The 278,778-nt window shown below is 47.4% G+C and overlaps 24 protein-coding genes and 4 long non-coding RNA genes across 41 annotated transcripts; 11 read left to right on the top strand and 17 right to left on the bottom strand.

Moving 5' to 3' along the window:
* Window positions 1-3,238: 3,238 nt before the first annotated feature.
* On the bottom strand, window positions 3,239-4,842 carry LOC108152318. The gene is made up of 3 exons (XR_001774819.2): window positions 4,428-4,842; window positions 3,890-4,121; window positions 3,239-3,762 (listed from the first exon to the last, which is right to left on the bottom strand). It is a non-coding gene; the product is annotated as an uncharacterized LOC108152318 (long non-coding RNA).
* A 9,999-nt stretch (window positions 4,843-14,841) lies between these two features.
* Window positions 14,842-40,355, top strand: LOC108159474. Its single transcript, XM_017292802.2, has 6 exons — window positions 14,842-15,333; window positions 26,431-27,590; window positions 27,661-27,782; window positions 39,271-39,388; window positions 39,456-39,587; window positions 39,656-40,355. The coding sequence occupies exons 2-6, from the start codon at window positions 26,493-26,495 to the stop codon at window positions 40,127-40,129; spliced, it is 1,944 nt and encodes a 647-aa protein (XP_017148291.1). The 5' UTR covers window positions 14,842-15,333; window positions 26,431-26,492; the 3' UTR covers window positions 40,130-40,355.
* Window positions 24,498-39,202, bottom strand: LOC117186168. The gene is made up of 3 exons (XR_004471294.1): window positions 38,937-39,202; window positions 24,740-24,857; window positions 24,498-24,665 (listed from the first exon to the last, which is right to left on the bottom strand). It is a non-coding gene; the product is annotated as an uncharacterized LOC117186168 (long non-coding RNA).
* LOC108159467 (ribosomal protein S6 kinase 2 beta) lies at window positions 28,125-35,008 on the top strand. The gene is made up of 2 exons (XM_017292789.2): window positions 28,125-31,017; window positions 31,091-35,008. Exons 1-2 carry the CDS (start codon window positions 28,734-28,736, stop codon window positions 31,669-31,671), a joined length of 2,865 nt encoding a protein of 954 aa, XP_017148278.1. The 5' UTR covers window positions 28,125-28,733; the 3' UTR covers window positions 31,672-35,008.
* On the bottom strand, window positions 36,034-38,748 carry LOC108159486 (protein phosphatase 1H). Of its 3 annotated transcripts, none has more exons than XM_033386401.1 (4): window positions 38,626-38,748; window positions 38,043-38,554; window positions 36,484-37,961; window positions 36,034-36,410 (listed from the first exon to the last, which is right to left on the bottom strand). In XM_033386401.1, the coding sequence occupies exons 2-4, from the start codon at window positions 38,351-38,353 to the stop codon at window positions 36,286-36,288; spliced, it is 1,914 nt and encodes a 637-aa protein (XP_033242292.1). In that variant the 5' UTR covers window positions 38,354-38,554; window positions 38,626-38,748; the 3' UTR covers window positions 36,034-36,285. The 3 variants fall into 3 exon arrangements, with proteins under 3 accessions (XP_033242292.1, XP_017148311.1, XP_033242283.1); XM_017292822.2 differs by having other exon boundaries at window positions 38,630-38,748; XM_033386392.1 differs by having other exon boundaries at window positions 38,043-38,748.
* On the bottom strand, window positions 40,352-42,826 carry LOC108151043 (clusterin-associated protein 1). The gene is made up of 3 exons (XM_017279419.2): window positions 42,375-42,826; window positions 40,871-42,295; window positions 40,352-40,812 (listed from the first exon to the last, which is right to left on the bottom strand). Exons 1-3 carry the CDS (start codon window positions 42,394-42,396, stop codon window positions 40,703-40,705), a joined length of 1,557 nt encoding a protein of 518 aa, XP_017134908.1. The 5' UTR covers window positions 42,397-42,826; the 3' UTR covers window positions 40,352-40,702.
* Window positions 42,827-62,483: 19,657 nt separating this feature from the next.
* On the top strand, window positions 62,484-112,065 carry LOC108162824 (adenylate cyclase type 9). Of its 3 annotated transcripts, XM_017297754.2 has the most exons (6): window positions 62,484-63,298; window positions 78,123-78,562; window positions 100,557-100,834; window positions 104,113-105,267; window positions 106,171-106,271; window positions 106,359-112,065. In XM_017297754.2, exons 2-6 carry the CDS (start codon window positions 78,554-78,556, stop codon window positions 109,991-109,993), a joined length of 5,178 nt encoding a protein of 1,725 aa, XP_017153243.1. In that variant the 5' UTR covers window positions 62,484-63,298; window positions 78,123-78,553; the 3' UTR covers window positions 109,994-112,065. The 3 variants fall into 3 exon arrangements, with proteins under 3 accessions (XP_017153243.1, XP_017153260.1, XP_017153251.1); XM_017297771.2 differs by lacking the exon at window positions 100,557-100,834 and having other exon boundaries at window positions 62,485-63,298; XM_017297762.2 differs by lacking the exons at window positions 62,484-63,298; window positions 78,123-78,562 and adding an exon at window positions 99,207-99,587.
* Window positions 112,066-116,764: 4,699 nt separating this feature from the next.
* Window positions 116,765-149,817, bottom strand: LOC108155661 (thyroid receptor-interacting protein 11). Its single transcript, XM_017286626.2, has 8 exons — window positions 149,471-149,817; window positions 149,266-149,379; window positions 121,613-124,128; window positions 120,733-120,896; window positions 120,471-120,674; window positions 117,633-117,905; window positions 117,034-117,559; window positions 116,765-116,968 (listed from the first exon to the last, which is right to left on the bottom strand). The coding sequence occupies exons 1-7, from the start codon at window positions 149,672-149,674 to the stop codon at window positions 117,180-117,182; spliced, it is 3,855 nt and encodes a 1,284-aa protein (XP_017142115.1). The 5' UTR covers window positions 149,675-149,817; the 3' UTR covers window positions 116,765-116,968; window positions 117,034-117,179.
* LOC108155693 (F-box-like/WD repeat-containing protein TBL1XR1) lies at window positions 144,265-149,253 on the bottom strand. The gene has a single exon (XM_033386113.1). It carries the CDS (start codon window positions 146,288-146,290, stop codon window positions 144,608-144,610), a length of 1,683 nt encoding a protein of 560 aa, XP_033242004.1. The 5' UTR covers window positions 146,291-149,253; the 3' UTR covers window positions 144,265-144,607.
* Window positions 149,818-149,986: 169 nt separating the features above from the next.
* Window positions 149,987-155,916, bottom strand: LOC108155680 (arginine/serine-rich coiled-coil protein 2). 2 transcript variants are annotated; one of them, XM_017286650.2, is made up of 4 exons: window positions 155,753-155,916; window positions 154,935-155,384; window positions 151,550-151,720; window positions 149,987-151,480 (listed from the first exon to the last, which is right to left on the bottom strand). In XM_017286650.2, the coding sequence occupies exons 1-4, from the start codon at window positions 155,813-155,815 to the stop codon at window positions 150,158-150,160; spliced, it is 2,007 nt and encodes a 668-aa protein (XP_017142139.1). In that variant the 5' UTR covers window positions 155,816-155,916; the 3' UTR covers window positions 149,987-150,157. The 2 variants fall into 2 exon arrangements, with proteins under 2 accessions (XP_017142139.1, XP_017142147.1); XM_017286658.2 differs by lacking the exon at window positions 154,935-155,384 and having other exon boundaries at window positions 155,753-155,915.
* A 72-nt stretch (window positions 155,917-155,988) lies between these two features.
* Window positions 155,989-158,955, bottom strand: LOC108155670. Its single transcript, XM_017286637.2, has 2 exons — window positions 156,338-158,955; window positions 155,989-156,276 (listed from the first exon to the last, which is right to left on the bottom strand). The coding sequence occupies exons 1-2, from the start codon at window positions 158,348-158,350 to the stop codon at window positions 156,148-156,150; spliced, it is 2,142 nt and encodes a 713-aa protein (XP_017142126.1). The 5' UTR covers window positions 158,351-158,955; the 3' UTR covers window positions 155,989-156,147.
* Window positions 158,956-160,773: 1,818 nt separating this feature from the next.
* LOC108164564 lies at window positions 160,774-163,681 on the top strand. Its single transcript, XM_017300380.2, has 4 exons — window positions 160,774-161,171; window positions 161,241-161,387; window positions 161,445-161,780; window positions 161,849-163,681. The coding sequence occupies exons 1-4, from the start codon at window positions 161,085-161,087 to the stop codon at window positions 163,535-163,537; spliced, it is 2,259 nt and encodes a 752-aa protein (XP_017155869.2). The 5' UTR covers window positions 160,774-161,084; the 3' UTR covers window positions 163,538-163,681.
* Window positions 163,598-164,310, bottom strand: LOC108164565 (UDP-N-acetylglucosamine transferase subunit ALG14 homolog). The gene has a single exon (XM_033394624.1). The coding sequence runs from the start codon at window positions 164,256-164,258 to the stop codon at window positions 163,692-163,694; it is 567 nt and encodes a 188-aa protein (XP_033250515.1). The 5' UTR covers window positions 164,259-164,310; the 3' UTR covers window positions 163,598-163,691.
* On the bottom strand, window positions 163,616-169,465 carry LOC117189480 (UDP-N-acetylglucosamine transferase subunit ALG14 homolog). Of its 2 annotated transcripts, XR_004473418.1 has the most exons (2): window positions 168,784-169,465; window positions 163,616-163,631 (listed from the first exon to the last, which is right to left on the bottom strand). XR_004473418.1 is itself a non-coding variant. In XM_033394616.1 (1 exon), the coding sequence occupies exon 1, from the start codon at window positions 169,408-169,410 to the stop codon at window positions 168,844-168,846; it is 567 nt and encodes a 188-aa protein (XP_033250507.1). In that variant the 5' UTR covers window positions 169,411-169,465; the 3' UTR covers window positions 168,612-168,843. The 2 variants fall into 2 exon arrangements, 1 of the variants encoding a protein (XP_033250507.1); XM_033394616.1 differs by lacking the exon at window positions 163,616-163,631 and having other exon boundaries at window positions 168,612-169,465.
* Window positions 164,726-173,680, top strand: LOC117189442. Of its 2 annotated transcripts, XR_004473411.1 has the most exons (7): window positions 164,727-164,906; window positions 164,970-165,425; window positions 165,485-166,093; window positions 166,155-166,651; window positions 166,711-168,254; window positions 168,331-168,431; window positions 173,581-173,680. XR_004473411.1 is itself a non-coding variant. In XM_033394561.1 (6 exons), the coding sequence occupies exons 1-6, from the start codon at window positions 164,808-164,810 to the stop codon at window positions 168,372-168,374; spliced, it is 3,249 nt and encodes a 1,082-aa protein (XP_033250452.1). In that variant the 5' UTR covers window positions 164,726-164,807; the 3' UTR covers window positions 168,375-168,541. The 2 variants fall into 2 exon arrangements, 1 of the variants encoding a protein (XP_033250452.1); XM_033394561.1 differs by lacking the exon at window positions 173,581-173,680 and having other exon boundaries at window positions 164,726-164,906; window positions 168,331-168,541.
* LOC108158648 lies at window positions 169,843-173,680 on the top strand. Its single transcript, XM_017291137.2, has 6 exons — window positions 169,843-170,045; window positions 170,109-170,564; window positions 170,624-171,232; window positions 171,294-171,790; window positions 171,850-173,393; window positions 173,470-173,680. The coding sequence occupies exons 1-6, from the start codon at window positions 169,947-169,949 to the stop codon at window positions 173,511-173,513; spliced, it is 3,249 nt and encodes a 1,082-aa protein (XP_017146626.2). The 5' UTR covers window positions 169,843-169,946; the 3' UTR covers window positions 173,514-173,680.
* A 102-nt stretch (window positions 173,681-173,782) lies between these two features.
* LOC108158667 lies at window positions 173,783-175,200 on the top strand. Its single transcript, XM_017291178.2, has 2 exons — window positions 173,783-174,624; window positions 174,687-175,200. The coding sequence occupies exons 1-2, from the start codon at window positions 174,511-174,513 to the stop codon at window positions 175,071-175,073; spliced, it is 501 nt and encodes a 166-aa protein (XP_017146667.1). The 5' UTR covers window positions 173,783-174,510; the 3' UTR covers window positions 175,074-175,200.
* Window positions 175,061-176,117, bottom strand: LOC108158663 (glycolipid transfer protein). Its single transcript, XM_017291164.2, has 4 exons — window positions 175,975-176,117; window positions 175,819-175,874; window positions 175,491-175,748; window positions 175,061-175,422 (listed from the first exon to the last, which is right to left on the bottom strand). The coding sequence occupies exons 1-4, from the start codon at window positions 176,093-176,095 to the stop codon at window positions 175,258-175,260; spliced, it is 600 nt and encodes a 199-aa protein (XP_017146653.1). The 5' UTR covers window positions 176,096-176,117; the 3' UTR covers window positions 175,061-175,257.
* LOC108158654 lies at window positions 175,819-184,255 on the bottom strand. 2 transcript variants are annotated; one of them, XM_033394589.1, is made up of 2 exons: window positions 182,490-184,255; window positions 175,819-175,874 (listed from the first exon to the last, which is right to left on the bottom strand). In XM_033394589.1, exon 1 carries the CDS (start codon window positions 184,095-184,097, stop codon window positions 182,490-182,492), a length of 1,608 nt encoding a protein of 535 aa, XP_033250480.1. In that variant the 5' UTR covers window positions 184,098-184,255; the 3' UTR covers window positions 175,819-175,874. The 2 variants fall into 2 exon arrangements, with proteins under 2 accessions (XP_033250480.1, XP_017146641.1); XM_017291152.2 differs by lacking the exon at window positions 175,819-175,874 and adding an exon at window positions 180,282-180,365.
* Window positions 184,256-184,451: 196 nt separating this feature from the next.
* LOC108164848 (putative inositol monophosphatase 3) lies at window positions 184,452-186,270 on the bottom strand. The gene is made up of 2 exons (XM_017300776.1): window positions 185,305-186,270; window positions 184,452-185,243 (listed from the first exon to the last, which is right to left on the bottom strand). Exons 1-2 carry the CDS (start codon window positions 185,849-185,851, stop codon window positions 184,705-184,707), a joined length of 1,086 nt encoding a protein of 361 aa, XP_017156265.1. The 5' UTR covers window positions 185,852-186,270; the 3' UTR covers window positions 184,452-184,704.
* A 102-nt stretch (window positions 186,271-186,372) lies between these two features.
* On the top strand, window positions 186,373-187,454 carry LOC108164849. 2 transcript variants are annotated; one of them, XR_001775918.2, is made up of 2 exons: window positions 186,373-186,588; window positions 186,673-187,454. It is a non-coding gene; the product is annotated as an uncharacterized LOC108164849 (long non-coding RNA). The 2 variants fall into 2 exon arrangements; XR_004473419.1 differs by having other exon boundaries at window positions 186,664-187,454.
* A 4,015-nt stretch (window positions 187,455-191,469) lies between these two features.
* On the top strand, window positions 191,470-222,438 carry LOC108161895 (histone deacetylase 4). Of its 4 annotated transcripts, XM_017296293.2 has the most exons (14): window positions 191,470-192,204; window positions 196,580-196,648; window positions 206,278-206,390; window positions 213,638-213,745; window positions 214,497-214,796; window positions 214,871-214,944; window positions 215,140-215,270; window positions 215,841-215,987; window positions 216,840-217,783; window positions 217,858-219,162; window positions 219,313-219,432; window positions 219,494-219,928; window positions 220,016-220,149; window positions 220,663-222,438. In XM_017296293.2, the coding sequence occupies exons 2-14, from the start codon at window positions 196,615-196,617 to the stop codon at window positions 220,715-220,717; spliced, it is 3,900 nt and encodes a 1,299-aa protein (XP_017151782.1). In that variant the 5' UTR covers window positions 191,470-192,204; window positions 196,580-196,614; the 3' UTR covers window positions 220,718-222,438. The 4 variants fall into 4 exon arrangements, with proteins under 4 accessions (XP_017151782.1, XP_017151790.1, XP_017151798.1 ...); XM_017296301.2 differs by lacking the exon at window positions 196,580-196,648; XM_017296309.2 differs by lacking the exon at window positions 215,841-215,987.
* LOC117188424 lies at window positions 206,823-209,360 on the bottom strand. The gene is made up of 3 exons (XR_004472574.1): window positions 208,809-209,360; window positions 208,505-208,715; window positions 206,823-208,444 (listed from the first exon to the last, which is right to left on the bottom strand). It is a non-coding gene; the product is annotated as an uncharacterized LOC117188424 (long non-coding RNA).
* Window positions 222,439-224,222: 1,784 nt separating the features above from the next.
* Window positions 224,223-226,744, top strand: LOC108154592 (probable peroxisomal acyl-coenzyme A oxidase 1). The gene is made up of 2 exons (XM_017284899.2): window positions 224,223-225,401; window positions 225,462-226,744. The coding sequence occupies exons 1-2, from the start codon at window positions 224,440-224,442 to the stop codon at window positions 226,522-226,524; spliced, it is 2,025 nt and encodes a 674-aa protein (XP_017140388.1). The 5' UTR covers window positions 224,223-224,439; the 3' UTR covers window positions 226,525-226,744.
* Window positions 226,645-227,754, bottom strand: LOC108154601 (leucine-rich repeat-containing protein 57). The gene has a single exon (XM_017284921.2). The coding sequence runs from the start codon at window positions 227,490-227,492 to the stop codon at window positions 226,776-226,778; it is 717 nt and encodes a 238-aa protein (XP_017140410.1). The 5' UTR covers window positions 227,493-227,754; the 3' UTR covers window positions 226,645-226,775.
* A 79-nt stretch (window positions 227,755-227,833) lies between these two features.
* Window positions 227,834-229,803, top strand: LOC108154595 (proteasome activator complex subunit 3). Its single transcript, XM_017284913.2, has 4 exons — window positions 227,834-227,913; window positions 228,245-228,283; window positions 228,347-228,849; window positions 228,907-229,803. The coding sequence occupies exons 3-4, from the start codon at window positions 228,474-228,476 to the stop codon at window positions 229,272-229,274; spliced, it is 744 nt and encodes a 247-aa protein (XP_017140402.1). The 5' UTR covers window positions 227,834-227,913; window positions 228,245-228,283; window positions 228,347-228,473; the 3' UTR covers window positions 229,275-229,803.
* A 351-nt stretch (window positions 229,804-230,154) lies between these two features.
* Window positions 230,155-278,269, bottom strand: LOC108154567 (integrin alpha-PS1). Of its 2 annotated transcripts, XM_017284869.2 has the most exons (9): window positions 277,374-278,269; window positions 242,691-242,818; window positions 241,373-241,402; window positions 237,531-237,643; window positions 235,728-235,861; window positions 232,979-234,372; window positions 232,741-232,880; window positions 231,674-232,666; window positions 230,155-231,592 (listed from the first exon to the last, which is right to left on the bottom strand). In XM_017284869.2, exons 1-9 carry the CDS (start codon window positions 277,904-277,906, stop codon window positions 231,350-231,352), a joined length of 3,708 nt encoding a protein of 1,235 aa, XP_017140358.1. In that variant the 5' UTR covers window positions 277,907-278,269; the 3' UTR covers window positions 230,155-231,349. The 2 variants fall into 2 exon arrangements, with proteins under 2 accessions (XP_017140358.1, XP_017140366.1); XM_017284877.2 differs by lacking the exon at window positions 241,373-241,402 and having other exon boundaries at window positions 277,374-278,268.
* On the bottom strand, window positions 253,926-254,761 carry LOC108154609. The gene has a single exon (XM_033392286.1). It carries the CDS (start codon window positions 254,548-254,550, stop codon window positions 254,032-254,034), a length of 519 nt encoding a protein of 172 aa, XP_033248177.1. The 5' UTR covers window positions 254,551-254,761; the 3' UTR covers window positions 253,926-254,031.
* Window positions 278,270-278,778: the final 509 nt, after the last annotated feature.

Here is a 278,778-nt window from a genome sequence, read left to right as displayed (position 1 = left end):
TCGTATCCTCAATATTGTGGATGCAACAGATTTTCGTTCTTTGTGGGGGCGGAAGGGGGTGGGGCGAAATTCTGAGATATACGTTTTATAGTGAGATCTAACAGAAGTGCGGATACCAAATTTGGTTACTCTAGCCTTAATAGTCTCTGAGATTTGTGGATGCTCCAGATTTTCGTCCTTTGCGGGGGCGGAAGGGGGTGTGGCGAAATTTGGACACAAAACGGTCAAGGTCCGATATCACAGGAGTGTGGATACCAAATTTGGTTGCTCTGGCTCTTATAGGTTCTGAGATCCTTGAACTCATATTTTGCAATTGGCAAAGCCGACCATGAAACCTGTGTGTTAGAGAGAGACAGAGCGAGAAAGAATGAAATTGTTTTCTTGATTCTGGCTATAATAATTATACGATCTGGTTTAGATTTTGCACTCTAGAAGATATAGTCATCCTCTACGATTCTGCGGTTTTGGTTTTATTGTATCTTTAAAAATGTGGATGGACGGACGGACAGACGGACGGACGGACAGACGGACGGACGGACAGACGGACAGGGCTCAATCGACTCGGCTATTGATGCTGATCAAGAATATATATTTTTTATAGGGTCGGAAACGATTCCTTCTGGACGTTACACACATCCACTTTTACCCCTCATTTTGAGTATCGGGTATAAAAACACTGCTAGGTTGAATTCAAATGGTTTTCTTTGCAACGTGTACATTTAAAGTCAGGCTTTTCAAAACTCTTCTGGCTGAGGGGCCAATTAAAGGTTTTCCCCGCCTTATTTCAACCTCCCTGGTCATGGAAATTGATTATTCCGGAACCAAAACAAGGCCCTCGCCTTCGCATCGTCTATGAACCAAGACTGTTGGGATTGCAGGGCTATCGAAAGCAAACTGGGAATTTTCATGAGACAAACTCATCGTGAATTCGCTGCTGTCTTTTCTGGATTCCGGCTGCTACAGGTGAAGTTTCGCTCGATGGAATCTCATTTTAAAAACCTTAATGTTTTAGCTGGGTCTCTAAAGAGAAAGAAGGTTATTTATTATTAATTTGCCCAATAGTAATAGCGATAATTATCTTGCAGTCCCTATTCTACCCACATCTGGCTCTGCACCAGCCGCTTCCTCAGCCAAAAGGGTACCCGCGTCTGACAGTTACATATGTCATAGTACGTAAGGACAACGACGATCCCGTTGCTGAGACTTCTTTGCCCACAATTGAATCCGCCGACGCTGGTATTAGCATGGATGCAGAGACTCCTTCTACCTCGGCGTCCATCGCTCTATCCACTGAAAGTTCTCTGTCAGCAGATTCTACCCATCGGGAAGTTGGCGCCTCGCTGACTTTACATGCTGAGGCATGCGGCCAATAACACTGTTACCCCTCCATCTATTCTTACTGCTGTTGCCCCTCTAAAATCCACTTCGTCTGTCGTCTATTGGCACCGGCTACGGTGCTGGGTCATGGTAAGAGACTATATGTTTTCTTAACTCAATATTGTCGTTCCTGATAAGCATTTCAATAGTATGCTCGACCCCTCTTTCTGGCCGGTAGAGGTTCTTTACCAATCCTCACACTAGCCCTGAACATAGAGTTGGAATTCTTCCCACTGTAGCAAAAAACGGAATTCTCCGCTTCCTGTAAATATCAATAGTCTATCAGAACGTTTGTGGTTTGTGCATCAAGCTCAACAAGTTGCATACAGATAGTGCAACTTTCGAGGCCGATATAGCGCCTTTTTCGAAACCTGGCTTAACTGCTCACTTTCTGATTCCATCTCGTGGTGGTGGTGTCCTGATTGCTGTCCGTTCGGACACAACTTCCCAACACTTTTTGTCGACTGTGCTCGTTAAATCTATCTTATATATCTTTATATCTTGCTCTTACATCCCACCGTCCTCTGAATTTTAAACTTACATGCTTCACGCTGCCCAGCTTCAGCTTGTTTCATACGAACTTGTTGATTCCGATTGTCTTATTGCCCCAAGGGATTTTAGCCTGCCAAATATTTGTTGGTCTCCTTCTGAAAACTCTAACCTGATGTCGTCGATTCTCTGTCTATATAACATGTCACCTTATTGTCCCATTTGAGAAACTTAAAAGGGCCTATCTTGTTCACTCCGCGTTTAAAAAAGCTACGGAATATAAAATCTCGTTTATGCGAGAAGTTAAAAAGCCCCGGCTCGCAATCTGATTATTCGAACTATTCTTTTTCAAAGTAGTTTAAATTGATTTTAGTAAAGATTTTGACTCAGCAAATCATTATCTTCCTATCCATAATAAATCTCTTCGTGGGTTTCCGACTAAACATCTTTTCTGGAGGGTGTCTTCTTTAAATCGTCTCTATCTGAACCGGGTTTTGTCTCGTCTGGGCACCTCAACCTAGCCATCTTCGGCGCTTGTTATTTAACCTGTTTATCAATGATCTTCCCCAAGTCTTAGCTTATTTCCGATTCCTAATGTATTCGGATGATGTCAAGCTATTTTTTTCCCAAATTGATCCCGCGTCCCCGTTATTGCGTCAATGTGATCTCGCCGCTCTCAATAATTGGTGTTTAATAAACCTTCGTCTTAACATCTCCAACTGTCCTGACTTTCCATCGCTGCAAGCCTTACTTTTCGACTACTGAATCACTCAATAACATTTTCTTGCAACGCTTATATAAAGTTAATGATTCTGGCATTGTCTTTGTACCATTAAGCTTTCATTCCCATATATCCACTATTTCAAAGAAAGCCAAAGGAGTCCTTGGTTTTATCGAAATATGGTCTAATGGATCTTATACCACAAAACTACTTTATGTTTCTCTGGTCCGGCCTATCTTAGAAGATGGGTTATGTGTCTGATGAGGAGTGAGGAGTCACTACCAACAATTTCAAGATATGCTCGAGTCAAAACAATTCAAAAACCATTCTTCATCTTTGCTCTCCGCGGAATTTATACAAAATGAGGTTTAATCTGATCGAATATCACTTTTTATATAATCGAGTTAATAACTTTAGTTTCCAAAGTGTACAAAAATGGTCGATCCACGGCACTTGACGCCCATTTAAAAAATTAAGTCGAAAGTTAATAAAGTTTTTCATACATATTTTCTATTATAGAAAAGTTATTTTACTTCAGTGAAATCATCTTCGTTTCCAGTGGACAAGTTTCAATAAATTAAATTAAACTTGAATTCAAAGGTAATTAAATTTCCAATCAACCATCCAAAGAATATTTTTAAGTCCGATCAACGCCGTTAACGCTATTGATGAATATGTTATTTATTTTTAAAAATTTAGAATAAAAACTAGATTATGCTATTGATTGCAAAAAAAAAGCACATTTTCACTAACCCGATTTATTAATCTTAATATAAGTCTGATCTTTTATTTAAATAACAAAATCTTTCGGAAATATATAGAAGTTTTAAGCATTTCAGTAAAAATGCAGAAGTTCGATTTTTACTCATTTTCATTAATAAAGAAAACTTTAATTAAAAATATTTGGCCTATGATTGATTTGGGTTTCTTTTCCATGTTAAGACTTAGTGAGACTCTAGTGAGAAACCAACTAAAGTCACCCATCATCGCTTCGTCCCAAACTCCTCGATAGCGACGCTCCATGGTCTCATCACCAAGACAACGAGATTGACATTAATAACATTTTATATTTTATATTTATGGAAAGATCTACTATGTGCATACAAATGTATGTATGCTCTTTAAATTCTCAAGGATGCATGCCAAGAATGTGCTTGTTATGCTTCTATCGGAAACTGAAAGAGAATTTCGAACGTTCAGCAATGTTGAAATTACACCAACAACCAGTTCTAAGAGAGTTCTAAAAGAACTGTGCGTAGACGTAGACCTAAAGAGCCAGTTGCTGGTATGTTCCATCCTTACCTAAATGGAAGTGAGGACTTCATGCATAGGGAGCACATTATTTGTGGGAAATCATGGGAATGGGAAGGCATGGGTCCATCAATACCCAAGTCTGTGTCCTCTTCAATCGTCTTTTGGCTCAAAAAGCGAACAGTAGTACAATTGCTACGGGCTGCAGTCGCTCATGTCGTGCAATGCTCTGAAGAGACTGATTGGACTACGGCCCGACAGGTGCTGCCGTCTTGAAGCTCCTCTGTGAAAAAGTGTGAATTAATGAATTAAATATTTAAAAAATGTTTTTATTTAATGTTTTTTTCAGAGGTGAGCTTTCGTTTTTCCAAGCTTATTGGAGCTTATCGTAGAGCGTTTTTGGACAACATTGCCGTATGCTCCTTCTGGTCGGGCAATTCAAGTTAATTTGAAGGGTGGTAGGGGAGAGACCTCTCCTGCATGCAGTTGCTTGCCAATATATAGATCAGGCCGATGCTCGACAACATTAAATTCGTATAGTGGCGGGTCCCTCGGGCCCTGTGGCCATAAAATAGACGGATTGATTTACCTTTTTTTTTGTGACAGCTACAGTCAAAACTGTCTGTTGAACAACAACCTGGTTACAGTTCGCGTTGGGTCATCGCTGATCTAGACTTGCGATTACTCAACTCAAAGCCACAATCAGCCAAGCATCAGCCAGTGGACAGCCAGATGCCGGATGATGATAGCACTGCTGATAATGATGATGCCATGCTAATGACGCCGACGGGCGAGTGAAAGTGCCGGCCAAGACACCCGATTAGCTGTCAACGACCGACGAGACGGCCAGAATGCGTCTCTGGCCGGCAACCGTTTTCACTTGTCAGCCTCGATCCAAATTCGATTGCCATTGCAAATTCTAAATTGCGTATGCCAGACGCGTTCCACGACGCACAGCACCCACTGACGGCCATGGGGTTCCACGAACTGTGGGTGGGTTTAGGAGGGAATGTGAGTGGAGGCGGAGTGGAAAAGACAAACGAGACTGCGACAGCGACAGCGACTGCGACTGCAGCGCTTGTTTCTCGCTCATTCTCTCTCTCTGTCCCCTCTGTCCGCCTGAGTAATGGCCCGCGACGCTGAGCATGCTAGATGATTGAGAGATCTCGGAGCTAGATTCTGAAGTCGACACGCTCGTGCGCGGCGGCTCTCTTGAAGCTCTGTCTACATGGAGAAGGAGCCATTTTCGTAAGCGATAGAGCTTCAAACTAATCTTATAACAAAGATAAATACACTTCTGATGAAAGCTTAGGGCTGATAAGAGTGACTCAAACGGATTGTGCTACCTCTGGGATGAGGGGCTTTTGGTCGCGGTCCACAAATTCCCGAGTGGGATGCTCTTATCATTTCGCAAAGCGTGGTGAGGGAAGCTACCCCGATTCAATGATATCCGTATTTGTATTATCATCAACTATTGCCTTCTTTTTCACTACAACAAGGGCCCAAAACATACCTCATCCATGCATAACTCTATCATGTTCTTCACTTCAAGCTCTGTAGTTGGTTTTCTTCTCAAACTTGAACCTTTTTGGCCTTCTTTAACCCTTTTGGCCAAATAACGAGCTTGAAATGAAGAACCTGCAAGATAGAGTCACGCACGGCAAAACCCAAAAGCAACTGTTGCAAAATCAGCTTTTTATACCCGATACTCAAAATGAGTATTGGGGTATATTAGATTTGTGGTAAAAGTGGATGTGTGTAACGTCCAGAAGGAATCGTTTCCGACCCCATAAAGTATATATATTCTTGATCAGCATCAATAGCCGAGTCGATTGAGCCCTGTCTGTCTGTCCGTCTGTCCGTCCCCTTCAGCGCCTAGTGCTCAAAGACTATAAGAGCGAGAGCAACGATGTTTTGGATCCAGACTTCTGTGATATGTCACTGCTACAAAAATATTTCAAAACTTCGCCCCGCCCACTTCCGCCCCCACAAAGGACGAAAATCTGTGGCATCCACAATTTTAAAGATATGAGAAAACCAAAAACGTAGAATTGTAGAGAATGACCATATCTTTAAGAGAGCGGAATCTGAATTGGATCGTATTATTATTATAGCCAGCATCAAGAAAACACTTTCATTTTTTCTCGCCCTGTCTCTCTCTAACACACACGTAGCATAGGCGGCTTTGCTTAGAGTAAAACATTAGCGCCTCGATCTCAGAGACTACAAAAGCTAGAGCAACCAAATTTGGTATCCACACTCCTAATATATCGGACCGAGACGAGTTTGTTTCAAAATTTCGCCACACCTTCTTCCGCCCCCGCAAAGGACGAAAATCTGGGGATATTCAAAACTCTCAGAGACTATTAAGGCTAGAGTAACCAAATTTGGTATCCGCACTCCTGTTATATCTCACTTTAAAACGTATATCTCAAAATTTCGGACCACCCCCTTCCGCCCCCACAAAAGACGAAAATCTGTTGCATCCACAATATTGCAGATTCAAGAAAACTAAAAACCCAGAATCATAGATAATGACCATATCTATCAGATTGCTGAATCTGGATCAGATCAGATCATTTTTATAGCCATAAGGAACAAATCAATTTGCAGTGGCTACGCAGCGCCTGACGTCACGCTCAGACTGATTTTCTGTCTCTCTCGCACGCACTCTTTGTCGTGTCGTTTAATATTAGCGGCGTCTGCCGGAGGAGAGCCATACTGACCTAGTATCGGGTATAACCGTAGAGTTGCGGTGTCCGCAGCAACTCACAACGTTCCCCCTCGTTTATAGCTAGTTTTTTCCATTTTTAAAGTTCGATTTCTATACAAATTTAAGAACTGATACTAGCCGGAAATCAGAACAATTAAAATACAATTTTTTCTATGTTTTGGTATCTGCAACCAAAAGAGGGATATTTTATCATGATTTACCAAAAAAAACATTCGAATGAGTTCGGAAATAACCCCCTCACTCCCGCTCGTTCAACTCGTGGCTCGTCGCTTAAATTTAGTGCGTATGAGTTTTACGTGAGTGCATTCACTCACTCAAACTGAAACTCTATCGGCGCACAGTGGCTCGTTAAAGTCCAACTCACGGCCAAATACGGCCCTTTTTTTGTAGGTCAAGGTACAAATTTTAAACTGGAAAAAAGGACAAACTTAAAATAACAGATACAGTACAATAAATTTTTCTTTTTCTTACGAATTCATAATATGAATGAAAATGAATTTCATATACATATTGTTATTGTTCTTTTAAACAAGGACAAAATATTGCTCTCAAAGCCTAAGTACTTTTGGAAAACACTGTGCAATGGACCCTGTGCAGCGTAGCATTCGAATTCACTCAATTCACTTTGAGCATTTTTCATTCGAGTGCCGGTTTTTTGCCATTGACGGAGACCTCTAGTACTTATGCAAATGTGTGTATGTGAAGGGGGTACCCGTGTGAGAATTTCAGATATGCTGAATAGTAGAAAGAAAAACCAAAAAACGCAATCAAATAAAATTTCCACTCAGTTGAGTTTTTGCTTAATTTTGCATGCGGGCCACAGCTTAAGAAGTAGGAGAAGTGGAGAGAGAGGGACTGTTCGAACTGTAACAAGAGCAAACGTGTGGCCCTCACTCACACTCCCCTGCACTGAACACACTTGTGGTTAAAGCCATATATACTCGAAAATGCACAATCATTCAAATACAAACGAGGGGGAACGTTGTGAGTTGCTGCGGACACCGCAACTCTACAGTTATACCCGATACTAAGTCAGTATGGCTCTCCTCCGGCAGACGCTGCTAATATTAAACGACACGACAAAGAGTGCGTGCGAGAGAGACAGAAAAGCAGTCTGAGCGTGACGTCGGGCGCTACGTAGCCACTGCAAATTGATTTGTTCCTTTTGGCTATAAAAATGATCCGATCTGATCCAGATTCAGCAATCTGATAGATATGGTCATTATCTATGATTCTGCGTTTTTAGTTTTCTCGAATCTGCAATATTGTGGATGCAACAGATTTTCGTCCTTTGTGTGGGCGGAAGGGGGTGCGGCGAAATTTTGAGATATGCGTTTTATAGTTACATCTCAAAGGAGTGTGTGTACCAAATTTGGTTACTCTAGCCTTAATAGTCTCTGAGATTTGTGGATGCCTCAGATTTTCGTCCTTTGCGGGGGCGGAAGGGGGTGTGGCGAAATTTTGACACAAAATGGTCAAGGTCCGATATCACAGGAGTGTGGATACCAAATTTGGTTGCTCTAGCTCTTATAGGTTCTGAGATCCTTGAACTCATATTTTGCAATTGGCAAATCCGACCATGAAACCTGTGTGTTAGAGGGAGACAGAGCGAGAAAGAATGAAATTGTTTTCTTGATTCTGGCTATAATAATTGTACGATCTGGTTCAGATTTTGCACTCTAGAAGATATAGTCATCTTCTACGATTCTGCGTTTTTAGTTTTCTCGTACCGTCGTAATTGTGGATGCCACACATTTTCGCCCTTTTTGGGGGCGGAAGTGGGCGGGGCAAAATTTTGAAATATTCTTGTAGCAGTGACATATCACAGAAGTCTGGATCCAAAACATCGTTGCTCTCGCTCTTATAGTCTTTGAGCACTAGGCGCTGAAGGGGACGGACAGACGGACGGACGGACGGACGGACGGACAGACGGACAGATGGACAGACGGACAGACAGACATGGCTCAATCGACTCGGCTATTGATGCTGATCAAGAATATATATACTTTATGGGGTCGGAAACGATTCCTTCTGGACGTTACACACATCCACTTTTACCACAAATCTAATATACCCCAATACTCATTTTGAGTATCGGGTATAAAAATGCAAAAAATTATAAATTGAATATTGGGTATTTACCAAAATACCACCCACACATAGATGGAATTTTTCGTTAGCTAGTAGTTGGATATAACGTAAACTACATATACGTTTTGCAAAAAGTATGCAGATATGCGAGGCATGCGATTTAAAAAGAACAGCCTCAAATGTAAATTTCTAAAAAACAACTGTTTGCCCACTGAGACCTATTATTTTGAGCTCAGGTGTTTGCATGGGCAGCCAGCCATTAGCTGTGCGCTGTTTGGCATTTAGTTGGGTGCGGGCGCAGCAGGTGGGAGCGGTGGCACCGCCGCGACGTCGGCTGCCGATGCGGGTGCGGGTGCGGCTGGCCATAACCGCAAAAGTTTCGCCTCCGGGGAAAGTTCTAAAGAGGCGAGAGTGTGACCCTTATTTCGCTTTTTGCTTTTGCCAATTTATTCAAATGCCTTGGCTAATCGAATGCGCAGCCAACGAACATAGAAATACTCGTATTTTTAGAAAATGGAAATTCAAAAAGCTGCTGCCGCCGTCGGAACTAGCCAGGAAATTGGTGTGAAATTTCTGGAATGGTTTAAGGTTCTGCTATTACCCCCTTTGCCATAGAAGACACTGTTGCTATTCATTGTAACATACTTTGTTGTACATTTATCATGTGTCATAATATAGCTATTGATTTTTTGTATCCGGTACTCGAAGAGTATAGTGGTATATGAGATCTGTGGTCGAAGTGGATGTGTAACACCCAGAATAGATCGCTTCCGACCCCGTAAAGGATATATGTATATTCTTGATCAGCGTCAATAGTGGAGTCGAAATAGCCATGTTTTTAGAGACTTTAAGAGTTATACTTGTATATGACCAAAATATGGTACAAATATGGTAGTATTAAAGGAAGGTCGCAGAACGCAACAACACCAGTAGCCAGGCGACTTATCCTTGTAATTCCCAATGTTCTGCAGCAAAATCAGGTAAGAATGTGTTGTTAAGGCACGTTTCCAAATTAGGCGTCTGAACTACATACTCGTACATCTCAATCCGAGCAACTAATAACATCCATATTTGTTGATGGCATAATGTATGTTACAAGTTCAAGCACAGAGTAATATTCTGATATAAAACGGGCGGGAACGTTGCGAGCGTGTAAGGGCCACGGCTCTACACTTATACTCGATACTCAGTCAGTATGTGTGTTGCTATCTCGCTCCCCTGCGCCAAAGGGTAAGTGTGTGTGTGAGAGAGAGAGAAAATGAGTAAGCGCGTGGAAGAGGGTTGCGTAGACACTGCCATTTCATTCGTTCCTTTTGGGTGTAATAATGATCCGATCTAAACCAGATTCTAAACCGTGTCCATTTCCTCTCAAATATGATGGTTTTACCACCCAAAAAGTGGAGATTGAAGGAGCTTGCAAAATTTAATGTAAAGTACTCGTATAAACAGAAAAGTTTTATATACATACATCGAAATCATTTAATACAAATAAATAAACTATTATAAAAACATTGAAGTATTAATGATTAATAATATCCGATAGGGGCTTTAACACACTTTTTCAACATATAAACTCCCTCTTTATAGACATATGCTTGATCTAAAGTTTGATAAAAGCTGGTTGTACCAGACCCCTCACAGTCTTCTTTCAGAATGGCACAAACATGTTGTCGAGTGTGTTTATTTTCAGCTGCCATTTCATTTTCATTTTCGCCTTTTGTTGTTGGGATTACCACTTCGTTTTTTGGCAGTGAATATTCATGGAGTCAGCTGCCGAAATATTTGCATAATAGAAAATGCTTAAACATCTCCTATGTGATTTTTTGTTGACTGCTAGCAGAATAAACATAAGCAGAAGCGGCGAAGAAAGAGTCACTTTTTGGCAGAGAGACCGATACGATACGATACGATCCGATCCGATGCGATCCGCGGTGGTTGGACAACTTCACTTTCTTTTTCACTTCGGCGGCTCGAGTCAGAAATGTTTTTTCTTCTTTCTTTCTTCTGCGGCTGTCGTCTGGTCTGGTCTGGGCCCCCGATGCGTCGATGGGTGCTGTGCTGGATGATGATGGCCGCTGTCGTTGATGTCTTCGAAGACCAGAGGGAGCTGGCAACAGCTACACAGCTACACAGCTACAACTATTGATGTATGTGTGAATAGAGGTTTATATGGAGGTAATTTTCGAGAGGGAGAGATGGAACGCCCACTCTCCATCCTGTTCGGATGGATGCTCATTAATCTTATGGCAAATGCGCCAGGGCAGAAGATTATTGTTTAGCTAATTACGGAGATTGGAGATTTGACATCGGAGCGGCAGTAGAGATCAAAACGGACATTGCAAATTACTCATACGCCCCGCATGACCAGGGAAACACAGCTAAAGAGAGTGAGAGAGAACGAAAGAAAAGCTGCGCTGCGCAAAGATTCAAAGAGGAAAAAAGTCGTTAACTGGCGACGTTTTCGAAATTGTTTAACTCTCTTTTCCCTCTCCAGCTGCGTGGCCAAGAAATTTATGAAAGAATTCCGTATTCCGTCCAATGGAGAGTGAAAGCAGCCGGCAAAATGCTCAAGTTTCTTTGGCTCTTTTGATGGGGCAGTGGCAGTGGCAGTGCCATGGGCAGGGGCCCCCCGTCAAACAGCTCCGAAAGATCATTGACTCTATCTGTGCGGGTTGTCTCTCCCCCTCTCCCTCTCTCTCTCTCTCTCTCTCTCTGTGGTAGCTTGCGTGTGTGCGACACTTGTGTGCTCGAACACAATTTTTGGGCTCGACCTGATCGACGGCACTTGAATCCGCAGATCGAACTCGTTTCTCGGCCCCGCGTCTGTCCGCGTCTGTCCGAGGCACTCGGGGGAGAATCGGTTAGGGTGGGCTACCATTAAATGTGGGTAAAGCTCCACAAACTGAGAGATAAACGGTGCAAAATGTTGGTTGTCTGTAACTAGAACGACCTTACGTACTCTATGTAGGACAGGGATTGTTGGCTATGGTTGGCTATTGCAACAGATCTGGTCACTCTTGTGCCGTTTACGAGTAGCATTTCCTATGGCTCCTTGCTTTTCCTAAGCTCTAGTAATCTGGAATACCAACTGTGGATGGACTTGTATTCTTTATTCAATATCATCTTGCAGCTTTCCGCAGTAGCTTCCGCATACATTTACAGTCTTACTTCCAATCTAATCTAAAACAATCCTAATGTCCATCTCAAGTCCCATTTACCATGTACATTTTGTGTATCATCCCACCTAAAAACCCAAGGATTCCTCAGTTTCCTTCCCCCTTGCCTTTCTAAAGCTCAATCGTAGATATTTTCTAACTTATTGCCTATGTATGTATGCTGTCCTCATATCCATGCATCCATACGTATCTCATATCCATCCTGCTTATCATGCTTTTTCCTTTCGCAATGTGCTCAGCGATTTATGAGCGCGCCGCCAAACGAAAATGAAAACGAACGCGAAACGAAAGACTTAAGGCGCAAAGTTGTCGCAGTTGCAGCAGCAGCAGCCACAACAGCAGGTTGCATCTTACATAAAGCAAGTACCAAAAAAAAAGGAAAAAGACAGCCAGACAAGTGGAAAACCAGTCATGAAGTGCCCGACCAGCCAGGAGTATTTTCAGCAATATTTGAAATATTTTTTTTTTTTGTTTTGGCTTTTTTTTGTTTTGTTTTTCTTTTAGTCTTTGCTTTTTTTCTGATCTTGCGTAAATTATTTTCTGAGTTGCACTTTCGCGGAGATTTTGTTTGTTTGTTGTTGGGGCACAGAGAGAGAAAGAGAGAGCGATACTTGTGTGCTCTTCTGCTGTCCCTGCTACCCCATCTCCATCGACTCTGTCTTAATAAGTTTTGATGTTGAATAGCATAAGACCACAGCTGAAACACAAAAGATGGTAACATATTTTTAACCAAGTTCTTTCAAGGCGAAAATGGAAGCTTACGAAGAGAACATTTCACGTAACGCTATCAATGAGAGCATATTAGAAAATAGAAGAAAGTCAAATACGGCCGGAGCTCCAGGCGCTTCAAGAGCTCCACAGGGCCTCGCACCATTTAATGTACATACATACATCTGTACTCTGCATCAACCGCCAAGTACACGCTTGAATCCTGATAACATTTGGTAACAGTTCTACTGTCGCTTGAGACAAAGCTCTTCCCATCATCATCCCCATGAATCGATTGATTTCTTATGAATTGCCCAAATGGTAATGTATAAGGCACGTTAAGTATTTGTTCGATGTCCAAAACCAACGGCCTCGAAGGCCTTAAAGACCTCAACAATCCGACCCTGAAGGAGATAGGAGACCAGTTGATCATATTGAAATTTATACAACAGTTCAAGTCCTTGGGTTTCTTTAAGACCCTGCCAGTGCCCTGTCGATACTGAATGCTTGGAAGCTAAGGAATGCGAAGATCGTCTGGAGCGTAAGGGCTATGGGACTCCAGATCCACGGAACAGGCTCCCTCAAACCATCGGCTCTCAGTATTGTGTAGTTAGCACCGACAGATGTAAACGATTGTACTACTTACATGCATGCATATACACATGTATGTACATGTTTGGGCGCAACTTTTGAGGCTAAATCACATTGTGTGTGAGCAAGCAGTCCAAGCAGTTGTCAGGCTTCTGCATACATAAGATGGATCCTTTGATTGCTCCGGGCACAAATGTGGCCGGGAGTTTTGTTGCCCATGACTGATACCGTTGTTGCTGTTGCTTTCCAAAAGCCACCAGCTGAACGCTCTATTTAAGACCTTTTACAGTGCTCGAAAACTTTTAATTGCACACCCAATTGTTTTTGGTGGCGGGCACTGCTTCTGCGCTCGTTTTATTTTATATGGCCTATAGTTTGGTATTATCTCTTTGTGGCCTTTTCGTTGCGGAGCTTTTTGTGGCTTTTTTCTGTGGGCTGGTGCTGCCGTTAAGCATTTGCAATGCAGCCGTTAAACGTCTTATCCATTTACATGTACGTACATCTTTCGCATTTAGATATGTATGTAAGTACATATTTATAATCCCAGAAATACTCGTGTACCTGTACATACCGCCGCTTACATAAGCATGTAGTTAGACCAAAAAAGAGACAAGAAAAATAAAAAACAATCCGAAAAGCGACAATCGAAAGGCTTGGAAAATAAAAGATTCTCTAGTCACGTCTGGCACTTACTTTAGCCCCAAAGAAACACGCAAGAAAACAACAAAAAACGCATTTTTCCAATCCGAAACGAACGAACAGCCCAAGGCGAAGGCATTGAGTTCTGTTTTATGTGATTTCAATTAACATAAGTGAACATTTCAACAGCCGCAGAACTCCGTACGAGTACGAGTGCGAGTACGAGTGCGAGTACGAGTACATCCACAATAGCATCTGACAGCTGGGATGGGGAGAACAAGTTTCAACTTCATTTTCAGTTGTGTGCACAGAACCAACAGCGACAATCAAACATCATTCAGCCATAACGATCTACAATTGGATCTACAACAACTCTGTTTAAATCGTGTTTCAGATCAGCGTAAATTGTAGATCTCTAAGGCTACGACCCGCTGTGCATTCAGGGTAAATGTGGGGCATATGGATTTGCAAGGTCCTTGAGATAGGATATGGATATGGAATAACTTTGAGACTTTTGTTCCTCAATCTCTCTCACTCTTGATCTCACTCCTCACTCTCACTCTGACTCTCTCTCTCTCTTACTCTTACTCTTACTGTCTCTCTTTTTCTTTCCCCTTGTCTGTCTTCACTCTCTAACTGTCAATTATTCGCGCTTATCATCAAATGTCTCCATGACGTCAGCAGTGCTGTCGACTGCAGCTGAAGAGCAAATTGAAACTGAAGGCGTTGGATGCCAGACTGAAGATGCTGACTGCAGCAATGGCAGCGGCAGCGGCAGAGGCAGCACAAAAAGTTCAATTCGAAAGCTGCAGTACAGTGCAGCGCGGCGGCTGGTGCAAGCTCATTACCGTTTGTTGTCGCCACTTCTTTAAACACAGATTTACGCGAACAGGTTGTTAAACAGCCATCAGCCAGCAGCAGCTGCAGCAGCAAAAGTCACAGCAACAACACTGTGGCATACCAAAGCCCAACGCTGGCCTGGCATAAGGTAAAGCTCCGTTTTGGCAGCGGCAGAGCTGTCGGCCTCGGCGCACCGAACGGTAGTCCAAGTCCAAGTCGAAGTCGAAGCCGCGCTTGCTCAGTCAGCAACGAAAGCGCCAAGCGGCCGCAACGCAAGCAGAGAGCTCTCCTACAAACGGCTAACGGTACTGTGAGTGGATGTGGATCGTTTCGCTCGTTTCGTCTTCGTCTCTCGTTTTTCGGCTACCCACCGAAATACAATTTTTGTTGTTTGCTGTATCGCTCTTCGGCTTTCATTGATCGTCGCGTCGCAGCATCCAATCCACCAATATCGTGCACCTGTGTGAGGTGTGTGTTTCTGTGGCACGTGTGTGAGTTTGCGACTCTTTTTTTGTGTGTGTGAGTTAGAGTGAAATGGAATTTGTTGAATGTTAATTGCACGCAGCAGGCTGCCGGCAAACACCAGCAACAGCAATAGCAACAGCAACAGCAACAGCATCAACAGCAGCAACAACAGAAGCAGCAACCGCAGGAGAAAATCGTTGATAAATAGACAATAACATAAAACAAAGGCCAGAGACGCCGCTTCAATTAGCGTAAGTTTTAAAACGATGCTACAAAAAATAAGAGGAAAGAGAGGCAGTGGTGGAGTAGGAGTGCGAAAGGAGAGGAAAACTATAGTCATAAATTGAAAAAAAAAATAATGACACTGTTAAGCACGTGCAGCGCAGAGTCTTTCCCATCTCCAATCCCCAATCCCCAATCCTCCGGTGCTTAGCCGGTGGATGAGTTTGTTGCTCCCTTTCTGTGCTAGTCCTGCATCCTTATCATCCCTGGGCAAATGTATCTAGATCATTTACTGCCTGCAATCCTCCCGAAGTGTTCAAATGGCCGATTTACCAATCTTTAAAGTCACAATTTAATTTTATTTTTCTGTGGCTCTTTTACGCTGCCTCTCAAAATAATTGAACGTTTTTGCCTTGCATTCTCTTGAAAACTGTTCGTTAGAAAAAACCCTCAAAACCAATTTAAGTGTCAGGAGAATAGAAAAACATGTTGTGATCAGGTAATACTTGTATTCTTGATTTGGGACCTTCATCCAGCTGCAAACCAACAGTATTTCAAAACTTACAAAATCCCATTCCTCGCCAATCCCATGATCATTGATCAATCAACTGATAATCTCCTGTATATGTTATCATCGTTTCAGGTATTCTGTATTGAAAAATAACACATATGTACATATATCTGTTATCAAACGATAAAGAAAAGCCGAGAGCTGGCACTGTCTCATTTGCTCCTGCCCTCCCTTATCGCCATCCATCCGCAGAAAACCCCAAAGCGTCGCGAGGCCCCGACCCCAAAATTCCAGTCGAATTTGCGCCAAGCAAAGTTTGCTTTGTAAAAATCTTGCCAATTGTTTCTATTTCTATTTGTATTTGAACCGCCAAGAAATACTCGTACAATTACCCACAAAACATGGATACAAAGATACCTGTATACATGGTAGATACATTTCCGTGGAGCTGGACTTGCAGGCAAATGGACAAAAATGGAAAGTATTTGCAAGTACAAGTTTTGTACTTTTAGTTTTTTAGTTTTGTGGACTTTTTAACGACTTTGCCCTCAGACCTGAAGCACTCAATGAGCTATTTGGTCAGCACTGTCGCGCAGTGTTGCCAGAAACGATGCCCTGCCCCAAGAGCTGGGTTTTCGAAGGGAAATCAAGGGAGTTCCAAAATAGTATGCATCGATATGTTGTACCATCCGCAGTTAGCACCTACATACATACATGTATGTACACGCTTTTGCTTGAACATAACTTGGGCGTTTACTCGCCAATAGGTATTGACCCCAGCTGAATATATTGTTTCTGAACTCGTTATCCCTGCTATACCTGAACCACATTCTGTATCCTCTCCTTTGCAATATTCGAGACCTAACATACTCGTAAGCCCTAATCGGCTGTTGGGAAATACTTGATTTGCGCTTTGGAGGTTTTCTTCATTTGCAGGCACTGCGGTTTCCTCAGCCCCATTTGACGCCCATTTTCGATTGGAATTTGCACACACATTTTGCATAATTGAGTTGCATACATTTTTGGATGTTTGATTCCCTCGATGGGTTGCATAAGTCCAAGTCAGCTCCACACGACGGGGGGCACACGCACACGCGTACTACAATACTACGAGTACTCGTATTTATGCGATAATTGCAGGAAGTGCAGCCGCAGCCGCAGCCACAGCTACAGCCACAGCCACAGCCGCACCAAATGTGTTGCATGCAGCGAAAGTTTTTCCTTGAAGCGCGCATATTATAAACAATAATAATCAATGCGAAACGAAAACAAGAAAATTGCAAGCAGGCCAAAAAAGATACACAAATACATGTGTACACACACACACACACACACACACACACACACACACACACACACACACAAAATGAGAGACAGAGTGAGAAACTGCTGCCCACTGGCTAATTGAAAGTGAAAGGGGGAACAAAACGCAGACGTAGACGCTTTCCCCCGCAGCACCGCAGCACCGCAGCACTCCGCAACAAGCCCAATCCCAATCCCAATCCCAATCCCAATCCCAGCCAACGCCAGTTCCATCTAATGATATGCCGAACTCCGGCTCCAAACTTCATTTCCTCGGAATTGGGCAAGTGCTTGGGCCAGCATCAATTTCGAATACCCTGACCAAAAGAGGGCTGACCACCAAAGAGCCCAGAGAGTATACAAATGTATGTACATGTGTAATGCTCCTTCCATGCCCATCCTTTCGTTCATCCGTCCATGGGCTGATGTGCAGAACTGAATGAATGATATGTTTCCGAATGATCTGGGCTCGCCTTAAGCTCGGAATCGGTCGGATCGAATCAATAGGGTATCCCACGGTTCGGCTTCCAGTTTTCCGATTTTGTTTGGATTGGTTTCGTTTTGATTGCGCCTGAGATTTGTGGCCTGCCGTTTCATAAGCCAAAACTTATAAGCATAAACTGGCCGGTTAGCTGTTGGCCGGCCAACTACGAGCAGTTAGTTGTTGCCACCACCACCGGACCGGCGTGCGTTGCACTCGTTTTCGAAGTGCGTAAGCTACTCTTTCGCTTCCCCCAGGTCCCCACACCGAACCAAGCCACACCAAGCCATACCACATCACACCGTACCACTCCAATCAACTCCGATCCAATCCATTCCCCTCCACACTCCATCGATCGCCACAGAGCCTGCTCTCTTTGCGTTCGTTTGTCTTAGGCAGCGTGCAATTATTTTGGTATGAAGTCATTTCAAATGTTAATTTCAACGACAACGACAACAGCGACGGCGACGGCGACGGCGACGACCTTGCCGCCTTAATTGTACGTACAGAGATCGAGGAACGCGGATTGCCGAACGGCCAGGGGAGACCTGGCAATGCGAATGCGAGTGCGAGTGCGAATGCGTGCAATGTTTGTTGTTCGACCAGATTGGGCAGACGGGGAGGGGCGGGCACGGGGCTCTGAATGTTAAGCGAGTGGTTACTCCTATGCGATGTACGTACGTACATACATATACATACATATGTACAATAATTATATGGAGCGGGTCGTATGATTTGACAGGAAACTTAATCTGCAAATCAGATCTTCAGCTGACTAAAAAAGTGCACAAACATGGAAAACTTGATCAAATCTATGGGGAGATCACTCCTTAGTTTTAATCGAATATCACTCCACGATAGATGATCTGTTCTTAGAAGAGACCTTCTGAAGCTACTGTAAACGATCCGATTTCCATGATAGTCGGGTATCGTGGATCTCCAAAGATCTATCAAAGCTTTAAAGTTTTTAAAGGATCATTGATCAGCAGTGGTCGTGGAGCTCGACTCCCTGTTTAGCCGATATTGCGCCATGATCATGATCTGCCTTGACTTAATGGGCGATGGGAGGCACATGCCCTTGGATCACTTGGGGAGGCCCGCCATGGACGCTGGACCACATGGATCCGGTTTGGACTGTCAATCGAAATAACCAAATGATTGGCCCATGGAATTTTCAATTAATTATCGCTGAAAGCTTAGCCCGTCCACGAGGCTACGCCGAAATTAGAAGAAAAGCTGTGGAAGATCTGATGATCTGTGGAATATTTTTCGCTGGCGTTTTAATCAACAAAAATAATAATAGTAGCCGTCGCCACACGAGCGTCGAGGTCCACAGCACAGCACAGATTGTCATTGCCAGAGCCATTGCCTGCCGGCCCAAGAAATCCCAAAAATAAACACAAAATGCCATGGGCGACGGGGGCGGGGCCAAAAATTAACAGCCAGATACTAAATTCCACAGCGAAGCAAAGCAAACAAAAATCGAGGGGAAAAAGCGAACCAAAGCCGAATCTATTGCAGGCGGCTGATCACATTTTTGGAGGCTGCTCTTAACCCATTGTTGGCCAACACCAAAGCATGAGAAGAAAAGAAAACGATCCCCGCACAAGGCAGACAATGCAAAACTGTCACTGGGCCGGAGGGAGACGTGTCTGCGGTCGTGGGAGATACATACTTACATATGTATGTATGCACCTTTGTACATTCGAGTCTAAACCACGAAACAGACTTTGACATTTCAACCTTTGACTGCATTCCAAATGCATTCCAAAGGCAAATGCATGTGTGTTGGCCCCCGTCTGGCTTTGACTTCAGCCTGCAACCATCATCATCAGAGCTGACCCCCGCCGCCAGTCGCCAGCCGCCAGCCGCCAGCCCCCAGGCCCATGACCGTACAATAACCATTCTCATTCCAATTCATTTGTCTGTTCAAATGCCTGCATAAAATTAGCTTCAACCCAGGTCGGGGCGGCCCGACAAGACCTCCCCGCCACCGACTTTAAAGAGCCCGAGAGAGAGCAGGTGGACGTGAACGTGAACCCGACCAAGTGATACCTAATAGATCAAAAAGTGTTACGCAAAACGAGAGAAGGATAGGGAATCTGTAAGTCGAATAATGGCTACAATACACCATAGTATATACATGTATATACCACAGACTTTTAGGGCCTAGGCACCGAACTAGCCCAAACAGTTCCTCTGTGGAACTTTTTGATTCCCAAGCCCCATATCCCCATAGACCCATAGACCCCTGGACAGATATAGACAGACAGACAGACAGTTCTACGCCGAACAGTTCTTTTCGTTAGTTGCTGGATGCCGGTGTTCTTGCTCCTATTGGCAAATGGAGCGCAATTTACTGAAACAGTTGTCAAGTGAATTGTCAAGTCACACCCCTGGCATTCCTGGCGGGTGGAGGGGGATACCCCCTCTCTGGGGGTATTTCCCTTTGGTTGGTTCTGAAGAGTGTGTGTTGATGGCGCTGCCTGCTGCTTGCCGGCCCATGATGATGATGGTGATGGTGATGAGGATGATGCAACATTAGCCGCTATACAATAGCAACTCAAGTGTTGCAAGTTGTTGCAGTGTCACATTTCACAGTTATTTGTTGCTGTTGCACGTGCTCTTTTGATATTTTAATTTGCTTCGTCTGTCACGGCAAGCGGGGCTTTAATTACCTGAGCTTCAGACGACGACGTCAACATGCATCACATCTAATCATATAATATCAGGAACAGCAGAAACAACAGAAACAACAGAAACAACACCGACTATTGCGTGGGCAGCAGGAAACACTGTCAGTCAAGCAACATCATCGTCATTATCTACTGGCACATGATCATCCTAAGAAACTGCATCTTCAGCCACTGCCCCTGATCTCATGTCTTTGTCCGGGCTCCTCGTCCTCGTCTCCTCGGAGTCAGGCAGGCAGGCAGTCAGGCAGTCAATCAGTCAATTAGTCAATTAGTCAGTTAGGCGGTTAGTCACACAGTCAGTCAATGTTGTGGGAGTTTTCACATGCCACAAACATTTGTTTTTCTCCGTTTGCCCCGAAATACAAGAGCCAAGCCACGAGAGACCACCTGTTGCTGTTGCTGTTTCTGTTGCTGGTGGCAGCTGCATTGCTGCTGGCGCATTATGCAACTCGATTGGGTCTTTCAAGAGTTCTATAAAAGGGGAGTAGGTAGGTGGTAGGTGGGTAATGGCAGATAATTACTTACACTCAATTTCATTTATATTCGCTGTGTGTCCCATTTGGAAGATGAATCTTAAGACCAATAATTGAGTGGGGAAAAGAGGAGTGCGCAAAACAGAACGAAAGAAATGCCATGCCCGAAGGGCATTCGAGTTACTCGAATCATTGTGTGATGCGATAGGATTCGATAGGATGCTCACTCGTTCCTTTTGTGCTCATTCGCTTAAATTTTGTGCGTCCGAGTCTTGCGTGAGGAATACCTTTGTAGGTATTTATTCTTGGACGTTGACCTGCAATGATTGCATCTTTCATGAGGCGATGCAATTACTGCACCGTCAAGTGGCCCGTGTGAGGTCGCTGCCGACCTCCATATTCCTTGTTGTGGAACTGTTTGCCCCGAGATATCCATCCATGATCTCTACTACACATCTCCATTGATCTATTGATCCTACACGTAGTATCTCTTTGCCTTAGGTGCAGATTACCTATTGAGCTCCTTAGAGACTTGATTAACCATCGCAGTATGATCGTCCTTGCTCAACGCACAATTGGATCTTTATGGTATAGATCCGCATAGATAGGGCAAGTCCTTGCTCTCCCACTGCTCCGGGAACTATTCTTCTGCAACCGATAAACACACTGGGCGTCAGTTTTAGAATAATAATTCTCGGCCAAAATGCTAGCCAAAATGTAGACGGCAAGAGTACATGGCGCTACGATATTTAGACGCGGTACAATACATTTTTCTTAGTGGAACTTTGCTGCCAGTGCATATTTGTCGACTTTATATTTAATTTTTAGCATAATTTTTTTATCTTAGAAAAGTTTAAATAAATTAAATTTATGTTTAGAAAGACTCAAAGAAGTATTTCATAAGTAAATCATAGTTGAAAAGTACCCGAAAACAGATAGTTTGAAAAATACGTTTTTCTAAAACAAGAATCATACGATAGCTATTTTAATTTTAATTGAATTAATTTTATTCGTATTTTATTTGTATTAAATTATTCTTCTTGAATAGTTTTGGGTGGCCCTACATATATTTCGAAGTTCTGCGAATTTGGAGCTTACTATCTTCTTAACATTTTTCCGCATTAATAAACGAAATATTGAGCGCTAATTTTCCCAGCTATTAATTAAATAATCAATCAATTAATTTGGGTGTAGTAAAAGTTATTAACTATACAGCTAATTGTGCCAATTTTCCGTGATATTTTTGTAGATACTTTTATCAGAATCAACTTTCTTGTTGACTTCTGCTTACTGACTTTTAATGTTTTAAAAGTCGCTAATTTAAGGACACACTTGCGAAAAATTCAATGGAGAATGTTCGAGAATGCAAACGCAAAATGCATGTCTTGTGCGTGATGAGGCACAATTGATGCTGGACTCGAGTCTCGCCGATATGATTCCAATGCTGGATGGAACCAATTCTCCCGCGTCTGTTCTGGTCGAAACCTTTCTCTCTCGATTTCGCAGCGCTAGCTCTGGCCCAGCACTGGCACTGGCCACTGGGAGCCAAGAAAATGGGCCACCATACTGTTGCTGTTGTGCAATTTGAATCCGTTTTCGAGCCCCAAGAAATTACACTTAATTGCCAAAGAGCCAATGCGCGCGGCTGTCGTCGCAGCTGGCTCACAAAACTATCTGCCTGCCTCAATGCATAATTTAAGCCAACACACATTCCACTCCACTCCACTCCACTCCAATCCATTCCCTATTTGGCTGAGAGGCTGTCATAACTTTGATCAAAATAAATAATTTACAAATTTCCCGATAAGTGATGGGGGGCCCACATTGCAAGGGGGCGTGCCCAAACCTAAACCCAAGCGCGAATGCAGTCGGCAAATAATTAGCAAATCAAATTGCTGGGATTGCCCAATGCCCAATGCCACACGTCCACGTCCACATCCATCCATGGCGCATGCCACCGGCAACCGACACCAAGTGTAAAACATTTCGAAAAAGTGTAGTTTTAGTTTGGGTCTGGTCTTCGGTTCCGCTGGAAAAGACAGAGCCAGACCCCAACCCAATCGATGATAGTATGAGGAAATCCTATATCTATGTCTATGGTGAGGCGTAAATTAAAAAATTAAAAAATAGTTGGGCAAAAGCTGTTGGCGGGTTCGTCGATCAATTGGGGACCGAAAACACGAATCAAGGGAGCCAAGTGAAAGTGTTGGAGCACAGTTTTAGCTGCACTGGTTGGGCAGCCAGAGAGAGAGAGAGAGAAAGGTGGCCAGTCCCTGCCAAACCTGTACAAACTTCCCCCCGATTCTCGCACCTGTGCTTCCCTCTCAATGGACGTCATCTCCGCTCACTCGCGGTTGCTGTTGTCGTTGCTTTTCGATGGATGCATTTTCATATTTGGCTTTTCCCTTGAGAAAGATCCGAAACAAGAGGCGGAAGGCGAGCAGCCACACTTTGGAATACCTTATGTAGAAGGTTCACGGCAGGCTTCCTCCCTTGTCACAGGAGATGGGAACAACATAAATAGGAAGAGAGGAACCACCGCTACATCTGTCTCTCTCTTCCCACAATAGCACCCGCTGATAACACAACAACAGAGCTCGCTCTCCGTCGCCAGAGGGCGCACACTGCACGAGAAAGAGTGGTTGAGAGAGAGAGAGAGAGAGAGAGAGAGAGAGAGAGAGACAGAGAGAGAGAGTAAGCATGTGGAAGGGGTAGCGTAGCCACTGCAAATTGATTTGTTCATTCTGCTTATACAACAATGATCCGATCTGATCGCAGTTCGGCAATCTGGTAGATACGAGCATTGGTTTTCTCATATCTTTTAAATGGTGGATGCCCCAGATTTGAAAACTTATAGTCTCTGAGATCTAGGCCCTCATCGGACGAACGGACAGACAGACATGGCTATATCGATGGTGATCAAGAAATAACGCTCAACTGCTTCCACATTTGTGGGCCTAAAGAGGTCACAACAAGGGTTCCTCCAAAGGAAAGACGCTATGGCGGCGCTTTGGCGGCTTCTGGCAGACAGAGGGACTGGAAACTGGAAACTGGAGACTGGAGGCTGGAGGCTGATCCCTAAATCGGCGCCAGTCACAGTCGTCGCCCCGGCCAACCGTTTTTCCTATGCTAATTGAAGAGCGAGTGCTCAAGTGCTCGAGTGTCTGTGGTTGTGGCTGTGGCTGTGGCTGTGGCCACCTGTGTGCCTGCCTCTGTGTGTATGGCCAATTATGCCTAATTGCCGTCAAGGCGACAACCGACAACAGCAGCACTCAAAATGAAAATGAAAATGTAACTGAAAATGAAAATGAAAAGTGCCACAAATGAGCAGCCGGACATGGGACAGTGGAAAGCTTTGTGCGGTGCGGTGCTACGGGACGTATCAGCAGCTAGAAAGAAACAGAAAACTACTAAATACCAACTTTCCAGAGCTGGCCCTCAGTCGGCAATGGCCCAAAAAAAGACACCAGCAAAAGCTTTGTGGCTTTCTGGCTTTCTGGCTTTCTGGCTTTGCGGCTTTCTGGCATGATTTCCATTCGGTTTTGGTCTATGCAAAAAACACTCGATTGTCTGTGACCCAGTTCGGTTTTGCAGGCTTCAGAGTCATCAAATACCATACAAATACCAACCGGAGGCATTTGCAGTGCATTCCCAATGGAAGATGCATACATATGTATGTATGTATATACAGATTGCATGTACATATGTTCTATCATATTTTATGGCATTTTATTATATTTTATTGCGAATACTTTCCTTGCTTGGCGCACATTTTGCGTCTGTTTCAGTTGAAGGTCTTTCTAGTGGTTTTAAATGTTTCATACTCCTCGTTGAATTAAACTACACAAAAATATACAGTCAAATGCCTAATGTTTAGCTAAAACGGCTCTCAGATTTCCTAGAATATTAAATATTAAAAGGTCTATAATAAATTTGTCTCAAAAATAAATATTCAATGAAAATTATACGTACACGTTGACATAATCTATGGAAATACCTACAAAACCCTCCGAAAATCTTCCGACAATCGGTGATGGATGATTCTCGGTGTATCCATTCCGGTATCCAAGCAGACGTCCCTGCGAAGGCCCTATTAAGGAAACGCGAAGGAAAGAGCGAAGGGAAAATCATAAGGATCATATCATAGAAGCAAAAATAAACCTTTCAAATGTTTCAAATTTACAGAATCAGGTATAGGTATAGGTATAGGCATAGGCATAGGTATAGGTATAGGTATAGGTATAGGTATAGATATAGGTATAGGTATAGGTATAGGTATAGGTATAGGTATAGGTATAGGTATAGGTATAGGTATAGGTATAGGTATAGGTATAGGTATAGGTATAGGCATAGGTATAGGTATAGGTATAGGCATAGTCATGAAAGGTCATACACTCTTTTATGCATCATGCATTCTACTTATCAATAGTTTGCGGCGCTGAAGGGTTTTGGGGATCTATTGCAGGTTCTAGCGATGATCATAAGATCTACACAGCCCAGGCCTACAACCTCGTTTTCGTCCCGTTGCATTCAAAAGTTCCTTCATTTTGCGGCACAGTGTAATTAATTTATTAATTGTTTTCGAACTTCATTGCCCAATTGTGCCCAAGTACTCTAAACCTACAATATAGAAAAATGTGAATATTTACTAGATATGTATTTACATATGTATTGTCGGTACAATATACAATATACTACTGCCACTTGCCACTATCGATTTGCCATTTCAAATGCCACGCCTCCATGACGCCATGACTTGCCTCCAATCGGTATCGGTATCGTGTCCGAGGCAACAGCGAAAGCAGCGAACGCCAGCCACACGACCCAGCACACGACCCCACCTCAAGTGGCTAGAAGAGCGGCTGTGCTGGGAGCCTGTTTGGTTTTGTTTTGGCTTTCGATTTCGGGTATCTGTTTCGGGTATCTTTTTCTTAATTGGCAGCCAAGTGCGAACCGGTCCGGTCCGATCCGGTCCCGTCCGCTCTGCTCAGAACAATGACAGCCAGCTAGAGGCGGGCAAATGTCAAGGCAGTGGAGCACTCACAGTGCGGGAAGACAACCCCAAATACCGGGGGAAAGGAGGGTACTGCCAGAACCACTTTTGGCAGATTTGTGCCGCAATCATGCGACAATTTTGTGGCTCACTGTAGATCAATAAAGGGAGCAATCAGTGGGGCAAGCAATCCATCAGATCCGATTCGATCCGATTCGCTCCGATCAGTGAGCGAACGCCTTTCCAAAGTGTTCGAGCCAAAAACAAAAGACTTTGGCAACGAACCTGCTGTGGCCAGCATTGCCGCTGGGCAAGCTAGTCTTGGGCCATGAATGGACAAAAGCGGAAATAAAAAATATATCGTATGTACATACAACACCTACCATATGTCGCATAATAAATACCTTACTGGGTTTTGAAGAGCAACAAAGTCCCAACGGGGGAACGGTATCAACTATTGCAAAAACGAATGTATTATCGGTTATACCTCTGGGAGGCGGGTCATGGACCACGCCTACGCCAGTCACCCAGTAGTAGCCAATACTGCACCTAAGTACACACTGTGTACTCTTATACTCTTATATTATACAATCCAATCCTGCACTTATATGAGAAATCAACTTAAATCAACGCATCATTTTGTTCTCCCCCCCTCCTCCCATCCCCGCAGTTTGTCAATGAACCAGTGACATCCTCGTCATCATCATTAGAGAGCACATTACTGCACCAGATATGACAGAGACAAGCAGCCACCAGATGAACGGAGGAGCAGGAGCAGGAGCAGGAGCAGGAACAGCAGTGCTGGGAGGTGATTTCAATGGCCGTCACTCGACCTCGCCGGCCCGCACCATAGACTCGCACGACTCGACCACTGGCAGCATGGACACCATCGTGGACCGCAGCCTGAACCGGGAGGAGCTGCTGCAGGTGGCCACCTGCACCATCGAACAGAGCACCAACACCACCAATATGGGCCCAGGCGGCAGCCTGACCAACTCACAGATTGGGATCCTGCAGCGAGACCAGCGTCAACAGGAACAGCAGCAGCAGCAGCAGCAGCAGCACGAGGAGGAGGAGATGCAGCTGCAGGAGCAGGCACGCCAGGATGCCCAGAGTCACATCTATTCGAGTCCCGTCTACGACCAGAAGCCACCGCCACTGAAACTGACGGCGGCCTCCCTGCTCGCCGCTGCTATGGACCTGGACGAGGCCAAGGCCAAGGGCAAGACCAGCAGCCAGACCCTGGACGAGACCAACAAACCAAAGCTCATCTCGCACCAGGAGTTTAAGCAACAGCTGGAGGAGGCAATGGCCACGCGCCATCCGGGTCAGGCGGGGACTCTGAACGCGAAGAGCGCTGCCAACAACACCATCGACTCGCGTATCAGCAAGAAGCAGCGCTGCCCCCCGGAGTTCATCAAGTACAAGGGGGGTTCCGCCGGTAGCGATGGGGGCAGCGCAGATGGAGCCAGCTCCACTCTCTCGGCGAAGGCGCGCCGCAAGCGACGGGCCAGCAACGAGTGCTGCTCGGCGTTCCCGCTCCAGATCGTGCTCGGAACGCTGCAGCTTGTCTTGGCCATCTCTCTGGTGGCGCTCGGCTCGCTGCTGATCGTGCGCGAGTCGGCCTTGTCGATGGCTGGCTGCGGCGTCTGGACGGGCCTGATCGCGGCCGTCACCGGATCCCTGGGCGTGGTCAGCATGCGCAAGACGCAAACGGCCTTCCTGGCCCTTAGCCTGGTCTGCATTGCCAGTAGCACGCTGGCGCTGGCCATTTCAGGCGTGGGCCTGTCGCGTGACCTCAACCGCATGGCCGAGCAGAAGGGGGAGCAGGTGAGTGCGACAGTCCCAATTCGTTGCATGTTGCACAAAAGTGAATGTAACTCCATTATTTACCCCACAGTTTGACCTGATGAGTGCCAACAGTGAAGTTTCCGCTGCCTGTGGCTTGATATTCACCTTGTTTTTGCACTTTGTGGTCAGCATTGTGTCAGTCTATCGCTGTGCGCTGCAGATTTGCACCAAGTAAGTAGAGTTTTATTCTGCACTAAGATTTGAACTTGAGCTTGCGCGGCAAGAAATCGATAGCTTCACTTATCGGCGGCTGCCAGCGCGCGTGCAGCTCTAGAGGGCGCTAGTGAGCGATTGCCATAGGGATGGGCAGCTGTGACTGAAATGGTAAAAGTGAGGTGAAAGTGCAAGTAAAAATATTGCATGCTTGCAACTATTGTTTTGCTTGAAAATAGTTTATATCTGGGTATATCTAGATACATGCAACAAGGAAGCCATGAATTAATTTCATACGAAGAGTGGCCCCCAACTCGTGACTGGCAACGAAAAAATAATCGTGCCAAGTAACAGGTATGCGACTATCGTTCATCGCTCATCGCTAAAGCATAGTTGTATAGGAAAAATATTAGATAAATCGCTTAATGTGTAAATAATAGTGATAAGAACCCGCACTGAAACGAAAAACACCACAACAGCAGCCACATGAAAGAGCAAACAACAAGCGCCAAGAAAAAGCAACAAAACTAAGAACATTTCCAGTTAAATTGCGTGGAGAAAAGCAAAAAAAAAAAAAGCACCAGCAGAGCAGTCAGCAGAGACGCGAGCAGTGGGCAGAGCTCGCGCCTACGCTTCCTCCACCTCCACCTCTCTCTCTCTCCCCTCCCACCCCTTTTCTCCATCTATCTCTCTTTCCCTCTCGGTGTGTTTGTGTGAGTGTCCGCCTAATGCTGCTCCCACTTGAAAAGTCGTCGCTGTCGTCGCCGCAAACGCAACGGAAGTAATAAAATACAAAAAAAAACTTTAGGCAAAAAAAAAACACTTGAACGATACAAGAAAGAAAATACATACATATATAGTATTTCTGTCGGCCAAAAGGAAAAAGCGAAAGTCGGAGAAAAAGGCCTCAAGACGCCAGCGAACGTGTCTGCAGAATTGAAAGCCAGTAGGGCAGCGTCAGCGACAGTCATGCCACTGGCTGACTCCAACAAGGATATTCGACAGCAGCAGCAGCAGTTGCAGCAGCAGCCCAATAACAATGTAGCAGTAGCAGCACCCCCACTGGACAATGCACAGGCGTCACAGGCTGGCAGCCCCAGCGGCAATGGCAGCGGTGGCGTCGCAGGGATGGGGCTGCAGCTGCGACAGCGCATGCAGATTACCTCCTCCGGGTGCAGCAGTCTGGCGGTTACTCCCATGGAGCACACGCCCACCGACGAGGAGAGCGGGCCCGTGACGACAGTGACGTCATCGCAGCGACGCCAACAGCTGCAACAGGTGCAGCAGTCGGCGCTCCAAGCGGCCCTCGAGCAGCACCACATCTCACCCACAACCCCAACGCCAGGAGCAAAAGGAGGCGGAGGAGGAGCTGCAGCAAACGAAGCTAGAGGAGGACTAGGAGAACAGGAGGCCCCTGCCACGAGAGAGACAGAGAAGGAGACAGGGAAAGCAGCAGAGGACTCTTCGCATGCGGATCGAACGCTATGCCCCCCGCCGGAGCAAATGGAACTAAGCGACTCGGAGCACTCGTATGGGGGGGCATCGGGTAGCGGCGGGGAGTGCGAGAACGAGTTCGAGCTGCGCGAGGTGGTTAAGGAGGGGCACGACAAGGCGGATCCCTCGCAGTTCGAGCTGCTGCGCGTGCTGGGCGAGGGTAGCTTCGGTAAGGTGTTCCTCGTGCGCAAGATAATTGGCAAGGATGCGGGCACCCTGTACGCGATGAAGGTGCTGAAGAAGGCCACGCTGAAGGTCAAGGATCGCGTGCGCAGCACCAACGAGCGCAAGATCCTAGCCGATGTGGGGCACGCCTTCATCGTGCGTCTGCACTACGCCTTCCAGACGCCCGGAAAGCTCTACCTGATCCTGGACTTTCTGCGCGGCGGCGACCTCTTCACGCGGCTATCCAAGGAGGTTATGTTCACCGAGGAGGACGTCAAGTTCTATTTGGCCGAGCTGGCCCTGGCCATGAACCACCTGCACACGCTGGGCATCATCTACCGCGACCTCAAGCCCGAGAACATCCTGCTGGACGAGCACGGCCACATTGCCCTCACCGACTTCGGGCTCTCCAAGCAGCCCCTGGACGGCTCGAAGACGTACAGCTTCTGCGGCACGGTGGAGTACATGGCCCCGGAGATTGTCAACCGCAAGGGGCACGACTTTGCCGCCGACTGGTGGTCCTTTGGCGTCCTCATGTACGAGATGCTGACGGGAAATCTGCCCTTCCACGGCCAAACGCGACAGGAGACCATGAACCAGATCCTGCGCTCGAAACTCGGCATGCCCGAGAACCTGTCCCCGGAGGCGCAGTCCCTGCTGCGCGCGCTCTTCAAGCGCAATCCCCAGAACCGGCTGGGCGCCGGCTCCCAGGGCATCCTGGACATCAAGGCACATTGCTTCTTTGCGACAATCGATTGGGTGCGGCTGGAGAGGAAGCAGGTGCGCCCGCCGTTCATTCCCGCCGTCAGCCGGGATGACGCCTTCTACTTCGATGTGGAGTACACGTCAAAGTCTCCCCGCGACTCCCCCGGCGGCCCCATATCGGCCTCGGCCCACGAGATCTTCCGGGGATTCAGCTTCGTGGCGCCCGTGCTGCTGGAGGCTCACGGAACTCCTACCTCCCAGAACTGTTCAAGCAGCGCCAGTCCCCTGCACACCGTCACGGCCACCGCCGCGGCGATGGGCTCGGTGGGAACGCTGACGAGTGCCAACTCCTCCTCCTCCCTGACCACCACCATGACCACGGGAGCAGCGCCGCGCAGTCTGCCGGGCGTGCTGCCGGGCAACTTCCATGCGGAGTACAACCTGCTGCAAGAGCTGGGGCGCGGCACCTTCTCCGTGTGCCGCCTGTGCGAGCACCGCGCCTCGAAGAAGCACTACGCGGTGAAGGTCATCGAGAAGGCGGCGGTGGCCGCCGCCTCTGCCGCCTCCACCTCTGCCGACTGCTGGGAGGAGGTGGAGATCATGCTGCGGTACGGCAACCACCCGAACATCGTCACGCTCTACTCGGTGTACGAGGACGCGAGCTCCGCGTATCTGGTAATGGAGCTGCTTAAGGGCGGGGAGCTGCTCGACCGCATCCTGGCCGTGGGCCAGATGTGCGAGAGCGAGGCCAGCGCCGTGCTGCGGACCATCGCCTCGGCGGTGGCCTATCTCCACGAGCACGGGGTCGTCCATCGTGACCTCAAGCCCTCGAACATGATCTACGCCAGCATGCGCCAGACCCCGGAGACGCTCAAGCTGTGCGATCTAGGTGAGTGAGCCATCTTCAGGGATGGTCGCCGGACTAAGCATGGACCAAACTGTTGATCTGTTCTTCCTCTTAGGCTTCGCCAAGCAGCTGCGGGCGGACAACGGTCTGCTGATGACGCCGTGCTACACGGCCAACTTTGTGGCCCCTGAGGTGCTGAAGCGGCAGGGCTACGACCTGGCGTGCGACATCTGGTCGCTGGGAGTGCTGCTCTACATCATGCTCTCAGGACGAACGCCCTTCGCCAGCACGCCCAACGACTCGCCCGAGGTGATCCTCAAAAGGATCGGCTCCGGCCACATCGACTTCAGCAGCAGCCGCTGGGCGCTGATCAGTGCTCCGGTAAAGGAGCTTCTCCGCCAGATGCTCCACATAGTGCCCGAAAACCGGCCGACTGTGGCGCAGATCCTTGAGCACAGCTGGGTGCGGGATCAGTTTGCCGGCAGTGTTGAGCTGACGGAGTACACCTCGGCGCTGCCACAACTGTCGCTGGGGGCGCAGCAACAGCAGCAGAACCACATCTCGATGGCCCTGCGCGGTGCGGTGGACGCCACATTCCGGGCGATTGCCATTCCGCAGGCGGCCAACGTGGGACCCGTGGAGCTGTCGATGCTGGCCAAAAGGCGGGCCAAGGACCGGGCCAATCTTCATTCCTAATCCTGGGCCGCATTATGGTGCCCACGACGCCAGGCCAAGAGGCAGCTAATTCGATTAGTCTCCACCATCTATAGTATTTTGATCCATTTCTGTGCATTTCCCCGTCGCCTGGACAAGTGGCGTCGTCGCCACCTCAACAGGAATGGGAACATAAATGGGAACGAGAATGGAAATGGGAATGGGAATGGGAATGGGCATGGGCATGGGTATGGCCATGCCCGAGGACATGCTATAAATCCCCGTCAGCGTTGTCGCAGTGCCAAGCTGCGGCTGGTCTAGATTGGGGTCTGGACAGGCGGGCGGATCAGACAGAAACTCGAAAGTATTTGACTAAAAGTGTTAATTATTTATTTAATATATAAAAACTAAAACAAAGAAAGGAAAGGAACGGAACGGAACGGATCACGAACGGAAAAGTCGGAAGAAGGTGTCAACTGCTGTGCCAACGGCTTCTTAAAGTACATCCATATACCACTATATATATATATATATATATATATATATGTATATATATAAAGCTATTTATATTACGAATCCCTGTAAATCGAATGTACGCCTGCGTGTGAGTGTGTGCTGTGCGTGGTGTGGTGGGGATCGGATCTATAGACCTAGCCCCTGCCTGACTGTAGCACTGCGCCTCCCTTCTTCCTTCCCCAAACACATTTCCACACACCCACATCCACCCACCAGCCCGCACACACACACACACACACAGAAGCCTAAGAAATGAAGAAATATTTTTAACTAAATTAATCGTAGCTAAATTTTCCAACATCACCGTGTTATTGTTGTTTAAATAATTAATTAAAACGAAACAAAAAATTAATCACGAGAAACATTTGTGAAATGCAAAAGAAAAGGCTGGACACCCCCAAACCTTTTTCTACATATTATTCTTAATAATAATAATTAAAAAATTGTGCAACAAAGTCTAGCAAAACAACAACAACAAAAGCAAAAACATTACATATGTATGCGGTACAAATCGTTTTAAAGCCAAACAAGCCTTCACAAAAAGAGCAGCAAAAGCAAATGTGTTGCCGTTGCCTCAAAATAATTCTACTTGGAATGTCAATTTCGCACAAAGACCTACAAAAAACTACAACATATACGGTACAACATGCTATACAAGCGAGATTATACATACCATGGTATATGTACATACAATATATATACCTACCTGTCTACTATATAAAGCCGAACCACATACAGAGTGCGTGCGTTTCAGTGGGTCAGCTCAGAACTATATTCAGATTCAGATTCAGTGGCTAAAATGTTTATTAATTATTAACGTATGTAGATCAGTTAGCTAGGGGGAGAGCAGGAGACTCCCCTCAGTTAAGACGGTCTGACAGTCTTAGCTGACTCTGTGAGAACGCAACGAGGCGAGGGAGCAGCCAGGGTGGTCCCGGCTGGCTGAATCTATTCAATAAGTACTTGAGTTCGTGTGGAGCCAATATTTATGGGTCCTACTTCTACTTGACACTTGACACTGCTGACTTTGATCAGAATCGATATACATAGCTAATCGATATGTTTCAGCTGGAGGACAGAATCTTTTTTGTTTGCTGAATGTACATACATACATACATAATGCTAGGCTGAATCTAGGCTAGAATCCATTGCGTAAGTGAATGATAACTATGATTGTGATTGGCATGCATTATTCAAGATCAGAATACGCCATACGCTAGCTGAATTAAACTTGATCAAGACGGGGTCTTGACCCATTGGTAGCGTAGCTGATTCCATTATTCATTACATATGTATAAATTAAATGTACTCATACGAGTACAGCTGTCTGTTTGTCGTTCGATTGCATTACCTATATACATACATATATAGCCATATAAGCTACGAACTTGCACTCCTCAGATTGAACTCTAATCAAATCCTTTCCGAATGCGTTGCATTTCTAAAACGCACTGCAGTCTCTGTAGTCAATAGTTATTGTCGTCTTCCTGCGATTTTGGTGTCCTGCAACGCCTGCAACGCACTGTACACAAGCGAACGATGCTGAGGAATGATCTTCCTAGATCTGGTTGAGATTAGAGGAAGAACCAAGTCCCAGCAGAGGGAACTTTATCTTTTATCTGGCCCCAAACCCAAAACCCAACTGCAAATAAAATACAATTTAGGGAATGGTTCTATGTATGTGCTTTTCACACATACATAAGTAAATAGATACATAAATACATGCATATGATACATGCATACCATCTGTTTCCACTCAAGTATCGTATCGTATCCAGCAGAATGGATACACAAGAAATATACACGCATATACAGTATCTATTGTTGTAGTTTATAGTATAGTACATATAGTACTTGTTTTCCAAGACAACAAAAAATTGTGTATAAAGACCTAATGCGGTCGAATTCTAATCCGATTCCAGGACTTGGGCTTACTTTAGCTATATGTGTGCATGTTTTAATGAAATTTTATGCGCTGTGCCACCACTGAACTTACTGCTAACAAATAACAATAATTGCATATACACCACCATAGAAAATATTAGTTAAACTTGACAAATTTTTAGAGCAAAGGCCATCCATGGGTAGCATCAGTGTCCCTCCATAAGAATGGAATAGGTAGGATGGTAGGACGGACATTAGCTAGCTGAAGTAGGGGGGATACAGGAACTAGGACGAGACGGAGGAACATCCAGATACATATAGTACACACATAGCTATAGGGATTACTGGGTAGGTAGACTGGATAGGCGGAAGATAAAAGTCCGACTAGAGATAAAGCTATAATGCTGACGGATGCTGAAACAGGAAGATATGATGGGATACTGAAAATAAAGATTTCGATGATGATGATGATAATGATGATAATGAGAATCATAAATTACTAACGGTTTGTTATAAAATGCTGTGCACACACAAATTAGACAGGGACAGTAAACAATGAAAGAGACAGAGACAGAGACAGAGATAGAGACAGAGACAGAGACAGAGAGCTCCAGAATGAAAGAAAACTAAATGGGACATATGTACAGACGTAGGTACATATGTGTTGTCCCAGTGGACTCTCGTTGCTCTCAGAGAAGCCACACACATGATTACACATCCTAGACTCCACGAACAACTCCACTGAACCCTTGAACCCTCTGGCCTTTATCTCGACCTGGACATCGACGGAACTTCTACTACTAAAGCCATGCACCCAAAATACATACATACATACATATGCAAGCACAAGTACATACTATACATGTATATGTTTATATATATGGATGCTACATACATACATATATTTTCTTAGTAGATTTTTACAGCTTCCAGAACTACATACATGTACTGTACCAAAACCCAAAGAAATTATTGACAACTATAAAGTGAGCAAAATCGTTTTATTGTAATCGAAATCGAAATCGAACGATTCTAAATTATTGTAAAGTTGATTCATAAACACAAAAACAAGAAGAAAAAAAATTCACAAAAAAAATATTTGAAAAGCGAAAACCAATAAAAATTCAAAGTTCTGAATTGTTTTGATCTGGCACTAAAGGATCAGTTCCCTGTTTTTGATATTATAAGGAATGAAAGAGCACAACTTGCTCAACGCTCATTGATGGATGATGTGATGTCATGCGATAGTGCCGATGATCATCAATTCGATATAAGCTATAAGCAGTGCAACGCATCATACATATATCGTAAGCCATCCATCAGTGAGCGCTGAGCAAGCTGTGCTGGTGCTGGTGCAAGCGCCCATTAATTCGAGTATCTACTATGATTGGGAATTTAATAGCCATGTCATATACATATGTATGTATTAGCTGTACATATGTATGTGTGTTGAACATCTTATCGCTGGTGTTTTCTTATCAATTAAGATAAGGGGTTGACTGATGCATACATGCTACATGGGATCCAGTGGATTGTTTGTCTTGGCAATATCATATCATGTGCTCCATTTCATCTCAGCTAATCTTTGGTTTCTTGAACATTTATTTATTTACCCATAAAATAAAGCAAAGTGAAATGCAAGCCCCAGCATCTTGCCAAGGTTTCCGGGCACGGAACATTCGCATCTACTATTTTCTCAGGAATTATCTTTCCCTTTTGTCCCCAAAACCCCCTCGCACATTGATTTGCTCTGTTTCAAAATAGCTTTCTCTTTTTTTGAATTTATCGTGTTTTTTTTTATGTATATATATTTATATTATTGTTATTACGCAGCTTATAATACTAACTAATTTCTGGTTTGTTTTTTGCTTTTCTTTTCAATTGGATTCATTGACTTTTGATTTAATTGAATTGAATTAATTTCCACCGTTCTAGGTGTTTTTTAACAGACACAAATACATTTAGTTACAGAAAATTATTGTACAATGCAACGAAGTTACCCGCTCTCCTGTCCGATCTTGTACATAAGCAAATTATGTATAAACTTGAATGTTCTAAATATGCCTTTTTATGGAGTGTAAAAAAATATACTAGTAGTAGACGTATCTCCAAACTGCCGCTGCCAGCTGCCACAGCCACTGCCACTGCATCTGTCGCTGTTTCCATATCGTCTCCATTTGAATATTGCTGTGTGTGTGTGTGTGTATATATATGTATGACGCAAAATATATATATATATATCCTGGTGCATTCGCTTTAATGCTTGCCCTTGTTGCCTTTGCGACTGCGTTGCTGCTGCTGTGAAGGCTCTGCCTGCTGCTGTTGCGCTACTGTGGCGCTGTCCCTCTGCGAGGCGGGTGCCGTGACAGAAGCTTCTTCATCTGCAGAGAGAAAGTCACAGGCACTATTGTGAGAAAGGGTTCAAAGGGACTGAGATCTGGGTTAATAGCTCACCCGCCGTAGCTGTGGCCGTGCCCGTGGAGGGTGCGCTCTCCCGGGACTCTGATTGTTCAGGCGATGTACTTATCTCGACCACCAGAACTTCCTCAGCCTCTGCATGCGGTAGCTGCAACGGCTCTGACTGTATCTGGGCCTTGGCCTCGAGGACCACCACTTCGCCGTCCTCCTCCTCCTCCACGACATGGGCTTCCTCAGCAATGACCCCATTAAGCAAATTGCCTTCCTGGGCCTCTTGGGCCATGTTGGCCTGGGCTCTGCGACGGCGCTTCTCTAGGTCGCGCGTGTAGTTCTGCGTCCATTCAATGTGCTCCTTGTAATACTGATAGACGGGGATGACAATCACCGAGATATCGTCGACGGTGGCTGCCGCCTTGCTGTCTGCGAGCCGCCAGTGGCCGGAGTCGTTTATCTTGCCACGGGCACGGGCCACCAGCTCCTGGGCGACCATGGTGTAGCGATGCTTCTCGGTCGGGTATTTGGAGAGCGTTTGGAAGACGGTGCGGGAGACGGCCTCGTTCTCGGACACGTCCCAGAGGCCGTCGGTGGCCATCACGAGCACACCGTAGTCGCCGTCTTGATTGTGCTCGTCCGGGATGCTGACCACCTGGGTGAGATCGCGCTGACGCACCTCTGGATGGGGGGTGAGGAATGGCTTGATCTGGATGCCCGTGTTGATGGCCAGCAGCTCGTGGTCTCCAAAGCCGCGGGAGACGCCCAGCGTACCCAGGAGCCGGCTCCTCTTTCCCTCCCCGTTGACCACGGGCATGCGGAGATCGTCGCGAGTTAGCGTCTTGTAGGTCCAGCCTTTCATGGTGCCCTGGCGGCAGAGAATGCGCTGGCCCATGTCCTTGATGTGCGGCCGCTTTGCGTACTCCATGGCCACATAATGATTGGCCATCAGGTGCGGCTTCAGCCTAGCCACATTGAGCAGCCGCTCGCGCTCCGTCTCCGGCGTGTGGTCCGCCGAGAAGGGCACTGGATAGCAGCTCGCCTCCAGCGGATCCGGCTCGATCACAGAACTGTCCTTCGGCTCGGTCGGCTGATTGGCCCGGCGCTGGCAGAGCACGGCCCGACTGTCACCAGCATTGGCCACGTACATCTTTCCGTCGATAAAGAGCGAAACGCAGGCGGTGCATCCACCCGCATCGCGGTACCGATTGCTGTCCTGGGCTATCAGTGAATCCATGCTGAAGAAGGCGCTCTCCAAGGCGCCGATGATCAGCTCGTCCTTGGACACACGCCGCTGAAAGTAAATGGGGTGCGGGAATGTCGGATTGAGCCGCCCGTTCTCGCCGGTATCCGTGTCCCGGGGCAGCAGCAACTCGATGCAGTCCACCAACGTCTCGTGCAGAATGTGGTGGAATTGATGGGAGGCAGCCAGGGCGGCCCCATACCCGGCATGGCCATCGAAGATGCCAAAGTACGTGTATGGTAGATCGGGATGCTTGTGTTCCGGATCGGACAGCACTTGCCTGCAAATGGGATCAATGGAAGCAATGGGATTTAGGTCAATGACTCACACACTTTCGAGTCTTTCGATGCTCGTGACTCACCGGCAGAAGGCGCCCTGGTCCTCGTTCCACTCGGACTTACCCGAGTTGACGCACTCGGCGTAGCCAGTGCCCCACGGCAGCAGATTGATGTCCCTCGGCACGATAATGGGCCGCACATTGTGGTCCGCCGAGGCGCGCAGTTCGTCCGCGGTAAGCAGCTGCAGGAACGGGGGCCGGGCGTACGGGAACTTGTCCGGCATCTGCTGGCCCCCGAACCGCCGATGGTGGTGGTCGCTGCGGTCGTTGCTCGGCAGCGGGGGAAGATCGGGCGCCAGTGCCGTCATGAAGCGCTCTTTGAAGTTGCTGAACATGATGGTGGATGGCCCAGACGGTGGATGGACAGAAGGGGACGTGGGCGGGTGGAAGCGGCTTCCCTTTGTGTGTTCTGCTGATTACAGGCTCTCCTTTCCTACTCCTCCTCCTTGTCTGCCCCTGGCCTATGTTTCAGTTGCGTTCTCGCTCACTCCCACTGACGTGGCGAGCTTGCGTTGTTTTTGCTGGTTTTCACACAGCTGGGAATTAGATAAGTGTGTCAGCGCGTTGGGGGGCTGAAGTGGACGCGGGTCCCGCTACACGACACAACCTACATGCAGTGGAACGGCTCTTATAATCGGTGACAAGTCCGAGTTATTTTGCTATTTTCCTTTTTGCCCAGTAAAAATAAATCGATTAGCACGACAGTGTGACCGTTGTCTGGCAGTGCGGTAAATGACCAAGATTTTGAGATGTAAGCACGGTGTTGCATTTAGATAAATACAATATTTTAACTACCCAAATTAACAAATGTTTATGTCAACAGCGTTAATAAACAAATAAATGTATGATAATGCATGTGCAAACAGTTTTAATTGTACATATGTAGATGTTAAAACTGTTATCGCTATCGTTACTTACCAGGGCAGGCAACAATGAACCAGTTGAACCTATGTCTCCCAAATGACTATAAAATGCACCAGTTAGTACATCAATAAGCATTCCTTGGTGTTATATTTGATCAATCTAATTTTGAATGCTCCTTATCTGTAGGATTAAGATATAAAAACCCACATATGCATATTGCTTAGAGAACCACTAACTGGAACCAGCGATACTAGTGATGCTGTCCATTCCTGTGGAAATAAAATGGCGACAACGTAAAATTTTGACAGCGACAATGTCAAATTTCGACGTCAACGTCAAAGTCAATTCAGACTTAAGAAATTTAAATTTTATTTATGTTGAATTGCAGATCGGAGCACAGTGAGCTACGTGACGTCATCATTAAGTCGAAGGCCTCGGGCATAGCCCTGGATCAACAGAAGGTGGATCAGTACATCAAGGCCATGTCCCTAAATGGCAGTGAAAAGGTGAGAGTAGCAGCAGTCTCCCTTGACCGTTTTGAATTCTTATTCATGTACATACATCTCCCTGCAGGCTAACACCGAGAAGCTGGCGGCCATGTGGATGTATGCCACGCAGATGGGCAGCCTGCCGCCACCTTCGGTGCGCAAGCTGACGCCTCCCTCCCGTCCTATAATGCTGATTCCCTCCGCCGCAGGAAGTGGAGTAAGTTGCTGCTTCGATAACTCAAAATCTGCCTTTGGTTAACTGTTCCCCTTGCTTGTTCGTTTCAGCTGGCCCCGCCGCCACCGACACGCCTGCCCCCACCCCCACCTGGCGCCGGAGCAGGGCTGCTCCTTCCAGTGCCTCCACTGCCGCCGCATTATAGAGGTATGACGCTGCCCTACATGCGACCTGGACCTGGTTCCGTGATCTACGCTCACCCGGCCAGCCTCAGCGGCACTTACCGCACCCACAAGAGCACCAAGTCAGCCGAGCTGAATGGTCAGCGCAGACGCCGCCGGGCAGGCAAATCGGATGCCAGTCGCCGTCAGCGCCGCAAGTCCGAGGCAGATGTCCTTGACGGAGCCCCCAACTTTCAGTACACGGGCCTGGATCGGGCCATAGCTGATAGTTTCCTGGCCCGCCAGGAGCAGTCACAGGCCGGCAGTCACATCGATTACTCCTCGTCAGCATCCTCGGATCTGTACGGGGGTCAGCGTGCCTCCTCCAAGACGAAGATTGTCTGTCGCGATGTGATGATGTGAGGGGAACCATACCCCGATCCTCCCCTCCCCCATCTTTGTACATATATATGTAGTTTTTTGGTGGTCAGGCCTAGGAGCCTTCCGCACCCATAAAAGTTTTCGTTTGGATTTCCTTAACCCTCTCTCGTTACGAGTACATATTCGTATTAGCCTTAAGCACTTATTCTTATATACATATGTAGGTATGTATGTGTATAAAGCGATAAATAAAGTTATACATAAACCAGTGAAAACGCTAACGTTATAGACGGAGCATTCTACTACGTAAATACACATGTATGTAGGATGCTCGGTAATCATATTTATTAACTCTGCACTCCCCACGAATCCAGAAAACAACATTCTGAGGGAGGAATGTAATACTACAGAGTCTACAGAATTTTGTGGATCCATAGACAATGCTTAAGTACGCAATATTACCGAATAATACAGACTGACAGACGGATGGACATGACTCGCTTCTGAGCAAGAATATAGGTATACAATTTCGAGCATAGAATGCAACTAGTTTTGCCTGTATACAGATACCCCGGCATACAATTATTAGAAAAATAGCCCGGACTACAGCTGGATCTAAAAATCCTCGTCGCTGTGGTGCTCCGCCTTGTTGGCCGTCTTCGGACGCAGCGGCAGTTCGCCCGTCAGCTTCGAAATGCTGATGTCATCAATCGAGTTCAGATCAACTGGGAAGGAGAGAGAAGCCATTAATGAGGTGTTCACACCGCGACTGCAGCCACTTACAGTCATCGTCGCCAGTTCCCATGGCCATGCTGATGCCCCCCGCACCGGCGCCAATGCCACTCATGCCCATAATCTCGCCCACGTCCAACTCGCTGTCGGAACTGCCGAAGCTACTGTCATCGTCCCGCGAGTTGAGGATGCTGCTCCCGGGCGGCACATTGCGTCCGTTGTGAGCGGCCCTGGCTGCTCGTCCACCTCCACCGCGACCTCCACCTGCGCTGGCGCTGGCGCCGGCTCCTGTGCCCTTGCGACTGCGTCCCGTGGTGGGTCTCAGGCGGGAGGTGGCCGTTCCGGGACGCTTTCCCTGGCCGGAGTTCAAGACGTCCTGCCGCATCAGCTGGTCCTCGTCGCGTATATCTGGTATCTCGGCGTCCAGGCCAAACAAACTTCTGCCATTCACCACCATCTCCACAGCGGAGCCGACACCAACTCCGCCTCCTACTCCACCTCCAACACCTACGCCCATATCTTCGTCGTCATCTCCGTCGAGATCGTCGTCCTCATCATCGTCGTCGTCTTCGATGAGGCCCTCGGGTATGAAGGGCATCGAGCTCTCAGCGGGTTTCTGCAGTATGGGCGAGGCGATGGGCGTGGTCCGCTTGGTGCGTGCCTCGAGCTGGGAGCGCAGGGCGTCGCGGACGTGCAACCGGAGGAAATAGCGCTGGAACAGCATCTGCAGCTCCTTCTCGCACTCCTCGAACTCGGCCATGTGCGCGGGTCGGATCTTCTGCAGCGCCTCCAGCCGCTGCTTGGTCCGCTCCAGCTCGGCCCGCTTTCGCTGCAGCTTCGAGCTTAGAGCGTTCAGCTCGACGCGGGCCGCCTCCAGCTGGGCCCGGCTCGACTGCAACTTGAGCTGGCTGGCCTGGGTGGCGTTCTTGAGTGTTCGCTCCACACTGAGCAGCTCCATGGGCCGCTGGGCCTGGGTCTGGCGGGACTCCTTGTGCAGCAGCTCCTTGGACAGCAGGTCGTAGAGGGCGGCTCCCCGCTGGGTGAGGTCTGAGGAGAGCTCGCGAGCCCGGCGCAGCTCCTCCATCTTGTCCCCGATGTCCACCTGGTTGAGGCTGCGGTACTGGTCGCGCTCCTCCTCCTCGCGCTCCGCCTCCGTTTGGCTGGGCGCAATGAGCAGGCGCGTGATCTTCTGTAGCTCGCTGGCAGTGACTGCGGCTGCGGCGTACAGCTTGCGGGGATTCAGCCGGATGGCCGACTTGGTCACAAAGAACTCCGTGGCCGAGCGAACTAGCAGCACGCGCTGCTCCTCCGTTTCCACCCCGCCGGAGAGCACGGTTCCGGGCTCCATAAGCCCCGCCAGCCACTGGATCAGCTCGGACACGATGTGGAAGCTGGCCAGGCTTCCGTGCTGGTTGGCCAGCGACTGGAGCGGAAAGACCCGTGGAAAGCCCAGCAGCTTCAGCTGCTCTCCGAGATCTACATAATTGCAAAAGCGAAGGGGAATTGGTACGGTAACGGTATTGGTATTGGCTGCAAAGGGCGTTCTTAAACTCACCGCGCACATCCTTGAAGGACATTCCTGGGCTATATGCTGGCAACGGTTGACCACGACTTGACCTGTGTACGCGGTGCTGCTGCCTTCGATTCAATTTGCATTTTCCTCACTGTCATTTGTTGTGGTTTTCCCTAGGCTGCCTCTTCTTCTTGCCGCCAACGACGCCTTTGTTTAGGCCAGGCCATCCATCCAATGCAACAAGGTTGCCAGGCAACATCCTGGCTCTCACTCTGCCTCTGACTCTGACCCAACCTTGCCTCGCTTCGGTTCGCTTCGGTTGGTTTCCCTGTCGGCTGCTCTGGTCAGCACACGACAGATGGGGGGTTTCACCAGGGCAACGGCTAAGGGGTGGATTTCCATTTCCACAGGGTGGTTGGTTGGCGGTTGGGCGAGGTTGCTTGGGGGGGAAGCAGCAGGCGCCGAGGCAGCTCCTTGATCTTGGCAGAGCTTCCAAGTTCCAGTTTCCAAGTTCAAGGTCGATTAGTGAAGCTACTTGCTATGTATAAAGGAGCAAATACAACAGTTCGAAGTACATCGAAGATATTCAGAGCGAGGGAACAGACAATGAAAAACTGAGCTTTAATTGAGGTAAGATTTTCATAATTCTTTTGGTAGCTACATATATGGTATTAGTTTACTTAATCTCACTGTTTAAATAATATTTAGCCCAGTTATCTAAGTAAACAACAGAATGTTGAGTATATGTCTGACATTATCATGCAGGCTCCGGGTTTCACTTTCGTTGTTGGGTGCTTCTGGTTTCGCAAATTCTTGTCATTGATTGTTTCATTTTCTCATTCACTGTTAAGCGCAGAATTAAGTATGATTTTGTGTACTACGCGGCACAATTTCATGTGTTATGTGCAACAGAGATAACCGAATCGAGCTGCGTCTGCTGTTAGCACGAAAACGCAAAGTGTTGTTGCATTGACCAATTTCAATTATTTCAAAGTAAAATTTGATATTGCCCAAATTACCCTGGTAATGGTGTCAGTTTTACGTGAACCATCAGTAAGCCATATATTTTTTCCCTTTGCAATCAAGATTCATTTGAAAACCGGAGCCTGCCTTTGCGCTCAGACACGAAACAGAAATTTGCTGTTCGCTCGATCATGATTATTCTATGTTGTTCCGAGCTTCCAGCTTGATAAAAGGCCTTTACATAGGAGGCTATCTTTGAATTTCTCATCCTCTGATATTCTGGATTCTATGACTGCTGTCATCTGAATAAATCAATAGGTTAGTGCTAAGATAAGACAGTTTAGGGATAAGGAGCTGAGAATTACCCAATTAGCATTTGAAAGAGCAGAAAAACAAACTTCGTTCCGAATTCAATCGCCTGTTTTGTCACAGGCTCTTTTCCTCTCTCTTTTTGAGCACATGACTGGCTTTAATTGACGAAAATCAATTAATCCGCATCCGAGATATGGGTGAATATTTACGCGAATCCTCCATGTTGACACTGGAGTGGGTGCAGCGAGCGATGCCACCGCACCTTTCCACCTTTCCACCTACACGTACGAGTTACAGTTGCACTCACATTAAAGGTTATTGCTAGTACTAGTGGCCCATTTGCACAGGAGGAGTAAGCTCCTATTGATGCTGCCACATGGCAGTAATTAATTATATTGCATGTCAAAGGGCAAAACAGTTCGGCGCCAGTGAAAGTGCCCTCCAAAGACGACTTGACAGTAATTTCAGTTCAGTTACTTAAAGCAACCAAATGTTGTCCATCTGGTGACACTTGACGAGTAGTAAAAGAATAGATTGAACTTCAACCGACGCGTCGGCAAAATCTAGCAGCTCCTAAATCTAGAAACGATCGATTTTAAGGGGTATCTAAACTCTGCTCTGCGGCAACGTCATCAGCATAACTGGAGCAATTACTAATGTCATTGGCAATGTTGTTCCGCAAGTAGTAATTGCAGACAACAAATTGCGGGCATACTCGTATGTGTCCTCCTCCTGGCTATCATCGTCATAGTCATAGTCATAGTCATAGTCATATAGTCGTCGTCATATATACCCCATCGGTTGAAAACACGGCAGCACGGCAAAGTTCAATGGTCGCCAACGTGTGCGCGTCGCCTCACAGACAATGGAGACCCTTACTACCACAGGACAGACCCTGTTGCCTTCCATCTCCCAGTACTCTCCCAGTACCCTCCCAGTACACCAGGCGCTCACAACAAGAGGCGAGGCCACAACGATGATGGTGCAATTAAAGCGTAACCCTTAATCAAAACACCCGACGCTTTTGCCAAGATTGGTGATTGTGGGATGATTGAGTATCCAGATGGCCAATCGCTTGAACGTTGGCGGATATTGGAACTAGCGAACTAGTTCTGATGAGCCATGAAACAACTGCCGTTGGTCGAGGTTCTGAAACCGCTCTTTCACATATTTATCGGCTGATGTCCTCCCATAATAATATCCATTACTTTCAGCTAAGGAATTGATTTGAATGAATAAATATTAGATTCTACTGGAAACGAATTAAATTGCATTTCAGGTTTAGGCTTGGTGACTCCCTTGCCTCTAGTGATACATTTTTTTATTTAAAGTTGCATGTTTTGAAGGAAGCTAAAAATACATTTGTATACACAGTTTCTGCAACGTTATATATATACATATATATCGTTCATACAATTAATATGTTTATGGCTATACCCTTTAAATAAAAAGATCATCTTTTTTTCTACTTACATCAATACTCCTATAAATATACATATGTTTGACATTTTAAAAACTTTTAGTTTGTGTTTTTCAGAATCAATTTAGGCCTAAAGATTCAAGATTGTTTGTGACCATTCAAGCTGTACTGTACAAATTCCTTCAAAAATAGTTTCAAAACCATGGTAATATAATATTCTGCTACATGTCTGTACATTAGGGTTGCGGTTATTGGCATGGGCGAAAAAAATGTGTCGGAATCAAAGGTCTCAGGGTCTAAAAAGGTTCCTTTTGGTATTTAACAGTAAAATATAACGTTTTCGCAAATTACGATGGCAAATATACTATATATTGCTCTGATCGGATCGATTTTGCTTTTGTCATTTAGAATATTAATGAATATTCTGAATTACACCCCCAAAATTGTAGCTCGATTTGTTAATATTTAATCCAACAATAAATAGTTGACCTTACACTTGTCAGAATAATGTGCAATTACACATGCAGAGTATTGAATTATCGAATTGCAACCCTCGTCCACCCAAAATGCATTCGGAAGGGGAATGAAATGGGGAATAGTTGAGAAGCCTGTTTTTACATAGCTGCGTCCAATTGTGGAGGCTTCCTCCTAGAGAAGCTATTAGACCAAGGCTCTTATACCTCCCGAGCAGACACATCACATCACATCGTATATTTGCGGGCAGCATTTGAGTCATGAGCCGAAGCTACATCGGGTACAAACGTTCCACTCTTTGCCACATTTCAAGATTCCTGGAAGATGACAAATAATGATGATTTAAATGACAGAACAAATGAAATTAACTTGAAATGACTTCTGTCATGTTGAATTGAGAAAACTCATGCGCGTACTGATTACATTAAATTTTTAGAGTTAACTCAAATGGGTTCGGAATCGGCGATTTATAGCTTAAGAATATGTATCTTTTGAGAGTATCGGGCTTTGTATCAATTCCAGCGGCGAATTCCGAATCGAAGTCAAGGATATTCTAGGGTAATCCAGGATTCCATTACAAAATTTTAGCGATTATAGTTTTTAAGCTGCTTTGTTCAGTAAATTTAGTTTATTTAATAAATGTCAATCGTCAATGTTCATCGGTTCACAGGTTACCACCGAAAAACCGCCACACACTCAAAACCGAAAACACACTCGCACACACACACACACCACACAACACACTCGAAAGTATATGTATGTATATACATATGTATGAAAACGTTTTATGGCACCGAACCGTAAGAGACGTCAACAGCAGAGTTACTTGAACTCTCCGTTCGAGAGTCTCCGACTCCGGCTCCGTCTCAGCTGCAGCTCTCTCCCTACTCACGCTTTCCCTGGTCGGCCCTCTCGGGGCGTAAAGGAGAAATTTTGGCAACTCACACTCCATCTTCCACTCCCATTCCCACAGGCACTCCCTGCTACCAGCTTTAGGATCAAACGTAAATTTCACTTTGTGCGGAGGAAAAGTTGAAAAAAAGAAAGAAAGAATGAACGAAAGCAAAGAGAAGCAACAAACAGCGAGAAGGAAGAAAGTAACGAATTGGGAGAGGAAGCTGAAGATGTGGAGAGAAATGGGGGACAAGGGAGATAATTTATAAATCAAGACGTCAGAAATTGTTTACGGAGCTAGCGACGGCGGCTGTCAGTCGGTGTAGCCGTCAGCGTTGGCGTTGGCGTTGGTGTTGGCGGCATCGTCGTCCTTATATGACCCCCATCATCATCATCCTCATTAGTGTCATCATGATCATCCGCAACGCGTTGAACTCTTCTTCGAGTCAGCTTGGCATGGGTTCGCAAAGAAAGGGGAACGGGAGAATGGTCGCCAGCGCACGTGTCCTTGGCCTTATCAACTTAATTGGGTATGAAATTGACGAATCGACCTGGCCAGGACATCGTAAAGAACGGAATGCAGATGGGCTCCCGTTGAGGTAGCTGCCGCTGCACTTCGGGCACACATTCTAATGTGACATAGAGTACAGTACAGTACAGTACAGTACAGTACAGAACAGTACAGTACAGTACAGTACAGTACAGTACAGTACAGCACACACAAGTCCCCAGTAGCCGCAATGGGGTTGTGTCTCCCAGCGGGGAGAGAGGCTCCGTGTCACTTGCATTTCCAACTCAGTTGGATCTCGGCTGGAATAGATTTCTGTGCGACTGTTTTATTGTTGGGCTATTTTTGATTCATTCGAATTAAGAGATATAAAAGGAAAACCGTGTACAGCCCTGCACCTGCAGAAGACCCTGTATCTGTACCTGTCTAATGGGATGGGGATGGTGTTGGGGCTAGGGATGGGGATGGGTATAAAACTGACATATAGATACTTGCGAGCATTGAGCGCACTCGCCCACACATTTCTGTCAGATTCGGCCTGTGTAGGGAGGGCATGAAGCTGTGAAAGATGATGAGCAGTCAAAGGAGGAAGAGCTGTAGCTGTAGCAGCAGCTGGAGCTGGAGCTGGAGCTGGAGCTGGAGCCCCCCAAGTATCAAGGACAGGCGTTCAGTTGTCGATTGTTATGGGTAATTGCATCCCAGTGGGCAGTGGCAAATGACAATGACAATGATGACGAAGGGCATGTCGCTTCTGTTCTGGCTTACGCATTCCGTTCAATGGGTCCACTGTCTGCCAGTTCCCTGGTAACCTACCTGCTGCCGTTACACAAAAGGGGGAACCGGATAATTTGCGGTTTTTGAAGAAGCAGATGGAGGCGGAGACAGGGACGGAGACGGATGATGCTAACGATTTGCGGAGTCGATTCCCCTCTCCTAATTCCTGCTGTGGGCCTCTAGTCTGTGGGAATAATTCTCCAATTAAACACTTTTGTGGCTTACCCCTACCCCGGCGGAGGTGAAACATCCTTGGGCGAATGTTTGTGGAATTGTTGAAAGTGATTTCTAGGTTTGTGGCCCACCAGCTGCTCCCCTCTCCTCGTCCTGACCTAATGGAGCGTTGTTGGGCGAAGCTCTTGAATCCGAATTCCCGTATCACTTACATTTGGTCTGCTGTCCTATCATCGGGTCATTGTCCCTGCCTAATCCACTTGAGGCGCCTGCCCGGACGATGCTTAGGAAATTGAATTGTCAGCTCCTCTGAGAGCTCATTCCCGCAGTCTGTACCTTCTTGCTCTGCTATTCCCCCAGTTCTGATTTTCTTTGTTTTTCCAGCATCAGATTCCAGCTTTTCCCTCCATCCTCTTTTCGTAGCTGTTCTAGCTGCTCTAGCTTGTTGGCGTTTTCGTCCTTTGGCTTCCATTTAGAGTTGGGGCAGCCACAGTCGGAGGCACTTGAAAATTACTCTACACTAAACCGCAGGCAATCGCCGCCAAAGCGATAAGAGACTCTTGTCGCAAATATATATCTGGATGTACTCTCGTTTATATATATGTACATATGTACATATACATATATCGTTTGCCTGATAATTCAATTTATCGGGTGGCTTCTAGTCGTGTCCATTCTGGGGACGATTTTATACGTCTCCTTGCCTTTTCTTTGGACCAAATGGCGTGATATAATTTGATTTATTCTCCTCGGACCCCACCATCTGCAGCTTGTGCCACTTTTTGTGGCAACTTGCCGCTCAACGGCTGTCGCCTAGAGTCAACAATGCAGAGCCCGAGCACTCCCTATTTGTCCTCATCCATCGTCCACTAACTTACTCATTTCTGGGTACGATGTAGCAAATTGCAATTAACTCAGATAAACACACGCACACAGGAATAAACACACAGACAAACCCAGACAGACACAGAGCCACAGAGCCACAAGTACTTGTGTCCTTGCCTGGGCTTCTTCCTTCCTTCGCGCACGAGCACAGATGAGAGCACAGACGGACCATTGTAGGCTTCACCCACCTACACCGCAGTGGGTTTCCATATGGTTAACTCATTTCCTGTGTGCCTCTTTTGCTGCTGGTCCTTCCTGAACGCTCACTAATTTAATTTTAATGTACTTAAGGGCTGCCCCCGCAACAGTTTTTCGGTCTGTCTGTCTGGCCGCCAACAATCCACAATCCAGTTCATTTCTGTCCAAATCCTTGCCCAAAAGGCCTACCCCAGTGCCCGCCACAAATCCAAAGATAAGAGGCGATAGTGGAGCGTATTTAAGCCTTGATAAAGCTCTCTATTTGTCCTTGTGTCGATGCCGGACCCTGAGGAAGGACGTTGACATCCCGGCAATTCACTTAGGAAGGGTTCATTTATGTCTTGGTGCTGCCCACTTGGCTGATGAGGTGCGTGGAACTGTGTTAAAGATGACCTCCTGTTGCCTGGGTCCATTGTTCGTCCTACAAGTTTGTCGCAAAACTTTATTCTCTGCTGCTGTACACTTTCTGACAAAGTTGTGCCCGTACTGCAAGTATTCTTCTGCCCACTTGCTGTCACAAATTGTCCGTTCCACTTCATTCTCACTTTCATCAGACGAGTGATGAGTGATACCATTACCAATGCTTCCCCAGTGATCCCGTGCCCCGTGTCCCAATTATCCAACAAACTATGCAATAGTTATTTTATTACTCAAGGGTACTGCCAACTTTCGAGTATGTGACTGTTAGAGCGCAGACCGGCCACGGGGTGCCAACTTGGACTTAAGCGACTCTCATTATAGCGCTATTGCGGTGGAGAGAGATCGCAACCAGAAAATTTTTTAAGATTCTACGTATTTCACGTTCTACAGAATGCAGCGATTTGAGGAGATACAAATTGGATTATCCGAAATCCGTTTACTCTAGCTCTTATAGTCTCCGAGAACTAGGATTCAGATAGGGCGGATGGACGGATGGACGGACTTGGCCATTGATGCTGATCAATCCTTCTGAAGGCCTCTGGCCTCTACCTATTAATTGTAATGCAGGATTAGTCCTGGTCATCAATTTTATAAACAAACTAGCTGACTCGGCAAACGATTTTCTGCCATTTAAATTATGTGCTAATATTTATTTTCTGAGAGCAATTGAGTGTACAATACAATATGTCAATCCGTCTGTAGCCAAGTCTGAAAAACATAGTGTTTCCAAATCTAGTCCGCAAACTGACATCGTTGGCCTTTCGATTTATTTATTTTCATTACGAATGCCAAGTTAATGGGAAATTGAACGTGTTTTTATTTAATTGGCACGTCTTTTGGAAAATCTAGCAAAACATTTCCGCTTCTGATTTTGCCACTCCGAATGGTGGCTTCGATAATGTTTTCCATCGCCAACCGCGCTTCATTGCACAGCCGTGTTGGGTTCAAAATTCGAACTGAAATAGCCATTGATACAACTTTCAGTCATAGAAGGCACCACATGGCCAGCCTGGCAAATCCAGTGAGTTAACAGCTTTATTCGCATCGCGGCTGGCTCCAAAGATCGATTTGTATGATACCAATTTGCCGGACAGCAACTGCTGTATCTGGAAATTGTTAACTTATTCGTTGACGTCCACATTTTTTGCTGCCAGCCACGAATGATTTATGCATTGTGTTTGCACATCTGTGAATACGCGTTCAATGAAAGCATTTTGCGAATAAGCAATTGTGAAGAAATCGGTGGGCCATTTTGTGCATCCAAGGTTCTCCCAGAAAGCAACTTCTCTATCATCTGTTTCTAACAATTGCTTCGAAAATGTTTGTGCCGATGGATCTTGTTTTTATATCATCGGTGTACGCTGAACGTGGAATGATGGGAAATGTTTGTCTGAAATCACCTGAAAGGCGTATCAGCGCCCCGCCGAATGTTTGTAAAAATGTATGCGCCCACTTTGGAGGACTGTGGTCCTTGAATTTTTGACCATTTTCCGCAGTATTGTGAGCTATTACTGTTGCTCCGAAAAATATCATTTAAAAGCATATGTGTATTGTATGAGAGTTGAGACATTCAGTTGACATTCGTTGTCCATAGCACCAATTAGCACTTTCGCATGAGCAGAATATTGAATATCTGGCTGGCACCCGAAACCAAGACGAAGGATGTAAATGCTCGCTGTTCTTCTTGGCGTTGTCCGCCCTTTTCTCTGTGAGTCTCAATCGCGCACCGTTTGTTGCTCACACGCACATTTTCATTATCTTGTTAGATTCGTCTTCCTGCTCTTTCTGCTCTACTTTTTAGCAGGTCTTGTTGCGTCTGTTCATACAAATATACTAAAATCCCAATTTAAAAATGGTGGGTGAAAACTACCTTCCGACGTATTCGTACTTCTACGATATATAAAAAAAGGAACACAATCGGTTGAGGTGTTTGGAAGGAGCTGTTATGAGATAAGAGTAGTCAGATTAGTGTACCCTGTAACCTGTAAGTCTTCGGCCCCCAAAGCTACTCGTTCCTTCAGGTTTTTCTTATTCACTCAACCGATGGCCTCGTACATCGTGTTAATATTAATTCTTTGCTGCGAATAATCTACGTGTTTCCGCTCTTTTCTTTATTTTCGTTTGACTGTCCGCTGTATCCAGACTCCATTATGGCAATGAAGAAATATGAAGCTGCAAATGACAAGCAACAGACACTGACCAGGGGGCACACAGGGGGGGTGGGATGGTAGTGGGAGAGGGAGATGTTCCCAGACAACTCTCTCTCTCTATCTTTCTCTTTCTGCGGCTGGTTGCATGTTTTCCTGCCAGAGGAGAGGAAGCGCGAAAGTTGATGGAGCTTTGGGGAAGGATGGGTGTGGTATACTCTTAGGACTGGGGTAGTGTCTGTGGGTACCCCTGGGCCGGCTGTTATAAAGTACGACGCAGGCCCTGGAAATACGAGGGAGTACATATGTAAGTACGTGCCCGTTGCTGCTTACATAGCACAACTTACGGTTTATAAGGTATGTAGCATAAGGTCAGAGATCGTGAGATTGTATCGTGATGACCCACCCAATGATCTTCATGAACTTTTTGTGTTTTGTGTTTGGTGCTAATTTGGAGAATCAAAGATGGGCTTAAAAACTTTGAATCAATTTGGTAGTATTGGTATTGCTATCATTTTCTCTGCCCAGATGAATGGACATCCCAGCTATGCACATTATCTCGGCATATTCTAGATCTTCGCCCCCGCATAAACGTGAATGATATTCGCATTTGGGAAACTCTCGGACCCGAACTTTTGGCTACTCGCTCTCCACCTTTGTTCGGGTCAGGCACCGTGGACAAAGGACATCAAACACTTGGCTCTTTATGTGTTGCTTTGGAGTTAATTTGATTGCCAGCTTCCTCTCCCGCTCTAGCTCTAGTCTAGTCACTGCCTCTCCTTGTCCATTGTCTTCCAGTCTGAAGCACATATGTACGAACACATTTATTAGCTCAACTTTGAGGGACACTCATACACCAGCAATTCGTTGTCCGGCTGTCATATATGTACATTCCAGTAACCCCCTGCCACTGGCTCGGGCACATTTCCGTTTCAGTTTTGGGCTTCATTATAGCGGCTGTCCGTCCGTTTACTTCGCTCCCCTCTCCCCATAAGACCCCTGCTCTTGTAGAAAAATGAACACATCCACCGAAAGCTGGAAAAACTGGAAAAAAGAAAGCCTAACCCCAAGGCCGTAGGCTTTACGAGTATATACCCTTGGAGGTCCATCACTCCTATATGATATATTTCTCTGATTTTAAATCCGAGCCAACTGCGAGTGTAGTAGGTCAAAAAATGACTCTAGATATTTGTTTTTGACTGAGTCTACGAGAAAGCGGGAGGAATAGACCAACGAGAGTCAGCCCATAGCCCAGCCCAGCCCAGTCGACTTCCCGCTGTCCTCAGCTCCTGCTCCATTCCCCTCTCTCACTCTTTCTCTGTGTCTGTCTCCCCCTCTGCCACAGAATTCCTCCAAATTGCTTTCGATGCTGCTGTTAGTGTTTGCGTTCTCTTGTTGCTGCCACTGGTGCTGGTGCTGATGCTGGTGGTGGTGCTGTCGTTGCGGTTGCTACAATAACAATGTTCGTGGAGCGCAGTAGTTCTCGTCTGGCCACCCCACGGCGCTGCCCGCTGCTGACCTTGAACTTGCAGCATGCGGCAATGTCCTGCTCCCCTGCTCTTCGCTCCTCTTTCAATGCTAACGAAAGTTTTGCGGACTGCTCTTGGATTTGTTCCAGTTTTTATCTACCCTTCCGCTGTTTTTCGCTTTTTCCCCTTCGTTTTGTTGCGTGTATGTGTGTGCCTGTTGTGGCTGTGTGCGTTTTTTATGTGTACGTGTGATACGTTCCAATTGGATTTCAAAATTCATTTGTTTCCCAGCCAAATCCCCCATTCCCACCCGTTACGTATCCCATGGATTGCCTTCAATGTTCGATGTTCGGGAAATCTGCGCTTGAGAGGGAAAAACCACAGCAATGAAAACACTTAGAAGAATGCAATTATGAATCAATCACAGGACTTCGACATTTCTCTCTTTTCTAACGACAATTCATCATTCTTTTTCATATAATTTCTGTAATATTAGTACTTCTAGTTCTTTCATATCTGGAGATCGTTTCCAGTCATTTGTGGCAATTAATTGTACCAGGTGGAATCGAGAAAAATTGTTGAGACCCCATGCATCCCATGGCAGATACCTGGCCACAGGCGCAACCATGGTCGTGGCTCTCCTCTCGCATAGATCCTCATAAAATAACGTATTATTTAAAATATTTTAAGTTCTTTAATTTTGAATGTCTACTAACTACATATACATATAATAATAGCGAGCAGGAGCACTTATACCCGATACTCAGTCAGTATGGTATGTGTGTTGCACATTGTACGAGGAAGAGTGTTTGAGAGAACGCTCTTGTTCTCTCAAAGAGTAAGAGCGTGGAAGGGGTATCATAGCCAGTGCACATTGAGTTGTTAATTCTGGCTATAATATTATTAGATCTAATCAAAACTCGGCAATCTGGCAAATAAAATAATTTTCCATGATTCTGCGTTTTCGGGTTGCTTTTATACACTTTTAACAGTATCACAAGCGTCTGGATACAACATTTGGTTATGGTCTCTGAGGGCTAGGCGTCAAAAAAGGCAGCCGGACAGACAGACATGACTATATCGACTCGGCTATTGATGCTATTGATACAAAATTGTTGTAAATAGAATTAGATCTAGAAAGATTAAGTTGCTATCGATAAGCCCCAGGGGTTTTTCTCTCCGCAAATGAGCATTTCCCATTCCTTCTTATATTTGTTAGCCAGAACTGGTACTTTTATATTTATACTTTCGACAAGGTAGGACAAAATGCCTACCTGTACTCGTATCTCTATCGGCTTCCACCGCTCTCTCTCTCTCTCTCTCTCTCTCTCTGGACAATCAAATGCTCAGTCACTCAACAACACAGCATATGGAAATTGGAGGGGGCGTCAGTACTCGTAGGCTTTGAAAGCAAGAAGAAGAAGGAGTAGGAAGAGGAGGAGTAGCACTGTGGTGTCCATATTACATGTTGAACGGCATGTCCATCGTTTGTTCCATTAAGGGCGAGCCATACACACTTACTCGTAAGGGTGGTCCCAGTACTGTCTGTAGCCCCAGACTTGTCCCTCCATCGCCCTCTACCGCCACTAAACCTACGGCTACGTACCCGGACCTATTCAATGGCTTTGTCATTGGGGGAGCTGCAAAAAAACCCGACACAACCCGGCTGGAAGGAGTTGGAATTGCGTTCATTTTGGGGCCGATTGGCGCTGAATTTTTCATGCTAATGAAGGCCGCAGGTTAATTGTTTTCACTGTCCGGCCGATGGAAAGACCCAGACAGCAGGTGGCCCAAACAAACCCGCAATACATCATAGCAAGAGCCAGGATGGCGAACAATGGGGCTCGGGCGAACGATCAGGTGGAGGTAGCGACAATCTCTGTCTCTGGCCTGGAACTGCGAAAGGGCCTAGTTCTGGTTCGGGCTAGGGGCTCGGACAAGGCGAAACAAATGATTGGCATTAATTTCGAGGCAGGAAATTAAAGAAACGTTTTGCCTTTTGGCCACGCACACGCATGACGAGAGCTGGGGCTAGGGGTTTAGGGGGCAAGGGGGCAAGGTGGCAAGGTGGCGCCGTACTGCCTTGACCTTATTGTGTTCCTTGGACTGCCCTTGGCTTTTGGCCATTTTGGGTCCAGAACTTTAAGTGATTTTTGGCTCTGGCCTTCTCCGACAGAGAGAGAGAGAGAGAGAGAGAGAGAGCAAATCAAAGCAATGAAATCATTGGCAACTCATTCAAATACATATCTGTGTGTATGTGTGTGTGTAATACAGTGTGTATATAAGATACAGATAGACTCCAGGTGATTCTCTCTAGGCTGAGGTTCATTCGAATATATGTATTTCAAGGATTGTGGCTGTTCAAGGGGAATCCTCTTGAAGGGCCTGCCTCTGGGCTTGATGGAGTGGTGGTACGGTTTGGGCGTAATTCGGGATCTGTGCACAGAATCCACTTGAGGGAAATGACGAAATGGCACAGACTTACGAGTAATGCAAATGTAATATGATGCGGATACCGAATATCCTTCGAAATAAATATAGCTTGAAGGTATGAAAACGATTTCGAATATTTTTCTGGGGAGCCCGGGGAAAATACTTGGAATTGCATATTTGTCCATCCTGGCTTGCCAGGTCCCTCCTTGGCTGAGCCTCCTCCTTTTGGGCCTTCTTTTGGCCATCCTGGTGGCAAGAAGAACTTGGATATTTACTTATAGCAAGAGAATAGAAAAACGGTTGAAAAAGTACCTATAATTAATGCAGTCGAGCCCCGTTCAAAAGTGAAACAACACAAGAAACAGCTTTTAGTTAAACATGAAACCCTTAGGTGGAATGGACAATCAATTGGATAGAAATGTTGCGTTGCTAAATGGAGTAAATGAATAAATGAGTGACACTGGAAAAGCATGACTTTGGTACTCGACAAATGACAAATTAGTTATGGCTCGAAAAGGGCAAACAACTTTGGGTCGAATGAAAAATGAGGAACATGGCCGTGACATACAGCATTATTGTTGATGCATAGAAAACCATCGGACTGCATGTCCTTTATGCAAATTTGGGCGTGTGAATACCTCTTTATACCCGCTTCTCAAAAAGTATAGGAATATACTTACTCGTAGTATTAGTTTTGGGGTGGATGAAGTAACAGGTAGATGAGTGTAACAGTCAGAAGGAAGCGTTTCCGACCCCATGAAGTACATATTTCCATATAGTATGCTCTTGATCGGCATCAATAGCCGAGTCAATAAAGCCAATTCTGTGCATCCGTCTCGATGAGCGCTTGATATCACATTTTTACAAGTGTACTTCCACCCACTACCGCCCACAGTGAAGATCTGTGGCATGCACAAGTAAACTGCAAACGCAGAGCCACAAAGAACGACCATATCTATCAAATGGCCGTATGAGGATCATATCGGTTTATTATTATATCCGTACCATGCGGTTTTATATCGGTTGTGTATCGTGTTACAGCATCTTGGGAAACTACTTCCGATTGGGCACTTGAGCTATTCGAAGGAACTGCTCGTTAAAGAACTCGGCTCTCGTGATCTCCCTTTCCCTCTTCCACCCCTAGTGCCACCCAGTGTTAGAAATAGAGGCAGAGAGAGTGCGATACATGTCTACGGGCATACATACGTATATGGAATGGAATTTTACTCATTTGGATAAAACGAGACCAGTCCCGCCCGTTACTTACCACTAGCACGCCTTTGCCCGACATGCCTTCAGGCTCTGTGGCTCTGTGGCTCTGTGGCTCTGTGGCTTTCCTCCCAGTGCACTGCAGTGCGAGAAGTGGGCGGTCGAGGGGCGTATCCCGTAATTACAGCGCGTCAGAGCGCTCGGGGGTGGCGTGGCGGGTGGCTGAGCCAAGAATTTTCAAAATTCATAGCATACTTTTCGCCGAATGCTGCAAGGCAGGAGAGTACGCATACGCCACGTTGGCCAAACGCCAGAAATCCATGGATATGAAAATCCATGGAGTACATACTGATGTACATTCGCGAGTGTACGTTTGTGTGACCTTTTTTGCGTAATATGTAATATTTATTGGGCAAATTCATTATTCTCCTAAATATTTCAACACTCCACTCCGTGCCCTGAGGATGGCAGGGAAGAGGAGGAAAACTTCTGGGGCGAGACAAGAGCTCTCAAAGAAGCCCTGGCTGGAGCATGCCCCCATTTCTGTGAGTTTATGACGAACCCAATGCTGTCATAAAATGCATAAACGTGTACTCGAGCACCTCCAGGACACATCTTTACCAAACCAACCCAACCACCCATCCAGCCACCCAAATAACCCCTCAAGCCATCTATAGCTCCACCGGACCCGATAACCTTACGCACATTTTTGGAGCTCCAGAAAGCCAAAGTTATGTGCAGGACATAAAGAGCGGACTAGAACGGATCGGCACCTACAGGTAAATGGAAAGACAATGTCGGCAACGGACAGGCGCAGACTTCTATTAGGGACGAAAGTCAAGAAAGGCAGAGAGACAGACAGACAGAAAGAAAGATACAAGTGAATAAGAATGAACAGGAATGGGCGAAGGCGGGGAATGGACAGTTCGAGTGTCTGTATATGGAAATAAGAATAACAAAAGGGGATAATAACGGACAGTAAGAGGCAGACACACTAGAAGAGGTCAGCAATAGACGGAAACTGGCAGGAGAAATCAAACTGGTACACTGTTAGGACTGGAGAAAGACTGGAGCCCCACCCTGTTACGGTACCGATAGGACAGGACGGGACACACATGTTCACCTCCACATCCACATCCAGTGTTGCAGTAGAGAGCGCAAGTGCGTCGTAAATAAATAAGCTGCATGATGCCAATTGATGGGGTAGCTGAGACGCTACCACTCCCACTGGCAGTGCCCAGCAACCGTGAGTGGCACAGTGGCTAGGACAGGACCATTCATCCGCTGTCTCGCATGTCAGGAGAGCTGGCTTTAGCTCCCTAATTAGAATACATTCTGTTCTGCAAGCAGATCCAGCTGCAAGTGCTGCTAACAACGTAACAAAATGCATGTCAACAGGACCCTTAGGGAGTGGGTGGAGGGTGGTGGCAGACGGTAGGTGGTGGTAGGTCATCAAATAAATGCAATTACTATGAGAGGAGCAGCAAGAGTCGTGATATTAAAGGATGTTAAAGGAGACTCAACATCTGTCAATCCTGTCGAGCCTACTTAGACGACCAGAGCCCGATCTCTGGATGGAACCAGGAGACATAGTTTAAGGTGATGTTTCCCAATTCCGAATAATCACTTTTCGGATAGTGGAGTGGTCCTACGCCGGATCTTAACGACGTATCCAAAAAGAGTCAGCTTAATGGTTAGGTCCAGCCTCTATCAGGATTGTAGGGATTTAAGTTTTACCTAGAGCAAGCGGCAATCATTTTCTCTTATGGGTTCCCATCCAATCCTTCAGATCTAAGTGAAATGTGAGATTTTGGGGCAAAGCCAGAAAGGGGGCTGTGCAGCAATGCACCAGCAGCCGGGCCTCCCTTCTGCGCGTTCAGGGCGTTAAATTTCACAGAGTCAGAAATCAAATGCCGCTGTACAAGGACAATGTCACAGCATGTCCTGCCTTGGCTTTGGCACCCAATTTTCCGCAATTACACGCTTCGGTTTCACCAGTGCTCGGAGTCCAGCTAACAAGCACCAATTAGTCATTGCCGCTGCCACCAGCTGTAATGCAAGATGCAACACGTGTCCCTCCCCCCATTCCCGTTGTGGCCACCCCACACTCGCCACCCGCTTTCAAGGTGCTGCTGCTGCCGCTGCTGGGCCTGAAAATGAAAACGGATGCCGAACTTGTTGATGCTCCTCCACGGGCTGCTCTTGGCGATGGGAATGCAGATGGAGAGATGGTAGGGGTTGGGGCTTTGCCAGAAGGATTTCGAATTGTGGATTGTGGATTGGGTGGAGCTGTAATTAAGTTGACTGCATTTTTCATTTGCCAGAGTTGGGCGAGGATGGCTATGGCTGGAGCCGACTAGGTATGGGCATGCGTATGCCCAAGGACACGGCTTAAATGACCGGAGAGTCCCTTTCGAGTCCCCATCTCGTATTTCAGATGTCGGGCCTTTATTTTCTAAATTATTTATGGCAAAGGGAGATTGGATTGCAGATGAAGCTACGGAGGGTGTTGGACAGAGCAGATTCTGTGCATCGTCCGTCCGTGCCGGCCTCTAAATGCCCTTCGATTTGACCCCGCCCATGGAACAGAGAACAGAGATGCCTGCCCCACAAACATAGACACAACACAGACACAGCCGCACTGCAACTGCCACACTTCACACTTTTTTTTTAATTTGCTGCGAAATGAGTTTGCCCAGCGACAGGAAGTTGAGGGAAAACTACTGAAGAGCAGTCGGAGCCATAGACCGTTGCTGTTGCTAAAGCTGGATAATGGATAAGGGACTGGGAATGGAACTGGGAGTGGGACACGGATAGTCCCCGGGCCAACTGCAACTGTTGACTGCGTCTAATTGACAGGATGGCAAAGTTTCCAGGAATTATGGGTAGCAATATGTTGGCTCGGCCCTGGTCCGGGTCCACAGAGAGCGGGTCCGGGCTAGCGGGCGCTTAATTCGACAGCCTCGGAGATTTATAAGACACCAGGTTGGGGATGAGGGCAAACCCTGATAAATGGACATCTGGTAGATGGGAAGGAAGGAAATTCAATGCCTGCCATGAGTGGGTGCTCATGTTTTGGATGGACAGAAGTCCATCGTAGTTGCGCTACTCTCGCATATTTTCTACGGTTCGGTCTTACTTACAGATCAAAGGTCACAGAGCTAAATCCTTTATTTCTGTATTTATTTATATTTGATGTAATATGTATGTACATTTTATGCATGGCCCAACAGTAATAAGACTTTGGTGATGCCTTAGTCAAGAGCAAAATTTGATGGAAACGTATTCCAATGAAAGGACAGTTCCATTTAATCTACACACGTAATAGGACCTGTCGTCCAACCTACACGTGGAACCTTCGAATATCGATTATATACATACAAACATAGGTCTATTTACATGTGTATAGTATATATGAAGCTGTGTCTCCATGCCCAAATATATACCGATATCAAAATAATGTATGCATAGAAACATGCATACATAAATATGTACATACATATGTATGTATCGACGTAGTCCCTCGTTACTGGTCAGAATTCAATTAGATTTTGTTGATTTGTTGCCTGATGTTGTGCTCTGATCGGAACAACTGGCGAAAGCCCGCTAATTAGGAGGAGATGTACACACATATATGTACATATAATTATTTATGTATGTACATTTGGGGCGCTTTTCAGTCCCAAGTGTTATCATAACCATAATCCCAGTCAGCAGCAGGGCTCACGTACAGGCGGTGGCTGTTGATTCCGGACAGTCCGCTAATGAGATTCGGTTTCGGTGACATTTTCGTATCGACGGGAATGGACTGCGACATCGACAGTCCAGCCCACACAGCCCTGCCCTGCCCATTCCAGTTTCCATTTCCGTTTCCGTTGCCGACCACCAAACGGAAATCGAGTTAAATTCCGAAAAATAATTAACTTGTATTCTTTTGATATTCTGTTTTTCTTTCATAATTATTTGTATTGTTAATTTGGTGGCTTCTACTGGCTTTGTTCGCTAATGAGAGGGAAAACAGCGAAAGGCTCGCATGCGCCCAGAGAATATCCAGCTCACGGGAGATGGTCGATTGAGTGGTGTACATACTCATACATACATACATATGTATATATGTACTCGGGCATTTACTGAGCCTGCAACAAGTGCCTGAGCTATTGTATTTTTAATGGAAAAAGATTCGAAATCTCACTCCGATGTGTTCGCTCCGATGTCTCCTATATTCCTTAAATCCATATGTCTAATATAACAATCCCGCTCATACTACTCCCATTCCCCGTCATTACGTCATGACATATTCAAAACTACGAGGAAAGACAACAACGGGGGAAAGTATATTCTGTATAGTCTGTATATTCCTGGCCTATAGAGCTCTGAGTTAGTCAATTTTCCTAGTTATTCCTTGTTAATTCCGAATCAAACTCTCCCAATGACTCCATTCTTCTATTATACAATCTTTATCTTCTGTATTCCGCTTTTTTTATCCAATTATTTCCGCTACTACGGCTCCCCACTGCTCCCATCGCCCCCACATGAACCGGCACATTGATGCTCGCTGCTTAGGGTTTCCAAATTCAAGAAGCCTGACCACCGATTGATCCATACCATCACAAAAGCTTCTCTATTATCAAATCCCTTTAATTTACTCTGTGCCCACTTTGATTCATCATCTCTTACCATCATCTCGGTTTTACTTTCCCTAACTATATATGGCCGAAAAATAGCGGAAACTTACTTAATAACTCATCAGATTCGCGTGAAATTCGTCAATCGGGAGTTTTCGTGCTCAATAATTACGAATTTGCAGTAAGTTTTCAAAAATTTATTCACTTAAAACGAATAACTCTCCGACATTGCTACATCTAAATCTATATTTTCTTCCTTCAAATAGATGTTTTGAAGAGAAAAGAGCTTGATACATCTCGAAACAGGAAAACTGAAATTCGTAATCAGCGACCCCAAAAACCCCCGAGCAACGAGTCTCAAGCAAATCCGATGAACTTTAAGGTTAGAAAAAAAACTTGACGAGTGGAACAAATCTGACCTAGGATTCGTGCTCAGGGTCCCAAAATATATAGGGATATGATACAGGCTGTGCTATCTTCCCAGTAATCTCCTCTCTTGTCACACTTTTTCTATCCCTCTTTCTCTCTTTCCCAATCATTCTTTAACTCACATAAACTTCCTTTAGATTGGTTCGATCGGGGGGAATCAGCAGGTTGCAACCATCCATCAAAAACCGAACTGAGTCCGAACCAATGCTCTTGCATTCGGCAAACGAAAATGTTGTGTTTTGTTCGCCAGCGAACGTGTTTGAGACGATTCTGTCCAGCTCATACTTGAAACTCAAAAGTGAGTCTTGTGAGAGCTTCGTTGGTTGGAAGCTTCATGAACAACCAACTGTATGTTGCGCAGTAAATTTACTACCAGCATGTTTCCAACTACTGGGTGTATTTGAAACGGCCTTGCCGCCCGCGCACTTTTAAATCTTACACAGGTCTCGGGCTCTTAATTATCTCAAAGGCATGATTCTGGATTTTCCAGCAACATACACTCGCGACGAAACGCACATCTGAGTCTGAGAGCGTAAAAGCTCTCTTTGGTTTGATCGAACTAGAGCGAACCTCGACACAAACTCAAACGGCATGCTATACAAACCTCACCTCACCATGATTTTTGTAAATTTTCACAAAATTCACAGCATGTTGAGAAAAAGGGTGAGCGTAGGCTTCAGTATGTTATATTTTCTGAGACGTTTTACTGGTTGTCCATACCTTTTTTTCTTCTCAGCAACATATGTTTTCTAGCCACATGTGTACGGACAACATTTTTAAGGACCAGCAACATTAGCAGGCGGGCGTATTTGAATCGGCCTTGCCGCCCCATTTGCACTGCAACCAACTGAATGAAACAACATGTCGATTTTTTTTCTGAATTCAGAAAATTACGTTGATATCCCACAAAAATATCCATATTGATATTCTCGCCAAAACAAAATATCACCTACAAGTATATTATCGACAAAAAAATATTAAAATATTTGATATACCCAACATCCCTATGCGCAGCGTTTTCGAACGTCAAACGGTTGTTTTGTTTCGAACGGTAAAGTCGCGGGTGGCGGACGTTTCGGGCGAGCGACCGGAAAACTCTACAAAAATCCAAAAACTGCAGACAAAAACAGCAACAGCAAAAACCACTCACTCCCAACGGAACGTGCAGCAGCGCGCGATAAGAACCTCTAGCACCAATAATAGTACGTTGACGTTGACTTTTGATTTCGGCGGCGGCGACGACGCGCCAGTGGCAGCGGCAGCGGCAGCGCAGCAGCAACTAGTGCAACGTGTATGTGTGTGCGTCTGTGTGTGTCGTGTTTAAATCTTTGCAATTCCCCCCACTTCAGCCCCTCAACAACCACAGGCCTTCTGCCATAGGAAAACGTGTTTCAAAAAATATAATACTATAATAGTTTTTACTCTCTTTTTGTGTTGTTGTTTTGTTGCTGTTGTTTCTGTTGTAATTGTATTGTGAGAACTGTTGTGCGTGTGTGTCTGCGTGTGTGATGTTATTCTTTTTTGTTGTGTGACCTTTTTTTTGTGCTTTGATTGGTGATTGGCTTGGCAGTAGCAGAGATACATAGTACATACACAAGAAAGATAGAAGATACAATGGTCTCGTACTCAAAGGTAAGTTATACGTTCTACTCACAGATCTCTCACCGAATTCATTCTGGTATTCTGGAATTCTGGCATTCTGGCATTCTGGCAATCTGCATTCTACATTCGACAAAATACGAAATACCATTACAAATCACTACCAATACAAATGCAAAACGAAGAACCAGAGTAGCGACGTCGAGATACAGAAAACTGCAAGAGTGATCTTCTCGAACGACGCCGGCTAAAGGAGTGCGCGAGAGAGAGAAAGACAGACAGCAAGGGCCAGCGACAGAGGGAGAGCGCCAGAGAGGCAGAGAACAACAGCAGTGAATGATCTCCGGCAGGCAGGTAGTCCCAAGGTATACTAGCCATAAGGTAGGGCTGTCCCAGAGAGCGGCCTCATCTTGATAGCCTCCGAGTATCATAAATCGATTGCATTTTAGAGCGAGCACGTAGGTGAGGCCAGGCCTCACCTCATTATACATATGTATTCCTGGGCAGGCCGGCCCTTCGCTTGTGTCGCTCTGTGGTGCTGCTCTCTCCCTCTCTCTTTGTAGTTGTTGAAGATCGTTCTCGCTCACTCTCCTCCAGTTTCTGTGCAAAAGGTGCACGAAAGATTTGCAAAAGCCAACCCACAAACAACTCCCTAACCTGCCCCTGCATCTGGCTCTCGCCTCACACGGTCGCCCAACCACCCGCCAATGATACCTTTTAAATTGCACGGGGATTTCCACGGGGACTTTTGAGGCAGGGGCCAGGGTTGTGGAACTGTGCATTGCACGGGAAAGAATGGGTTCAAAAGCCCCAGTAGTAGAATCTTTACTTCCGTAGAGAACTACGGCTTAAAGAAATTTTAACTGAAAACCTATGGAAAGAATGTATGTATGTAGGTATAAAAGACACATCTGGGATACAGATTGAGATTGGGCCGGAACCATCAAACGCATCTTTTACTCAACATACAAATACATTTACACATGTGTATAAAGCATGTAACCCGTGTAAGTAGGACCTTTTACCAAATCCCAATTATAGTACTGTGCGTTTATCTCAATTATAACCTTTGTTGAACCTACGGTGTAGAATAGCAAACAGTCGAACCCTCTCCACTACATGTGAACGCTATTTTGCAGTCGCTAACTACCATTCCAACCCCAACCCCAGCCCCAGCCCCAGCCCCAGCCCCAGCCTCCTGCCAGACCCACCGCATAAACTAGTCGTAAGCGTAAGTAATCCCCGACTCAGGGGTGGGATGGGGGGTAACGGTAGGGGTGGGGGTGGCGGTCCTGATGTGATACGCAGCTTCCTCATCGATATCGAAATTGTATCTGCCAGATGTTCTTGGCCTTTAGTGGGTTAATAGCCAAAAAGCTCTGCTGTTCCGTTCTCCTTTGTTTTTGGGTTCGTTGGAGGAGGAATGGGGTAGAGAAGATTGGGGCACTGCGTTATGGCCAAATTACTTCTTCTTTTTGCGGTGATAACGGGCCAAGACTGACTACCGTCCCGTCCCGACCCCACCACACCACCCCACACCACACCGCTTTCCCAGTGGCTGGCGCATTGCATTCTACCGATGTGTCTGCGAGATACTTGCACACAGTTCCTTGCGCATTCCCCGAGGAAGGTGGGTGGGTGCAGTTCAGCGCAATCTTGTCTAGAATTTCAATACCAAACAAAACGCTCGACGCTCTGGCAGTGCTGCCAGAGGGGTTGGAGGGGCGTGCGGGCTTGCGGGCGTGCGGACGGGAGTGGAGGGTTCAGAGAAGCAATATAGACGAGTGGAAACTATTCAGAATGATGCAATGCAGCCGAAGTCCCTTTGACAAGAAGGCAAGAAGGAAAAACGGAGAACAGGAAAAAGGAAAAGTGTGCTACAAAATGTGCATAAAATACTGTATATTTAACCCAATGTTGAGAACACGGTCATTCGCATTTGATCCAATTGTTTCTTTACCAAGAGGGTTCCCCCTTCCCTTGGCGGTCGATAAGGAATAACAAATATCATCATCAGAACATTTTGGAAAAAAATATAATTTACAAAAAATAAAAGAACGAATATCTTCCATAATTCGAAATTTCAAAATTCTTTCTTTACCTTTATACAATGATATATAAACGATTGAGATGCTTTTCTTTAGTATAGATATAGATAGGTCTGACGAGAATGTTTCTCTGCTCCTGTTCTCCTTGATCGCAAGGCAGTCCCCAAGACCCGAGACAAGCTAGTACCGGAGCAAAGCCCCGTCTTTGGGCAGGCATGGGGCAAAAGTTCCCTGCCCCGGACTAATCCTCGTCTCGTCCTCCCTTCGGGCACTTTCTGCGGGTCTCTGCTGAGCCCCCCGCTCGTGGGGAATGCATTCATTCAAATTCATTTCCATGCAGTAGTCGTTTCTATTCCCTTTCTTCGGCTTCGTTTTCCTGCTTCTGCCCACAAGAGAGTGGCGGCCCCGTGCCACATCTTGCCTTGAGTTACGCTTTTCACTTTATTACTGCAGGACATTTGTTGCAGCTCCTGCGGGCCTCTGCCTTTGCCTCTCCGGCCAGTAGCAACCGAATGACCGGCGGCAACCAACGGCTACCTCGTCAGGAATGGAGGCATGGAGGCTTGGAGGCATGGAATTAAGAATACCTCTTACCTGGGAAGGGACATGCCCAAGCGGCACTACAATGGATCCTCCCCAGGACCAAGACCGCATAAGACTCACGGAAAGGCCGAAAAGACCTCCGCTTCCCGGCGGGACATCATGCTGGGAACTCCTTTGCAGGGTACGACCAGAAAACCGACAACAATGGGGCAAGGCAGCAGTTGATGCTGGTGTGCCCCATTATGCCACTCACTTTCTGAGGTTTTCCCCGCACTTGTTTCGGCTCTGTTTTGTTTCCTTTGAAGGGTCTCGGTCTCTCGCTGGTCGGCCATTCCAGATTGCAGATTCCATTCTGACATTACGCTTGTGGGCCAACAGCAGCAGCAGCAGCAGCAGAGGCCGTAGCAGAACAATGGCCAACAATTTGCTGCCTTTATTTATGGAAAATTAAAATTAAAACTGATTAATTAAACAACTCCAACAACAACAGTAGAAGAAGCGGAGCAGGGAGCAAAGCGAGGGCTTCAAATGAATAAAATATTGTTGAAGCAGCAGTTGAACTTTTGTATACAATTTTTAAATTACTCGCGTAAAGTGTATGTTTTTCTTTTTAACATTCAACATTCAATATTCAGCTCGGAGCACACACATAGGGCGGGGCGGTGGGTCAGGGGACAGGGGACAGGGACAGGGACAGGGACAGGGACAGCAGCCAGACCAGTTTCAGTTTTCAGACTTTTGTCGTTAAAAAAATCTCTCGAGCAGATTTCCGAAGCGTGAAGAGCGCAGAGCGCAGAGCTCTGAGCCGGAGCCAAGCCCAGAGCGCCAAGCGCGGAGCCAGTGGCAAAATCAAAACAGCTGTTCCGCTCTCGATGCGACTGTGGCTGCCGCGCAGTCGCGAGCGATCTCAAATCTCAGATGAGAGATCTGAAGCTGCCGCTGCCGCTCCCGCTCCCGCTCCCCCTCCTGCTCACGGCTTACGAACTACGGCTCTCCCGGGCTGACCAGCCGAGGAATGATCGAGATTTGAACTTGGACATAGCATGGCTTGAAGATTTTAGAACGCATTTATATGCCCTAGCCAAGCGCCTGAGTGCTAGTCTCGAATTCAAAGATACTCGGTCGTAGCCAGAATTCCACAGGAAAATCGATACTGCAAGGATTGCAGCGGTCACAGAACCATAGCTTTGCGTTTCATACGAAGAAACGGTCGTTCTAGAGGGTGCCCTAAGCTTGCAACGTTATAGAGATCTTACAGTATAATAGCATATGCCCGCCCCGGGTATATTCGAATTAAAAATAAGTCTAAAATGGTGTTTATGAGAGCAGTCTGAGTGCGTTGTGGCCCCAGTTATTGCCAGTCCGTTCTCAGACCCAGACCCAGACTCAGACTCGGACTTGGACTTGGACTCTGTATCTGTATCTGTATCTGTCGCTGTCTCTCCCTCTCCCTCTCCCTCTGTCTCTGTCTCTGTGGCTGGCTGTGACGCTTGCTGGCTGTGACGCTGACTCAAGGTGACGTAATGCCAACGCCTAAAGTGGCTTTTATATGCTCCAACAGATCAAGTATCAATTACAAATAAGCAAAAGCGAGCACTTTTGTGGGTCAGGGGGAGGCCCCAGCCCCAGCCGCAGCTCTAGCTCTAGCTCCAGCTCCAGCTCCTTTAGACCGAAAAAAATCTCTGGCGAGCATTCGCATTCAATTCGAATTCGAGGCGCTAACGTGGAGAGTAAACAGAGCGAGGCATGCGAGCACTTAGGCCCTTCCTCCGGACACCAGATACTAGATACCAGATACATAGGTACTTAGATGCAAATATACACCAGAAGCTACACAAAAAAGCCATAAAAAAAGACAAAAAAGCCAAAACAGATGCAACAATTCAAAAATCCATAGTACATATATAAATATACTTAATTTAAAGATTAAATATATTTAAATCAAATATTCATAGATAAATAATACAATTTCTGGGCCTTTTTCTCTGGGAATGCAACCTTAATTTCAGTGAAGTAATAGATTTGATAAACTTAAAGCATACATAAGTAACTATGTTTATATTTTTGTTCCGCTCAATTTTTGGAATCGGAAGCTCCATAGCTACCGGTCTTAAGTCGTAAGAGTCTTGCGATTTGCGAAAGTCGGAGCATCCATAGCCACTTTTTGCGATCAATTGCTGATTAATAGTCCACAGAGTCCGTTTATACAGAGTTCACAGAGCCGGAGGTGCTTCAGGACCGAGTTGCTACGAGTACATATGCTCTCTGCATCAGGGCTGCATTTCGTAAAACGAAAACTCAAGATGTCTTTCGGGTTTCCCTGCTCTTCTCTTGAAGTACTGCCCCCAAGGAGCGTCGCTCTCAGCATCTTTGACGACAGCAGCCAAAGGATATCAGTTTACAGTGGCTTCGCTCCGCCCCTCCACCCCATCCCCCCTTTGCTCAAACCATTCCCCGTCTCCTGTTGCTGTCTGCATCTGAGAAGAAACTCCAAGCATCATTAAGAACTGCAACTGGGTGGCTTCTGTTGCCACTGTCTGTGACAGACACTTTGGAGCAGCTGTCACTGACCAGCAGTGACCGCCCTTCCTTCACCCCTTCACCCCTGTACTTCTGTACCCCTTCAGCCCTTCTGTCAGCTTTCAGCCTCGGCTGAATCCCAAATTCAATGTTAATCACACTAGCAAATCACACACACACACACAAGCAACAGCAACAACAAAAAAGAGCGAAAAAAAGATACAAAAAGAATGGAATACAAAACGGTAGCAATAACAATTCGCATTCGAAATGTAAATAAACAAAAAGCGAGGGAAAAAACTACAGACTGAGAGTGAGAGTGATAGGAAGAGGGTGGGGGAGGGGGGAGAGGGGAGAAATACACACATACCTACATATGTACATATGTACGTATATGTTTATATAAATCGGTATTGTTAAAGGCTTTTGGGGCGGGGAGGCGTACAACAACACTAATTGGCAGATTGGCAGAAAATTAAAGCAGCCACAAAATCTGAGATACAGAAACATGAGAGAACTTTTCAGAGTTTACCATGTTCTTTAGCGCCTCGTCAATGTCGCGAAAAGCAAAAATGTTAGCAAAAAAACCTCCGGGCAATAGAAAACCCAACGAACAGGGAACGTACTCGTGCTGTCGTGTCGATTGCTGATTGGAACTTACTTGAAAGCAACATCAATATCCGAATATACTAGTTCCAAGACGTTCTGTAATTGATGTTCAACACATGTACATATGTATGTCCCAAGTGGAGAATGTTTCCAAAAGAACGGGGTATGTTTCGAATTCGTATTCTAGTATTTCTATGAACACGAGTGTGTGGATATGTTGCGTTTCCATCATGGACTGTATAATAGACTTCTTCTGTTTAATCTTCCGTTGTAGTGCCTAATCAGAATATCTCAAGATCTCCTCCGTTCCAGCCGTGCAACTTCATGGACTACTCGCAGAATGCCACTGCGTTCAGGAACTCGTCATCTTCATTCCTAGGGTATTTCCAGTTCGGCATTCCCTTCGTTTCGATTTCGATCTGCTTTAATTCCAACATTGAGCCACGCATCCCCCCCTCCCTCCTACCCCACCCCACCCCCACCATACATTTGGCGCTCTTTTGTTTGTGTTGGTTTTTGTTGATCTGCGTCTTTTATTGTTGTTGCCGCGGCCGCTGCTGTTTTTTTTTGTTGCCTATTTGCACTTTGCCGCCGTTTATTTGTCTTTCAACTTTTCGACTTTGGGCCTAGAGTTCATGAGCGCCAACCGCCAACCGCCAACCGCCAACCGTCAATTGCACCCCACAACAGCGCCCAAGCGCCACCTACCCTTCTTTTGGCCCTGCAAAGTCATGTAAGCAAATGTTTAAAAATGAATTTTTCAATTCAATTTTCATTTAATGTGGCAAGAACATGAACAACAACAGGCTGTCTAATGCCCCAGCGACCAGCCATCCCAAACGATTTCCACTTACCACTCCCCCAGTCCGGCCATCTATTACACAAAAGGACTGCGGCAGGACTGTGGCCCCCCCCCCCCCCCCCCGTCGGTGTCAAGGACGCCAGGGGGTCAGGCACGGGCCATGGGGAAGGTCCTCTAGCAAAAGGACGCACTAGCGGGGGATTGTCGGGGAACCTGTTGGGTGGAGCGAAACAAATCAAACGCAATCTAAGGATTTAAGGATCATCTTTTAAGTTTGTTTTGTTCCAGCTTGAGCCATCACTTTAATAACTACAAAGGAACGAATCATTTCTTCTCTTTCCTGTTTAATCCTTGTGTAAATTAGATTTTTCTACTCGTAATAGATAACATGCCCATACTCGTTGCTTCATTTCAATCCTCTTCCTCTGCATAGGGAGTACTAGGGAGTTCCCATCTTCATCTTTATTGAACTGATGATTGTCTCAGCAGGGGTGGAATGATTAGCACTATTAAAAGGTTTAATGGCTCTGCCTATCATTATGGACTGATGACTATCGATGATGATTCGACTGATGGACTCACGAGAACATTTCCGTTGAGAATACTCGTAAAGCCATCATCGCGGCGATCAGCCAAACAAATTAAATCTAATCAAATCAAATCGAACCTGAGCGGCACCTCATAAAAATGCTTCCTCCCTCGTTTATCCGGCCAACCTCCTTCACGGGGGCCACTGCCAGCGGTCTACTTAGACGTTCGCCAGGTACAGTCTCCGACCCCGAGTGCTACAATTACAAATCGAACTCGAAGTGGAACTACAACTGGAACTGCAATGTCTCCCGTTTGTTTAACTAACGAATTACAAATTCCAGTTTCATTTCCATTTCCATTTCCAATTGTTTGCACAGTTTTCTTCCATAATTGCTCTGCTTCTGTATAATTATAGAGAGCTACTTATTGCTACTGCCCTTATTAATATTAATGTTAATATTAATATTAATAGGCAGAGCATGGCAAGGAGTGCAATAGTTGCGACTGAAAGAATGCCCTGCTGTTAGGGAAACCTTTCCGAGCACGTATTTGTCCGCACGGAGGGTTCTTTCTGCAGCAGATAAACAGATCTCAACCCAACCAAACTGCACAGTTCGTCACATGGTATGTTTCTCAATATACGTACTGCATGTATATTTGTAAAAGCTAACCTTCGACTGTTGCACTCTTCTGAGTGCAGTTTGCTCGAAGGGAGGAGTGGAGAGGCTTCAGCTCTGTCTGAACAGCTGCATTGCCTTTTGTTCTTAGCTTTCTCTGCTGCCGTAGACGCCCGAACTAGTCAGGAACTAGCAAGTGATTACACGTATTACATGTATCAGCCAAAAAAAACCCTGGCCCTTGGTCGCAACTGTTCCCATTCTCACCACTGCCCCGGGATTTATTTTTCAGAGACCGGTGCCAGGCCGCACGGACGAAGAGGTGGTCGCGGCCGAATCTCGCGCCAGAGAATGCAAAAACAAAATACAAGCAGTGTTCGATCGATGCCCGACTCTGCCATTACAAGTCTCATTCGAGTGCAACTGAATACGAAATCATATTTTTAACAAATACACTCGCATGCCAGTACTTGATAAGCCCAAGCAAGGTCTAAGAGATGAGCATCGATAAGCCCTGTTCGAATGCTGTTCGAATATCTTGGCATATCTTCACATGTTTTTTTGACTTTTTCTTAGTCGAAAAATCATTAATTTTGAATTTACAAAGTTTTGGGAGTTGGTTAAAGGGATTGCTGGATTCCCAAGCAGTTCAGAATGGCAAAGTTCTCTGCACATTGGTGTGGCATTCTCGAGTAATGCCAAAGAGTGTAGACTAGAGTCATCAGATGAATGCAGGGAAAGTCTTTTCAGGCTTTCCATCCAGGCTTTCATCATCCATTGCCAGTGTGCTCTTCACTGGGAGCCTTCTCCTTGCGAAGCCTACTTCTTCGTATGCCAAATATATTTTCTAGAGCATACAATGTGTACATATACTTATACTTATTGTAATGTATGTATATATTTGTACGACTCTATGTACGCATGTATGTATGTACAATACTTAGATGGAGAGACAAAGAAACGGGTGTAAGTTGTTTTAAATATTTATAAATTGTTTTATTGTCTCATCATGATTGCCGCTGCTGCTGCTGCCGCTGCTGCTGCTGCTGCTGAATTTGAGGACTGTGAGCTGTCTGCAGCGACGACAATAAGCAGTAATCGCCATCTAAATCAGTTCAGTGGCAAAGTCGATGTGTCCACTCAATGTGTGTGTGCACACAGGCACAGACACGGACACAGACACGGCCACAGACACTCGCAGTCTCGAACTCCCGCACTCTCTCACTCTCGCTCACTGAACTTGTGCATATCGGATTCATACGATGATGATGACGTTGCCTGAAATTAATTCTCCCGGATAAACACACACATACACACTCACAGCATACGCATATCATATTAATGAGCAATTTGTGCATAATCATAGGGCAGAAGCCGCAAAACCCCCAAAAGCCGCACATTGCGCAATCACACTGTGGCCAAAGTACACATGCAACAGCAGCAGCAGCAACAACACCACATCATTCATTAGCTGCCACACCGCACTCAGAACGATTACTCGTAGTCGAATGAGACACAGATCGTCTGTGTGGAGGCAGGCTAGGGAAGGCCCTAAGGCCTGCTCTGCTCCCTGGTTGAGTCATCGATAGCTCGCAGAGAAGGATGCTGAAACCTACTATTGTTATGTGTATCCGTTCTCTTTACCAACGAAATAGTTTCCGCTCCTCTAACTCTGCGTAAACCGCTGCGACGTGTCTTCCAGACAAGAGTCCCCGTCCACCGCATTTATCACTCTTAATCGATATGCACACACAATCAATTGCGATTACATTTGCCAGCAAATGTACATGTGTACATATGTAGATACTAGAATGCAAGTAATGTTTTATAGATTGCAATTTTTGCTCAGGGGAACGGCATCACAGCTCGAAGCTGGAGACCAACAGTCCGCATTCACCGTACTATGTAGTATCTCTATCTATATCCATAACTGTATCTGTATCTGTATCTGTATCTGTATCTGCATCTACTTCCGCTGGCATTCAATGGCTGCACTTGGCACTTGGCAGTGGGCTCTTGGCTCTTGGCCCATGCCAGTTGCACTTCCCTTAACCGTTCCAGTTCCAGTTCCAGTTGCAGCTGCAGCTGCCGTTCAGTTGAGTTGTGAGTTGAGTTGTGTTGTGTTGTGTTGGGGCTCATTCAAATGCCGATATCGGAGTGCTGTAAATGAGCAAACAATTGCGCTTTGTCAAATGACATAATCCCCTTATAAATATTGTATAAACAGTGTGGAATTGAGTTTAACTTGCTGCTGCTGCTGCTGCTGCTGCTGCTGCTGCTGCTGCTGCTGCTTGCTGTTTCTTGATGAGTCATGAAAAGTAAGTCGACGGAGCCATGTATCTACAGGGAGGATGGGCAGGGGTGCAGCGTTGCAGTGAGCAGAGTAGGCGTAACAGCGACAAGCAAGAAAAACCATCTTCGACCAACACATTTATACTTCTTAAAGCCAAAAGAGGAATCTCCTAAGCACTAACCATGAACCGGAGGGACTATTCATCATAATAACCCCAGCGATATACCTGTATCGATGCAGATCAAGTGTATGCATTGTATGTACTCGTTCGGGGTACGGCAATCACTTGCTTATACAATACAAACTATTTACGACTCAGACAGGGCGCAGACACATTGCAGAATCGCATTGGGTCTGGCATGATCTGATCAGATCGGATCGTATCGGATCTGGTGTGTGTTTCGGGGCGGTGCCGAGTGGGGGAGGGGCGGCCGAAGCCCCCCAAGTGCGTTCAGCAAAGCAGCAAAACAGAAAAACAACAGAGCGGCAAAGCGGCAAGTGGCAAGTGGCAAGCGGCAGGCGGCAGGCGGCAAACGGCACGGCAAGTGCTGTAATCTGAGATGGGACTCACTGGCAAGCGATCGCAGCAGCATCTTCAGTTCGCGGCAGCTGCCGCCGCCACAAAAAGCAGGAAGTAATTCTCTCCTTGGCCTGCGAAAGATTTACGATAAATAATTATGATAATGTGGATGCTGGATGCTGCCGCTGGGACGCAGGGGACCAGCAAAAAGAGACTCAAGACTCGAGATGAGTCTACGTCTGGGGCTGGGGTCTGGGGTCTGGGGTCTGCGCTGTGGGATGTGGGCTCTGAGTCGATGTGTGAGCAATGATACAGCTAAATTGTGCAAGTGGTGGACAGGAAGGAAGTGTTTGCACTTGTTAATGCCCTCACTCCAGCGCTCACCACCCCCTGGCAATAAAGACAACATCAGCAGCACCTTTGAATGAAAAGACTCACAGAGGCCAGGCCAATGACCACCACCAATGATCGCATTAAAGGCTACAGGCTGAAGGCCAAGGGCTGCTCAGAGGCGAATATCTCTTCCACTTCCACTACCACCAAATGAAATGAAATGGATTTCTTATATTTACTATTCATCTCCCCATTTGAAGGGAAATTCATAAACATTTACTCAAAATAAAATATATTAACATTGTTCTTTCGACGATGCAATTCTTCCACTGCAGACAGCCACATCACGTCTGGCTGAAACAGGCCCTTGCTCCCAAAATGGAGAACTGCCCGAATGGAGAGCTCGCAAGGGTCTCAGACATAGCCGGGAACCGACAGCTTGGAACACATGCTTTGCAATGACGGCTGGTCCATCTTTCTCTGCTCTTCTGGATTACCCTTGTAGGGCATTAGAGAGGGGAGTGGGAGTGGGAGTGGGAGTGGGAGGGGGAGGGGGAGGAACACCCTCAAATCGAAGCATAAATGTGTAATGGCTTTACGAGTATCATTTGCCATAGAACCCGACAATTGTACTGCACTCTCGGCTCGGGTTCGGAGATCCTCAGGGCTGTTCTGGCTCTCCTTTCCGCTTTACATTGTAGTACTTGTTTGTCCGTCCGTCTGTCGGCGTGTTCGTGTAGACGCTCTTGTTCGGCACCGAGCTCGCTTCTGGCCGGGCTTGAATTTCGGCAAACTTGGCGCAAAAAACAAAACAATCAAAAAAGAGACAAGAACAACAACAAAAACAACAACAGCAAGAGCAAGAACGGAGGGAGGGCAGAGTGGGTGGGGCGGCGGTGCACCTTGGTGATATTCGAAGAGTTTGGAGCTGGTCAGAGTGCAAACAATTCCTGGAATTGTTCACATTCCCCACTTATTAATAATTCGCTGTTGTTGTCCGCATTGTCTGCATTGTCCGGCATTGCTGTTGCTGTTGCTGTTGCTGTTGCCCTCCTCCTCTGGTCAGCCGATTGGACATACATTCTATTAATTATCGTACATGTTCTTGTCTGTCCTTGTCCCAGGGGGAACAGCTGAAATTTCACCTGGAACCTCTGCCCGAGATCGCCAACATACTCTTATGTACAGATGGATGTAGGTACATATGAATGCTTGCATCTGTGCTCAATTCTCTCCTCACCTCCCCTCTTCTGGTGGTGTTTTTATTTCTGCTCGCTAAATACATAAATACATAAAATATATACAAATAAAAGCCAAACAAATAGTACAAATTTCATGCGAAAATTCCAGAGCAGAGCAGAGCGGAGCAGAGCATAAAATAAAATACAAAATAAAATAAGAACAAAAAACAAAAAAAAAACGTTTCAACATCAAAGGTGAGATTCCCTTACGAATCGTGGTCGGAAATGAAAGGGAATTATCAGTGCGCGGATCAGCCCAATTTAATAGCGAATTAATTTGTATTGTGCTCAACTAGTTTTTAATAGATCTGGACTTTCTGGATAACGTTTGAGTTGCATCCATTCGGTTGTATTACTGCCGTATCCAATGGAAGTTCGCTGTGGGTTACCGTAGTATCTGTTCGTATTCCCTTGTTCAATGTGCAGTGCCCCATCAAATACGAATATGTACATATGTATGTCCGTATAAATCTGCCCGAGGAACTGCTTCTGTAACCAATTAAATATGACTCGAATTATTTCTGAGCCGTGTAGCCCTCAAGCAGGTTCAATTTATTGCTTTGCTGATCTAGCTCCGTGACCCACTCAAGTGGAAACTAGTTCAATTACAGCTACATTGGTTCAAAGCCAAACTAGTTCCGGAATCGTTTCAGTATCGTTTATCTCGTTACTGGAATTGGCTCGCCATTTCATGCCATGCTCATTGCCGCCTGCGGTTCCTCCCCTCGCCACTCGTCACTCGTCCCACTCCCCATTTCATTCTCTGGAGCGGAAGCACCCAGAACAAGCCCCACTCCAGCACACATCGTCATCGTCATTATCATGGAAGCTATGTACATACATATGTACATATGTATGGGATGAGTGTAATGATTATCATCTCCGTTTGTTTTATTTTTCCTCTTTTGATTGTGTTGGTGTTCCCCCACTTCTAGGGCCCTGGCGAAAAGGAGGAGGAACAACGAACCTGACGCCACATAGCCTCGTGCCTCGCAATATTCGTGCCTTTTGGGGCTGGGGCGAACGATGCCCAATTAATGGTTAAGAGAATCCTCGAAGGTAGCTCGCGGGCCTTGGCCTTGGGAAGGGGACAATGGAAATCCTCTTTCCCATCAGACCGCCGGGTGAAGCTATGTCTGTTATTGGAAATAAATTGTCAAGCCGATAGGAGTACAATTGCTTGATTTATCCAAATGTCTCGCAAAACTGCCTCTGAGTTGCCAGAAGAAGAAATAGTACATACATACATATACACGAGGGTGGATCATTAAATGCATACATATCAACCTACATATGTACCCGTGTTAGCCAAGATTAAATTTGGTCGTCTCAAAGTCCACGAAGCGGCTGTTTTTTAATGATGAAAATTTCATTAAATTTGATTAACACCCCAATTGAAGTCACCAATATCATGTTTTCCTTATTGTTATCTCCTATGAGAAAGATGATTCAACCTTTCAACCCATTTGGATATGAGCCCAAGAAAATGTTGCACCGTGAGAAATGTCCGCTGCGAACGGGCCGAGCATAAAAACCTGTAATGTGTTTCTTCCCATGCGAATGGCTTGGCTTTTAACAATTATTTATATACATATATATACTCTATCCGCCAGGACGCCTGATGCATATTAAATGTAAAGGATAACTCCTCTTAGGAAGGAATGTGGCCCCATAGACCACTCACTCATGCATGCATAAGAAGCCCCCTTGTTCTGTTTCCCCGTATTTCAACCGTCTGTACGTCCGTACGTCTGTTTGTCCGCTATTTTCCAACTCCTCTGCAGCCGAATCAACTCGAATGCGTTGGAAAAGTTTTGTGACAAAGCAAGTGGAGAATGCGTTTTGCTGAGGGATGAGTACTGACTGACACAATAACTTGATATGTTGGCTAAATACTTTACGGGGCTTTGTGACGAGTGAATAAGGGGTGCGGCGGGGGGACAGGGGTGTTGAGTGGCAAACGGGTCAAAGAGAGGACGGGGATGGTGGGGATGGAGAAGTGTGACAAGATGCTAATTAAAAGAAGCGACAAATTCAATCAAAGCCAGGCAAGCGACTCAACTTTAATTGTTTAATCAACAAAGTCTGGTTCTCGCTGCCATGTTTCGCTCCATCTGCATCTCCCTCTCCCTCTCTATCCACCTCTGTCTGTCTGTCTGTCTGTCTGTCTGTCTGTCTCTCTCATTCTCTCTCGTTCCTCTCCGCCAGACACACAGCCGCCAACAAATATCAAGAGAAACCACAATAAAAAAAGTCTTGAATCTCAGACCGAGGCTGGATATACCCTATCAGATGGCACGATTACGAAATGAAAAGTCTATTAAAAATATATGTACGTGTATGTGTGACTGAGCTTTGAGAAGTCACTTGAAGCTACAGATTGTTGTTGCGCACCCAACGATACTCTCCACTCCACTCACTCCACTAATACAAGCGGTACTTTAATCCTATAGCTAGCTAGTCTTCAGCCAAAAACAAGCAGGCCCCTAAGCTCTAAATGTTTTTGCCTTATCATTCGAAATAGTATGCTATACTCCTGATGGGCAGTGAAGTGATTCTCTGTCTGGATTGCGAACAACTGCTCAAAATTTGCATTGCCTTTGGGAAGGGTATTTTGTATGTCTATCAGCGACAGATTCTTGAACTCGTCCGTAAGGTCGACAAGTGTCTCCTGTGCCCGAACAGGTCCCAAATTGATTGTTTGTTTGATTGACTGATTTATCGACTGATTGATTAACACACTCCCTCTCTCTCTCTCTCTCTCTCTCTCTCTATTTGATTTTGGTGTGCTCTCTTTCAGCAAGGGGTCATCATCCATGAGGCCTGAGCAGCGCGCCACTCGCTGCTAGCTGTATACACTCGTATGGCCTGCCACTTGTTGCATGCAGCACTCATGATGCAACAGGAACAGCAGCAGCAGCAGCAGCCACAGCAACAGCCACAACGAACTCGATTCAAGTCTGCAGCCTGCTACTCTCACGCCATGTGGGCGAGGGGTGTCAATTGGAGGATGTTGCAACAGCAGCCAGCCAGAACAACAGCCGCAACAGCCACATTAGCCCTTGGCCAAGGCTAGGGCACACACACCCATACGCACACCCGCAATAGCTGCAACAAAAGCAACAGTAAACGCAACAGCAACAGCAACAGAAACAGCAGCAGCCACTGCAACAAGAACCAGCTCCAAAAAGTTGAAGACTTTTTGTTGATCTTAACGAAAAGCAACGCAAAATGTCTGAGGTAAGTTACAGCAATTAAGGAATAAGGGATGAAGGCTATCTCCGGGGACCGGAGCGTCGGATGCCCTTAGAAATCTATCGTCCCTGTGGAACCATACGTTCTAAGCGGCCACAGGGACCTCAGCTCTACTTTTATACACGGTACTCCTTTGATTTAAGTAGCCTATACAAAATATTTTATGCGCTGAGCGCCGGAATTGGTATTGGAGCCGCCTCATGCTCTCTCTCTCTCAGTCTTTTGGTATCGCTGTTCACAAAAGGTGCGCTCATGTGGGAGGCGGGGATTTGGGTAGGACAGCCAACACAGACCGCGATCTCTCTCCATTCTGTTCGCACTTGTCATAAGAAAGGGAAAAGAATGGAGAGAAAGAGAGGAACCACGATCCATACTTGCACTCGGTGTGTGCTCTTTTCACCTAATGACTAAATGAATTTTAGAATATTTTCCATTTTTGTTTTCAATTGTTGCTTTAAATCTTGTCGCTTCTCACATCAACACCTGCCGTTACATCTCGCTCACCTCTGCGAGTCAGCGCTACTCGGCTTATTGGACGACTTAACACTACAAATCATAGACCATAGATAATACAGATTACGATATTAAGCACAATGGGTAATGTCTAAAATTGTCCTGAGTAAGACTTGATTTCAACGGTTGTAATATGAAATAGTGCTTCTATTTTAGTGTAAACAGTCCCGCAATAATCTGTGCTGCAGAGCGTTGAAGACTTCTGTATTGCAAAGATCTGGTCAAAATCCAAACAGGCTCTTCGAGGGTAGTACAACAACAATAAGGGATGCAGCGGTGCTTGGGGCTGGAAGTGGAGAAGTAAGCGTCTTCTTAGGCTAAGCGCAGAGGGGTGCTCGGGGAGCAGTTCCGCTTTTATTGAATTAAAATCGATTTTCAGTTTATTTTATCAAAAGACTTAAGAGCATCAAACACATTAAAAGTAAAAAAAACCACACACAGGCATACTTATACTAACATAGAGATGCACGATGAAAGACAAGAAGCTGTTAATGTGAGGGGGTGGAATTAAATGGAGGGGAGAGTGACGCCAGCCATTCTCATAGAATGTGGGCTTCGCGGTCTCCTGCTCCTCCCGTGTCCTTCCTTCGTGTCTCGCCAGCCAGAAAGAACTATAAAATGGGAAAATGCTCAACCTGAAACATGACCTGGAAACGGGTAGCAAAACCATTCCCCTGAGGCAGACAACTGTGCTCGTCATTTTGGATCTATGACAAGTTGGAAACACTAAGTATCAGCATAGACACTATGGCAAGGACTGGGTATTACTGTTTAAGGCTTCGATACTCAAAATGAATATAGGGGTATAATAGATTTGTGGTTAAAGTCGATGTGTGTAAGGTCCAGAAGGAAGCGTTTTCGACCCCATAAAGTATACATATTCTTAGTCAGCATCAATAGCCCAGTCGATTGAGCCATGTCTGTCTGTCCGTCTGTTCGTCCCTATGAGCGCCTAGTGCTCGGAGACTATTAGTGCTAGAGCCAGGACATTTTGTATCCAGACTTTTGTGATATGTCACTGTTACAAGTGTATTTCAAAACTTCGCCGCTCCCCCTTCCGCCACCACAAAAAAGGAAAATCTGTGGCATCCACAACTTGGAAAGTACGAGAAAATAAAAACCCCACAATCATAGAGAATGATCATATCTATCAGATTGCCGAATCTGGATCAGATCGGATAATTTTTATAGCCAAAATGAACCAATCAATCAGAGCGCCTGACGACACGTTTTCTGTCTCTCCCGCACGCACTCTTTGTCGTTCAATGTTAGCGTCTTCCGGAGAAGAGCCATACTGACTATGTATCGGGTATAAATGTAGAGTTGCGGTCGCAACAGCAACTCACAACGTTCCCCCTAGTTTTGTGTGTGTTACTGGGAACAATGCCATTGCCCGTCAAACGAATAAAGCTTGAAGCATTCGAAATAGTAGACCAGAAGGAACAGACAAACGAGTCCAGCAGTATAACGAAAATGTGGAAGTCGGCATGTCGCAATTGCGTGAATCCCAATCACAAGAGGCACGAGATGAACCAAATCAACAACGACAATTGGAAGGGGGACAATGTCTTTATGTTTGTACCCGGTACTCGAAGAGTTTTGGGATGTATGTATAAAATTCGTGGTGGAAGTGTAAGGGGTGACACCCAGAAGAATGAGTTTCCGACGCCATAAAATATTTATAATCTTGATCAGTATCAACAGGCGAGTCGACATAGCCAAAACCGAGTCCGTCTTGATGACGATTAATGATTAATGATATAGTAATCGGATAAATATTATGGCCAGCATTAAGAAAGAAAGTTTTCCACAGCAACCGATTTCCAGACCCAGGCTCCCACTCTCTCCATCTCCTTCCCAGTCTCTGTCAAACTCTCTCTCGCTCTCTCTGCCAGTGTGGCTTAGCAGGGTCCTCTTCTGGCTCCGAAATAGATACTTCACTATTTGAAACGTGTCGTTACTTTCCAAAATAGCCTTAGGAAGGGTGCCATAGTAGTTAACCAAATGCTGGAAACGCGCGAAGGAAACCATTTCTGAGCCATTTCTTCCTAGTTTTCTGTGAAATCGCGTCTGGGACTTTCCACTGGCTGTGTACGTATGTGTATACATATGTAAATCAGAACAGTCCAGATCGGGACAAAACCAAGACGTACATACCCAGTGTTAGTGTCTATATCTACATCTGGCTTAATGACAAACCATTGAACCTTTTTAAGATTTTGCTCCCACTCCGAAATTCTTTCTCCTGATCTCATCCACCTAAGTATTTCCCCTTGTGATTGCTCTTAGCTCCACTGTATCGCAGTGCAGTGCAGTGGCATCGGCCATCGCAGATTTCGTTGGTCTACTTTCAAAGGTTTCCTCGCAAAATCTCTGACTCGGAACGCAGCTTTTGGCTCAACAATATGCCCGTTGGGCCACAGGGCACCATCGAATTTAGCGAGCTGCAGCGAACTTTCTCCTGCCGGCCCGCATAGGCATTTGAATTTTGGGTCAGTGACGTCATCGTTGGTGTCGCCGCTGTCATCTCATGTTTATGTATGCGAGGCACAGGCAGCACGACAGCACACATATGGGGAGAATGCTCGTAGCGAATCGTCAGCAACAGGCGGCCATAACGACACATCCATAGCAGCTGGGGCCATAAACAAACACACCGAAAGATGAGGCAGAGGCCCACACGGACTTTGACACGGAGGCAAACACAGACACACATACACAAACGCACACAGACACCGACATGAGTATTGACCTAATTTGCACCTGCTTACAAATTCATTCCAGCCACTACAGCGCCCCAGTGCTCCCCACTGTTTCCCCCTGCTCAGGTGCCCTCGTATCCTGGCAGGACTTTGTGCTTTTGGCGCATGATTTATGCAGCAAACGAAGCGATAGGCTCGACACCGCCCCACAGCGAGCGCTCTTAAGTGGGTCGACCATGCTAAGTCCAGGCCAAGCCAAGCCAAGTCGATCCGAGCCAGAACCAGAACCAAGAAACAGAACCAAACCCAAGAACGTACCAGAGCCCCACCTAAGCTCGGGCTTCTGTGCGCCCTCCACCTGCGAAGGCTCCCCTCTCTCTCTCTCTCGTTGAGACTGCGCTGGCATGTTATTAGGGAACAAATTTACATTTGGTGCAGACGGAGGAAGTATTAGGACCGCAAGGCGATGGACGACGGGGAACCGAACAAATGCAAATGCAAAACTTGATGTTATTTTGCGGCGGCTTACTTGACGGCGAATGCCTGATCTTTGGGGAGGATGACGGGCCAAAGCCTGTGAGTGCTTGCATTCGTTGAATTGAACCGCCATGCCTCCTCAATGGAAGCTGAATAAATTAAAGCAGAATCCACGCCCAAGAAACGGTGAATCTTGTGACAAAAGTCCGCTGCGGGTATACATATGAGTAAATATCGGACTAGGATCGGCATGCATGGGGGCAGTACGGGGGAAAATTCCATTATATCCTTGATATCAGTAGCCAACACGGTCCGTAACTATTGTAAGTCTTGTAATAAAAACTGCAGTCTACCAATTATTTCCCAATTCCTATTTAAACGAGGAGGAACGTTGTGGGTCGCTGCTGCGGCTGCGACTCTACATTTACACCCGATACTCATTCAGTACGGCTCCTCGCCCCCAGAGGGCGCACACATTGCACTACGAAGAGTGTGTGAGAGAGGGACAGTGCGTGGACGGCGTTGCGTGGCGACTGAAAATGGATTTGTTCCTTCTGACTATAATAATAGTCCGATCCGATGCAGATATTCAAATTAACCTTTATTTTTAATTTTTTAAAAAAGATACGGAATAACTCTTATTTGTAATTCTTAAAATACAAATCAAATATAACTCTCACTTTTGATTTTTATTGAAGCCTATTTCATAATAGTATATTCCCTTCACATTGATTTATTTAGGGAAAATTTGCATTCATAACTCTTATTGTCGGTCCCTGGTAACAAGTTATTAATTACCTATCGTGAATATACCTGAATACGTGAATACTTCATATATTTACATAAAAAATAAACGTAAATTTAGACAATTAAAATTTAGAATTTAGATTCTCTTGGGGAGTGCAATGGCTCGAGGCTCAGGGCTCTCGACATCCTGTCAACTCTTGGGAGGAACGGAACGCATTCCTAAGCCAGCAATTGAATTGATGAACGCTTCAAGACTAAATTAGGCGATACAGATACACCTTAATCCCAGTTTAATTTCAGTTGCGGATACGAATTAGAAGCTTCTTAATGGTGGGACTTCGAAAGCAATTCCACTTTCCGTTTAATGAGTGCCTCTCATTTGCCTCCAGCTTCCACTAGATAAAGTACTGCGCTAATGATGATGATGATCATGAGGATGAGGATGAGGATGAGGATGTCTGGCAATTAGGCCATCAATGGCCAATGAGATGGGCTCCATCCATACACGTTCCCCAACATATATCCATATCCCTGCTCATTGCTCTTTCCTCATTCCTCATTCCCCATTGTCATCATTATCATCATCATCATCGATGTAGTCGTCGTCGCGGGTTGGTTGTCTTTGACAGCTTGAATCAGTTGTTGTCCGGGCATTGATTTCCCTTTGATTGATGCGTTTTTAATGAAGGCGGGGCCAGGTGCGGCACCCGGTACTGCCTCGAATCATTAGTGCAGGGAATTGAAACGATTTTTTCTATGCTTCTGCTTGTGCTTGTGCTTGCCCCTGGCCCCATTGCTGTCCCTGCCCAAAAGACAAACAAATTGTGCTGGCCAGGAACCTTGATCCGCAATAAACTAAATGAAAAATAAATAGTCAATAACAATGGAAAAAGTCTGGGTAGGGAAAAATATAAAGAGAAACAGAAGCAGAAGCAGAAACAAAAGACGGCAGCCAGGGGAGGAGGAGGAGAAGGAGGAAGAGGAGAAAGGAAAAAGGAAGTGTCGCAATGTCGTGGTCTGAAATCGACACGGCACTAAAGTTCCGACAGGCAAACAAAATGGCCCACAGCCCCCTCCAGAGCCAGACCTAGATCCAGGACAGGACTGGCAAACAAGTGATACTCCATGTGAACTATGTACACAGACAGAACAGACAGAACGGACAGGAGACAGGGAGATAGGGAGACAGGAAGGCAGGAAGGCAGGAAGGGGAGCTTCGCCTGGAAGTATGCCATGAAAAACACGGTAATCACAAACTATGCCACAGAGCTCCAGAGCCCCAGCGAATGGTATTCAGCGGTACCGAGAAGGAGGCATCTCCTCCATCTGCTGCACCTAATGAAGACCAAGAATGTGGGTCCTGTGGAAGAGCAGGCAGGCAGGCAGGCATTCCCCGACATAAATACGAGTAAGTATGCTGTGCCGCCGAGTGGGAAACCTGTACTTCTAGACCTGGGAGTTGGATCTGCATTTCATCAGTAATTTTCCGTTGCATCAATCTGGATCGATTCGAACTCCAACCAGCTATCAAAATGGGGCATCTATCAAATGAAAATAAGGGCAGGGTCATCATGATCAGTCCTAATTGCCCAAAAGCTTTTGTCATGTCCTGCCCACTCCCGTTCATAGTTCCAGTCCTATGCCAAGCCGACATATGCAAGCTATAATTTTGTTACGAGAACGGACTCCAACTAGTCTCAAGGCCATGCGAGATTCTGTTCTGGACAGCGAATCAGCTGTCAAGGGACTCTAGATTCCCCATACATCCAAGGTCAGTGCAAATGGATTATCGCCCCAGAATGGTTGTGTCTTTTGTGGCAACACACTTTGAGTGCTTCAAGAGAATGCCAAGAAAGCTAATCAACTGGCCAGCTTCGGAAAACGAGCATCCAGAAGCATTCAATGAAGAAACTGTTTCAGGCAGATTCTCTTAAAAAAGAATGTGTAAACTGCTTCCGATCTGTGAAATATACCTGCATATGTACATATATCTGTATATCCCTGTTTATGAATTAGTGGACTGTATAATCTTTTAATATATTGAGCTTATTTATTTACATATATTGAGTATTTAAGATTGGCGGTTATGTTACAACGTGTATATGAATAGCGGGGTTGTCTATGATGCGGCGGTATAAACTATGCGTGCAGTTGGTTTCATCTAGAGATTTCGACTGTAGCATATTTATGTGGAATGGCAAGGAGAGAGCTGCCTTCCTGCTCTCCTGCTTCAACCGTCGGAATTAACATAAAACATTTACGGGAATGTCGTACAGTCGCTCTGGAGTCTAAGCTCGGGACTAAGCTTCTTGTCGCCATACTCTTGCTCATTTACATGCATTTGCATATGCCTCTGTTAATTCGTTTGAGTGTGAGTGGGAGTGTGTGTCTGTGCGTATCTGTGTAAGGAAATGGGAATGGGAAGCACTGTCAAGTGTAAAAGCTGCTTGGGCCGCCGCATCGAGCCGCGTTTATCTGTGCGTATGCAGAAAGTTTTCCAATTAAAAGTTTCCCAGGTCCAAGTCCTGTTCCCAGTCCCGGTCCTGGTCTCGCTCCCAATCCTTGTCCTTATCCTGGTCCTGGCCCTGGTCCTGGCCCTGGTCCTGGCCCTGGTGCTTACTGCCACAGCAAAGGTCGCGAAGCGTGGTTGACGAGGAAGGGGACAGGGGCGGCAGGGGGCGACAATTAAGCCACATAATGAGCTATAAACTTCCGCGACAAGTGGCTTCCGCGTCAAAGCAGGCAGGAGAGAAAGCGAAAGAGCAGCGCGCTGTTTAAGCTTGCACATATGGAAAATAAATTCGCATACGCCCCGTGGGCTCCACTCGACTCCTTGCCACTCGGAGTCGGAGTCACCTAAGCTACTTTTGAGTACAGGATCTCATAAAAAAAGCGGAAGGTTAAAGTGGAGCATAACGAGAAGCATCCAAATGGCATCCAGATGGCATCCAGATGGCACCCAGCTGGCATCAGAGTGGGCGTAGGCTCAAGCCGCCTGTGGCTTGGCAGCAGCAGGTAATGTCCTGCAACTGCCAGTTGCCATCAGTCGCTTCCCACCGGGGGCTCGATTTATTCAGTCATCGTTTGCACAGGACAACGCCAGCCATAACAATGGCCAACAATTATAACTGCCTCATTTGACTCCAGCTCCTGTTCCAGTTCCAACTCAAATGCTTTGACACCTTTTGACAGATTGGCTGGCATGCGGCTGGCATTGTGTGCGGCTTGTGTGACTGTTGTGTGCGCATTTGTGTCTGTGGCGCATTTGTCGCCTCACCTTTGTCCTTCGGCCCGGCCCGGCGAGCGGAGAACTCGATGATTACGTGGCGCATTCGTTTCCCAAAAGAATTTCATAATCAGCAATGCGATAAAAATAAACCCAGAGAAGCTCTAGGGCGAGCATGGCGTCAGCATCCGCATTGTCAGGCACCTCATCAGAGTGGGAGGATGCGGAGGCTGGCCCCCAAAGAAATGTCCTGCAGCACCTGACACTTGGCAGCAGTATTTTCCTGTGCACGGGCCCGGCCACGGGCAAGGTGATGGTGACGGGGACAAGGACGGGGACGGGGACTGTGATTGGGACCTGTCGCATGTCATTTGCAATATGCGTTCCACTCGAGGAATGCGAATTGTGCATAGCCCAGCCCACAGCAGCTTACCCGCACTCCCACGGCCCTGGAGCTCCCTTTGAGCTTCTTGGTTCTTGGCATCGTCTTGGACAAGCAACGCCTTGTCACAGCGAGAGACCATTTAGGTTCGAGGAGAGCTAAGGAATGCTGGATCTCAACACTGGTGATTGCCCTCTCGAGAGTGGGCAGATGGACTAAGACATTATTACGGCCCTTATCTTCAAATATTTAAATGGCTGTTTCGCTCCGCAAATGTTAAATTTCCAAAGTCTTGAAGCACTGCACATGCCCTGCTCTCCCCTTTGAGCCCCAATCTGGATGGTCCATTCGGAAGGCCTTTAACGATTTGCCAGAGGATATGACTCTGCATATCCTAGCGGCTGTGAGACTGCCGGAATGCCGGAGTGCCGGACCGCCTGGCCGGACTGGCCATATCATAAATTTCCATCACGCAGCGAATAAATCCAATTAAATTAGCAACAATCTCGAGTGGCCCACGGATGACAGCTCCTTCTTGTGCTCGCATTCGATCCCTGGCTAACATTATTTTCAATTTGCCTTTTGCGGTTATCCCTCTGCCACTCGGCCACTGTCCATCCTGTTGCCCAGCCACTGCCCACTGCCCAGTCTTGGGCAGGCTCCACATCATCTTCCTGCCAGCGTTTTTGTGTGGCTTCTTTGTGTGCTCCCCTTTGATTGAGTCCCTGTTCAAGCCGAGTGAATCCCTGATGCTCGGTCTCGCGTCCCAGAATGGCTTTCCGCAACGAGGGTATCGCTGCCGCTTTGCCGCATTTTTTATGAATGCTTGGGTCCTGTTTGCTGTTTGTTATTCAATAGAAAATTAGTTTGTTTGTTCGCTCACAGCTCTTCTACGAAGCCTGATTCCAGATAACATACGTATGTACAATATATTACCGCAGCCAGATCCGTGCACTCCTTTCCGAGTCTTGTATCGAATTCAATTGGAATTAGCTGCATCTTGTGGGGGTTTAATGTTTACTGCCTCTGAGCGGAGTGGAGCGCAGCAGCTGCTCCTGAATCTCTGCCAGGCACTGAGCACATACGTAACCAGCTGCTCAATGGGAATTCCATGAGGCAAAAGCATAGGAACGACATTAGCCAACGGAGCCCCGGAATGGGGTGGGGTCTCTGCCCGACGGAGATGGGTTTTTTTGTGTGGAGTAATCGAATCGTGTATCAAGTTTAGTTCGGGCAATGCACAGGACAGTTAGACCGTTAGACCTGGGCCCCTCAAGCAGATAACGAGTTCAATTAAAGACGGGAGCTCAATTGAGAGCAGGTGCAGTGCGGACAGTGCTGCATCGAAGGGTGAAGAATGTCCTCAAAGCGGGACCAGGGCACACCAAAGAGAACAGTGTTGGAAAGAGCTCAGAGGGCAGAGCCAGAAATAATACCAATAATAAAATAACGAGGGGGAACGTTGTGAGTTGCTGCGGACACCGCAACTCTACGGTTATACCCGATACTAAGTCAGTATGGCTCTCCTCCGGCAGACGCCGCTAATATTAAACGACACGACAAAGAGTGCGTGCGAGAGAGACAGAAAATCAGTCTGAGCGTGACGTCGGGCGCTGCGTAGCCACTGCAAATTGATTTGTTCCTTTTGGCTATAAAAATGATCTGATCTGATCCAGATGCAGCAATCTGATAGATATGGTCATTATCTATGATTCTGGGTTTTTAGTTTTCTTGAATCTGCAATATTGTGGATGCAACAGATTTTCGTCCTTTGTGGGGGCGGAAGAGGGTGGGCCGAAATTTTGAGATATTCGTTTTAAAGTGAGATCTAACAGGAGTGCGGATACCAAATTTGGTTACTCTAGCCTTAATAGTCTCTGAGATTTGTGAATATCCCCAGATTTTCATCCTTTGCGGGGGCGGAAGGGGGTGTGGCGAAATTTTGAAACAAACTCGTCTCGGTCCGATATATAAGGAGTGTGGATACCAAATTTGGTTGCACTAGCTTTTATAGTCTCTGAGATCTAGGCGCTAATGTTTTACTCTAAGCAATGCCGGCTATGCTACGTGTGTGTTAGAGAGAGACAGGGCGAGAAAAAATGAAATTGTTTTCTTGATGCTGGCTATAATAATAATACGATCTTATTTAAATTCTGCAGTCTAAAAGATATGGTCATTCTCTACGATTCTGCGTTTTTGGTTTTCTTATATCTTTAAAATTGTGGATGCCACAGATTTTCGTCCTTTGTGGGGGCGGAAGTGGGCGGGGCGAAGTTTTGAAATATTTTTGTAGCAGTGACATATCACAGAAGTCTGGATCCAAAACATCGTTGCTCTAGCTCTTATAGTCTTTGAGCACTAGGCGCTAAAAGGGACGGACAGACGAACGGACGGACGGACGGACGGACGGACAGACAGACAGGGCCCAATCGACTCGGCTATTGATGCTGATCAAGAATATATATACTTTATGGGGTCGGAAACGATTCCTTCTGGACGTTACACACATCCACTTTTACCACAAATCTAATATACCCCAATACTCATTTTGAGTATCGGGTATAAAAAGGAATGAACAGCAATGAAAACAATCCTAGAAAACAGTTGCATGAACAGGTATCAATGCGATTATTCGGATCGAGACGAGACTGAGTTATGCGTGTATTCTTAAGACCAGTGTTAGGAAAGTCCTGAAAGCATACGAAACAGTCGAAAGAGCATCGCGGGAAGTGCTAGGCAAAGGAATAATGTGCTGGGAACAATAGAGTAAATATAAAAGAAAACGCTGAAGGGAAGACAAGGATCCAGAAAACAGAGTCTCACATCCAGAAAACTGCAAAAGCGTGCAGCAAGGCAATCAATTAAAGTGTGTCGCACGCAATTTCCCCCGCCAACTGTTGACGCAGGTCGAGCATCCTCCTCCTCCAGGCGAGAGCTGCCTCATTAGAGAGCCACCAAAACTTGTGCATTCTTTCACTGCGGATCCGGATCCGGACTCGAGCCCGAGTCTAGCTAGGCATGGCACGTAGTCGCAACGTGATAAACTTTGCACGACAACAGTCAAGCCAACTCCAATCGTCCGTCCGCCCCGTCCCGTCCCGTCCCGTCCATTCATCCGTACACACAATTTTCAAGCCATTTCGAAGATGGGAACGATTTAAGAGAATTTAAGCAGCATTTGGGCTGCAACAACAGAAAGGAGCGATGATGGAAAGGCGCCGGTGGAGACCTACTGGGAGGATGGGGAGACCTTTGCCACATAAATCTGTCGGGCCGGAGAGCAGTTATCGTCAAATAATAATGGCAAGAGCTGGGAACTGGGAACAGGGAGCTGGGAGCTGGGAGCTGGGAGCTGAGAGAGCGGTTCAGGTAAATGCGGCAGCGATAAAAACGCGATAAAGTCATTCAAAGTGTTTAAACGAAGAGGAGTGTCGTGGAGGGGCACAGGCAGAGGCGCCCGAGGGGTGGGCAGTAAGGGGGCTACGGGGTATGGGTACCTCCAAGCAGAGTACAAATTTTCCACATTCGTTGCCCCGAAATGCGAGGGAGGAAAGGAAGAGTACATTTTGTGCGCTCCCTGCCTGCGTGTTTTTTCGTGTGTTTGCTCGACAGTGTCATAAATTTGTTGATGTTTGTCCAACATTTTTTGTTCGTTTTTGGTGGGCAGGTGGGTAGATGGGTGTGGTGGGCGGGTGGTAGCAGATACAGGGGTGTCAGGGCGGTGGCAAGGTCAAATTTTATTGCGCCTTGCCAAGCGGAGCTGAAAATTGAAAAATGGCCAATCAGCATCAGCAAGTCAATGACTGCGCTCCGATGCGATGCTCCGATGGCAGAGTGAGTGCATTCGATTCGAAATTAACTGGAAAATCAGCCGGTGTATGAATTTATGCTGTACAGACAGACACACACATCTGTGGCATGTGGCATGTGGCAGGTGGCAGGTGGCAGGTGGCTGGTGGAATGCATTTGTGAGTGGCAGTAGCACCCAGCGGGCCAGACACTGATAGATATTGGCACATTAATTATATCGGAATCAGATAATAATGATTGCATGCGCAATCATAGCCCTCAAAGCATAGCTCAGCACTGGATCTCCCCATAATCCTTGAAGTCAATGATGCAAAAATTGCTAACTGTTGCGATCGGCTCATTTTAGTAAATGTGGGAGATGTTCTACTGCTCTGAGTACATGAGTATCTTGGGAAGAGCATGCCGGATCCTACTTTAATCTCAGTGTATTTATGTCTCTTTGCAGTCAAAGAACTCGCTCGAGATTCGCAGTACGAGCTGGCAGTGCCCTCTTTACGATTTACCGTTCGTTCTTGTCCACTGCCTGTCCCATAGCTTTGTAGGTGCTAGTGAGAGAGTGGGTGGGGAGATAGACGACGTGCTCAGAGAGGATCGCAAGGGACAGGAGGGAGAGAGTGTGGGCCAGAAAGAGGAAGAGCAGGCAATGATTGTCTTCGGAGGATGGTTTGAGGATGGTATTGTGGCAATGGAAACAGACCCGAATTCCAATGGAAGCCCGACGAGTACATATCGCTGGAAGCTAAAAACAAACGGCTCCGGCTCCGGCTCTAATTTGCGCCGACTCGGCTGTGGTGATCGCCATAAACATCATTAAAACGGGGATGTTTGTGCTATTGTTAGGAATATGAAGACTGTGATGCGGGACTACTGCGGGATTGTGATGATTGGAAAACGCCGTCTTCAGGATAAAACTGCCGCGAGTCAACGAATGTTGCCTTTTGATGGCCTCCAGGCTCATTCGAAGATTCCAGCTACGCCGCAAGGCCCACCAACAATAATAACGAGCTAATTTGAATTCTTACATTAGCTCTGACTTATCTGCTCCTCAACTTTGAGTCCACCCAAATTAAGAGTCCGACATTATTGGAGGGGGTCCGACATTATTGGAACCAGTCAATAGATACGTGCATATTTAGATGAATGCATGCAAGTATTCGAGCTCTTTTTCAGGTATCGAGCTTCGGCTTTGCGGATTGCAGCCCATTATTGCAGGAAGAATTGTTGGTGTATTTTGAAGTGAACGTTAACACTTTCTTTGGTTGGTCGCTTAAAAAAGCTGAAAGATAGTTCTAGACCGTGGCACGGTTCAGTCGCTGCAAACCCGGGAAACTCTTTGAGTCTAGATTTGTTATGGATTGCAGATGTGACTCGAAACAATTGCACAATGGGGTGCCGTGCCCAGCCCAAAAGAGCATATTTATGCGTATGATTAAGAATACTTATACACAACACAAGGGTATGTACATCTCTTCTCTTCTCTTCTCTTCTCTTCTCTTCTCTGCTTTTCTCTTCTCTTCTTGCCTTCCCACTCCTCTCCGACATCTCGCTGGTCATATGTACATATGTACATCCATCTGTGGCCCCAAACCAATTGCTGCAATCCGAGCAATTCAAATATTTGGCAAGCTTTGACGAGCTCTGTTATTTCATTATCAGGCATTGTCTCAGAATCTGTCTCTGGTGTGGAGGAGTGTGTGTGCGGAGCGGGTCGGAGTTGCCACAGCAGCCGGCTCCGGGGTAAGATCTTATCGCTTATCTTAGAGCAGTCAACAGTTCTCGTTCGTTCGTCCCTCCCACACTGCTCTGGCCGCTCTGATAAGGCTGCCACCGCTGTCGCCACTATTGTCAGACGCCTTGTCAGACGTCATTCATGCCAGAGCAGACCAGTCAAGACCAGACCATACCAGTCAAGACCCAAGCCACCCGAGCATCCCGTCGCAGAGCCGTCAACAGCACCAGCCTCCGCCCCAGCCCCAGCCTCAGCCTCGGACCTGTCCCTGCTGACTGACGCACAACATGTCGTATGCTTGATATGGGCGTAGGGCTACGGCTACGCCACGGATACAGTGGGGCGAATGCGGATGCAGATGCGGATGGGATTGGATGGAGGAACGTGGACAGCATGGTGCCAGAATTCCACTCTTGCTCTAATTTGGCCATAGTTTATGTAAATTTGAGCCCATCCTCGACTCCGATGCACTGCCTGACATTGACTGTCATTTGTATGGGATCCACATGAATGCATTTGCGTGTAACTGTCGAAGGGTTTTCCATTCCCATTCCCATCCCCGTCCCCATTCCCATGTTAGCCGTGTCCCCACCCCAGTTCCGACCCCGACCCCGAGCCCGAACCCGACAGCGACAATGACTCCGACTATGACTCTAGCCTCCACGAACAAATATCATGCAATGTTCCATTTCAATCAAAGGAAATTCGAGCGCATTACATCGCAAATATCAAATGCAGACACACGCACACATTTCCACTGCCACGTCCACTTCCGCTTCCACTTCAACTTCCCATATTTCATGTTCCATGTTCCATATTCGTATGCACATGCGAGTCCTCGTGCATTTAAGGACTATCCTTGGGCCTCTCGGGTTAAGGTTTTTCGTCGATGCTAATTGAATGCTGCGCGTCAAAAACTCAATTTTCCGCTTGAAATGCACTCTGAATAATGGCAAAAAGGTGTTAAAAAAAGGTAATAATAATTGAATTAAGGCGCGAAAGAGTTGAATGAAATTGTATACGAACAGGAACACCCTTGGAATACGAACAGCTACCAGAATCTATAGTCATAGACTTTCCAGATACAACTATGAATGCAAGCGGGAAAGTGCAAGACGCAGGTGACGGGATTTGGAATAGCCACAGCAATGGCCAGACCTTTAAGGGTATCTGTTTAAAGGATTTAAAGTTAGAGTTAAGCTTAAAGTTAGCTGGGAGTCTGAATGATTCACGAATCTGGAATACCCTGTAGCACAGCACTTCAAATGTAATCCGGAATGTAAAGCATAAAGAAAGAAGCTCCTAGAATCTGAGCTGGAGCGATGGACTTCGAGAATAGATCAGTACTCATGCAGAAAGCCGCAGACAATCAAAAAGAGCATATGGATGAAATGAGGGTTCGAATATTGCCAGTTTGACAGTGGCCCGTTCGCTGCTGAATTTTTGATTCTTCGCTTACACAAACTGAGCTCCGTTCGCGTCTACCCTTGCCGGGCAAATATATATACCTAAGGGGTATTCTAAGTGCTTTCCGCAACAAAAACACAGGACAAAAAGAGTGCAACAGCTCAAATACTGCAGCCGACAACTGAAAGGGGGACGAGGGACGCAGACTGCAGTCTGCAGTCTGCAAAGTGGTATCCCAAAAAGGGTTCTGGCTAACGCGACTCTTAGTCACATATCCACAGGGTGCATTAAGTGCAAAACTCAAAGTGGAAACAGAAGCAGAGCCACAAAAGAAGACACAGACAGCAGACAGCAGACAGCAGAAAAAGCAGCGGAATAAATTGATGACAACGCGAAGCGAAAGATGGATAAAGGATGGATGTAAGATGTGGGATGTGGGATGCGGGATGTAGGATGTAGGGATGTAGGGATGGGGAGAGATGAGATGGCGGAGTGAAATCAGTGAAAGTATAAAGGGAATGGAGTGGAATGGAGTGAAGTGGTGTGGAGTGGCAGGTGATGGGCGATTTAGGGGTAACAAAAGACAGCGATTGGGGAGACACGACACACACGCCACATGCCTCATACCATGCCAGTGCGGGGCAGTCACGCGTGAGCGCCGGAAATGCTCTTGACGTCAGACGGAAATGCCATAATCTCATGCTCATCCTGCAGCCCCCTCGCCTCCCACCACTCGTTCTACATTTTCCGAGCAGCGCTTCATTGGCTGCAATTACGATGTATGACATTCCATGGCATACTTTTCGGGACCAGAGCAGTGCACTTGGGACATCCCCCCATCCCATCATCCCTCCATCCCATCATTCCATACGGGAAAGCTAATCCGCATCTTGTTTTTAGATAATCGATGCAGATTGGATGCTGTTTTCGCAATACATTCCTACAAGTCCTGCCTGTAAATCATTTGGAATCGCGGCCCTTGTGTTTGCCAACAACTGAACGAAGGGTTCGATATCCGATATCCTTCCAGGCTTGAAGGCTGTCCTTTGAACACATTTTAGTAGTTTTTATAAAAGAAGCTACGTTCCACAGGCACGAGTCTTTATGCATTTTAAAATACTTCCCAATCCCATTGCTGGGATGGGACATCCCATTGGGGTTTATGTGGGGCGCAGCTCTGGTCTCCACTTCCCTCGCAGCGATTTCTTTACGATTGTCTTCGAGCGGAAGCCTCGACTCGACGCGACTCGACAAAGATGATGTCGATGGTGACGGGCGGCTCTGATCAGCTTTGCTCCACTTCTGCTCTCTGCGCTCTGTCCCTGCTGGCTGCTGGCTGCTGCTGCAGGACCTGCTCGTTGTTCGTTGCTCATTATCCTTGGTGATGAGCGTCAATGTATTTTTAAATTGCTTTTCGCTTGATTTTCCGTGGGCCACGGGCCCACACTTACACAAATTTACACGTGTAATTGTCTGTTCCATTACTTCACTTGGGAGAGATGTATAATAATTTGCAGGATCTTCAAGTCGAATAAGGGTTGCCTGGGAAAAGAATGGGGGTCTCTTTCCCATTCTCTCTCTCTGTATTTCAATATTTCTTATTTAATGGCTTGTCCGTCAGTCCTTTTGCTAATGAACTTCGATGTCTCTGTGCTTTCTGATTGATCACACATCTATGGAAAGACATGTGTACAAATACACATTTCCAAGCTTAACTGGATTAAGAAAGGACTTACCGCAGACTCTGAAGTGGTTTCTTATACCTGATACACGTGCATTCGCATTCGCATTCGCACTCGTATTCCCATTGATCTTTTCGAGAACATTCGTTTGAGGCTATTCATATATTCCCTAATGCGATTTCTTCTGCCTTCTGCCTTGAGTGCGTTGGGCCAAAGGTGGGCTGTTGTACGACCATGGCATGGCGGAGGGGGAGGGGGAGGGGGAGGAGAAGGGGGGATGCGATGATGATGACGAGGCTTTTCGCTTCGCATGTAAGCAGCGACGGTGGCCTTCCACTTCCTCTTCCGCCGCCACCACACCCCCTTCCCACTGCCAAGCACGCTCTTTTTATCGCAATTGTTGTCGGCGGATTTTCGGCTTACATGCGAGGAGCTACGGTACGTAATTGTGTGCGTGCCTGTTGTCTGCCTGTTCTGCACACACGTGTGCTCTGTGCGTACATATATTGTACGTATGTACATATATGTATGTATATGTACATATCTGTATTTGACTTGATTATGTTACCTTTTATGCATTATAAGTTCGTACTCGCAGTCGCAGTTGCATTTTGTATGAGCTGCTTTCTCAGGCGTTTCTCTGGCATTTCTCTGGCATTTCTCTGGCATTTCTCTGGCGTTCCCACCTCTCGCCGATTCGGAAACTCCTATTCCTAGGGCTTCTTTTTGTATGTAACAATCGCCTTTGCAGCAGTTATTCTTGGTATTATTTGCCATTTTGAGCATTTTGAATGCGGGCAAACTGAATCTGTGTGGTCCTTGGATTCAGGATCCTGCCTGCCAGCCTGACTCATGCATGTTTCAGTGCGCGTTTGTCTGTCCGTCCGTCTGTCTGTCTGTCTTTCTGTCTGTCTGGACGAATAAAGCAACCAAAATCGAATGCTTTTTGCTGGAGTTAAGGTAAGCTTTTTTCCCACTCATTTCCCTCAGACCCATTTCACTGGCCACCATTTTAAGTTAGTGAGAGTCAGACGGCTTTAATGCATTTGGTTTGATTGCATTTCGGCGACACTGGCACTCCGGCTCTTCGGCTCTTCGGCCCTCCCATCCTGCCGAACCCATCCAAGGGTTAACCGCTTCCCTCCTGCGCCACTGACCATGCGGTTTCAGCTCTATGTATATTCATTAAAAATTTAAGTGCTTATTTACACTTTGGCGTCATTGCAGCGCACTCCCTCACACAGCCACACACACACACACACACACAATGACAGATGACAGATGTGGCCGTGTCCATGTCCGCGTCCGTGTGCGTGGGCATTTGAGTGGCCCTCGGAGCGAGGACAATAAGCGCAGTCACTTCAACAACATTGACAGCACCGCAGCCAAAGTTTCGCTCTCCCCCATCCCCCATCCCCCATCCCCCTTGGCCATACTCTTCCACCCCATCCTGGTCCTCCTCCTGCGGGGGCAGTGCCCCATCACAGTTTTGCCCGTTAATCATATTTGGTGGACAGGACGAACAGGATGGGAGCCGCAGGACTTGTCTCCCTGTTGCTTGTGTGAAGTGTTGTGAAGCTGGAGCCGGAGTTGGAGTGGGAGTGGGAAGGTGGGAAGGTGGGAGAGGTGCCATGGGTGCCATGCGCCTCTACACGTGGCCTGGCACTCCATCGGATCTAGATCGGATAGCTAAAACACAGGCACATGCATGATAATATGTAGATAATAATTCAGACATACAAAAAGTCCGGCCCAAGCCATGTTCCATATTACCCTAGACGTTTGGCCTACGATTGGTTTTTTAGTTGGTGCAGAATGGCAAGGATTTTGACCAGGCTGGGGTCCGATTGGTAATTCCTTTTATTATACAAATGTATCTGTGTTTCGGTTATGGTTCTGATGAGGACGTAAAAGGAGCTAAGAATCACATCTGGGTACATATTCGACATTTGATCAGCTCATCCTTTCTAAGGGTCGCAATGTGTGTTCATGTTTGAACAGGCCTCATAGCCGAACAGTTTATCTGTCACTTTACTGGCCACAAGGATTCAGTGAATCCTGTCGGAAGGGATTGCAGAGCTACGACTATCCACAAGTTCTTAAGTTATTACTACCTCCAGGGTCGCAGGCCTATTGAGGTCTAGAGGCAACTGCATGCTCCGTAGACATTCCGGCTGGAAGCACCATTAGCTCCACTTCCAGATGGCAATGAAGCCACCGATTCCGGTTTCGGGAAATATAAATATTATCATTATTTTGGGGAGAATACTCGTATTGCAAGGGCCTCCAGTTGCCACTTTGGACCCTGCCTCCAATCGTGTCATTTCAATTTAAAGTGTATAATTTCTTCTCGTTGCTCTTTTTATTCGCTGCACTTCACTCGTTAATTTGCATTGCTGACTGTACCGTACTATTGTAAGTTCTCGCTATCAGAGCTTCCCTCTTCCCTCCTCTGCTGGCAGACAGACTGCTCGCGGAACTCTTCCTGCAGTCCGCTCAGTGCTTATAGATTAGAACCAATTGTGTGCACCCGAGGAGTTCCGAATAGATCTCTTCGCCACTACCACTGTCAGTACAGGTCCCCACCCACCCCCCGTATTTCGGGCCAGAAGCAATCAGTTTGCTGATAAGAAACGGCTCGAGTTGTCTCTATTTTCTGGGGCTGCCTTTGCTGCTAATTAATATTCAAAAACTTCTTAGCACTTTGCCGCTTTCCAGCTGTCTGGTGTCTCTGTCTCTGTTGCTGTTGCTGTAGCTGCTGCTGTCGCTGTGTCTGCCTTTGCCGAATCGATGTGACTGGCGAGAGTTTAATTAAACAAATATTTGGCATTTGATTTGCATGCGAGCGCCAAGGAAGCGAGAGAACTGCGAAATTCCAATTTCCTGTCCCCAAAAGGCCAGGCAAATGCATTATGCAAGCGCCGCTCCACTGGAGCTGGAGCTGGAGCTGGAGCGTGCATATAAATAGAGCTTTGAATGAGAAAGAAATGAGAGCCCGAATGGGGGATGTGGGATGTGCGGTGTTTGATGTGGAGGAGCACATTACGACTGCAATTTAATTGCCAGATTAGTGCTCTCTCCTGTCGCCTGCTGCTGACCTGCTGACCACTCGAGGGACATCGTTAATCCCATCAAAGAAATCCCATCTGAAAGTCTGACTCTGCCACAGACAGAGTTGTCGAGTACACAAATTAGTTTCGAGTAATCGCGTATGAGTACGTGGTGTGGGCGGGTGTGGGCGGAGGTGTGGGTAGGGGTGCACTCTGGCAAAGAGTTCAAGGCGCTGGCCTCTGCTCGTTCCCGTTCTCGTACTCGTACTCGCATTTCAGCAAAAGACCCCTGGGTGAGTGTCTGGGGGCGCCTCTTATCTTATCTTATGGCCCGACTGCCGGAATAACCGGGCCAGGCCAGCGCTATTTATATTGTATTAAAATTTACTCACAAATTTCGCATACCCACCTCCCAGAGAGCGAGAGAGAGAGAGATAGACAGAGAAAGAGAGAATCGTAGATTCGTAGATTCGTAGATTCGTAGATTAGTAGATTGTTCGGGCCGTTGAGGCTGGTCGAAAAGTCCTTGGCCACTTGACCGTCAACGCAGCGTGGGACTGATCGATCTCAAGTGATTGGCGACAGTCGACAGTCGGTAGCCGATCGACCCCAGACCTGGACGATCTTTATCGCTGCTCTGTCTCTGTCTCTCTCTTTCTTACCTGGCCCCTTATCAGAGGGCGATAAGCTGGCGAGTTTTTTGCATTCGCTGTTGTTGGTGGTGGTGGTGCTGCTGCTGCTGCTGCTGCTGCTGCGGCGGCTCCCTCTCTTCCGCTCTTCCTCTCTCCTACTCTCCTACTCTCCTACTCTCCCATTCTGACACTCTGCTTCCCTGCTGTCAGCTGTTGGCGATCGGCATCGAGAGACAATCGACAATCCCCAACGAAATTCAAATCAGTCCCCAACGTCGCGTCGCGTTAACGGCAACGTTGGAATCGTTGAACCCTTTTTTTACTCTTTTTTTATCGTCGTTGCTGTGGCTTTAAATTACAATAAATCAAATCAAATCCCAATCAAATAACAATAAAAAAAACCGAAGCAATTCAGTTCGTCTGTGTGCCCTGTTTCAATTGCAAATTCCAGCCGAAAAATGCTCAAACTTTAAGTGAAATTCATTGTTTTCATTGGCGTTGGTCTCGTTTCTGTTTTTGTTGTTGTTGTTGTTGTTGTTGTTGGTGTCATACGTAGTTGTTGTAAAAGTTAACGCTGCCGCCCGATTCGCTGAGCCCATAAATATATGAAATGTTTTCCTCGCATTTACGGACCCTTTGGGGATTGATTTTTGGTAGGTCAACCCCAACCTCACTCGTCCTCCTCCTTCTGCCCAGAACTCCCGAATCCGACCCCCCACAGAGTAATTATTAAGAGCAGTCGACCACAGACCGAGAGGGTCTTCTAACTTTTCAGAAATTTCTGAAATGAAATTCAACATATACCGAAGGCACAGTCGCGGAGTTGCAGAGCAAAAGGAAGCCACAGAAACGTGGAAAGTTTAGCCCGAATGGAAAATGGAAAAATGGAAAAATAGAAAAATGGAAAAACAGCAAAACCTTTCCCATTAAGTATTTAGGTGGCTTTCTGTCCATAAATTATTTCTAGCACTACCCCCACACTAGGGTATTACCAGCTTCGACCCAAACTCCCGTTCAGATCGCGCTTTTTGGGGGGACTCTGCCTATTTTTAGACTCATTTTTTAGCAGCTTCTTAATGAACGACGACCAAGTAGATTTGTGTTGGGAATGTTTTTTATTATCAACTTAGCAACTCTTTCTTGTGTACGTGTCCGTGGTTGTGTGCGTGTTTGGTTTTGATTTTGGCAGCGGGTCGTATGCTTAATATAATTAAGGCCAAGCAATAGCCAGCAATTGACATCACTCTTGTCAGCACCTTGGCCCTCGACTGCGGCTGCACTTTGGTTGCTGGTTGCTGGTTGCTGGTGGCTGGTGGCTGCCGACTGTTGACTGAGATAAGATTGGCGGGAATTAGAGCTGAAATCAGAGCTGGTGTCGCGTGACTTGCGCCCGGTACGAATTCGGTGACACTCAAGCAAATCGCGAGCCGAAAGAAGTCAAAAATAAAAAATCATTTAATCATCGAATCGAGCCTTGATGGGGAGTTCCCTTTAGATCCAATCAGCATCCGTAGCACTATCACCCGCCCCTTACATCCCCCCTCTCTCTCTCTCTCTCTCTCGCTATCCCTATCTCTACCTCTCCATCTCTATCTCTATCTCTCTCTTTCTCTCTGTTGCAGTCACGCCGTCAATCGGTGAACTTACGGGCGATGCCCCCGGGCGTTCTAGTCAACGATAGCCGGGCCAACTCCACCGATGACATACAGATCGCTCTGGCCCCCCACATCCAGACGTATCTGAGCCAGACCGGGCGCCGGCACTCGTGCTGCAGCGTCATGCTGCCGGTGGCCTTCGAGCGGGCCGCCGCCAAGTCCTGGCTGGATCCCAAGTTCGACTCCCCCGTCCTCGAGGAGCAGTACCAGGCCAGTGTCTTTCCCCACGTTCGCATGCGATACAGGTGAGTGGAGTTCGGTTGGTGTTGCTGTTGGTGTTGATGTTTCGTGGAGAGGCAAAGCCAATTGAGCTGCCTTTTTGCCGATGCCAAATTGCAGCTCTGGGCAAATTGGCTCGTGCCCCACGAAATGGTATCTCAGCTCAGTTGGTCATGTATATCCACCCATCCATCAATGCCCACAATTTATACGACTGTACGACTGTAAGAGACATTGCCTTAAACATGGAATGCAATTTACATAACATAGCCACAGTCGTACTCGTGTACCCGGTACTAAGCAGAAGCTCTCTCTGCAACCCCGATTCAGAAAGCCATTCGTATACAAAGGTCATCCATTCAAACCAAATACTGAACCAAGCAGTTTGGCTAGGGACTGAGGACAGCATTGGCGGGAATACCCGTACGTGTTAGGGACTTAAACCTATGCGAGCTCCCGCGCAGTCAGTCGTCCCTGATAATTAGCACCCCGGCGAAGAGAGCAACTTTTGGCTCGATTGGCTTCGCGTAGGTTCGGATCCCAGCCAACGGCCAAGAAAGTCCCACAAACGCATCTCTTTTGGTACACTTCAGGGGAAAAGTCTTGAGCCTCAAGGCAGGTGAATAGTGCAGTACTGTGGTCCAAGACCGGTCAAAGTTCATCAGGTTATCGAAGAAAAAGAACATTACCTAATCCCACCGTAATCTCGTAATCGATGCCCACGATACATAAATTATTTTTGGTTTCGTGGGACCGATGCTCGGTCTCGGTCCCAGTCTCGTCGTGCACAAGAGAAAAAGGGAAACCCGACGAAGTTGGTAAATATTAGAGGAATTAATTTTATAGAATGTTCCCGGGGATAGGGTACTACCAGGCCTACTATAATTGTGGCATAAGACACGCAATGTATGCATATAGTTTTTGGATTCGCGGGACCGAGCTTCGGTCTGGGGTCGGGCACCACCCGAAAGAGATCACCAGCAGCGTAAATTGGGGGCTACGGACTGACAAACGCATTGGCAGCTCCACGACAAGAGCGTAATATCAACAAGAGCATAGTCTCCATCCTGCGCTCAAACTCAAAATTCCTTTTAAGGGACCAAAGATACACCATGCTCAATAGCCTGATATCCGAGCTCTGCGAGGGATCCTCCTGGAACTTTTTCCAAAGGTTCACAGCTGAACCTCCATGCTCTGCCCTCAAAGGGGCTGGAGCTAGGTGTGGCAAATGCTACTACTATTCACTTCACACAAATACCATTCTTTGGTGGCATTTCACTTAAATGGAGCTAGTCCCTAAGGAGAAGCTGACCAACCTCCTTCACGGAGAGGCGTCAAAAGGCTGTGGAAGTGGGGCTTGCATTTGAAAGGATTCCCATTTAAAAGATTCCGATTTGGGAGCAGTTCAATGACCCTCTCGGCTGAATCCCGGCTGTGGCGCCTCCCTTGATAGCTTCCCTCCCGCTGTCACAATCGTGCGGCTTGGCTGGACTCCCTCACCACCGAGGGGCACAGGCGCATACGTACATACATATGTAGGTCCTCGTCGGTACAGGAGGCACCGGCGCCGACAACTACTAGACCAACTCCTGCACGTGCATGCAATCAACGCCGCGACAGAAAGGGCAGCTCCCAGAGGCGAAGCGGGTTGGCGCGAAGGAGGCCAAACGAGGGCAAATTAGTTGGGGAACTGCGGAGGACGGCGAAATTGCCGCCATAAATGCTCGCTTGGCGTGTGCCCCGCACGGGTCAAAGGGTGGGCCACGGGGGGCACCGGGGGGACTGGCAGAGCTTGGGTTGAGCATTTGGCTCCTTTTCGCTTTGGATGATTGGCCCCCAAGGCGGTGGAGTGGGGCAAAAAGAGGTCGCAGTCGTTGCAGGTCAATGCCATTTCGGGCCATTTGGCGGCCAATTGCAGCAGTTTCGCGTGAGGCGAGAAAACAGCCGAGGAACAGAGCAACGGAGCAACAGAGCAACGGGGCAACGGAGCAATCGATTGAGGTCGGCTCTGATGTGGCTAGTTGCACCATCAGTTAGAGGATTTCGCTTACATTTTTTGTAGGTTCACCTTTTTTCTGGTGTTCTCTAGAATTTAGTTTATACTTATTCCTATTCGCAAAGTTTATTTCCTTCCTTAAGAGATGCTCTGTAAGCTAAACCCAGTTCCAGGGACTCTTCTGTTCCGAAATTTCCCCCTGGGGCTCCCATTCATTTATTGTTTTTTTTTTGCTCGCAGAGATTCCTTTACTCGGAAAATGCTCCTCGTCGGTGCGTCCCTTTCATCCTGGTCCTCAAGGCTCTTCAGTTATCTTCAGTCCTAAGCTTCTCTTAGGTTCCGTTCCTCAGGATGTAAGCAGCTGTGCCTTTTATAAAAGGCTCTCCCTATTCCATACGTAGTCGCTCTGCGAAATTCCGCATAATTTCCGTAGCTCTGATGGAGAATAGTTCGTAAGCCTGTTGCTTCTAGGCTCTGGACGGGACGAGGAGGGGTGGAGGAGGAGGAGGAGGAGGAGGAGGACAAAAGAGTCGCCTTTCTTCTGCCACACGCGAGAGGTATGTCCAGAGTTGGCCTAATAGTCAGAAGGAACAATGCAATGCCCTGCAATGAACAATGAACAGAGACTGTGGGCGGGCATCCTAATCCTAATCTGATGAATGGCAGCTCCACGCATCTCCACACAGCTCGGGCTCCAGCTTCGGCTTCGGCTCTGTTCCTGGCTGAAATCTGCTCTCTCGAGTGGAACAAGTTGTGTAATGAATGCAGTTGGCAAAGTGGCCAGGTTTCGCTGGTGACAGGTGGAAAATGTGCTGCACAAGCCTCTTGCCTCTTGGCTTCTTGTCTCTTGTCTCTTCTCAAGCGCGTGTTCATGCCCCTACTCCTCTCTCCGTGAGGTCACCCATTTCGCTGCACTTTGCAATAATTAGGATGAATGAGAGAACCTCAAAAGGGAAGTTGGAGGGGGAATGGGAAGTTGGATTAGGAATGGGTTGTGGATGCGGATAGAAGGATAGAAGGATAGAAAGAGTGCCATACAATTAGAGGGGAACGGGCAATGGGAATGGGCTTGGCCAGGTCGGAGCTGCAAGACCTTTAGATCAAACTGCGCGATCTCTGACTCCCTTTAACCGACCACCTCTCAATCGCCCTCTCTGTTTGAGTGCTCTTAGCCATTTTCTTCTTATAGCATCAATCCTGATCCTGCCCTTGTAAGGGTAGACCCTTTGTTGTCCTCTTGTTGGAGTGTTGACTGTACCTCCTCATGTGAGCGTGAATCTTGATCTCTAACGCTCTCTCTTTTTACAGGTTCACCCTCTCATACATCCTCCTCTGCTCGCTGGCGTGGTGTCTGTACTTCGTGGTGGACGGCGGATCGGAGGACTTCTGGCGACCGATCTCCAGCTCGTTCTCGATGCTGTCGCTGATCACGATCATGGCGCTGTGCTTCACCCACTGGGACCTCTACAGGCAGCACAGGACGCTGACCTCCGCGGTGACTGCGATGCTGCTGTGCGGAGCCTCGCTGGCCTTCCTCACGTACACGGGGAGGGCCTTTAGTCCACTGGGGCACTTCGCCATCTGCCTGGAGATCGTGCTGCTTATCTACACTGCCCTGCCCATGCCGCTGTGGGTGGGTGCGGTCATTGCGATCTTCTACTCGATCGCCTTCGAGCTCGTTTCCCACGTGGTCATCGGATGCAGTGCCATACATGGGGGGGCGGGATCGGTGGACAGTAGCGATCCCAGCCACAAGATACTCATACTGCGGATCATGGCCCATCTGAGCGTGCACCTGGTGGGCGTCCACGTGCTCGTGATGAACCTGGTGCGGATGCGCGGCACCTTCATGAAGGTCGGTCAGAATCTGCTCGTGCGCCGTCAACTGGAGATGGAGAAGCAGCTCAAGGAGAAGATGATACACTCGGTGATGCCGCCCAAGGTGGCGGACATGCTGCTCAACGAAGGGGGCACCGCCGGACTGGACTCCGGCCTGCCCCCCGAGTCCCACTACATGCGTCCGCGGGCTTCCAACGACGTGAAGTCCCTATTCCGGCCCTTCCACATGCACAGCATGGAGAACGTGAGCATCCTGTTCGCGGACATCGTCGGATTCACCCGCATGTCCTCCACCAAGACGGCCGAGCAGTTGGTCGAGATCCTCAACGACCTGTTTGAGCGCTTCGACGATCTCTGCTCCCTCAGCGGCTGCGAGAAGATATCCACCCTGGGCGACTGCTACTACTGCGTCTCCGGCTGCCCTGAGCCCCGCGCGGACCACGCCATCTGCTGCGTGGAAATGGGTCTGGGCATGATCGATGCCATGCGCTGCTTCGACGCCCAGCGCCACGAGGGCGTCAAGATGAGAGTCGGCGTCCACACGGGCACTGTTCTCTGCGGCATCGTAGGCACGCGCCGGGTCAAGTTCGATGTGTGGAGCAACGACGTAAGCCTGGCCAATAAGTGAGTACTTTGAACTAGATCTTAGCCCTTAACTAGGCGGACATTGGAACGGATTAATCGGTGATTTCTGTAGATTTCCGTTTATCGATCGCCAGGGTAGGATATCCCGAATTCCCACCACGCCGATTTCCCATCCAGATATCGTCTTACAGCGACTCGTTCTTTCATCTGTGCTCCAACTTGATGCCTTTGTGAAGAGCACGTGCATTAAAATAGATTTCTTGTCAGAATCATCACTTTCGAATCACGGGATAATCATGTACATCATTATAGGGAACATGGAACTCACAAGAGGGCTAAAAAGCCCCAGGGGGACTAATTGGAGGATATATAGCTATCAGACCTCTCCTTAGACTCGAGTCTGAGTCATGGGAATGGTTCGGAGAGGCTGATATCTCTGGATGAGATTGCTGATGATCAGCAAGCTAAGTGACACCATTTCAAGATGCCCTCTGGTAATAGGGGGAACAAACAGCTAGACACTCGCTAATTAGAAGACAGGCAGACACCCAGAATGGGTATACCATTACTTAATGGAATTCAATTGAAATACAAATGCGAACGAGCAAAGAAACCTTCTCATGAGCGTGCGGATCAGACTAACAGGGTGTTTAAAGCAAGAACGAGGGCCCACACTGTACGGGGTCTGAATGGGGGACAAATTTCCACCCAGGAGACCCAGCGGGGGTAAATTGAACCGTGAAACGTCGGGAGAACGGTGACACCTCGGGATACATCATGAGAGATGGCCCAGCAGGATGTGCCACCAGGGAAGACCTTTGCAGTTCGTTTCACTCCATTAAAACTATGAGTGTCCGTTCAAGGGTTGCGCAGAACTATATAAGTCTTAGCCAGTGTCCGCTCGATTGTATGGAACTCACTATTTCCAATATTTCCTTTCAGAATGGAGTCCTCGGGCAAGCCGGAGCAGGTTCATATCTCGCAGGAGACGTCGAGCTTTTTGGGCGACAACTACTACCTGGAAGAGGGCGAAGAGGTCTTCGGTGAGTCCTCAGAAGTGGGACCTGGAAACTGGGACCCTGAGCATCACAGACCCTTTGCTAACTGCCTCCCCTCCTCTTTTCCCCTAGGTCATCGCACCTACTTCGTGGTAGGACGCCGAAGCGACTTCTCCAGAACCAACAGCCTCAGTCCCAGCATGCCAGCCCATGCCATTGGGGGCAGCTCCCTGTTGCTGCCCGGAGGCCATGCCGGCTCATTATCGCAGAGCGCGACCAACATCTCGGCGGTGCAGCCGCAAGTGCCGCCCGCCTCGCCGGTGGGGCAGCTTTCGAACTCGTTGAACCCCTCGCCGGTTTTGTCCATACGCCCTCGACTGACCTCGCTGAGCATGAAGCTGCGTAAGAAGTCGCAGAACCACAGCCGGGAGCGGGACATTGAGCGGGGCATCATGCATCCGGCGGCCAGCGGAATACCGCCAGTTATTGTGGTGCGGGAGCGGCCAAAGATCATCATCACCACCAAGTCGCTGCCGGGCAGCCTCGACTCGGATGATCAGCCGTCGTCGCCCACTCCACCGCCGCCGCCACCGCCGCCACCGCCGCCCCCACCGCCCAAGAGCCGGCTGATGGTGTGGAAGGTGCCGCGCTTCCTCAAACGCTTCGAGGAACTGGCCAGCCGCGGAAACAGCTCCTGTCACAGTCAGCCAGAGAAGGAGGATCCCCAGTACCTGCAGCACCTCCATCATTCCCGTCCCTATTGCCCCGAAGAGACCCTGGCCTTCATGGATCCCACTGCACCGAATGTGAATGGGAACGGAACCGGAACCGGAATCGGAACCAACTGCGTGTACCAGCAGCTGCCCGTCCTGGTAGAGTCCTGCAGCGTCAGCCGGCTGGGTAACCAGACCCTGGACATACCGTCCGCGTCTCGGCCCTTGCTGCACCATGCTGCCACCTCTACGGCCCTGGCCAGCAGCGTCCTCCGTTCCCCAGAGGGGTTCTCCGCAGTGGCAGGATCCAGCGTCGGCGGAGCAGGCTGCTGCTCTCCGGGACAGTATTCCATGTACGACGACATCATCGATGTGCGCTCCTACATCAGCCAGTCCCGCAGCGACATCTCGCCCTTCGGCCGCTCCGGTAGCTATCGGAGCCAGTGCGGCCGTCAGTCCACCAGCGGGGGAACCGTGCTCCCCGTGGAGCAGTCACCCCTGCCCAGGCCACGTGCCTCCACCCTGGCCACTGGCAGGCCACCAGTCGTCGGTGCGGCTGCAGCTGGGGCTGGGGCTGGGGCCACCATCGAGCCCAGCACCTCCAGCACTAGTGCCAACGTCCAGCCCAGTCCCTTCTGTCTACCCGCTCCGCCAGCTGGAGGCGGAGGCGGCCACTCGCGCAACTCGAGCATCTGCCCGTCGGCCACCTCGCGCAAGGATTCGGGGATCAAGAGCAACTCGCGGCGCTCCTCCATCCAGCAGCAGATATACGCCCTCAACCAGTCGGCCATCAGCCAGCACCGCGTCTCCGGCTACTTCACCAGCTCCACCTCGAGCATCTCGAATTTGAATGACATGCAGGGCCTGCCCCTGCCCATGCCCCTCCCGCTGGGCATCGCGCTGCCCATGGTGGTGCCACAGCCGCCCCCGCCCCCGCTGCCGCTGCTGATGCAACCGTGCTCCTCTCAGACGATGGGCGACCCGCTGGCCGCCTGCCTGCAGCAGCTGCGCAAGCAGTCGGACCTCCAGCTGATACGATGTGTGCGGGACAACGCCAGGTCGCAGAGGAGCTACCTTGTGAAGCCGCCGCTGCGGGGCTTCAGCCTTTACTTCAAGTCCCGCCAGCTGGAGCGCGACTTCCGCTCCAAGGCCCACCGGTTCGGGACCGAGAACGAGACCGAGGGGCCACCCACACTGGCCACTCCCCGGTACAACACCTACATCGACATCTTCGTGGGGATCGCCGTCTACCTGTGCATCTCGGTGTCACTCTTCCTGATGACCCAGAACACGGTCACGCCTAGCTTCCGTCTCTGGGTGACGCTCTTCTCCTGCTTCACGGCCATCCAGGTCTTCGCCCTCTTCCTGTTTACGAGGCAGATGTGTCGCCGTCATGGCACCGGGAGGACCAGCAGCAGCAGCCGCTCTCGTCTCCGCTCCAAGTCCACAACCAGCGAGGTCGTCGACGGCGATGCAGACGAGGATGGAGATGGAGGTAGAGGTGGAGGTGGACGTGGGGATGTTGAGGCTGCCCTGAGGAGGGGTGGCAGTAGCAGGGGACCTCAGTTCCGGTCGTGTGCGGACCGCATCTTCGAGGCCATCTCCAGCTGGTATCCGTGGCACATTTGCCTGGCCGTGCTGATGGCCATGCCCGTGCTCCTGATCATCGCCAACTTCCTCCTGCTGGACCTGGAGCAGCTGGAGGCCTTCGAGTACCACTACGGCTTCCTCATCTTTGTGTGCATCGTGCACTTCTGCAACTTCACGCAGCTCAACTGCTGGGTGCGCAACATCCTGGCCTTCATGGCCGCCCTGTGCTTCATTGGTATCGCCGTATCGCAGCTGATGGTCTACTCGAGCCGAAGCGACCAGGCCGAGTCGGAGGAGGAGTCGCAGGAGGAGGGCGGCTCCTCGTACATCTTTGAGGAGATCAAGTGGTTCCACGACTACCACGTGGAGATCTACCTGGATCTTCTGCTCATCCTAGTCCTAGTGTGGTTTCTTAATCGCGAATTCGAGATCGGCTATCGGTTGACCTTCTACGGGAACGCGGTCGCCAACCAGGACAAGGTGCGTGTCCAGAACATGAAGAACCAGGCGGACATGCTGCTGCACAACATCATTCCCAAGCATGTGGCCGAGCACCTGAAGAACACGGCCAAGTACTCGGAGAACCACCACAACATCGCCATCATCTTCGCCTCCATCGTCAACTTCAACGAGATGTACGACGAGAGTTATCTGGGGGGCAAGGAGTTTCTCCGCGTTCTCAACGAGCTGATAGGGGACTTTGACGAACTGCTCTCCCGTCCCGAGTTCCGGGCCGTCGAGAAGATCAAGACCATTGGCTCCACCTTCATGGCCGCCAGCGGGCTGGACCCATCGCACCGAGGGTCGGGTGATGAGCACATCCACACACTCATGGAGTTCTCCATTGCCATGCAGGAGGTGGTGGATGCCTTCAACAAGGATCTGCTCGAGTTTAATCTGATCCTGCGCATCGGCATGAACATTGGCGATGTGACGGCGGGCGTGATCGGAACCAGCAAGCTTTACTACGACATCTGGGGCGACGCCGTCAACGTGGCCTCGCGCATGGACTCCACGGGTCTTCCGAACCGCATCCAGGTGGGCAAGGACTGTCTGCCGTTCCTCACCGCTCGCTACGACTTCGAGCCCCGCGGCAGCGTCTATGTCAAGGGTAAGGATCACATGGAGGTCTTTCTTTACACGGATCGCCGAAAGACCCAGCTTCCAGATGAGGGTCTGCAAGCGAAGGGGGAAGAAGAGCTGGATGACGAGCAGCAGCAACAGCAGCAGCTAGAGGATAATGAGGGCGAGAATGATAATGAGCATGAGCATGAGCATGGGGAGGATAAGAAGGAGGTTGATGTTGATGCTAATGTTGATGATGATGAGGAGGAGGAGTTTCACTCGAGCGAGACCACAACGCTCTTCAAGTCGCAGGAGTCTATACAGGCAAATGGCGGCAATCATTTGACGACGACGGTCACGATAACGACCCCGCCCTCCTCCCAGTCAGTGGAACCGTAGACAGTCACGACCACGGACAACTCTTGGCAGTAAGCACTTGAAAACTGGTTTCAAAATTGCATTTAATGAATCTACAAGGCCGAGGAGAAGCAACACACAGGAGCAGGAGCAGGAGTGGAGGAGTGAACAGCTGCCTGCCAAGAAGGAGCTTAGTCCAAGATTTGTAACGACAGACAAATGGCTGGAAGAGTTGGTGGAGTTGGTTTCAAAATGGAAGACCGAGGGCTTCTGAGGGTTTCTAAGGGTTTCTGAGGGGTGGGAGGGGGTGGCTTTGAAAAGCGGGCAGGGGGTTTCCGGATAAAGAAGGACAAACCATGTTTTTGTGATATGTAAAGAATATGAAGATATATAGATAGAATCGATAGAATCGGATAAGGTTGAACGGTCCTTTAAAGTTGATATTGATTGATTGATTGATTGATTGATTGGTTGATTGATTATTGTTATTATGCAGTCAGGAATGATGGATCAAGCTGAGCAGGTTGCAGCTGAGGTTATGTTTTAAGAGACGGAGGATGGCAGATCAGATGGAAGATGGATGATAGAAGATGCAGCGGGATATCTTCGGATATGCATACTCGCAGAGAGCCGGTGCACCGATGCTCCCATAGAATATTATATTTAATTGTATTAGCAAGTTGTTTAGTCGTAAGCCAAAGCAGATCACACATCTGTAGCTCTATGTGTATATGCTTCTCCCTCCCTCTGTCTATAAGTTCATTCTTTTTTTTAGCGTATCGCCTAGCAAAATTACCGCTTGCTTGAAGAAGGGAGCACCTCTAATCTAAGCTAAACTAATAGAAATCCGTGGCTTTAAATGTTTCTGAAGAAGAGCGAAGATACTCGTGTTAGCAAAATAGTTGTGGACTGTGTGTGCATATAGTATGTGTATGAGTAGATTCGATGTATGTTAGAGTTATCTTATAAATGTATCTACTACGTGTGTATATACATACATATGCGTACGTACATTTATACATATATGTATAAGTACACATATGACATTTTTTTTTTAACAAACCAATGGATATACCTGTATGTACTTGTTGTTGTTCATGTTGATCATAAATGGATATATACATATATTGTGTGTGTTTAGGCATATTTATGCGTAGTTACTCACAAATTACTTGAATGTGTCCCGCGATTAATTAGTCCATGCGCAACTGCAGCACAAAAGTATGCTACGGCAAGTAGAAAAGCATCAGCGGCACTGCTTGGCAATCGACTGCTTGCGCACAATACTCACGTAAACAGACACACGCTCGCACATCTACCAAAAGCTTTCACCTCTCTCTCTCTCTCTCTCTCTCACACACACACACATAATCGTTTTATAAGTCTTTTGTATCATTTTTTTATATAAACATCTTTTTTGTGCAATGAACTTTTGCGACACCTGCTAACTGTAAACTTAAGGCAACTCTATTTCCGCTACAATAACCAAAACAAAATGGATGCAGTGAAGAGATATACATACTACAAACAATTTTGGAGTATATTCATATGAAACCTATGGACCCTATTGTATTTTTATATAAACAAACAAGTATTTTCTACTAATTTATTGAACAAAAAAAAAACTAAAATCAAAGGAAATCGAAATCGAAAACCAAAAGAGGAGTATACTTTTTTTCTTGTCTTTTTGAAACGTCTAAGTGTACATACATGATATACACATATTTATATTTATAATTGTATATTTTTTATAAACAAAAGCGAAGGAGAAAGCGAAATATGAAAATGATATTTCAGTGTGCGCGGAAAGCGAAAGCGCGGCATCAGTTTTTCCCCACAGATCGTTTAGATCCAATTTACGATTCGTTGAAGTGTTTAAATGTTGTTGGAGGATACACCCAGCCATAGCCATATATGAGTATCTATGTATATGTATGTATATTTATGAGTATGGAGCGTTGGCAACGAGCCGCATCCCAATCCTAAGTGTGTTTTAGCAAAAAGATTTCAAAGAGTTTATCGAAATGTTATAGGCAAACCTACTAAGTGTGATGTGTAGAAATCGAAAAATAAAAGTAAAAAAGGCAGCAGTATTATATTGCGTGTACTTAAAACACACAGCGTTTTATTTGCCGCAGGACCAGGACATATTTTTATCACATATCGCTTACGTTTTCAGTGCAAATCACTTTTTTATATATATGTATGTGATAAATAATATTATTATATAATATAATACATATTTATGTACATACATATATGCACAATATGTCAGCTTATATGTACAGAATTTCGTGTCCTACGAAAACAAAAGGATGGGTATACATGCATACCAAGAATGTGTGAGAACCATTTTACACGCACACCCGAAGTGAGCCGAACTTCTGAACTTGATCTATCTATCTCACTTTCGCATACTTCAAGCAATGCCATCATGAAAACCCACCCTGACTGCGTCTCTTCAATTCTAGACGAGTCTACACCGGATGAGTCGGCGTACGACCATTGTAAGTACAGTAAGAACAAAAATTTTCCCAATTTGTGTGTGTGTGTGTTACAGTGAACAATGCCAGAAAGACGGAGGTTGAAAGGTCCAGTCGTACCGTGGAACAAATAATGCAACAAACGAACGAGTTCCGCTAGATAACGAAAATGTGCGCGTGAGCACGTCATAATTGCGTGAATCTCAATCACAGGAGCCATGAGATGAACGAAATCAACAAAAACTGAAGCGGAGACAAGCGAGCTGGTTCGTTATTAACACTCACAGAGAAAATACCCGCAATGTCAACAAGTACATCGAGGTTTTACATCCGTTTCGTTCTCTCAGTCTCTCATTCGTGTACGAGCCAGATATTGAATATTCTGCTCATGCGAAAGTGCTGATTGGTGCTATAGACCAAGAATATCACCGTTGTCATGCGTTCATCAGATGGAATCAGATGGTATGTGTTCCGCTTTAAGAAAAGTGCAACTACCAGAAATTGAGACACCTCCAGAACCATTGAATGGCTTGCTCCTCGGAGATTTAAACCTTGAAAAATTGAAAAAAGAATTGGCTGTGCAGTGTTTGCCGACAAGTGGGTTGATAGCCGAACTGCAGCTACAGCAGGTCTCAAAGTGAAGAACCACGAGTTCTTGGATGACTTCATTCGCAATGACAATTAATTAATCGCAAGGCAAACAAAGTCAGTTTGGGGCTTAGATTTGGAAACAACAGCGTGTTCTCGTGTGAGCAAACCCTCGAACTTATTTATGTTAGCGAAAGACGGACTGACAAAATAATACGATGGCTGTTCAATAAGTACGTGACTGTGTGAATTTCCCGTCTCTTAACTGACAGGGCAACACTGCTACTGTCAAAAGGCATCTGTCAACATTTGAAGAATCTTCCTCGTGATTCAAAGAGAAAATGGAAGAAAGTGAATTCCTGCTGGCTAAGCTTGATAAATACTTTGGGAACTCTGCATCATCAATTTTTTGATGGTAAAAAAGTGGTTTACTTAGAACCATAGTGGGACCATACCATACAAAAAAGTTTTTGTAAAAGTCAAAGTTGGTGAAATATAAAAATTGTATAAGACTTAATCTTTTGTTCGCTATATCTCCAGCTATATCCACTATATCGACATGAATACAAAATACTGAGCAAGGTCGTACAATTAAAATTTCCCAATTTTTGTTGATTTTTGAATTTTTAAATAAGATTTTGTGGTATATTACTACTTCCAAGTATGAGGAAGTGATCTGCTCATCTAGGCCTACAACCTAATTTTTGTCTGGTGCAAACTACAAAGAGACTGCCGCATAGCTGCTGTAGATCTTAAAAAAGCATAAGCCCACATTTCTTGAAAATAACAATAGAAAAGGAAAAGTTTCCCAAAACATACACTGACTGGATTCTTATCTCCAAGCCAAATGTCATACCAAATGTAGTCATACAGGGCGGAATCGCACAGGGCTTATGTTAATCAACTTTACTCTTTAGGGTTTACACAAAAAGTTGCCATCAAATATAGGATAGCATTTCACACATCATGCACTTTGCTGATGTTTTTGTTTTAATCTCGATTGGCTGTGACTCCGTTGCAAGCCTTCAAGGCAAAATAACGATTTTAATCTATTTTGGAAATATCGGGGTTGTAGCTTTAATCCAGGCAAATAGGCCGTGATGAACATTGGTAAGGGTAATACAGAAAGTCGTCAGCATCTTAGTAGAACACAAAGCAATTGAAAATCAAAAGTTTATATCGTTTTAGGGGGAATAATAAGCCCAAAAATGCCAAGTGTCAGTCATGTAAAAAGGAAATGAGAAAAAGCGAACGATTATAACAACTAGCGGCGACAATTAAATTAGGGCGATAGCCAATAATCAGTATTCATATTTTCGAATTTCAAGAAAACAAGATGTGCGCCAAGAAGGTGCGTGAGGGTTCCCCCAGATACGAGTAAACATGAAATCTTTGCCTTGGCAGGAGCCATGCCACCAGTTTTCCGGGCGAAATGGCTTACTGCCAAACACCTCTTCAAAAGTAAGTCAACTAGTAGGTGAAAAATAATACCTCAAAGCTGTGATAAACAATATTATAGATAAGTCTGGTTAGCATCTGACCATCATATTCCAGGTAGGATTCCAGATCCCGAAGGTGTTAAAATCAACGAAAAAACTGATTAGACAGAAAAACTATCAATAAGAGAAGGGGTCACAATTGGAGTCAAATTCAGTGTCGAAAAAGCTTCAAGAGAAATAAAAAACACACTAGAGCACAGCCGGTATAACGGCTCTAAGCACATAAACATTTTCCCTGATATTCCCAAAACATACCTTGGCATCAAAATCTAAAATGGACGGCAAAAAGTATTCAAATTTTGAACAGAATGATGACACGACACACATACGACACAGTATACTCGTACGTTCGGTACCACAGCCTCTAATAGCTCTTAAGATACATGTATTTCCTACCATCTCGTCTATCCGAGTTCCCTTAAATTATCTGTCGTCGCGTTTATCCTAATTACGCTGTCATGGCCTTTATTGCATGGCCTCTCCCTTTTCTTACTCTCAGTCCGCATTGCCGTCGAGCGCGCAGCATAGTTCGCGGCCACATCCTCCAACTTTGTACATTAAAACATCGAACGGTAAAACATTCAATTAAAATCTAACAACGGAGAACTCTTATTGGTAAATGTGGAGTCAGAGCTGTCGAAAAAGCTTTCAACAGTATTTCTGCATGGAATCAAAGCCAATGATTTTTGATTGCCAAACACTTTCACACCTTAGGAATAAATTAAAAGTCTTCAGACATTACAACAATTTTAAACAATTACTAACTAAACGAGCGGGAACGTTGTGAGTCGCAGCTGGGGCCGCGACTCTACATTTATACCCGATACTCAGTCAGTACGTCCCCCCTCCGGCAGAAGGCGCATACTGCACGATGAAAAGAGTAGGAAGGAGAAAAAATAAGTAAGCGCGTGGCTAGGCTACCGAATAGTAGCCACTGCAATTTGATTTCTCGTTTCCGGCCTAATAATGATTCGATTTGATCCAGATCCGAGATTATGGGAGTATGGGAGCGGGGCAAAATTTTGAAAAACACTTTTAACAGTGCGATATCACAGGAGTCTGGGTGCTCCAGCTCTTATAGTCTCTGAGATCTAGGCAGTCATCGGGACGGGCGGACAGACAGACATGGCTATTTCGGATTCGATATTGATGCTGATCAAGAACACACCCATTCACTTTCACGACAAATATAATACCCCTTATACTCTTTGAGTACCACTCCATCATAGAGAACTGGCAATTTTTTTTAACTTAGCTAATCTAAACTTTTAAATCCAAATCCCATTTTATCCCTTTACAAGTATGACATTTTCCTATTACATACTAACATTCAGATCTGTTAGCATCTTGGCATAGTGCCATTACATCCCCTTCAAGAGTTTTGGTCACTAGGCAAAAAAGCTTAATTTCTTTTCTGCGCATTCATCCGAAGCATCGCTACTCCGTGTGACTTCTACCACTAGAAGTCACAAAACACTGGAACAACACACACATATTCTGGGAGCGATGTCAAAACAGGAGAGAATCACTTAAATCATCTACACATCTGCAAATCTGGCAATTCAAGATTCTACGAAGGACAAAATATCAGGAGAGATTGCTAGATAGTCATAATTTCTGAACGTGAGCATGTCTCCCACATGATTTCTAATCACCAGTAGCTGGTCAATGCAGCAACATTGCTGTGACCAAAACCCCGGTAATATTCGAGATGATTTAAAAAACACAACAAACATTTGGCTCGTACGCGGATGGGAGACGAAGAAACGAAGCGGATGTAAATGCTCGATAACTTATTTGTCTGTGAGTCTTAATGAAGAACCGGCGCGCTTTTCTCCGTTCAAAATGTTGTTGATTTCGTTCATCTCGTGCCTATGGCGCTTAAGATTCATGGAATTCCGACATGCTCACACGCACATTTTCTTGATCTTGCTGGATTCGATCGTCTCTTCTTTCAGCTCTTCTATTTCGCATTCGTCTTGCATTATTCATTCGCTGGCATTGTTCACTGTAACAAATTGCTGTGCTTACTGTTGATCAACTGATCAACGTGTCGCAAGGCACACACAAAATAACATCAAAGCCAATACATTATGTTTACATTCATATTGTTCATACAAAAATGCTTTCGTTATTTCGAGCCGAATGTGAACTAGCGCCCGAACGCATCATTCGACGAATGTGCCCTAGTAGAAAAGACCCATTACATTAAACAAAATCCCGTCAGTAAAATGTCCAATATATGTAGTTTATTTTTTGTTTTTTGATTCGTTTATTGATTGGCGGCTAGGCTACTTGTTAGCAAGGCCCCTGTGAAGGCGTGTCCATGGCAGGCGGGAGGCAAGCACAGGCATACCCTCCGCCGCCAAGGCATATTCAAATTGGATATTACATATTTACAAATTGCTAATGGTCCACACATACACAGACATTGCACAGTTGGGGGACTGAAAAAAAAATATATATATGTATACTTAATATATACCATATAGGTTTCTATGTATGTACTTACACGGAGATATATGCCGATATAAACATGGGTATATGCTTGGGTTACAGATTTCACGCATACAATTTAAATATATAGAAAAAAATATGTTAAAATTATTCAAAAACAAGGGCGGAGAGCAGGCCATGGAGTCTGGCTTTCTACAAGAATCAGGAGTCGCTGAGAATATCCTTTAATATCGAACTGGAGTTGCGTGAGGGTGCAAATTCATTGGAGCTTATTGTTAGCTGTCCTGACTGTCCTGCACCGGCACCGGCACCCGCGCCCATTCCCGATGCTGGAAGAGATAGTGGCGGCGCTGAGCCGTGGTCCTGACCCGCAGGCACTGCTGAGGCAGCATGCCCTGCTGCTGCCTGCGCTGGGTGTGGGTGTGGGTGTGGCTGGGGATGTGGGGGCGGGGGCCCCGTGTCCACCTGACCAGTCATACCAAGGAGGGTCGGTCGCAGCTGAGCCGCCGTCTGTGGCTGCGACTCCTGCTCGAGGAACTGCACGAATGCCTGCACCAGATTCTCATTGCCGCGGCCCGGGCCTGCCAAAGAAAAAAAGACAAATTCAATTAGATATGGGTATAGATCCTTCAAAGTTATTCCATATGTACACACCTGAGCCCCCCGACGCTGGTCCACCGCCGAGTATGGCTCCCAGCCAGCTGCTCTGCTGCTTATTTAGACCCACTTTGTCCGACTCCTGGGCGGTGAAGTCCAGCACAGAAGCAATCAGGCGCAACACCTGCTGCTTGTCCCCAGCATGGCCGCTCACCACATAGCCGATCAGCAAGCTCTTGATCAGGCTCTTGTCGATCTTGTCCGTCTGGCTGCTCTCGCTGCTGTTGAGCCTCATCTCCAGCTGGTCGTTCGCCTCCTTCAGGCTCTCCACTGGCAAAATATACAAACAGTCGGGCACATTAGTGCGATTCTACAATTGTTAGGAGATGGTTTTCGGTTAATTATTGAATCTTAGGGCTACAAATCCGTTGGTAAAGCGCGCGCGCCTGGATCTGGAGATGGCTTGGGCTTTGTCTTTGGCTTTGGCTTTGGCTTGGTCTTGGCATGCGGTTAGTGCGATCAGTGCACGGCGTAGTATAACATAAGTACTGGTTGTTGGATTTAAAGCACACCAGTACCTGATGTAATACTCAACCGTACAGACGCTGCTGGATCCTAGAAACGCGTCGCGAATGGTTAGCGGAGTTGGCGGCTGCGAGTGGCTTTGGTGCTGTCTGGCTGGCTGGCTGTATTGATGGGTTGACATAGTACATTTCCTGGACAATGAAGACTGGCTGACTGGGCTCTCCCATGAACCACTCTCCCATGCAAAATGCAAGATGCAAATCAATAACGACAAACGATAAATAAATCAAAACGAATACGGGAATACGGGAATACGAACGAGAATATATGTAGAACGAGAATACGACAACGGAAACAAATCAAAATTCAGCTAGGCGGGCGACAACAGAGAGCAATAGGTGGAAAGGTGGACGAAGCAATAGTACTTCTCGTTTCATATATGTACATGTACATGTACATATACTCATAATCCTATGTAAATATATGTATATACAAATATGTATATATATGTATATATGTACTATATACAGACATGCAGAAAAGGTATGCTACAGCCCATGGGCTTTGGGCTACTGGTTGTTTAGGTGTGTGGTGTACATAATGTGGCATGTGCCGCAGTTTCGAGCAATCTCCAGTTGCAAAGTGAGTGTGTCAAATGCCTCAAATCGCTCACATTTACAAATTGAGATTATTCAATGCTGCAGATACAGTCGGCTTTTGAAAGCCTTCAGCGGTTTCTTTTTTTCTTCTGTTTTTTGTTACGGATTACGCATTACGGGTTACGGATTACGGGTTACGGTTTACGAAATACGGATAATACGATTTACGAACTGATTACGGTTTTCAAGGTTATCTTTTCTCTCCTCTCTTCTCTCTTCTCTCTTCTCTTGTGTGTTTTAACGGTCATAGTTATACAAGTATTTGGTACAGCATAATCATAATCATAATCATAATCACAATCACAATCACAATCAAATTATATAAAAAAGCAATTCAAATCAACAAAAATGGAATGTGCATTAAATCATAAATGTCAGTCAGCAACAAAGAATACAAATTGAAATAAAAACATACAGAAATCGAAAGAGCTCTCGGTACAGGGCATGGAATAAGGGGGCAGCAGGGACAGCAGGGGCAGTATGGGGGCTTCTGTCGTGTACGGAATGAAGATATTTGGACACCAATTTAATAGATTTCAATTTCAATAGATTTCCAAAATACGAATATGTATGTAGTTTTGGAATTTCTGATACATTTTCTACAAATTTTTAGCATTTCTTTTGGCATTCTCAATTTCCTTCTTTACACGACATCGTACTTCCCAACAACAACAACAACAACAAAAACATCAACACGTCTCAAAGCTAGTGATCGGAAGGGAAGCCACTGAATATTAAGGCTATACGAATAGTACAAATGATAGTTTCTGGGCGCCTCAAAGAGGATTGGATTTGGATTGGATTTCGGTTGGAGTGTTGATTTGGGGTTGTGTTGGAGGTTGGAGATTGGAGATTGCAGATGTGGGATTACCAGCACCAGTTTGGACGGACAAGGCGAACAAGACGGACCGGCGGACAGACTCTGTGAGTGGTGTGTGGTGTGTGGTCTGTGGTCTGTGGCGTGGTGTGCGAGCAAGGGTAGGGCAAGTATGTTAGGGGTGCATTTTGGCGGTGGGGGTGGGGGTTTAGTGGCGGAGGAGAAAGCAATATGTTTTAGTTTACCTGATGCTGAGGTGAGCAACTTAAAGTTACAGCCAATACAGTTTTAGCCACGTGCCGTAGGTGCGAATTAGCGAGTATTTTCTTTTTTTTCTTTGTGTTTTTTTTGTTTGTTTTTCTTTTGGTTTTTAGTTTTCTATTGTTGTGTTTTTCTTTGCGCTTTGGTGATAAAATGCAATTCAAAAAAGTCGATACCAACTGAAATTCCGAGTGTTTCATATCTTGCTTAGCTCCCAGAATTACCAGCTGATATTTACCTTTGAGAATCGTGAGGTGAATCGTGACGTCGCTTTCTCTGGCACTCTCTCTCACTCGCTCTCTCTTTCTCTCTCTCTCTCTCTCGCATACACTCTCTTTCCCTGGCTTTCTCTTTCTTATGCTCTCTTAATCTGGCTCTTGTTCATTCACTCGATAGACAGTCAAAATTGAGCGATTTTTCTTGGAGTGCAGATTGGGATGCGTGATCGAGGGTGGCAATGTTAGGGGTTCGGGGCGACACCATGGTTGGGGTTGGGGTTGAGGTTGGGGCTGGCGTTGGCGTTGCCGTTAAGGTTAGGGCTACGGTTAGGTACATGTGGGGGTTCCGTTTGTGGCTGGTGCGTTAGTCAAGATCTGTGGCTCTGCAACCCGTAGCACCCGCCGGCTCACTCACCTTCATCCCTAAGCACGGCGATCGTCTGCTGTCCCGCCTCCAGCTGGTCGGAGAGGCGCGCCGCCGCCCGCAGTCCCCGATTGGCCTCCGCCAGCTGCTGCTGCATGGCCTCCATCTCCGCCTGCAGTCGGTCCTGCCTGTCCAAGTGGGCCTGCATCTCGCGGCGGATGCGCTGGGTGGCCATCTCAATGTCGTGCTCCTTGTCTGCGATGGCCGGTGGTTAGGCTATGCTCTTGGGCGGGGGCCGAGGCCAGGTACTCACCGTTCTGGAACTGTTCCAGGGCGCACTGCAGATTTGTCAGTGCCGCCTGCTGCTTCATCTCGCGATCCTCGCACTGCCCCAGTTTGGCCAGCAGCTCGTCCCGCTGCTGCTGGAGCAGGGCATGCTGGGTCTGCAGCGTCTCCGCCTGTTGGTTCGCCCGAATGCTGTGCGGATTGTGGATACAAGAGGTAGAAAGAAGTAAGTTGCGTTCCCACTGGGGCCCACTATCCCGTGCCTGTTCCTATCCCACCAGTTCCTATCCTATCCCACCGTCTCATCACCTATTTGTACTACCACTCTTTCAGCTCTCCCCAGAACGGATCTGATCTTAAGTCAACCCCATTTGCAGCTTCTGCCTCATTCGGCATCTCAGATCCGTTGTTTTCTGTTCGAATGGAAACACCGAACGAATCGCGAGCGACTGGTAGAATACCGATGACTCCGCTCCATCGCCACTTGATGCCACGTTCGGCATTAGCTTGTGGCCGGTTCCCCCAGCATAACGGCGTCTTATATAAGGTGGCAGCGACTCCAATCGATTACAGCAGCGTGTACAATATATAGCGGAAGCTATAGTCGTCGGCAATTTGTACGCCCTGATGTGACGCGGTGGGAACAGGTGGGCACAGGTGGGCACAGGTGGATTGCGGATGGTGGGTGGTGGATGGTGGATGGTGGATGGTGTGGCATGGTGAATGCAATTAGTGAGGTGTTTGCGGTACCGTCCGGACTCTGTCACGCCTCGTGTCGCTTATCGTGTCGCACTATATACCATAACAGAGTGCAATTAGCATTCCAAATGTCTTCCCAAGGTAACCCCGATCCAAGCCAAGCCAAATCCCAATCAGCAAACCCTGTCCCGGTCCCAACGTAACCTTACCTGGCTGAAGTGTACGCGGTGCTCGACTTGGAGACCTCCTGCTGGAGGACCGTCAGCTTGGTGCGCGACTCGTCCAGCTCGCGCTGCAGGTCCACTGTCTCCTGGGTGTGCAGCTCCTCCACCTCGAGGAGATGGGCACGCAGCCGCTCCAGATCGCGTTGGACGCTTGCCTGCTGCTCCTGGGCCTCCCGGGCCGCCTGGGCCTGGCTGCTCTGCTCCGCCAACAGACTCGTGATGCGCATGTCCGACTTCTCCTTGAGCTCCTGCACTCTCCTCACCTGCTCCTGCAGCGTCTCGCGCTCGCGGACCAGCTCGGCGACCTGCTGGGCGAAAGGCTGCAGGCGCTGGATCTCCTCATAGTACTGGGTGTTCTCCGCGTGCTTCTGCTGGACCGCGTGGATCAGCTCTATCTTCTCCTGGCTAAGGCTGTCGTAGGTCTGCTGGACCATTTGCTTCAACTTATCCTCGCTCTGCTGAAATCTGCTCAGCTGCTCGTCCCTGGCCTGGACCTGTTCTGTGAGCTGCTCCAGATCAGTGGCCTGCTTCTCCAGCTGCTCTTCCTTGGCCTGGATCTGTTCTGTGAGCCTCTCCAGCTCAAAGATTTGCTCATAGTCTCTCCCTCCCAGCTGCTCGTCCTTGCCATTGATCTGCTCTTTGAGCTGCTCCAAATGCAAGCATTGCTCCTCCAGCTGCGCGTCCTTGGCATGGATCTGGTCCTGGAGCGTCGCCAGATTGGATTTGTGGTGCTCCTGGGCAGCGTGGAGCTCTTCCACCTGCCGCTGCATCTCTTCTAGCTCCGACTCCTTCTGGGAAAGCCTGGTACGGCACTCTTTCAGCTCCTCTTCCTTCTGGCCTCGGTCGTCCTCCTGCTCCTTCCCTTTCTCCGCCTGGGACGCCTCCGCATCCAGCTTCAATTGGAGCCGCTTCTGGGCTTCGTGCGCCGTCTCAAGGTGGCGCCTGGCCTCCTCCAGCTGGCCCTCCAGCTGGACAATGGTTTCCTCGTGGTGCTCCTCGATGGTCTCCAGCTTGTTGCGCTTGAACTTGTCCAGTTCGTTGAGCAGGAGCTCGTTATTCTTCATCATTTCATCGCACTGAAGAATGTACTGCGAGATGTCTGCCTCCAGGGTCTTCTTCTCGTGTTCGCTGATCCGCTGCTGGTCCTGCAGCTCCAGCAGCCGCTTCTCGGCGGCGTCGAGGCGCTGCCAGCGCTCGCTTAGGACGCGGTAGGCCCGCTCCAGGCTCTGCTGCGGCGCTGCCGTGGACAGGCGGTCCTCAATCTGGGCCTGCAGGAGGGACCGAAGCTTCTCCAGCTCGTCCTCGTCGTCCGCCTCGGCGTCGTCCAGGTCGGTGATCTCCTGCTTCTCCTCGGCAATGGCCTGCCGGAACTTGGCCTGGGCTATGCTGGCGTCCAGCTCCTGGCGCAGTCGCCGATTGTCGGCGCGCAGGGTGTCCATTTGCTGCTCCAAGTCGTGCGTGTGGGTCTCCTGCTCTGCCTCGGCGTTCAGCTTGAGCTCCTGGTTCTGCATGGTGAGCTGCTGCAGCTTGAACTGCAGCTCCAGCTGCAGCTGCTCCTTCTCGCCCTCGCTGATGCGCAGGCGGGCCTCCAGCTCGGCCAGCTGTTCGCCCAGAAGGCTGGAGGAGAGCTCCTTCTCCAGCTGGGCGTCCTGCAGCTGGCTGTTGGCCAGGCTGAGCTCCGCGATGCGCGACTCGAGGGCCACGAGCTTGTCGCGCAGCTTCTCCTTAGACGGGGGTTGCGTGGGGTCCGGATCGGGGTCTGGATCGGAGCCAGAGCCGGAGCCGGAGGTGGCATCCGCCTGTCGCACCACAATGAACTCGTCCTCACTGTGCTTGGTGGAGGTGGAGGAGCTGTTAGAGGACGACTCGGAGGTCTTTTTCTCCTTGGCCAGCTTGAGGTCATCCAGCTCCTTGAGCAGCTTCTCCCGCTCCGCCTCGGCCAGGCGAACGCGATCGATCAGCTCGCCATTGTCCGCGCCCCGCTTTTCCAGCAGCTCCTGCATCCCGGCCAGCTCCAGCACTCCCTGCTTCAGCTCCAGCGCCTGCTGCTCCAGCTTCTGCTGCAGCTCCTCCTTGGCCGCCGCCAGGGCACTCTCCGCCCTGCTGTGCTCCTCCAGCTGCTTCTGCTGCCGGGCAATGGCCATCTCGTGCTCGACCATGCGGTCCGCCTGCCGCTGCCTCAGCTCCCCCACCTGCAGCTGCAGCTGCTCTTTGCGCCCCAGCACATCCCGCATGGCCAGCTCGTGCTGGGCGTCCAGCTCCTCCAACGAGGCGTTCAACTGTGCGTTGAGCTGCTCCAGCTCCGCGATGCGATCGTTCAGGCGGGACACATCGCTGTTGCCCAGGGCTATGTCTACGAGTCCCGCCCCCGAGTTTGCTGTCCCGGCTGTTCCGGCTGCTGTGGCGTCTCCCTGTCCCTCGGATCCCTCGGCGCCGTCATCCCAGCACTCCCAGCTGTCCTCCACATTCTGGTCCTCAGCGGCCTTCCGCTGCGGCTGTTTCTGGGGATTAAATCGAGAAGAAGGGATTGATGAGAAACGGCATTGGCTTAGCGGGGGATGAATATTTTCCGTGTTCAACGAATCAATAATCTCCTATTAGAAATAATCGCCTTACGAAATGACCCAGTGAAACGGAACGGAATGGAGTGGAACACGGTTCAATGTTCCGTGGTTCAGATAATTACACAACAAAGCAAAAACATCGGCGTTCGTTTGGAAACTCAAACCTCGTCCGTGTCGACGTTTTCCCCTAGCAATGGGAATGGAACAGATTTTTAGATCCTCCAAAAGTCTCGCCTCAATCGAAATACGATAGACACTGACAAGATAGGTGGCAAAACGGAATTCCTTTGGGAAACAGTTGGTCGCGAAACGTGCTTCCACTTACAACGAAAGTGTACGCACACCTACTATTTCAGGAAGTGAAATATCCCGATAGAAATGACTGGAATGGAACTGCGTTCTCAGTTTCAGATCTTCCACAAAATAACACGAGACTCCATGAGTTCCCGGCACAACTGAACCCCGCCACACCTACTGACAGGAATGCGTGGAACTAGTGGGACACGTGGACCATGGGGAACTGGGACATTGGGGCATTGGGGAATTGGGGAATTGAGAGGAAGTCATGCACCTTTGCGCATGCGTCGCCTGATTGGCGGCCCTCGCGTCCTGCCTGCCGCTGCCTACCCCTGCCCCTGGCCCTGCCCGTGGGCCTGCCCCTGGCCCTGGCCCCCCTCTGAAACATGGCTAGCTCATCAGCAAACCAGGTCAATTGGCAGACGCTAATGGCTAAGGCCGGGGCAGAGCAAATGGGGGGACTGCGGCGCGGCGGTGGTGGCGGTGGCAGCGCGTGAGACATTCGCGCGTTAATGAGTTTATGGATGAGTTGAGCAAAGATGGCGGCGACAGAGCACAGACCGCTGACGTTGCTGTCTCTGTCGCTGCCACTGCCACTGCCTCTGCCGCTGCTGGCAGCCCCTGCGATAAGGTCCCAGCAACGAAATCCCCATAAAACCCATGACGGGACCGCTAAGCGGGCTAACAGCCAACAAAATGGCTGTAGAGGCCGTAAAAAACGTGGAAAAAAGTAAAACTGCAAAAACGAGCACCAACGAGCACCAACGGGAAACGGGCTACGAAATAAATATTTGAAATATGGTAAATGGCTAATTAAAATTTACTCAAACAGTGTCTGTGTGTGTACATATGTATATGTATCTTCATTGGTATTCGGCGATGACTCATGAGAAGGGGCGACGGCGAACTTCATAATGATTTAGTCGTAAATCAGGATGGGTGACGAGGATCGTAGAACGATTGGAAGTTGGAGCTAAGAGGTTACAGCTTTACAATGTATACGAAACATGGGACCCTACCCTCCCTACCCTCCCTACCCTCCCTGCCCGTTCCCCCTTTTTTTCCATTAGATCTAAGGCTGGAAAGAGAAGAGGCGCCTACGTCCCTCCCTCTTTGGTTATCTTTATATTTGATCCATGTTTCTGTCACACCCAAGTACACCCAAGCAGAGGATCCTATACGCTCCCAACCCCATTCCAAGTATACCACCAACAGATGTGAAACTTAAACAAGGAAAGCGTCGAAATCGGAGAGGCAAAGAGAGACAGACTTCGACTTCGACTTCGACTTCGACTTGGTTTGTTTGTCCACCCGACATTTGTTTAGTCTACAGTCTACGGTTTCTACAGTTTCTACAGCCTGTACAGCCTGTACACAGTCTCCTCACGACGGTGTAATTATACCCTCTGCTGGGGTAAGGCCGTAGCCGAAAAGACACTTGTACAAACTGGGCTATCAGAGAACGGGTCATACATATGTAGCTATGGGTGTGAAAACACTTGTGTCTCGCGAACAAATATCAGTGAAATTATTCATGCTGCCGTCAACGGACTCCGGACTCCAGTTTCGGGCCAGCGATATCTCCCTCTCTCGCTCTAGTCGCAGGCAGGGCCGAGCAATCGATCAACCATCCGCCACCACAAACGGGTATGATATGATATGATATGATATGATAGGTCTGTGCTGGTGTAAGTGTGCTTGAATTTCGGTGTGTGTACGGGCACGGGGGTGTATGGGAGACATGTACACAGTCCATGCCTAATGGTAATGGTGGCCATAAACGAGACCAGGCCCAAAAAGCCAAGAAACGATAAGATAAAATGATAATGCTCAGTGGGTAGGAGTGGGGGGGGAGGCTTAACAGGTTACTGCTGCACGGAGGAGATAGTACGGGGAGGAGGAGGCGCCTAGAAACAGGAAGTGGGGAGAGCAAATAGTTTCCAAGAAGAGACTTGTCGCCCCACAGCCCAGGCCCCCCCACAACATGCAACAGAAGGGGTATTTTTAGGGAATCCAGCATAGGGGGTTGGGGAGGGACCTGGACCCTTATCAGGAAATACTTATGTATAAACAAACGGAGCGGCTTACTCGATCAATATTGAATTGAGATCGCTTTCGCTTTAGTCACGACCGCCTCTCCACTCCGGGCTCCGAGCCGAGTGACTTCTTATCTAATCGGTCCGCTCCTCATTCCACCAGCACACACGCACACACACACACACACACACCCATTACGAGTGTATCCATAGGGTGGTGCTCGACCACCCCTCGATCGGAGCTCCCTCGAACCTTGGATTGGCGATCGCTTTGGGATTTTGTCTTTTTTGTTTATAAATAAACATTCAACGACTGTTGCCTCCTGAAAGAGAGCTTCGCTCTGTTCTCGGCTCGGTTCGGTTCGGTTCGGTTCGGTCTTGGATGGATGTTGCTGAATCCCCCACATTTGCCGACGGAACAATACCCTGTACGTGCTGTGCCATGTGCATGTACATATGTTATGTGGGATGTAATGGGACCCTGGGGAACAGCACTCTGATTCTGATTCTGAGCCGTAACTGAATCTATCAGAATGCGCTGGGTTTGGTTTGGGTTTGGGTTTGGGTTGGGTTGGGTTGGATTGGGGCTTGTGTCGCCATCGTTCTTTTGGGGTATTCGGTTTACTTTGTTCTCGGGCGAAATTCAAACAGAGGGTCAGCGATTACGGGGAATTTTGCTGAAAGCTAATCGGAGACGAGGCTCGCAGAGTGGACCCAAGGAAACGATGAGAATGTAGAGCCGAGCTGGTAGACATTCCCCACACAGAGCCCCGAATGCCCTTGGAATGGAGCCAAAATACAATGTGGTGGAGAGTGGAGGAGGAACATAAGAATCTTGTCTCCCCCCAAGGAACACTCGTGCTCATAATGGAAAGTGACCAATTATTTGATAGCGGAAAGCCAAAGGCGATAAGAAATAAGTCGAAACGCGACCTGTGGAAAGTTCCCATATCCTTATCTAGGGAATTCCGAATCGAATGGCATCAAGTCGAAGCCAGAAACCAAAAAAAAAGAGAGTGCCCGACCAGTCGGGGCCCAGAGCTTCAGGAAAGGGTATCCCCGCCGACAGACATCATAAAACGAACGTACTCATCTCGCCTTTTATTTTATTTTTTTGTTTCTGTTTCTGTTTTTTCAGAAATCGCCATGAACAGCACTTCTCTCCACGTCCCTCCCCCTAGCTCCTAGCCCGCCCCTGCTGTTTCCAGGCCAACAAATGAGTGATAATAAAAATAATAATAATTTAGTTTATGCAGTGCAATAAAACCAAAAGGGAAAATGACATAGTTAATAAGAGGAGATGTCAAGTCGAGACAAAAGTCGAAAGTCAAGGCGGCCTAAAGCACAGCCGTCCCACAGCAACAGCAGCAGCAGCCACAAAAAAATACAATACTCAGAGCGCTCTCTTAGAACTAGCTCTTAGAACAAGGCCGATATATTTTGTGTGTGAACCAAGTAGAATACAATTGGAATGCAACGGACTTGCAACCACGCTCCCGTCTTTTTCTGTATTAATTACCCTTTCGATCGATATGATTTTCGATGGATCTGAGTGTGAATGATCAGTACATTTTTTAACACTCCGAACAGGGGAAGTAAAGTCTCCCATCTGCACTGCAGCGACCCCTTGCACTGGTTCCCCTGTCCCTGTCCCTGTCCCTGTTCCTGCGCTGCCCGACCCTTCGACGGCCATTCCACTTACAGTTACTTGTCAGCATTTGAAGCGATTTTCGCTTTTCGCTTCCAATTTCGGGCTGGCAGCTCGGCTTCGTTTTTTCCCGCGCTAGTCATTCGATAACTTTATGTTCCAGTTTGCAGTTATTCTCACAAGCAAAAAAATTGGCAAAAAAAATGGCAAAGTAAAATTAAAATGGAGATCGGTTCATTTTCACTTGAAGACGGCGATGTTTTCGCGTTTTGTGCACGACAACGCGCGGTTGTAAGCAATTAAAACAAAGGCAGCCACAAAATAGGGGTTTAACCAAGAATATAAACGTTAACAGGAATGAGATAGTGTTGTTCTTTTGTTTTTTTGGTAGACAGTCCCTCTCCCCAGCGGGAGCAGAAGGGGTGTAATGACCAGAGAGACGGGTAGGTAGCCGGAGACGACTTTCCCGCTGCGCGACCGATCGAGGAATGAACTGAACGTGCAATGGGCGTTGAGTGAAAATAGCAAAATGCTGAGAACCCACATAGCCGAAGTTGACACCGAGACCGAGACCGAGACCGAGCCCGAGACCGAGCCCGAGACCGAGCCCGATACCGATACTGAAGCGCAGAGCCGAAGCTGCTGCCGGCGTGAGACAGAGATAGCAGCAGCCGCGGCAGCGCAAGCAGCAAGTTTGGCTGTGCATTAGAGCAGGAGGAGAGCAGGTGAAGATCGCTGCCTGCTCCCGAAGCCGGGGGCTCCTGTCGCCGCACCAGCGGCGACCCAGGCCATCGCTTTGGGGGGTTTCTTCTTGTGCGCAAGGATAAAAGAGAGGGAAAGATAAGGTAAATGGAATGACATCCATCGTAGCCGTACGCCATCGAGTATGTACGTATGTACATACCCTAAACACACACGTGTGCATGTCGGTAGTGTAACCATCTTCGACTTGCTCTCCATTTCAAAACTCAAATAATGCGCGTCGGCTATTTAACTTGAAATTAAGCGACGTTTGTTGTTGCTTTTATTTATTTTCTTTCATTTTTTCCTCCTATTTTTTTTTTATTTTTTTCAGAATTGTTAATGTTTCTGTGTGTGTGTGTGCGTGAGATGATGCAGACGACAACGTTTGCTTTATTTGCTTATTTTACTCACTTTGTTTGTTCTCAGCGGCGCGCTGTGTGTGCTCTCCGCAGCAGCGGCAGTCGGTACTGCGTTTGCCCAGGGTATATTAAATTAAAGGTAAGACAGTCGGAGAGGCCGGCCTCTACCGCCACTCGGCGGGGCCAATGAGCCTTGCTGTGCATATGGTTTGTCATTTGCGTAGATTTTTCGATTTAGAGGCGTGTGACCCTAAACAGTAGTTGGGAGAGGAACCAAACTATGGTGCCCGCAGAACGGTACCAACGTACCTTCTGTTTAGTACACCTTGGTGCTGCGCTGCATGTAAAAGTTCCTTTTAGGGTAAGAGGGAGAGAGAGAGGGCGTACAGATGGGCTACTTTTTAAGAGAAAACAAACATACACTGCACGCATAACCCATAGCCCTCGGGGGGGGTGTTTCTGCGTGTGAGCAGAAGACGAAAATGGTGTCTTTGGCTGGAAAGGGGCTCGCAGGAGTTATCCTCTCCTGGATTTTACATGTACAGCGACGCTGTACAGCGTACAGCGACATGTCTAATTACATTGTCATGTAATTCCTTTGCGGCGTCAGCAATATGCAATGGAATACGTTGTATCTTTGTTTGTACATTCGTACATACATGTGTAGTTACGATAGGTTACTCATTTATCTGTGCGCTTATGTGTGTGTTTTCCATATGGCCACGTCGTTGGCTTTAAGCGGGCTGCCGCTGATTGTTGGTGAGGTTGTTGCTGCTTTTGTCGCAATCGAGCGTCTGTGTTTAATTAGCAGATAAAAATACAGCCAGTTTCATGAAGGTAGACATAGACATATGCGCTATGTACACACTAGCACTAGCACTCGCACTGGCACACACACACAGCCCCGGACACACTCATGATGGCCATCTCTTTCGCACCTTTTCGGTTTACACAATCAACAGTTGGCCCGCACACACACACACCGCACAACGCGCACACACATGTACAGTCAGGCAAACACGTTGCAGGCGTTAATTAGTTTTGGGCTTTTCTTTTATCAGCAATTCCAACAAAAACAGCAACTGTAACAGTAACAGTAACAAAACAAGAGAGAAAGAGGATCTTCGGGGGCGAAGCTTCAAATACCCTTCCAGATGCATCTTTCCTTTGACATCTACATTATATGTATGCATGTACATACATGTATGCTCTATTGGGTGCTCGATCCTTCGTGGAAGGATGCGACTGACTTTAATTCGCCCTCCTATACAGCTGTAGAGTTTTTCCTTTGACGAACGGAATGTTATAGAAACAAATACAAACTCCAGTTTCTACAGTCCAGATGAATCCCTTAGAATGGAAGGTACTTATGTGCTATGTACATATGTATCTTCTATGTGTTACAAAAGTCTAGTCAAAATCATTATAGTCGCACCCCCTGTAAGGGTACATATATATGTACATAGGAACAAACGATTTTCTAATGCATTTCGTTCTGTTGCGAATGCAAATCGAACTGTTGCTCTCGCTTCTCCTATACGTAACTCCCCCAGTGCGCCACTGCCTCCACCACTGCCTCTCTCTCTCTCTGTCTTAGCTCTGTATCTGGCGCTAGCTCTAGCTTTGGTTTCCTTGTTCCATATCCATAACAATCAGGCGTGCAAATGGAGTCGGCGTCAACGTTAACATGCGTTAAGTACTGCCCCAACCACAGACCCCTTCCACCCGCCAGAGGTATGGTCGCTGCGGCGCCAATTGATCAAATCGGTTGTATAATCAGCTATTCCTCTTCCTCGTTTATGCTCTTCATCTTTGGCTACTGCTTCCTTCTTCTCGTTCTTCTTCGTCTACTTCTTCTTCTTCTTCTTATTTATTTCTCTTTTTTCGGGGCAGAAAATGTTAATGGAAAACCTTTCGATGAAGACCTTCGATGTCGAGAAGTAAGTCCCATTCCATATTGAGGCCTCCAAAAGCACCAAGCCAGTCAGTGGCTTAGCTTAGAGGAGGGGTTAGATGGGATTTGTGAGTCTTGAGACCCCCCAATTATTCCCATAGATCGTGATAGTAGATCAAAAGTCTTAAGCTCCACATTCATTTATTATCATCCCATCATGATCTTTATGATTCCAATAGTGCCATTGCCATTGAAGTCGTCTCCTTCAGGCGACGTTGAATAATTGAGTTAAATGTCACCCCAGATTTGTATGCCGATCCTGACACCCGTTTTCATAATACCACGACCAGTGACAAGGCTGGAGCCACAGAATAATTATTACTAATTTAATTAATAACTTATTTGAAAAATAACTTCCAAACCATATTCCTTCTGCTTGTTGGAAACGAGTAGGAACGTTGTGAGTCGCAGCTAGGGCCGCGACTCTACATTTACACCCGATACTCAGTTAGCATGGCTCCCTTCCGCCAGAGGGCACGCACTGCACGATGAAGAGTATGTGAGAGAGAGGGAATAAGTGGGCGTGTGGAAGGGGTTGCGTAGCCACTGCAAATCGATTTGCTCATTCTGGCTATAATAGTAATCAGATCTGATCCAGATTCAGCAATCCGATACATAAATTGATTTCCTCGTATTTTTATACCCGATACTCAAAATGAGTATTGGGGTATATTAGATTTGTGGTAAAAGTGGTATTCTTGATCAGCATCAATAGCCGAGTCGATTGAGCCCTGTCTGTCTGTCTGTCTGTCCGTCCGTCCGTCCGTCCGTCCGTCCGTCCGTCCGTCCGTCCGTCCGTCCGTCTGTCCGTCCCCTTCAGCGCCTAGTGCTCAAAGACTATAAGAGCTAGAGCAACGATGTTTTGGATCCAGACTTCTGTGATATGTCACTGCTACAAGAATATTTCAAAACTTCGCCCCGCCCACCTCCGCCCCCACAATGGACGAAAATTTGTGGCATCCACAATTGAAAAGATACGAGAAAACCAAAAACGCAGAATCGTAAAGAATGACCGTATCTTTTAGACTGCATCTGAATTGGATCGTATTATTATTATAGCCAGCATCAAGAAAACAATTTCATTTTTTCTCGCCCTGTCTCTCTCTAACACACACGTAGCATAGCCGGCTTTGCTTAGCGTAAAACATTAGCCTAGATCTCAGAGACTATAAAAGCTAGAGCAACCAAATTTTTGATCCACACTCCTGAGATATCGGACCTTGACGAGTTTGTTTCGAAATTTCGCCACACCCCCTTCCGCCCCCGCAAAGGACGAAAATCTGGGGGTATCCACAAATCTCAGAGACTATTAACGCTAGAGTAACCAATCTGATTAGAGTAATCAGACTGATTTTCTGTCTCTCTCGCACGCACTCTTTGTCGTGTCTTTTAATATTCGCGGGGTCTGCCGGAGGAGAGCCATACTGACTAAGTATCGGGTATAAATGTAGAGTTGCGGTCTCCGTAGCAACTCACAACGTTCCCCCTCGTTCTATCTATATTTTTTCCATCTCGCTTGACAAGTTCGACCAAATTTGAAAGAAATTGCGAACAGAAAAATACATATGTACATATATACTGACTGAGTTCCGGGCACTCAATTTCGTTTGAAATTGGTTTGATGAGAAACAAAAATAAAAAAATTAGAGGAACATTCAACATTGCGAAAACCACCGACTGGAGAAGTCAAATGCATGAAATTTCAGAGTTTGGCTTTTGGTGTACATTATTTGGAACACTGTTGGCGCTCATGCCTCAAAGGTGCAGACCAATAACATCAGGAAATTAATGTAAGATTCTAGCCTTAGAATCCAGATTATATAGCGTTATCGACAAATTTCTTATATTATATTATACTAACGATTCCTTGGGACGCATTTTCTTAACAGTGTTTGTTCCAGGCAGAATGATCTATACGAGTATATTCGCGAAAAGATATTGATCTGTGCGCAACCTTAACTCGAAAATAGACAGTGTGACTATCAATAAGAGCACCCTGATCACTCGGTTAGAATGTAGGTTACACCCCCTGGCTACGCTCCTGCCTGAAGCACATATGTACATACATCTGTATGTACAAGATGCTAACGAACTGCAAAGATAATAAATATTTAAATTGTATCGTATTTGCACACGTTCGATCAATATGTGGAACAGACTGCCCCAAACACATGGGATACGTGCATAAGTTAAAGAAAACGAAAGAGATAGAAATGGATATGTAGATGTAGATGTAGATTGAGATGAAGATGGAGATGGAGAGTAAGATACCAGATACAAATGCGGATGTGGATGTGGATGTGGATGTGGATGCACGTTGATCAACGACAAACCTTCGACGTCGCCAGATCAACTTGATGTAGAGCAGATCAAAGCCACCAAGAACTCGTAGCAGAATACACAACTAGAATAGAGGTTGAGGTAGAGATAGAGATAGAGGTAGAGGAAGATGGACAAGGAAATGGAGGTGGCGATACATATATGGGCTTGAGGGGTATTGGTTCAGGGCCTGGGTACATAGCACTTGGAGAGCGAAGATCGTGTTAGGTATGTACCTAACCTGGTACCTGGCGGTGGTCGTCGTTAGAGATGAAGACCGAACTGCCGACGATTTCGGACTCGGTCTGGGCCTGGGTCTGGCTCTCAGTTGAAGTCTCTCCCGTTTTTTGTTGGCATTCATTTAACACGTTGCTGTTAAAATTCAGAGAAGAAATCGAATTCAAATAACGCGCTTCAATTCGGTCGCTCCACAACGTTCCACATTCACACAGATTGCACTCTCCCACGGAGGCAGATACAGATACGGATACGGATACGTATACGGATGCCGAAGCTAAATGTGTACCTACGTACTACATGCATATGAGAAGGCAGCTAAAGATAGAAGATAGAACTACAAGATGTGTCTGCTAAGGGAGCGCAAATAAAGTTGGGTCTAGAAAAGAAGACGGTCCTTGTTGAATCATTCCTTTTATTCCAGATTTAGATATTAGGTAACTGTCTTAAATATTTCCAGATCTCACTCTTGCCTACATATCATACGTATCTATTTACTTCTTTACATGTTCCTTTATAATCTAAAACTCTCTTCGTCGATATCCTTAATTCATTCCTTTCCATCTCTTTTATACTTCCTTCGAAAGGTACTCGTAATTGTATTCGATATTTTCCATGCAGTCTCCCCCCGAATGATCTCTCTTTATCTTTTCCTGTACATCCAATCACAGCTACCTTATGGGTTGGTAAAATGGTTCCCATTTTGGGTCGACTGACATGCATTCAACGATAACTAAATGAAAAAATAAACACAAACAAGAAACCAAGAAAATGCTTGAATTCGAGAAAAGTCAAACAAATCCCATATCAATTGAAGCCATGGCAAACAACCTCAAAAAATACGGCGGAACTGCCTTCTCCATCACATCGCTTCTTTACCCCAAGCCAATCTTAACTGTGGTCAAATGAATTGACATACATTTAAAATATCAATTAAATAGATTCCCCAGGACGGAGGATAGACTGCGGACAAAATAGGTGGAGGTGGAGAGGTGAGCTTGCAGAAAAGATCCATTATGGATAAGATGCTTCCTTCAGTCAGTTCAGCTCTATGAAATTGTATGGAACACACTCGTATATACCTAATACATTTCCGTCTCTCTGCCTCTATCAAATACTTATCGTTGTTATAGTACTAAGTTCAGGCCTACGATTGCCGCTTACACTCATATAATATCCATCGAATAACCATCGCTTAGCCTCCGTTTCCTCCACAACATCTCCCGGGCCTCTGTACCTGTTTTCGCTTGGAGGGCCATCTGGGCATGTTTACCCTGTCCTCTAGTCAACAATTCAGCTACTAACTAATTGGAAAACCTCAGTGGAATGGGGTGGGGGAGGGGGCCATACAGGGCAGGGTGAAAAGCTGGAAAAGCGCTGCGTGCGTTGACGTTTGCTTCGCTCAATTTGTTTGACGATTTTATGGACGGTGAGCCATTTGAGCGTTCTACTTTTTTGTTCGTTTTTCAGTTTTCAGTTTTTTCGTTTTTAGTTTCATTTGCTGCCACCGCAAAAACAAAAACCTATGTAGAAGGGCGGACTGCTTTCAGGGTCGAAGCTGGAGATACCCTGGCAAAGGGTATCTGTGCCTAGTCGTCCGATTGGGATTCAATTTCGCTGAGTGAACTTGTCCACACAGATTTTCCTGTGGAAATTATATGTATTCCATGTACTTGCAGGCTTCTACAGGTTTTCAGCCAGATACTTGTGTCTTTTGGACTGAAACACCAGGAACAGACGGAACGCCAGATGGATGTGTCTTTCCTGCTGTAAATGATGATCGAACAAATGTACATCTGCACTTATTCAGACTGAAATGAATATCAAAACTAATATTACAATACATATCTTCGTAGAATGCTGGAAAATATATCCAATATGTACATAATTGATATTTTCGACTAGCAGTTTCTTGTGCGGTTTCTTCTGTAAAGCTTTTTTTAAGCTGAGAGATCTTCAGCATAGTACGAGTACGAGTACGAATACGAGTTCGAGCAGAACGTCAGTGTTGCCACAGCTCGAACATACTCGAACATTTTCCATTCGCCGTCGTCGTCGGCTGCCTCGTTGGCCATGTTTATGCAACTGCGCGACTTGCCAATAAAAATGGCCAAAACGCAGCACTTTCCTCCGCCGCCCCCTCCCCCCTTCGACAGCGCTGCTCTGGCTGCGTTGCACCCTGGCCCTGCCCCCGCCCCCGCACCTGCCCCTGCGCTACCCCGGGTTGTTAGCACTCAGTTTTCCAGTGCAAAAAGTCTGGGCTATAAATATATGGCCGCTTAAATTTCGTCATTTATGGCCTGACTGGCCTGCAAACGAACAAAATCTTTTCATAATTTAATGCTTATTAGCATTTGTTTGCAGTCGGCCAAGAAGGAGGAGAAAATTTGCAGGGGGAACATCGTTTCAGGAGGGTGTAGGGGATGGCACTGCGTAATTGCCAAAACAGACAGACAGACAGACAGACCAACAGACAGTCGACCCAGAGCCATAAGCAGTTTCCAAACGTGGCCGAGAGGAAGGCTATGTGAAGCACAAGCAAAAACAAAGAGACAAAACGGCATGAAAAAGTGTTAGACAAAGAGTTAGAGCTGCAATTGAAACAGCCGACAGGGGGGTAGCAGATCCGCCAACCTTCGGTGTAAATCAACCGAAAGAATGCATGCAAAAAAAACGACAAGTTCGAATTTTCAAAGCAGATTGCGTGACAATTCTGATTCTGGCCAATGGATATCTAAACTGAATTCACAGGTGCTGGTTAGGGGGGTGGAATTGGAATGCAGCTAAAAAAACTGCATGAATCCTCCTTATGGTGCTCCTAGTCCATGGAGAGCACAAAAAAACACACCGGGATTCCATAGAAGGCTTCTAATGAAGGCTAGTTCATATTTCAACCATTCACGCGAAAAGCCGCATTGAAGTTTTCCACCGAAAAGACCCCAGTCCAGCTTTTATATTCCGCACTATTAGCATATTGAAAATGCGGTTTGGAATATCATATGTTTACTGGCATTTTTCCATCTCATATTACTCTGTTCCAGAATCTAAAAGGGGCTTAAGTATTTTTTTGGTGTGTTTATTGCAGTCTGGGACTCCAGATTCAAAGTCTCCACCATTGCTGACCATAAGCCTTCATTTGCCACAACTTTTCTTCATCTGTTGCCATTTCATGGATAATTTCATCGTTTCCGTACAGGGTGCTCCATTTCTTGTGTCGTTTGTGTCACACAGCGCTCATCGAAGTATCGCGTATCCATCAGGTTTTGAGTTCAGGTGAACACCTACATATATATGATGCATAGCTTAGTACCGCGACAAACAGCTGGCACAGACAGCTGTTTGCTTATACTTTAGGAAAGTGGAAACCAAGTGCAGGTATTTTTAGCTCAAACCCAAATTATAAATCAAAAATCCAATATGTATTATGTTCTGGCAAATACAATTTTTAACAGCGGAATATAAAATCTGGACGCCCAGCACCACACACCAAACAATTTGGAGGGAATGGAGGTGAACGGAGTGGATGGCTCAGATGGCGATAAACTGTACAGAAAGTACAGATTTGCAACACTTCTTCCATAAAACCAAAGTATTGAGCGAAATTCATAAATTTCTTACTAATGTGGATTTGTTTACGGTATTCCTCTTCTTCTTATTCTTATCGATATGTCGGCTATCGATACAAGCCAAAAGCAGTGAATCATGATCCTTGAATTTAGGCGTAAAAGTCTTTACTAATCGGCACTATTGTATCAGACTACGATCACTGTGCGCTGAGCACATTTGAATATGAATTTTTTCAAATATTTTTAGCCTTCAGACTTGCTTTTGAAAACAACATCAGTTAAGTGGCCTTTATCGGACACAAACAAATGTTCCCTTTTTGATGCGTTTTTAATCACTTTTCGATCATCATAGCGATGATTTCGCCACGAAGCTTTGCCCTGATCAGGCGTTAACTTAGCTTTTTAAAACCCCACAGTGCAAAGCGATCCATGGTTACAATTTTGCTGAATTGACGTTTCCAACACTGGTCTACTCAAGTCAGTCGGTTCACAATTGTCAAAGTTATTCAATGTTTCAATGTTACATGCCAACACAAGAGATGGTGCACCCTGTAGATACTTGTATGTATTGAAATATCCAACTTCCATTTCTGTTCCTTTTTTTGACATGTCGCGGTTCTGATTTCATTTTTCCGATAGTTAACTCGATTGATCACTCATCGTTATCGATCACTGCTTTACTAATACGTTTTATTTCGACATATCGAAATGCCTTAAAAAAAGATGATGCCATCAATTAATTGGAGTTACATACAGGATACAGATAAGAGATTTACTTAAAAATGATACACGAAAATTCACCGTCAAACAGGATTTCTAATGATTAAAAATTCAACGCTTCGCTCTTTTACAACGCCTTCTCAAGCATTCTGTGACACCTGTGATCAGTCATACATTAATCCCTTATTTTCATATATTTAATATTTGAAACACAGTGTTCCACACCCTTCCCACTGCTTCAATTTTTCGAACTCTTTGATTGGGTCCTACTTAATTTATTGCTCCAATTTGTAACTTTTTGTTATTATTATTCATTACTCGCATTCTACGACATTCATTTCACAGTTCCCCTTTCTTTCTTCCCCAAGCTCAGATTCTTCGAAATCCCCCTGGAAGTGACCGCCTCTGTCGCCTCTGTCAGCATGTGCATCTACCAGTACTTGTGCGTGAAACTCTCAGAGGAGGAGGTGTTCCAAACAAATGCAATTACATACGAAGGCTAAACGAGAGGCAAATTGAGCAACTTAAAGAGAGAGCGAGAGAGCGAGAGAGAGAGAGAGAGAGAGAGAGTGACAGAGAGAAGCTGCTCGAACAGCAGCTGCATCCCAGGCAGAGCCCAAATGAGTAGAGAATCGGTTATGGAGCCAAAACCACATGCACCCAACCAGTAAGCCACCAGCCCAATTCTGCCTTAGCCCCTTCCCGAGCCGCATTTGGGCCTTAAAGTGAGCGGAGCTCATTGGAAACACGCGAATCTAAATGGAAACGGAAATGGTTGTGGATGTGGAAGTGCACGTGGAGAGAACAGCAGCAGCGCCATCTGTGAGTTGAGTTATGTGTGTGACTGTTTCTTTCTCTTTCTACTTCTCCTTCTCTGTCCTTGTGGCTGTGCATCTATCTCTGTCCCCGTTCACAGGGTAAAAAATTGATTTTGACCAAGATTCGTTTTCAGATCTGTCCACGTTCTCTCTCTCTCTCATTGTTGTTGCAGCTTTTCATTTGGCATTTTCCATTTTCCATGGTGCGACTGCTGCTGCTGTTGCTGTTGCTGTTGCTGGAGCTTCTGGCAGTTAGTGAAAATTGTCCGCTCGCTTCGCTGATTGTTTATAGAAACGTACGGCAGCCGTACAATGTCAGTCATCAGAGGCAGCCACAGTCACATATAACAACCAAGAGCAGCACTCGATCATGGTGTTGCGCCAGGGAGATACCTGGTACTCAGACTCGGATATAAACTCAAATGAACATTATAAGTTCTAGGTTAGGCTATGGCGGTAGCAGGCGAGAGGGGACGAGCCTTCTTCAGCTCACTTGGACCTGTTAAAGGTCCCTTGAGATAAGATCAATCCGTACGATACTCGCACTGCAAACCGGAGGAAAAGAGACGGCATTACAAACATTTACCCGATCGTGTGGACAATAGATATACCTTGATGACATCTTATTAAACTACATCTTATCTTAAACATATGTGTTCTATGAGCATGTGGTAGGTAGGGGCGCCTCCTACTTGTGGCATACACTCGAACAAACACAACAACTCTTCCGGTCTACGCGTCCGGGGTATAGTAATTGCAGGTCTCCTCTGACAGCAGCAGAGTTAGAGACAACTCTAGCTGCACTTAGCGACATGCAACGTTTGACTTCTCATTGGCCGTGGGTCAGTTGTTTGGTGGGAATTCCGCCCAGTGAGCCCAGTGGGCCCAGTGGGACGGATGGTGGGAGGCGATGGGTGGCGTGGGTGGCAACAACAGCAGCAACAACAAATTGTCATTTTCATTCGTGCTCAGGTGAGCAGCCAGCACCAGAAGCAGCAGCAGCAGCCAGCAGAAACATTTGATGAGTGCATTATAGCATTCATCATAGCTGAATGATTTTGCTGACCATAAGTGGAGGTCTCGACGATTGTTACCGCGATTATTAAATACAAAAATGTACCTACATTAATAATAAATATACGAGTGTATATGTATGTACATTTGTATGTATGTACACGTAAGTAGATCCATGGGCATCTAGGGCAGCCGAATCATGAATGATTCCGCCGGTATTGAATGAAAAGAAGACCAAGGGAAAGGAAATGGAGTCCGATGGAGTCCAGATATGACATAAACATTTAGACATTTAGATAAACCATAAACAAATCTTGGTGTTGAATGAATAGAAGCCCAGAAAAAAGTAATATGATGACTGCCTGCGATATTCAATGCAAACAGAAGCAGAACCATATGTGCATTCGAAGAGCTCCAAGGAGCGGAGAGCCTACAAGAAGACAATACGACCACAATAAAGATGAGTAGCAAGGGGACAAACTCAATGAAGGCAATACGCAAGTACATGACATCCGAAACCCAGATAAATTTGATTAGTAAGCAACGATAATAGTGCTTCATCAGAACGGCAACAGAAGGGCACTTGAACGGCAGGAGTAACGGAGATGAAAGACTCAATGCGTTGGCTATGGATTAGGATTGGGGTTTCAGCGCAAGCCAAACACGATCGGATGACTAACAAAAACATTTGTTTATTATTTATACACAGATCGTTCGATCCGAAACCATTCCTCTGCCGTTCTTGCCACCTTCCCTTCCCACAGGGCCCCCAAGAGTCGTCGTTTTGCCTTAGCTCTGAGTGATATGTGGCACAGTTGGATGGAGCAATTACAATCACAAGTAGGTTGGACCTCGAAGCCAGGTTCCACCAATATATGGATCCGTTATTGGGTTTTTCTGGATTTCTGGGGGATACTCTTAAGAAAGATCAAATCCACCGAAGTTGTTCTTCTGAAAGTTTCTCCAGTTTTATGCCAGGTCCCCCACCCGCCTCTCATTAGCACCCTGTCAGCCTGTCATTCGATATAGATGTGTACATATGGCAATATATACACAAATATTTGGCATGTCGAATCTATACAGTATGGTGGCAAGCTATCAGGAAAAAAAAACAATGTAATGAGGGAGAAATCGGACACATCGGAGACCGCACCATCGTCCGGACAGGTATGGCTAACGGGCGTAGCCAATGGACAAATTTTACCTTGCCCAGATGCCCTCCCACTCCAGCCCGTTCCTGCCCCTCTCTCCCCGCTAATTATGGCAGTTGAGAGGCAAAGGAACACGGGACCAGAGGGAGCGGAACAAGTGCAGCTGGGACACATTTGACACAGTTTGACCAAGCGTAACAAACCGCGTTTATCAAATGGAACTCGATTTGGTTTTGGTTTCAGTTTTGACGGTTGACGTGTCCGAAAAAAAAAACAATACAAAAAAAACCGGAGTATCTCTCCAACTACCCAACCACCCAACCACCCAACCACCCATCCACCCCCAGCAACAGAATTTTTCCCCAACGCCCCACCACCCAACGCCCAACGCCCCACAACCCCACTGACCCAACCAGCCAAGCGACCAATCAGCATTTCCGCTCTATTGAAATCCATGAAAGATGAAGTACATATGTACATACGAATGTGTAGGTACATATTTCTAGGGAGTTGGGAGTTGGATCTAAGTGATGTGGCCTATGGGACACAGGGCGAGCAGAGTATACGATCGGTAGTTTCTCCTTTGCAAAACTATATCGATTAAATCGTCAAGCATCCGATTGGCACAGCGATAATAGCAAAATCATTACGTGTTTCCGGTTCATGATGCTTCTCCGATAAAGGAACCCAGAATATGGAACATGTCTAAAAGAATTCGAATAACAGAATAACAGTAATGATTTGTGCTATCGATTAAGTCGATGTGATATGCTTCAACCTCCACAAGACTTCCTTATTAATATATGTACACCATATATTGAACAGATTAAAGAGTGGTCCAATGTCTGAAGGAGGGATTTCTATAATTATTCTTAAATTAACGAAAACATTAGCTTAGCGCTCTGCTCTTTTTGGGCTCTCCCCCGCTAAGTGGGGACTGCTCCCGCTCCCGCCTCGAGTCGCAGCCCCCATTGGGAGCGAACCTCATTATCATCGCCAGGTGCGTGCTCGCTGCCTCGTGTCGAGGGTTTTAGTTTGGGTTTTATCTGCTTGGGGTCGTCTAATCGTTGTGTTCAAAATTGAACAATTAAACTAATTTCATTTCGCCACTGTGCGGCTGTTCAGGCAGCTTGGGCAGCGGTTGCATGTAGGAATTTAGAGAACTTTGCTTCAACTCACCCAAAATAAATACCGAAAACGTACGAGTACACATGAAAAGGGCACTCGAAAAAAATGCAGTCGTCGCAGTTTCCGGCACGAAATAGAATTGGATAAAAAACAAAGAACAAAAACAAACCAACAAAAACCGAACCGAACCGAGCCGAACTGAACTGAAGAAAAAATAAAGGAAAATCTACAAAAAGTTGTCGACCTTCTTTTGGAAAACTTCACACGATTTTCAAATGCAAATTGCGTCTTTTTTTGCCTCAACGTTTCTTTACAGTTGTTCTCTTTTTGGGCCAAAAGTGGAACACACTGGGGCAGTGGAGGAATACAAATTAACACTTTATGCGGGCTACGCTTTGGGGGTACGTGGATCGCTTCCCGGAACCGAATGAGTGGCAGCCAGCAGGTGGCCCCGGCTTATATAGGCCCAGGCGATCCACCCCAACCCTGGCATCTCAACCCTTCCGATCCTGGCCAGCCCAGCCCGGATAAGATAAGGGGCATGGTTCGATGCAGATGTCCCAAATGCCCGACTAATGGGGATGATAATGGCTGGGAGGTGCATACGGTGACTGTGTTGGCGACGGTGATGGCGATGGCGATGAAGGGGGCACACTTATCGCCGCCCGCCTGGCGTAATTATGCAAAACAATATGGTGGGTACCAACTATCGATCCAATGATAACCAGAGATAACCAAGCAGATAACCAAAAACAAAAAAAGGAAAAGGAAAAAAACAAAAACAAAAACCAAGAAACTAGGTATGAAAACATTCGAAAGCGTTGACGGTAAGTAGGACGATGGGGGAAGGATTGTGGGGGCGGGGAGTGTGCTCCCCAAGGGATGCAACAGAGCACCGATCCGGCCCAAAGAAGGGATTGCTCCGACTTAGCTTGTCAGCGATAGCTTCTACTACAGTGCTTCACTGGGTCTGTGTCAAGACCTACGCTGGGTCCCATGAGAATGGAACTCAAAAAAGTTTGATTCTGTAGCACTGTGTAATCTAAATGGAATGATGTAATCCCGCAGTGTGATTTATGTGCCTACCCTTTATCGATCTGGAATTGTTGAGTGCCGATTAGTCGGTCGAAGATTGGGAGCCCGAAAAGAAATGTACAGTGCGTTTCACAATTATGGGATGCTATTTAGTCTGAGATTCGTTTCCTGGAAGACTTTCCATTCAGTAATGGATGTACATAGTATTTCTGCAGAATCTAACATACATATCTTTCTATGCCACATAAGGTGCGCCAGGGAACTGGCTGCGAGGGTCGAACAGAAGACCTGGATTCGAGTGCTTTTCATGGCATGAACTCCATCCAATCCAAAAGCTCTTTTGTGGCAGTTGTAAGTAAATACAATTGAATCTTCTTTAATTAAAGTTTCAAAAGAATATCAAAGCTTTTATATTGCAGCTAATAAAGAGTATCGAATTATAAATATTTATTTATGGTTGGAAAATCTCTGAGCAAAGTATTTCAGCGACCACTGAACCGATCAAACGGAACTTTATTGGCTAATTTTCGAGCTATGATCGAGCTATTATTTATTTTTATACCCGGTACTCGAAGAGTGCCAGCGGATATAAGTAACACCCAGAAGGAAGTGTTTTCGAACCCATAAAGTATACATATTCCTGATCAGCATAACATACCGAGTCGTTCGTTCGCCCCGATGATCGCCTAGATCTCAGAGACTATGAGACTATGACTATGTATTTCGCGCCGCCCATTTTTAGTCCCCACAAAGGACGAAAATCTGTGGCATCCTCAATTTTGAGACATGAGAAAACCGAAAATTCAGAACTATAGAGAATGACCATATCTGCAGATCTAAATAAGATCACTATTATAGCCAGAAGGAGCTAATGAAATTGCAGTGGCGCTTTCTCTGACTCATACACACTCTTCGGAGCGGAGCGAGATAAATCGGCTGGTGTTGGTGTGAGAATAGAACAAAAATACCGATATAAAAGTCTCCCCAACGGTTCCACCGATGTTAATAATATTTTTCTTCAGAAAAAAATTAAATTCGTCTCTTTGTATTGTATAAATTACATAAATAAGCTGTCATATATATATATGTCATATACATATATACTGACTGAGTGCCAGCTATAAAATATATACATACATAAGTATGTATATCCGGCAGTATTACATTTTGTTGCATACAATATTTTAATAACAAAAATATATATAATTCTTAACAGTACGTACTTTTATATAAAAAACATAGAGTATCAGAATTTAAATTGGTTTTAAAAAAATGGCGTTTGTTTCGGGTTTCTTAGCATGTCTGCATCTTAAGGTATTACCTTAAATGTTGCATGGAAACGGGTCTTAGTAGAAAAAACTTGAGGAAACTGCTGGGCGTTGACCAGGGATCATAACTTGCGCAGATCCAGGACAAAGACATCGCCGTCCGAGGCACTGGCACCCACCCTGCTGCCATCGGAGTTCCAGCAGACCTCGAAGATCCCGCCGGTGCCCTTGTAGCTGTGCACCAGCTTTCCAGTCTGGGTGCTCCAGATGTGCACGCACTTGTCGAAGCTGCCCGAGGCAAGGTGCTTGCCGTCGGGACTGAAGGCCACGGAGTAGACGGGCTCCGTGTGCTTGCTGAGCGTGTATATGCAGCTGCCGCGCTCCACGTCCCACAGGCGAACCGTGGAGTCGAAGGAGGCCGAGGCGAGTACAAGGTTCATGTTGGGATTGTTCGTGCTCGGCCCTGTGGGTGACCACTTGATAGTGTTTATCTCCTTGGAATGGGCCAACAGGTCCTGGCAGCACCGATCCCGATTCATGCTCCAGATCTTCACAGTCAAGTCATCCGAGCAGGAGGCCAGCAGCAGGCCCTGCGGGCACCACTTGATGGCGTTCACCTCGTTGGTGTGCCCACAGAAAGTTTTGAGCGGCTCTGTCTCGCCCAGCCGACACACGAATATCCTCTGATCTGTACTGCAAGAGGCAAAGACCTGACTCGTCTGCCAGTCGACGTCCAGGGCCGGGCCACTGTGAAAGGCGAATTGTTGCGTGCACTTGCCCGTGCTCGCATCCCAGATGATCGTCGTCTTGTCCACTCCGGCGGAGACAATGTAATTCCCGTATTTGTTCCACTTGAGTGCGAAGATCGGCCCCTTGTGCTGACCCAGCGTCAAAGTCAGGCTTCCATCTGTCTTCCAGATGCGCGCATAGCCATCATAGCTGCCTGTAGCCAACAGCGAACCGTCGCAATTCCAGTCCAGGGATGTGACATCCTTGTTACTCGTAAACTGCGCCCCGTCTGTCTCTATACAGTGCCTCAGCACCAGCTGACTGGAGTGGGCTTTCGATCCGGTCATGTTCCAGATGCGGGCAGTGCTATCGCCCGAGCCACTGGCCAGCAGGTCCCGGTTGGGATTCCAGGCGCAGATGAACACCTCGCCCTCGTGGCCGCGCAGAGCGCACGCTTCGGACTCCGGAATCTCAACGCTCCCGACTATCTCCATTGGCTCGAGGGGCACAGGACTGCCGCCCGCAGAAAAGTCGGTCTCACTCGAAGCTGGGCTGTGGTCTGGGGCTGTGTACGCCGCGTCTATGCTGGGTTTTCCCGCCTTTTTTGGATAGAAAGTCGAGACCGCGACGGCTTTTTTGGATGTGGACGGGCTGGAGTCGTCTATGCTAGTTGCATTCGCATTGCTCGACTCACTGGCTTGTGGATTTTTGTTGCCTCTGGAGCCGCTAGGGGATGCGGCACTTCCCCTGGAACCGCTCTCCGGGTTGGACTCTGCGGTGCTGGTGCTCCCCGTCGCCTTGGGCCCTTTAGCATCCGGCATCACAGCATTAATCAGGGAAAGGCCTTCAATGAGACGTCCCACCTCTCCGTCCGTGCCCACACTCCACTCCACCTCTGTGTAGAGGAGGCCCTTCTGGAGGATGGTTAGCAGGGCAGCCGGCGGCACCAGGCTTCCATTGATGTTGGTCCGCACTACGTTCGACTCAATGCCGAACACGTAGGCGGAGTGCAGGAAACCCGACTCCTGCAGGTATCGGTAAACCAGGAAGTTCACCTCGTCGCTGGAAAAACTCATGGCAACCAGGGGCCAACGCCTTCCAGACCTCGTTTATATTCTGATGTGCCTCTGATTGCGGCAGCGGTGGCAATGGAGATCGCTGGCAGCTTCTCAAAGGGGGGACGGGTCTACTAGATCGTTCATTGTACAACAACTCCTGAATAGTCGAAAATTCAACTTGGCAGATAAGCGCTTCGCTTGCATTTTTGACACTAACAAATGAAAAAAGAACACTTGTTTACCTCGGTGTTGCATTTCCTTAATATCGCCGATGTCATAGTTTTCAATGTCGATCGGGAGGGAAGAGAGAACAAAATGTACACCACACCAATGATATCTCGACGATTACATATACATACATACATATGTACAATATACTCTACGAGTGTGGTGCGGGTGCGAGTGCGGTTTTCCGTAACTTTTGTATCCTTCAGATTCCCAAACTAATGAATGCTTATTACGAGTATTCGGTTTAGGAGCACCTTATCTCTCCGGCTTTTCAAACGCCGATTCCAGCGAGACCCCAGGATATATTTCAATGTGTCTCGTTTTAAAATGCCGTGCATGGTTTTGAATGTTCCATTAAATATATTTATTTTTTGTCGCGCGGGACAAAAAAATACTGGGCCAATTTATGTTAGAACTTTTATCATTAATCCCGTTTTTTTATAGAAGAGATTAGAAAACAGAAAACAAGACATTTTATGCCTGAAATACCGAAAAAATTAACTCTAATAGGTTCTTACATCAAGGTTTCAATAGGTACAGTTTACAAATTATATCGCGACAGAACTGGATGGACTGTTTAGAATTTCGAGACTACTGCTCCCGGCACCCAAGCTCCAAATTAGTATAATGAGTTTCATACTAAAACCGGCATTGAAGTGTAGTGGAAACGACTAAGTCAATTTATAAATTATGTACATTGTACGTATGTACATAAATGCCTTAAGACATTATTTCCTTTTATGTGAAAAGTAAATTAGCTGGGACAGAATATGTTAATTTTATTGATAAAACATTCATAATTTGTTTATTATATTAATACTAATATTGATATTAATTTTATTATTACTTCGTATAATCTTTCTAAGCTAATTTACTATTAAGGTAAAAGTTAATAATGTAATGAGGGGATATATTGTACATAATCATTTTCATAGCCAACTACACGTGTGCCTAATTATAGCTGGGCATTGGGCTATTCTTGAAGCAACGCTCAATAAAATGCACAAATGTGTACTACCAAAGTACTACCCAAAGTGCATGTGAACGTTCGTGAAAGTGAACGCTCGCATCAGGATGCAAACTTTATGCGCGTCGCTCGCTCGACGAATCTCCCGCTCGAAGACTTACATATGTATGTAAAATAGTTTAGTGTAGATCAGCGATCGGCAAGTCCCTATCTTCCGTGCGCTGCTGCTGGCACCACTACAACGTTTCGTTGTGACTGCTGCCTACGCACACAAACGCACTGGCAACATGTGAATGCGTGCGTGCCGATCACTGGCAGCGCAACAGAAATTCAAACTCTGAACAAGTAATAATTTGCGTGTATGCATCGGCTTTATCGCTGTGTTTGTGACTCTTACTATAGCAGTATCCCTGGCCGAACAGAAATAGAAGGTTTCTTTCGGATGAGAAATAGTAGGTTATACGTGACTGGAGGAATGTCTGGACAATTCAGTCTGAGAAATATCCTTACAAATATCCACGCATAGGAATGCATAGAGCTTCCGGTTGCCACTCTTAATGAAATCCCTGACACAAATGGGCGGAGAATTCTTAGGGCAACAGACCAACTGAGAAGTTGACTTTTGAAAACCTTCCAGACTGTATCCTTCAGATGACGAATCTACTAATGAGTTAATTTATTAGTGCTCAGGCCATTTGATACTAGTCTTTTCTAACTAGCTGCAAAAACAGGGATAGCCTTATGGGAAAACCATGCAGTGAGAGCGAGAGAAATATATGCGTCAGCTTGGCTTTCCTCTTGAGTTGGGAGCAGCGTTGCGGCGGAGATGATCGATGGTTGCGATTTCCAGAACCAATTTTGCTGTCTGCTGTCATTTGGTCACAAATAGTGCCTCAGAGACGTGTCTGGAGACCGCAAGCAACACTAATTTGGCGTTTTTCTATCCTATTTCGGATTTCTTTCTGTAGCAAATTTTGCAAAATCTAATGTCATAACACACTAATGTCTGCAGTTTTCTAGCAGGTAGAGTATAGTTGTGTCCACCCTGGCCAGGTACAGTTACGACAAGAGGGACCCCAAAGCGACATCAGAGCTTGGCGTCGTTGTCAGAGACTTTTTTAATCAGAAATAATTCGGTAAATTAAACAACCAGGCGGCAGGCGGCAGGCATTGGAAGGACCAGGTGATATGGATAGGCTTAGATAGGGAGCAATGGTGGCAGCGGCGGAGCGTGGCTGGGGCCAACATATGGGCAAAAACAGGGGGAGAAACGGGAAATCTATGACTGGTACGAGTGGTATGCCCTCGTATGGATTTATGACAGAGGAGAGCAAACACAAACTATGTGAAATCAAATAGAAATTTCATAATTTTGTTTTCCACGAAAAAGATGGCACCCACCCGGACAGGACGGGTGGCAGCGACAAAGATTGATGTGGAAGGGGAACAAAAAAACGGAGGGCTGTTAGAGAGCGCTGCTTATCGGCTCGACTTTGTGTGGGATCAGGTAAGCAAAGCGATAAAAGAGCACTCTGCTCTGGCAGTCGACAGGGGACACGCTGCTCCTGCCAAATTTTATCAAAGTTTAAATATTAATTCAGGGATACTCGTATGCGAGTGCGGCTGAAAGGAGAGCTGAAAGGAGGAGGAGGCTTATCGCAAAGGAGATAAAGTTGAGCAAACACTTGAGTGCAATGTTTCATGGAAACGGACAAATGAGGAACAGCTGCAGCTGCAGGTAGTTTGCCTCCAAAGCCCACTCGCCTGCTCCCTTCAATCCAACATCATGGGCACTCACCAGAGGCTCTGCGGCTGTTGTGGCGGCTCCTGCTGCGGATGATGATGGTGTGGCGAATCCGTCGCCAATTTGTTGGCTATTCAGTTTTGTAATTTGCCCCCGAAGTGCAGCAATCTGACCGAGGAAAAACGATAGACAGTTGGAAATGTGAGTATGAGAAGTGCTAGGAAGTCGCAAAAGTGCCCACCGCACTTCCAGGCCCTACCTCGCGATCCTTGTCCCCACAGAGCTGGTCCAGCTGTTCCTTTTGGTGTTGCGACTCCGCCAGCAGGTCCAAGGCCGTCTTTGTATCGGTATCCGCGCCGCGGTAATCCTCGTCGCCTGGTCCGGCAGTGTCGGCCAGCACTTCCTGGGCCAGATTCGTCAGCTGGCCCTTGATGGAGTTGAGGCTGTTGTTCAGCCAAGACATGTCTGCTGCCTGTTTGCTCCTGTACCTTGTGCGAACGTAGCTCTCTCTGTCTGGCCAAAAATATTCCTGGACGTCCTTTCAACAATCAATTTGTTATTTCCTTTTTTTTTGCGTGGCACAAACTCTGTTTTGCAGCTGATTTTGTTATTGTTTCATTGCGATAGATCAGCGCTGTTATCGATAGTTGTGCAGGCCACACGATGGCCCACACGATGCTGCGATAGTCTGGCGATAGACATCAGGTCAGATTCTGCCTGCTACATGTGGCGGTCTGGATATTTGGTTCAAAACACACAAATCATAAATCAATTGTTTATATATTTGGTTTGGAACATTCGTCTGTTTCAACGTTTATTTATTTGTAAAGTTTGTATCAACACAAAAAAAAGTGAAAGTAAACAGCTTCAAGTGGACTAATGAGTGTGGCATCATATTTACAGCCAAGTTGTTCTCCTCCTCCTCCTGCTCTAGCTCCAGGATTCTTTAGAAGGTGCGCGGCTGGGAGCCAAAGCCCAGGCCGACGCCTCGCATAGTGTGTGTGGCTGCACGCGCCATCTCGTACTGTTGCTCCATATTGGAAAACATACGCTGGCGCTGCTCCACATCGGCAGGTACACCAGCTCCCCCTACAGCCGCCGTCGCTGTCGCTTCGCCAGCGCCAGCATCCTCGACAGCTGCTCCGACAGCGCTGCCGTTGCTAGCATCTCCCAGCTCGCCGTGTTCTCGCCCGTCCGCCACGTCATCTGCACTGCTGTTGCCGCCGCCACCGCCGGCATTCTTGATGCCCATCAGCCGCATAAATTTGGAAGCGACCTTTCCGTCCGAGTCCTGCGAGAAGTGCGCGTTGCCCCACTTGTTGGCCGGAGGATCACTCTTCTTTGAGCCCCACAGCAACTTGCGCTTCTGCTGCTGCTCCGCGTACCGATTGGCATTGATGATGCCCGGATTGTAGTAGCTCGGCAGCTGGATGGGCTTCACGGGCGACATGGCCTGGATGGGCGGCATGGTCATAATGGGGGGTATTCCCATCGGTCTGATGGGGGCGTTGGTCACTGGCGGCACGGCCAGGGACATCAGTGAGGGTATATTTGTTGAGTAGTTGGGCGTGGGCAGCAGTCCTCCACCTCCTGTTCCTGTTGCGCCCTGAATGGCGGCCTTTGCTTTCATAGCTGCCACAGCGACTGCTGATCCCGGGGAGGAGAGCGGTTTGAGGAGCATCAGTCCAGGTCCAGAGGCACTGCCTGCATTCACAGCACCTTGATTACCAGCACGGGGCAGTAGCTCCTCGCCGCTTGGTTTCTTTGGGCGTCCGCCAGTGCCCCCCGGCTCCAGCGGCGACCTGGAGCGGCTACTGGAGTCGCGTGCCCGGTACTTGCGTGATGACGATGCTGAGGACAGTCCTGTCCCAGATCCTGATGGCTGATGATGGCGGCGGCGGCCGGGCGGCGGTGGTGTCCCTGTCGGCGTGCGGGATCTGGAACGCGAGCCTCGGCGCCGTCGACTGCGGTCGTCATAAGAGCGACGCTGAGATTTGTGCGAGGCTGCGTTGGCAGACGAGGATGAAGATGAGATGTGTGAGCGTGAGGTGTCGCTGTATCGCTGATCCTTGCTGTGATGCAGATGTCGTCCGCTGATATTTTCACGGCGGTGATCGCCTCTTTCACGATCGCGATCACGGTCACGGTTACCATGGCGATCGTGGTCCTTGTCCCGCTCTCGCTCTGGCTCACGCTCGCGATCCCTGTCCTTGTCCTTATCCCTGTGGCTTTGCTTAATCTCTTTGGTGCGATTGTGGCGATGGGCGCCCTGAAATGATAACAAAACCATATGATCATAAGAATGTCTGCGATTAAGGCTGGGAGGAGAAGCACTTACCTTGCTGTTATCCCTGTCCCTGTCACGTTCCCTGTCCCGGCTGCGGTCGATATCGCGCTTTTCCTTCTCCCTGTTCCGATCTCGGTCGCGCTCCTTTTCCCTCTCTTTCTCTTTTTCCTTTTCTTTCTCCTTCTCCTTTGGCCGCACCTGGCGCTGTCGCGGCTGGGGCTCCTGCAACAAGAAGAGGAGGCAGCCCACCAAGGAAATGTACATACATTAAATAAACGATCCAAAGGCGGAAAATTAAATCTAAACTGTGGGGGTCGGGTCGGGTCGAGTCGGAGCGGATCGGATCGGATCGGATCAGCTGGCGGTGCGTCCTGGCTCCTGACTGGCTCGCACTAGGACCTGCGCTGCAGGCCTAGACGCTGCAGCAGAATATTCTCAGGGCTTCTCTGACTGGCGACTGACTGGCTAAGAGAGTTAATGGTTCTATTTGCTTTTGATCACTTTGGTTTTGGGTATACTCACATTCGTGCGGGTCGATCTCTCTCAATCTGAATCTCTTTTCCGCCACCTCGTGCGGTTCAGTGGGTGGTGGGTGGATATGAGGGTATGTTTGTTCGTGTGCGTGTGCGTCAGTGTACGCGTGCGGGTGCGTGCGTGTGTTGGTTGGGATCCAGGAGTTCGATTGACTGGAAACTCAACTCTTGGGGCCCTCGGACCCACGCGTCACACACCCCACAGGACACATGACACAGGACACAGGCCACACCACAACTCTAATATCTATGAAACTGTACGAAGCTGTCATCGGTTGGTTCATCGATGCTATCGATCGATGGAATGTGGTGTGTGTGTGTGTATATGTGTGTGTGTGTGTGGTCGGGTGTACTCGTTCCGCCGAAGAATCAGTCGTCTGGGTGGGTCGTGCGTACATTTTTGAGATACAATTTGTTTTCTTTTTTTCGTTCTTTTTTGTTTTTGCTTTTTTATTGTTTTTGGTCTTTGTCTTTGTTTGGGTTTGGTTTCAGTTTCGGTTTCGTTTACACAATAACAACAATAATGATAATAATAAAATGGTAGATTTTAGTCATTTAAATATTAAGTGGCATTAAAGGTTGTAGACTTATCTACTTATCTGTGTAGACACACACGACACGGTCCACTGTCCACTGCACAGTGCACCAAATACGGACGGACCCTTTCGCATATGGATACCCTTGCAGAGAGTGCAGCCACGCAGCCACGCACAGAGGGGGCACCCCAAATTCCTCATTTAATCAATTCGAGTACTTATCGTATCGGAAAACTACGTCATGAAGGTCCCACAAGAATAATATCATCTTGCTCGTACCATAATAGAATTTTTACTACGACGATCAATCGCAGGATGAGCGGCAAGCCGCTGGTCCGCTGCCAAAAGCCAAATCGAATACATACACACTTGATCATAATAATAGGTACACACATCTACGTAAACTTTAACATAACAGAAAACGGTTTTATGCAATATATTAAACTTAAAATTAGTTCTCAATTATTCCTTAAGTATCTGTTTTAAATCAAATAAACTTGATTATATTATAAGATAATGTTATAAAAGAAAATAGCTCCATTTGTACTTCACAGTCAATATCATGCTGCTCAAAATAATAGGTACACTTCAAGTATTGTTATGAAAAAAGTTTGTTAACTTGTTATTATTATTTTTTTTTTGCCTAAATGGGATTTGATAGTTAATATCCGATGTATCCACCTTTATTTTTTGTCACCTTTATAATTATTTTTGGCGTACTTTTAATAAGCGTCTGGCAGGTGTCTCATACCACAATTTTTGGATGCCCTCGCATAATTTTTGATTATTTGAAAATGAAAACTTAGCTAATTTTGTTTCGTAAATCTGCCCACAAGTTTTCGATTGGATTTAAGTCGGAAAATTTAAGAAGCCACTTTAAAACGTCTATTGTTTGGTCCTCAACAAATTTGGTCAAAAGCTTGGATGTGTGCCTTGGGTCGTTATATTACTTAAATACCCAATGGAAACTCATGTTTTCTTCAGCATAAGATAGCATAACTGTCTGCAATCTGGGTTTGTATTGCTCAGCGTCCATTCTGTTCGTTGTCAGGAAAAATGGACCTACGCCGTACCAGGATGAGCAGCCCCATATCTTTAACTGGCACCTCCATGTTTGACAAATTTTTTTTGTGAAACATGGATCAAAATTCTTTCTTTTAATGCTTCCTACATTGCTTTCACATTCATTCCCTAATAAATTTATTTTAGTTTCGTCGCTCCATAAAAGGCTTCTCCACTTTTTCTCTCCGGCGCATCCTGCGCAGTTTTTATGATCTTTAGCAAAAGTTTGCCCCATGGCTAAATTTTTTTGACGCGTAAGTTGGATCTTTCTTTCTATTCTCCTTGGAAGGCTGGCTTGTTGTAGCCGTCTACGGATCGTTGGAGCACTAACTTCTAGTGCAATTTCTGATACAATAGCCTTTGACGACTTAAATGGGTCCTTATTCCTCAAAGAAAAGTATGTAGTGGTCACGTGTTATGGTTGTTTTCTGTGGCTTTCCGCGAGTTTCCTGACTAGGTTTTTATTTTTAAAGCATTTCAACTAAATTATGAAACCTTTTCATTAATTTAGCAATGGCCCGAAGAGATTGGCCTTCTTTTTTCAGACTAAGAGCCAATTGGGCTGTACAATAAGACTTTCGGCCTATTCTTGTAAAAAAAAAAATAATTATTTGTTTATATTTAGACTGTAGTTAAATGAAATGGATGTTTAATTGCCAAAAAGCCAAGAATTTCCAAATTATTCACTTGATATTCAAAATTTACTGACACTGTACCTATTATTTTGATCAGCCAAAATGTGATGTTATTCGGCGGTTTCCCTGTTTCATTTTTTTGTCACGGAACTGCAATACATTGACAAATAAAACATACCAAAAAAAATTTTGTTTTCAACACTTAAAGTACGATAAAACTAATTATTAATGAAAAGCTTCAACGTGTACCTATTATTATGATCAAGTGGGTATATAATGTACATATGTACTACATCAACATATGTGTGTACATCGAATGGCCACAATCGATCTGCAAGGGTATGCAAAGCCTTCGGTGCCCCGAAGAATGCCTTGCTTTCTGATTGTTCTTTCAAAAACATTCACGACCGGGCCAGGACAAGAACGAATGGAACGAATGTGAGAGTGCCGTAGATCGTTCGGATCGAAGGCTATAGAGGCAGACGACATACATATACACAGTTATTTCTATGCGGAGGCGCTACATGAAAATATATTTTCCGAGATGCAGAACTTATCTGGCATTGGCCATCCGTTCCAAACTCATGCATCTACACACCTATGTATATACATATATGTATGTATAATAAACATTTAGTTTAGAAATCGATTCTTGAAACGTCATCATTACCTTATCAATGGTGCTGCTGCTGTTCGACTGGCGACTGCGACTGCTACTCCTGTGATGTTGCTTTCTGCCGGTGGCCACCGTGGACTCTGGCTGCGGCAGTGGCGGTGTACTTTTCCGTCTCTTCGACTTTCCACTGGCGCTGCTGCTGCTACTGCTGCTGCTGCCGCTGCTACTGCTGCCACTGCTACTGCTGCTGCTGCCGCTGCTGCTGCTGCTGCTGCTACTACTGCTGCTGCTAGAGCGTCGGCGCTGACGTTGCCGTTCCCGTTGCCGTTGCCGTTGGTGTTGCTGCTTCTGGCTGCTGCTGTTGTTGCTGCTGCCTTCGTTGTTGTTCTTTTTGGCCTTATACTGATGCTTTAAGGCAGTTGCAGCGGCTTTTGCAGAGGCAGAGGCAGAGGCGGCAGCGGTGACTACCAAAGCAGCCGATTTCGTTGGTTGTGGTGGTGGTGCCTAGGGGAATTTTTCAACTATTCAGAAACAGCAAATTCGCATTATTTTACTAAAGCACTAGGATACAACTAAGTAGAGAGGTGGACAGTACGGTTGGGTTTTTGGTTAGAGTGTGGATCTGGATGTGGACTATTGAAAGAGGAAATATTCGGTAGTTCAAGTAATATAAATTTGTACACTATTTGTTTCTTTTTTTTTTAGTTCATTTTGGATATCGGTTTTTCACACACACACATACACACACCTACACACACACATGGATGTACAACGCACGCCACTGACAAAATGTGTACACAATATGAGCCCTGGCGTTCGATTTAAGTGCGTTTTTTCAGCTTCTTCCAGTAATTGTTTATTTATTTATTTACCCGTATTTGATAGCCAGCATCATCTTGGTCATCTTCGCTGCTATAGTTGACAAGAGCCTCCATTATTTGCCGTTCTTTAATTGGCAGAAAATCGGCATCAAAAAATTACTGAATCGCTTGAGGCATAGCCCTGCCAACCTGAGCGAAAGAGGACATTGGGCTATCGATATCAAACAAGCAGCAGTGTGTTTACAGCACTGGCACTTCCAATTTGGAGGAACATTTGAAATTTAATATTATTTAAATTTTTAATGAAATAAGGAATCACTTTGTGTACATCTAGTTGAAAACAAAATAAAAATTGTATCCCGCGTAGATCCCGCAGACTTCCGCTGCTCAATCGCCACTACTTATGACTGTGTAATAGCATTCGGTTCTTACTTTAGTCTTTCACCTCATTTCTGTCCACGACTCTGCGGTTTTGGCAGCGGTGGAAAATGTTGTGTGCTTAGATTCAGCATTTCCTGTGTCGGTCCACTGAAAGGTTCTTCCATACTTGCGATTGTCTCCGCTAGGCTCTTGTACTGAATCGAAAAGAGCAAGTTTATAAATAAAAGCGTGAACTTTTTATTGTTGAAAGTTCACCTGCGTTGGCGGCTTCCAGTTGGACCTGTTTTCAAAAGTCATAGCTTCTGATGTTGGGTTATTTGTATATGGGTGGTAGTGGTGGTGGTAGCTCCATCTCGACCCCGACTTCGGGCTGCACTGCCAACGCCACTGGCCCTGCTGCTGATGCTGCACCTGCTTCTGGTGCGGGTCCTGGTTTTGCTCCTGCTGTTGCTGCCGCCATTGATGTAGTCGCTCCTGCTGCCAATAAAAGTGCTGCCAATACCACTGCTGCTGGCGCTGCTGTTGCCACTCGTTGTGGTGCTGCCAGTGCAGCAGCTGCTTCAGCGGCCAATGGTGCCAGTGCCACTGCCAGTTCTGCCAAAGCGGCTGATGGTGATACGTGTTATACACTGGATGGTAGGGCATTGTTATCTGCACGGGCGGATCGAGAGTGCCCCTGTAGCACCATCCCTCGGCGAGATTGTAGAAATGCTCGTCGTACAGGGCGTACAAGGTCGCTCCGAGCAGCAGCTCCTGCGAGGCCTTCACCGGAAAGTATTCCAAGCTGTTAATCATCTCGATCTGTCTGCTGTTCTCCAGCCAGTTCCAGTTGTGGCCGCAGCCACTGACTACCGGCTCGAAGACGGCGCGCTGCTGAAGCTGCAGTAGTAGTGGCTCCTTCTGCCTGACCATCCTGAGGAGCTCCATCAGCTTTGACTGCTGCCGCTCATCCGGACTCATATGCATACCCGCCACCTGCGCCACCTCCTCCTCCTCCATCAGGGGCTGCATGGACATGGGCATGGGCTGATGCTGGTCGTACTCAGAATGTGGCTGCTGCTGGGAATTTGGCTCCATTTGGCGATGGATGGAGCGCCACTGATCGCTACTGTTGGACGGGCCAGGACCATCACTTTGCCAGTGATGGTTCGCTTGATCCTGTGGATTGTAGTGGTCCGGAAGATTCTGGTAAGTCTGCTTTGGGTTGCGATGTGGGCGCTCCCGCTCTACCTGATAGATGGGCACTTGTCCCTTGGCATTGGGCGTCCCCAGAGGCGAATGCATGTCCCAGCGATTGGCACAATCCGGCTGCTGCTGGCTCTCCCAGTATGTGGGATATATGTCGTCTGCGCTTTGTTCCTGATGCGGGTAGTAAGTGGTTTCATTCTGAGATTGTGCGGGGCGAGCCATGTCAATTCCCCGCCAGACTATATCGTGGGCATTCTCTGGAGATTTGTCCTGGCCGTTCTCTATTCTGTTTTGTAGCCCGTTCTCTGTGCCACCCAACGATATATTTATAATGAAATATACGCTCTGGTTTTGGTCCATTATTCGGCTCTGACGCGCCGCCATGGCATTCCTGCGCCGTGCATTCTGGGTCTCGAAGCCAACGGGCTTCAACTCGCGTTGGGCGGCGTTGTCTTCTTCCTGGTCGCGTTCCACCTGCAATCCCAAATTGAAGTGGACTTGATTCCGCCATATCTTGACTGATCGGCAGATCTCCCTCTCAACTAGTGCTCCACCACCGCCCCATGTGTGGCCATCTATCAGTAGACCGAAGATCAGCGGCAGCGAGACACTGCTGGATGGAAGAGTATGGGGTCCGTGAATGCGACTGTGTGCGTGGGTTTGTGGTACCTGGCCATGCATACGGCTCTGATTGCCGCTTCTACTGGATAAATGGGGCTCTTGGCCATTAGGATCAGCGGTACCAGACGGCGGCACGGGCCTATCGCTGATTAATGTCGATGTGGATGGCTTTGTCTTGGATTGGGGTCTCCCCTTGCCGACGGCCCCTGCTCTACAGTCGAGCTCTTCAAAATTGAAGAAGCTGTCCAGGGTCAGGGGCTTGATGCGGTTGTAATTGTAAAGGGCATTCTCTTCACCGAACGATATACGAATGCGCTGGCCACTGTTGAGGCCGGACGCAGACCCAGAGCCAGACCCAGACCCAGACCCGGATCCGGACCCGGACTGCCAGCGCTGCAGGACAAAGGGTCGGCTACTGTTCTCCCGCAGCAAATCGGGATGTGTTACACGACGAGCCATTGCCAAGGCTTCGTCATTATCTGCAAAGTCGAAGGAAAGGGTCAAAGCAGTTTTTTCTGTGTGTGTGTGTGTGTGTGTGTGTATGTGTGTGGGTGTGCAGGTGTGTGCTAGTATGATAGCCAATCCAATCGGTCTGGTCTGATCTGGTCTGGTCTGCCTGTGGCAGCTGCTTATTGCTTATTGCTTAGTTTTGCTCTACTCTGCCTTCATTCCGTTGCAAAGATCTCGGGATCTGGAGCCTTAATTTCGCCACCTCCGCCCGTCAATTCCTGAGCGCGGAACTCGCCCCCACTCGCTTCTTGAAAGCTCGACTGCACTGCTCTTTCCCGTCTGTTGCTTGGCCGTGGCTTGTCTGCGGACAAGCTTTGAACACAAACGACTTTAGGCGCGGCTTGCCAGCACTGATGGAACAAACGAAGAGACTCGGAAAGAGCAAGACCTTCTTCGGTTCGGAGAGAGAAAAACCGAGAACACTTTTCTAAGGCCAAGGCTGCGATCGCAAACTTTTTCGCGCTAACTAACTGCAATCAAATGATGATAGACGGATCGAGGTAGGGTAAAGAATAAAAACAATAGCAGCCTGTTCGACTCGGACTGTTTATGGATCATATTTCATTCCTCAGACAAATGCACTCCCCCAAACACTCCCTCCTATTCAGCGAAATCAGCGGAATTGCTGGGTTTCAGATGAACATGAATATAAATATGAATGAAGGTGGCACATCGCAAGAGTCCGTCTTGGGGTATTTTGTTTACCAGCTTGACTCTTTGTTTATGCTACTATACTACTCGGTGGCTCGGTTGCTCGGTTCTTCGATTCCTGGACCGTCTCTGCCTGTTATTTGAGTGCGTTTGGGGGCTGTGTTATACGTACTTACGATTCGGATGGGGACCAGACATTGGATGATGCTGGATGCTCTTTGCTGGTTGCTGGTTGCTAGAAGGTAGACATGATGCTGCTGTGCCCGATCGGATATCGGATACAGCTGTGCCAGGTGTTGCCAATGTTGCCAAAGATTGCGGCTTGAATGTCCACGGTACTTTCCGCAAGGTTGGTGGTGCTGGGCACGACTGCTTATGGAGTGCTGGTCGAGTCGAGTGGAAACAGTGGAGGCTTTAAACCGGGTGGCAACTGTGGAGCGTTGAAGGTGGAAGGAATCTGTGCCTCCTGGAGCACTGGCGGATTTTCTAGAGGATTGCAGCCGTGGGGATGCTGTGCATGGACCTGCGTTGAATGTATGTTTCGGAGGATTGACACCTGCTAGAGGCTGTGAGATAGTGGAACCGAGTCGACGCTGTGTGGACTCGAGCCCGGGCTAATGGTGGCCACGATTCGACACGTGTCACCGCTCCACTGATCTCTCTCCACGCCGTCGTCACTTATTCTGGCCGCCTCCGGCTGCCAGCCGTCTGACGCCATCTGTAGGCGGTGGAGATCACCGCAGGTGTCGGTGGGTGGGAAGGAGTAGATGAAAAGCAGATGGCACGGCAAGCAAACCCCACCGCCGAAATCGAAAGCAATCGCATATCTGCTTTAAATTTCGTACTCGTGCAGTTTTCCTATACTTGAAAATGTCCCAGCAATAGGAATCAAAGTAGCCGAGGCAAACTAATTCTGTTAAATACATGCATACGTAAGTTTTTATTATTATTATTATCATTATTATTATTATTATATAAAGCTAATAAATAGTTAAAACTAGGCATTAACAAGGTATGGGGCTATAGCTACTGAGGCCTTAAGCTCGCTATGGTATTATTATACACTTGAGTATGAATGTACTTATATACATACATATGTACAGGGTTGGTTTTATACGTTATTATATGTTGTGGAGGAATTATTATCTAATATACTAATTGTGTATATGTATGTACATATACATATGTACAGGGATGATTGTTTATGAGGTTATACTATGTAGTGAATGATTTTAGATTGAACTAGGTAGTTGAGGACTATTTTTGCGTTATTGTTGTTAGGATTGGAGATGTATTGCATGGGGTCGGTGTTATGGAATATTGAGGATCTTTGAAGAGAGAGGGCGGGGCATGTGTATAGTATGTATGTGTCTTATGTTTATGGTTGGGTTGTGGCACAGTGGCCATGCGTTAGAGGATGTTTTATCCATGTAGTGGGCATTGGTGAATCTTGTGTGCCCTAGACTCAATCTGTTTAGGATGGCTTGGTGTCTTCTGTTAAGGTTGTTTAGGTTTTTGGAGGGAGGATGAGTGGAGGATAGATTAATAACTTGTTGGTACCAGGGGGAAGTCTTGGTGAGGAGGTCTGTTTGTTTCGATAGGAGGATTTTCTTAAGGAATAGTGAGATGTCGTTAGAATTATGATTGGGGGTATATATGAGAGCTTGTTTGGAGGTAGTTTTCGTTCCCTTTTATGTCAATTTAGCTAGGTATCCAGGTAATTGTTATTTATGGAAATAGTTTGGTGACGAGGTTACGGATTGTGGTGGGGTAGTACGAGGAATTGTTGGGATTGGGATACAGAATCCAAACAATTATTGAAAATTTGATATCAGTGAGTCGCTGGATTCGTCCAAAAACTAAACGCACTAAACGCACTAAACGCATAAAGCGATTTCACGTTTTCTTGGTTTCGCGAAACGGTCTCACTGCCAAAGTGAAGCGCCAATTCGTGGGCTCCGCATATATTTTTGAAGAACTGCGTAATATCTATAAACAATTAGACAGCAGCACTGCTGCATCGGTGTGTACGATGTCCGAAGATAGCGACTATTTGCTTGCCCTCCGTCTAAGCCATGAACTGAACGGAGGGGACGCCACACAACATCAGAGTCAGCGGGTAAGTTTCAGCACAAAAAAACATTTACCAGAACTTCCTGAATACTCCCATTTGTACATGTGTGCTTAGGACTCCCAGCCATCAAAATCGGAAGCATCGGAAGAAGCTGACTATTTGTTGGCTGTCAAGCTTCAGTCCGAGGAACAAAATGAGGGCGCAGATGGCGACCTGGACGGCAGCATCCAGTTTGTTTATCCATCAAAAAAGGATGTAAAGGTTAGCACCACTTCTTCAACGAGTTTCAATGTAAACAAGCATTTGAACCACCCTTAGAATACGTTGCCCAAGAGCTCGCCAAAGCCTAAGCCAGGCCGAACAAGTGCTGTGAGCAGAGCTGAGGACTACCTGAATCAGACCAGCAATCTGGTACATGACGACTGGGAGATTCTGGATCCCACGCCCAACATCTTCTCCATGTTCGTGCGCTTTGACGAAAAGTTCTTTCAGAGGCGTCTGGGCGCCGTCGTCCTGGAGTGGAGCAAGCGCATGTACTCGTGTGCTGGGATTTGCTATCTTCGCAGCAACAGATACACCAAGGAGATTACAATCCGGCTAAGCGAGCCGCTTCTCAAGCTACGTCCTCGCAAGGACCTCATAGAAACTCTTCTGGTGAGTCCCTTGCCTCCCCACGAACAAGTCTCCATGTTTTCCAACCACTCATCTCTTTTTCTGTGCAGCATGAAATGATCCATGCCTATTGCTTTATACAGAACATACGCGAGGGCAACGGCGGCCATGGTCCGAATTTCAAAAGAATCATGACTACCATAAACCAGGTGGCCGGGACTAACATCACCGTCTATCATACCTTTCACGATGAGGTGGAAATGTATAAGACTCACGTCTGGCGCTGCACGGGCATCTGTCAGAACCGTCATCCTTTCCGCGGCTGGGTTAAACGCACCTCGAACCGCCCCCCAGGCCCCAATGATCAGTGGTGGGAGAAGCACACGCGCGATTGCGGCGGAACCTTTATGAAAGTTAGCGAGCCAGAAAAATCCAAGCCGGAGAAGCCGTTGCGCAAGCCGAATGCCAAAAAGACTCGGTCTGTCAGTGGGGATATACGCAATTATATCGACAATCCGCCCGCCAAGAAGCAGGCCATCGACTCAAACGTAGCCAATGGTCTGCTATCCAACTTGGTCGGCTCCGTTCCGCCCACCTCGTACCCGGGGCAGTCTCGCAATCCATTTGCCATGCCCACCAGCAGCAAGCCGCCGACCAAGTCCAATGTCGTGGGCATGACAGATCTTAACAAGAGCGGCGACCAGAAGGAAAACAAAGCTAAAACGGCCAAAGAAAACCTCTTGACTGGCGAAGGCTACACTTTGTCCGGGTCCACAGCTGCGGGAGGCTCCACTACTAGAAATTCCGACTTCGTGCGTAATGTTTGGCAGAAGCGCTTTGAGAATAAGCCAACTAAAGAGGCGCAGGAAGAGACCGAGAAAAGCACTGGAAAGCGTCCCCATAGCTACGTTGATGATAGTCCTATTCTGTCCTGGGAGTCCTATGATGAGGACGTTTTGATTGCAGATGATATTACGCCCACAGTTTTGATCCTGAGCAGCGATGACGAAAGGGACAATGATAACGAGGAAAAAAAGAAGACTGAAAACGAATACGTCAAGAACTCAACTTTATTTTCAAGTGGAATAAGCAGTCAGGAGAGGACGCGCAAGATCAAGGAAGAGGTAATGTTCGACGAGTCCCAGGATTTTGGCGAAGATGATATCGTTCTTATTGACGATGAGTACGATGACGAGCAGAACCTTGATAGCAGTCTTATAGCGGCCACTGAGTTGGCCGACCAGTCCGTCATAGACGACTTGTTCGGGGTGGATACCCTGCTGGCAGAGTTCCAGCTGGAGAACGATGTCGTGCCGACTGGGTCGCGGGTCACGAAAGATTTAAACAACGATATTGTCATATGCCCCATCTGCTTTGGCAGAATTAAACGTTCGCAACTGTCGAATCATTTTGAAGGGTGCTTCATCACCAACAAAGTTGAGCCGCCCTCCTTCAAGCAGAAGCTGCCAAAGACTAACAGCACGAAGAACGCCCAGAGGCCATCGACAGCTATAACTTCAGGAAAAGGAAAGCGCTCAGCCACAGGGGGTAAACGAGCCTCCTCAAAGCAAGTATTGCGAAACGCTGGCTACACCGAGGAGGAGATAGCCCCGCTGAACTTGAGCAGCTCTAGTGATTCGGCCCAGAACGGGACAAGCGAGGAGGAAATGACACCGCGCCAGATGCGTCAGCGGAATCTCTTTAAAAAGACTATTACATGCCCCAAGTGCGGCCTGGAATACCTCGGCCACCAGATGGAGGCCCATCGCGTCCTCTGCGCCAGCAAGCGCCGCCGCTAATGTACTTTGTTACCTAATAATATTCCATATATCTAATCTAATATTTCCATAAATCATACATTGAATGTTATGCTCCTTATTTAATTGGAACACATTTTTTTTCTTTTTCGTTTTCTCCCTACGTTAAATAAATGAACAAAAGCATTAAGAGTTGTTAAAAGAGTCGTCCAAAGTAGCGAAGGTTGGGTCGGTTTTCGTAGCGGTTTGCCAGTCCCGGCCAATGTACTACGAACATGTCCACAATCGGTAGCAGGAGACGCCCGCTCAGCGAGAGCGTCTCCACCCGGCAGAAGCTTTCCACGAACACGATCCGGCTTTTGGGGGGCAGGCGGCCAAGTAGACGCCACATGTATGCAGCATAGCAGTAGGGCACACATGTGCCGGGACCATTGCAGAGCACCAGCTGCGGGCGGTCCCGCCAGACGAGCCAGCAACTCCAGATCAGAGCGTACAAGATGGTGAACACGCTGCTCAGCCAGCTTTGGCCTACGCTGCGACTCCGTGGCACCCGCAAAATGCTCTCAGCGCCAGAATGCCCCAGAGCGGCTTGCAGTTGCCGATCTGAGTTCTCATCGTTGTTGGCAGCAATGAAGCGAATCGGCTGGTACTCGTCACTGTCTCTCCGGTGGAGGAGGGCCTTGGTGATCTTGCACATCTCGGCCGTGTGGCCCCCAGAGCCAAGTATCACATATGTGGGATAGGCGGCTTCTTCAGTAGACATAATCTTATCGAGAATTCAAAGCCCTGCAAATACGCCGAATGTCTCTATCTGTATGGTCACACTGTTCCTTGATACCGCACTACCGAACAGCGGCACTGATCTATCGATCAGGAAATATAAATAATGGACATTTCCCATTAGGTGAAGCAAAAGCAAAATTCGCGATATGCCTTTTATTTAATTTACACTACACTGAAATTTTATTTAAAATAAGAAATCACTAATAAAATAATATTTGACTACCGTAATAATCGCAACTATCGATAGGTGAATCACTTCTTAGCCAGGTGTTTTCAAACCGAACCGCTAAAGTTTGAGAGAAATAAATGTTTATTAATGAACAAAAGAGGTAAACTTAAAATATACAATCAATAATATATGTACAAGAAATATACAAGCAATTGTGCATTATAATCAATAAAAGAGCGCACATACTGCAATCGATAACGGATTGAGTGAGAAAAAAAGAACCAGCTGGTTCTCTTTCAAAGTGCTGGAAAAAGTAGGCGCCGCGCCATTTGTTTCTGTTTTTCGTTTTTAGCAGACAAAATGAGCGACAAGGCCACTGCACATATGTCGACAGATGCGCGTAATGCACTGATTACCGATCATCTGCAGAAACTGATCAAGAGTGTGGCAGGCCCCAATGTAAGTCTGAAGCATCGTCGCCTGTCTATTGACCAATAACAATAGCTTCTTTTCCGTGGTCAGATCACTCCAAAGCAGCAGCGGCATCTGGAGCAGATTGCCAGGAAACATATACGCCACCCTAACTTCTTAAGCACGAAAAGTCATGAAGTAACGCAGACGCTCAACGTTTTGGTGGACCGTTTCCAGCAGGAAAACATGGCCCCCTTTGGGCAGGCTATCAAGGAGCTGAGCACAAAACTAGTCGAGGATCCCGCCTGGCAGGATCACGACCAGACGGACGTGCAGTGGTCTTTGCTTGACTTTCTGCTCAGCATGACCAACGCGCCCATACAAAATGTGCGACGGAACCGCCAACAGATGGACCAGTGCCGCCTCTCGGCACTTGCCGCCGTTGAGGCCTCAACCTCCCAGGCCGTCGTGCCCAACATAGTCGAGGCGGACACCGATTGGGTGAGCCTGCTCAGCGAGGATTTCCTGGAGGGTCCAACGCCTGGGGATAGCTCGGACACTCAGGAGGTAAGACCCAGCTACAGTGTCCAATGATAAATCCACTTGAAGTAGTTTTTCCCGTTCAGGAACAGTCCGAGGAAAGCGATGCGAATGAGATTAGTGGCTCCGTTTGCCCAGAGGATTTGAAGACCACGCTGAAGCCAAAGGACATGGCCAATGTCTATAAGAATGCCATGAATAATGTCAATCCCTGTGTTGAAAAAACATACGTGCCAGAGTTGGCGAGATCCGGCAAATCCGGCAAATCCTTCCAAATAAACGCACCCATCGATCTCGCTCTAATATCCCCAATTGAGATCAGGAGCAGAAACTTTGTCCCGCTGCCGCCACTCCAGCCGCCCCAGCTTTTCACACAGCACACCCAGAGCGTGCGCGACGAGAACGTGCTTCCGCAGCTGATCCACTCTCATTGGTGGCGCCACGACATCCAGATCCATACCAAGCCCCCTGACAGCGATCCTCTGTCCAACTTTGCCATCAGCTACACGCAGTTCCTCAACAAGTACTCCTTGGGTCTCGTCCACTATCCGCTGCCCAACACCACCACGGAGCGCTGTCTGATCCGCGAGATCCTGTTCATGTTTGTTAGTCCCGTCAGCTGTTGCTTCTTTGTGGTGGATGAGGAGCGACGCATCCATGTGCGCCAGAATGTGAGCATCTGCAGTGTAACAGCGGTAAGGGCATCTCCTGCCGTCTCTCTTCCTCAATCACCTCTCTCTTTCTCTGTGCATGTAGGAGGGCCTGAAAGGTACTCTGGAAGCGGAGTTGGTCCCTGCCCTGGAGGACATGATGCAGCTGCGTCAGACAGTAGACAAGCTGACGCTGCGCCAGAACGGGGAGAACATTATCGGTACTCTAGAGTGCTTTGCCAATGGCCTGCGCGATCTGGTGCGCCCAATCAAGAAGGCGCTGCTTGCCTACGAGGAACGCATGCTCAGCGAGGACCCCGTCTCGCTCATCCACTTCATCCGACACATGAACAAGCACTTTCGTATGCTCCAGCTGCTCCGTTTCGTGTCCAGCAAAGCCGTCCTGCCGTCGGGGCCCCCGCATCTGATGTGCGCCTATCTCCTGTCGCAGCTGTACCAGCAGACGCAGCTGCATGTGCCGCACCAGAAGCTGGCCATCGCCCTGCTGCTGGTCTCGCTAAATACATACTGCAACATCTTCGATGGCTTGTGGCGTCGGGCCAAACTGGAGGACCGGCAGGCTCAATTCATTGTGGAGCGATGGTGGGGCAATAGTCCTCTTGAGATTCTTTTCTGTATATATATACGTTTTTTTTCTGCAGGGTACCTGAAGGTGAGGATGCGAGCGGTGAGTGGGAAGCGAGAGTCCTCATCCGCCAGCGCCGGTTAGAGGAGGAAGAGAGCGAAGAGAACCACCAATTGTTCAAGAAACTGCACAGCTGTCCCTTCTATAGGCTGCTCCTCGAGCATTCTCTCACGTCCATTGAGACCCAAGACCTGCTGGCAAGCGTAAATCTCCTTGGCGACATGCTGGCCACCACCAACGAGAGCCATTCCCACTCCCTCTACGAAGAGCTGCATGCCCAACTCTTCGTACAGCTGCGCGTCTACGGACATCCAACGCAGCAGTCGGATGGAGACACACAGATGGCGAATAGTCACACAGGGAAAGAGCAGTCAGAGCAGAAAGCCTTTGAACAAAAGCTTCTGAACAGCGTTGGGACGATAAGGAACCCGGACCTGCTAGCACTGCTCACCCAGCCGATCACGAAGAAGCAGCAGGATCGAGATAAGCAGCAGGATAAGCAGCGACGGCAGCCGCCGGCTCAGGCAGTGCAAGTGCTGGAACGACTGGAGAGCGCCACGCGACTGCAGGTGAAGGACGTGATGTCAGAGGCCCTCAGGGAGATACTGCTGCGCCGCCAGTCGCTGGCCAATATGTTTGCGATCAAGGCCATGACCGTTGACCTGCAGCTGGGCGAGATCGCGCGCTTCCTGCGTCACGTTTTGCTGCTGGAGGCCGACCATTTGCTGCGTCCATACTACACGAGGCTCTTTCGCGATATCGAGGCGGGTCTGAGCTGGGCTCAGGTCTCGGTGCTGAACATGGAGCTGTACGAGCTGCTCATGCCCCAATATGCGCAAATGGCTGGACGCGCTTCTGTCAGGATCGTCTCCCAGGTGCGCTCCACCTCCACCAAGGTGTACGAGGCTGTGGAGGCCATCGAGCTGGTATTCGATTTTTTTGAGCACGTGCAGAGGATCGTGACGCCGTCGAACCTGCAGACGTACAATGCGGTCTGGCGCCTGATGCTCAAAGTCAAGTGGGCCGCCTGGAAGCTGGAGAATATGGTCTTCATTAGGCGTCCGCACAAGGACATGTATGCGCCGCTGGACATGCTAGGCCTCACCGTTCGCCGACTGGAGATCCTGCGGTTCTGGCTCATGTATCTGATCAACAGTCTGCACACCCACATTATGCAGGTCGTGAGCCACCAGTTCGAGCCACAGATTGCCAAGTGCCACAACATCCGGGAACTGAGCTCTCTGCACGAGCAGTATATGCTGCTGCTGTCCAGTCACTGCCTGCTCACCGAGGAAACGGCTGCCTTTCGCATTGCCCTCGAGCAGCTCTTCCATTTGGTGTTTGTTCTGGACTTGGAATGGACCAGTTGCTCCAGCTACCTGGTCGACTCCCATCCACTGGCCCTGGATGTGTCCTCCGATGATGACGAAGACAACCCCAAGTGCCTGCAGTACTTGGCTCTCAACCAGGTAGTGGAGATTGAGATGACATACATACGTTGCCATCAGACGCTGGCCGAGATTCTCAATAATTTGGTCTACAAGCATGATCATCATTTCCGTGAGTGACTGAATGAGCGAGCGACGGTCGAATGGTTCTAAGGTTTTGTTTTGTTTTTCTCCACCCCATCTCTCAGTTACAGCGTTGGAGTCGGCCATCAACACAAGTGTACCCTACTGATGGAATCCTCTTACAGACGGAAGGATTGGCCTTCATTGCAGGATATCTGATGGCCAGGTTAGGCCAGGCCAGGAGAATCGAATCTCTTCCCTCAAGGAATCCTATTCACTTTGAACTCAAAGCAATTGTTGTAACTTTTAAAGAACTTAAAAACTGATTACAAGGGTTGATTGGGAATCATTATGGGATTCGCGGGAAGACTGTGCATTCATCGGTTAAAGATGCGATGCGAAACGGTTGGCTAGGAACACAATATTTATTTACTATATGTATAATGGTGGCTTACAGGATATAACTATAATCTAGCATGGGTCTGTTGAGCAATATCTTATGAATCTTATGAGCTGGGAATTGTGTACAAATTCGATTAGAGATATCAGATTTTACTCTGAGCGGCTTGAGATTACATTTTTTTTTCTTTTTCGTTTTCTCCCTACGTTAAATAAATGAACAAAAGCATTAAGAGTTGTTAAAAGAGTCGTCCAAAGTAGCGAAGGTTGGGTCGGTTTTCGTAGCGGTTTGGCAGTCCCGGCCAATGTACTACGAACATGTCCACAATCGGCAGCAGGAGACGCCCGCTCAGCGAGAGCGTCTCCACCCGGCAGAAGCTTTCGACGAACACGATCCGGCTTTTGGGGGGCAGGCGGCCAAGTAGACGCCACATGTATGCAGCATAGCAGTAGGGCACACATGTGCCGGGACCATTGCAGAGCACCAGCTGCGGGCGGTCCCGCCAGACGAGCCAGCAACTCCAGATCAGAGCGTACAAGATGGTGAACACGCTGCTCAGCCAGCTTTGGCCTACGCTGCGACTCCGTGGCACCCGCAAAATGCTCTCAGCGCCAGAATGCCCCAGAGCGGCTTGCAGTTGCCGATCTGAGTTCTCATCGTTGTTGGCAGCAATGAAGCGAATCGGCTGGTACTCGTCACTGTCTCTCCGGTGGAGGAGGGCCTTGGTGATCTTGCACATCTCGGCCGTGTGGCCCCCAGAGCCAAGTATCACATATGTGGGATAGGCGGCTTCTTCAGTAGACATAATCTTATCGAGAATTCAAAGCCCTGCAAATACGCCGAATGTCTCTATCTGTATGGTCACACTGTTCCTTGATACCGCACTGCATTTCTATCGATCAGGAAATATAAATAATGGACATTTCCCATTAGGTGAAGCAAAAGCAAAATTCGCGATATGCCTTTTATTTAATTTACACTACACTGAAATTTTATTTAAAATAAGAAATCACTAATAAAATAATATTTGACTACCGTAATAATCGCAACTATCGATAGGTGAATCACTTCTTAGCCAGGTGTTTTCAAACCGAACCGCTAAAGTTTGAGAGAAATAAATGTTTATTAATGAACAAAAGAGGTAAACTTAAAATATACAATCAATAATATATGTACAAGAAATATACAAGCAATTGTGCATTATAATCAATGAAAGAGCGCACATACTGCAATCGATAACGGATTGAGTGAGAAAAAAAGAACCAGCTGGTTCTCTTTCAAAGTGCTGGAAAAAGTAGGAGCCGCGCCATTTGTTTCTGTTTTTCGTTTTTAGCAGACAAAATGAGCGACAAGGCCACTGCACATATGTCGACAGATGCGCGTAATGCACTGATTACCGATCATCTGCAGAAACTGATCAAGAGTGTGGCAGGCCCCAATGTAAGTCTGAAGCATCGTCGCCTGTCTATTGACCAATAACAATAGCTTCTTTTCCGTGGTCAGATCACTCCAAAGCAGCAGCGGCATCTGGAGCAGATTGCCAGGAAACATATACGCCACCCTAACTTCTTAAGCACGAAAAGTCATGAAGTAACGCAGACGCTCAACGTTTTGGTGGACCGTTTCCAGCAGGAAAACATGGCCCCCTTTGGGCAGGCTATCAAGGAGCTGAGCACAAAACTAGTCGAGGATCCCGCCTGGCAGGATCACGACCAGACGGACGTGCAGTGGTCTTTGCTTGACTTTCTGCTCAGCATGACCAACGCGCCCATACAAAATGTGCGACGGAACCGCCAACAGATGGACCAGTGCCGCCTCTCGGCACTTGCCGCCGTTGAGGCCTCAACCTCCCAGGCCGTCGTGCCCAACATAGTCGAGGCGGACACCGATTGGGTGAGCCTGCTCAGCGAGGATTTCCTGGAGGGTCCAACGCCTGGGGATAGCTCGGACACTCAGGAGGTAAGACCCAGCTACAGTGTCCAATGATAAATCCACTTGAAGTAGTTTTTCCCGTTCAGGAACAGTCCGAGGAAAGCGATGCGAATGAGATTAGTGGCTCCGTTTGCCCAGAGGATTTGAAGACCACGCTGAAGCCAAAGGACATGGCCAATGTCTATAAGAATGCCATGAATAATGTCAATCCCTGTGTTGAAAAAACATACGTGCCAGAGTTGGCGAGATCCGGCAAATCCGGCAAATCCTTCCAAATAAACGCACCCATCGATCTCGCTCTAATATCCCCAATTGAGATCAGGAGCAGAAACTTTGTCCCGCTGCCGCCACTCCAGCCGCCCCAGCTTTTCACACAGCACACCCAGAGCGTGCGCGACGAGAACGTGCTTCCGCAGCTGATCCACTCTCATTGGTGGCGCCACGACATCCAGATCCATACCAAGCCCCCTGACAGCGATCCTCTGTCCAACTTTGCCATCAGCTACACGCAGTTCCTCAACAAGTACTCCTTGGGTCTCGTCCACTATCCGCTGCCCAACACCACCACGGAGCGCTGTCTGATCCGCGAGATCCTGTTCATGTTTGTTAGTCCCGTCAGCTGTTGCTTCTTTGTGGTGGATGAGGAGCGACGCATCCATGTGCGCCAGAATGTGAGCATCTGCAGTGTAACAGCGGTAAGGGCATCTCCTGCCGTCTCTCTTCCTCAATCACCTCTCTCTTTCTCTGTGCATGTAGGAGGGCCTGAAAGGTACTCTGGAAGCGGAGTTGGTCCCTGCCCTGGAGGACATGATGCAGCTGCGTCAGACAGTAGACAAGCTGACGCTGCGCCAGAACGGGGAGAACATTATCGGTACTCTAGAGTGCTTTGCCAATGGCCTGCGCGATCTGGTGCGCCCAATCAAGAAGGCGCTGCTTGCCTACGAGGAACGCATGCTCAGCGAGGACCCCGTCTCGCTCATCCACTTCATCCGACACATGAACAAGCACTTTCGTATGCTCCAGCTGCTCCGTTTCGTGTCCAGCAAAGCCGTCCTGCCGTCGGGGCCCCCGCATCTGATGTGCGCCTATCTCCTGTCGCAGCTGTACCAGCAGACGCAGCTGCATGTGCCGCACCAGAAGCTGGCCATCGCCCTGCTGCTGGTCTCGCTAAATACATACTGCAACATCTTCGATGGCTTGTGGCGTCGGGCCAAACTGGAGGACCGGCAGGCTCAATTCATTGTGGAGCGATGGTGGGGCAATAGTCCTCTTGAGATTCTTTTCTGTATATATATACGTTTTTTTTCTGCAGGGTACCTGAAGGTGAGGATGCGAGCGGTGAGTGGGAAGCGAGAGTCCTCATCCGCCAGCGCCGGTTAGAGGAGGAAGAGAGCGAAGAGAACCACCAATTGTTCAAGAAACTGCACAGCTGTCCCTTCTATAGGCTGCTCCTCGAGCATTCTCTCACGTCCATTGAGACCCAAGACCTGCTGGCAAGCGTAAATCTCCTTGGCGACATGCTGGCCACCACCAACGAGAGCCATTCCCACTCCCTCTACGAAGAGCTGCATGCCCAACTCTTCGTACAGCTGCGCGTCTACGGACATCCAACGCAGCAGTCGGATGGAGACACACAGATGGCGAATAGTCACACAGGGAAAGAGCAGTCAGAGCAGAAAGCCTTTGAACAAAAGCTTCTGAACAGCGTTGGGACGATAAGGAACCCGGACCTGCTAGCACTGCTCACCCAGCCGATCACGAAGAAGCAGCAGGATCGAGATAAGCAGCAGGATAAGCAGCGACGGCAGCCGCCGGCTCAGGCAGTGCAAGTGCTGGAACGACTGGAGAGCGCCACGCGACTGCAGGTGAAGGACGTGATGTCAGAGGCCCTCAGGGAGATACTGCTGCGCCGCCAGTCGCTGGCCAATATGTTTGCGATCAAGGCCATGACCGTTGACCTGCAGCTGGGCGAGATCGCGCGCTTCCTGCGTCACGTTTTGCTGCTGGAGGCCGACCATTTGCTGCGTCCATACTACACGAGGCTCTTTCGCGATATCGAGGCGGGTCTGAGCTGGGCTCAGGTCTCGGTGCTGAACATGGAGCTGTACGAGCTGCTCATGCCCCAATATGCGCAAATGGCTGGACGCGCTTCTGTCAGGATCGTCTCCCAGGTGCGCTCCACCTCCACCAAGGTGTACGAGGCTGTGGAGGCCATCGAGCTGGTATTCGATTTTTTTGAGCACGTGCAGAGGATCGTGACGCCGTCGAACCTGCAGACGTACAATGCGGTCTGGCGCCTGATGCTCAAAGTCAAGTGGGCCGCCTGGAAGCTGGAGAATATGGTCTTCATTAGGCGTCCGCACAGGGACAATTATGCGCCGCTGGACATGCTAGGCCTCACCGTTCGCCGACTGGAGATCCTGCGGTTCTGGCTCATGTATCTGATCAACAGTCTGCACACCCACATTATGCAGGTCGTGAGCCACCAGTTCGAGCCACAGATTGCCAAGTGCCACAACATCCGGGAACTGAGCTCTCTGCACGAGCAGTATATGCTGCTGCTGTCCAGTCACTGCCTGCTCACCGAGGAAACGGCTGCCTTTCGTATTGCCCTCGAGCAGCTCTTCCATTTGGTGTTTGTTCTGGACTTGGAATGGACCAGTTGCTCCAGCTACCTGGTCGACTCCCATCCACTCGCCCTGGATGTGTCCTCCGATGATGACGAAGACAACCCCAAGTGCCTGCAGTACTTGGCTCTCAACCAGGTAGTGGAAATTGAGATGACATACATACGTTGCCATCAGACGCTGGCCGAGATTCTCAATAATTTGGTCTACAAGCATGATCATCATTTCCGTGAGTGACTGAATGAGCGAGCGACGGTCGAATGGTTCTAAGGTTTTGTTTTGTTTTTCTCCACCCCATCTCTCAGTTACAGCGTTGGAGTCGGCCATCAACACAAGTGTACCCTACTGATGGAATCCTCTTACAGACGGAAGGATTGGCCTTCATTGCAGGATATCTGATGGCCAGGTCGGGCCAGGTTAGGCCAGGCCAGGAGAATCGAATCTCTTCTCTCAAGGAATCCTATTCACTTTGAACTCAAAGCAATTGTTGTAACTTTTAAAGAACTTAAAAACTGATTACAATGCTTGATTGGGAATCATTATGGGATTCGCGGGAAGACTGTGCATTCATCGGTTAAAGATGCGATGCGAAACGGTTGGCTAGGAACACAATATTTATTTACTATATGTATAATGGTGGCTTACAGGATATAACTATAATCTAGCATGGGTCTGTTGAGCAATATCTTATGAATCTTATGAGCTGGGAATTGTGTACAAATTCGATTAGAGATATCAGATTTTACTCTGAGCGGCTTGAGATTAGTTGCATTGGGGGCTTACGTGATCTGTTTGCGGATGCTGATGCGGATTGGCAGGTGTTGAGAATGTGTTCGATGTCAACGATGTCGAAGATGTTCGATGTCGAAGTAACGGGCGCCAGTAAGCTTTGTGGGACCCTTGACCCTAGAGTCGTGACGCTTTGGTATCTACTGTCCTTTGGGGCTGGGCTGGGCCAGTATGGGCTGGGCTTGACAGTTGGCTGCGCTTTCAAACCTTGGGACGCAGCTTACTTCTGATGGTGAAGGAAAGAGTTTCTATACGGCCTTAAGCCATACTTTTATCGATGACTCAGCAGAGTGCTGCAGCAGGCGGCTTTTGCCCAGAGCCCTGGTATCCCTGGCAACTCTGGAAAACGACAACAAATGCAAAAAGCAGGGAAATAACGTGCTACTCGGTATCCGGACGGAGTAGCTTTATAAAGAGGCAAAACCTGTCAGGGGTGCCACAGTCGAAGAACAGAGCTCAAGGCATCTGACAGCTGACAAGTCCCGACGCCAAAGAGTATATCTGAGTCTCTGAAGAGAGAAGAGTCAACAGTTTGCGGTTTGTCCAAGAGTCGAAAAATGTTCCAAGCGACTGAGCTGCGGTCCTGTCTGCTGCTCCAGATGCTGCTGGAGGCGAATGTGTACGTGTCCGCATTTTGGGCCGTGAACTATCTGCTCTACATAGTCGTACACGTAAGTTCTGGGGTGGATCCTCCCCAATGATCTGCATCGAAATGAACGAAGTTCCCTTCCAGATGGACCAGCTATGGAGCTTCGATACCTTGGGCCTGTTACTGGCATATGTGCTGGCCGTGGGCTCGGAGATAGTGCGTCTGCATGCCACCTTTGCGGTGAATCTACGCCCAGAGAACGCCTCGATGTGGCTGCTCTTAACAGTGACGCCGTGTGTCCTGTTCCCGTCCATGGTCTACCTCCGCCTATCGTTGGGAGATGACGCCCGCCTCTGGCCTCACAGCATCTCGTATGCGGTGCTGGCTCTGATCGGCCTGGAGGTGATTGCGATCCTGGTACACAACATAAGCAACGAGCTGGATGAGACAAATCGGCAACTGGCGGATGTTAGCACGCATCAGAGCCCTGCCCCTCAGAATGAGAATCAGAGGACGCCTCGCATGGACTAAAGCTCTGAGGTTTATTGTGTTGTTAGCGACAACAACCCTCTCTAACAGCATAAAATAAAATAAAATAAAAATAGGCTACTTTTAGCTACAAGCTAGATGCAACTGTGCAGAGTAAGTGCGCGTCTAAGGGGCAAGCAAAAATCATCCATCTAGCCAAACAGGGATGAGCATCCGAAGGCACCAGCTAGTGGGGAGCTTCGTCTAGGTTACGAGCCTTGAGCAGTGCATCGATCTTGTTCAACTGGGCCCGCATGGTGGGCAAGTAGTCGGACATGACAACGAGGTTCTCCTCCTGATCCTCGCCCTGGCCGAGCAGCTGCTTGCGTGTGGGTACCCATGCGTATATGATCTGGAAGAGAGCATTAGCAGTGTAATTTGAGATGGAAAAAGGCGGTACATAGTCTCCCTCCTCCTTACCTTAATGGTACTCTGCACGATAAAGCCGTGGTACTGTTTCAGGGTGCGCTCGTAGGCATTCTGCAGATGATGCTTGAGCGCCTCCTGCTTCTGGTCATCGTTGTAGATGTTCTCGAAGAAGATGCAAATCAGCTGGAGACCCCGCTTCAGCCAGAGCAGGGCATTGGGGGCCACGTTCTCCCCCTTTATATTCAGGACGATCATATCCTCCAGATAATGGTGCTTGAGCACATTCTCGCCGTAGACTCTGCTTAATTTCTGACAAAAGATACACAAAGCGGGTTGAAGTACCTACGTTGGAAGCGGGTCTTGGGTTTGTTTCTCTTACATCTATATTACCATTCATGTCGTTAATCACGGGCGTAAATAGCTTGCCAAAGGTTTCTGTCAAAAAGAAATAAACGAAAAATTATCGTCGTACAAAACTGGTTAGATACTGTGTCTGTGTCTGTGTGATCGAGTGGAGTGCGTCTGGTACTATCACCTATAACTGTCACTATCTCTAGGGCGGCGTCGAGGAACGCTCGAGTTTCGATCTTATCGGCGGCATTGCCCGGAAATCCCTTCAGCGCCTTGAATTGTATGCGTGCTGCTGATGCGCTCATGGCTCTCGAGTTCTTTGGTTCTTGGGTTCTTGAGTTCGCTGCGTCTGGGTCTGCGTCTGCAGGGCAAATGAAATGGAAATTGAAATTGAAATCGAAAGTGATAGTGAAAAGGAAAACCAAAATAATAATTCAATGCTCAAGCAGTGCTTTGCTTTATGTGCACCAATTGGTTATCTTATCAGCAAGCAGCGCACCTGCTCATCACCCCTGCCTGCTCCAAACTACGAATATTTCAACTCTACTTTGTCGAATCAGTTTTCACTATTGAACCCCGTTCGGTGCTACCGTTGCGTTCCGTTCCCGCTGTGCTCTTCGCTTTTCGCCGTTCGCCGTTCGCCGTTCGCTGCTCGCTGCTCGCTGCTGGTGTCCACTGCTCTGCTGTGTTGTCGATAGTGAGAACGAATAGAATACAAGTTTGCCGCGTCGGCCAGTGCCACTGACGCTTCGGGAGAGCGGGCTCTCATTAAGCCGCAGTAACCCCTTTTAAGATGCGGCCAAGACCCAGGCCAAGCGCATTCACCAGTAAAAAAGAAGGTGCCACTCTCTCTTTCTGTGTGTCGCGCGCGCTGGACCGCGACTGTGTCAAAGTAGGAGACAGCCTGTTAAGTGAGCGATTTCTGGAAATGCCTCACCTCAACACTAACAACTTGCGAAGTACGACCAGTCGGTGCGTCGTGTCCCAGAGAGTAGGCTCGGGCTCAACTGACGACAGCGATCAACCGAAGCCACTATAAGCACCTGAAGCACCAGCTGCGTACGAGTATGTGTGTGTGGTGTGTGTATGTTCGTGTGCGTGCGCGTGTGTGTCTCCTCGACAAAGTCGCCTCCCCACTGGAAAAGTTCACCGAGTCACTTTAATTTTCCATTTTTGAATCGAAAATGTATCTTCTGATTTTATATAACTTTTTCTTTCGCTTTTGGTTTTAGAGAATTTATGGTAACGCTTGTCAAAAACTGTATCACACTTGCCAATCAAAGGTTTATTTTTGTTAACAAACAGCAAGGAACGGCAAATATTACGTATGTAGCTCCATATGGCCCAAGAAAGGATTACAGATTGACTGTCTGTCAAGATTTCTGGGCCTGCTTTTCACATCATTCATCGTTATATTTCGGTTTTTATTGAAACATTTTAATTTCAAAAAATAAACTATAGAAAATAATGAAAAATACAAAATAAAATCTAAAATAAATGTAATTAATGTGTAACACCCAGAAAGAAGCGTTACCAACCCCGTAAAGCATATATATTCTTGATCAGAGCGTCCCGTCCCGATGAGCGCCTAGATCTCAGAGACTTTATATCCAGTCTCCTGTGATATTCAACGGTTACAAGTCTAACCCTGCCACGCCCCCTTCGGCCTCGACAAAGAATGAGAATCTCTGGACAATATATCTGACAATATCTACCAGATTTTCGAACCTGGATCAGATCAACCCCTGCCCCTGCCTCCCACTCATTCTCTCTCTCGCCCACTCTTCCTCTTCCTCGTGCAGTGTCCGCCTTTTGGCGGAGGGGAGCGCGATAGCACCACACATGCCATACTTTGTAGGTCTAATAAAATGGCTAAATACACAATACAAGACAGGGGTAATAAACTGAGAACATCCCAAAGAGGCGTATTATTATGTATGAAATGCATAAGACCCAAAACTCCCGCTTGTATTCCCTGTCCCTCTTTTCAACGGCAGCTTGGCATTGAATTTGTTTCGCCTGCCAGCGGTGCGGCTCCCATGGGGGACACTGAACGCTTAATCCCAGACAAGACACGCCTATGTCATGTCCTCGCCAGCGTTAAAGCTCGCATTGTATTGGGGAGCAACGAATCGTATCTGACACTAAAATACGAGAGGCCCGGGGATTTGTAATTTCTTCAAAAGATGGTCGCACGCTGAGGTGAATAGATTATTGGCCCGATGTACTCTCGACACACTCTGGGACCAGTTTCGGTCCATGGGGAGAGCCGTGGATCTCTATGCAGACATACATTTACGTATATTTTCTGTCATAATATCTCTGTCATGTCAGACGTAAAGGATGCCTGAATGCAGAGGGTATGCAGTGGGAGTACAGGAGGCCATGTTCTCGTACCTGTTCTTCCTGAAGGTAATTCCTAACAGTACAGAGATCTTATATAGAAAATGGCAACTGGCCAAGGGAGCGAGATCCTCCATGTCCATGTCTACCCTAGGATTGGATTTGAGAACTGAGCGCGAAACCAGAACAGGGGAACGGACGTTGGGGGTCTGAATATGCATAGTCTCCAGCTGTGCGCTGTGCGCTGTCTGATGTCCGTGTCTGATGTCTACATACATATGTGTGTCGAACTAAAATATGCTAGGGGGCTGCGGCATATCGAGAGTTATGTCGTTACCGAGGGAGGGGTCCCCACGAACAAGATAGGACTAATGTGTGCTAGTGCGTGTCTCCTGGCCCTCGGCCTGCTCACCTGACAATCCTCATCCACACGCGAGTGTTGCTCCCAAGGATGCGGGGTAAGATTGTCCTGTCCAGAAGGTTCTCCTGCCTATGAGAACCTCCTTTGGGCATATTCTGTGCGTTTTATATATTTCATATTTCGATTCAGCCAGTCCACTTCCAGTCCGCTTCCAGTCCCCGCTATTATTCCACTTCCAGTCCACTGCCACTATTCCACTTACAACCTTTGAGGCCCGATGGATGACCTCTTCTTTCGCTGCGGCGATGGTTCAGCGATCAGCTTCGTTCGACCATTGGTTTTGGTTTTGGTTTTGGATTGTTGTGTCCCTCTGCTGCCGCTGCAGGTGTGGCCGAAAATGCATGTTGCATGCCCTCCTGGTGGAGAACCTGTGAGGTGAGGTTCTTATTCTCACATCATCTCCCTATTTCGGGGAACGTAGAGAAATGGTCACCTCGTTTCGCTTGTTGAAGCGCACCCGGAAGAGGATGCCTGACGCGCTGTACAGGAAGCTGCGGTGCAAGTTGCGGCCCTCTCGCTCCTGCCCTTCCACGTGCTCGATTAGTCCCTGCGGCAGGTGGCGGTTGTCGATCCGGACCCTCCAGTGGGCAGGCGCCTCCACCCACCCCTCCAGGGGCGATGCTTGTGGTCGCGACAGGGTGCCTGTCTCCTCAGGGTCCACTATGACGATCAAAGGCTTCATGGGGTCCTCCTGGGTCGGCGAGAGGCTGCGGATGTGGTAGGTGACGTGCGGGTTGGAACGTGTGCCGGCACCGCGCTGCTGCTGTAGCCACGCTCGGGCCGCTGCGGAGGTGCTCGGGCCCTCGTCGAGGGCAGGGTATGCTGTCGGGATGGCGATGGCGATGGCCAACGCGCGCTCCGGGGTTGAGGCTGCGCTGCTTGTCTCGCTCTGATATCGCAGCCACTGTCGCACAGCGGCGGATGTGCTCGGCCGCTCGCCTTGGTCTGGGTAGCTTCCGGTTCCGGTGCCGGTGTCGGTACCGGTTCCGGTTACGCTTCTGGCCTTAGCCTTGGCATTGGCCCTGGCCCTGGCCTTGGCCACCACAGACTTGGTGGCGATGTGCAGGGCACGCTCATGGCTTGAGACTCCTCCACTGCTCGTCTCGCTCTCGTCCCAAGCCGTGGCGTCCAAGGGACTCTCCGGCTCTGGCGACGGACAGGGAGTGACGCTCGGTGTGTCGATGTCCTGTAGGATGCGATCGTCGTGGGATCTTGCAGCGGCCGGTGGAGTCGGAGGCTGGGACTCCGGCGTCAGGGCCAAGGAGCCTGTGGGCTCGGCAGGTTCCTCGAGCTCCTCGAGATCCGCCAGGTCCTCGACGAAGGCCCAGTTGTGCTCCAGATTGGGGTCGGTCGACACGCTCTCATCCTCCCACGGCATCGGTGTTGGGGGTCGGGGTGGCGTCAGTTCCTCCGCCTCGTTGTCCGGATTCGAACCCGTCGACCAGCTCTGCTCGTCCCAAGGCAGCAACATCGGGAAGCGCGGCGCCTTGCGTGCCGGTTTGTTCTCGTTGCTGGCTTCTTTTTCTGCTGGTGTTGGGGGCAGACGGTCGCCCAGGGCCTCGTCCGGCTCGGGAATGGCCAGGGCGGCCCAGAGATGTTCCGCACTCGGAAGCGGGTCCGCCAGCCCCGGAATGGGGAGTCTCGGATGTCCGGCGTTACGGTCTACGGCTCTGCCGCGGTCTGCGGGGTTCGGCATGTCGTCCCCATGCCCGGCATGGGTCCGCATGCGGACATCCTCGTCTCCGGCGTCGAGGGCCTGAGGCTCTTGGGCCTCCTCGGCGCGGCGCACTTTGCGTTGCGACTCAGACATTCTGTGGAGAAGCAATTGTTGGTTAAATTCCCTCCTTAAGTCCCGAGTACATACATAGGTCCCCAGAAGCTACATCTCTGACCTTTTCGGACCTATGCGTGGGATCTAGGAGATCACAGCCACTGGCCGCTGCAGAGCTTTCACAGGGGCCCTTGCCACCTAATCCCTGGTCGTCCCGACTGCAATCGTTGTACAGGAGTTTGCTTGAAAAATGTACAAGCTTCAGTTCTGTTTGATTTACCACCAAATCCTCTGGGGACAGCCTTATTGGGTACAACAGTATCTTGTATGTTGCAAAACCGTGAACTCTAACAGCGCTCCCTTCCCTCAGGGGCACCACTCGGTGGCATGGCATTTGTTTCGCTTGCCAGCGGTGCGGTTCCCATGGGGCCCACTGTCCGCTTAATCCCAGAACAAGACGCTTTCTCCAATTATCAGATTATATATGTAGGCCTCTTTTCGCAATTTGATTTTCAGATTTCAGCCCGAGTCTGGCGAGCCCTCCAATATTGATTGGGACTCCACTTAGAGGCACTTAGGGCTAGAAATCAGGGCTTGATTCAGGGACCCGATGCAGCTGGAGCAGCAAAGAAATTTCAAACGCAGGTTTATTCCAAGACACTCCTCCTCCTCCTCCTCCAAGACACTTCAAATCCGGAGGAAACATTAGGTTTCAATGTGAGGTGAGGTGAGGCGGAGCGAGGCGGGGCGGGGCGAGGAGGGGGGTGAGTCCATCAGGATAAGCAGAACAACTTTTCGCATAAAGAATCCCGGCTTCGAGGGTGTGTTTCTAGGTTATCTATAGGTGATACGTATGCACATTGTATAGGATATCGGTTTTGTTCAGATCTACGATAAGATCCGATCTGATAAGGCAGTGGACGGACACTGGTTCGGCCACTGATCGTTGAGATCTACTGTCCTGTAGGTACCCGCAACTCTGCAGAGTCGGAAGTTCTTCTTCTACAATAACACTTGACCTGCGATTAAGGCTTCTTTCGCTTGCGTTCAAAACAAATAATTACGGATACGTATAATGGCCCTAAAAGTGTTTTGCATTTCCAAAGGGGTCCTTCAATTGAGTGTGAAATATGATGTCAGGGGCCAGGAGTTCCACATCTTCCAAGCGAAAGCCATTATCGGTCATTACAGGATTAAAAATTCAAAAAAAAATTCAAAACAAAAGGTGCCAGCGTCCCCCCCGATACGTATCGTAATCCATTGGCAAATCTATACGCAATTATTTTTAGAGCCGTTTGGGAGCGACTCCAGTTAAGGCTGCTGTCCTGCAGTTCTACCCAAATATAATTACATTTAATAGGAGGAAAACATGGTCATTATTTATATTGTCCATAGTCCCCCTCTGGGCGGAGGGTGGACAGGGATACCCCCCTGTAAACATTTCCTCAAATTGAAGGCGCCAGCGGTGCGGTTCCCATATTTTGGCTGTCCCTCCTGGCGGTACTCCAAGAGTTAGTGATATATTATGGTTGTGGGGGATGTGGATTGTGTAACACCCAGAAGGAAGCGTTTCCGACCCCGTAAGGCACATATATTCTTGATCAGCATCAACAGCCGAGTCGATATAGCCATGACCTTCTGTCCGTCCCAAATCTCAGAGACTATAAGAGCTAGAGAAAACAGATTTTGTATCCAGACTCCTGTGATATGGGCATCCTCCCATAAAGATTTGCAAAATATGCGAAAACCCAGAGCAGTAGAGCATGCCCACATCTGCTAGACTGCAGAATCAGACTGAATTAGATCAGAGCATTATTATAGCCAGAAGGAACAAGTGATATTTCAGTGGCTTCGATAGCGGTAGCTTTAGCTGCATTTCTGTCTCTCTCTCACACACTCTTCGTCGTGCAATGTTTGCGCCCACTGGCGGTGGTATAAATGTAGAGTCGCGGCCGCAGCTGCGACTATCAACGTACCCCCTCGTTTTTTCTAGAATATGTCTATGGTTTCCTTCAGTCCTGTCCTGCCTTGCCCTGCCTTAGTCTGCATCCCGAAGAGCCCTTGCAAACCCAAGGAGACTCCGTTCAACTGGCGGTCATTGGTGGTCATTGAGTGAGAGCAGCCGCAAAGTCGTACATCATTCGGAGATACTGGGATTACTCACCTAGTGGGAATCGGCCTCGGCTTCGGCGTCGTCGCAGGCCAATCTCTTGGTGTCTCCGGACGCGGTCAGGACGAAGACGTAGTGCGTGCGCTGCTCGGCCAGGAGGTGCCACAGGGAGGCGGGTAGCTGGAAGCGGTGCTCCTGCTGTTGCTTGTCGCCGGCGCACAGCTCTTCGTAGTGGGCCACCAGGCTGTTGAGGTTGCAGCGCAGCTCGACGAGCCGCAGCGGCGTTGAGGACACGATCTCGCGGCTGGCCTTGGACAGGTGGATGGCCGCCGCCGTCTTAGTGGCAGGGGGAGGGTCCGGGCTCAGCCAGCGGTGGTGGGCCAGTATCACGGCACAGTTGCGGGCAAAGTAGAAGCTATCGTTGCGCCGCTGGCCGTGGTAATTGTCCAGAAGCTGGCTGCTAGGCTGCTTCAACTTCAGTTGGGTGAGGCGACTGCGAGTATTGGTCCCTGCTGGTGCTCCTGCTGATCCTGCTGCTGGCAGCGTGGCGGACGAGTACGACTGGTCCACAATTCGCTGCGGCAAATGCTCGGTGACCTGGTCAACGGTGAGGACGCGGTTGAGGTAGTCGAAGCCCTGGCCCATCACACCGTTCAGGGTGTGGCCCAGGTCAAAGCAGTGACCCAGCTCGTGGCAGACGGCGCCCAGGGTGCTGGCGTAGACGCCACCGTAGGTGCGTCGGTAGTTGCTTTCGTCCGGCAGTCGCGCGACGTCCACTCGCTCTGCGCTGCGCACGCAGTCTCCGATCTCCGCGAATGCTCGCGGCCAGGAATAGAAGTGCGCGCTCCCGAAGAGGGCCAATCCTCCGCCCCCCAATGCGGCGTGGCCGCGCAGGTGTCGCCGGATGTTCGCGTACGAGAGGTCTCCGCTGGCCGCTACTGCCGCGCCGTCGTACCGCGTGCAGGCCACAAACGCGACAAACTTGAGGTGTAGCTGCTGGCCCCACTGCGCACAGGAGAGGATCTCCCCGGCAAAGTGCTGCCACAGCTCGTCCTCGGTCTTGGCGAGGGTCTCTTCGGTAGTCAGTTGGCTGCGGAAGAGGCGACAGGGGCCGTTAAGGGTAAAGGTGCGATTGGCAAACCCGGCCGCGTGCAATTTGTGGGCGTAAATGCACTGCACCAGTCGCAGATTAAGATCGATAAGTGAGCAGCGGGCAGAGTGTTCTGAACGTGCGTTTGTTTCCTGCTCCTGCTCCTGTTCCTGCTCCTCCTCCTTTTCGTCCTGGCACACTATGTAAAGGGGCTGCACACGGTAGGGGCTGCTGCGTGGCTTGTAGGTGAATCGAATCAGCCTCGAGCCGCTGCAAGAGCGCAGCTGCAGGAGGCAAGTTCTGGAGGTCACTTCAGGCTCCTCCTGCCTCTCTCTCTCTTCTTTGTGCAAATCAAAGAGGAGCTTGAACTCCCCAGCGCTGGACAACTGCGTCAGCTGTTCCAGCGACTCGTCGCGCAGCTCGAGGGTCGCTTTTAGCTGCTTGGCGGCGCTGCACTTGGGCTCCAGCCGGCCCTTGATCAGCAGAAAGCTGTGCTGCACCTCTTCAGAGTCCTGTAGTTGCTCGACTTCGATGCTGTGGATGCGCTTGCAGCCAGTGACGCTGCTATTCATTGCTCTCCTCCACAGTTTCCATCGACTTATCCAGCCGGCGTCCGCAAAAAAAACACACCCACACACTCACACAAAAAGAAATATGCAGACCCAGACGACACGACGATGCGCACAAGAACAAGCACAAGCGCACAAAAAAAACAAAAAAACACAAAAAGCTGTCAGAACGCACTGTAATTGGAATCGATTGCAGGTGCTATCGCAATCGAAGGCAGCCGTGCGCGCGCCTATTTCAAAAAGCCCACAGCTCCCCATTCAAAGCGACTTTTTTCAGAGCTGTTCACCCCGGTCTCTCGGGGTTCACGACCGCATCCCATCCCATCAGACAGACAACAAGAATAAGATAGGCGTGAATTACGAAAAAAAAACAGGTTTTTATTGTAGAACTTAGAACTATTCTCGTATGCTGTATATGCTGCCCAAGCAATGAACAGATCGATGCGAGGGTCGATGGTCGATGGGTTCGGCCTTTGAGAAATGGAAGTAAGAGCAGACACGACTCGACCTTGAGCAGTGCAGAAGCGGAATCACATGGGGCAGTAGCACATGGAAGATTGGCCTAGGAGCAGGAGCTAGGAAAGGGCTCCGTCTTTAGAAACTACAACTACTACGTTAGCTGGCCGTTGTGCGCAGTGCGGTACTTGGCCAGCTGGTCCATGTACTTGTCGTGCTTCTCCAGAGTGGCCAGCAGTCCCTCCGTGTTAACCGGCGACTCATCCGGGCCGTAGCGGATCAGTTGGTCGCTGAGAGTGGTCATGGTGCCGCCCAGGGCGTGCAGTATGGCATCTCCGGCACAGATATCCCACTTCTTGATCTTGGAGGTGTGCAGGTAGGCGGTCGCATTGTTAGCCACCACCTGGAGCACCTTGTACCCGGCACCGGCGGCCGTCAGCAGATTGACCTGCTCCCCAAAGATGCCGCGGGCTAGATCCTTGGCACCGGCGGTGTGCGAACGCGAAACGGTGATGATGGGCAACTCATTCTCCTGGCCATGCGGCGGATGGAGTCCTGCGAGATACTCGGACATGGAGTTACCCACCCAGGCCCATGCAGTCTGGCCATTAAAGGGGCTGTGGATAACCCCAATCACGGGACGACCGGCCACGGCCACGCACACCATGGTGGTGACATACTCGTACAGCTCCTCTGCAGATCGGAGAGAGGATTCCGTTAATTGAGGCAATTTAAGAGGTTATATTTAATTTACCAGTAAACTCCTTGGTAGCATCCAAAGGATCTACCCAGACTGTGACATCCTGGGCATTAACAGACACGTCCGGCACCTGGGCGGTCTCATGCAGGACCGTGGGATCCAGATCGTAGCTGTGCGACTCTTTGCAGTGCTCCTTGTCCTCCTCTGAGAATATGCGGACACGTGGAAATATGCGCTGGAGGCCCTGCTTCATGACGCAGTGCGAACGACCGTCGGCATCGGTAAACGGATCGTTTACGCCTTCGTCCGTTTGGCCCTTGCTCCGCTCTTTCAGCTGCCGGGAGCGGGCCACGTCGAGCACCTCGAGACCGCCGCGCTGCGAAGCCTGGATGGCGGCGATCAGCATCTTGCGCAGGTTCACCCGGTTGGGATTGTCGCTGCGCAGCTTGCCATAGATAGCCGGCCGCTCCTCCTGGTGGAAGTTCAGAAAATAGACCAGCACAATGGTCAGCAGGATGGCGAAAATGGTGGCTGGCACCCGATTGATACGTATGGAGCGTCCGTTCATCTTACTGCTGCTCTCGCTGCTGGTGAAGCACATCGGGAGTTGAGATGTCGGCAGCAGGTGAGACCAGTGGAGCGGCGGACTAGCGGAGCGGCGAGGAGAACGTCAGAGACTGACAGCGGCGGGGCACTGCCAGATCACCAATGTCTTTGATGCTGTATCTGTATCTCTGGCTGTATTGTATCTGTATCTGTATCAGTATCTGTATCTCTAGCCGTGGCTGTATTTGTGCCTCTTCTGTTTGCCTTCGACTCTAGCACAGCAGTACCAGCTAAGCCAACAGCAATCCACCTGGCCAAAATGAAGAGGCAGACAAATTAGAACGCAAACGTGCCGCCAGCGGCAGAGCTGCTGCTCTAACACGTCCACGTTGCGCGTTTTCGTAAACCCCACTTCGTCAGGGGCTTTAAGACAAACAAACAAAAACAAGTGGCCGAATAAATGCGGATACGACAATAGACAATAACCACCAGCTGTTCCGGGCTATCGATAGTGTGTGGTGTTTGTTAAATATATATCGATTACAGTGGCTCACAACTTCATTGAACACAGATGAATTGTTATAACTTCCAAAAAAAATCCAATAGGCTGTTTACACTAGGGCTGCGTTATGCGTCTTTGCCTCTTGCCGGAGACGCAGTTTTGTTTTACACAGGATAAGCATAAGGGCCTAGTGTGCCTATTTGAAATATTTGGCATCTGAAGCCACTATCACCACTAATAAAAAATAACAGCAAGAAAGCAAATCAAATTTTTTGCGTAGAAGGGTAAAGGTAAAAATATGTATACATATTGCAACGAATAGGCAGATTAAGTAGGTTTTCATACCATTCATTACAAAACGTCAGTCTTTTCAGATAATAAAGTCAGTTACAGAAAGAAGAAGCTATGGCAAAACAAATGGCAGAGAAATGGGCCAACGTTGATCAGAAACTCCAGGAAAACTCAAAAGCAGTTGAGCGTCTGAATGAAGAGATCAGACAATCGGAAAATCGTCTGGGCGTAAGGATAAAGCAAATGGAAAGCCGACTCGAAACCCGTCTTGAAGATCGTCTCTCAATGGGACACACAACGTACAACGTTATGGAGAGTCTCTTCAAGACTCAAGTTCGCGACAGACAAGGAGCGACTCTCACACCTGGCTTACAATGATGCACCAGCCGACGTTCTGGAAAGATACAAGATCAATGGATAGATAGATAGATAGATAGACGGTGTCAAGGATATGCACTCCACCCGCGCTATGGTTCTGATGCAGAGAAGAACGTTCGAGGAACGGAGTTTGAAAAGTAGCCGATTTCAGAGCCGAAAACATTTCATAAACAAATTACTTTCAAAATATTTGCTTATTGACACGACGCACGCAGAATACCCTAATGACAATTATCCTAATATAAAGTCATGTATGAAATGCATTATTATGTATTTTGTACATATTGGCATTTCCGCGGAAATATAACGATATTTTTTTTAAATTGATTGAAAGTTAATTTAACCATTTGGCATATAATTTCATGAACTTGGATCTGAAAACCTCTTAAGATAAGCAAAAGCAAACTAAGCTGTTGGTTAAGGATATATGATGTGATTTATGGGAGAATGTGAGTTACCTAATTGAATAAAAGCACTAATAGAGATATCTTATTGTGTAAATAATCGATAGAAACTTACATAAATCATCTTTTCAAATAACTTAATTGCTTTCGAATATTCCGACTCGTTTTGCAGAGTTTTCCATTATACTAGATTATGCTAAAATCGACATATACTTCGAATCGGATATTAAAAACCTGGGTAAAATTTTTGTTTTCTACGAACGTACGTTCGGGACCGGACCGGAAATGACCATTTCGTATATTCTATATTAAACAATTTTATTATATTATAAATAATATATTATTAAATAATTATATTCTTATATTCTATATCCAAAAAAAATTAAATGATACAATGGTACACTATGGTCCCAACGACCACTTATGTTGGCCAAAATTAATAGCTCACGAACGAAACAAGATTTTTGTATTTAATTTTCTGTATTGTATATATGTATATAATCGATAAGAAGTGTATTTAAAAAACAATACTGCTATTTGCAGAGATCCTTGTCTAAAAGCAGGGCTAACGCCTCGTTAGGTGCGATAGGTACCGGCTTTCCGACTGGGTCCTGTACAGCCTTACGAACTAATTTAGCCTTCTCTGTTCATAAATATTAACGATTTAAAACAAATGCGTGGTCGTATTTGCCTCGTTTTCGTGGGGCCATGCTTGCCGCTTGAATCAATAAATTCATTTTTCCTCCCTCTGATACAATAAGATCTGCAGCCTGCCTTCTTCGTGCTCTGCGATCTTTTTTTGAATATAACAGCACAGGGCGTCCCACTGACTTTAAGACTTTTGGCCAATCCACATATTTTCGTTTAAACATCTTTGAATCTGACCTGCATTTTTCCCGTTTCGTTGCCAAACGATAACAAATTTTCAATTCATCTGACATGTATGTCGCCATTAAGAGTCGTTTTCAAAAATTTGAGTACCGCATTTTTCTTACCCATCTCTGAATTCCATACGGCAAACAATTCTTCATTTTCGAATTTGCAAATGAAAATTTCAAGAATTGTGGTGAAAAGTGGAATTTCCTACTATATATGTACATTTCTACGAGAATATATCAATCTACGACACACAAAAAGTTTCAGGGTAATACTAGGTGGGACTCATTTTGTATACCTTTTTAAAAACTAGTTTTCATTACAAGTTGGCAGGTGCTGAACGACTCACTTTATTCTACAATTACGAAGACATCACAACTACTAGATACCGACTGATTAAAATTCATCACACAAATTGAATCAGGTTTTGTCGTTTTTCAATTTTTGACAGATTACAAGTTGTTATTAATCAGTCAGGCTCCGTTTTTCATATACTTTTGCGGATTACGTTTTCACATATTTTTGCTGTTTGCACCAAAACGAAAATTGTTGTTGCCTGGCCAATTTTTTCCGAGCCAAATTTGAGATTGGGTTAAAATGAAATTATTTATAATGAAAGCAAAAGTCGAATTATGAATATGATATTTTTTCACTGCACGTGCTTTTCGATAACAACAGCTGGGTTGAACAGTTGATTTTGCGAATGTGGTGACATCTATGTAATTTTCTGGTACGCAGCTTTGATTATCACTCTTTTTCTATTGCAGAGTGATCAAAGTTTTACTTTTAAAAGTTAGGTTTTGGCCAACAAAAGTGGTCTTTTGGATACATTAGGATATCACAGGAGTGGTTAGTGCTAGTAGCGAGATGAATCGGACGCCAACTACCTGTCCGTACGAAGGGAGAGCGAGAGGGTTCGAACCACGGTTAAAAAAAGGATATGAAGGAAAGACCCCCGGGGTTTTCGGTTATTCGGACCTGTCGAACGTGGGAACTAATAAAAAGTCGAAAAAGTTGATATTGTTAAATATTTATACATATGTTCCTATATAAATATGTAAATGTACATATCCGTATCCGTATATCGTATCCGTATCCGGCCTGCAAAGTGGATGTGAAATCCTGTGAGGGTGCACTGTGGCTCCCTCAAATTTGAGATCTCCTTTTGTTGGGCATTCAAATGGAATATGTTGCGATGTTTCCTGCTCCATTCTACTGAACCTACAAGATTCTATCTCTACTAGTTTAAATTTATTGAGGTGATATCTCAGGCAACTCTGTCCTTTCTATACCCGGTACTCAAAGAGTACAGGATGTATAATGGGGTACTATGGATGGATGCTTCAGTTCCAGAATATGCACCACGAGCAGATTATAATGGTCGATAGGTAGCGACGACTTTGCCGACACACAAAATTATAAGGGCAGGAGGCATTCGAGATGAATCCCAAGGCTCTAGCCGGCTGGTCGACGCGTACCATGTTATATTTTCGCAATACTGAAGATAAATTGGCTGGGAATATTGGTGTGGGTGGCGTGTAACCAACGGCAGGCCCCTACCTCTCCTTCATCGATTGTCGATGACGCATCGTCGAGGACTACGTGGTGACCACTGGCCCAGCCCTGCAGATGGTTCTTCACATGGTGTGGTGCGCGACAAAAAGCCGTATGACCGAAAGTTCTCGAAAGCGGAGCCCCTACCTGTTATCCGGGAGGCCCGGGACACATTGCAATGATGTGAATTAAATGTTAATGCATCAGTAAGTTGCATTTTTTTTTCATTTGGAATTAATATTCGCTTGCTTTATATTTTGATGAGAAAAAGTTTCCGTTTTGAGAACGTTTTCCGAAAATGAGAGCACCAATTTTTGCGTTTTTATAAACAAATCGGAAAGGTTTTTCGAAAGTGAAGTGCCTCATACCAATTACTTAGCTAGCAATGATACTGACTGAACCCAAGCGGCGATAACTAATTAGTGCAAAACAAAACCTGTCGTAATTTATTTAGTGGAGCAATGTGAGATACCTCATTACCCACGCAGTCGACTGAAAGATCGCTTTAATTCTAACTATTGAAATCGAAAATAAATTTAGCTTTTTTAAATAGTATCTAAAATAACAAAAGGGGAACATACAAAAATTATCTAATATTTGTACTAAAACACTAAAATCCAAAATAAATTTAATATCTTTAAATAATTAAAACAAGGAAGAAAAAAACGTACGCAAATATTTTATAATATGTAAAAACTGTTGTTTTTTGTTTTCTTTATAAGAACTATTGTAACAAGCTGGATTCAATATCAGCGTTATAATATATTGAAAAATATCAAATATATCGATATTTTTCAGCGATATATTCCTTTGTTCATATAGAATTTGAAATTTTAAATATGTCTACGCGCGAGTTATTTTATATTGCAATTCATTGCTTTTTAGGGCTGCATTTGTAAACTATCGACTAAACATCGCATAGAAGAGTAAAATCCCACAAGGATGGTGGAATTACTGAGAAATTTGTGGAGAGGAAATCGCAGAAATGGATGGTGGCCAGTGTGAATAAGGTATATGGGCACAGAAAAATAGCGTCGATTTTCCCTGACCACTAACCATACCATACCATACATACAGTACCATACAGTATACATTGATGTGCTAACACAAGCAAGACGTCTTAGCAGAAATTTTTGCGACAGTTCCCGGAGCAGACTGACCAACAGACCAGAGAACGACTTTGGGTAATTGCAAAAATGTTCATGCATAAAAATCAACAGAATAAACTACTATAGCGTTGACGGATGCTACATTTTTCAAGCTTGTTTTCGTTTCGGCTGTTTGATCCTTCGGCTCAACAAGGATCGTATTGATTGTGATGATAAACACAATGAGTAAATATCAATTTATATAGAATTATGGTCGGCGCGAGCCGAAGGCCTTTTCGGGTGGGAATTCTTACTATCGGCTCTCATCGGGTCGACTTAGTAAGAAACACACAAATGTTAGATAAGATTGTATTATACTTGAAGCTGCGATCTTTGGGTGATTGAGTAAAAATGTATGCGAAGGATGGCGTTTTGGCAGCACGAGTTGATTTTATTATGATGATACATTCCACAAAATGTGGTGAAAAGCCTGCCCAAAAAAATATCGCCTACAAATATATTATTAACAAATATTAGTATCGATATATTGATGTATCAATATATTCTGAACGTACATCCCTAATTATGAGGTTGTTGCTGTGTGGCGGTGCTCCCCTCCAAAGCGCAAAGCGGAATCCCAATTGAACGGAAATTTTGTCTTGTTTCCTTTTCTTCTGTTCAAATATAACAAAATTTTTTTGCTGTTATAATTTTTTTTCTGTTTATCGGAAGCGCAAATGTTAAGAGATATAAAAGTGCGTGCGCGTACCAACGAGAAAACGTAGAAATTTAGTGTTTAAGAGAAAGAGGGAAGGAGAGAGCAAAAATTGTAGGCGAATCAACAAGGAAAGAAGAATGAGCGATGATGAGGAGAAAAAGCAGTGGAAGCAGTAAAAAAACTGCGAAAACTGCTTGTGAAGTGACAACAACAAAAGCAACAGCAGCGACAAGAAATTCACACATAAAAAACATAAATAAATACAATATATGACACAACAAATTTCATAAAAAGAGCGCAAAAAAGCAGTGGAACCACAGAAACATCAACAAAAACAACAACAAAATTACCTCAAAAAACAAAAAAAAAACTTTGAATACACACAAAGCCACACACACAAAAGCGCCTGCCTAGAGTCTGTGCAGGTGTGTTAGTGTTTAGAGAGAGGAGAGCGCGTGTCTGTTTTATTTTAATATTTTTTTTCGCATTGTGAAAAACGTTTTTCTCTTCAACAAAACAAAAAACATTTAAAACTACGACAACAACAAGCAGAGAAACCATCAAGCAAGCAAGCAGTTTTTGCACCACTTGACAGAGGTATCGTATGTATTTTATGTATTTTAGTTCCAATAAGAAAAAGCCAAATTCTAATCGAGGCTGGGCTCGGCTCAGCTGGTGTCGTCGCAGCCATGCCGCAATAATTTCAAATTTGAGCAGAGTAACAGCAGAGCAGCTGAAGCAGCGCTGCGACGCTGCTGCTAGCCATCAGAAGGCAGGCGACTTCTTTTTTTTTTTGCTGCTCTTGTTGCTTCTCACTCGATTCGCCGTTATTTATGTAACAAGTGTGTGCGTGCTAAATGAAGTGTTGCTCTCTCTCTTACGATGCTTGCCTCTCTCTGCCCCTCTCTCCATCTCTCTGTGTTGGTTTGGTTGATTGTTGGTTTTCTCTCCCCCGGATCCTCCCCACCCCCTTAATTTTGTAAGTGCTGTCCGCAGCCCAGCAGCAGCAGCTGCCACCCCAAAAAAGCTACAACGCAAAGCGCATTGAACTGGTTTATGCTCTCTGCTGCTTCTTCTTTTTCCACTTGCCTATCAGCATTGACAATGATGCCAGCAGCGGCAGCAGCAGCAGCAGCAGCAGCATGGCAGCAATGCGACGCAATCCAGAGCAGAGCCAAGGCAGAGATCTGAGCTCTGCTAGGCAACGGGCGAGCGGCAGTGATATGATAGAGAACATTGGGCGATATAATCTCATCGCGGAGATAGATGTAACAGGCGGGGCAGTTCGAATCAGTATGAAAACCAGAATAGGAAACGGCCGAGATAGGCATATCTTTTCGGCCCATCGTGAGAGTTACCCAGAACTATTGCATCCCAGGATAATGGTACTGTTGGTGCGCAAGACTGTGTCGAACATAAGCTGAAAAGTTTGTGCTTTCCCATTTACATATGATACATACACATCCCTTCAACTAGGCGTAATTCGTAATAGCTACGAGCATCGAAATAAAGAAACAAATGCATACCACAATCCGCAGATGACAGATTATAGGTTTCCCTCCTATAATAATAATAATAACTATAATAATAGATTAACAAAATTGGATATGTAAAGGTACCCGTTCTTTTCCCCATCTCTCAGTCACAATGGAAATACCATGACTATGAAAGTGACACGAAATCCGAATGAAATCAATTAGTTTCTTGCGCTGCTTTAAAATTTAAGTTATTTAGAACATTACCAATAATATTTAATTGGTTTTTTTCTCTTAAAAATACGGAATTACGGAAGGGCGCTCAAGAGAGTTCGTTCCGTGAGGGGAAGTTAGGGCTAGAGTTGTGCATGGGGCATGGGGCATGGGGCATGGGGCATGGGCATGGAATTTGTTGTTGTTTGGTTCTTTCCCTAATCACCAGGCATTCACGAACAAATATCGCTATTAAGAACTCTTAATAGCGACTGCAGATTAAGGAGTGGTTTTCCGTGAATAAATTGCATTATTTCACTCTTGAATGAAATGAAAACTATACTTCTTTCATTCATTATCAATGATATGTTATGTTGTTGTTCCTTCGCTACTAGGCATATGGATGTACATATGTATGTGTATGTATGTAATTCGGGCGTGTGCGTTTATCCTAGCCCCAAGTGGGATTCCATTATGGCGCTAAGGCAACACCTGGCACGCACCTGTTGAAAATAATTGCCCATTAAATTGAGTCGATTCGACGTATAAAATGCCCCTCTATTTTGGGGCACACAGTCGTTGACCAGGAACTGCATCTGCGGAATTCAAGGGATCCAACAGAGGCAAGGAATGCGTCGAGCCGGAATGCGAACGGGAGGATATGCATGCCTAGGCGTAGACCTAGTAGCATTCCCATTAGTCCCATCCGTATCCGTCGGTTTTCACCTGGATCATGGCCCCCTTTTGTGATTCATTTGTGCGTACTACAAAGCTCCTCTCCCTCGCTTCCCCTCTCTCTCTCTCTCTCTCTCTCTATCGGATCATCTATAGGTATAGCTTTAGTTTATTTAAATGGGTTTAAATGGGTCTCTTTCACACAAAGGCAAGGCATCCGACACGGCACTGCTTTCCACTGCTTTCTTCCAGTGTGGCCTTGCTAAATTCTTGCCGGATTCAGTGTTTTTCTGGGTTCAGGGTTCAGTGCTTCCCTCCTCTACAGGTAATTTTTGTTGCTGGATTAGCCCGGCGATTTAATTGATTGGAATTTTTCTTGAATTGTTCATTAACAATTGCGAGGTCTAGAGCGCCATTCAACGGTTATTTACAATGCAATGTTCCTTCCTTCTGCTCCTGCTCCTTCTCTCTCTCTCTCTCGCTCTCTCTCTGTCTCTCTCTATCGGTCTTGACTTTGACTTTGGTTTGTTTCGTTTCGTTTCGTCTCGTCTCGTTTCGTTTTGTTGTTGGCGGTATCTTCTATTATTGTTGTTCGTCTCCTTTTGTTCTTCCATTTGCTTGTGTAATTAGTGAACGGAAATTGTTTTGTGCGTCATTTATGTATGCATGCTCTGTGCATGTCTCTCTCTATGTGCCTCTGTGTGTGTACGTACCTCTGTATGTATTTATATGCGAAGGTCAATGGGGCAAGTCGAGGTAACGCCCGCACCTGAGAGCTAAGAGTCGGCAGGATCTAAAATCCATATCAACGGAAATTAAATATAGCTGTGTTCATGCAAATAGTAGTGCCGCACCATGCAACACTTCAGACTCTTCTTTTTTGACACATTTCCTCATCTGACGCCTGACACCCGATTTAGGTGGGGAGGATGCCAGAGACATAACCTTGCTAAATCGCCCACTTCGATCCTCCCTTCGGTCTAATTTTTGTAGTCAATTGTCAAAAGTCAAATACAATATTGAGAGTGCATGTTTTCAGTTCCAACTTAGCTTTCAATTCCTTCATATCTTCTGTTCTTGCAAGTCCAAAGGAAGCGATGCTTTCTTCTAAGTCAGTTGTAGGAAATCCGATGAGCCTGAGGTAGTCGAAACCCTGGAGCATCTCATCTGCAACTGTCCGCCTCTCTCAAAGGCAAGGAGGAAATACCTGGGCGACCCGGTGCTGGCATCGCTGGAAGATGCCTCCAAGAGGACGCCACAGGAACTGCTGACACCTCGATTCTCGAGCACTTTAAAACCACATAAACATTCCCGCGATCGTTCATGAAATGCCTCAAAAAGAGTTTTGAGAGCTGCGAGTCTACTACTAGCGGCACTACTAGCTATAGGCATCTCAAATATCGTATCTACTTATGGCACTTATGAAATCGAACACTAAGGGGGAGGGGGATGTAGGCTCAGTGAGGGTACAAAGCGCAGCTTGACAGCTTTGGAAGATTATGGTTGACTGACCCCCAACCATCATAATCTGCACCAAATATCGTCGATCTATAGAACTTCAAAAATACACAAGAATCCGAATACTAGAAACTGGAAGAGTCGAATGGTACGAGTATTGCCAGTAAGGGTTCTGATTTGTGGTGGAAGTAGATGTGTGTAACACCCAGAAGCAAGCGTTTCCGACCCCATCAAGCTTACACATTCTTGATCGGCATCAATAACCGACTCGATATAGCCATGTCTGTCTGTTGCAGTGGCTACGCACCACCTTCCACGCGCCTACGCATTCTCTGTTTCTCTGTAAAAATAGAGAATAAGAGACATGTAAGAAAAGATCACATACAAAAGCAGAGCCGCGGCTCACGATTCCTTTGTTTACTGTTTATAATTCGCGGAAGTTTCAATTCCTGAGCGGATTCAGGTGCCGTTATTTGAGGCTGAGATTTACAGATTCAGGCATCATACATCCTGGAAGGTCTGTTCGGAATCGGATTACTATGCCACAGGAGCGATTGACAGCCCTTAAAGGGTATGGGACCCCTTCTCCGATGTCATTTGTTTCTCTTTAATGAAATCGTGAGTTCTGGAAGAATCATTCACTTCGAATATAGTATATACAAATTGTAATTTTGTTTCTTTGGGGAATGTGGAATGGAGAAGGCCTGGGCTCATTCCCAAGCGTCGGATTCCGATTAAATGAATTCGCAATGAGCCCCCAAGAATGTGAGACTCATTTCCTCTGGGAGCCGAATCCCAGATAAAGAAAGCACAGATATTTGCTGTATGCAGAGTGAAGCATATTATATTGAAAGACAGCAGCTCCCTTTGCGCGAAGGGGAATGCTGACGAATCTCTCTGATCGCTCATCGATGGATGCCAAGGTTGGTTCGCTGTTCCACTAGCAGGTGCTGCTCCTGCTTCCCTGAGGCTGCTGTCCGACCGCCTATGGGAATCCTACCAGGGGGTGGCCCGGGGCATTAGTCGACGACGGGTTCAGCTAGGTTAGTACAGCTAGCTTAGTGTACTAGATAGTATAGTATAGTATAGTCGTAGTAATGGATGTTTTGTTATACATTTTGTTTCATTTGTTTCATTCTGATTTGTTGCAGGTTCCGCCCTCCCCCCAAACAACTCCATATGCAAAATGTCTAGTCCTGACGACAGAATACCAATACACGGTAAGTGGGTAAGAATGTCCTGTCTTTCACTAGCTCTCTCTCTGTCTCTCTCTGTCTCTATCTCTCTCTCTCTCTCTCTCTCTCTCTCTCTCTCTCTCTCTCTCTCTCTCTCTCTCTCTCTATGCATCCTTTTACCACCTCACCCACATTCTTCTTGGGATGGGGACGGGGGCGCTTTTAGCTCGAAGCTTTTGGGCTTCCTCTCCTGGCGATTTGTTCCTTTCTTCAGGGCCATGTACATACGTAAATACTTACATATATGTATATGTACATAATGTACATAAGCATTAACAAAATTCGGCAATATACATATGTACATATGTATGTTTTTATGTACACAGCATGAAAAGTACACAGAGAGAGTACGCCAACATACAGACAGAGCATACAGATACGCACACAAGTGCAAACAAGAGCTTACACACAAACACAAACACACACAGGCGATTGCCTTCCAAAAATAACTGTTATAATCATACATACACACAACAAAGCGAGCGTCGTCAAAGCAGTGTCGATGAGGAACAGTGATCCGAAAGTAGTTTGCTTAGTAATTTTCCATTTTCACCCCCACCGCCTTAATACTTTTCCTTGCTGGTACATACACATTTTTTTGTAATAGAAAAATAGTCGAAACTCAGACATATTCTGTGCTTGTCCCTGCCACTAACTTTCAAACTAAGGAAAGCCAAAATGTTTCCAAACAGCTGTTCCTCCAGCTAAGAGATCTTTATTCCCCTAAAAGGCCAATTTTACTGCTCCCCTTACGATCCGTGAGATGGGGATGGAAGGTATGCAGAAATGCACAAGATTTGCATTTATTAAATTAAAAACTTCCCCCAAAGGTTTTCCCCAAAAGAGATCCCGAGTGTCTTTTATGCGTAGCGCCAGTACCGAAGTTGTCCGTCCGATGTCCGAGGATGTGCATAGACGCATCATTTTTTGATCTACATGATCTGTAGCAATACTTTCGGTGCCGATCCACTGTGCACGTCCTGTTGGCGTCCTCCTAGCACTGCTTTCCTGCTTGTCCCTCCACTGGCACTGCCACAGCTTTACACCAAATGCTGCTGCTACTGCTGCTGCCGTTGCCGCTGCTGCTGCTTTTCTCTCTGCTCGCTGCTCCAGGAGGGACGCCTAGCGCGCCGCTGCCTACTGCAGTGTCGTTCCCGGGCAGAGCCGAGGAACAACAACATGCACATTGTCCATGGTCGCGTCAACGCCTCTGCTCTGTCGGCATGCCTGTGCTGCGCTGTGCTGTGTTGTTGTCAGACCCATGACAGATGAAAGTTTAGTGTGCGGGTGGGGTGGGGGTGGGCTGTCGGCGGTTGTGGCTGTTCCGTTCCCGTTTCTTTCGGCCATCAAAACCACTGTCAATGCCAAGCACGTGGATGTGAAATCCGTGGCCTGGCCCCTGGCGTAATCTGCTTCCTTCTTCTTATGCTGGGGTCCCTCTCTTTCTGGTATCTGCTCTTTCTCTGTGGGGATTCCTTCTCTCTCTCTCTCTCTCTCTCTCTCTCTCACTCTGTCTGTTTTTTTTTTGGGGTAGTATGACGGTCGCCGTGAAACGGGGGGACGGACCCAAAACCAAAAGGAAAAACATTCGTTTATCGATTTTCGTCTATTTTTAGACACAAAAACTTACTTGCCATTCAAACGTGTGCGTGTGTGTGTGTGCGGTCAGACCTGGGCTCTCCTTTTCTCTTTGGTCTTCTAGCTGGTGGTGGTACTGCTCCTCCTCCTCCTCCTCCTCCTCCTCCTCCTCCTCCTCCTCCTCCTCGGCCTCCTCGACAGCGACACGTGCAAGCCACAACAGACACTTCCAGGGATTTGTCTCCGTAAGCTGTTACAATGGGACCATGACCCAGGGACCCTGGTCCATGGTCCCGTGGCCTTACCTAAGTGCTGTCAAGGACGACGGTAGCTGGGAGACAGGACGAGCGGAGGAGTGTGCTTACATAGCCCGGGCCTTAAGTAATCAACCCTCCCCCACTTCCCAATGACTATCTGTACATACAAATGTACATACACTACTGGCCAAAAAAATAAGTACATCGGTGTCGTGCTAGTTTGTTATGGAATAGCTCGAATGTTTGTAAATGTATTGATGCCAATTGTTTATATTCGGAAAGGTTACAGTCTTGCCAATTATTTAAATCAAAAATTAAAGTGGGAAACCATCTTAGTAAAATTCTATGCATACATTTTTGCTGAATGCGCATTTTTGGTCTGGCCAAAATAATAAGTACACTGGTGTTATTTATAAATTTTTGAAGGATTAGATAAGGATTTGGTCAAAGGATTGTTGGTTTTTATTGAGTTCTTTCATATTTAAGTACATGAGAGTTTAAAAAAATTCTTTAGTTAGGCCGTACTGCTGAAGAAAAGAAGTTTTCCATAAGTCTTCAAAAAGAAAGGAAAATTCTCCGGGAAATTGCGAAAAGTCTTGGACGCTCGGAATTTTTTGTTCAGAATGCTTTAATATCTAAAGTGATTATTGAAAATCGAGGATGGAAGAAGAAATCTTTACAAACAACGCACACCCGCATCATCAGTCTTGCAAAAAAGGATCAGTTCATGTCTTCCAAGGCCAAATACGCTCAAATTGGGAAAGAAAAATCAGGTCTGATGGTTCGTCGGAGACTACAATATACAGACCTAACAGGACGGATAGTCCGAAAAGTTCCCTTACTCCGAGTAAAAATTTTGAAGATGAGGCAAAAACTCGTTGAAAATCATTTGGCATGGTCTGGGTCAGATGGGTCTTAAAAGTGGAATAATATATTATTGAGAGACGAAACAAAAATAAATCTTTTTGATAATGACTCCAGAAGATGTATACAATTACCCAAAGGCAAAGAATTCGACTTCCGGTACACAAAGAAAACGGTTAAGAACGGAGGCTGATGTATAGGTATCTGAGGCCATTTTTCTTGGCATGGCGTTGAGCCGGTACATAGCATAACTGATCATGTGATCCAATTCGGGTATAAAAACATATTGACAGACATTATACAACCTAATGCTGTGGAAAACATGCCCTTAAGATGGGTCTTTCTACCGGAAAATTACCCAAAGCACACCTCAAAGGTGGTGAAGGTTTGGTTTACGGAAAAAAATGTAAACGTTATGGCTTGGCTAAGTCAGTTTCCTGACTTAAATTGGTAAAAATTCTTTTTGAAAAGAAAAAGAATTGTGGAGAATTTGTGCAAAAAACGTGGTATGAGATTCCAGTGGAGACTTGCCGCAAACTTATTGCTAGTATGCCAAGAAGAATGGCCGAAATCATCCAAAATAAGTGTGGCTATATAGGATACTATTAAAAGATTATAAATTATAAGAAAAAAGTGCAAAAAATTTGAAAGGTTTTTAGTTTTTCGCTTTGGAGAATTGCTGTACTTATTATTTTGGCCAGCCCTTATTTATGATTTTAAGGTTTAATCGATCATAAAATGTATATTTGAAATGAAAAATGCTTATGATAAACATTTTTATAGTCTATTGTAGGTTAGAAAACTAAAAGTAATTTTGATTTTTTAATTATGTTTATTAGAAGAGTTTTATAGGAGATGAAAGAAAGCTTATAAGCGTGTACTTATTATTTTGGCCAGTAGTGTAAATATGTTGGAGGCACAGAACAGAGAGAGATAAAGGCTCGATGGAGTGGTATTAGAGGATTGTCCATGGCAAAGGAGATGGCTATAGGAGTAGTCACTAGTCTATGGGGTCTATGCAGTGAGCGGGAGAGAGTGCAGGAGAGGTGTCCTCGTCCAAGGGCGACTGACACTGACCGCCTGAGCCACCTAATTGTCTCCCCCCGTGACCCTGGCTTACCACTCCCGCCCACCAACACCACCAACACCACCCCCACCCTCTTGTGTAATGGAATTGTTTGTCTAAGACGCAATAAGTGAAAAGTTTTTCTCTTCTTTACTTTTCCTTTGCCGTTCGCTTCTGTTGGTGTTTTTGTTCCACTTAAGGCACGCATGGGGCTCCACCTGCTCGAAGGTCGACTGGGGGTGTCCCCCGCCTCTGCGACTCCTCTCGAGTGTATTATGTACATATTTCTAGTGATTGCATTTTCTTCTATTTCAGCGATTTCTCCTTTGGCTCCTGTCTCCCGTCTCCCGTCTTCCCACTGCAAAGCCTTTACCTGTTTTCCCTTCTCTTTTCCCGCCTTTTTATTTCTCCTATTCGGCTTTTTTTGTCTCTTTCGATCGGACCGACTCTCGCTCTTTCTTCCCTTCCCCTTCCTTCTCCTGGGCGCTTTTCTTTTACTACTTGTACTTCTCCTTTCCCTTTCCCTGTCCCGGTCTTCTCTTCTCCCTCACGCGACCTCTAGTCACTCGCCTCCTTCTCCTCCTCCTTTGCCATCCGCTGTGCCGCCTTCTTCCTATTGCTCCTTCTCCTCCCCCTCTGCCGCCCTCTGTTGTGGCAGTTATTGTAACGGAATTCCAAGAATAAAACTGAACTTTGACTGTTTCTCTCTCGCTCTCGCTCTCTGTGCTGGCAAGTGTATGCCAGCCGTTATATAAAACCGTTTGGCTTACATATCGATGTATGTACGTACATATGTATGTATGTATGTATGTATGTACATATGTATGTACCAGTATGCATGTATTGGCAGTTTAACCTACTGGCCCACTACTCCCCTCTCTTCACCGTACAATAATATCGAAGCGTTTCTGCTGCTGCTGCGTTTATTTATTCATTCATTTGTTTTTGGTTTTCTTGTCTTTTGCCTTTTGGCTTTACATTTGTCAAGGTGAACCCTTGTCCCCTCTCCTTGCGGGCTTGGGGCGGGAGGCCACAGCCTAGAACTTCATTGCCTGACACGCCCACACGCCCCACGACCCCACAGATCCAGGCCGCAAAACAAAACGTTTCGCTGCCGCCGACGCTGTCGTTGTGTCTATTTTTAGAATGCGCGCGCTGGAAATTTACCCACACACACACATACACACACACACACACACACACACCACACAACACATCCATCTGTACATGTGAACGCGTCCGGCCTGCCTATCACTCAAAACAAACTTATTGAGGAAGGAAGAAGGGAAGAAGAGAGAGACAGCGCAAAAGAAAGAGCAGGGGACCCCGAGAACAGAACATTTTTGTGGGCTCAAGCTAAAGCTTCAGTCTTTCTCTCACTCTCACTCTCCCTCTCTCTCTTCCGCTCTCAATATCTACATACATATGTATGTATGCATGTATGGACATATGTACATATGTTTGTATCTCCGCAACATGTACTCGTATCAACTTCCAATTGAATTTCAATTTCAATGACGAGACGAGAAGAGTCGAGACCCCCCCGTCCCCATCGTCATGGCTCTCATAAAGCTTTATAGCGATTTCAATAGCCTCGCCGAAGGTATTATTATTTTAACCATATATCGAAATGCTCATACATACGCATACATATGCACACATGTTACATATATTCCTGATCAGCTCCAAGAACCAAGAACCAAGTCCATTACCCATGCCCCATGGTCTGTAAGCTGTTTATGTATGCAAATATGTATGTACTTGTGTACATACATATGTACACTGTACAACTCTGAGCTGGTCCTTTTTGAGATGGGACACCAACGAAAATAGCACTAAAAACGATTTTGTATTGTAACTTTTTAGAGCTTTTTGATTTGATAAAAATCGGTGGCTTACAGCCAGAAAGGCTGAAGAAAAAAGCCAAAGGATCAAAACTTTAATTTCAGAAGACAAGACCTATGCGAAGGTGGGGCAAATGGTCGGTAGTTCAAATAAAATGTTCAAAGAAACACATGGAATATATGTAGCCATTTCTTGTAAAACTACTGGTTCGTAAGAGCAAGGAGGACCCGTTTAAGTCGGCCACAGAGCCAAAAAAGGATCTTAAAAGATCGTCAAGTAGCAAAAAGTTAGATCTTGCTTACAAGAACGCAAATAGTCCGAGGAAAATTCCACTTTTGACGGAAAGGCATAGGGCAGAAAGAGTTGGGCCAAAGAAAATTGAAGAGACATCCTGTGAGACGACTACCTAGTGCAGAATACAACCCTCTGACTCGCATGTAAAACCATTAGACATGGAAAAGCAAGCATAATCGAATGGGCCTGATTTTCGTCCTAGGAAGGTGACCCAGTACATGGCACAGACCGATGAGGGATCAACGTGTCTATAATGATATCTAAGAAACAGTGATGCTGCCTTATGCGGGATACGAAATGGAAATGGTTTGTGTCTTCCTACGGGAATATGACCCAAAACGATCTACTAGAAAGAAAGCTCGAAAGTGATTCGAACACAATTCACTTAGTGCAATGGATTGGCCTGTTCAGTCTCCGGACTTGAACCCCATTGCTAATATTTAGGGTCAAGCAAAAAAATATGTTGCTGATACGGAATCAAAGAACAATAAAGATCTTTGGGGTATCCTGCAGGGTTCGAGGATCAATATCCCAAGGGTGAACCTTGAGGCCGTGATGTTGAGCTGCTGTTGTTGCTGCCAAAAGCTATACAACAAAATATCAATCTTTAAATACAACTCAGGTGCCATATTTTTATGCTCTGGGATACGTTAAATTTTGACCCCATATTAGTCTTAACAAGGTTCATTGGAACCGTTGTTTAAACAAAATCTATCAATGCGGACACATTATCCACATGGTGCTATTTTTTTCGCCGCAGCTGTACATATATGTACATACATACATATGTATGTATGTATAAATATTCTTAAAATCGTATGAACACATTTATGTATGTATGTACATATGTATGACCGTAGTCGGCATGGGGTCTATGGGTCTATCAACAAGTTTTGGTGAGAAAAACGTGTTATTGGATCTGCAAGGGTATCAAAATCATCGACTTTCGACGTCCATTCTCTGCTAGCGCATATTTTTACGACACCCAACACCCGACACACACGTGCACCCTGGAAGTGCTTTTGTTGTACCTTTGGTTTCTATGTCAACACAACAAAGCACGACACAACACAGAAGTTGACCTTGAAGAAAACAAGAAAAAGGGAGCAGAGCAGAGCAGCAGAGAGAGAGAGAGAGCGGGTAGAGAGATGGAAGGAATGGAGTACGCATTTGTTTTTCATTCAAATTTTGTTTGAAAAAACCACACGACTACGGGAGAGGAGCACCCACACCACCAACTGGCCTGCTCCCCCTCCCCACCATGCAGCATTTGGCATGCAAATGTTTTCCATCTGCAGCAGCCAGCGCACCACCACTTGGTTCGCGAAAGAGACCCCACTTTGGTTCGGCTCGTTTTCTTCCTCTTCTGTTTTGCATTTGCCCAGGGTTGAGTCGACGTGCGAATACCCTGGAAAGGAATCCACGTTCCCAAAGTTCGAGTTTTTTCCATTTGGTGCGCAAAATGCACTATTTTAGTGTTTATTTGTTAGTGCTTATACATACATACATACATATGTACATATGTATACCATAAGCACATATGTACATGTGCAACCGAAAGTGAAATATTCGTATAGCTTAACATTTTGTTGTTGCTAGCTTTTCGTCCCATGTGCAGCTGCAGCGGCATACATGCATACAATGTACATGTGCATGCACATACATTTTATTCTTTCGCTGCACTTGCACTTGTATGAGTGCATACCCATGCTCCTCTACACTTTGTGCAATATGTGATGATGATAATGATGTTGTTGCTGCTTTTGCAGTGTTGCCACTTCTAAATATACTCCCCACAGCCATGCACGATTTATAAATGCTTCTAAAATTAGAACAGAACAGCAGCAGCACCAGCACAGCGGAGCAGAGCAAGCGCAGCCCGCAGCAGGTCACGGCCTGTTCGGTTAGATACGCACACACACACACACACACACACACAACATAACCGAGTTGGGAACATGCTTTTGTGCTTTTTTTTTTTTGCTTTTTTTGTACACGCTGGCAGAGAGTATTATGATTCGGAGCAGACGTTTGCATTATTGTTACATTTGCCATACTTTTCGGGGCACGAGTGTTGAGTCGGATGCGAAACGACGATCGGATATGATCGGTATATCATTATATAACCATACGCTAGAGAGTGTTCGTTCCAAGTGGGAGCTGTCATGGGAACGATAGAAGGGTATCAAAAGCTTCGGCACCCGACGTCTGGCTTCCTCTCCCGATATTGTTGTTGGCTGCTGCTGCTTTTGGCTTTTGTTGCTCTATTTATAGCCTCTCTCTCGCTCTCCCCCAATTCCTGCCAAACTCGACTTGCCAGCATCACCAATTGGACTTTTCGGTTAGTCATGTGTATTTGTTTTGCGCGCAATTAATCCAGCAGCAGAGTGGGAGTGGGAATGGGAGTGTTTGCCATGGCAAACAATAAGAGCGGGAGAGAGCAAATGAGCACAAGGAAATGGTAACTGTTACCGTTCCGCTGCCCTTCTCAGTCTCTCCTGCGTCGACAGCGACAGCGGCAGCGACATCGCCGGTGACGGCGACAGCGATATTTATCAATGAAACATTTGCCGATTGCACTCTTCTAGCCGCAGCGGCAGCCTCAGCCTTAGCGGCAGCCGCAGCTGGCAGTGCTGTCAAATGTTCAGTTCAGGCGGAATTTTTCATCATTTTTTGTTTGTAGTGTCGCAGCAAATCAAATTAGTTGATCGGTGTTAAAAAGGGAAAGAGCGGGAGAGCGGGAGAGCGACAACGAAACAGGTCTGCTGCTGCCTCGACGGCTGGCTATCGTCACGTGCGAGGCTAAAAGAAGAAGAAGAAGAAGATGATGAAAATGGAGAAACATTCGTACACTGGCCAAAATAGCACAAAGTGCGTTCGTTTGCATCTGCTGTGCCATGTCCCTCAATGGAAGGATATCTCAGAGTCACCATAGATCGGTCTATGGTCGCAGTTTAAGGGAACCTACGGACGAGCAAACGGTTCTGTCGAGAAGAGTGTACGAACAAAATGTTGGGCTACCCACAGAGTAGCCACATATGCTATACATACATATGTACATATACTCATTTGTACATATGTATATTTGTATGGTCGTTGTAATCGCTGTAAACTTTTGCTGTACAAGGTTACTAAAAATAGTCAACACACATATTTACGTACATCCTATACCTATACTCGTAGTTTAGACACATACATGTATGTATGTATATGTACATGGTTCGAGAGTGAGCAAGAGAGAGAGAGAGAGTTGAGTCGTTTTGCTGGCATTCTAAATACGTATTAGATTTATTTTTAAAAGCGTCCGATAAGCGCGGCCTTATCTATATAATCAGCCAATAGAGCGATACACAAACATACATATGTACATGAATACATCCACTGAGCACTTCGAATAAGAGCCAGGCGCAGAATAATAGAGAGCCAGAGAACACGCCTCTGCTAACTCAAGGTGTATTCAAAGAAGGTTGGGCACTGCAATGGATTTTCCTGCCCGCTCTTTCTGTCTTTCTCTTCGTGTAAACCGAAAGTAAATTCAGATATACATACATATGTAACCATAGAACGTAACCATAGAACGTAACCATAGGCACTCTTTAGAAAGACCCCAACTTGTATTTACAAATTGATTTGGATCTCGATCTCGCCTAACCAATGCTTGAATGTCGCTCTTTCACGCTCCAATTTTTGTTTACATTCTCAATTTGCAGATCTGCCACCAGAAGCCGGAAGCGATGAACGATTGCTGCATATAGGGCCAGTCCCGTTGACATTGGATTTCAAGCCCCATCCAGCGGTGGATATCGATCAGCAGATCATGGAGGTGAGTGTGCTTTTGCCTTGCTTTATTTTGCCTTTATTCTCTCAAGAGCAGCGGAGGGGTACGCCCTTGCTCCCAGCTGTTCTCATTCCCCGGAGAGTTTAGACTGAGCTTCGGGCCCGAGAGTGCGAACACAAACGAGCGGGAACGTTGTGAGTCGCAGCTAGAGCCGCGACTCTACATTTATAACCGATACTCAGTCAGTATGGAGGAGTGTACGGAGGAGAAAAGAACCGTTGGGAAATATGTGTATACCTTAAAATATGGACCAAATCAGCCAGTTTTTCTCACTCCACCATCTCCTTCTTAGAAATTGCTACGGTTAGCGGAATAACGTTCTTGATTATCCTCCTCTATCCCAACCCTCTGGCACTCCCACCTATCAAGCCCCCTTGACCACATTCCATTAGCCCCCATTGCTCGTATGTACATGTATATGCATATCCCTTTATTTTGGTGTGATTTTGATCCAGCAGCTATAATTGTTCGCCTTCGCCCTCGCCCTCGCTTTTTCTTTTCCCTCTTCCTGATTTCCCCGTATTCGTTTTTTGTTTTGGTTTATATTTGTATGCTTTTTGTCGCTTTATTAATACTTTTCGCCTGGCCATGGTCTGCTTTGGCTCTGCGCTCGTACACTGCTTTCATCTGCTCCTCCTCTGCTTTAACTGCTTTGTTACATGCATTCGTGCAGGCTCGTGCGTGAGTGTGTGTGGTTGTGCGTTTCCTTCTGCTCTGTTGGGCATCGGATGCTCGCTCGCGCTCCCCGTTGGGAGTCTAAATATAAACGCGTGTACAACTTAATGATTCTATATTTATTGTTTTCACTACGAAAATATGTATGAGTTTTTGCGCATTTTTTAAATAAAATCCTCTATAAATAGCCGAGAAATCCAAGTCAAGAGAGTCGTCAGCGAGAGAGCGATGAAGAGAGACAGGGTGGTCAGGCCTCTGATGGACACATACCCATGCGAATGCCGCTCGGTGCACTTGGCGGGCTTTTACTGTCTGCATGTCACTTTCTCTTCCCTTCCCTTTCTCTCTCTGTTACTGTGGCTGTGGCTACTGGCGGCTGGGCGCATGGGGCAGCATGTGCAACAGCCCCACCTGCTCTCAGCACTGCTTCCCCTCTCCCATCCACTGGCTTGGTCGCTCCTGGTGCTCTGCTTGCACTGTTTATTCCGGCTGTGATGCTTTTGCTGCTGCTTCATCTCAAGGTGCATTGCAAAGGTAAGGTAAGGCATGCCCAGAGAATGCTCTGAAGCTCCTTCTGCCACTGCCGCTGCCGCTGCCACTGCCGCTGCCACTGCCACTGCTGATCTGCTTGTATTCAATTTATAGTCTGGGGGATTTATTTTTGCCTGAATTTTTGGCTGCATTTCGTATTGAGTCCACTTTTGTTTCTTTTTTCGTTAGAAATGTTTTATTTTTAGGGTTAAAAAGTGTTTTAAATGCACATATGTATGCCCTGCCACAGTTGGCCCCCGGCCACACCACACCCCACCGCAGCCACGAGCCGCCACCGCCACCGATGCCGCCTTCAGTTTTCTCTACTTCAGCAACGCGTTTGCCGTTTTTGTTATTTTTGGTTTTTCCTTTGAATTTATTTCTGTTCTTTATAAACTCTAGTTTTATTTTTAACAAATATGCATACACACCAACAAACACGCACACACACGCACGTGGATTACACGCACACTGCAACAAATGCTAATCAGTGGAAATGCCTGATAGAATTCCTCATTTCTCCTCTCCCTCTCGCTCTCGCTGTCGCTGTCGCTCTGCCTTTGCCTCCTCCTTCATCTCTTCTTCGCGCTCTTCTTTGTGTTCCGTTATTTTTGGTGGCACGAGCAAAATGTAAATTAGCAAAAATTGATGAGCCGCAGGGTGTGGAGGTACGGGATGTGCGGTGGCTAGAGAGGGGCGGTGTGGTATGGCTGACAAGATCTTAATGAACACGATCATTAATCTCTTGATCTTTGCCCCCGTCCCGTCTACGATCTATGCAAGAGTTGATAAAAATTACTATTGTTTGAATCTCCATCAGTTGAAGCTTGAAACTACAATAGAACCAAATATTCCTTTAGCATGAGCACCGTAATACCGTAATACCGTAATACCGTAATATGTAAATGTGTCAGTGCTCCATCCGAGCGTTCTCTATCGAACAAATGTGATCCCTGACGTTCCAATATCAAGCAAACTACATCCCATTTAGTTTTTCCACTTATTTGAGTCCTTTTCTTCTTTAGAATTGTATGCGTATTCCATTGTGTAATTATGTAAGGTACAAGGAGAGAATTCCATTGTGCATACGAACGTAAAACTACACTAGAATAAAGCAGATTTGAAAGGTCTAATTGAGCACTGATTGATTCCCAAGCGATTCGTCGGAAATCTGTTAATTCCATTTTCCGGAAATACCTTCACCGTCACCGTCACCGTCATTATCATGATGCTCATGATCACTTATAAAGCAGATTGCATTTTCGTTTTCTTTTCGTTCCCAATCCAATCCAATCCAATTCCGTTTCTGTTTCTGTTTCTTTTTCTGTTCGGTTTCTATTTATATGGGCGTGCCTGTGTGCTGTATTCTGCCCGCTATAATTATAGCACAGGCATTTATAATTATAGCACAGGCCATAGCAACTGGCGAATGTTGTGCAAGCAGCAGGAGGTGCCTCTGGCCGGAGGTAGTGTGTGCTGTGGCTTGCTTTGGTGTCGGGTCAGGTGCAGTTTTCTGGGAACTCATGTGGCTTATGGGATAAGATAGGATGGGATATGGGATGTGGGATGTGGGATATGGGATATGGGATAGATAGATAGATGATGTTGATGTTGATAGCTAGCTCTCTCTCTATCGTGCGAGTCCCGCCCCTATGTCTGTCTAGGCAGCGAGAGGTACATAGCTCTCTCTGGCAGCCCACTCTCCCACCGTCTCTTCTCGTCTCTCTGTTTCACCCAGCCATCGTAAATGTTTCGAAATTTTGTGTTTATATTTGAGTTTTTCGCCAGTTGGGTCAGTCGCCCGCGTGAAACTGAAATGAAAGCGCGTCGTCCACATCCCAGCGAATGCTAAAATCAAAACGAAAGTCCGAAAACAGAAGCAGATTCAGAAACAGAAACAGGAAGAGCGAATGGAAACCGAAACGGACAGAGTTTTCAGCGCCTCCACGTCCGTCGTGTAGCTCTCGGTTTCTCTTTTGAAAATTCAAAAATTCATCGGCAAATAGTCGAAAGTCCATGAAAATTCTTTCGCCTGACAAAAGTTTATAACAAAAACCAGTGTGCACAAAATAACACAAAGATAAATAGAAGATAGAAAGTAGCAAGAAGAAGAAAAGAACAAGAGCAGCGGATTAAGAAGAAGCAGTAGAAACATCCAAAGCAGTGTAAGAAGCAGTGCAGAGACATAAGAGGAAGCAGACGTGATTATTATTTATTGAGTGATCTGTGAGTGCGATTGCAGGGCGGAGACGGGCGGAGACGGGAAGAAATGCGAATATTTTACCCCTGCATCACTCCTCACCCCTTACCCACATTGACGAGTAGCAATAAGTACAATAAGTACTACAAGCACTAACAAAACAGATAGCAAAAGCAAAACTAAAGTTTTGATTGAATATCTTCGACATACATACATACATATGTACATATTTACATACATATGTACGAGTATGTACATATAGTACAGTGATTCAATCATGACACTCAGCTGGGCTGAAACAGGCAGAGATGCTTCCTTCTCTGCGTGGCAGACATCTGATCAAAATCGAAATACCCTCCCCAAGCGCATGACAAGAAATAACAATAAATTCAAGAAGCAACCGAAAGAAGAGATCAACCGTACCGTTACTTTCGCGATTTTTTGTCGGTCGGCGTCCCATTTCGACGCCACATGGGAGTGTGTGTCAGTGTGCGTGCGGTGCCCAGAGAGAAGGGTGCGGAGGCGTGACATCCCCCAACAACATAAACAGTAACAACTGTCGTGTCCGAGCGAAGGTGGAGGCCGAAGAATAATCCAAGAAACGACGCGACGCACAGTGGTGCCTGCGGCCCTTTCGGCTTGCCAAATTGAAAACATCTGACCGAATATACATACATATGTACATACATACATAGATGTTTTCATGGAACAAACTGCGTTTGAAAGCTGTCAAAGTCCTGCCCTATTTTAGATTTTTGTGTAGTCCGTAAAGAACTTGTAAAGGTTTGACCTTTCACAATTTCATTGCATAATAATACCTAAATTTTAAGCTAATTTGATTGTTTTTTGTGCTACCTTGCGACACTTAAATCGCTCTTGACTCCAAGTCTTACAACATCGCAGTCTGGCATCCAAATTCAGGGTACCTTAGCCCTAAGAAGCCCTTAGAAGGTTTCGAAAATAAATCTTACGTTTGAAGGCTCATTTCTCCAGTTTTAAAAGCCCTGGAAACTTCTCTATCAGATGTTCAAGGAACACACTAAACAAATTACGTTTGCCACCTCTTTTCGGCTGACGTCCCACTGTGCGACGCCTCGTGCCACGCTCTTAGGTCATGGAAACCTATCAGCAGAAGCATCTCGATGTGGGCGTTACACAGACACACATGCATAGATAATGACGGACGAAGATCGGGGGAAGAAGAAGAACAGAACAGAACCAAAACACGACAGTGGTCATTCGCAATGGAGAACAGAGAACCCTTCACTGACCAGTTCGTACATATGTACATATGTATGAACTTTTTGTTTCTGGCTGGTTTCATTAGAAACCTGAAGCAATCCATCTTTTTGTTTTCAGGACTCAAGTTTTTAGTTCCTAATCAATTTTGTTTTCATTACGACATTGCCCCCGCCATGGCATGGGTCAATAAATAAACCACTTGCCAAAACCCAGTTCTGGTTGACGGATTTGGAGTTGCTGCCATGCCTTTGACATTCCTCCACTCCTCCCACCTACTACCATGGCTGCAGAGAACCTTTAAAGGACGCCCCCTAACTGTGGAAAACAATGGAACGCCTATTGGATCTACACATAAGGGCCAGGCGATCTTCGACAACATCAGAATCGAGTCAACAACGGCCTCAGTGGCCAAGATGATTGGTACACTCCCGACGGTAACCCCAAGTAGTGCGCTGCGAGGAGAAGATTCGTTGCGGAGGTTTAAGTACGTAAGAAGGAAACCGGAGGTTTAATTACGCCTCGAATCCGGAGGTTAAAGGACGCTCCGAAAGCCGGAAGGCTGGTGATACTGGTAACAGACCTACAGTTCCTGCCCACCATCAGTGAACTCCTTGAATCCGCTCTTGGAACGACCGCTAGACGGGCACGCCAAAACGGACTAGGGGTGAACCCTCGGAGAACCGAGCTACCGAGTTCCAAACAACCCGTAACTGGTGGAACGACACTCAAATTGTCCAGCGAAGCTAAGTAGTGGAGTCATCCTTGACTCGAAACTCTCCTGGAAACGGAACACGGTGGAAGTGCAGATAACGGGAATGGCCGCTTTCTACACCTGTAGGAAGGCCTTTGGACGGCGTCACTGAATCTCTTAAGTCCTCTTAAAGCCCCCCAGGTAGCTCTGGACACCATGTTAGATCTGATACCAATAGACATATACCTTAAGTGCCATGCTGAGACAAGTGCCGCGACAAGCCATCGCTTTGCGGCAACGCCACTATTCTTCGTAAGGAAGAGACGGTCGGGCAGAGTGACTACTGCGTTCCGGAGCTGTCGTGAAAAAGAAATGATAAATGAGTATATACCGGATAGGGAGGAATTGAGGCAAAACAGTGCCCTTGGGCAGAACGAGCATTCCACTATGAGACATTATCTCACAGATGATCGGCCGGGCTGGAACGAGAGCAGATAGGCGGTGGAACATAGCCCCCTAAACGTACCAAGACCCTCCCGAGCCTGAGGAAAAGCCAGGTGCGAAGACTCGGCCGCATGGCCACGAGATACGCACCACCATGAGTTTTGCCGCGGCTGCATGGACGAGGAGGAAATAGAGTGTCCAGCAGGGAAAGGGGTAGGACCTGGACAGCCTGGAAACCACGCCGCTGGGGAAACTGGCACAGGGCCAGTCCAAATGCAAACTTGAGTCGTGCACCTCTCAGTCGTGTACTCTCTGACCCGAACGCGTAGCTTTCTGGGACTTCTTGCATTTAAACCATCCTCCAAAGGTCAGATCGCATACCAACTCGATATTCAATCATCTTTTTATTGTTCGTTGGGTTAAATACTATAGCGAGAGTGTATAAAACTTGGTGTTTAATTCCTTTATACCGCCTGCCATTAGTTGTTAGGCAAATTCTTGGGTCTACTCTTATGGACGGCGCAATGAATTCTTCTACGCTCCAAAAACACAAGTGGCCATCCGCTATGGCCATCAATTTCTTTTATCAAAATATTCTATAACTAATTGCATCTTACTGAGGTAGTGGCTTTTTCAAATCGCTACTACCAGCATTACCATTTCAATGAACAGCAGAAAAACAAGGAGATGAAACTCAAAATTAATAGAATTTCTCCAGGTTTCTAGTGCTTACACTCCAGGCTTTCTAAAACCGTATTACTTGTTTAATTTGGAATACTAGAAATGTCTCGAAAAGAGTTTTGAAAGTGGGGAGGTGCAGCACAGATGTACGAGTATGTTTGGCGGCGGAATGAACTCCGTCAAGAACTCTGTTTAGCAAAATATGTTTTATGCCCACATATTGTATGTTTTTAATATTCTTAACAGAACCCATTGCTTGTACATATTTTATGCGTGCCCCAAAAACTCTCTGCCTCCAAGGGGCATATAGGGCATCACAGTATAGCAATAGATGAGGTTTTGGGTTCTGGATGACTGCAAAATAAACGAAAAATGCTTACTGCTAGAGAGGACCTCTGGTCTTGAGCTTTCTCGTACATCTTTGTCATCACTAGAAATACAGGAGTTCCATTGGGATATTTATGTGTGTAAGTTTTCCAATTGAAGGGAGATGTTCGCAGAATCGACGAGTTTCATTGATGACGATGTAATTTGTGTCTTAGTTCCATAAATACTCTTAAGGTCGCTTAAAGTTTTAGAACTAGGATGTTGCAGTGTTGATTTGTTTTCTCAAATTGAATACAACGAAAACAGATTATAAGCAACCCTCTCTTTGATTTTTTTTGAGGTGGTTTTGTACAAATACTTGTACATACTCTCTTCGATGCGCTCTTTGAAGATCTATCTCCTGCCAGCACGAGTATCTCTAAATTTGTCTGTTTCTTGCAGCTTAAAAAGAATCAGGAACTGCAGAAGCAACGTCTGATCCACACGTTTCAGGAGCAATCGAAGCAAATGGAATTGGAGCATAAACTGCAATTGGAGCACAAGTATCAAGTGAGTAGACGAGGAGGCGACAGAGAGAGCTGCCAGAAACAGAAAGAGAGAGAGAGAGAGAGAGAGACACGGCGCGGCGCGACGTCGTCTCTCCCAAGGTGCATTACCGTGGGGTGAGGCATGCCCAGGGAGCGCCGTCACAACAGTTGTCTGCGAAACGTGATCCGACGATATAGGAAATCAGGAAAATAAAAGTAGTGACTCGATGGTGAATGGCAAAAGGCAGCTGCCGCAAGTGAATGGTCAGTCGTGCCGCAGAAGCAGCAGCAGCTTAAGAGAGCGAAAGCAGAAGTGGCGGCATGCCTCACCTTATACAACTACACCTTGAACGATGACGTCTGTCTGTTGATGGTGATGTTAATGTTGTTGTCCGATATGTCGCGGCTGTTGGGGCTCTGACCGTGTTTCTGTCCGTGCTTCACTTCATGCAGAGATGGTGATGATGACGATGATGAGGCTGGGAACGGTGGGGATCGGAATGATGATGTGAATGGGGATGTGTGGGCAGAAAACTCAAAACAGAAGTGCAAAACAAAACAAGAGGAAAAAGGAATTGAAATGAGATAAATGAAAATAAAATAAAATAAAATATATTATCATGCCGTCGTCTGGGCCGGAAGTGCTTCGATGGGGCGTATGACTAAGGCCAAGGCGGCGCCATAAAAAATGGCCCAGCACCTGAAACCGAATAACCAAGAAGCTGTCTCTCTTTCTCTATTTCTCTATTTCTTACTTCTTTGATATTATTCAGTTTGCGGTGCACTCCCATGGAGCCTTCCAGGAATTGCGGGAACAGACCATGGTAACGGCCGCCGCTGCTGCTGCCGCCGCAGTTGTCGAGGAGCACCACCGCCAGCAGCAGCAGCAGCAGCAGCATCACCACCACCACCACCATCAGCAACAGCAGCAGCAGCAGCAGCAGCAGCAACAGCAGCAGCAACATCATCATCAGCAGCAGCAGCAGCAGCGGGAGCGCCGAGAGCGGGAGGTCATGAAGCGGAAGGAGAACTGCAGCGCCAACGCAAGCCCGGAGGTCAAACAGATTCTCAATGTGAGGCAACCCCTTTCGCTGTCTCCGACCATCCTTCTAATCCATTTTCTTTCCCGATCCCATTCCCGATCCAGTGCTTCATTATGAGCCGCAAGTCGCAGGCAGCAGCCTCCAATGGAACAACGACAACGTCGCCCTATCGCAATCGGTAAGGAGAGGGGCCAGTGGCTGGATCTGGTAATCCGTTCTAGATATTATTTTTTAATAATATCCAATCCGAAATTGCCAACTTACAACACTATCGATATGGCGATTTATCGATCGATAAACCGATCAAAACTATAATTCTAATGTGACTACTAAATGTACCTATTATTAATATCATGTCCATTTACATTTACAGAGGTGTGGTGAAAAGCTCCTCGGGCGAATCCCTGCCAGCCGGAACCGTGACCAGTGCGCACCCCTACAAAATACCTCAGCCGCCCTCCTCACTGCTCAAATATGAATCTGATTTTCCGCTCAGGAAAACAGGTAAGCCCTCCCAGCTCTCCCTCCGGCCGTGTCGGACCTCCTTCCCTCCCAGATAACCGATTTTGGAGAAATGCCCTCCTAAGAATCTGCTCTGACCGCGACCTGCCATGCCTTGAGTGTTGTTTATTTTATACTAAAATCCGTTTGGCTGCCTCTGTCTGCTTCTGTCCCTCGATTCTTGTCGACCCATAGAAATCGGACCAGAAAAGATGCAAAAATGATTCATATGTCGTTCAGTTCGGGGCAGGCAATGTCTCGTTTCCGATAGTCGCAACGAAACGAAGTACCAGCGAGACTTTTGGGATACTTTTGCGGGGTAAAGGTCGCACTCAGTCATGAGATGAGATTGGGATCCCCAATTGGGATTGGAGTATAGATAACATATAAACTATTAGAAATGTTAGAAATGTTAAGAGAGCATGGCAAATACCGAACTAACCGAAAGTCGAAAGGTTGCAAGGGGACTTGTAAGCTGTGCAGCCCTTAAGCCTCACCTAAGCTAAGTTAAGCTAAGTTCTCTAACCCCTTCCGAACTAACCAAGCAAATGTGTGTGAACCAAATCCAAACAGCATCCGAACCCAACCTGCTGAAGATCCGGCTGAAACAGAGTGTCATCGAGCGCAAGGCCCGTAACGGAGGCCCGGCAGGTGCACGTCGCCACGAGCGACTCCTGCAGGCGGCCCAGCGCAGGCAGCAGAAGAACTCCGTTCTTACAAGTACGTATATGACCCAGACAGCACTCCACACACAAGCACAGAAAAAACCCATCACACAGGAGGGAACCCCGTCGACGGTTCAGATTCTAGAAGGCAATGTGTTGCGATAGGTGGAACTGAGTCGAGTGAATCTATTGGTGAATCTACTGTGGACCCATCTCCCAAAAGAAGCAAAAGAATGAAGGCAGCAGCCGCCTATTGTACTGTCTCTACGAACTGTTCTTCGTTCTTTAGCTCAGATCTATCGAGGATCCAAGAGATCAGATCAGATGAAGTGCTCGCAAGTGATGACGGATCCTCTATTGTTGATCCCATATAATAAATCGCCAACGACGAAGGACTATTTCATCTATTTCATCATCAAAGACCCACACACACACTTACACACACTTACACACACATACACACACATACACACACATACACACACAGATAGCAAGACACACGGACATACGAGTACCGTACCCAACATCATACAAAGATCCCAGAGATCCGGGAGGTCCAAGATCAACGATCCTGCGTCGGAAGTGCGAGAGAGAAGCTATCACATGTTTTAATTTGTAAACCCTTGATTGTGTTATTAAATATTTAATGCGTTGTGTTTATCGTTGCAATCGTTAATGCTACTAGTATTACTGTACTGTTGTTTAACCCCTGCTATCCACGAAGATCCAACCATTGATCAGCTCCAGCCACAGCCACAGCCACAGCCACAGCTACAGCTACGCTCAGTCCACTAACTGCTGCCTGACTGCCGTCTAAACTGTTTCTGATTCCTTTACCATTCCATTGCCTGGCCAGCTCCCACCGAACAATTAATAACCGAAGCTTTCTCTGTACCCTCCAAAACAGACTCCAACAGCACGCCGGACTCTGGCCCTAACTCTCCGCCCTCGTCCACGGGGCTGTCGGTGGGCGTGGTCGGGAGCAGGGGTTCCCCGACGAGTGCTCCGATCCAGGAGGAGAACGAGGAGGGGAGCCAGTACCAGCCGGGGCAGAGGAGCAGCATCAACGACCTGCCCCTGTTCAGCTCGCCCTCCCTGCCCAACATATCCCTGGGACGACCGCATTTACCAAACTCCGCCCAGGTGCAGGCTCAGGCACAGGCGCAGGCGCAGGCACAGGCGAGTGCCCAGGCCCAGGCGCAGGCGCATGTGATGTTCGCGGCACTGCACCAGCATGTGGCGGCCGCCGGGGGCCAGCCGACCTACTTCAATCAGCTGGGTATGTCCTTCGTGGGACGGCAGCCGACTGGGCCGCTGGCCATGATGCCGGCCACGGGCATCGCGCCCCAGCAGCCCTCGCCCGTGGTCAGGTCCGCCTCGGCGACGTCTACGTCCTCGTCCCAGGCCTCCCTGGTGGGGGATGTGGCTCCGCCGCAGGCGCACGCCGCCTCCACCATTCTGCCTTCGTCCCCGTCCTACATGCAGCAGCTGGGGGGAGTGACCGCCGGCTCCGCAGTCAATCTGCATGCGGCGGCCGTGGCTGCAGCAGCAGCGGCGGCGGCAGCAGCGGCCGGCTCCCTGCCCCCCACCAACAGCCACGGACACGGGCATGGCTATGGTCACGGTCACGGCCATGGACACGGTCATGGACACGGGCATGGTCATGCTCTGTACGGCGGACACCCGCACAACACACCCATCACGGATGCACAGGTGGCTCAGGTGCATCTGCACAAGCAGGGCCACCGACCTTTGGGCAGGACACAATCGGCCCCGCTGCCCCTGGGGCATCCGATGCTGACGGGCGCCGGGCAGCTGAATGTGGCCCAAACGCATTACGAGAACAGCGAGGTGAGTAGCATCCGCCCTGTGTGTCCCCTCCACTTCGTAAGTTCGTAAATGATCAACCGAATGCTTCTCCCCAGGCGGAGCGTCAGGCGTACCAGCATCAGGTGCTCACCCAGAAGCTGCGCCAGACCGTGCTCACCCGCAGCGGAGCTGCGACGGCCGCTGGAGTGCGCGAGTCCCAGCTGAAGGAGGAGGAGGACGACTCCGCCGCGGAGGTGATGGACCTGACCGATAAAAAGAAACCGCCCAAAACGGTACTGACCAGCACCATAGCCACCAGCACCTCACAGAGTCTGCCCGAGGCTCTGGCCGCAGCAGTCGCAGTCTATCGCACGACCCCTTCAGCCGCCACCGCGCCCTCAGCAGCGGTGGCCGGCGGGAGCGGAAACGGGAGCGGGACCAAGGTCAATAGCCTACAGCGGGACCAGGAGTATCTTCAGCAGCAGCGGGAGCTGCTTCTGCTACAAAATAAGGAGGAGCTGGCCAAGCGCCTGATGCGGCCCCTCTCTCGCACGCTGAGTAGTCCGCTGGTGCCACTCGGACCGCACGGCCTTAGCCAGCTGGCAGACACGGGGCAGGGGCAAGGGCAGCAGCTGCCGCCAATAGCCACCTCCTCGTCGGCGGACCACATACCGCCCGTCAACCTGACGCTGCCCCATCGCCAGCACCGACAGTTCATGAATCATTTCTATACCGCCAACCTGCAGCATCAGCGCCAACAGCAGCAGCAGCAACAGCAGCAGCAGCAACAGCAGCAACAGCAGCAACCGCAGCAGCAGCACCTGCAACAGACGCCGCCGTCCGCCTCATTGCCCCCGCACAAAATCACCACGGGCCTGGCCTACGATCCGCTGATGCTGAAGCACTCTTGCATCTGCGGCGACAACGCCCAGCATCCGGAGCACAGCGGCCGGCTGCAGAGCGTGTGGGCCCGGTTAAACGAGACGGATCTGGTAAAGCGCTGCGACCGACTGCGGGCCCGAAAGGCCACCCAGGAGGAGCTGCAGACAGTGCACACGGAGGCGCATGCGATGCTCTTCGGCTCCAACCAGTGCCAGCTGACGCGACCCAAACTGGAGACCACGCTGGCCGCCAGCTTCGTCCGCCTCTCTTGCGGGGGGCTGGGTGTGGACCTGGACACCACGTGGAATGAGCACCACACGGCCACCGCCGCCCGCATGGCCGCTGGCTGTGTGATCGATCTGGCCTTCAAGACGGCCAAGGGAGATCTGCGCAACGGATTCGCCGTCGTCCGGCCGCCCGGCCACCATGCGGAGGCCAATCTGGCCATGGGCTTCTGCTTCTTCAACTCGATCGCCATCGCGGCCAAACGGCTGCGCCAGCAGATGCCCGAGATGAGGCGCATTCTCATTGTCGATTGGGTGAGTAAAAGTAGCTATGGAAGGCCAGATATTTTAGCTCTTGCATCTTATTTGAGAACTATGTAAACGTTATAATATGGGAGGGGGCGCGTTCACTAGCACCACTTGCTCAGCGCTCAGTAACTAATCCGATTCTCGTCCTTCTTTCAGGATGTACACCATGGCAATGGCACTCAGCAAGCATTCTACCAAAGTCCCGACATTCTATATCTTTCCATACATCGACACGATGACGGTAACTTCTTTCCCGGCACAGGCGGACCCACAGAGGTGAGTGTACATCCTCGAACACCGAAACATTAACCACTAATCGATGTGTCTCTATTTTTAGTGCGGCTCCGGTGCTGGTCTAGGCTTCAATGTGAACATCTCGTGGTCCGGGGCCTTGAACCCGCCGCTGGGCGATGCCGAGTATATCGCTGCATTCCGAACCGTTGTGATGCCCATCGCCAAGGGCTTCAACCCGGACATTGTGCTCGTCTCGTCCGGCTTCGATGCGGCCACTGGCCACCCGGCACCATTGGGCGGCTATCACGTGTCGCCCGCCTGCTTCGGCTTCATGACCCGCGAGCTTCTCCAGCTGGCCAACGGCAAGGTGGTGCTGGCCCTCGAGGGCGGCTACGACCTGGCCGCCATCTGTGATTCCGCCCAAGAGTGCGTCCGAGCTCTGCTCGGCGATCCCGCCGCGCCCATTTCCCAGTCCGAGCTGGAACGACCGCCCTGTCAGAATGCCATCAATACGCTCCAAAAAACGATAGCCATTCAGGTATATATATATACATGAATATATATGTGCTATCTCGCTCACTCACTCAACTCCTCTCTCCATCTCTCCGGCTTCTTGTGAATGTAGCAAACGCATTGGCCCTGCGTGAGGATGCTGGAGCATACTGTCGGCCTGTCTGCGCTGGAGACGCTCAAGGTGGAGCATGAAGAATCTGAAACGATCAACGCCATGGCCGGCCTCTCAATGCAATCGATGCACAGGTTCGTGTCCGTATAGTGCATCGCAAAAATTGTACTACGCAGCGAAAGAAACAAAAATGACTCATAGGAAATGTTTCCCAAATGTTTCGCTAAATTAGTTCCGCTTTAGTTTGATTTTCTTATTGTGCAATGAAGCGATTATTGTCATATAAAATGAGACTATCTAGATTCCAGAACTGATTACATCAGAAAGCTTTAGTGAATGACGCTCTCTTTGAGCTGAAACCAGTCCGAACTAGATCGACTGTAAGGCACATTTCCTGTGCTGTGTACCGCGTATAAATCAACATAAATTCAACCCAATATCGAATTCGTTTCGATAATACGACTAAAGATCGTAAAATGTTTGCTCTGACCTAGAATCATTCCATAAATTCCACACTTGTCTTTAGGACATCTATCGAATGGGATATCGCTTATGTACATATAGTCTAGCGCCGCACTTTGTGAATATTTTGTAAACAATCGATTCCTTTGCTGATTGGCTAATATATCTGTTTTGTTTGTTTTTAGAACCCTATCGCGCGATGACTCCGAAGAACCGATGGATCAGGATGAAACGAAATAGTCAGCGGCGGAGACGTGGACGTGGATAATTGAATATGGATACGTGGGTGGCGTGAATGGCGTGGATGACGTGGACGGCGAGGGCATGGCTGCTGCAACAGGCTTCTCAATGCACACTTAGTTATTTGTTGTAGTTGAATTGATTGTTGTTGCTGTTGTTGAATTGTTGTAGCGCTTCTCGTTGTGGACAGCAGTGTCTCTGTCCCTGTCCCTGTCCCTGTCTCTGTTTCTGCCACTCCCCGGGACTCTGTCTCTCTCTAAGTTAGAACGGCATCCCTCTCCCTCTAGTAATCAACCAAAAGCACAAGGCGACGCAACAAGCCGTAGAGCTCCCACCACACCCCTCCCATTCCCCCAACACCCTTAGCATAGGAAAAGCAAAAGCAAAGAATTGATCAACGAATGTGAGCTAGATGTGAAATGAATGCAGAAAAGCGGAAGCGGAAATGAGGCCTAAAGTTCAAAGTAGTGGCTGTGCCACGCAAAGAAAAAAATAAAGTGAAAGTGAAAGAAAACTATAAAACATGCAAATGTGAGGGATGAGATATAGAAAGCGTATTGAATATTGAATTTAGTTAAGTAGATTTCTTAGTTATTGTTCCTTCGAGCTTGAAGGTCTAGAGAGAGAGAGAGAGAGAGAGAGAGAGAGAGAGAGAGAGAGAGAGAGAGAGAGAGAGAGAGAGAGAGAGAGAGAGAGAGAGAGAGAGAGAAAACCTATTCCTATATTTTTTTTGCATTTTTTTTTAGATGATTTTTCTTTAGAATAGTGTGCGGAGATTGCGTGGAGGGGAGGCACACACACAAACACAAGCACACGCACGCACGCTCGCAACTAAATGTATATGTATGTATTTATGCTTGTGTGAAGGAGAGAGAGATAGAGAGGGAGAGAGAGGAAGGAAGTTTCAACTAACCTAACGGTAAACAAGTACACTATAAACTTAAAAGAGAGATCAGTAGGGGGTTTTGGACGCGGCTGGGGCTGGGACTGGGACTGGGGGGTAGGTGTGGGGCAGGTTCAACCGAGACCCCTCCCTCAGAACATAACACACCCCAGCCCTAGGCCTCTATCGGCAGGGACCTCACTCTAGAACCCTAGAACCCTAGAACCCTAGAACCCTAGAACCGTAGAGCCCTAACACCCTAAAACCCTAGCCCCCTCCCTATTAAGCCCCTCCTCAGGGAGATGAGTATGTGTTATGTAAAATGCTTTAGTTGATAAAATTAGACCTAATAGAACAAGAAGAGGACGAAGAAGTACTAGATAAACACCGACCTTATAAAAAAAAGGAAGAGTAAGGAGGAGGAAGAAAGGAGGAGAAGATAAAGATGAGAAATCGAAATCTTTTTGTACAATTTAAAGTTTAGTGCAAGTTTCAAGTACAACATAATATTATTTAAAAAAATCCTATATATATATATATATGGTAGGTATATATAACTAAATATACATATATATTGTGCAATAAATGTGAGAAAATGAAAATCGAGTGCAGAGCAAAAACAAAATACACAAAAACTAAGAAAAACTTAAACTAAAAACTAAACTAAAATAAGAGATAATTGTTGTTAAATGTTGCCGAGATCTTATATACGTATGTATACCTAATAACTGTTACAATAATATCCCCTGATAATATACATATGTGCACACACATACATATACATATATGTATAAACTCGACAATGCATTTGTATGCGTGTGCATAACGATAACGATAACGATAACGATGTTCAACAAATGTCTGAAATGAAGTAAAACTATTATTATATGTATGTATGTACATAAACACACACAAAAATTGAACAATTTGAATAAAAAACACAAAAAAAAACAAACAACAAACGATAAACGATAAAGAACAAACAACAACAAGATAGGCAAAGACAGTCGATCCTGAACGGCATCGGGAATATGTGTGCTCCCTCCGTAGGACCTTGTAGCTGTAACTGTAATCCGCAACTGTACTCGTACCGTTAGCTGTAGCTAGCAGTCGCAGGGCCAAGAAGAGATAAGATTACCGTTTCATAGAGCACAACGAGAAGCCCATCTGGTGGAATTATTTGTTAGAAAATCGAAAGACCAAAAGAAAAAACCCAAACAGAAACAGAAAACACAGACTGTAACTATTAACCCAAGTGTGTCGTCGTCCCAGTTTGAAATCGGTTCCATTGCCAGAGCTAGGCCCGGTGTCTTGGTGGTCTTTGTCTGTTCATACCCGATGCTCGTTGAATTATTGAATATTACGAACCCCGTAGATACATGCACATGTGCAATCGAACTCAAAATAACGCATGTCCGTCCGTGCGATTGAACATAAAGTTCTACAAGACTCAAGGATTTGAGGAGACCCCATATGTGGAGCAAGCTATTAATTAGCGCTCCTTTTTGCCCTTCTACCTCCATGTATGAGAAGCCATATGGGACTTTATTCTTGGCAGACCTTTTGCACACCGATCCATAGAAATCAACCAAATCTTTATAATAAATGCATTTGTCGTTTAGTTTGCTGAGTAATATACGTAACGAGAAACGAGATAGCAGCTGGATCCGCTCTGGCTCCTTTTTGGTGGTTAGTGGCTGTGTTGGGCTCTTGAGTACTTCTCAATGGCTCAAGAGTTGAAGGTCGATTGCACACTGGGGTACTGAGAACCCCTCGTTTAAAATATACAAATTGGGCCACCAACTTGGAATCACACACATAAGTACATATGTACCTATCGCCAACTATTGCCAACTCCTTTAGCATATTATAGGATGGCATATGGATGCATATTTGGTAACTTCGTAGAACTCGTACTGAAGATCTGTAGATGAGTAGCGGGTGAACCTTAGTCGGAATAATCGACTGGACACGGCTATGGCTACGTTTTCAGTTGTCCCTCTAGTGCAGGGTTATCTGTGGTTATTTTTGGCAATGGAGCAGAAACGCCTCTCGACACAAGACCAGCAGCCCGTAATCCCGACCCCGAGGCACCCAGAGCGAACTTGTGTTGCCCACTCGTATCTGAGCTGATAGCGAGACTTGTAAAAAGAATAGGGTCTAAAATAAAAATAAACATAGCCGAGAAAGAATTCCAGCACGACGCACAGCCCGATGAAGAGAGCAAAATGAAGGTATTTTAGTGGAGCCGAGAGTCGAGAGAGAATCAATTATTTACATATATATACATATATATTTTGTTGAATGTTGCACAAATACTTACTATATGTAAGTCAAAGAACCGAATGGGCAAACAAATTAAGAATAATCGTAGTAAAACCAAATGTCTGTGTCGCTTTTTCTAAAAGAAATAAAATGAGAATTCAAGAAAGCTCCCGATTATTGTTTGCGGAGATTACATACAAATAAAAATAAAAATTCATATCTGGAACGCGCAGATACGCGCTATCTCCGGCTCTGGATGGCCCAGAAATCAGATGCCTCCAAGCTGAGGGCAGGCAAAACCAGATGATCGCGGAAAAACACGAACACGAGGCACACGAAGCACACGAGCCGAAGGAGCTCTAGTGTTCGTTTGCTCACGCATACTGTACTGGCTGGCGGTTCACTGACACCACCTCCTAGAGAGGGAGTCAGGGCGAGCGGCGGGCGGCTACTGGACTGGCGACTGTCAGCAGCTGCCTCTCTTTGGCTTCGTCTGCTTCCCAGTGGTTTTTGCAGCCACCAGAGGCTCAGTGTACTTTCGCTGTTTGCGCAGTGCAGAGCTTTGGTATTGGAGATGTCGTCGGTGAACGTTGATCTACAGCGAGAGCGGTCGGGCGCCAGCATTGACAGCGAGGACTTTGCCCGATGGTGGGCGGGCGGCAGCGATAAGCTGGAGGAGCGCCGCGCACTGGAACGCTTTGTGTTTAAGGATGCCGAGCTGGAGGAGGCAGTACATCCCAGCTGCCTGTCGTACAAGGAGCGCTATGAGCAGACTATTGCCAGGTCCACCAAGTTCCTGGTCAAGCTGCGGCAGTGGCACAGCACCAACCAGCCGCAGTTCAGCCTTAGTGTGGACTCCCTGCGCGAGTTTCGCGTGCTTCTCTCTGGCCAACTGGGCACCGCCCTCTTCCAGCAAAGCTTCCCCCTGCGCCTGCACTTCTCTATGTTCCTCACGACGCTGCTCAGCCAGGGCACCGAGGAGCAGCTGCACAAGTGGCTGACCCGCGCCTGGCACATGGACGGCATCATCGGCACCTATGCCCAGACGGAGCTGGGCCACGGCACTTTTGTGCGCGGCCTGGAGACTCGCGCCGACTACGATGCAGAGAGCGAGGAGTTCGTCCTCAACACCCCCAGCCTGAGTGCCTACAAGTGGTGGCCCGGAGGCCTGGGCAATACAGCCAACATGACCATCGTGCTGGCTCAGCTGTACGTAAAGGGTCAACATCACGGCCTGCAGCCGTTCCTGGTCCGCATCCGGGACGAAGAGACACACCAGCCGCTACCCGGCGTCGATGTGGGGGACATTGGGCCCAAGTTGGGCGGTAACGGTGTGAACAACGGCTTCCTAGGACTGCGCAATGTCCGGATACCGCGCGATCAGATGCTGATGAAGAATGCCCAGGTGCTGCCCGATGGTACCTTCGTCCAGGGCCGGCCACCGCTGCTTCTCTACGGCACCATGGTGTATGTGAGGGTCATCACCCTCAGGGATGTGCTGCACGGCCTCCTCCAGGCGGCCACCATTGCCACCAGGTGAGACAGATGAACCCCAGTCGATTTCTTGCTCAAATATCCCCTCCCTGCCTTCCCCAGATACTCCGTCGTTCGTCGCCAGAGCCCCATTGATGATAATCAGCCGGAGGTGCAGATTCTCGACCACATAACGCAGCAGGTGAAGATCCTGCCACAGATTGCGCGCGGAGTCTGCTACCGCCTGGCCGCCGACTGGCTCTGGAATTTTTACGCTAGCGTGCTGGACCAGCTGGAGCGAGGATCTGGACAGCACTCTTTGCCCGAGCTACACGCCCTCAGCTGCTGCCTGAAGGCCGTGGCCACCGACGAGGCCAGCGAGGGCATTGATCGACTACGTAAGGCCTGCGGCGGCCACGGCTTCCTGTCGTCGGCAAACTTCGACAGCATCTACGGCATGGCCACAGCCGCCTACACGTACGAGGGTGAGTACACCGTCCTCCTGCTGCAGACGGCGCGCTTCCTGGTGCGCCAATACACGGACAGTCTGAAGCGACGAGTGCTGCCCGGCAGTGTGACCTATCTGCGGAACACGGCTCGTCTTAGCTGGGGGAAGGATTTGGCAGAGAACGCCGCCCGCGCCCTGGAGATCTCCGCCATGGAGCAGACCCGCCAGGCCTGGCAGAGTCAGAGCATGCATCGCCAGAGGAAGTTGAGCGAGCAGCAGGCTAACAATCTGGCTGGCAGGCAACTCACAGCGGCCGCCGTAGCCCATGCCCATGCCTTCCTCACCAGGAACTCGCTGCAGGAGCTGGAGCGTCTCAGGCGGGGTCCGCTTAGTCCCCAAGTCTCCGCCGTACTGGGCCAGCTGGTGGAGCTCTTCGTGCTGGACACCTTCCTGCGCCAGGCCGGCCCCGTGCTGCGCTGGAACAGCATCACCGGTACCCAGCTGTGGTTGGTGGAGCGCAGATTCGAGCAACTCCTCACAAAGCTGCGTCCCAATGCTGTGGCTCTGGTGGATGGCTTCGATTTCCATGATCGTACGCTCGGCTCCACTCTGGGCAGCTACGATGGACGCGTGTACGAGCGTCTGATGGCGGAAGCACGCCGCAATCCTCTCAACCAGGAGCCTGTCAATGCCACCTTCCGCAGCCACCTACAGCCCATGATGCGGGGCAAGCTCTAATGAATTCCAGAAGCACATAAGATTTTCACATGTGTTTTCCATACTCATATATTTGCATCTTTCTTATTTTTTTATCTACATATGTACATATGTACATATGTATGTATGTATATGGAGGGGTAGTTTGTCTTTTCTCTGTTTATTCTCAACGATTTACAATGAAGGCGTACATACAATTAAGCTATTAAATTAGTTTAGAATCATAAATAATGGACACGAAGATACATGTTTCCATGAATGGGAGGTGTGTTCTAGAACATCTTCTTCTTGACCGCCGTGTACCGCTCCATGTAAACATCATAGCCGTCGAGGTCGGTGAACTGCTTTGAGTTGAACAGATTTCCATCGACGGCAAGGATGCAAATCTTTGAATCCTTGAGAATGCGCGGCGTGAAGGCGATTGCTTGTAGACAATTCTCCTCGAGCCGCAGGGTCTTCAGCTTGCGACAGTCGGCCACATCTTCGGCCAGCGAAGAAATCTGGTTCTGATTGAGGTTCAGCTCGGTGACGCAGAGACTGCTCACCTCCGATGGGACTTTAGTGATCTTGTTCCTGGAAAGATCGAGCACATCCAGTTTAGTCAGGCCGCACAGCATCGATGGAAACTCCTTCAGCTGGTTGTTACTCAAGTTCACCGTCTTGAGATTGGTGCAGTTGACCAACGTTTTGGGCAGCTGTGTCAAATAATTGTCCATCAGCAGCAGCACCTCCAGTTTCAACAGCTCGCCCACCACGGTGTTGAGCTCTATCAGGCGATTGCCACTCAGGTTCAGATGCTTTAGCAGCGTCAGCCGCCCCAGCTCGTCGGGCATGTGCTCGAAGCGGTTCTCGGACAGATCGAGCGTTTTTAAGACATTCGGATAGGCCTTCAGCTGGGGCGGAAACTCCTGCAGCCGCTGCAGTGAGATCTTTAGTATTCCCGTCTTCTGTGCCGTCTCCAGGTGCTGTTTGATTTGCTTGTTACCCATCTCCACCGCCGTCCCTCAACAATATATGTATGCAAATGAAGTGAACTGCTGCTTTTATCTATGCAGATTAACCATGGGAGGAAGTCGCTCCCGAGCTCTGTTCTGTGGCAGCGGATGGATACTCTCAATTGGTACGGGTCGTACAATTATATACTATGCGCAATACATTATATTACAGTGTTGTTCACGTCCTTAATTTGTGTTGTTAATTGTTAATTATTTATGTGTCCTCTACAATGTATTTACATCGGTCATCGTTGGCGTGTAATATGCGAATATCGATAATTGAGCTGCAAAAGTAGTCATCCGATAGTTTCGCTGACTGAAGAATATTGGTCACATTCCACTACACATAGAGATTGAGTCTGAAAAAGATAGAGATAATAATTTCAGGACTAATCAACTAAAAATCGAATTTAAAGTATGTATTTCTCGCGCTCAAACTGGACACTTTTCCCATAAGGATTTTCACAATAAAGTGCCGATCAGTTCCGCTTATCGAACAAAAATACCGATGTTTCTGTGTGGCTACCCTGTGCAATGATAAGTAGAATTAAAAGTCTAACGTCGTGAAACAACAACAAAATAGTGAAAATTTTTAATTAGGAAAAGGAGTTTATGATATACCCAAATAAATAATATTTATATCTTTAATATTTTGGCCAGTCAAAAAAATATCAGTAACAAATATATTATCAACAAAAAATATATATCGATAGATTGATATATCAATATATGTTTAACATCCCTAGAGCACGCTGCCGAATAAATCCGCATCAGAGAAATTCTCGGTAAGTTTTCCGGCATGAACGTAAAACTATTAAGAAGCCAGCACTGACAATATACAATTGCAGCATCAGAGTGCCACTAGCTCAAGAATATAAGGTCTTAACTGTTTTGTTCACCGACTGTCGCAATTTTGTCGTCGACGTCGCCGTTTGGTTTTACCTTTTAAAAATTTCGCAACAAAAACTGACGACTATGCCGAAAGATACAGTTATCAAGGTGCAGGAGTATAAAGACACTCTGATCCAGAAGGCGGAGCTGCTGATTACCAAGTGTTTCCCGGAGAAGATTGTCCAGCTAAACGAGCTGCTCGCAACGCCCATGTTCAATGAGCGCGATTTTGAGGAGGTCCACCAGGATGTAAACATTCCGGTCCTGCCGGCAGTGCTAGCCAAAAACCACGACGAAAGCGCCAACGATGATCATCCGCCGAACAAGCGTGCACGCAACGATGTCATCGTCGCGGGGTCCCCGATACTGGCTTTGCCAAACGGCTCAGTGTCGTGCAACAAGCCACTCTGCGAGATGATCAAAGTCGTCAAGCCGATCATCCGTACTCTGGTAGAGCATTGTAAGTGATCGGCGTGGACTATGATTCACTTATACTAATTGTTGCATTTGCTTGCAGCCAATCTCTTGAAGATGTGGATCTCTTTCATGATACCGAAAATCGAGGACGGCAACAACTTCGGCGTCTCCATCCAGGAGGATACCCTTGCCGAAATCCAGACGGTCGAGTCGGAGGCGGCCGCCTTCTACGACCAGATCTCGAGATACTTCCTCTCGCGCGCTAAGGTCGTATCAAAGGTGGCGAAATATCCGCACATCGAGGACTACCGACGAGCCGTCGTCGAGCTGGATGAAAAGGAGTACCTCAGTCTGTGGTTGGTGGTCTGCGAGGTGCGCAACCGCTACTCTTCGCTCCACGACATAGTCATAAAGAACTTGGAGAAGCTTAAGAAGCCACGCTCCTCGAACACCGAGAGCCTTTACTAGTGATCCATAAATACCTTCTTTTTTTTCTCTACCCCATACATTATCCTGCTCGAATGTGCCCTGGAGCAGAGTTGAGCAAGGCCCTTGCTCCAGCATAGAACGAGAGCTGGCGAACGAGACAGACCGAGAATCTTTTGACACATAGAAATCATACTCGATGCTTTTCCATTTTGAATTACAGATAAAGAAATAACAATTATGATTACAATTATTCTTACACATACAATAACAGTAAAAGTAAAAGTAAAGTTAATAGTGACTAGACAGCGAACAAAAGGCGAATTTAGGGGAGGATTTCATTAACCATTTGTAGAATGTCTAGGGTAACGTGAGAGAAGTAACAAGCAAAAATTTGAAGATGTATAGATTCCAACAAATGTCTATAGCTATACATGTAATAAATAAATCCAATGTTGCGAAGAAACAAAAACCCCGAAATAGGAGAAGATGCACACAAATTATTGTTACACTTGACAATTTTGTAATCTACAGTCTGTAATAAAAACCTATGTGACTTTTGGCTGAGTAAGCAATAGTATTTGATTTTATTTGTTATATGTAATTTGGGAATTGACCCCGCTTTAAGGTGCGCGCCAAAAGTGTTCGATCCTGCAGCCCTGGTTCATCCAGATGCGATTTCTGGAGTGTCATAGCAATGACAGCCAGCTAGAGATGGGATTTTGGGATGGGCCTGGTTTGCAAGGCACGGAAAAACACGCCCAGCAAGATTTTTGCACACCACAGCATATACTGTATACACTGTATGGTGAGTGCCAGAATATCTTTCTTGAACAGAACGGTTCGTAGGCCCAACCTCAGTCAAATTTCAGCTGGTCACAGTGCGCGCCAAATGAAAATTCAAATCAAAATATGTTGGGCGTATGGTTTAAAAAATAATAGTGTATTAAATAGATACAAAAGAAAAAAAATTCATATTTACAGCTAGCATTACTGCAGTTACACTTACAGGACAAAGTAATATTATTTACAACTAATATAACTATATTTTTATCCCATACATACATACAAACAAACAAGAATCAATCCAAGCATTACGTGTTGTCTCTCTCTTAAAACCTCTAAGAACCTACATAAATACATGTAGATTAGGTCATAAAAAACATATAAAAAAAATATTTTGGGATGGACTTTCTCAACGAGTAGTCGTCCGTACGTCAGTTTAGATTATGCTGCTAAATTAGTAATGTAATCCATCGTATTCACTACATAAATAAATAGCTAAGCAGACACCTGTAAAAAGTGTGCTAATACTTTCGTATCCAGTGCATTGGAAATAAAACGTCCCCGGCTGGTTTCGAGCCACTATATTTGCTGTTTTTGTAGATATTTGTGTCATTGGCAGTGTTTTATCATAGCAGGCTTCAACTGTATGAATATATTCGGAATTTGTTCTCCCTTAACTACTTACTGCTAGAGCTTAGCCTAGGTCGGGTCTGTGCCTTACATGCACGTACATACTAACGATACACATAACTACAGTTATACGAATAAGAACATTTTTACACAGATTATCAACGTTTTGGGCTTAGCTAATCTTTATACCTAAAGAAACAGCCCGGCGGCGGGAGTCCCTTGTGCAAATACCTGTTAGCCCGGACAGATATCTGGAAAAACAAATGGAAAAACCCCTAAGAATACCGGGCTCTTGATCTATCTGATCGATTAAGCAGATTTGCTGTATTAAGTAAACGAAATGGCACATTGAACCACAACCCACAATCCACTACCCAACGATCCTCGATCCTCGATCCCGTGATACCGTGATCCCGTGATTCCGTGATTCCGCGACCCCCAATTCCCTATCCACATTATATGTGTCCCCACCAGGTGGCACTGGCTTGGTAGTATCCATCGTGGCCCCAATTTAGAACGCTTAGGGGCGGCGGTGGCGGCGTCAGCGAAAGGATGTCCAGCTCGTTGTTGTTCGAGGATTTATGACGCCACCAGCGCTGGCCGTGCACCCGCTGTCTGGTCAGGAGAGGAAGCTGGAGACGGCGGCGCCTCTTCTTGGGGGCGATCCGGCGTGCCAGATCCCAGCCGACGGTGCCCTCTTGTTAGAAAACATGATGGGTGTTCTTGGCCGCCAGGAAGGGCTTTTCTTCGTTCATCTTCTCGAGGTTTCCACTGAGCGTGGGGTCCGTGGGCCGTATCCGCTTGAAGAAGCCGCACTTCCACAGGATGTACGTGAACAAGGCCAGCACCAAAACGCCCACAAGGATGGCTAAGCTGATGATCAGCCACGGTATGGCGGTGTCCCGTTGCTGGTTCCTAAGCTCAGGGTAGGCGCGCGTCTCGACCTGAAGGAGGGAAGAGGGAGAACAAACTTGAGGCACTGAACGTGGCAGTTGGGGCGGGCGACGCCCTGGAACCGCACTTACCTCGATGTCGTTGTGCTCCATCACCTCGACGCCAAAGTCCTCGGGTATCTTGGCGGTGGCCGTGGAGATGATGCGTACCCGGTCAACACGCGGATACTCGCTGACGAGCGTTGAGTTCCACAGGCGCGCCTTCACCATAACCTGGGCCTCCGACCTGGCCGGCATATTGTAGATGTCGCACTCGATACGGATGCACCGAGCCGTGCCTTTATTGCAGTCCAGCTCGACGATGTCCTGCTTCTTGCCGCTGCCGCTGGACCCCATACCCGCCGCCTCTGGCTCGTAGATGAGCCGCTCCAGGCGGGTCACTCGTTCTAGGGTGCTGCGTTGCTGCCTTGAGTGGGTCGAGTGGGTTGAGTGGGTTTGGTTCTTGTTCAGCTGGGAGCGACCATGGACCATCATGAGGGTGGCCGGCGCACCCAGAAAGCCGCTAGCCGACTCCTGCGACCCGCTAGCCAGCTTTAGGGGATTCACATACTCGGGCGCCACATGGCACTCGCCCACACCGATCTCCACGGTGGGCATCTGCTCCAGGTAAAGAAGGTACAGGTCCGTGTGCCCGCGTTCCGGATCGCTGTAGAGGGACCACGGCCAGTGGATGATCATGCGCACCTTGGGCGCCGTCGAGGGGCCGTCGTTGAAGATGGTGAAACTGTGGTTCACCTGCGAGCCCACGTCGACCATCTCCATGGGCGAGTTGTCTGTCACCTGGCTGGCTCCGCTATAGAAGCTCTGCTCGGGCATCGCCCAGCCCCGGAAGTGCAGCTTGGCCTGGCGCACCACGCTCACGCTGAGATTCCTCTCGGGCGGCTCGCCGCCCACGAGCTTGGAGGTGGTGTTGGCGAAGATGTGGAACAGCATCGAATTCTCGTTGGGCTCCAGACTCTTAGGCTGGAAACGGATGGTAACGAACGTCGTCGTTCCGCGCAACATCGGATTGCCCAGGCTACAGACCACCAAAGTGGTGTTGAAACTGTTGCAAGTGGCATTGGTCTGCGGGTAGGAAGAATGGAATGGAGTGAGGATTCGGTTCGGAAGATCTGTTGGGCTTGGCCGTGGGCACTTACCGGCTTCTTGGTGGCCACGTACGAGACTCCGGCCTGGTGGCTAATGAATAGTTGCGCTTCGTAAGCGGAGTCCGCCAGGTTGCTCACGCTAATCCCCACTTCCAACTCAGTTTCGTCCAGGATTAGGGTGTACTTGTTGTCTGCGGAGAAGAGAGTCCACAGGGAATACGGGAAAACGCGAATTCAGGAAAGTAAGCAAAGCGACTCGGAAGAGGTTGAGCAGTTTCGCTATACGCACCTATGGCTGTGATATTTGGCTCAGCTCGAATAACCAGATCACTTTCGCAGAGATCGTCGTCGCCGCAGTCCTTCTGGAAGGTGCCCTCAAAGTCGATGTGGGCTTGCGTCTGGTCGAGCATGGGGTTGAGCCGAGTGAGGGCGGATTCCGCGAGCGGTGGCTCCTCCAGTGTGTACTTGAGTCGGAAGCTGATGGGGGTCTGGATGTCGCGGGTGTTGGCCTTGATGTACCCGGTGACCATCTGGCAGGCCACGCGTCCGTCGGTTCGCACCTTGACCACGCGGCTAATGACGTTGCTCCGCTTGTTGTCCCGGTCAAAGAAGGCGCGTGAGAACTTCTTGAGGTGGTCGTAGGTCTCGGCTTCCACGCTGTACATCAGGCTGAGCTCCTTGGTCGAATCGTCGTACGGTTCAATGCTGCAGCAGGCCTCGAAGGTGAAGCAGGTCAGGTTGCTGAATGCGTCCGCCCGGCAACCCGGCTGGTTGGGGTCGATGTTGCGCAACTCCTCGCTCCGGTAACTCGTCTGGATGTTGATGATGGGTCGGGCCAGTAGCACCACCGTGGCCGACGAGTTGAAGGCACCCACCACCACGTCGGGGTAGGAGTTGCCGTCCAGGTCCGTGTTGCCGGCTATCGATATCCCAAAGGTGCGAATGGGCTGGCCGTGGGGCACTGTGGCTCCCAGTTCCGAGGCCTGTATGCGCTGGGCGGGCTTGTCGTTGAGGCCTTGTTGCGACCCCAGGTAAATGTACACAACTCCCTGGCCCTCGTAAGGCGCACCCACAGCGATGTCCTCGCAGTTGTCCTTGTTCAGGTCCCCAACATTGGCCAGTGCCAGTCCGAAGCGGCTCTCCAGGGCCCCCGTCAGCCGCAGGGTGTGCCTCCTGGGCAGCGTGTCCTGATCGTTCTGGTAGACGTAGACGGCCCCTCCCTCGTTCTTGCCGAAGAAGACGGGAGCTGCCACAATCAGATCCGGTCGATTGTCCCCGTTGACATCCGCGGTGGTCAGCTCATAGCCGAAGCTCGACCCGAACTGCTCCCCGTCGATGATGAGGCGCACGGGTATCGGGTTGGTGTTGGCCTTGTCGAAGATCACCACCTGCCCGTGCCCATTGGAGCGCGGCGCCCCCGCTGCATAGCACATGTTGTAGCCAAAGAACCGTCCGCCAGTGACGGACATGCCCAGGTAGCTGTACTTATCCACTGGCGAGCTGGCGTCCGAGTGGTCGCTGTAATAGGTCGTCTTGTCGCGGTGCAGGTACTCTCCCCCGATCTGCGTCACCCAGATGGAGCCCCGCCAGGTGAACGGGCCCGGGGAGCCGAGCACCATCGTGTCATCGTCCAGGAGCGCCCCCGACGTTCCCGCCTGGCACAGTCCGTAGTCCTCGTGTTGCCTGAAAAAACCGAGAAACAAACGAAAATTGAAATCGACATTAATGGATGACCTTGGTGAATGCCGTCTACCCTTCCTTGATTCTGGCTTCATTCAGGGTGACCAGAACCTGCTCTGGGAAGCTATTCCGAAAGGGATTGGTTTCCCCAAATAACATTAATAAGCAGATTGGACATGAATGGAAGGAAACAAGCATCTCCTGAGCTCACGAGCTTCTGGGTTCTATAATGTTTTCCGTGCTTCTCGTCACATTATGGTTGGGCTCTAACCTTCCATTTCGTTCCGTTCTCTATTTCCATCTTATCATTAAGACATTATTACCAGGGTCAACCCGTTTCTCCTCCTATTCCCAAACGGTGTCGGGACATTTATAGATGACCTGTTTCCACCCCTGGACTTTTCGAGTTCCGTATGTCCCCTGAAGCTCATCCCGTTGTCCCTCTCTTTTTGGGACACTAATGGATGACCAGGGTCAACTTGCTACTCTCTTGATACTGGCGGCATGGAGCTGGGACATTAATGGATGACCATGGTCAACATTAGGACTTCTCTCTCATCTCTTTCCCTCTGCCATGTGCCCTCTGAGAATGCCCGAATCGAGTTTGGACACGCGAGGACCCGCTCAATGAAAAATTGCATATCCACCATGCTGACAGGCCCGCGTCCCGACTCTACTCCACTCCACTTCAGTCTACTCCTCTCCCCGAGCCGGACATCTACCTACCGCTCCTTGCTTTTGGTCATAGAGTGGGCGCGGAGTGCCCCTCCTCCCGTCTCAATCCTGCCCCTATGCCTTGTCATTTAAATAAATTAAAATTCACCTTTATGACTGCTGGCGTCCTGCAGTTGGTGGCCCGACCAGGGCCGACGTCATCGGTGTCACACTTGGAGCGATCCGTGGCCCCGGCCCCGGTCCCTGCTGCTACACCCGCTGCATGCTAATTGGCCGAAAGCGAGCACGCGCTCACACACATCCATATGGACATAAATATGTACAGACATATGTATCTCTTCATATCCAGGTCCCCATCCTGTCCGTTCCCTCACCCGCTCTGACCATTCATCAAGTGCCAGTCCCCGTCCCACAGATAATTCACCTTGACACGTTTTCTGTGGGTGTCGTGTCGTGTCGTACGGTGTCGCATCGTGTGGTATCCCTCCCGCTCCGCAATCAAAAGACCTGACCCATGTCAACTGTCCCAGAAGGATGGCAATGGCTATGGAAATGGCCAACCTGTTATGATAAGCCTATAATCCCGTAGATTGATTGATTGATTGATTGTTTGATTGATTGATCAATAAAGACGGGACAGGTTCACGCTCTACGCTTCACTATGATGCTGGCTGGGTACTCACCTCTGCACAGGGCGACCCTTGCACGGCTCGTGCACTTCGTCAAACTGCAGGTCGTTGGTAAGGACGTAGCACAGTCCTTGGCCATAGCGGTTCTCGCGCACAATGTACATGTAACGGTGGGCACACACGAGCACCTGTACAAAGAGGAAATAGAAAAGAGGATTTATGATACTTGACGATGTACACTACTGGCCAAAATAATAAGTACACGCTTATGAGCTTTCTTTCACGTCCTATAAAACTTTTCTAATAAACATAATTAAAAAATCAAATTTACTTTTAGTTTTCTAACCTACAATAGACTATAAAAATGTTTTTCATAAGCATTTTTCATTTCAAATATATATTTTATGACCGATTAAACCTTAAAAACATAAAGAAGGGCTGGCCATAATAATAAGTACAGCAATTCTCCACAGCGAAAAACTAAAAGCGTATCAAAATTTGTCCACTTTTTTCTGATAATTTATAATCTTTTACTAGCATCCTATATAGCAACACATATTTTGGATGACTTCGGCCATTCTTCTTGGCATACTAGCAATAAGTTTGCGGCAAGTCTCCACTGGAATCTCATACCACGTTTTTTGCACAAATTCTCCATAATTATTTTTTCTTTTCGAAAACTATTTTTACCTATTCGACGTTTCAAGTCACCCCAAAGGTTTTTTAAATGGAGACTGACTTAGCCAAGCCATAACGTTTACATTTTTTCCCGTAAACCAAGCCTTCACCACCTTTGAGGTGTGCTTTGGGTAATTTTCCGGTAGAAAGACCCATCTCAAGGTCATGTTTTCCTCAGCATAAGGTTGTATAACGTCTGTCAATATGTTTTTACCCGAATTGGATTTTTCTTTGCCGATTTCTTCGTCCATCCTCGATTTTCAATAAGCACTTTAGATATTAAAGCATTCTGAACAAAAAATACCGAGCGTCCAAGACTTTTCGCAATTTCCCGGAGAATTTTCCTTTCTTTTTGAAGACTTATTGAAAACTTCTTTTTTTCAGCAGTACGGCCTATCTAAAGAATTTTTTTTAACTCTCATGTATTTAAATATGAAGGATCTCAATAAAAACCAACAATCCTTTGATCAAATCCTTATCTAATCCTTCAAAATTTATAAATAACACCAGTGTACTTATTATTTTGACCCGACCAAAAATGCCCATTCAGCAAAAATTTGGGCATAGAATTTTATAAAGATGGTTCCCCACTTTAATTTTTGATTAAAATATTTGGCAAGACTGTAACCTTTCCGAATATAAACAATTGGCATCCATAAATTTACAAAAATTCGAGCTATTCCATAAAAAACTAGCAGACACCGATGTACTTATTTTTTTGGCCAGTAGTGTACTTCTACAAGGAGAGATGGAGGGCGTACTTTCACGTTTCCTCATTAAACATTTAAACAGACAAGCAGAGTAGCTAAGTATCCTCTCTACGGAAGGATATGAGTGATATTCTGTTCATATGTCCTATCATATGTACATGTTGTTAACTTCAATATCAAGTCAATTGAATTGGTGTTCGTCTGGTGTATGTCTGCACTCCTCGCAAGTTGATTGGAAAACTCACTCTCCACAGCTCTTGAGTTACTTCTATTTACTTCCAAGATCTTCCTAGAAACATCATGATGGACCACAATGAACACTCGGTTGAGCAGCCAAGGAACCTAGACCCAACTTCTCTCCGACATATCCCGGAGAAGTACTGGATGCCTGGATGTCCCCTGCAGATGGTCTCTACGAGCTTTTTCGCCGCTGGTCGCAACTGTACCCATGCCCTTGACCTTGACTTACCTTGCCACCCGATCCGTTGGCCTGGAGCGGGTTCGATCGCACCGTGACGCCCATCCACTGTCCCTCCTTGATCTCGTCGCTGGAGGGCGGTGAGAGGACCTCGCTGTCGTATGCTGTACGTTCCGAGACGTGCGAACAGAGACAGGAGCGAAGTGCAGAGTGAGAGAGAGAGAGAGAGAGAGGGAGAAAGAGATACCGATATGTTAGCAAGTGTTGAAAAAGAGATGTACAGTGTGTGTGGTTGGTGGATATGTTTGTGTGGGTGTGTACATGTGTATAGATTCATGTGTGTGTGTGTGTGTGTGTGTGTGTGTCAGCAACAACAATAGTAAAAACATCAATATTAACAACAAGAACAATAAATATATCATTAACTTGTAAGTGTAACAGTAGTGTGTATGCATTATTAACAATAGTTTCGCAGGAGTAATAAAATCATTCACATTTGACACATATATGTATTTATCTACATATGTACATATGTATATGTATGTACATATATCGGTGGATTTAAAGCTGCTAATTATAAGTGAAATGCAATAGTTATTAACTAATTATTAGCAGCTGATTTTTGCCACAATATGTGTGTTGTAAGTGTGTGTGTGTGTGCGTGTGTGTGGGGGCAGGGAAGACGAGAACCTGAAACTGGAGCTGGAGCTGGAGCTGGATGCACACATGTGCACCGCTGATTGGGAAACAAAAAAAGAAAGCAACAAAAAGGAACGAAAGAGAGAGAGAGCGTCGGGTGCCGAATATTTGGATACCCTTTGATCCGACAGCAATCGAATCTATTCAACGGAGTATGTTTGCTGTTCATTCATCGTATAGTGTCTATTCATCGGCTCTGTTCTTCCTCAACCCGTTTTGGATCGAATAACCGTGCGAACGGTTCTCCTCGAAGTCATAGTACCCTCCGCCATCAGCTTTATTAGAACGCTGCAGCGAAGAGGCGAAAAAGCAATGTTGGCAGCCAAAACGATAGAGAGGGAGAGCGAGAGCGAGAGAGCCGAAACGTAACGAAATTGATTTAGAATGCATTTTAAAGCATCAAATCAAAGTGTTGAAATATGATAAATGATTATTACACTGGATGGGGAGATGGAGTGAGATACATCCACACACATATGTACATAAGTACATACATATATGTAAATATGTACATGCATATGTATGTACCTACATAGGTGAGCGAGAGAGGCGGGGTACGGCACTTAAGCGGCATTTTCTTTTCGTTTTCTTCGGGTTTCTTCGCCTTTCGTTGCGCTGCGGTGCCCTGGGGCGTGGGCCGTTCTTGACGGGTTTGACGCGTTAAAAACGCGCCCCGGTCGGGCCTGCCAGTGAAAGTCGCCTTCCACGCAGGCGCGCAGCTGGAAGCGCTGCGCACATTTCCCCACGGCGACCCACGCACCCCATCCGGATTTGATTGGCCCAGCACCAAGTGAACTTTGCACTTTGCGGCGCGTCTTTGACATTGGCAAGAGAGACGAAAATCGCGGAAGAAAAAGGCGAAGAAAACCTAAGGAATGCAGGGGCTGCTGCCAGGGCACCCTGAAAGCGTATTCCGAGTTATTTTTTACTCAGGAATTTGCATTCTCAAATTTGCAGTTATTTGTATGCCTCTGTCAACATTTGTTTTTTTGTTTTTGTCAACAAGTACATACATACATACATACATACATATGTACATACATATGTAGTTTTGAGAAATTTGTCACGTTCTGGGGCGGTGGCGTCGCAGACAAAGTCTTGAGCGGCCGCCACGCTCTGATTGCCAAAACAGCGACAAGAACAGCGACAACAAGAACGAGTGGGGAATGGAATGGAGCAGCTGTGGCCGAAGCCAAGGAGTCGAAGATTTTGGTACCCCCAAAGCTTGATATGCTACAGTGATTGCGATCAAAATTAAATGGGCTACAACCACTTCTAGCTAGATTACGTTTCGGGAGTTCCTTGGAAAATGGAAAAATATGTACATATGTATGTATGTATGTATATATGTATATATGAATGTAGTGATATGAGTCCGAGCATGAGGCTCTGCGTTGCAAGTATCTGAGCAAAAGGCACATACCCTCTGCGCAAGGGTATGAAAGAACAATCAGTCGGGGCAGCGGACGAAGTGGAAGAATTAAAGCAGAAAGAAGAGTCAAAAACACGGTCACAGTGGTGTGCTCAAAAATGCAGTCGACCCAGTTGGATGGGTCTTCGTCGGGGGAATACTAAGGAACGGCGGGGCAAATCGCAAATGGATTTACATGCCTCCCATAATCGTTTGTTCATTTATGATCGAGAGAGAGAATGGCAGAGCGATATATGTATGTATGTATGTACGTACATATGTATGTCTATACATATGTGGTTACGATTCTGAGGGTAATTACTGCTAAATGAGTCCCCAATTGGAGCCGCCAAAAAGTGAAGCCTGGAATAATCTTCAACCCGGACGGTGGTGGCATTCCGGGAATCAGCTCGGGCATGCAGAGGAAATGGCCAACATGTGACGCCGATAATGAAGTTGTTGCTGCATGGAAGCATCGAGGCATGGAACAGAACACCCTCGCACCCACGGGCCTGGCAGGCTATCGCCAATCCAAATATTGAGCCAAGCTCCTTCTCAATGGGGAGACATTAAGTAGCGGGAACTGGCCTTGACGCGTACTCAAACATTTGGGTCGACTGGGGGGGACTATTGGAACATACATATGTACATATATACAAAAATATGTACATATGTATGTACAAGAATCTACACAGTACATAAATCTGTTCAAATACAGTGCGTTTCATTGCTTTGAAACTATAAGTCTCGAGTTCAATAAGTTTAAGTTAAGTTTCCAAGAAAAGCTATGGGCTAGCTATGTATAAATTGCATCGAATAGTGAAAAGTGCAGCATTTATCGGCCGGTAGCCTGGAAACCCCATGGAAGGGTAGTTATCGGACAAAAATCGGATACTGAGAACTATCGACTGGAGTACATCGAAAATTTTATCGAAGGGAGTGTAATTTCCATTCCGAATAAGGGAAATGAAACAAATAAAACTAAATAGGTGCCAGGGAAATGTACAAGTGAGCAAATCAAATACTAGGCGAGAGCCACACTAGACGGCCAGACCTCCATTCCAGCTTGCTGAGCAGATGGCTGGGATCTGGTGAGATAGCTTCTCCTCCATGGTGCAATTGTTATTAACGATAAATGATACCTTAGATTAATCGCTTATCGAAGCATCCATAATTATGTACATACATAAATATGTATAAGTGTGCGTAAACTTAGCTAACTCTATAAACAGATGGTAGTATACATATTGATTATTGGTTATTGATTATTGGTTATCTGATTAACTGATTGCGCGCGTGCGTGGCAAGTCAGGAGCAATAACTAAAGGTAGCAGTAAGGAGTGAGTGGCGGCGGTAAGTAAGCAAAATGGCAGCCATAGGCATGCGTGTGCGTGACTGTACATTCGGTGATCGCTGATATATGTATGTATGTTGATGACTGTACAAACATGTTTGTAAGTATTGTGTGCAAAGGCGAGCGATTCGAGTGCACTGAGTATATCACTGAGTTAATCAAGAAGAAATCAATCCGTAAGTAAACGAAATCGAAGCGCAAACCAAAGATATGAATGAATACTTAATACATTCGTATATACATACATATGTATGTATCTATGTACATCTGTTTGTATGTATACATAAATAAAGATATATTGCAGATCAAATACAGAATACAGAATGGGTGTTAGGAATTGCGATGAAATGCTTAGTCCTGAGATGGGTCGATTTTAGTGGGGTTTAGGTTTGTGGGCAAGACAACAATTAAAGCACCCATACCACTTACGCTTATTAATCTCATAAACTCCGCTCGATGCTAAATGATTCGTTCGTTATCGTTATCGTTATCGTTATCGTTATCGTGATCGAATTGCATATATTGAAAAGAATTTTGGTCAGTATTCGGAAAGTTGGAAAGTTGGATTGGGTTGTAGTCGAGATTTGGGTTTAAGTTGAGGTTTTGGTTGAGGTTTAGGTTTAGGTTGAGGTCGAGGGGGACCCGAGTGAGTTTCCCAGTTAGGCGCACCGAATATGAATTTCGATTTATTTTGTTCGCGGGCAGAACCGAAAATCAAGGGGTAGAAAACGAAAAAACGAAAAAAATATAGGGAAGAAAAAAAAGAGAGTACAAAAACAATTAAAAAATCAAATTAATTATACATAGTAGATCTCGATATCGATATGGTGTTTCGTAATGACTAAGATGCTAGGGCAAAAGTGGTTTTCTATACAATATTTACTAGAATATGTAGTGCAGAGGCTGTGAAGTGGTTGGATTGGATCAACCAATCGATTGAACAATTCACCAACTGGTCACAGCATCCATTCCTATAACTAAAAACTGAAAACTAAAAACTGATAACTGAAAAAGTTCCATTATTGTTAGAAAAGTTTAGTCACAGATCTCTGTACAGCATTTGGCAATTGTTTATGTACAATTTATTGAGTGAAAGTAATACTATATACGTATGTATCAGGAGAAACGGAAAACTTATAGCGCAAATCGCCCGAGTGGAATGAAGATTGTTTGGTTTTGGCCTGGTCGGAATGGATCTTTTGACCCCGAACCGGTGTTAGTTACATGGGGGGAAGCATTCTTTATCGAGGAGCACTAGGCCCGAGGAGGAAATCCTACAGTTGTACATCCATCCATATTGTCTTTGGTATTGGAGTACATATGTACTCGGTTGTATGTATGTATTTATAATTAGTATAACTATCCAAGCTTTTATCGGTTCAGATGGCACAAAACAATCAACCTTCACCAACAGAAAGATTGATAGAGATAGAGATTGAGATTGAGAGAGATAGAGGTGGAAAGATACCAAAGCTTGGTTAGTAGTTATCGACTAACTGGATATTATATACGTACGATTTATATAATTTGCTTCTTAACTAATCAGAGTCGGAACAGAGATCCTAAATGATAAACTTAAGAGGTTGATGTACAGAGAAAGGTCCACTTCCTTTAGTTCCGATATCGGGCGTTATTCCTCGCCTCGGAACCAGAGCGTTCGTTCACTGTACACGCATACATACATATGTACTTAGGGATAGATATACAGATCCTAGTCACTGTCAGGAAATCAGAGGCGGTCACTTACAACGTCGTCCATCGGTTATCACCTGTTCGCAGTCGTCGAACCTCTGCGTTATCGGACACCTCCATAGGGCGCCCGAGTGTGAGGTGTTCGGCTGTCGATTGTGATCCAGGGGGGCACCCACCAGCAGGCTGAAAAGCAGAAATCAGATCGTTAGCATATGCTCGCATTGTGGATTCTGATACATGCATGTATGGTATATTCTATGGTACTATGTGCATGAGTATGGAGTATCGAGAGAGAGGGGGCAACCGCAAACGTTGAAGCGATCTGCGGTCAGTGCTTGGCTTTCCGCTAATTGCGGGTCTGCTCGGCATGGGCATGGGCATGGGAATGGGCATGGGCCTCGCCGTTCTGTAATCGATTTGTAGGTGGGCACTGAGACACGGCCCACGTCAAGCCCGACTTGGTTCAATGCACTGCGCTCTGCGCTTTTTTCGGGGCTTGGCCCTGCCAAAATGTAATTACTCGAGGCGATAAACGTGTGCAGTCTCTTGAAGGGACAGTCTGTTGGAGGTGGGGGCTGGGGGCAGGGGGCGGTAAGATGTGAGTGGGAGTCACGGAGCAGGCAGTTGCTGGGCGCGTCTGCACGAAAGATGGAGCTAATGAGCAGGCCCCGGAGTAGAGTTGAGGCAACAAAGAGGTATGCAGCGAACAGGCGTAGAAGCAGCGAAGATACTTACAGAAAGGTTGGAGAAGGAAAGGGAATGGGAATGGGAATCGGAATCGGAATCGGAATCGGAACCGGAGTACGTTCTATGCTCGAAGGAGAATTTAGAGGACAGAAAAAGGAAGAGAACGCAAATAAGTAGATAGCGAAATAAATACGAAGTCGAGTAGAAAATGATTAAGATAGACAGATAGAAGGAAGAGGATCAAAAGAAGAAAGAGTCCACCGAGAAAATGGACAGAAAGGAGCGAGCAGGAAGAACAAAATAGTGAAGAGTAGGCCCACAAACTGGCGAGGCTGGTCCAAAGTAGAGATCACAAGGAAACCAAGTGGCGAAGGAGGGGACGCAGAGGAGCATGAAGCGCTGCACCCACGCTCTCGCCCGCAGTCGCGCTCGCTTAACGTGTTCAACATGAATGTTCATTATCCTGGCGGCAGCCGTAAGCTCCAGCCATAACCGACAGCAACAGCTACACTAACGACAGCAGCAACAACAACTGCAGCAACAACCTCAGGCAACAACTGCAACAGCGACAACAACAGGAATCGCATGTACGACAACACACGAACACACGAAGGCGAGGAGTGGGTTTATGGCGGCCATTAAGTGGCACCTACACACCACACCACACCACAGCACACCACACCACACACATAGATACTATAAACCAATACACACAGACACAGCATTGGGCACGGCAGCAAGAAAGAGTCAAAAAGAAATCTTTAAGTGCCTCAAAGGCAGAGCTGGTGGCCAAATTGCCAGCAAGAGAACGAGGGCCGACAAGGTGGTTTGAGGAGTATGGCTACGTATAGTATGAATCGGCATCGTCTTCCAGTTTATGGGCGTGTTCGAAGCTATCGCTTTTGTCACCACACAATTGACACATTAACGACAAAAACAACGAAAAACCCTCAAGAAAATGTCATCTCAGAGAGAGAGAGAGAGAGAGAGAGAGAGAGAGAGAGGTTAGAGCTCTTAAACACGCTAAGAATTTGCATCACTCAATGAAAGGATGGCAAGCAATAAGCAACGGAATTAAGGCTCAAGCCCTGAGGAAGGAGAATAAGGCGTTTCGAACTAAAAGGAAGATTCTATTAGAGTCCATTGAGGGCTCATTAGAAGTAGTATACCTTAAGGGACACATCCAGTTCAATCGGAGCACACCCATCGAAAGCCGTCAGAGACGACTAGAGCTAGGTCTGCTTCCTACCTGTCTTCAGGGAGATCGCCTGGATATCTGTGTATGTTGTGGCCACTACCGCTGACACTCAACCAACGCTAAAGAGTTGCAACAGTCTCAATTCCATTGAACCCTGTCCCGACCCCGACCCGACCCGTTCTCGTTAGTTTTATGGACTTTCGTGTCAGGCTGGTGTTTTCTCTAAGGGCTGTGCTCATTTAGCAGGTTGCTAGTTTTTGGTAATGAAAAGTTAGCCGAGGAGAAGGAGAACGAGAGAAACTGGGACGGCCAAGCCTGACATAAATCTGGTCACAAATGCCGCTGGCCCATAAATCTTTGGCATGGCCGAGAGTCTATAGAGCTGCTTTAATGATCTCCCACTGCCACTGCCGCTGCCGCTGCCGCCGGTCCCTGCCTCAGATGGAATTCCAATCCCAACGTCTAGCGAGGGACAGTTCGGAATTGAAGTTCTTTGATTCTGGGATGGTGGCTCGATTCAGTCCGAGCTCGTTTTATGGCACTTGCCACTTAGCTTATCAATTAGCAGCTGGATGAAAGGAAAGCAGGGCAGAGAGGGCCTTGGTCTGGGTATACTCGCAGCCGTTTGGCAGTGGGACTTGGGATCAATTATCGCGGCAAATGGACGAATGGATGATAGACTGCTCTGCTCGACTTGAAGCCAGCCCAAAGACCAATTATAAGCCCCGATGAGGTTGACGTCTGATGAACTTTGGGAGTTCCATCTCGGGAACGGGGGGTTTCGGGCTCCGAACGGTGGACGGGGGCACCCTTGGCGACGTCTTAGAATGCGTTTAATTAAATTTGAACACTAATTGCCGCTATAAGGCGGCGCGCGTGTCGTTTCAATTGCCCCACTCCCATTCCCACTCCCAGAGCTACGAAGAACCCTTTCAAGTGGTCGCTCTTCGGATCGGTTTGCTCCGGGGCCCACAACACCCCATCCAAGCCCTGAATCATCTGCCTTGCACCCCATTCCCCCACCGCCCATTCCCCGGCCGCAGCTGGAGAGACTCTTGTAAGAATTTGATTGTTTGATTGGTGGAGTAAAGTGGTAGAGTGGTGGAGTGAATTGCGGAGCAATGGGCTCTAATCGAAGAATCGAATTATTACTTGTGCATGAGCGTTCCGCTAGGGAAGGGGAATACCAGATTATTTAGATATGTACATACTTAGATACATTTTTGTGCCTGGACAAAAATGTTCCCATTGGTATCATTTGGATGGATAATGGAACTGAAAATATAACTCATTGCCGCCTCCCTCGGAACTAGTTCGTTTTGGGCAAGGCAAGGTTATAGATACATATACATATATGTATGTGTGGTTATAGATAAAGTTGCTTTCATTTCAAGGAAAGTTCATAGGTTGAATACAAGAGAAAGAAATTAGAGGAATTCAATCCGAAACAAAAAAAAATTAGTTCTCTTCGAGAAGTTCGATTTCGGTTAAGAAATATAGGATTTGCCCACATTTTTCATATGTGTACATAATCCGAAAGTTGGCACAACCAGCGCATTCCTCGGCACTGTGTCTCAGGTATTCAGGCGACTTTTGTAAGGAAAACAGTAGCCTCCCTTGTGGGAGGCACAGCAGAAAATGTGGGCAACTAACTAACATTCAACTCGAAACTAGTTCCAGCTTACTCGTATATTTAGATTTATTTTCATTCTCCCACTCCACTCCACTCCGCACCCCTCGAGAGATAATAAGCTCTGACCGAAGTTGCATTTGCCCAAATTCTGAGTACTTTTCGTTGACTTCTCAGAGCCCCCACCCCCCCAACATAAGAAGCACTCCTTCTGATTCTTAGCCCCCCAGCCAGCTGTGTTTGTCTTGTCGATGTTTTCTTTAGACTCTTGCCTTTTCTCGACTCGATTCGGCTCGCCTTGGCTGCTATTCCCTCTGTTTGTGTGTCTTATTAGTCATGATTATCACAAGTGTTTTCAAGTGTTCGAGTCCAAGGCATCGAGTCCCCCCATATTTTCTTGGTTTAAGTGCTGCAGCATCGAACAACCGAGTCTCGGGGACCCATCCCTATCCCCATCCCCATCCCCATCCCCATCCCCATCCTCATCCCCATCCCCAATACCAATCCCATTTGTATCTACACATTTATTTATTATCATTCGCCGCAACACAAATACAAAGTTTCATTTAATTTTCATCGCTTTTGGCCTGTCAACTATCATTCCTATTCCATAGACCCTCCCTTCCCTGCCCTTCCCTTCCCTTCCCATTCTTCTCTTTGGTATAAATATTTATGCTTCTTTTCGAGCAGAGTCCCAGAGGGGCTCCTCTGTTTTCTTCTGATCAGCTCTGATCCAGCCTGATCTGTCCTCTTCTGGCTGCTAGCATTCGATTTACTCGATCCATTTCCGGCCAACGGATGCCGCAGTGCTTTCGCAGCCGGCCTCTTGGCTGACGCAATACGAGTCGTATCCCCGGATACTCGTATCTGGTGCTATCTCATATTTGCATAGCGCTGATTACGCCGGGTGTCACCTGGTGAGGCACTGAGGCCCTCTAATTAGGCCGCATGCCAATCGAGGTTAGTCACGTCCTGATAGCCGGCACTCAGAATGGGGTCTCTCATCTCATCGCATATCGGTTTGTCTCTGCCTTCCAGGGAAAATTGAGGAGGGGTTGAGGAGAGGCAAACGTGATTTGCAGGACACTTCCTGCTGCGACAGGATGAAGTTATCTGGCTAAGGATGAGGGCGAGGCTGTGGATGAGGTACCTGGTACCTGGTGCATGGTTCCTGGTTCCTGGTACCTGGTACCTGGTACCTGGGCTCTTGTTACCTGTCAGATCGAATGGGGCGATAGGCGACATGCGGTGTCGTTTACCTGCAGCTGTCATGCAGGGGAAGAGCAACAAACAGAGGTGCCAGCTAGGGAAGAAGGAGCTGAAGCTGAAGCTGAAGCTGAAGAGGATGAATATGAATATGAATACTCGTATGCGCACAGGAGTGGGGCACAATCAGCAAGCAGGGCAGCATTTGCGTCAAAACGGAATGTCGATTCGGTCGCTTACGGATTGACCATTGCCCCCACACTCTAGCGCTGCCACTGCTTGGAAAATTTTAACCAAGGCGCGGGCCGAGCTAAACTGACAGCCAAAGTGACCAAAATCAAATTACGAAAATAGCAGCAGAAACAGAAACAGAAACCGAAACAGAAACCGGCAAAAAGAAACAGCACCAACAATGGCACCAACTGAATTACCAATGCCTAATTCAATTTACGCATTAAGTCAACGACGAGGGCGATGCCGATGACGCTGGCGATGGGGATTGACAGGCATCCATCCATCAAACACAAGAGTGAGAACGATTGGGAAGTCCGAATTCCCAAAAAGAAATCTTTGGAAACTACGACAAATGAAATTGGAACATGGTTAAGAGTGTAATAAAGAGCGGAACGCAATTGAAAAATACAACAAATCGAGAGCACTTGAAGAGCTCTAGCAAGAGCTTGCCCTTTGGGATGGTAGGGGAACACGATCTCTGAGTTCAGTTCATATGCAACCATATTCGGATAATATATTCGGACTTACTACGTAGCAATTTGGAAAAGTGTTAAGTGCAGCAGAGGGACAGAAAACGCAGGAGAATGGAGTCCAAACACGGGGTGTCCCTCTGGGCGTTTTCTCGGTGCTTTGGATACCGCTTTGCCTACTCCAATGGCGATTATATTCTGTAAATGAATCCCATTTTGAGGTTCGTCCACATCTTGTTTGTGGGGATCCCATTTTGCCAATCTCCGTGGCAGGTTCATTATTTCGTTGGCCATTCATTCCATTGAAGGGAACGTCACTCGAGAATACTCCCTGCAGTTCATCCCATCATGTATGTAGATTGTTATATTATTCATATCAATGGCACTCCATTTCCTTGCGTTCCACTTAAACCAGTTTCATTGCCCTCCATTCCCATCGTCGTCCCCCATTCATTTGATGTGATATACCGATCTGTTCCAGGAGCAACCCTGCCACACGATTTACAGATATCTCGTGTCAAGTGACGCAACCTAGCCCAAGCCATAGCCCAAGAGATTTGTCACTTCAAGGAAATTACAAAATATGTCTAACACCAAACTGTGAAAACGAAACTGATTCCGATAGATTTGTCGGCTTTTCTTTCTTTCAAAAATCTTGGGGCCCGCCAATCTCCCGCCAGCCCCTCTTGAGGCGACTCCAGCTTAAAATTCAAGACGGGCAGTCACCGAAGACGCATAATTTGATGGGATTTGGTTAAGTCATCCATTGTCAGAGAGAAGAGGGGGAGCGAGGGGAGCGAAGGGAGAGGGCTGTGTTGTGCTTGGCCGTGGGCTTGGGCGTGGGCGTGGGCGTGGCATGTCAAGGTGTCGCCATGACGCGCGTGTCCAAAAAAAGCCGAGGAGATTTCTTGGCCGAATGAAGTCATGACCGGAACGGACGGACCCGAGGCCCTCAAGGGTTTTTCTATATTCTATTCATTTTGCCCCTGCCCACCGAATCGCGCGCTTGTATATACATAGATATGGATGCCATTAGCTCGTCATGCATTTGGAAATGCTTGGGACTGCTTCCGCGGATGTTTCAATTTGCACACTGCCAAATCCGTAATGAGAGACAGGCACGCGTTTCCGCCTTGGGTCGAGCATACAAAATGTGTCCATTAACTGGCCGCCCTGCCCCACAAGAAGAGGCCACACCAGAAGACTTGGGAACAAGGCCTTGCGTCGTTCAGATGGCCGGAGACTGCCCAACAAGTTGCAAGCAACATGAGGAAAGCACGTCCTATGGTCGAGGCGGGAAATACCCCGACACAATACCCTGATCGTTCCCATCATGGCTGTACATAGTGTAGGTATCTCATACGGGCACCAGGCGGCAAGCCAACCCCCAACGAACCGAAACTATGTTGTACAATAGAGAGATATTACCTAAACGAATTAAATATTAATTGTATCTACAGCCCTGAGGGCTGAGTAGATTGTTCCACGAACTTCATTGAACATTTTTCTGACCGACATACGAGTAACCTTTCGGGAGGGTCTGAAAAAACTAGGGCTACAAGCAAAAGCCGCAAACTACGCATTTTACCATACTCTCTCATCTTCCCTCCCCACTTCCACTTCCGACTAGGCCCTGACCTGGCCTCGCTCCATATTTGATTGGGTCATCGCTCACGGCTGGCTAATTTGGCCAACCGAACGGGAAATTGATGCAGGAAATGCAGCTGGGCAGGGCTACCAATACCTCTAACTTCTAACCTCTAACCGATCCCCTTTTACTGATGGTGTCGGACTCCACGTCCGACCCAGTTCGAGATGGAGAAGATCGGACTGCGTCGCGTCGCTTCTGATTAATTGTGGGTCAACACAGACGCAGATGCAGATGCAGATACAGACACAGATACAGATACAGATACAGATGCTGATGATGTGTGTTATGAAAGTATATGCTCCTACATATATGGATGTATGCATGTGTGTATGGCTATCAACTGGAGCGTTAAGTTGCCACAGTAGCTGGCTCTGCACCCGCTTAACCGCCTACCATCCAAGTGGCGGTCCAACCGGCGATCCAACCAGCGACCCGATGCGATCCGATCCGATCCATTCATCCATCTATGGGACACGAATACCCATACCCCTTCCCAACCAGCAGACGTAACCCAAGTAGCACAAATTGGCCCGCTGGCTTTGTGGTGGCTTTTCAGCTTAGCGCTTTTTTGTGTGGTGTGGTTTGGTTTTTTTTTTGTTGTTGGGTTTCGGAAAAGCTATCCCCCATGCGCTATCGATGGCAACAAATTTAATTTCAGTTTCCATTTCCCCCCACATCCCCATTCCCCCATGAGTTCCTATTATGAAAATTGATGGCAAGGTCAAGCGATGGGATCAGCGCTGGGAAATTTGTCTTTCTGCCGCTGATATCACATCTGAACTCTGTTGCAGGCTCTGCTTCTGCTTCTGCTCCTGCATCTAATTTACCCCTTCCGTCCAGTACCGTCCAGTACCGTCCAGTACCGAGGGAGCCTTTGATGGGTGGCGTATAGGTCGTCCAGAGCGGGTCGGCCACAGTCTCCGCTGTTGAAATATCGTCTGTGATTATGTACTGGCCTTATGTATGAGCCCCTGCCCCTGTCACCTAAGCTCCTGGTTCAGCCCCTGCCTCCACCTCTCAGCCGTCATTGTGTGGGGCTCTTTCCCACTCTGCATCGCCCTCCCTTGATCTTCGGCTTGTTCGATCATAAATTGCTGAAAAACAAATTGTTGTTGCCTTCGGTTGCACGGAGTGGGGAGTGGGGAGGGAGTAGAGTGTTTTTGGGGTTACCAAGGGAGAGGTGATTAATTCGATAAGTTGGACGATAAATATCGGCTGTCACTTAACGGATGCCATCCAGTAAATCGTTATCTTTCCGAGATGTTCAGCAAGGCAGACTATTAAAAAAAAGGAGGGGGGTGCTTGCCTAATCTACACCAATGCCGATCTATCGATTGTTATTCTATAACGTCATTAGAGCCTTAGCTGCTCCTACAGTGGAGCACTATAGGATGGACCTACAAGTCTCAGGTGTTAGAAGATTAATCAAATAATGATGGCGAATGCATAGAATCCCTAGCTTCCTAGCCTCCCTATGCACTGCTTACTGCAATGACCTGAGCTCAAAGATCTCCATTCCCAGCATAGTCAAGGTCAAATTTGCGAAATGCTCATCTCTGGTGCACTGAGATTTACATATGTACATATGTATGTATGTATGTCTGTTTGGAGATGTACATATGTATGCATGTTTATGCATATGACGTAAACCCATACGGCGGAGTGTTAAACCGTTTTGAAGAAAGTCCAAGTCACTAAGCAAGTTGCGCAAGGCGGCGAAGATCCCAGACAGGTCGGATCAGGTCAGGTCAGGGTCATACATGTGTATGTATTTATTAATGTATACGTAATTGTATACGAGTATGTACATACATATGTATATGCATGCATGTGTGCGGCTGTGTTTTTATACGGGTGTTCCATAGCACATGTATGGCAATGACATGCCGACAATAAAAGTCTTAGCACGCCCATGAAGAAGAGCTCAGGCAACTTAGACTCAAGATATGGGAGAGAGAGAGAGAGAGAGAGATAGGGAGAGAGAGAAGGAGATGGAGATGGAGAGGGGCAGCGGACAAGACTTTGGCATATTTAAACATAATTTCGTTTTTTATTATCCTTTCATGACAAAGACCAAGCCGCTCCATAAACAAATACACGAACAAACACACACTATATGTACATACATACATACATATGTATGTGTATGCGTAGAACTCTTGGAGACAATGACAGTTAATAGCGGCCGTGGAGTGGAAGAGGGAGGAGGGAGGAGGAAGGAGAGAGAGCAATAAAGTTGAGGATGGCGAAGAGTAAAGGTGTGGTGTGCAGAGCAGAGCAGAGCAGAGAAGAGAAGAACCGGTGTTTAGGGAAATGCCGGGCATAGGTAAACATACACACATATGTATGTACATATGTACACACATGCATGTGTGCATAAATGTTCTGGCAGGTAAATTATCCACAACAAAACGAGAAGAAGGAGGAGCAGAAATATGAGAAAGAGGAGAATGAGGGAGCACAGAGCAGCACAGGGATATGCAAAGATAGAGCAGCGTCAGAGTGATCAGCAGAGTGTGGCGGGGGGCAGGGGGCAGGGGGCAGGGGGCAGGGCAGTCGAATCGGAAGAGGAAACAGCAGAAAAGCCCCCGGCGGCAGAGTACGAGGTGTGTGTGGATAGTTGTACACCGTACATACATACATACATATATAAAAAACGGGATAAAGGGCAGGACATTAATTTCCGTTGTTTTTGTCTTTGAATTTGAAATGAATTGGCAGGGCCTCACTTGACTCGATTCCACGGCCAGGGATCGGACCCTCCTGGACCCCTGGGTCACGGGTGGTGCCGCCGTCGGCTGACATGAGAGCATGCCACACACAGAGACCAGAGCCACAAAAGCAAGGGACGACACAGGTAGGGCCAGGTAGCCGGATCCCGCTTAAGCGGGGGATCCACACGAATCTTATGCGAGGCCACACCGCAGGGAAACAGGGGAGGGGTGACCGAATGTTGCAGATAAGATAACCGATAATTATCGCATTCGCAAGCATGATCGATGGTATCGCTATCGCTTCAAGCCCCATTCGTAATCTAATAATCGCCCTTTCGCTCTCGCTCTCCTCTCTCTCTCTCTCTCTCTCTCTCTCTCTCTCTCTCTCTCTCTGTTGCCCTCTCTCAGGGCAGTCCGTTTCAGATGCCAGCCCTTCCCTTCCAACCAGTCGCCCAGTCAGTGGGAATGCGGGTGCTGTAAGTCTGTGTCGTATAAATTTTAATTATGTCACCATAAACTAAATGAAAATAACGCTCGGCCCTGTCCCCGCCCCGCCAAGCCTCAGGCGACCATGGAAATAAACAGCTATAAAAACAGCAACAGCAACAGTCACAGCCAGAGCCAGAGCCAGAGCCACAAAAACAAGCAAGAAATGATGGGGCTTCGGTGCCGGCGATCTAGATACCCTAGATACCCTACAGGTGGCTGCAGTGGCATCCGATTTTGACGGAATTTGGCTAAGATATGTACATACATATGTACTAATTGTATGTGGCTAATTGATAATATGAGACTGGAATATCTATCGTTTGGTGTACGGAGCGTGGAGAGAGGGTCCACTTCAATGAATCTGCTCAAGATCGTTCCAGTAGCACATGTGCTCTGTGCGAGGGCAGGGCAATTCTGCGTGCGTCTGCGTTTTGTGCGTCCGTCGCTGTTGTTGCTGCTCTCTTTGTCTCTTGTTTCACTTTGTCTCTTTTATTCGCTTCTTTTTTTCGTACTATTTTGGTGTTTTGCTTTTTGTGGTGTGCGCATAAAATTTGCATAAATTACACGCCAAGCGACACTGACAAGTAAATTCGCCTTGCGGGGCACCACCCCTTGCACCTCCTCCACCCTGCACACTCCATACTCCACCCCTTTTGCCACGTTCACAGTCAGCGCAGTCTGCGCAGTCAGCGTCAGAAGCCAGCAGAGTTCTGTGCCATTTGGGCCATTATGTTAATGGTTTTCAATTGGGGCACCCGTCAGAAATGAAAATTCTATCCATGAATAATTTCCGCTTTCGTTTGTTTGGGAAAATTTACCAATTTAATTCTCGGCCCATGTGGGTGCGCGGCCGCTCCTCTCGGGGCTGAAACAACAACAACACCAGAAACGCAATACGATAGAAGGCAAACATTAGGCAAAGATCAGATACCATTGCAGATAAAGACATTTGGCTACCCTTGAGGTCGGATCGTTGGATAGGACGCGTACACCATGCATGAAACATGCACCTTGCTTGAAGAAACTGTACTTTTTATTTATAGGCCAACCATGCGTACAGACGAGTATACGGCTGTTATCTTTGGACCTCATTGAGCACCATCGCAGCACTCATCGACTACCGTGACCCCGTCGACCCCTGAAAGTAGTTGGCAAATGCTCGACGCAGCCTTCCCAGTACGCCCAAGCCCTCCGCTGCGAGATTCTGTACCGCCCCCTCATCTTCCTGCTGCTGCTGCTGCTGCTGCTGCTGGTGCGGAGTATCGTCGGGATGTGGGCGTGGCATGCGACCCATTCGCCACCGCAGCTGGAACTGGCTCACCACGAGCCGCTGGGCGAGCAGACGCCCCCTTTGGAGGTGCTCCGAGGAGGCGAACCTCAGCTCGATGCCGTTCGGCAGCTGATGGATGGCGGTGAGGTGGCAGAAGCGCATGAAAATGTACAAGATGCGGACGGCCTCGGCGGAATCAAAGCCGTACAGGCTGAGCCAGTAGCTCCGGCGTCCTCGGCCGAAGAGCACTGATTCGCGCGATCGCTCCACATCATCCTCGTCCCGCCCTCGTGTTAGAGATGGTTCCGCTTCGTCCTCTGTTCCGGCTGTGGTTTCAACATCGATCTCATTCGCGGAGCTGTCCATAGCCGCGTGCTAGCTCGAGAAAAAGAGGATCCATCGACTCTAAATTTGATTGACAGAGTTTCTTTGGCTGCCTACGATTCGGAACTCTTATCAGAAATTACAAAACAATCCCAATGCCACTCGTATCGTGTCGATGGGAGAGACAGGAACGGAGTGCGAGATGGCAGCTGTTCAAACATCTGCCAAATAGATACGGAGGCTGATCCTCTATCGAATATGTTGTCTGCTTCCTGCTGCTCCCTGCCGCTCTCTTGCCGCTCTCTTGCCGCTCTCTTGCCGCTCCCTTTCCGCTCCCTTGCCGCTCCCTTGCCGCTGCTCGATAGCCATTGGAATTGGGTCAAGCATTTGGGGGCCATGTGCTGCCCCAGTCGGAGCCCCTCCTCTGCGGCAGTGATAGCCACTATCTCTCCACCGAATACGAGTATTCTCGGAGTAATCATAATTGTTATGGCGGCTGTTATTGAACTCTAATCCGCATCGCCTCATTTTACGGATGGAATGCCCAAGAGTCTGTTTATACGAAAAGGCCCTATTGCGACTACTTGTACAGTGAGAGTTGTTTGTTGTTGTTTCAACTGCATGGGAAATCGCATCCGGGCTGGGAGTGGGACTGGGACTGGGGATGGGGATGGGGAAGTCGATTCGATTGGGTTTATAGCTTACTTCCAAATAGTTTACATCGAGAACCCGCACATACATATGTACAGATAAGTACTGGATATACTGAACAGTACTGGCAGTAGCTGTGGTGTGGACGCTCTGGAATCGCTTCCAGAGAAATGGATAAGAAAACAGCAAGAGTATTCTCCGTGAAAGTCTCCGTACCAAAGACTCTGCAGTTCAGAAATGTGGAATCCTTTTCGAGCGGAGAGTTGTTGAATAAAGCCCCTGGGCGGTTCGACCTTATTTTACATTCTTTGATCAGCTCCCATTATTCTGAGTGCCTGGTCTGCAGAATTTCGTGGCCCACTGTGGGAGGGTTATCTCCGGAACGGAACGCCCACACACTCCAGTAACCGCCAGCACATTCCGCTGAGTTATCCGTTGTTTTGCAAGCCCCACCAGTCCTGCCAACAACCCCTGGTCTTTCTTTCTCTCCCCCTCTCTCCCCTCTCTGCCCACAATGCCCTCTGTCACGTTTTGGCGACGGCTGTGCAAAATGTGCTTCAATTATTATGTTGGCTCTGCGAAATCGGAGCAGAGGCAGCGAAAAACAGACCCTGGCGGATGGGCAACTGTAAAAAAGGGCACACAGGCGCGGAATCCGATCTCCCGGAATGCTCAATTAACTCGCAAAGCTCTTAGGCCACTTCCAGCGAATTTCCAGTGGTTGCAGTGGGTGCTCTGAAAATGTATCGCCTTGCTCGAGCTGTCAACCTGATGAGCGTCTACAAGGCATCCCCACTACCAAACAATGCGCATGGCTGCTGTCCACTCCACACCGACTCCGACTCCGACTCCGACTCTGACTCCCTACTCCCTACTCCCCACCGAAACATACGAGTACGAGTACGAGTACAACAACTACTCGTATGACTAAAACTGCAACTCGAACTCCTGTCCAGGCGAATGCTCGTTAAAAGTGCTCAAATTTGAATTTCAAATGCGTTTGTTGTTTGCTTGTTTCCACGAGTATACCCTTCCGGGGAGAGAGGGTATGCCGGTTTGGCGATTTGGCGATTTGGCGGTTTCGGGAGGTCGGGCGGTCAGGAGGTCGGAGGGAGGATTCTTAGAATCGATTCTTAGAAACTTAATATAAGGCGAGAACATGTCTTGTGTGCTCAGACTTGTAGACGGCTGTATGACGGTCCCTGTATGAATCGATCCAATGTTAGCTTTTGGGAGCCACCTGCTCCTCAGTTCATGTGCAATATATGCAAATGCAAAGATTTCTTAATGGTTTACGAGCTGAGAGGGTATATAGGATTCGGGACGACATGCTTGCGTGCATTTCAGTGTCTGCTGCGGACATTTAGCCGGCTCCCAAGGCAGAAGTCGCCCCATCTGCCAGTTGTCAGCGGAAGTGTTGATGAATTTATTTGTCAAAATTGCTTCTGAAGTTGACTTAATGCACGTACGAGTATTCAGGTAATGAATCCAGCTATCCACTGTGGCCCGCACGCCTCCCCCACAAAGTCGCCGCGTCGTCTCGCCGGGCCATGTCCACATGTCTACAAGTCCATGTCCATGTCCACGTCCATGTCCATGTCCACGTCCATGTCCATGTCCGTTGATTGACATTTAAATGCGAGCTGTCAGTGCGGTCCCCTTTTGGCATTCTCTTTCAAACGTACCCGTACAGTATTGTTATCAAAGGCAGCAACACTATGAGATCTCAATTGTTGTGCCTTAATTAATCACAGCTGCAGCCTCCTGGTGATGGGTTGAGCAAAGAGAGGAACAATTCAATGGGTATATTAGAAAGAGGGGGAGATGAGCAGAACAAAGCCCGAAAAAGAAGAGTCGGTATTCCCACTTTAGGATACTATAGGATACCCACTACTCAGATGTACATACATATGCTCTATACGTGCTCCAAGTCGAATCTGATCTTCCTGAAAATATTTACGCACTAGTATTACGAGTGTGATAGTTCCCATAAGAGTTTTGTAGAAATCAGATGCAGGCCCAAAGATATGTAATAGCACAAGAAGTCGTACTCTGTGTGAATACTCTCTACTCCCAGCACCAGTGGAGCCTTGTGCCCCATTAGTACAGGGCAAGTACAGAGGAGCGTTGCCTGCCATTCAACTCGAATCGAACGCAGACGGCAGGCAAATGAAAATGCAAATGCAAAAGCAAAAGCAAAGAATCGCGAAGAAGGAAGAGGAAGTTGCAGAGCCCGCAGCAGCAGCAGAAGCAGCAGCAGAAGCAGCAGCAGCAGCAGAAGCAGCAGCATCTCGTGATTGGACCTTGGATATCGTTTGAGGGCATCGGCAATGGCTGTGGCCAAAGTGCTGTTGTTGCGGAGGGACGCAGCAGAAGCTAATTTAAATTCAAATTTAAATTGTTTGCCGTCGCTTTTTTATTGACAACAACAGCAACCACGGGCCGTTCGAGAAGAAAGCAGGCGGACTACGGCCAGTAATGCGAAACCAGCTGCTTTCTGGCTAGAGTTTTGAAAGAAAGCTTTGGATAAAAGGATAGGATACAAAGAACAACCAGGCGAGTGGGGACATACAAAATAAAGAGAGTCGAAAAGAGCATGGATGGGGAAAGGAATAAGAGAGAATCAAGAAGAATATGGCAAGGACTCCAGGTGGAAAGAGTTATTGGGAAAACGGCTAAAATAGTTAGGAAACCACATGGAGGACGGAGAAAATAAAGTGGAGAAGGGGAAAGGAAGAGAAGCGAGAAGGAACCCATCTGCAAGCCTCAAACTATTGAACAGGCAGCACTAGCACTGATCGGTGATCACTGATCGGAGTTGCATGCCGCAGATGCACGCCTCGCGATTCGTGAGGCACCCCGGCACCTCCACCAGCCAGCTCCTTGGATCCACTAGAGACTAGGAATATATGGAAAGTGGCTCTGAGCTTTGAGCTTTGCACCCACGCCACGGCACCGGGGCGCTGCTCCACGGGGAGCTGCTGCTGCCCACGCAACCCACGACAACAGCAAATAAATATTATTTATTTATGTATTGACTTCTATCCACGCCCTCGCCCTGGGATCGGGGATCGGGGATCGGGGATCGGGCATCGGGCATCGGGGATCGCGGGGACGCTCTTGGGGACTGTCAATTAGGAGCGGACAAAACCCGTACGACACGCGACTGGCCGGTTGTAATGTGGCATCCTCGGGATGGGATCTATCCCTAATCGATATATCGACTGACGTGGCACTTATGGGTTAGTAGTCTTTTGGTCTGTAGAGACGATGGGTCTGCATACTTTTAATGGATATTCGAAAAGATTCGGGTGCATGGATATGCAATATGGAATAGTTGTGGAGCTGAATTCTGTACGACTTTCGGTACATTTTCGATACATTAAAATCATGAACTATCGTCTCCAGCTGAGGCCTGGATGGTCCTGGTCCAGGTCCAGGTCGAGGTCCAGGTCCAGGTCCAGGTCCAGGTCCAGGTCCAGGTCCAGGTCCAGGTCCAGGTCCAGGTCCAGGTCCAGGTCCAGGTCCGCCTCAAATTCCAATTTCAGCTGCTATTGCCATACCTTTCCCCATTCCCTCCCCCTCCTTCCTCCCATTGTCGATCTTCAATGGCCAGCGCAATCGTCATGCATTGCCATTTTTGGTATTTTCAGCCAATTAGCGGCGCAAAGGCTTGAAATGTTAAGTAAAAGCGAAACGGGCTAACAAAACGTGGCAAAGGAGCCCAGCAGAGCCAACTGTCCGAGCAACTTGCATTTTTAATGGTGGTGGACTGGAAATGAGAGAATCTCGAATCGCAGAGTGGTAGCGAGGCAGCCAGGCAGGAGTTGGGAATGAAGATGCTTAGCTGAATTTGTCTCTCAGCACTCTTGGCACTCTCAGCCAAGGCACAGAGAGAGAGGCTCAGAGAGAGAGGCTCAGAGAGAGAGAGAGAGAGAGAGGGGAGTTGCTGAAAGAAACACGTGGGACAAGACTGTTGGTCATCTTTATCTAATATTTCCACTCATTTCCGATATCAGCACTCATTGGCATGTTATTCCATTGAATGTTTATACATTTATGGATATTCTCGTTTCAGCTGAAGCGTGAGCAATCGTATGAGTCTCCCGATGACGGACGTACATTCGTGGCGATTAGAAACTCTATATATATATATATATATGAAAAAATCTCCGAAAAGATAGCAGAGCATGAGTAGACCCCAAACCCACTCATCACCACACGAGGAGCCCGAATGATAGGCTTTATAAATCCTCTGGAACTGTGGACTCACGCTATCACGCTGTCACGCTGGCACGATGTCATCGCTAGGCTCGTTAGTGGCGCGACAAGGTCCGAGGCAATCGCAGTCCAATCAAATGAAATTTATGCGGCGGCCTTAGAGATCCTCCACTTATGTTTCTTTCTCTTCCGTTCCTGGGACAGGCCTGTGTGCCCCTTCCCCGGACCCCCTCCCCAGCGATCGATCACTGCTCGCCGAATAAGGTCACGCCCGTTTGCAGGACTTTTAATGAAGCCTTAAATGTCATTGATGAAATAACTGCGCAAGCGATCGTACCGATCCGATTCGATGCGATTCGATTGTCGCTGGCTGCTAATTAAAGCTGACCATCTAAGGACAGCTCCCCCACCGGCCACCGGCCGCCCCCCCGCCCATTCCATCTCGTCCCACCCGACGCCATCCCGCCCCCTCCTCCACAGCGACAGCGAAAGTGATGACAGCTCTGAGGCAGACCAAACGCAATGCAACGCACCGCCGTGGCGGGGGCGTTTTTCGAGTTTTCCTCCTGGGTTTGAGGTTGGAATCGACTCGTTTGGCGTTTAGGGCGGCTCTGACAGTTCCGCAGTTCCACAGTTGGCTAATTGGACCATTGGTCTGTTCCTAATGGCCTAATGGATGTTGACACTGTCAAGCGGTTGCTTTCGCCTCACACCCACCCCACCCCACCCACACCCTGTACCACTCGAGCGTTCCCCTTTGGGAATGGGAGTTTCCCATTGATTGGAGGCAAACAACAAACAAAGGCAAATCCAACAGAAGCGATTGAATCGATTTTGGTCAGTTGGTCAATTTTCGCACAGCTGGCTGGGCATTAGGGTGGAGGCATGGAGGAGGGTGCAATGGCGGGGGGAAAGGGCAAGGGGAACAGCAAAAGCAACAGCAGAACTTCAATAGTGACTTATCACGGCCGCCATCCACTCCCTGATCATGATCTGAACATGCGTATATGCATATTTATGGGGATACGGATACGGATACGGATAGGGATGGGGATCCCCGATCTCCTGTTCTCCGCTGTGGCACCACAAACCTTTGCACAGGGACTTCTCGAATCATTTACTTCCAAGGACAATCCAAATGAAATCGAAACCGGATTGCAAACCAATCGGTTTACTATATACATATATATACATCTGTATAAAGGAGAGAGCAAAGCAGAGTTGTCGCCGATCGCCACTGACAAGTCGAGAAGAGTGAGCAGAGAACAGAAGAGGAGAGGAGAGGAGAAGAGACCCAAATGGAGCTGGAACTGGAACTGGAAGTAGAGTGTGAGGGAAAGTGTTGGGATTTATCAGAAGGCAAATGGATCTATATACATAATACATACATATATGTATGTATGTACTGTGTATGCATGTATGTGTGTACTTACAGATGTGTGTGCGTTACAGATAAGCAGATTGATTGGGTAGAAAGAAAGGTGGAGAGGGGTTGACAAGGTAGACGACTGACAAGGCAGGCTGATAAGCCGGCCAACCAGATAAACATGACCAAGATGCTCAGTGATAAACAATGAATGAGTAGAACGAGCACACCAAGACGATCGGAGCGGAGTGCTACTTAGAACCAGGTGAGAGGCGGGAAACGGCTGCCCGATGCATTTCCGCTTCCCCCACTACACCCCTCTGCCACGATCTAGCCCTCTTCCAGTCCGCTTTCCAGAGAGCAGATGCCGCCTCAAGGCTAAACCGTCGAGACGCATCCAAGCGTCAGACGAAACACTGCCTGCGGCAACCAGCTACCGTTAGCGCAGAGGAAAGCCAGATGAAAGCAATCGAAGCACTCCATGAAATACCCTTGCAAGGCGATAGTCGATTGTAGTAGTATTCGAATCTGTTTGATGGATAAAACGAGCTATGGCGGAATGTAATCTATTTCCATTGGACAGATACTCCAAAAAGTAATCAGAGTTCAGAACTAACCTCCTCTGTTCCTCTGTTCCAGCCGTAAACGAATTTCCCAGTAGTTATTCCAATATATTGCTGTGTATGGAGGATATATGTCGGATATAGTTATCCGATCAATGGGCATTCATTTAAATGGTCAAATATACGTGCTATGTACATAAGGGAAGCCATTCATCTCATGGGTGATCGGGTATTTACTATATTTACAATGTAGGTACATACATATCAAATATATGTGTTTATAGTGCAGAAAAAGCCAAAGCTGTGCATTGCACGCCTCAGGTTGTCATTGTAATACCCTCTGCAAGGGTATGACAAGAAGAAGACATAGCGGTGCTCGGTTTCTATTTGTACTTTCCATTTGTGTGTTGTCAACGACAGCAGCAGCAGCAGCAGCAGCAGCAGCAGCAGCAGCAAGTTTGAGGCATTTTAGTTCAAGTGCAAGAGCTCTGGCAGACCGCGAGGAGGGAGCTGTGCTGTGGAGGGGAGGGGAGGTGTGGAGATGGGAAGATGGGGAGATGGACGGCCCGTTCAAGTGGTCGGCATCCCATCCAATAAGTAAAATGCTTGCGCAAGTCGCTCCAGAGATCGCAAAACAGCTCAAAAAGTGAAAGAGGCAGACAGGCAGACAGGCGGCGGCAGCAGCAGCAGCAGGAGTACAGTGGAGTACAGTGGAGTGGAGTGGAGTGGAGTGGAGTGGAGTGGAGCAAAGTCTTCAAGTGGCCAAACAAATTGAAATTGCGGCACGCAAAAACATCAACCGGACAGTCGAACAAGTCTGTGCGCTCAGCAGGCATGCACTTCATCATCATCAGCATTCATTAGCGTGAGCGGACACCACATCGTGATCTGTGATCTGTGATCTCTCTGCTTCGCGATCTGTTGCAGCCCCAGCAGCACCAACTGCTGTTGCACCCATTGTGGACTGCCCTTTGCATATGTGCAACAAAGCAGCTGGCAACTGGCAACTGGCAACTGGAGCTGCCACTGGTCGTGAATGTGGGGGCATTCATGACTTGCATCCGCATTGGCCATGAGACTGCCTGACTATCTCCCTCCTCGGAAGATTCCGGATGATTTGGCTGGTCATTGCTAATTTCTGCATCTTCCAATTATGACAGTCAAGCGATGGGCATTCCACAGCCTGTGACCGTGACTGCAACTGCGACTGCGACTGCGACTTATTGTGTACACTGCACAAGTGGTTAGCGGCCTGTGAAATGGAAAATTGTGTTGGAGCGATTCGAGTAGAGCCACAACAGATGCTAGGAAGATGCTACGCAGATGCCAGGTTGGGGCTGGGGGGCACAGCGATTCATATGCGAAATGTGAGGGCACAGAGACTAATTGGAAATCGCGAGGTGTGCAACAGCGGAACAGTGATTTGGGGGCACAGTCAAATTGATCAATGATCAGCGATCGGAGAATAGTGCTGCTTGAGGAGAAACATGGATGCACGCCATCCCTCAGCTTACACATCCTACTCAACGATCCAACAGTGATCGGTGATCAGTAGATCACTGGGAAATAAAATTAACCAATTGAATGCGATCTGCGGATAAATGAGTACCCGAAAAGGGAAGTGCATATGCGATCTCTGATCTCCAAAAAATGAATTTCAAGTGAGCAAAACTTTGATTTGAATAGTGATCGTCCATCAAAGCTTGAGCTGTGACCCATGTATCATGTATTCATGTCCGAGGGAGATCAAAGAGGTTCTCCAGGTCCAGGTCCAGAGACAAGTTCTCAGCGAAGCACTTTGGCTTTGGGTGTGCAGCTCCCCTTTCTCTCTCTCTCTCTGTCTCTTTTCGTTTAGCAACAACAATGACAAATTCCAAGGCAAGGTGCAACAATTGCTGCCAGTTCCGGGAACAGCCTGGGTGGCAGATCTCGCCGGTGACGGTGGCCAGAATAAGCCAGCCCCGAGCCGCTCTCGGAGCTGGGCACTTATGCAGATGAGATGCGCGATGCACTCCGATGGAACTCAGAGACGGAGATGGAACGGTGACGGAGAGAGGCCAAGGCCGAGGGCCCACTGATCACTTTGATTATCTGGTGGAGCAGGGCCATGGCCGAGGCTCTGGATGCGGATGAGGATGAGGATGGTGTCCTTCAACTCGAGACGAACCCCCTTGCGGCATTTGAGATTTTTAATAAATTGATCACAACAAATTGCTGACAGCTGATGGGCCGCACCCGTACATACGAGTATGCTGCAGTTGCTCTTTCTGTTGCTTTTGCTCCTGCTCCTGCTGTTGTTGTTGCTGCTGCTGCTGCTGCTGCTGCTGCTGCTGCTGTGGCACGGCAGCAACAAGTTCTCAATCAATGCAACAGGTGCTGGTTAAATGACAGCCCGAGTGTTCTCCAAGCAGGCAATGCCCCAGCCAGGGCCACTCCACTCTACACGATGCGTGGTGGGGCGGGGCGAGGCAGCAGCAATTTGATTGGAATTTATTCTGTGGATGGGTCTCAGTATGGGTCTCAGTACGGGTCTGGGTCTGGGTCTGGGTCTGGGCCCAAGCAAATTACTCTTATTGCTGGCGTTATGGCATGCAAATGACCAGGATGGGGCACGGATCGCTTTGGGTTTTGCCTGCTGCAGTGGGGCTCTCGCGATCTTCTTGCGACCTGCGAGCTGCGCCTGCGGCTGCGGCAATCAACGTCAGAGTCAACGAAGCGTTGAAAATGCCAATGAAACGGAAGCAACCGCAGTGGCAATTGCAACTGCCACGTCGGCAATTAGGTGGCGATTGCACCGAGCCCCGCCGAGCCAGGGCTGCAGCCCAGAGATCACTCACACAAGCCTCAGCCCTGGCATGCCGCAGCTGCAACCTCAGACAGCGAGAGAGATCCAAGAGAGCGCGTGGGCAGCACCAGCAGAACTTGCATAACACAACCGATAGAAACCCCACTCTGCCGCTGCCGCTCCCCTGCCTCTCCCCCTTGGCCCAAACAAGTTCTGCAAAAAATTGCAAATAACATTTCGAGTGTACTGTACCGCCAGGGACTGTATGCGCAATGCAAAATTACTTGTCGCGAACATTGAGCGAAAATGCATGGAAAATTGTAATTGCTCCCCCAGTGCTCCCCTGCTGCTGGTGCCCCGGGGGCGTGTGGGTGGTGGGTGGTGGGTGGTGGGTGGTGCGCGGTGGTTGTTTTTGGTTCCGTCGTGTAATTGGGTCGTGCCAAGTGCCACGCCCTCCCGTGGCTAACGCCTTAATTGCTGAATGGATGAATCAGACGCCGCAAAGTGAAGCGAATGGAAAGTGAGCTGGGGAGCAGTGGCGTGGCGGTGGATCCGCCTCAGAACGAGACGTTGCCCGTCGGCGGAGATTACCCAAAGAATCAGCCTTGAAATCTGCTGGAGCCAATGTGGGCCGAAGGGAGAATAGTCCAGTAGTTCCTTTGGTGGTTTCAGGAAATACAACACCAGCAGCATCATCCGTGAAGATTAGCTATTCTCTTCCACGCTAAAGGGAACCACTTCTTGAGCCCATCTTGATATCCTGCACCGATGGGAGCTATGCCAGTAACCAGCACCAGTTCCCAGTATCAGCGCCAGCACCAGCACCAGCACCTCCTCCTCCAGCCAGAACCAGTTCCCCAGTTCCCCAGTCGCACAGTCCCTCCCCAGTCATCCCATCCCCATTCCGAATTCCAAATTCCGAATTAAAGCACAAGTGAGCGAGAGCTGATCTAAATTGGATCGCCTCTAAGTGGATTATGTTCGTTTTGTTCGCTAAAAAACAAACCAAAAGCAATCCGCATGGGAACGAACGATCGAACGAACGGTCGGAGAACCGAAAAATGTCTCGATGGCCAAAACAGGCAAATTGGGGGCCATAATTTTTGATGGGTTTTCGCCTTTCCAATGGGAACGCGGCTGACGAAATCGTTTAGCAGCAGCGGCACACCGTTTTGGCTGCTGCTGCAGCTTTTTCCCGGTGGCTTCTTGGGCCTCTCAGCGAAGCGTTACCAATTAATTGAGGGGCGTCGTCCACACCCCACACCCCCACCCCACACCCCACACCCCACACACTGTAACCCATACAGCCCCCAGACCATGCGCCACAGAGGGGAGCGAAAGAGGGGGTAAGTATGTGACATAATTCCCCATTCGATGAGGCATGTGGCATGCTTCGATGCGTCCGCTTCGTTTGCGTGCGATTCGCGCACTCCACAATTAATTACTCTCTGTCCGAGGAGGCATTTTCCATGGAGAGCGGAAATGCGCCCGAAAACGGCCGATGGTGAAAATGGAAAATGCGATCGCAAGGGGGAATGTGGGAAAGAGGAGGTGGGCCGAGACGTTCGGTGACTTTCACTGGCTAGCACGAAACGGAACGAAACGGAACGGAACGAAATGAAAGCAGCGCTGCCCACGCCCCAAAATGAAAAACCCCGACAAAATCATTAAAAAGAAACGTGATTTGCCTTTTAATTACAGCCCACAAAAAAAACCAAAAAAAAATAAAGAAAATGAGCCGAGAAATACGAGAGAAAAAGAACGTTAAGAAAACGAAACGAGGAAGAAACTTATCCGCCAGACCGATTTTCCCGCTTTTTCGATGATGTCTGGCGTCAACGGCTCATAAATTTGATGGGAACTAAAATCTGGCCATACTCGTATTATAGTTCGTGTTGAATCTTTGGGAATTCTCTGGGATTTCGAGAGGATCCAAATTGAGAAGATCATATGCAACATATGTGGTACTTATCTCTAATCCCGATCCCTCCAATCAGATGTACATAGGCATATGGGATACGCGGATCTTGATTGGTTGATAATTTCACTGGGCGTCAATATGGACTTGAATGTCTCTGTTTATTGGAAAAACTATAGGCTAAAGCTCCTGTACCCTAATTCGCTAATTATTCTTTAGGAATTCAATACGAACTCCAGGGCTTCCATCCGGATTTCATGAGGATTCAAGACCAACCAAAAGATTTTTCGATAGGCAAGTACATTTATCGTGGTTATTGTTCCAGGAACGAAACGCAACCGCAGAATAGCCTTGGAGATACGAGTATCGGCTCTCTCAGGGCGAGCCTAATCGCACCTTTTATCGTGCGGACGTCCCCATGGAGACGCCCCCCTGGGCTGGGGCATACATACATATCGTATCTGTGCGTGTGTGTAGGCCCCAAATACGCCCTTCGAAGTGGAAAACAATAACCTTATCAATTAACCCATGGGGAGTTGCAGCACCTAGTGGTCCCAGACACATGCGGCGGAGAGACAGCTCTGCCTCACTCTGGCTGTCTCGCCAGATAAATGCGGCAACTGTCGCCACTGCCGCTGCCGCGGCCAAAGTTTCCATCGCCATCGCCATCGCCATCGCCATCGCTAGGTCTATGGACTAATACAACTCATAAACTGGAGCTCAAGTACATAAAACACGGCGACAACGACGACAACGAAACGGAAAACGAGTTGGAGTTGCAGTTGGAGCTGGAGTTGCTACACTTTTCCATAGGGTGCTACGATGTTGCACAAAGAGAGAGGCCAAGAGAGTGCCACACACACAGAAGAAAACGTCTCTGTTCTGTTCTGTTCTGTTCCGACACTACAAAGATACGAGTTTGTGGGCTAATAGAGCTCTGCTACCATGTAAATTAGTGTCTTAGATCTCTCCCGATATTGGCCTGACAATTTCAAAGAGATGGATCGAAACGAGTAGGGATATGGATACCTCATCTGCTCGATGAATATTCCAGGGAATTAGTTCCATTATAGCACACGTCACATTCGAACCGTCACATTCGGTTGATGTGTCTTTTCGATTATGGGAAATTTGTACAGCGAATCATTCGACAAACGTGTATTGTTGGCACTGGTGTGAATAGTCCTCAATATCCCTTGTGTCGAGTATTTCTTCGAGGGTGTATCGAGCTTCGACTACCTGCTGGAGGTATTCTTTCTTTCTGCCTGTAATTGCTGCAGTTGTTGTTGTTTTTTGGTAAAAGTGGCGCACTGCTGGCTTGTCAACATTTATGTACGTGTGTGTACATGTATCTGTGTGCCAATGCATCCGTGCAATGGCCATGCCGTGCCGTGCCGTGTCTCTGTCTCTGTCTGGGCCTGTGTGCTTTTGTGTGCGGCAAGTTTGTTCTTATCAAGAGTTGTGTCGCCATCGCAGTTTTCGATTTTGGCGCCCACACGCAGTCGAACTCAAAACGCAAAGCCGCAGCTAAAGCCGCAGCTGAATCTGAAGTTGCAGTCGAGTTGGTGTGGCAGTTGCAGCTGAAGTTGAGCTTGAGACTGAACCTGAAGCCGAGGCTGAGACTGGGGCTGAGGCAAGTCAAAATTCGTCATGTGCAACAAGCCAGCGGACAAGACACCCACTTGCAGACTCTTGTCTGTTTGTGTGTGTGCCTGTGTGTCTGTGTGTGTGCGTGTGCGAGTGAGAGTGTGTGCGTTGGGGCGGGTAGGTGTGGCATGTCGATTGTCGACAGGATTTGCATTTGGGCAGTCGCCCAAACGGTGCCACATGGTCCAAGGCGAGAGTCGCATGGAGAGCAAACAGGAGGGAGATTGTATGCAGAAGGAGGGGGTTGGCAGGTGGGGGGCGGGGGGCGGCGGCAAGCAAAGACGTCCCAAAAGTGGGCGACACCAGACGTGGCACACAGACAGACGGCCAAACAGAGAGCAAGCGTTTGTTCAACTTGGAACTGTCGAGTGAAAAAAGTGAAGAAGAAAAAGAAAAGTACAAAGAAAAAGAAAACGAAAACGAAAAAGAAAAACCGAAGAAAAACTTCAGCCGAAGAAATCTAATCAATCCTATGCCCTACTCCATGTGTCTCTATCTCTGTATGGGTTGCCCCTCACCCTTCCCAACCGATCCGATCCCAAACATCTAGCAGCCTGATGGACTGCCAACATCTGTGGCAGGCAGAGGCAGAGGCAGACAGCCACAAACTAAGTAAAACAAAATAAATAATCATAATAAATAAACGAGCCACGAAAATCTCACAGTTCCATGTGAACAGACAGCCGCAGAGATTCAGATGCAGATGCAGATGGAGATGCAGATGCAGATGCGGATGCTGATGCGGAGAGGGATGTGGAGAGGGGAAGTCGTAGAGCGCGAGATGTAGCAGACCGGGAGGAGGTTGCAACCAAATTGCGCGAAGCCAACGCCTCAAAGTGCCAAGAGGCAAGGCCCAATCAAGGCAGGAAAGGCACCCAAGTCCATAATTTGTGACTGACCAGGAACCTGGAGAACCTGGCACTTGAAAGAGACCAGCGACGGAAGAGGGAAAGGAATCCTGCAGGAAGAATAGCGGAAGATGGCGTTACTCCAAAAGGAACATTGTTCAGTCTTCGATCTAGATATCTAGATGCTTGTAAAGGACATCTATCTAGCCATCTAGCCATCTATCTATCGATCTATCTATCTATCTATATATCTATCTATCTATCCATCAATCTATCATAATTTTTGGTATGATGAATTCGAAAGCATTTTATAGCCGAGTACTGAGCATTCGACCAGATCAAAGAAAAGTCAAAGAAAGTTGCTTTCATTCAATTTGAAATCTTTTGTCAACTTGGTAGCACCCCCTCCCTAATGCCATCTCTTACGCTCTCGCAGAGAGACGACGAACAGCTTATGTTCTCACTCTCTCAAGAAAATTCGGTTAATTTCAGTCAATCGGAGGTGATAGAAACAAGAGCCCTGGAGTACGCGTAGAGGCAACAAATAGTTACGTTTCGAAGTGAAGACGGTTCAACAATCAATCGGATAAGAACACTCAAATGGAAGTCGGAAAAGCTTACGAAATGAACCAGTTCGAAGCTTAATATACCTGATAAAAGTCTCTTTTGATGAACGATGGAACGTTGCAGCTGATCAAATAGTGACAGCCAGGGTGACCCCGATCGCTTCTTAAAGTGTCGCCGGGGTCACCAGCACCATCACCAGCATCAGTTCCAGACCTGATTAATGGTTCTGTTCTGCAGACACAATCCCTTCGAACGCTAACGAGCTGCTAACGAAGACGTTTCCCCAGAGACCAACTTTTAAGCGAAAAGGACAGAGATGATCTTCCATTGTTTCGGCACGATCCCCAGTGTGAAACGGTCCACAACAGTTAACCATAAGAAAAACGCACCAAAATTTTTAACAGCCAAACAACAAACGAAAAACAAGTCAGAAAAAGTAAAAAAAAAAGCAAAACAAAAACAACAAGAACCAATAGCCAATAGCCGAAGCGATCTGAGGCGATCGCACAGCATAGCACAGCACAGCACGCAAACAGAGCCCCACAAGGCCCCAAAACCGAAGCCAGAAACAACAACACAGCACCGTAGAAGAAACCCAGAGAGAAGAGAGAAGAAAGAAGGCAAAGAAATAAGAAGAGCCGAAAGCAAACCATACGAAAACAACTTAAATTACCAGCACGGCGTCAATTTTCATTAGAAACAAGCGAACAAACGGAGAGCAGCACGATCAGAGCAGAGATCGGAGCAGAGCAAGAAGCGGTAAGAAGCGGGAAATAACAACCCCAACTTTGGACCGGATTGAGGTAGATGCCAAGCCAGATGGAAGATGGAAGATGAGGATGGGTGATGGGAGATGGGAGAGGTATAGCTGGAGCAGTGCTGGAGAGCTGGAGTGCTGGAGAGCCAGAGAGGGGGATATCCCAGCAAAGTTTCAGTTTACTTCAACTTCAACTTCATCTGGGACTGGGACTGGGACTGGGACTGGGGCAGGTATTGGCAATAGTTCGATCCATCTGCGGCTTTGTCTGACCTTCTTCCTCTCGCTCGCTCGCTCTCTCTCTCTCTCTCTCTCTCTGTCTTTCTTTTTTCTTTTTCTCTCTTAACGTATTTTGCTTTTGGTAACGAGTTTCATTCGCACAATTCTCGGCTAGCCCCGGGCACCTACTACATGGGCGGCAGAGGAGAGACGTGAGGAAGGGAGCCCCAGTATTTGCTCCATAAATCTCACCCATGTGACTCGGACTCCGACTCCGACTGCGACTGTGGCCAGGGTTAATGCCATGGCAAGAAAATCTGCGTGAGATGAGCCAAGCGATGATCCCAACATGCGATCTGTGGGATCTGTGATAGCTTTCTGACTGCGGTTGCCATTCAATTCAGAGTGGGTCATCGATCAGTATGGTGATCAGGAGAGGGGTTTGGTAACGGCTCTTGGTAATACCTCTTACATTCCCATCATCCAGCAATGCTTTCAGGATCCAACATAAGGATATTTGTTATTTCATTATTCGTTATTCATAAAAACATTATTCTGCTGCATGTTCTGCTAATCCTCCTTTCTATCCTCCGATCCTTCCAGTCACTTCTATGATTTGTACCTGATCTTTCTGATCCTTTCGCACATCCATCGCTCCACTATTATGATAAACAATTTTGCTTGCCCCAGGGCAATTTGTCGGCCTGTGATCAGCGGTGGCAGCAGCAGCCCGAACAGTTGCCGCATTTTGGGAATTATTGATTTATCGTGTGCTCATGGGACAATAGGTATTTTTATGGTTTTCAGAGGACAGGGCCGTGCCGTGCCCCCTGCCCCTTGCCTCATGCCTCATGCCTCATGCCTCTTGCCCATAGCGTGGGCACATTGATTTCTATGCGCAGAAAGCAGAATGATCTGCGCGATACTTTTATTTTGCTTGCGATGCTTCGGAGCTAACCCACGCGTCAATGGATTTTGATTTTGATTCGGATTCGGATTCGGATTCGGGTTTCGAGCGGGGCACAACACATCTCCGCTTAGCTTAGCTCTCTGCTCGAGCCTCCTCAAAACTCTTTGCTGCCTCTGCCTACCAATTGGCAATAAATCAAGACGCCCACACGCCGTCCGCTCTACGATCTCTGGTCTCTTGCGAGTATAGCAGCTTGCGTGGAGTTGTGGAGGAGCAAAGAGCATGGAGCGGGGTGCTTGCATCTGTTGTGGAAACACTTTCAGGGGCCTCGAGCCTCATTAGTTGCTGGCTGAAATTATGTTGCAAGTTTTCGCAGTTTCGCATTTGCAAATGTTCCCCACAACATTTGTGGCACGGGTATCTGTTAGATACCATTGCTCGCCGCCTCACTCGACACCCAACAGCTGCTGCCCAGGCCCGATACGAACGGCGTTCCGCGATCTGGCAAGCTGGTTGTTTCCCACACAAAGATGGCCAATTTTCTTCTCTTTCGGCTTATTTTTCCTGGTCTATAAATACGCACCGCCCCGCACTGCGCTCCCGGCCCCGCCCTGGAAAATCAATTGAATTTTCACGCATGTTTATGGCCCGCTCAACTTCCCATTGAGTTGTGTGTGGCAAGGAGCGACGCTACAGTGGGAAGTCGCTAAGACAGCACCAACAGAGATCGGTTACCACCGGATAGGAGCACTCGAGTACTCGAATGCGACCTTGTGCAATAATCTATACCGGTATAAGAGCTCCGACTTCTACGATGCTCAGGATGTGTTCCAGAGTCTACTCTTCCTCCAGGCAAAGCCTGCAGGTGCCTGTTTAGCATACAATGTCCAGTAGGGACACGTAGATTCGATTATTTTCAAGAACTACGTGTGGTGTATATCTATGAAGATCTTTATGCCAAAGATCTGGCCATATTTCCGATAAGGATTCCTGGATTGTTACTATATCATCCTGTTATTCGCACATAATTGTGAGCTGCATTTGTAGGAAGCGTTTACTGTGCTTTCGATTAGCTAAATCTGCGTTCTGTTCTCGTTTTATTTTTGTAGTTTCCCTTGCCGACAAAACAAGTGAACTTTTCCCATGGAGCCTCTAAAGTCGCAGCACCCCCCCCCCCCCCCCCCCCCCCCCCCCCCCCCCCCCCCCCCCCCCCCCCCCCCCCCCCCTTCCGCCTCTCGCTGCTCTGCCCTTCAGTCGCCCCAAAGTTAGCACTTAATATCCCCAGAACGTCGTCGAGCAACCAGGCATCAATTCTGTATCCATGCTGGCTCACACTCGTACAAGAGTAGCTACAGTGGCGGTCACAATAGTAGCGTACAGTACAGTATATTGTATAGAATGAGTACTCGTGCATGCATCGGACATGCTTACAAGGGATACATGGATAACTATGGAACCATGGATGCGATCATGGGAGATGTTGAGGGAACTAGGGCAGAGGATGGTTTTTGGTTCCACTAGGTGCGATGCTCCGTTCAGGTGACATGGCCGTTCGTTTATGGCAAATTCGCCCTCAATTGACTCCTATGCCGTTGAACGCGACTGTGTGCCCGTCCGTGTGCTCGTCTGCCTATTGTAAATGTCTTCAGCAAGTGTTTTTGGCCATTTCGTCTTCTGCGTTTTTCGTTCTTGGCGCTTTTTGCATTTGCCGTTTTTGACTTCATTTGTTTATGTCCGCCAGTGGCGGCGCACAGTGGGATTGGCTTGGGGCAGGAGGATGGGGAGTGGGAGTGGGAGTGGGAATGGGAGTGGAAGTGGAAGGGGAGCTCTGTTCATGAGGAATGGGCTTTCGGCCTGGGCCAACTATTTGGCCGCCCAACGGATACGCACACGCACACACGCACACACGCGCACGCATAGATATGCGTATGCCCGATGTGCGAACATCCACGATATCCGAAATGGGAATGGGAACCAGCAACAATAATAACCATAAACTGTCGACCAGCCTATGTCTATGCCGGGAAGACCCCACACCATACACCGTACACCATAGACACCACCCAAGCGCCCCCTGCCCCTGCCCCTACCCCTGCCGCCCGACTGTTTGGCGTCTGTTGACCTCATTTCGGCGAAACGTTTTTTTGTATGCTGTTCTTTTTTCTTTTTTCTAGCTCGGTGCGGGGCTTTAGCAGAGCAGCGAACCCAACCGGGAACACATGTTGGCACAACACACAAGACCAAGAGCAGGAGAATCGGCGAAGCAGGGAGCGGATCCAAGAGATCCACAAGATCCATATTCGTACTTATGTACATATATGCATACACACATGTATGTATGTATAAGAATCAGCAAACCGAGATAATAGATCAATAACGATCCCAACTAAAGCAATACATTCACCATCATCACTGTCATCTTACCAGATACAGATGCAGATGCAGATACGGAGATGCTTTGTTGGGTACATCGGACACTGGGGCATATTTTTCCCTTAACGAATTGGAACATCGAAGCTTAGCAGAAAATTGACAGTCACACGTATCCGAAATATGGACATGCTGTCAAGATTCCAATGAGTCGGCTAGCCGAAATCATTCGAAATCGTTCGCGACCTTCGGATGGTTTCCATCCGACGACTTCCACTGGAGGATCCGGCGCTGCACGTCGCACATACTGAGCAGCGATAATTATAATTATACCTATAATTATCGTGCTCCCACTGCAGTGGAAAGCGCGCCGCAATTTCGCTTATCTCGGGCTGCACCTGAGTGGCATTTCCATTTACGATTCATTTTGCTGGCCGCATCCCATTTACAAAACAAATACTCGCACTAGTACGCGACAGAAAGGCGAGTATATCAACAAGTGGATGCGACACGGGTGCGAAATCAGTGAGATCAGAATTCAAGGTGCTGGAACGTAGGAGGCACAGTCGTCGATTTGTCGCTTAATCCGTGTCCAATCGTCGCTCACGCAGTAGCTACGCTGAAGTCCGATCTGACAGTCAGCTCTCTGCTATTCCGATGAGTCCGGAACGAAGAAAACTGAACGTATATAGCTATTCTAAAAAAGGCTCTCCATCACGATCTCCGCTTATTGCATGCAGGCAGATCCTCGTGTAGTGGGTAAAAGCTGAGCGAAAGCTCCGAAAAGTACACAGAGTTTATAGCTTTTAAAGCTAAGCTTTGATCTGATCGATATCTTATTTAACTCAAAAGATATAGTTTAGCAGAGACAGACGAAAATACAGCCATGAAAGCTGAGCTCCCAACAGAGATGGAATCGGAAAGCTCCTTCCACTCAGCTGCTCAGGACTGCAGAGCCATGGTGTACGCAGGGCCCGAGTCTCTTTCGTTCTCTTCTTAGTCAGACTTCGTAGTTTGAAGAAAGTGAAGAAACCTACACGTGATCTCCGCCACTCTCTACGCTATCCAACACTGCCGATTGCATCACCTTTCCAAAAGTGGTAGCAATTTCGTAGTCCGTAAGTAACACACGTTCCACAGGGTCTCTCGCGCGAGAGTAACCAATGTACTTGCTTTTTGTAGAGAGTTCTCAGTCCGGTGGACCCCACAGAGCGCGTGATCTGCACGTTCAGCAGACGGGCGGCGGACAAAGGGAAAGGCAGAAAGACAAAAAGACAGACGGCAGACGACGGGTAGACGGTTGGACAGGCAGAGGCAGAGGCAGAGGTGGAGATGGAAGGAATAGCAGGGGAATGCATGACGGACATGACATTCGTTTGTCAGCAAATCAAAAAATTTTACTGCATCAGACGCGTACGAGCGTATGCGTAGGGTACTGGGGGGTGACTGTGGGGGAGGGGGGTGCGATCGGGGGTAAGCGCGGATGATGCGAGTTAACATGTAAATGGATTTTTGATTGCGAACGGCGGCTTTTGTTCCTTGTTCCGCCACCACCCCCCCACCCAGCACAGCCTTGATCATGGCCAGAGGAGCTGTCAGCGTGTATGGCCCCATGACACACTGGAGCTGACAAAACGACAAGAGCATTCGGTGTGCACCGTGGATGCCTACATTCTCTCTCTCTCTCTCTCTCTCTCTCTCTGTCTGCATCTTGCTCTCAGTGCAGGAACAGGAATGAGCCCTAAAACCAGCTGTGGGAAAGTCTGCCAGAGGAGGAGGAAAGGGGAGAGCGGCAAAGGTCCAAATGCACTTAGCCTGCATCCCTCAATTGGATCAAAATCAAAATCGGATGAAGATGTGAATGAGCTATCTTGAGTTTGTATCTGCAAAATATATGTGAGGACGTCTCTGAAATATATCTTCAAACAGTAGCTTTAGATACAAAATGTATCTGAATCTCCAAACTCATCAATATATACAATGCTGCTTTTAAATGTATCTGTTACAAGTGTATATTTATCATTGAAATGTATCCGTATCTCCCATAAACATAGTGCATGTTTCCTAATACAAAATAAAACATGTGTTTCTGAATCCTTTTATATTTCAAGGTAGCAGATATTATACTACTTTCGATTTGTGCATTCGAAATGAATCTGTATCACTCAAAGATACATAAACACAAACATACATGCATATCTACTACTTCTCAATGGGCATAGCATTTCCTCAATCCTCAACTTGGGTCCTTTCCATCGCTTCTAATGTTCCTGGGGTTACATATAATACATCTTTATGGGAATCTCTACGTAGATCTCTTGTCTTTTTCTTTGTCTCTGACTCTATCTCTGCCTATCTCTGGTTGGAATGTCGATTAGTTCTTTATAAGGTTGGATAAACAGAGTCTGGAGCGGGGGAAATCTAATTGCTTTGACCCACTGGAAGCAGCCGAGAAGTTGTAGGACCACTTGCCCAACTTAGAGATCATCAAAAGGAAACTCGATTGTCGGTTGCCGGGTGCCGAGTGCCAGGTGCTGGGACTTCCAGTTCCAGAGACCTCAATGTCATGGTTATAGCGTATCGCGACTCGGTCTTATACGTATTGAGTATTGATTTCTGATTTTCTTTCTGCCCATTTTTATGGCCAGTGCCAGTTGGCTCCGTTTTGTCTGCCCAGTTTGGAGCTGGAGCTGGAGCTTTCGTCTGGCATTTCAAGCCAAACTCTATTCCCATTGACGACATCGAAGGCAGGCATCGAAGACACCTTTAATGGCTCTTTAGCTACTGAACCCGGCCCGGCCCGGCCCGGGTCGGATCTAAATTTAAGCTGAACCATAGTCCCAGACAGACACAGTCACATGCAAATCAATGGACATCCGCTATGACAATGCTCCGTCAAGAGGAGGCGTTGTTCTTCTTCTCGGAGTACGAGTGCGAGTACGAGTATTTCGAGCGCTATCTGTGAAGTGACACGAGAATATTAGCCCCCACATAAGACAGCGATGAATATTTGCAAAAATAAAATAAGTTCCGATAAAGAAAAGAATCAACAGAAATGTCAAAAGGCAAACAAGGAAATTGTCACACATGTACTGTTAACTTCAGACCACCAAAACGAAGACTCATTTTTGTTTTTTCGTATCGCAAACAAACAAAGTCGACAGACATCCTTCAAAGGGAGCAGCACTGATACTGGTACTGGTACTCGTATCATGCCATTTCAGTAGTCGACCAAATCCTTTAGCCATCAATGGCTAGTACTAGCTGGAATTTTTCATGAATCTGTAGCCGACTCCAATATTTGTGGCCTGGCATCATCTCTCGAAATAATCAATATTCAAGCACTTTAAGTTAATTCAAGCGAATACGAATGCGAATACGAATACGTATGCAAATAATAAAAAGTTGGCTCAAACAAGTATCGCGCATTAGCAACAGCAGCAGCAGCAGCATTCGACAACAACAATTGCAATGGAAATTCGCATTTTTGTTGTCCAGTTCTGCTGATTAATAACAATCAATGTCAGTCAATTAAGCTAAAATCGATTTGGCCAATATTAAAACCAGTTTGGCGTTTGCCGTTTGCCGATTGGCGTTTGGCGTAGCCCCCTAGAAATGATTCTTCGACATTTTCACGTTCACGTTCACCTTCTGGCGGCATTGCCTTTGATTCGTCAAAGGATCTTCTGCCAATTGAACAGAGATGGGATGGCGTTGAAGCAGTACTCTTTCCTGTGCAACTCGTGAGGGGTGTTGGTCGAGGTAACGAGTGTTACTCCGGCCAGAGAGGCAGGACAGGACGGAATCTCCGCATGAGCGTCATAGTTAATGAAGCAAGTGTGCGCATGGGTCGGAACTCATTCTGTAGGGTGATCTATCTGTCTTCTCTTTTAACTTTTGACCCTGGGCTTAAGAACTCTGACAGATTCGACGATTTATGATCCATTTCACCAACAACTTCGAGTACTGTCTGCTGGGGGCATACACAAATTTAGATGCGATTTTGAGAATCGTTTCATTTTCCCATAGGAAAATGCACTTACCACTTGGTGTTGTTGGCCGAGTTGGCTTCGCCGATGGTGTGGGTGGCCACGGAGTAGCCGAAGTGCGAGTGGGGGTGTCCGTACTTGATCAGCGGCAGGCGCTGCTCCAGATTGAAGCCGCAGACTTCACTGAGGGCCAACGCGAGCAGCAGTACCAGCCAGAGCTGGCGGACAGGTGTGGCATAGGAGGATGCTGCCGCATCTGCTGCTGCTGCTGTGCGGCTTAGATGGTGCAGCATGATCATGTTGCGGCTTTTAGCTGTAGTTCTGGGAGTTGCACGTGCACGTGCACCGGGCACGGCAATGGCCCGACCTTCGGCAGCGTCGGAAATCTCCCAGCAGGAGATGAGCAGAGAAGGGCAGGCAGGCAGGGACGCGGGGTCGACGACGGCGGTGGCGGCGCTTCGATCAACAGGTAGTTGCCACGGATTTTCCACACTCTCTTTTACAGTTTCTTTGCTTGTTTTGTTGTTGTTTTGTTTTCCTTCTCCATATACAGAGACACACACACAGGCACTCAAATTCACAGGCATACAATCGCACAGGTAAAAAATAATTACGTAAAGCGCAGCCCGCACGGCAAAAAAATTATCTTTACGAAATTGATAAAGACCTGTATTTTTTAATCAAATTCCTACGATTAAAAAGCGTGCGGGCAGTCGGAAAGCTTCGCACAACGCCTCACCGCAGCAAGGTTTAGCCGATATGACATATCGAATATTATATTTTTTAAATACAATTTTTGTGGGTGATATTTTAATTTTGGAATATATCAACGGTCTTTTCTGAACTCAGAACAAAATTCGACACTATCTCTCCGTTGTTTTCTTGTCCGCGGCCCGATGTGAATGAGCGGCAAGGCCTTTCTTTCAAATACGCCCGCCTTCAAATGTCATGTTGGTGCTTACAAAATGTTTCTCGCCTCATGTGTCTAGAAAACGTATGTTGCTGAGAAAAAAAGGTATGGACAGCAAGTATAACGCCCAGAAAAATACAGTGCACTCAAGCCTACGCTCACCCTTTTCTTCAGGCTGTACTTGTGGTGAATATTAAAATATTTGTACCTAAGGTGAGGTGAGGTTCGTAGCATGACAGTTGTATGTTGCTGGTCGTTCATACCTGTCCATTCCATAACAGCTCGAGTTTGTCGGACTCCGGTCAGGCTCCGGTTTTCATTTTCACAAAAGTTTTCAGTATTAAATTTTCAAAAGTAAATCACTTTTGAAATCACAGAAATTGTGGGTCCCGTTTTCACAAGCCGCTAGATTTCTTACTTTTCAAAACGAAAACATTTTCCTCAAGGAATTGAAAAGCAAACGTCTTTTTAAATGAAAAAATGGATGACTTATTAATGCATTGAAATGAACTTGACACCTATATGTATCAGGGCAGTTTAACTTGTGCT

This window comes from Drosophila miranda, chromosome XL (assembly GCF_003369915.1).
Source record: "Drosophila miranda strain MSH22 chromosome XL, D.miranda_PacBio2.1, whole genome shotgun sequence".
Taxonomy (NCBI): Eukaryota; Metazoa; Arthropoda; class Insecta; order Diptera; family Drosophilidae; genus Drosophila; species Drosophila miranda.
The sequence above is the reverse complement of the archived record's forward strand: the minus strand, read 5'-3'. Positions and strand labels throughout refer to the sequence as shown.

Bases quoted from the DNA above. Each gene is read 5' to 3' on its own strand.
- LOC108159474 (XM_017292802.2), top strand. From the start codon at position 26,493: ATGACAGAGACAAGCAGCCACCAGATGAACGGAGGAGCAGGAGCAGGA. The intron at 27,783-39,270 runs GTAAGTAGAGTT...GTTGAATTGCAG, and splicing joins GCGCTGCAGATTTGCACCAA to ATCGGAGCACAGTGAGCTAC. The intron at 39,588-39,655 runs GTAAGTTGCTGC...TGTTCGTTTCAG, and splicing joins CCTCCGCCGCAGGAAGTGGA to CTGGCCCCGCCGCCACCGAC.
- LOC108159467 (XM_017292789.2), top strand. From the start codon at position 28,734: ATGCCACTGGCTGACTCCAACAAGGATATTCGACAGCAGCAGCAGCAG. The intron at 31,018-31,090 runs GTGAGTGAGCCA...TCTTCCTCTTAG, and splicing joins GCTCAAGCTGTGCGATCTAG to GCTTCGCCAAGCAGCTGCGG.
- LOC108159486 (XM_033386392.1), bottom strand. From the start codon at position 38,353: ATGTTCAGCAACTTCAAAGAGCGCTTCATGACGGCACTGGCGCCCGAT. The intron at 37,962-38,042 runs GTGAGTCACGAG...TCCCATTTGCAG, and splicing joins GACCAGGGCGCCTTCTGCCG to GCAAGTGCTGTCCGATCCGG. The intron at 36,411-36,483 runs GTGAGCTATTAA...TTCTCTCTGCAG, and splicing joins CACGGCCACAGCTACGGCGG to ATGAAGAAGCTTCTGTCACG.
- LOC108151043 (XM_017279419.2), bottom strand. From the start codon at position 42,396: ATGTCCTTCAAGGATGTGCGCG. The intron at 42,296-42,374 runs GTGAGTTTAAGA...GCAATTATGTAG, and splicing joins GTCCTTCAAGGATGTGCGCG to ATCTCGGAGAGCAGCTGAAG. The intron at 40,813-40,870 runs GTAAGTGGCTGC...TCTCCTTCCCAG, and splicing joins GGGAACTGGCGACGATGACT to TTGATCTGAACTCGATTGAT.
- LOC108162824 (XM_017297754.2), top strand. The intron at 105,268-106,170 runs GTGAGTACTTTG...ATTTCCTTTCAG, and splicing joins GACGTAAGCCTGGCCAATAA to AATGGAGTCCTCGGGCAAGC. The intron at 106,272-106,358 runs GTGAGTCCTCAG...CTTTTCCCCTAG, and splicing joins AGAGGGCGAAGAGGTCTTCG to GTCATCGCACCTACTTCGTG.
- LOC108155693 (XM_033386113.1), bottom strand. From the start codon at position 146,290: ATGAGTTTTTCCAGCGACGAGGTGAACTTCCTGGTTTACCGATACCTG.
- LOC108155661 (XM_017286626.2), bottom strand. From the start codon at position 149,674: ATGTCTTGGCTGAACAACAGCCTCAACTCCATCAAGGGCCAGCTGACG. The intron at 124,129-149,265 runs GTGAGTGCCCAT...TTTAATCCCCAG, and splicing joins CAACAGCCGCAGAGCCTCTG to AAACAGCCGCAGCGGAAGGC. The intron at 117,906-120,470 runs GTGAGTGAGCCG...ATATTTTGCCAG, and splicing joins CGCCGTGCTTAGGGATGAAG to TGGAGAGCCTGAAGGAGGCG.
- LOC108155680 (XM_017286650.2), bottom strand. From the start codon at position 155,815: ATGGAGGCTCTTGTCAACTATAGCAGCGAAGATGACCAAGATGATGCT. The intron at 151,721-154,934 runs GTAATGATGACG...TTCTTGTTGCAG, and splicing joins GCAGCAGCACCATTGATAAG to GAGCCCCAGCCGCGACAGCG. The intron at 151,481-151,549 runs GTAAGTGCTTCT...TTATCATTTCAG, and splicing joins GGGACAGGGATAACAGCAAG to GGCGCCCATCGCCACAATCG.
- LOC108155670 (XM_017286637.2), bottom strand. From the start codon at position 158,350: ATGGCTCGTCGTGTAACACATCCCGATTTGCTGCGGGAGAACAGTAGC. The intron at 156,277-156,337 runs GTGAACTTTCAA...TTTTCGATTCAG, and splicing joins ACTGGAAGCCGCCAACGCAG to TACAAGAGCCTAGCGGAGAC.
- LOC108164564 (XM_017300380.2), top strand. From the start codon at position 161,085: ATGTCCGAAGATAGCGACTATTTGCTTGCCCTCCGTCTAAGCCATGAA. The intron at 161,388-161,444 runs GTTAGCACCACT...AACCACCCTTAG, and splicing joins CATCAAAAAAGGATGTAAAG to AATACGTTGCCCAAGAGCTC. The intron at 161,781-161,848 runs GTGAGTCCCTTG...TTTTCTGTGCAG, and splicing joins ACCTCATAGAAACTCTTCTG to CATGAAATGATCCATGCCTA.
- LOC108164565 (XM_033394624.1), bottom strand. From the start codon at position 164,258: ATGTCTACTGAAGAAGCCGCCTATCCCACATATGTGATACTTGGCTCT.
- LOC117189442 (XM_033394561.1), top strand. From the start codon at position 164,808: ATGAGCGACAAGGCCACTGCACATATGTCGACAGATGCGCGTAATGCA. The intron at 164,907-164,969 runs GTAAGTCTGAAG...TTCCGTGGTCAG, and splicing joins AGAGTGTGGCAGGCCCCAAT to ATCACTCCAAAGCAGCAGCG. The intron at 165,426-165,484 runs GTAAGACCCAGC...TTTCCCGTTCAG, and splicing joins ATAGCTCGGACACTCAGGAG to GAACAGTCCGAGGAAAGCGA.
- LOC117189480 (XM_033394616.1), bottom strand. From the start codon at position 169,410: ATGTCTACTGAAGAAGCCGCCTATCCCACATATGTGATACTTGGCTCT.
- LOC108158648 (XM_017291137.2), top strand. From the start codon at position 169,947: ATGAGCGACAAGGCCACTGCACATATGTCGACAGATGCGCGTAATGCA. The intron at 170,565-170,623 runs GTAAGACCCAGC...TTTCCCGTTCAG, and splicing joins ATAGCTCGGACACTCAGGAG to GAACAGTCCGAGGAAAGCGA. The intron at 173,394-173,469 runs GTGAGTGACTGA...CCCATCTCTCAG, and splicing joins CAAGCATGATCATCATTTCC to TTACAGCGTTGGAGTCGGCC.
- LOC108158667 (XM_017291178.2), top strand. From the start codon at position 174,511: ATGTTCCAAGCGACTGAGCTGCGGTCCTGTCTGCTGCTCCAGATGCTG. The intron at 174,625-174,686 runs GTAAGTTCTGGG...GTTCCCTTCCAG, and splicing joins TGCTCTACATAGTCGTACAC to ATGGACCAGCTATGGAGCTT.
- LOC108158663 (XM_017291164.2), bottom strand. From the start codon at position 176,095: ATGAGCGCATCAGCAGCACGCATACAATTCAAGGCGCTGAAGGGATTT. The intron at 175,749-175,818 runs GTAAGAGAAACA...ATCTTTTGTCAG, and splicing joins ACATGAATGGTAATATAGAT to AAATTAAGCAGAGTCTACGG. The intron at 175,423-175,490 runs GTAAGGAGGAGG...GCTCTCTTCCAG, and splicing joins TCGTGCAGAGTACCATTAAG to ATCATATACGCATGGGTACC.
- LOC108158654 (XM_033394589.1), bottom strand. From the start codon at position 184,097: ATGAATAGCAGCGTCACTGGCTGCAAGCGCATCCACAGCATCGAAGTC.
- LOC108164848 (XM_017300776.1), bottom strand. From the start codon at position 185,851: ATGTGCTTCACCAGCAGCGAGAGCAGCAGTAAGATGAACGGACGCTCC. The intron at 185,244-185,304 runs GTAAATTAAATA...TCCGATCTGCAG, and splicing joins TGCTACCAAGGAGTTTACTG to AGGAGCTGTACGAGTATGTC.
- LOC108161895 (XM_017296293.2), top strand. From the start codon at position 196,615: ATGTCTAGTCCTGACGACAGAATACCAATACACG. The intron at 215,988-216,839 runs GTACGTATATGA...CCTCCAAAACAG, and splicing joins GAAGAACTCCGTTCTTACAA to ACTCCAACAGCACGCCGGAC. The intron at 220,150-220,662 runs GTTCGTGTCCGT...GTTTGTTTTTAG, and splicing joins TCAATGCAATCGATGCACAG to AACCCTATCGCGCGATGACT.
- LOC108154592 (XM_017284899.2), top strand. From the start codon at position 224,440: ATGTCGTCGGTGAACGTTGATCTACAGCGAGAGCGGTCGGGCGCCAGC. The intron at 225,402-225,461 runs GTGAGACAGATG...TGCCTTCCCCAG, and splicing joins GCGGCCACCATTGCCACCAG to ATACTCCGTCGTTCGTCGCC.
- LOC108154601 (XM_017284921.2), bottom strand. From the start codon at position 227,492: ATGGGTAACAAGCAAATCAAACAGCACCTGGAGACGGCACAGAAGACG.
- LOC108154595 (XM_017284913.2), top strand. From the start codon at position 228,474: ATGCCGAAAGATACAGTTATCAAGGTGCAGGAGTATAAAGACACTCTG. The intron at 228,850-228,906 runs GTAAGTGATCGG...ATTTGCTTGCAG, and splicing joins CCGTACTCTGGTAGAGCATT to CCAATCTCTTGAAGATGTGG.
- LOC108154609 (XM_033392286.1), bottom strand. From the start codon at position 254,550: ATGGACAGCTCCGCGAATGAGATCGATGTTGAAACCACAGCCGGAACA.
- LOC108154567 (XM_017284869.2), bottom strand. From the start codon at position 277,906: ATGCCTGTGAATTTGAGTGCCTGTGTGTGTGTCTCTGTATATGGAGAA. The intron at 237,644-241,372 runs GTAAGTGGTATG...CGGAACGTACAG, and splicing joins AGTTTATGAGATTAATAAGC to CATACGACAGCGAGGTCCTC. The intron at 235,862-237,530 runs GTAAGTCAAGGT...CTCTTTGTACAG, and splicing joins CCAACGGATCGGGTGGCAAG to GTGCTCGTGTGTGCCCACCG.